Source organism: Spermophilus citellus, assembly GCF_964194105.1.
Source record: "Spermophilus citellus genome assembly, chromosome: 1".
Classification (NCBI taxonomy): Eukaryota; Metazoa; Chordata; class Mammalia; order Rodentia; family Sciuridae; genus Spermophilus; species Spermophilus citellus.
The window spans coordinates 243,836,124-244,124,481 of record NC_138182.1 but is presented as its reverse complement, the minus strand read 5'-3'; the positions used below and the strand labels follow the sequence as shown (position 1 = coordinate 244,124,481).

Sequence of the window (288,358 nt, the reverse complement as noted above, 5' to 3'; positions counted from 1 at the left end):
ATTTAAATAGAAATTATTTTGTGGATTTGTATAGATAAGGATTCCCAATCTCCTACATAGAATTTGGATAAAGAGGCAGTATAGATTGTGTTAAATAATGGCTTAGGCCAAAGGATTTTGAGCTCCTTAAGGGAACATGATGACAGTGGTCATTGAAAAGTCAAAAATTAAATTAATATACTTCCTGAGAATACCAGAATTTGCAAAAAATTGTCTGCTCTGATTTTTCTTAGAATTTCAGGGTATGTCAATTTTCTATGATCAACAAATAAGGAATTAAATTTAATGTCAGAGTCAAATGAACCTGGAAAGAAAGCTATTCTAGCTCTCATGTCAAATGATGGTTGGTAATTACTACTTTCATGTAAAAGTGAATGACAGACTTTACGGTGAACTTGTGGCCTTTGGCTTCTGGTGTTCCTGGTGTGATTTCCACCCCTTAAGTGTAAAGGGATATACATGATTAGGTTATTTAAGATCTAAGTGCTCATTTTGCTAATATATTTTAATCCTTGTGGTTTTTGAAAAATGAAACTGTGCCAAGCATGGTGGCACATGTCAGTAATCCCAGCGATTTGGGAGGCTAAGGCAGGAAGATCACAAGTTCAAGGCCAGACTCAGAAATTTAGCCAGATCCCATCACTAAATAATAAAAAGGTCTGGGAATATGACTCAGAAGTAAAGCACCCCTAGATTCATTTCCCAGTACTAAAATCAATCAATCAACCAATCAATCAATCTGTCACGTTGTGGGCTCATCACATGTTGTTATACAACATTGTGATGATTGTCTTTTTAAAATTTTTTTATTTGTTCCTTTTAGATATACACTACAGTAGAGTATGTACATAAAGTGTAACTTATTCTAATTAGGATCCCATTTCATGATTGAGCATGATGTGGAGTTAAACTGGTTGTGTATTCATACATGAACACAGGAAAGTTATGTCTGTTCATTCTACTGTCTTAGCTATTATCATCCCCCTTCCCCTCCCTTTCCTTCATTTTCCTTTGTCTAATCCAATGAACTTCTATGCTTCCTTCCCCTTATTGTGTATTAGCATCCACATATCAGATAGAATATTTGGCCTTTGTTTCGTTGGGATTGGCTAATTTCACTTAGCATGATAGTCTCCAGTTTCATTCATTTACTGGCAAATGCCATAATTTCATTATTCTTTATGGCTGAGGAATATTCCATTGTGTGTATATACCATACTTTCTTTATCCATTCATCTGTTGAAGGGCACCTAGGTTGGTTCCATAGTTTAGCTATTGTGAATTGAACTTCTATAGACATTGATGTGGCTGTGTCACTGTAGTATGCTGATTTAAGTCCTTTGTGTATATACCAAGAAATGAAATAATAGGGACAAATGTGATTCCATTCCAAGTTTTCTGAGGAATCTTCATACTGCTTTCCAGAGTGGTTGCACCAATTTGCAGTCCCACCAGCAATGTCTGAGTGAACGTTTTTCCCCACATTCTCGCCAACATCTGTTGTTACTTGTATACTTGATAATTGCCATTCTGACTGGAGTGAGATGGAATCTCAGTGTAGTTTTAATTTGCATTTCTCTAATTGCTAGAGATGTTCAACATTTTTTCATATATTTGTGGACCATTTGTATTTCTTCTTCTGTGAAGTGCCTTTTCTGTTCCTTTGCCCATTTATTTAGTGGGTTACTTATTTATTTATTTTTAGTGTTAAAGTGTTTTGAGTTCTTTATACATCCTGAAGATTAATTCTCTGAGGTTGTAAGTGTCAAAGTGTTTCTTCCATTCTGTAGGCTTTCTCTTCATGTTCTTAATTGTTTCCTTTGCTGTGAAGGTTTTTAGTTTGATACCAGCCCATTTATTGATTCTTGATTTTGCTTGTTGCATTTTAGGAGTCTTGTTGAGGAACTTGGTTCCTAAGCCAACATGATGGAGATTTGAGCCTTTTTCATTTTCTTCTAGCAGGTGCAGATCTCTGGTCTAATGCCTAGGCCCTTGATACACTTTGAGATGAGTTTTGTGCAGGGTGAGAGGGGTTAAATTTCATTCTGTTACATAGGGATTTCCTGTTTTCCCAACACAATTTGTTGAAGAGGCTATCTTTTCTCCAATGTATGTTTATGGCATCTTTGTTTAGTATGAGATAACTGTATTTATGTGGGTTTGTCTTTCTGTCTTCTATTCTTTTCCATTGGTCTTCATGTCTGTTTTGGTGCCAATACCATGCCATTTTGCTACTATAGCTTTGTAGTATAATTTAAGGTCTGGTATTGTGATGCCTCCTGATTTACTTCTTCTGCTAAGGATTGCTTTGGATATTCTGGGCCTCTTATTTTTCTAAATGAATTTGTGACTGCTTTTTATATTTCTATGAAGAAAATCATTGGAATTTTAATAAGAATTGCATTAAATCTGTATAGTGCTTTGGTAGTATGACCATTTTGACCATATTAATTCTGTCTACCCCCCAAAATGGGAGATCTTTCCATCTTCTAATGTCTTCCTCAATTTCTTTCTTTAGTGTGCTGTAGTTTTCATTGTAGAAGTTTTTTTCACCTCTTTTGTTAGATTCATTCTCAAGTACTTTTTTTTTTTTGAGGCTATTGCAAATGAGATAGTTTTTCTAATTTATCTTTCAGTTGACTCATCATTAATGTATAGGAATGCAATTGATTTATGGGTACTAATTTTATATCCTGCTACTTTGCTCAATTAATTTATGGATTCTAGAAGTTTTCTGGTGGAGATTTTTGGATCTTCCAAATATAGAATCATGTTGCCGACAAATAGGGATAGTTCAAGCAGTTCTTTTCCTATTAGTATTTCTTCATTATTTTTATCTTGCCTGATTTCTTTGGCTGGAATTTTAAGGACTATGTTGAATAGAAATGGTGAAAGAGGGCATCCTTGTCTTGGTCCAGTTTTTAGAGGAAATGCTTTCAATTTTTCTCCATTTAGAATGATGTTTTGGCTTTGGGTTTATCATATGTAGCTTTTACAATGTTGAGGTATGTTCCTACTATCCCTAGTTTTTTTAAGTGTTTTGAACATGAGTGGTTGCTGTATTTTGACAAATGCTTTTTCTTCATCTACTGAGATAATCATGTGATTCTTGTCTTTAAGTTTATTGATGTGATGAATTACGTTTATTGATTTTTGTATGTCAAATAAACCTTGCATACTTGGGATGAACCCCTCTCAATCATAGTGCACTATTTTTAAAAATATGTTTTTGTATGCAATTTGCCAGTATTTTATGAAGAATTTTTGCATCTATGTTCATCAAGGAAATTAGGCTGAAGTTTTGTTTCCTTGATGTGACTTTGTCTGGTTTTGGTATCAGAGTGATACTAACTTAATTGAATGAGTTTGGAAGGGTTCCCTCCTTTTGTTTTTTTATGGAATAATTTGAGGAGTATTGGTGTAAGTTCTTATTTGAAGGTCTGGTGGAAATTGGCTGAGAATAAGTCTGGTCCTGGGCTTTTCTTTATTGGTAGGCTTTTGATGGTGTCTTCAATTTCATTGCTGGAAATTTTGATCTGCTTAAATTTTCTATGTCCTCCTGATTCAATTTTGGTAGGTCACATGTCTCTAGAAATTTGTTGATGACTTTGTGATTGTTCCCTTTAATTGTAGTATAGATTTACAAAATAGTTTCTGATTAATGTTTGTATTTCAGTAGTGTCTGTGGTCATATTTCCTTTTTCATCACAAATTTTAGTAATTTGAGTTTTCTTTCATTTTCTCTTCATTAGCTTGGCTAAGGGCTTATCAATTTTATTTATTTTTTCAAAGAACCAACCTTGGTTTCATTGATTTTTTTGAATTTTGTTTCAATTTTATTGATTTCAGTTCTGATTTCAATTATTTTCTGTCTTCTACCACTTTGGGCATTGATTTGTTCCTCGTTTTTCTAGGGTTTTGAGATGTAATGTTAGGTTATTTATTTAATGACTTTCTATTCTTTTAGTGAATGAACTCAATGAACTTTCCTTTTAGAACTGCCTTCATAGTGTCCCAGAGATTTTGATATGTTATGTCATTATTCTCATTTATCTCAAAGTATTTTTTAATTTCATCCCTGATTTCTTCTGCTATCCATTGATCATCGAATAGCATATTATTTAGTCTCTAGGTGTTAGAGTACCTTCTATTTTTTATTTTATTGTTGATTTTTAATTTCATTCTATTATGATCTGATACAATGCAGGGTATTATCTCTATTTTTTTTCGTATTTGCTAAGAGTTACTTTATAGCATAAGATATGATCTCATTTTAAGAAGGGTCCGTGTGCTGCTGAGAAGAAAGTGCATTTGGTAGTTGATGGATGAAATATTCTATATATGTCTGTTAAATCAAAATTATTGATTGCATTATTTAGTTCTATAGTTTCTTTGTTTAGTTTTTGTTTGGAGGATATATTCAGTAGTGAGAGAGGTGTGTTAAAGTCCCCAGGATTGTTATGTTGTGGTCTATTTTATTCTTGAAATTGAGAAGGGTTTGTTTTATATATTTATATATATATATATATATAAATATGTGTATATATATAAATACATATGTGTATATATATATTCCATTGTGTTTGGGGCATAAATATTTATGATTGTTATGTTTCATTGATGTATAATTCCCTTAAGCACTATGAAATGACCTTCTTGCTCCCTTCTGATTAACTTTTATTACTTTTTTTTGTAGTTGTAGATGGACAGAATGCCTTTATTTATTTTTATGTGGTGCTAAGGGTTGAACCCAGTGCCTCGTACATGCTAGACAAGCGCTCTGCCACTGGTCTATAACCCCAGGCCACTTTATCTTTATCTTAAAGTGGAAGTCCACTTTATCTTAAATGAAGATAGAAATCCCTGCTTGTTTACATGATCCATGTGAATAATATGTTTTTTCTCATCTTTTTACATTCTGTGTTTGGGTGTGTTTGCCCATAAGGTAAGTTTTTTGGAGACAGTATATCATTGGGTTTTGTTTTTTGATCCAATCTGAATTATTGACAAAACTGTCATTTTAATTTATTTCTGTTTTTTAATTTTAATTAGTTTCTCTGTTGATTTACTAGTCTTCTAGTGTAGTTCCTCCCTTTGCTGGTTTTTACTTTTATTTTTAATTTCTTCTTCATAAAATATTTTATTGAGTATGTTTTGTAGAGCAGGCTTTCTAGTTGTGAATTCTTTTAACTTTTGTTTATCATGGAAGGTTTTTATTTAATCATCAATTCTGAAGCTTAATTTTGCTAGGTAGAGTATTCTTGGCTGGCTTCCATTTTCTTTCAAGGCTTGTTGTGTATTATTCCAAGACCTCCTAACTTTGAAAGTCTAGGTTGAGAAATCAGATGAGATCCAGATTGATTTTCCTCTATATGGGATCTGTTCTCTCCTTATTCTGTTTCTTAGACATTTTCATAATAATTTGCCTTGCTTGATGTGGGTCTGTTATAATTTTGTATATTCTGGGTCCTGAATGTCTCTTGTATTTGATTTTCCACTTCATTCTTAAGGTTTGGGGAATTTTCAGATATGATTTCATTGAAATGATTGTGCATTCGTTTGGTTTGTATCTCTGAGTCTTTATTGATCTGGATAAATCTTAAGTTAGGTCTTTTCATGTTATCCCACTTTTCTTGAAAGTTCTGGTAATGATTTCTTGAAATCTTTTCTCCATGGTCAACTTTATATTCAGGATTATATGTTTTGTCTTTATTGCCTGAAACTCTGACTTCCAAGTAGTCTAGTCTGATGGTGATGCTTTCCAGTGAATTCTTAATTTGCTTTATTGATTCCTTCATTTCAAGGATTTCTGGCTGATTTTTTTTTTCAGAATCTCTATCTCTTTATTGAAGTGATCTTTCACTTCTTGCGTTTTCTCTGTGATTTCAGCCCTTATATTGTCAGCTTAAATAAAACATTCTAAACTCTGTCTCTGATATTTCTTCTGTTCTAGTTTCAGTGGATTTTGAAGTATCTTGGTTTGTTTGGGACAATTCTTTCCCTTAATTTTTCTATGCATACCCATCTAACAGTATGGATCTGAGACAGTAGAGTTTCTATCTTGTAGACTTATAGTAACCCTGACAGTTTCCAGTACCTCACCATTTAGGGGGAGACATAAATACTAACAACAACCAATGCAAATAATATACAGCATAAACCAAATAGTTCCTGCTATGATATCTTAAGTATTAATTGTCTTAATAAACAGAAGTGATGTGATCAGTTACTGCCCCAAATAATAATAATGAATTTGCAAATGGGTTCACAATTTCAAATGGTGGATGGGGAGAGCTCAGAAGTGATGTAGGATGTGATGATTATGGGAAAGAGGAGAGAGAATAGAAGTAAAAAATTGAAAAAACTATCCAGGCACTGTGGTGCACACCTATAAACTCAGCAGCTTTGGAAGCTGAGGCAGGAGGATTTCAAGTTCAAAGCCAGCCTCAGAAGCTTAGCAAGATACTAAGCAACTTAATGAGACTATGTCTCAAAATAAAACATAAAAAAACTTAGCAAAATTAAGCTTTAGAATTTACAATTAAATAAAAAGCTGGGAATATGGCTCAGTGGTTAAATGCCCCTAGATTCAATCCCTTGTACAAAATAATAATAATAATAATAAATAAAAGGAAGATTGAAAGAGATAACAATGGAGACTGGCTGTTATCAGAAGAAAAGAGAGAAAGAGAATCAAGAAAAACAGATAAGTGAGAGGAAAAATATATAAAGTTTAGGTTTTTTAAAGTATAAAAACAGAAGAATAATGAAATACAGTAATTAAACATCCTAGTCCTCAAAATACTGATCCATGAAAAATAACTGACTGACTTCAAAAATGCTAGAAAAAAACTAAATATTAGTATGTGTATGTGTCCATGAATCATTTAAGTTGCAATTAAACAGAGAAAAGAAAAATAATTAAAATTAAAAAATGATATTGATGAAAAGTTAAAGAATTGTTTCTGTTGGAGGTCAAGATATTCTCAGCTTCCTTTGTCAGTAGTGGTGTTGGGGGGGTGGCCTAGAGTATGGTGCCTGCTCCACCCTCAAAGTGGGGTTGCTTGGGTGTAAGAGGAAGTCTCACAGGTGGAACTCCTGAAGGCAGGGTTGAGGCTTAGGTAGGTCCAGATTCTTCATTTAATAGCAATTGGTCTGAAGATTTTAAATTAGAACACCTCCAGGTCCCAGCAGTTTCTGGTCCATGCTGGAAGACTGCACCTCAGGGATCTCCCCTGGGTTCAACTCATGCAGTGGGGAAGCAATTCTTAGTCCCCTCCATCACCTGCTGACCCCAGTTACTTAGTTCAGTCTCCAAACTCAATCTCTCCTGCCCTGCCCTGCCCTACTTCTGAATTCCTGTCCAGATGTGTCTCTCTAAGCTGGCCCTGCAAAGTGGCCAGATTGGAGTATGAGGGGGAGAGCTTGGTGGGTTTCCATGTCCAGTATTCCCCTCTGTAGTCCCCTCTCCATGTTTGATTTTCTCCTGGTCCTTAGGCATACTCTACCTTGTGTGGTATAGATTTTTCCAGGCTTATATTTCGGACCAAATTTGGGTTTTCCAGGAATCAACTCCTCTAGCAGCTGCTCCTGCTCCACAGCTGCAAAATAGTTCGTTCTTCTTCCTCCACAGGCAACCAGTAGAGACACAGCTTCTTTCCTGCACAAGGATATTGTGCAGCACATTTTTCAGTTCAGCTAGGCAGTGTGTTTGGTCTCTGATCTCTCCATACCCAGACATGCCTCAGGCCTTCTAAATATGTGGATTCCTTTGATTCCCTTATCCCTCTGCTTTGCTCATAGAGAGACTGCTCTGGCTGGTGCTCCTGGCAACAGGGGCAGTGGTGGTGCCTGGGATTTCTTTCTTATTTTATTACATCCAACCTCCTGAGTCCCTAATATGCTTTGAATGTTCAGTATAAATCCCAGTAAAGTCACCTCCCCGCCAATTTTCAACCACCTTGCTGAGAAGCTGCCTGTTTGCTTTCTTGGTTTCACACCATGGAACAGTCAAGAAAGTGAACTTCTCTATTCTGCCATCTTGAAAAAGAACTGAATCTCTCTCTTGAAGAGAGATTCTTGCTGTGTTTAATGAAGAAAACTTTCATGCTGTGAGGTTCTATATGGAGACAGCCGTGGATTAAACTAAAGTTCAGCAGCTTCTGTCTATCAACCTCAAGGAACAGAGCCAGATTCATCCCCACTCAAGCCTCGGGTGAGACAGCATCCCCAGAAAGCAATTTTATTGCACCTTGTAAGACTTGAAGCAGAGAACCCAGCTTAGCCATATCTAGTCTCCTGGGCCAAAGAAACTGTAAGACAATCATTGTGTGCTGTTTAAAGCTAAGATTGCAAGAACTTGTTATGCAGCAATAATAGAGAACTAATACAGTGGGCAAAGTTTGAAAGTTCTTCACACAAATAGTCATGACTAATATGAATTTTACACATTCAAATAAAACTTTTCTTAAGTCAATAAGATCTGGATCTGGAGAAGGAAATTATATCAAGCAGGAGGCAAATTGTCCTGAATCCCAGAAATTAAGAGAATCTTAACCATTCCAGTTTATTCAATTTTTTTTTTTAAAGAGAGAGTGAGAGAGAGGGAGAGAGAGAGAATTTTAATATTTATTTTTTAGTTTTTGGCGGACACAACATCTTTGTTTGTATGTGGTGCTGAGGATCGAACCCGGGCGGCACGCATGCCAGGCGAGTGCGCTACCGCTTGAGCCACATTCCCAGCCCAGTTTATTCAATTTGTTCACTCAATAAACATTTGAGCATCAACTATGTGCCTACACTAAAATATGATATAAGGAATACACATGTGTTGTCCTTGAGGATTTAAAAGTCTAATGAAATAGATGAATTAAAAGAACAATTACAGCAATGTCATAGTGCTATGAGGAAGGTATTAAGAGAATCTCCTGGGAACATTCACACATGAATGCTTCTGGAACTGGACTTTCTTGTTTTTTAATTTCCTTCCTTCCTTCCTTCCTTCCTTCCTTCCTTCCTTCCTTCCTTCCTTCCCTCCCTCCCTCCCTCCCTCCCTCCCTCCCTTCCTTCCTTCCTTCCTTCCTTCCTTCCTTCCTTTATTGGGACTAGACTTTATAAGAGCTCTGTGGCTTCCTTCTACCTCCACTTATATATCCTCACACTCTGGTGAATTAAAGATGGCCACAAATTCTTCAGTTTTCTTATATGGAGAGTTGAGGTCTATTTTCCTTTTTCTTGAAATTGGGCAGGTTCAGTAGTACATAGATCAAAGGAGGACAGAGAAAGCGAATCTCTGCCAATCAGGGTCCTTTCCTTCAAGGTGAACTTTCACCTTGCTCCCTGGGAGTCCTGAGCCACCATGTAGTCAGTCCAACTAACTTGTGAGACTACCTGGACAGGGCTGAGACTACATGAAAAAGGAGAGTGGTTTAGGTGATTCCTGCCTTTCTTTGTACCTGCCCAGGTACCAGAAATGTAAGTAAAACCATCTTGGAACTTTGATATCAGGTCAGCCACCAGGTAAATACAGCCAGTTGACCCCAATCAATGCCACATAGGACAGAAGGATTGCCACACTGAACCCTGCCCAAATTCCCAACTTGAAAATTGTAAAATGCATTCAAATATTTGTTGTAAGTTGCTGTTTTATTAGGAGCACTATAACCAGAGTAAAACTGTCAAATTTATCATGCACAAATGCTGAAAATCTGATCATCTTACTCTCCTTGAAGATCTATCAGTGCTATCCCATCACCTGAGCCCTTTTGTATGTCATGAAAGTCTTCCACTACTTCACCTCTGCCACCAACCTTATCTCCTAACATGACCTCCAACTCCAGGCTCTCATATTACCTATTTGCTAATGGTTCCTGGGCTAGTATCCAACATATTGTTTTCCTGTTTCTACGCCAAGAAAAGTCAGCTTATGCTGTTTCTTGGGCCTATCATTGCCTGCTTCATTTTCTTTACCTAACTTGCTCATCTAAGAAATTTCCTCCCAGAAGTCTGTACTAGTTCATGAGAAAGTCACAGCAAATGAAATGACCAAGTGAGTGGCTTTTTACCTTAGAAAAGGAACTGAAGAGGTGGAGACTTCTAGACCACAGAGTAAAAAAGGAATGAGGGAAATCAAGTGCTATAGTTTGAGCATGGCTTGAGTATGTCACCCCCAAATTCATATGCTGAAAGCTTGGTCACCATTGGAGTGATGTTGAGAGGTGGGCTACCACTTTTAAGAGGTGGGGCCTAATGGAAGGTAATTAGGTTAAGGGTATACTGCCTCTGAAGAATTAATGCTGGTCTCATTAAAAAAGTATTGTTATAGTGGTAGATCCATCTTATGCATAGGGGCCTACCCCAAATAGGCTTCTTGTGCACATGACTGTTTTCCTTTCTGTTTCTCAGCATGTTGTGATGAAGTCAGGGGGCTCTTATCAGAGGCAAACAGATGGAACAATTTGATCTTGGACTTTCAACCTTAAGAATAGGAGCTTAATAAACCTCTTTTCTTTATAAAATATTCAGAACCAGATATTCTGTTATAGCAACACACAATGGACTAATACACCAGGTAAAATGGTAGACTGGAAAAAATTCCTTGTTCTACAGGTTAGTCTTCCTCAACGTACACAATATCATGAAGGCTTTTGGCCAGGTGAATAAAGTGTATGGTAGTTCAGAAGACAAATTACTTTGCCTGGAGAGATTTAAAGATGCTTTCTAGTGTAGGTGTGACTTGGGATCTTGAAAGATGAATAGGGACTCAATAATTGAGAAAATAGAGGGAGGTAGCTCTAGGAAGATGGAACAGCAAGAGAAAGCAGCGGGAATGTGAAAGGACAAAGCATGATGAAGAGGTCTGGTGAGAGAAGAACAAGGTGGCCAGGGATGAGAAATTAATGGGACAAGAAGTAGAGTCCTTCCTTAGATGCCATGCTACATAGGGAGTTTGGACTTCATGTTTTTAAAGTAGGAAACTGCTGTGAACAGACTTGGGCTTCAGAAAGAAAATTCTGTTAATACTATGGAAGATGAACTGGAGGAGGAGGAGGAGACTGGAGGAAATGAGTCTAGGTTTCTTCAAGGGTCTGTGGTTGTGCTAATGAGGGCTTGAACTAGAGAAGCTCCTACTTCTAGAAAGGTGTGGGTCTCACGATGCCTGGGAGGTAGAATGGACAGGGCTTAACAGTGGAATAGTGAGCAAATTGTGTATGGCAGATCTGAGATTAAAGCCTGGCTCAATCACTGCTGATCAACTGTGTGTTCTTAGGTAATTGACAGTATCTTTGAGTTTCAGATTGCTCACCTGTAAAATTGTTAGTCATACTGCATGCCTTTCAGGTTTCTGAAAGGCTGAAATGAGATTAACTTGCAGGTAACTGGCAAAAGATCAGAGGAAAGATCCGATGTGTATGTGTTATTTTCGTTTCCTTTGGTCATTGTTACAATCAGGAATGAGGTCAGAGAAACATTAGAGATGGAAAAGTTGGTGGATGGTGAAAAGGAGTGAAGCACTTTGTCAAGGAAGAAGACATTGACTTCACTTTGGGATTTGGTTGCATAGAGCCCTATCTATAATGCAAAATTTACACATTGCCATCATTCCTTTCCTCTACTTGTGTAAGGCCTTAGCTCTTAGGAATTTCAGACCCATGGCTAATCAGATTCACCCTTTGTTGGAAACCATAATTAAAGATGTACCTTAAAACTTCAAACAAAACACAAAGAAATTAAAATTAAAAAGAAATTTTAATATTTCTCTTCCTCTCCTCTCTCTCTCTCTCTCTCTCTCTCTCTCTCTCTCTCTCTCTCGCAGGGTACATGGATTAAGGATTAAACCCAAAGTCTTCACCACTGAGTTGCATCCCCATCCTCTTATATCTCATTTTGAGACAGGGGCTCACTAAATTGCCCAGGCTGGTCTCAAACTTGCTATCTTTTTTTCTCACTCTCTCAAGTAGCTGGGATTATAGGTGTGCACCACTGTGTCTGCCTCTATATTTCTCCCGGATCTCTTGGTAACTTATTGAAGGAGGCTAGCCATTTGCTTGTGGTAGAGGAGTTGGGTGTGGTGGAGCTCAAGCTGGACTAGAGGGTGGGGAAGAAAGAGGAGGAGGAGGTAGAGGAGGAGGAGGAAGAGGAAGGAGAGAGAAACCAAATAAGAAACCACAGAGCCTTAAGAGACAGTTGTAGTAATTTTCTAGGGACCTGGAGGCTCACTAGTTCTGAGCCCCACCCCTCTTGAATCTTGGCCACTGTTTTTTGTGGCTGTTCAAACTCTCCCAATATACCTTTCCTTTTCTGCTACTTATATCTATCAGCTATAATATGAGCTCATAGATGCTCCTATTGTCCTAAAAGAAAAGAAAACTAACTTTAATCTCTATTTGAAGACCCTAGCCTATCTAACAGAAAATGAAATAAATTAATTCTGAGTTTCCTCAATGATTTCAGATTTAAGTCCACTAATTTCAGGATTTTCTCCTTTCCCTCCTTTTCCCTGGAGTAAGGTAATATCTAAGTCCATAGGAGAGGGATTCTGTTCTCAGCTGTGATGTGCCTGACATCTGTGGAGCTGAGCTGGACAATAAGCTCCAAGTGGTCCTCAGTTGTCACCTCCTCATTAGGTACCCACAGAGATGTCCTTAGCCTCAACCTGGGTTCTGCATGTATATTTCATGCCATTTCACTTTTGTGTCCCACATATAGGATTATAAGACTCCTTGGGCCTTTGTCTGCCAAGTTCTTTGCTATTTCAGAGGGCACAGGTCAATTTAGCTCTCTGTGCTTCTTTGGGTTGCTAGAGATTCAGAGGGACTGCTCAGGCTTTCCCTACCTGGGGCACTCTACATGGCCATCATTCCCTTACTACTGTTACAGTACTGTGTTCTAGAAAATGTCTTCCTGGCTGCTGCCTCCCAGGGTTCCAGATGTCATGGGATCCCCAACATTCTTAAGAGCCTCCATTATTTCTCCCTACCTTGGGGCTGACCTCAAAGTAAAGGAAAACCTTTCTTAGATCTTCACTACCTACACAGTTCTCTAGTTTACATTTCTCTACCTTTGCTCTCCCTACTTTGAAAAGTCTTTACCTCTCTGGGGTTGGCTGGGAGATTGATATTAATGGTAGGAGCATTTTAGGACAGGTCAGCAAACAAACTTCCCAAATATTTCCGTCTTACACCTAGACCAAGATTTTTTAACTTGAAAGTGAAGAGTTTGGTGCCTTTATTCTCTGCTAGTATTGTCTTTTTTTCTCTTAAGCAATGGGGGTTGGGGAGATTGGTGAGTGAGAAGTGCAGAGAGAGAGAGGGAAAAAATATTCTGGAATAAATACTTTACTAAAATATATTGAAATACTTACATAAAGTTTTTGTCTTTCCCAATCTATGCAATGTCTTTTTAAATCTGCTAAGATAGTCATAAATAAGAAAGTTCAGCTTATTATAAAGATTGTCTGCATCTTTAATCTGATTCCTGCTGCCTGGGCACATGAGGAGACTTAAGCAAAGGGTCAACTAGATTCTGAAAACTTGCTTTCAGGTACATGGCTCTGGAGCATAAAACTACATGTTTTCCTAAGTGTTGACTCACTGGGGAATTTTCTCAGAGGTCTTGTATAAAATTTCTCAGTGATGTTCAAGGCAACCCATACTTTTAATTGTGCAAGTAAAGGAAAAAATGAAAACAGCTGTTCTATACACTGATCTTCCTTGTATGCCTTTTTTCTGCATGCATGGAGGTGAAAAAGGAATGAAAGAATGAATCAAAGCTCTTGTGTGGTGTTACTGTGTGTGTGTGTGTGTGTGTGTGTGTGTGTGTGTGTGTGTTGCTGAGGATCAAACCCAAGGCCTTGTATATGTGAGGCAAGCACTCTACCAACTGAGCTATATCCCCAGTCCTGGTATTTACTTTTAATGGTAGGAAGTAGAAGAAGAGAAACTGCTTACTACTCTAAACCCCTTTAGTGTCTGTAGATGGACCCAGTGGTTCAACCTAAATGCAGAAAACTGTAAACCGTAGGTTGTGATTTTTATTTCAAATAAAAAAGTGATTTTTTCCAAGTAAGAATAAATCATGCTTCTTCCTCTAACTGATTAGAGACAAATTTTCAATTCCTAAATAACAAGTAAAATCATATTTGTTACCCTTTCTTGCATGCATTCATTGGGCTCCTGATATCCTCCAATTAATAGTAACAAACCAGTGTGAAAGATATTGTCATTCCTATTTTACATTTAGAGAAGTTAAAGCTTTGAGAGTTTAAAAAAATTAATAGCTCAATTTAATCTCCCAATAGATTCCATAGATGCAGATATCAGCCATAGAATAGTGGGAGAGCATGTTGACTGTTCCCTCCTATAGACAGCTTCAAGCCCCCTTTCTTCATGGCATCTGGGGCGTGTTTTGTGAGGAGAGAGGGTGTTCTTGTCCTGTTGATCATCTCCTATGGTCAATTCATCTTCATAGCTGATTGCACCCACTTTGCCCCATCAGCACCAATTTCCAATAGAAAAATATTGGATATCAACACATACTCCCATGTGACCAGAGAAACCTTCTAGCGTGGGTAAAAAAGACCCCCCAAAAGGGAGGTGATTAATTAGAATTATGGAGATTATGAGGGAAGGGAGCCACCATGGCAGGGTCCTGAGAACCCTCAGCACGTGCTGGCATGGGTTTCTGAAGAAATACAGTAGTATCTCTATCAGATGTGTTTTTCACCTTGGTTGTAATTTTCACTGGTAAGAAGGACATTTTCTTTAGATTTTGATCAGAATGTTTCAGATCCTAAATCTGTGGGTTCAATTTCATTTGTATTTATTTAAATTAGAACAGTCAGGTTGAACCTAATGATTAACAGTAGACACTGTACTAACCAAAATATTTATCTTCTTCAAGGCAACTAATGAGTTTGATATTGTTCTTGAGCCTTTCTCACATAAAGAAGCAGAGAACACCATTAAAACTGCCCTGGAGTTGGGTGCAGTGGCTCATGCCTATAATCTGTTACTTGTGAGGGCTGAGGCAGGAGGATCACAAGTTCAGGCCAGCTTTGGCAACTTAGAGATATCCTGTCTCAAAATAAAAAATAATTTTAAAAGGGACTGAGGATGTAGCTCAGTGGCAAAGCACTCCTGAAATCAATCCCCAGTATTGGAATAAACAAACAAACAAAACCAAATAAATAAATAAAGAAAACATTGCTTATTAATTGCTTAGGATAAGAAGTAATACATACTATTTATCAATCACCCATTAAGCATCAGGTATTTTACTTAAATTACATAATGTAATCCTTTCACCAATTGGAAATTTAGTTCCACTCTCCCATATTACAGATGAAATCAAAGCTCAAAGCTCAAAGAGACTAGGGAACTTGCTCAAGATCACAGAGCTGAGAAATATTAGACTAATGTTTTAGGTAAGGTCTACAAGACCCTGAAACCCAGGCTCTTTCACTGTTTCCAGTTAGTGAGTATGGGTGACAGAGAGAAGAAAGCTGTTTCCTCAATGGCCATCCATGTCTTTAGTTCTTAGCCAATTTTAAAATAAAAATTCTACACAAGGATTAGCTATTCCAACATTATCCACACTGGTAAGATTCTACTTCAAACAAGCACTTCCAATCCCTTTTTAAAAACAAACAGACAACAACAGCAAAAATAAAACAGTGAATTCACACTGAGTTTTAACCCCAGTTTTCCAAATATTTCCATTTGATCTCTTCCTCTTTGTTCAACTTTTATAAGCATTTCAGGTTCTTTCTTTAAATGTGAAGGGAGCAAAAGAACCATATACAGTCAAATATGAAACCTTTGGTTTGAACAAAGGTAAAAGATAAAGGTTGGGCAAACACTCAAATTAAATAGGATTTGGTTACTAGTTAAGATTAAGGCATGACACAAACTCTTTCTTACAATTAACTGAAAGACAGGCCTATCCATTTTTTTTCTTAGGCACCATACAAGTACTTGAACATTAACAAATGGTCCTGGATGGGGAGCTAAGTTTTTCACAAATGCACAATTTGGCTGAAATAATGCTCTATTTGGAATGTACACATTATGCCTTTCTTGGGAAACTTCATTCTGTGCTCAGAGCATCAGGATTGTGAGGGGGCAGACTAATGACTAAGAGTTCCAACAGCTCTGTTTGAGCCCTGGCTCTGTAACTTCCACACCATGCAGTCTTTGGTGAATCATATAATCACTCTAAATTTCACTTTTATAATTGGTATAATGGACTGTTTCTAACTATTGTGCAAAGACAGCATGAGAGCCAAATGAGAGAAGAGACAGAAAAAGGATTTCTAAACCCTAAAGTGCTGGGAAAATGCAAGGATTAATATCAACCTCAGAATTTCTAGGTTTTGTGTGTGATTATACATGAGAGGATGGTGGGTAAAGGAGATGGCACTAAAGAGAATCATGTGCTAGGGAGGGTATTGGCAATTTTTTAAATCCAGATGCTAAATCACATTTGCTGGGCAGGTACAAAGCCAGGGCAAAGCCTGCTCTCTTAATCCAGCTGCACTTGAGACTCCAGTTTCCTCTCTTCACTATTTCTTAACTGCCTTGCTTTTCAGCACTTACTATGGTTTGGATCTGGAATGTCCTCTGAAGGCCCATGTATTGAAGATCCCCAGCCTGTGGTGCTATTAGGAGTGGTAGAGCCTTTAGGAGATGGGGCCTAGTGGAAGGAAGCTATATCACTGGGGAATGCCTTTGAAGGAGATATTGGGACCCTAGACTGTTCCTTTATTATTTATTTATTATTTTGCTTCCTAGCTGTCTAGGTGAACAAACCTCCCCTGCCACATGCTCTTGCCATTATGTTGCATCCAACCACAAGCCCAAAGCAACAGGGCCAAGTGACCGTGGACTGAAACCTCTGAAACCATGAGCCAATAGGCCTTTTCATTGATTATGTTGACTAGCTCAGCTATTTTATTACAGTAATGGAAGGCTGACTAATGCAGTAGGAAAGTGCAAGGCCCTTTACCTCCTACAAAGTCCAGGAACAAAGTCAGCACTGAACCACAGAGAGGTTGGGTCACTAACAATAGCAACTATTTATTGAGTACTTACTATGTTCTAGGCATAAGGTAAGTATTTTACATACATGATCTTACTCATATCTCATGTTAGAATATGAGGTAGGTATGATTGTTATCCTCATTTTGCAGATAAGGAAACTGAGGGTCAGAGAAATCAAAGAAATTGCCCAAGATTACAGTATTGATAGCAGCTTCCACCCATCAAATCCAGATAGTCTGATTCTAAAACCCACATCCTCAAACACTAAGCTACACTGCAACATTCAGCTCATGTACATCCTTGCTCTCAGCTTCTTGTCACCAAACACAATTCCATTGGTGGCATACAGTTTCTGAAAAGAGCAGATAGAAGGGGGTTAGGTAGTGATGTTGGCCTGGCAACTCCTTTTCCTATTCATCCTAGAGACCTTTTGCAGTAGTGTCCCGTTGGCTGGAGTCAACTAACCATTTATCTGGTAACTTACATCTTTCTGCTGAGGAAAGAAAAGGAGAGTAGAAAATTTTTTCTCCTAGAGATTCTGGCTAACAGATGTCACAAAGTTGCCTGACTCTAGGTAGGCCACGGTAGGATCGGACTTGTAATTAAGGCAGGATTTGGTAAGGTGGTTATAGCCAAAGAACATCTATGACCTGGGGAATAGGACAGTTGGTAAGAGAGGCAGCAATTGGTAGCCCACCATACCCCTCATCTCCATAGACCAGTGGACTCACTATCTATAGCAAACATTTTCTGAGCATCTGTGAGTGCCATGTTCAAGGCCAGGTACCAGGCAATACACATAATGAGGTACTTAGACATGAAAAACAGCAGTGGAAGGTAGTCTGTGATGGAAACAGATTGGTGCTTTAGAAAGTGTGCGAAACTGAATTTCAAAGATGGGGAGACAATTTGGGGCAGGGCAGTTAGTGTGACTTTTATGAATGAGGAGGTAAATTGGAGGATGGGTCAGATTTGACTAAATGAAAAGGGATAGGGAAATTTAGGAGAAGGTGACATTGTGGGAAAACATAACACATTCAAAATGAGTGGAAATGAGTGCTGGTGTGTTAATGATTTCAGCTACTTGGTACAGAAATGGATGAAACGAATTAATTTTTTCACATCACCCGAGGTAGGATAGGCTTTGGATTGCCTGACTCCGATGCTAGGCAGTGTCATTAAAGAGCCAGGTCCTGGGACTGGGTCTGTAGCTCAGTGGCAGAGCACCTGCCTAGCATGGTGAGGCACTGGGTTCTGTCCTCTGCACCACATAAAAATAAATAAATTTTAAAAAGGTATTGTGTCCGTCTACAATAAAAAAAAAAAAAAGCCAGATCCTAAAAGGGTCATAAAAGTCACATAATCTGCTCCCTTGTTCATATCCCACAAGAGAGAGATTTGATTTCAGAAATCTAAACTAGCCTGTCTTTGTATTTCATTGACTCAAACTGGCTTTATTTTTATTTATTTTTTTATTCAGAAATGATTAATTTATTTTTCCATTTAATCAATGACAGAAATAACTGCTGCTTTGAGCTCCCTGACGAGCATAAGAAGTGTTATCAGACTGGCTTTAGTTCTGTCTTGCTCACATCCCGCGCAGGCGTTGGAATTGGGGTCCCTCTTGGTGGAGTGGTCTGGCTGTGAAATAGACGCTAAGAAAGACAAAACAGCAAAGAAACCACAGGGCACAGGAAGTAATTTCAGAAAGCAGGGGCAGGACAGCACTCTGATCTTAGGGATCGAGCTTCCACATTGGAAAGAGAGAGATGGAGCCTGCGCTTGCTTTTTTTATATGGGGGGGGGGGGATCAAAGGTTTTCCAAGGAATATTCTTTGCCAAATAAGGTAGGGGGTGGGATGTCCAGTTCCCAATGGGTTTCACCCAATTCCGGAGCTGTCTCACAATTAGAGCAAAGACAGAGATCTGATGCTTTGGGAAGTCTGACACACATGGGAAAGCCGGGATAGTTCCCAAGGAAAAACCTCAGTCTCCATAGCTCAGTAAAGACCCCTCAAGTAGCTCATGGGTGGCTTCCCACAGGTCGGTCTGTTCCCAAATCCAACACTGATCAAGGAAATGGAATATGACTGGCTTCTACCAATGGGTCTCAAATATTAGTCTCACTGGAATCACCTGGAGGACTTGGAAAAACACCATTGCTGTCTGGCCCTGCTTCAGTTTCTGATTCAGTAGATCTGGGGTTGGGATTTGCATTTCAAACAAGTTGCCATGTGATACTGGTTCTGCTATTCTAGGACCATTCCTTGAGCACCATTATCTTAAAATTATCCATTGGGGTGGAATGTATTAGGGCATCAACCACAGAGTGTCTTATAGACATGGCAACCAAATGTTCTGGTTTGCCTGGCATAGTTCCTGCTTATGCTTATTAAGCCAGTGTAATTATGTTCCCCTTCACTCTCAAAAGTATCCCTGGTTAAGAGATAGGAAAAATTGTGCTCTATATGTGTCATATGAACTGTAATGCATTCGGCTGTCATATATATAACAAATTAGAATTTAAAAAGTATCCTGGTTATTTTAACATATAGATGACATGACCTTACCCCAAGGAGCTTTGAATTCAAGTCAAGGACCTTTTCTACAAGTGAACACAGGCTTGCGAATTAGGATTCATCAATAAAATGTGTGATTCCAACTCTCTTCTCTGTCTTATGCCTAAGATGTTAATGAGGCAGAGGGAGAGAGAAAGAGATCTTTATCAGCTATATTTAATATTGTTGGATAATGACTGATGTGCATCAGGGGTGTTGCTTTTAATCTATATGGAAACTACACTCTTCATAAATGTAGCCTTGGATATTCTTTTATCTGAATATTCTTATTAGTATAATTCATTTTACTAAACAGTAGGGCATCCATTACATCTGACTCATTTTTCTGTCTTATGTTCCTTGAAAAACATTTTTTTGTAAAAATATGAAACATTTTATATTAAGCTTAAATACCATTTTTTAAAACTTTGATCCAGAGTTCAGAATTAATAAATGGTGTTGGTTGCCAAATATTTCTGGTTCATCTAGAACTAAAAGTTTTTGTTGAAAATTAACAACATCTGGAAGTTTAAGTAGGAGGTCATGTCATTTCTTGAAGAAAAGTGTAAAAAAAATCCTGTTTTTCTTTCTGAATCTAGTTTCTTTTTCTTGGATTTTTCTGCCTAAAGTTTACCTAAGACTAGGTTTAAAATGATCTTACATATTAGACATTTTCTAATCTTATTCATGGAATCAGACCTACTCTCTTTGAAGGTCTTTCTTAAGAAACCGATATCAAGCAGTGTTTGGGATGCTGTTTAAGAATTTACTTAACCACTTCCTCCCAACCTCACACAAAATCACAAACCCAAGCACAATCCAGATTAGAATCATAGGCTTCTCATGGCTCTTTGCAAAACCAAGAATTGTGAAATTCTAGTTAATCCAAAATTGTTTGAACTTTGTTTTTTTAAGCCTTTTATTAGACTTTATTCTCATGCCAAAATAACCACATATGGTTCTAATCTTTTAGGATAAGGACAATTCTGGGTGAGTTGACTTGAACAGCAATATTTAAAAAGATAAATATGGTAGACTTTTTGAGCTGGAGAATTCCTAACAGTCTTCAGTTCTAAACTTCCATTCATTGTTGGAGTTTCCTCCTTCAAGATCCCTGAGAGAAGGGAAGCCACAGACAACATGGGGGGTGGGGTGGGGAATTACTTTGATTGTTGAATGACTTTAGCTAGGATGTTTTCTTACAGTGACTCTCAATGTGTTTCTCAACACATTCACTTGTAGAAATCCATAGAGCAATCTATGGACTGAACTGCATTCCTCCCCTCCCCCAAGACTTAGGGGTCCTAACCTGCAATATGACTGTATTTGGAGACAGAGCTTTGGGGCAGTAATTAAGATAAAAGAGGTCACAATGTTGGGGTCCAAATCCAATACAATTAGTGGCCTTTAAGGAGAGAGAGAGAAGAGAGAGAGAGAGAGAGAGAGAGAGAGAGAGAGAGAGAGAGAGAGAGAGAAAGAGAGCGAGAAAGAGAAAGAGATATCTCTTAGGAAAAGATATCTCAAGAAAGTATGGCCGTCTACAAACCATGAAGAGAGAGCTACCAGAAACCAAATTAGATGGCACATTGATGTTTAACTTCCCAGCTTCCAAACTATGAAAAATAAATTTCTGATTTTGTTTCAAGCTGCCTGGTAATTTGTTATGGCAGCCTGAACTGACTGAAACTGAATAAATGTACTGCCTTTTTTTATACCAAAGTTCTTAGCTCTCATGCTTATACTAATACATTCTTAAAAATAAAAATCCATAGTGAATACCATTCTTCGTTATCTGATGCAATTTCTAGATTTTGTTTAGACCAATTTTTCACTTCAAAATCACTCCAGCTTGTGTCAACCTTGTCAAAATGATGGTGTCTAGAAATGAATAAGTACATTCTGATCAACACATTGACATTACTTTCTATGAGCTGGATTCCATATCTTATAGGCTATATATAATATAATGTTGGTTTTGCTTTGTCAGAAAACACACTAGGTTTGGGAGTATCACTCAGAGGCAGAATGTTTCCCTAGCATGCACCAAGCCCGGGTTGAATCCCCAGCAATGCAAAAACAAAACAAGATGAAAGCAGAATAAAACACCAGAAAATACATTATACATAGGTTAAATTTGTGGTTACCTTAAATATGCATAATTTTACTTGAGCTTTTTCCTGGGCCTTATCATCCAGTTGAGTCCTTGAATTAGCAAGTATGAAACCATATGAAAAAAAGTTGGGATTTCACAGACTACACAATTATGAAAAAACATAGTTGGATGCTTTATGACTGATTTTAAAATGTCTAATTTTTATTTTGCTAAGTCAGAACACACACACCAGAGTTTTTAGCCACCAAATTCCTCCTAACATAAAGAAAATGTCCTCCCCCCCACACTCACCCAATTACTATCTGCTATTACTACAATTTTATAAAATAAAAACTTTTTTAACATCAAAAAAGGAAGAGCAACATAGAATGGCAACTGATGAATTTACATACACATTTTTCCTAAGGACTGATGAAAACTGTTACTCAATGAGCTTTTGGGAATCACTGAACCAGTGATTTGGTCTTGTGCAGACTCTCAAGGTAGGTGTGGGGCTTATAAATATTGTATAGCAGTGAGATAAATGAAGTATTCATTAATCCGTTCACTTATTAATTTGACAAGTACTTATTGAGCCCCTTCTGTGTGTTAGATATTTAAAAGCCAGGATATGTCAATGAACAAAATACACAAACATCCCTGTCCTTGTGGTACTTGTATACTAGGGAGAGGAGAGAAATAAATAATAAACATAATACAAAAGTCAATTATACACTGTTTTAAAACATGCTAACTGCTATGGAAAACAAGAAAAAGGAGAGCAAGATAGGGGTTTGGGGACAAGATTCTTCCTGGTCATGGAATAGCAAGGCATACTGGATCTCATTACTGTGGCCATCACTTTTTATACTTCTACTTACTGTGTCAAACACAGCCATGAGCAAATTGATTAATTTTGTAATTTATTGCTTATTTTACATATTCAATATGCTTAATGCAAGGTTGTTGTAGACAACCTTAATTAATTCAGCTCAGGAAATAGTCACTGAGTTATTTATTTAGAATAACTGCTTGGGATTTTATTTATTTGTGATGCGTTTGATTTTGAAAACGCTTTCATTCAATCCATTGATTAGTCATCCATTATTTAGTCAACAAATATTTATGAACTGCTTGTTATGCTGAAGGCTGAATTGTATATGTACATGTGCTAGAGTTATAGTTACTGAATTATGAACTCTGGAATTCCCATGTGTTTGTAGGGGGAAAATGAATTACATAGAAATAATATGAAGTTAAAAATGGCAATATTATCTAACGTAGTGAATATTGCGCAGTCTGAACTTTTTAAAATTTTGCTAAGAACACATTAGTTGGTCTCACCACATGTTCTCCTTATCCTACATGTAGGGAAACTTGGGAATCCAGGAAGTTAAACACCTTACTCTTACTCTGTTAGGGAATGCTAACATTGCACTGGAGACTTTGGGTTTCAGGGTCATTGTCTAGCAACATTTGATCCTGAGCTGATTGACAGAAGAGTTTCATACCTTTGGCTCAAGGTATCCCTGGGAGTTGAGGGAAGCTCAATGTACTGCCCACCTAGACCTCACCTCTTAGAGCATCCACTTGTTTCTGGGCTGTACATCTTTGTTGTAAAAAAGTTTCAGATAATAAAAAATATTAGGGTGCACCAGGTCTTCTGTTCTAGTCAATGGGAGTTAGTCCTCTCTCTGGTCCAGATATTGGTAAGTACAGAAGGAAGGTGAAGGCTAAAAGTGGGACAGGGAAAAAGGCCAAAAAAAAAAAAAAAAAGAACTGACCATGTTTATTCTAGCTCCTTTATTTTCTGGCTGCTCTCATCCTGCTTCTTATACTCCTATCCAATTATCCATTTTCCAAAGGAAAATGTTATTTACAAGAAATTCCAGGTACGCGACCCTGACCCATTTAGCTTTGGGGAAGCCATAAATAGACCACACTTTTTGAACATTCTTAGCTGGTGACTTTGAACCTGATTATAAAATGGGAGAGGGAAGAATATTGCCCCATGGAGGAGATATTTTAAAATACCTGGGGAAAGACTAAAAAAAAAATGACCTTTCCCCTCCATCCCCCTGTCCTTGAGTTTTATGAAACAAAGGTTTTCAACCCTGACTATACATAAAATCACCTGGGGAAATTTCACAAACTGCCCATGGTTGGGTGTACCTCCAGGCATCTGAGTTCATTGGTCTGGAGTAGACTCCTGGGTGTTATTTTATTACAGCTTCCGGTACTTTTAAAATGCAATCAAGATCACTGTCCTGCTGATCCTATATCACTGACAGCAGCATGTCCTACCCTTAGATGTGTCAGAGCTTGGGGAAAAGCTTGAGAACTATTAATCCAGGGGTCCTTAGAGTATGGTATATAGACCAGTAACATCAGCATCACCTGGGAACTGACTAGAAACAAAAATTTGGGGGTCCAATTCCAGGCCTACTAAGTTAGAAACTCGCAGGGTATGACCCAGTAATTTATGTTTTAAAAAGACTTCCTGGGGATTCTGATGCATGCTAAATTTGAGAACCACCATCCTAACCTAATCTTTACTATTATTTGCATATAATTGAGTTAGATACAATCCTTTGGGATAAAGGGAATATTCTAGATGTGAGCAAGAATGCAGAGCTCTGTTTAGCTAAAGAAATTAAAATATGCCAATAGGGATATCAGACATTAACTAGGAAGGAATCTGGGGGTGGGAGCAGAGTTCATATGGTTTTTGTTTTGAGATATGGAATCTTCTAGAGAAATCACAGCATGGGGGCTGCCTTCTTCTCCCCCAAGCTAACATTCTTTTTACATTAACTGTGAGTTCATATTTTAACTTAGTCTAATAAGGCTCTTTTCCATAATAGAACAATGTATTCAAAGACAGCAAAGATCAGCAAACTCAATCCTGTGCTAGACTGAAGGACTAGAAAACACCCTAGTAGAGGGCAATGCAGAGCCAAGATGTCCCACAGGAATCCATTAGCTTCTGATAGAGTGATGGCAGAGACTTCTGGTGGTCATCAAAATAGGGGCAGAAGAGTAAGGTTTTGGATTCACTTTGACCCTCAGTGATTCTTTGGTGCTGAAGAAACTTTTAGATATGAACCTTCATAGGTGAGATGGTATATTTGTTGGACACCCTGCATATCATCGTATTTCCAACTTTTAATCATATGGATGGGGATTTGAGCAATGTCCTAAAGCAAGGTAACTGTGTTAGTTGTCATGGGAAAAGCTTCCTAGTTGACAAACTTTCATACAGAGTCAAACATCTCTCTTGTGGCAGATCTATTATATTATCTGGGATCATGTTGAATTAGACTGAGACAGATTGAAGAAATTAGGTTGCTTCCAGACCTCACCTATTTCAAGTAGCTCATAAATTTCTGAGGAGTCAATTATTCTTAGTAGTACTGAAAATATGCTTAAAGTCAGAATGCAATGGTAATGATTCACTCTGGGATTTCATTTCAAGCCACAAGCACTAAAACGCCAGTATAGTTCCCAATGTGAAACACAATCTATAATTTTAATCCATTTAACTTCCCTCAAATTAGCAGATTACTCAAAGAGCTGATTTCTTCATAGAGCACAGATGAATTTCTTCTGTGATGTCACCATCTGTCCCATTGAGATGTCCAGGCTTTCCTCACCATCTGCATATTCTCCTTCAGGGAAAAGCCCTTGAACAAGCCCAATTGGTCTGGTTAATGGCATGTGCTTTGAAATGTGATTGACTGAGTTTGAATGTACCAACCTGGCTTGCAAGAGGTCTACCTCCAGATGGATTTCTCAACCTTGCTAAATTATAATTTTACCACCTATAAAATGGAGAAATAAGCTAGGCATGGTAGCACACACGTGAAAATGTAAAGATATAAGGAACCAGGCATGTGCCACCATGCCTGCTTATTCCAGCTACTCAGGAAATTGAGATAAGAGGATTCCAAGTTTGAGACCAGCCTGGACAATTTAGAAAGATCTTGTCTCAAAAGAAAAGAATAAAAATACTAGAGATATAACTTAGTGGTAGAGTGACCCTGGGCTCCACCCCTGTACCTCCCCACTGAAAAGGAGAAATAATACTATTGACTTTGTAGCTTTAGCAATGGAAAAGTTCTGTTATACAGAAAATGCACAGTAAATATTCACTCTTATCTAAGGAGGCAATAACATTATGGTTGGGAGAAGAAGTCTTGGCTACCAGGAACTCATCCAATAGGCTTAATGTCCTTGTAAGAAAAGATGCCAGTGCTTCCTCCTTCTTTCTTGTTCTCTCCCTCTCTTCAGTCTCCTTTCTGTGCACATTCACCAACAAAAGACTATGTGAAGATGCAGAGTGATGGGGACCATCTGCAAGCCAGGAAGAGTGTCCTTAAGAGAAACTGACTATGCAGGCACCTTGCCCTTGGATTTCTAGCCTCCAGAACCGTGAGAAACCACATTTCTGTTGTTAAAGGAACCCAAACTATGGTATTTTGTTATGGCAGCCCAAGCTAATACAGGAATTGTAGAGATGCCTACTGGTGGGCACACCCCATGGCCCTGAAGACTCCTGTCCTATCTGGAGGAAAGATGACCCCCAAAAAAGTTAGAGTCACCTCTAAGAAGTAGGGCTCCAGAAAGGGACCTCCTTGAGTCCCATGGATGGTACATCTACCCAGAGGTGCTCAGGGAGACATGGAGAAAATTTAGATTTCATTTGAACTTAGTAGATGCAGAGAGATTCTGTGGAAATTTAGACCAACAACTAAGTGGACATTGACAGTTCTGATCCAGGGCCTTTTGGTTTGAAATCAACTTAGGAGTTACCTAGCTCTCATTCCACAGTTGGAGCATCCAAGGTCCAGAGACTTCCCAGAGAAACTTCCTGAGATCTTGGTTCTCAAAAATCTTAGGCATATACCCTTTTGTTAGGTTATAAAATCTTCCCAATTTGTGGATTAACTTTCAAAGATTTTCTGACTTTTCTGAAGGGAGAACTTGGGAGAATCCTCTAAGAATTCTTGCTCCGCTTAAGGCCAAAGCTATTCATGTTTGTCTCACATGGGGTTGACAAAGCAAAAGCCTTTGGTTAAAAATCATAGATAGATGCCGATGTCATTATTTATATTTCTCTTAACACTTATTAACTAAAGAAAATGTGCATAATAACTTTTTTTGGGGGGGTGAGGCTGGGTATTCAAGACTCACTCCAACCAGACAAACATATGACTAACAGGACAAATACACCTTTCTGAGGTTCAAATGTAGTGCTTGTTTACACTAAAAGTCTATTCAGATCACATGAAAGAAGTAGCTTTTGAACCTGGAGAGAGGTGGCCAAGCTTAGCTCTGGAATGGAGCTCAGATCCTGTCACATTCCCAGGAATCTAGGGGATTGGGAGGAATGCAGTGAAGACTTCAGAAGATTGTAGTCTAAAGAATTCAGGGTGGTGGCAGCACATGCTTGTAATCCTGGCTACTTGGGAAGCCAAGACAGGAGAACCACAAGTTTGAGGCCAACCTTGGCAACTTAACGATATCCTGTTTCAAAATAGTATTTTCAAAAAGACTGGAGAGTGTCGGGCGCGGTGGCGTGTGCCTGTAATCCCAGAGGCTTGGGAGGCTGAGGCAGGAGAATTGTGAGTTCAGAGTCAGCCTCAGCAAAAGTGAGGCACTAAGCAACTCAGTGAGACCCTGTTTCTAAATAAAATACAAAATAGGGATGGGGATGTGGTTCAGTGGCCAAGTGTCCCTGAGTTCAATCTTCAGTACAAAAAAAAAAAAAAAAAGTTGGAGAGGTAGGAAGGTAGTTCAGTGGTAAAGCACTTGACTAACATACATGAAGCCCTGAGTTCAATCCTTAGTGCTTCCAAGAAAGAAGAAAGAAAGCAAGCTAGCTGCTAGCTGGTATCCACACTTTGTAGTTCTGTGTTGCCTCTGTCCTTCTTTTGACAATAGGTATTTTGAAAATAGGTAATCTATTCTGCCAAAGAAAATAGTCCTTCCAGGCAGGGCATTAAGTTATAATAACAATAATAATTTTCATGTATCTAAGTTATTTTTATTTTCAAATGACTCCTACACATTTGAATAACATTTGAGTCAACTGGCAGGTGTACCTCTACTTGTATTTCTACTTGAGAAGCCACAATATTAAGATTCAGAGAGATAAAATGATTGAGAAAATTAAATAACAAAGTCATAAACTGAGGCCTGGAGGTGTAGCTTGCATAACATGTGCAAGGCCCTTGTTCCATCTCCAGCTTTGCGAACACAACAAAACAAACAAAAACACCTAGGAGTGGAATTAATGTCTTCTGGTAATTCCTCTGTAGTATGCTCTAAAAATGAAGCAACCAGAGAGTATGGACATATCTTATTCAAACCGTGGCTGTTCTTATCAAATAAAATTTTTAAAAAACTGGGAGATTGCACCCAGGGCCTTGCACGTGCAAGGCAAGTGCTCTACTACTGAGCTACATCCCCAGCCATTTTTAAAATTTATTTTGAGACAGGATCTTGTTAAGTCACGCAGAATGGCTTCAAACTTGCAATGCTCTTGTCTCAGCCTCAGATGGGATTACAGGCATGTACTACCATGCCAGGCTCAAATGAAATTATTTTAAGAAAGAAAGCAAATGTATTTCAATTCTCCCAATAGGGTTCCAAGTTTGTGGGTGTTTTTTGTTCACAGCTTGAGTAATCCAGGTGGATTCTGGATCTGCCTCCAGGACTGTTTCCAGGACAAAGTTTTGTCTTTTCCCTTCATAGCTCCTCCTTAACAGAAACGATCCATGTCTGCTGTTGCTGCTCCTAGGCTTAAGCAGATAAGATTTGGGGAATGGTATGGCTTGGTTCTTGAATATCCCCCCAAAACCCTAGTGTTCAAGTTTTGATCACCAGTTTGGTGCTATTGGGAGGTAGTGAAAACTTTAAGAGGTGGGGTCTACTGAGTAGTCTTTCAAAGGGGATTTGGGGACCCTGGCTCCTTTCTATCTTTCTTTTGCCAGCTGGTGATGAGATGAACTCTTTTGCTCTACCATGTGTTCCTACCATGATGTGCTGCTCTACCATAGGCCCAAAGCAATGGGTCTACCAGATCATGAACTAAAACCTTCACAGTTCCCACCTTTTCACTTTGTATGTTGATGTATCCCTGGTATTTGGTATAGTAACAGAAAACTGACTAACATTGGGGGCATCTCTAACTATTATCTGATTTCTCTCCTCAGTGGAGTCAAAGTCATTCAAAACAGAATTCCTATTAATTCTCTTAAACAATAATCTAATATTCATTGAATTTTTCCTGATTATAAAAGAAATTTTAGGGATTTATTTGTGGAAAATTTAGAAGGTTCAGAAACGAACAAAGAGGAAATAATATTCACTTGTAATTTCTTCTCATTAGGATAACCATTGTGAACCCTTGAGGTGTTTCAAGTTTTTTTTTGTTCTTCATTTAGAATACTTAGGTCATACTATGTACATAGTGTTTTCTTTTCTTTTTCTTTTTTTTTTTTTTAGATGTGATCTTGCTATGTTGCTTAGATTGTTGTCCTTGAAATTGAAATCCTCCTGCCTCAGCCTCCCTAGTAGCTGGGATTCCAAGCATGTGCCACCATGCCTGACTTTATACACAGTGTTTTATATCTTGCATTTTCATTTAAGATATTAATACATTTTTGCATGCCATCAAATATTTTTAGAACCAATATAATTATTTAACGGTTGTATTACAACTTATTTACATGCTTTCCTGTTATTGAGCATTAGATTTGCATTTATTTTTATAAATAATTCTATAATAAATTTCTTGCTGGGTGCGATGGCTCACGCCTGTAACAGCAGCTTGGGAGGATTGCGAGTTCAAAGCAGGCCTCAGCAATGGTGAGGTGCTAAGCAACTCAATGAGACCCTGTTTCTAAATAAAATACAAAAACATGGCCAGAGATGTAGCTCAGTGGCTGAGTGTGCCTGAGTTCAATCCCCAGTATGAATTAAAAAAAAAAGTTCTTAACATGATTCTCAATTTTTCTCTAATATCCTTAGGATAGAATCTTTTAATAGGGGAGTTATATTGCATCAAGTACAACAAATCCTTTGAAGACTCTTGATACTTAGAGTCAAATTGCTTTTCAAAGAAACATCATTTATCATTTATTCTACCAACAGCAGCACAGAATAGTGTCAGGATATTGTCTGTTTCATTACATTCTCCCACATGGACTCTTGCCTAATTTTTCTTTTTCTTTTTTTTTGTACTAGGGATTGAAGCCAGGGGCGCTTTACACATCCCCAACCCTTTTTATTTTTTATTTTGACACAGGGTCTTACTCTGTTGCTAAGGGCCTTGCTAAGTTGCTGAGGCTGGTTTTGAATTCACGATCCTCCTGACTTAGCCTCTTCCCAAACTCCTGGGATTTCAGATGTGTACCAACACACCTGGATTGCCTAATGGTTTAGTTATGGTATTTGGCTCCTGAATCAGGCTGTCTAGAGTTGAATCCCACTTTCTACCCATGTGGATGGGAAAAGTTGTTTAGCTGCTTCCTGGTTTCTCTTCTATTAAAGAGGTATAACAATACTGACTACTTCATAGGGTTGTTATAAAGTTTCAATGATACATTAATTTCAACAATACATTATCATATATATATTTAAATGGTATTAAAAATAGAAAATAAGTAAATTATTATTAAAAATACATTGTAAAATTTATTGTTATTGTTGCTAGCTTATTGCTTTTAATAAGATTCTCTTCTGATTTGACATGTGAAAAGCTGTATCTCTTTGATATTTTTAATTGCTTTCTTTAGAGCTGGAGATGTGGCTCAGTGGTAAAGTGCTTGCCTAGTATGCACAAGGCCCTGGATTAATCCTCAATAATGCACATGCATACACACAGGTAGAGGCAAAATTGCATTCTTTGTTTGCTTTTTATGATTAAACAATATCATTTTTGCTGGCCCATTTGTGTCTGTGTGAACATGTCCGTTCACTCCTTCTAATTGGGGTTTTGTGTTCCCCTTTTACATATTTGTTGGAGCTCTTTGTATATTAAAAATATTAACCTCTTGTATGTCATGAATACTGCCAATTTTTTCAGTTTTAAATTACCTTTTAAGGCAGGTGTGGTGGCATTTGCTTGCAATCTGAGTGGCTGAGGAGGTTGAGGCAAGAGGATTGCAAGTTCAAAGTCAGCCTCAGCAATTTAGTGAGGCTGTAAGCAATTAAGTGAGATCCTGTCTCAAAATAAGAAATAAAAAAGGGCTGGGGTTGTTACTCAGTGGTTAAGCACTTCTGGGTTCAATCTCTGGTACAAAAAAAAAAAAAAAGAAAAAGAAAAAGATATTTTCTTTGACATCTTTCCTATTGCTTTTTTTTTTTTTGCTTAGAAATCCAGTCCATCTCCCACATTAGTTTGTATACATAGTTTATCATCTATAATTTGAATTATATATTCTAAGGTCTATTGTTGACGTTTCCAAAAAGTTTCCAGTTTTGCAACAACACAACACTGTTATTCTAGCTTTATAGCATCTTTGAACACCTGCTAGACATTTGCTTCCAAATATTTCTTAGAATTTCTTGAATGCTTATGATTTTCAACTTATTTTAATGTCCTTATGTCAAGTTCCTACATATAAAAAAATCTTTTAAATTAGATTGGATTCAACCTATAAATTAATTCTGTTTTAGGAACATAGACTATTTCTTCATTTATTGCAATTTCATTTTTAAAGTTTTGCAAGTCTGCAGTTGATTTTGTGGTTGTTTTCACATAGGCCTACATAGTATTATTTCTTTAGTTTTTAATACTTTTGTAAGTGGATTTGCTGCTTCTATTATAAGGCCTAACATTGCTGGCTGGCATATAGAACATATATAGATTTTTGGAGACTTCCAAAGAACTCTATTTGGACTGCTAAAAGGTTTAGAGTGGAGTCAGTTGGATTTCTAAGTACATAATTGGATCATCTAGAAGTAACATTAATCTTTTTCCAATCATTATACTCTTTAATTCTGTTCATGGGTATTGTTTGTTACTGAAAATGTGTGGGAAAAAAATGAAACAGAGGAAGCAATCTCTCTTTCTCTTGTTCTCTCACTCCTACAAGAAAAAGACTTAGGGGCAGGGAAGGAGGGGTGAAGTGGGGTGGGTACTCATCCTAGAAGAGTGAAAGGGAAATGTCTAGGGTGGTGAGTAACACAGTGTCTGCAGCCCTGGGTGCTGGCCAGCGGGGCTTGCCCAACGCAGCCATGGGCTGAGTTTTTGATTTGCTGTGATCAGTGATCTGCCACCCCCGCCCCCTTGTTTCCCTTCTCTCTCTCAGCCCTGCTTTTTTCCCTCCCTCCTCACTGGGGCTATGGCAGAGGTCCCAGCTTCTGCACAGAGGGGAGAAGTTGTCACTTGCCTTGCCTTGTTCATCTTCGGCCAGGAGATCAGACCAAGGCTCAGCAACAAGGCCCCCTCCTACACCTCCTCTGATGTATCCTTCTCTCCATCTTCCCTGATTTCACCTTCCCTGAGCCACCAGCAACTCTCACTGTGACTCTTACAAGAGCTTCCTAAGTGGTTTCCCTCCAATCCATTCTCCGTACAGGGTAGTATTTTAAAAACCTAACGAGAATGCACCCCCTTATTTAAAAACTTTCCAGCAGCTTCCTATAGTACTTAGAATAAAATGCAAACATGAACATGTGTGGTTGGTCCCTTCCTGTCTCCAGTAGCACATTGTCCCTCTCTTCTCCTTGTTCTCTGTGCTCCCAACACTCTGCTTTCTTTTCTGTCACCAGAAAACGCCAAGAACATTTCTACCCCAGAACCTTTGGACTGGCTATCATCCCAGGCCTTGTGTGCATTTGCATCCTCATTATTCAGGTCTTGTATCTGTTATCTCTGTCTCCACCCTTCCTGCTCCCAGAGCACTGTTTATGTTCTTCGTGGTGCAATCTACAATGATCTTCTTTGTTCATTTATTGAATTAGTGTCTTTTCCACCTGGAATGTGAACTCCATGACAGTAGGATAACTTGTTTACTTCTGAATCCCTGGAATCTAGAACTGTGGCACATAGAAGGCATTGGGAAAATCCCATTTTAGCCAGGGTTTCCTCTGGAAAATGAAGTCTGCTCCCAGGATCTGCTTGCATTTTGGGAAATGATTCCATGCAAAATAAGTGAAGTTCAGCAAACAGTGAAGGAGGGAAAGCAGCCCAGACGTCTGTTCTCAAGTCGTTACTGTCGTGACCACTTAAAACTAGGAATCACAATAATGGGCATCTTCTGTGGAGTCAATTGTCTCAGGACTGTCCATCCACAAGAAAGAAAAAAGGGGTACCTACCTAACAGATTCTGTGTCAGCTTTGGCCAAGAGCCCACATTCCCATGGGTGCATGCAAGACCACATACATAGTTTGCAAGATTTAGTGCAAAAATTACAGGTCCTTATTCAACTAGTATTAAAATTTCAAGATGGAGATGGCTGAGGCTTAAGCCAAAAATGACACCCTTCTGAGCAAGGGGCCTGGTAGCACTGCTTAGGTCATATGCTCTTGTCTGCGCTAGCTGTATGCATGGGGGCCAGGCAATTTCCTGCAGGCATCCTACTAGATGTCAGAGTGTCAGAGAAGCCCAAGGGGACAAGAGCTAGAAGAGAGAGTACAGGTGAAGAAAGATGCTGTCAGGTTATACCTGTGGGAAACAGGTTGTTCTGCAGTGGGGGGGAGTAAAAGATGGACTGAGGAGATGGATGTCAGGAAGGGTCACTGGAGGTGTCAGAGATTCAAAGGAATAAATGAATTCAAAGTTTCAACTGCTTATTGAAATTTGCTTAAAATTCTGAAAAACTTTAATGGTAATTTTTAGAGTTATCATTTTTATCATTTGATGATGATAATAGATATAACTCTTGCCCATTGATCATACAAAGTGAGATCTTGGTATTGGTTTAAATGAGATTGTATTTCTTGTGTGAGAAAGTAACCCATTCCTAGTATTCTGTACAACTGATTGTTAGAGTACTGAATAGTAAAACCATTTCCTTCTGTTCTGGTTATGTATTGCTGTTACAAAGTACTGCCAAACTCACTGGCTTCAAGAACCACCTTTTGTCAAATCTTGTATTTTGAGATGAGAAATTAGGGGAGAGTTTGGCTAGGTATTTCTTCTCCTCCATGTAAGGTCACTCTTGGATTCAGTTGTTGGACAGGTTCATTTGGAGAGTCCAGGATGGCTTTACTTGCATGTCTGGTATTTTGAGAGTGTTGGTTAGAAACCTGGTCTCAGCTGGGACTGTCATTCAGGGCACCAACCTGGGTCATCTCCAGCACGGGTGGTCTCATTTCTTACATGGCAGCTTGCAGTTTCTAGACAGAGTCCAAGTTTCTAGCCTTGTAGTCCTTGGCTACAAGTTTTCTTATAACCTAGCTTCAGATATCCTAGAATGCCACTCTATCACATTCTATTTGTTAAGTGAGCCACTAAGACCAACCCAGATTCAACAGGAGAAGAAGAGCAGAGAATTTGCAGCCATCTTTAATCCATAGCACTCCTGTTAAAATTTGTTGCTAAATCACACGATATTATAACCAATCTCATATCCCTTTGATATGGAACAAGTGGCAACTTCAGTTAGGGTTTCCAGATAAAATGCAAATATTTCATGAGACATACATGAAATAATGTTGTTTATCTGATATTCAAAAGCAACTGGGCATTTTAAAATTTCTTTTCAGAATCTGGCAACCCAAGTGTGTGTGTGTGTGTGTGTGTGTGTGTGTGTGTGTGTGTTCAGATGTGTTCTACAAATTCCATGTGTTGGGAACTTAATCTCCAATGCAACAATGTTGGGATGTGGGACCTCTGAGACGTGATCAGGTCATAAAGACTCTGCCTTGAAAGAATTGCTTTCACTATCACAGGAGTGGGTTTGTTATGAAAGAAAGTTTCACCCTTTCCTGACCCACCTTCTCTTGTCTTTTCTCACTGTCTCGTAATTCACCATGGGATACCACAGCAAGAGGACATTCCCAGATGCTGGCGTCTTGATATTGAACATCCCAGCCTTCAGAACAATGAGATATACATTGCTTTTCTTTATAAATTACCCAGTTTGTGGTATTCTTTTATAGCAATACAAAACAAACAAAAGTAGGTGTATTCAAAAGATATGAGCAGAAGATCGAACTGTGAATGTGTCTGAAATATAAAGCATTTTTGAATTGAATTGCATGGCTATTTCAGTTTTGGGATCAGCTGAGAATTAACTAAAAGCCCTCTGTTTTAGAATGAGCTTATGCAAATTGTTTAAAGCATAGGAAAGACCACATACAGCAGTTGTTAAGAATCCAAGCTCTGGGTGCTGGGGTTGTGGCTCAGTGATAGAGCGCTTGCCTTGCACTTGTGAGACACTGGGTTCAATCATCAGCACCACATAATAGTAAATAAACAAAATAAAGGTATTGTGTCCACCTATAACTAAAACAAATAAAGAAAGAAAGAATCTAAGCTCTGGAGTTACATGGGCCTGAACTCAAGTCCCAGCTCAGCCTTGATGAGCTGTGTGATCTTGTGAAGAAAGTTGACTCTTGTGAATTCTGTTGCCTTATTTATAAAAGAAGATGCTATATTTTGTTCCTGACAAAACTCATGTTGAAGCTTAATTCCTCACTGCAGTTGTGTCAGGAGGTGGGGCCTTTGGGATGTGGTTGCAACATGGGGGCAGTACCCTCATGAATAGTTAGTGTCTTTCTCAAGAGACTGAGTTATGTCTCTTGAGCCTAGATTAGATCTTGTGGGAGTGAGTTGAGTCCTGAGGGACTAGATTAATTATTGCAAGAGGGAGTGGTTACAAAGCAAGATTATCCCTGGTGTTTTGGCCCCTTTTGCACACTGGTTTGCTATTCTCACTCATGTTCCTGCCATGGGATGCCACCACAACATTTAGCACAGGATGAGGCCCTCTCCAGACAGCTTCCTGATCTTGAACTTCCTTATCTGCAGAATTGTGATCTAAAAAAACATCATTTCTTAATAACTTACTCAGCCTCAGGCATTTTGTTGTAGCTACAGAAAACAAACCAATTAATACCTTATAGGGAATTTTGAGGGTTAAATTAATACTTATAAAATACTTAGCATGGTACCTGGTACATAATGAATGTTCAGAAAGTTACCTGTTACTATTTTAAACCTTAATAAGTAGTGTTATGCTCAAATTCGGGACCCCAAAAAGACCACCAGAGACCCAAGATCGATGTAAGCAGCAAAGAGGTGTTTATTGCGAGCTAGCTGGGTCCTCCGTGCACACACAGCAACTGGTGATGCTGAGAGGCCCAGAGCCCAGGGTTTGCAGCAGTTTTATACATTCTTTGGAGAAGGCAGGGACTTCACATACATCATAGCATCTCTTTGCAAATCATCACACATCACGGGGGAAAATCAAATAACAACTCTAAAACATGATTAGCACATTCCCTGGCGGGAACAAGTTGGGTAGGGGTGATTGGTTACTACAAGAGGGGGATTCATTTGAACTGATTGGTTTAAGCCAAGAGGGGTGTACGTGCTGAACTACATGGTTTCCCAACATGTTATCAACCACCATAAACTACTGGGAGGATCATCTAGCATCCCAGGTATTTCCCTGTCTCATGCTGATTGGTGGCTGCTAGGGGGTTACTATAGCCTGACTGAGTCAGGGACACCTGGCGCAGCAGATGTCTCCTGTTATTTGTAGATAAACAACTTAGCAGGGTGGGAATGTGCCTTGGAGTGCTCTGTGGGTTTTTCCAAGGACAAAGGTGATGTCTCTTCCTTGGACAGGCTTTGCTCTGAGGTAGAGGCTGGTTTTTCAGTAGAACAGGCTAAACTTAACACTTTTTTAATTATTGAAATTATATGAAAATCTACTTATAGTAAGACATATAACAACATTTAAGTTTTTACAAAAATCTTAGTATTTTAGAGTTGGGCATATAGAAAGTGCTCAACAGTGATTTGCTTAATGGCTTCTTTCATTTACACATACATTATAAAGAGAAATGGTGGTTGATTTTTCCAGTTAGTTCACTTTGAGGTAAAAATGAGACTCAATCTTTAGAAGAATTCTTCTGAAGTATGACACCTGATAGTGAAATATTTTGTGTAACTTATTTAAAGCAGTATTTTCAATTGCTAGTCATGGTATTCATGTAACAGTGACTAGCCCTAAAACCCCAAATACTTGATCAGCTTCAAAAACCCTAATGAGATAACTCTACTTTCTCTTGGTTGCAAGAAGATGAGAATTTTAATTTTTTAATTTTTGTCTTTTGTGCTCTATTCCCAGTAAGGGAAACCAGCCATACCATATCAATCATTGAATCAGCTTCAAATATTATTGGACATCACAGAAACCGTTTGACAAACTATTTTTCAAGGTTTAGAAAAGTGTGAACACTATAAACATTGATGTGGCTGTGTCCTTGTAGTATGCTGTTTTTAAGTCCTTTGGGTACAGTCCAAGGAGAGAAATAGCTGCGTCAAATGGTTGGTTCCATTCCCAGATTTCCAAGGAATCTCCATACTGCTTTCCAAATTGGCTGCACCAATTTGCAGTCCCACCAGCAATGTATGAGTGTACCTTTCCCCCCACATCCTCCCTAACACTTATTGTTATTTGTCTTCATAATAGCTGCCATTCTGACTAGAGTGCGGTGATATCTTAGAGTGGTTTTGTTTTGCATTTTATAGCAGCACAATTCACAATAGCTAAACTGTGGAGCTAATCTAGATGTCCTTCAGTGGATGAATGGATTAAAAAAATGTGGCATATATACACAATGGAATTTTTACTCAGCACTAAAAAAGAACAAAACCATGGCATTTGCAGGTAAATGGATGGCCTTGGAGAACATAATGCTAAGTGAAGTCAGCCAATCCCCCCAAAACAAATACCAAATGTTTTCTCTGATATAAGGAGGTTGACACATAGTGGGATTGGGAGGGAGAGCCTGGGAGGAATAGATGAATTCTAGATAAGGAAGAGGAGTGGAAGGGAAAGGGAGGGGGCAGGGGATTAGCAAGGATATTGGAATGTGAGGGACGTCATTATACAAAGTACAGGTGTGAAGACTTGAATTGGGTGTCAACATACTTTATATACAAACAGAGATACAAAAATTGTGGTGTGTATTAAGAATTGTAATGCAAAAAAAAAAGTTACCTTAGATTAGGTAGAGGAAAGTGAAAGGAGGGGGAAGGCGGGATGTGGGGATAAGAATGATAGTAGAATGAAACAGACATTATTACTTTATGTATGTGTGTGACTGCATGACCAATGTGATTCTACAATATGTATACTCAGAAAAATGAGAAATTATATCCTATCTATGTATGATATATCAAGGTATGTAAGTGCATTCTACTGTCATGTATAACTAATTAAAACAAATAAAAAATTAAAAGAAGTGTGAACACTAACCAAACAAATTTATAATATAAAATATTAGTATTATGTGCTGTATTTTAAAGAAACATTGGCATAGTTTTCTTTTTTTCTCCCATATGTTTATTGGATATTATAATTATCCGTAATGGTAGAATTCATTGTTATATATTTGTACATGCACATGATCTAACAATATAATATGGCCAATACCTTTCTCTAGAATTTCCCCTGTATTAGTATAATTTTCTAAGGCATCCCAGGGAGAAGCTCTGGGACTGAACCCAGGGCCTTGAGGCTGCTAGGGGAGTACTCTATCATTGGACTACACCCCAGCCCCCAGGTCTTCACTTTTGTTAATCACTCTGTGTACTTCATTAACTCAGTAAGTTATTCCAGGTCTGCTTCAGTTTAAGGAAATAGATTCTAGATCTATGACAAGAAGCTCCAGTTCCCTGTCTTGTGCCCAAGGCAAACATGGCTAATTGACCATGGCATTTTAATTTCCTCTGTGCTTAGAGGTACTACAGCTTCTTTTTTGTCTTGGGCACCAAGATAGTCTTCTAACTTGGGTAGTTGTCAACCTGCTCAGCCACCTCCACTGGACAATCCAGTTAATCTCTCAAAGGATAAAGAAGCTCATTTCTCTTATCACAATATTTGATACAACTTCAAACACTGATCTTCTTATTTTCATTCTGCTAAAACAATTGTGTGTACATAATGGAGGATGGATAGGGGGGAACATTTACTAAGTGTCTGTATCAGCATTGTGTAGGATGCATTAGGTATTCATGTCATTTAGCAGCTACAGGGTCACACTGATAGATTATATAAGACATCCTTATTATTTTTTTCCTTCTTTGCTTTAACTCTCAAGAAACCAATAACTAATTTCAGTGAAGGGATATTGAGTTTGGTTTACTTATTAATTCATTCCCTTACTCCTCCAATGATATTAATTAAGTGCCCATGTAATGCACAAATCAGTACTAGGTTCTGGGGAAGAATATAGACATCAAGGACTTGGCCTTGATGGTATTCAGCTTTGCAAAGTACAAACTTAGTATAGTGAGCCATGGCAATACAGAGAAGAGAGTGAGATGTGGAAGACTGCAGAGACAGTGACCTTTCAATTTGGTCTTGATAGATAAAAGAGGCTTAGAAGCTAGGGAAGGACATTGTAGACTGAAGTAAAATTGTTTGTAATGACTTGGATGCCTAAAAAAAACCTATGTGGCATATCTAAGAAATTGCAAGAAATTTGGTATAATTTACCATTACTATAAGTTCTGTATTTGTAATATTATGTATATTGCTCATAATGGTAAATAATAAATTACAATTTTGTGGTGAACTCAAAGTAATCATGTTATGTATGTGAAGTTACTGCATCAAGAAAATATCAACATATTATAATATTGACATAAGAGGGAAAATGATTTGCTGCTAAGTAGCTGTCTCATCTATAAAATGAATGTTGATGTAGAATTTATTCTTTAATAAACTACTATTGGAAGAAAGAGCAATAATACCAAAGGCTCATTCTCAAAATAAAAGGGAAAAGAAGATCATCAGGTATTTATTAAATCTACCCCTAGTAAACTTACAAGCAAAGAAAGAAAAGGAGATTGGTATATATTTAATGTCAATTTGACAAAATTATTAAAATTGCTAACAAGATATTAAAGTGGAAGTTTGAACTTTCAGATTTGTGTAGGGTAAAATGAGACCTGTTGGGAGAAAAGAATAATTAGAAGTCTAAGCTGTGCAGTTTGAGGAAAAACTGCAAAATTCATATAAAGCAATCAGACAAAGGATATCACTCTGCTCTTTTAATATCATGTTCTCTAAAAACGAAAGTTATCGTTCTTGGAACTCTGATGAGAAAGGTTCCAGAAGGCAGGTCAGGAAGGCTTTTATTTAATATTGTCACTTCCTGAGCTGATGGGACAGGGAACTTTTAGTTTCAAACTCAGTCTAGCCTATAACACATGGAAAAAAGATTCTTGTGTTTTCTAGAAAGAAGCAAACGTTACCCGTAAAAAAATAAAACCTACATATCTCTGTTTCTATTTTGAAATTCATGTATGCAAAATATCATAATATAATAAATGTCATATGTTCTTTGTATAAAGAAAGGTTATGACTTTCAAATGCATTTTCAAATAACCAGATAGCGAAACAAATATTCACTTGGCCAAAATTGTAGTAAGAAGTGAATTCTCTGAGGTCAGTGGGGGACTATTTGAGGCTTCCACACTTAGAGATTCCATTTCATTAATTTCAACTAAAATCTGTGGAGTGTGTAGTAGGCACTGTTTTAGGTGCCAGGTATACTATGGAGGATAAAACAGGCACCCCTTGTCCTCACCAAGCTTAGAGTCTTGGGGTGGGGGGCGCATAGCTAAAATTTTTTGATATCATTAATGCCTTAAAGGCAATCAGTAACCTACTATGAAAAACAGAAATGGAGGGGGAAATCTCCATTTGGGTGAGGCAACCAGAAGAGTGTAGACTTTGTGCTTTATCCTTGGGATGCAAAGCAAAGACTTTTCACTCATAGCACCCTGAATATAAAAATAGTGTAATTCATAAGTCATTTGAGGATTGCTTGCCCCCTTAGATCTAAATAAAGTTCCTGAAACCTCCCTCATTCCATGCTCTGTGAAAGTCAAAGCCCTTTCCCACACTTCTGCAAATTTCCTAGGAGCTTATGGTCTCATTGTCACCCCTGATCCTGTTTTTGCAAATGGGTTTAGATTATGGAACATGTTTCGTTCTTGTAAATATTGTTTCTGTTCCTTGTTAACCCAGTTGTAAACCTCAAGCCTTCTTTTGACTGCCACAGAGCCATTATAGGACATTTATATGCCTAATAAACTTTTTTGAGGATTCGAAAAGGGATGGAGTAAAGAAGATGTATCAGTTAGGATGTGACCACTATAACAAACTCTCTTGAAATAACCTAGAAAGAACAATGAAGGATTATTGTTTACTTACATCATAGTCAACGGGAAGTAGAAGAGGCTTGAAGAGCCTAGTTCTTCAAAGAACTCCTCGCAGTGGCTCCAGCATCTTCTAGGATATGGAATCCCCCACTTGATTCTATAGGAAAAAGAACAGAGTAGAGGATAATGTGGAAGCTATATTGGTCATGTCTGGAGGTAGCACATATCACTTCTGCCTATACCCCATTGGCTAAAATTAGTCATATGACTATATCTAACTTCAAGGGAAGCTGGGAAATGTAGACTAGTTTTGAGCCCAGAAAGGAAAGAAAATGGGTTTTGTAATTTATCATTGTTACAGAATTTATTTTGTAGCAACACAGCCTCAAATTTAACATTATATCTCCTAGTATGGAGGAATTCCTTGGTTACTTTGCTACTAGGAATTTTTAATGTAATTCCCAGACTCGTGCCAACTTCTCTTCTTTCCTCCACTTTATATCTTCCTTCTTTTTATCTCTTCTTATAGGCTGACATTTCTGTTAATATTTTCTAACAGAAGGCTTCGAATTCTTTCTCACTGCCTTGTCTCCCTCAGGCTCCTAAGGGTCTCACTGTCCATCTAAATGTTTTACCAAAGAACAAGACAGCTCCTCACTAGAAAATTCTTCACACAGCATCAAACCCGAGGCCCTCTGAGGCCTATATGACACATGTATCTGTGCTTCTCAAACTGACATAAATACATTTTTGGAATTCTAAGGCCTCATGCTTGGAAATACATGAAGCCCCAAGATAAAAATAATCCGTTCTTAGTGCCAATTTTTTTCCTCCAGAGGCCATGTCTGTGTTCTTCCCTTCTTTTGTGGGAATTGTCCTTTTGTCCTCCATCACTTGGACGTGCAGTCTAAGTCTTCAAAATATGATTGATGTGTGTGTGTGTGTGTGTGTGTGTGTGTGTGTGTGTGTGTGTTGCAGTAGCTCTTTCCTTTTTTAGGGAGAAACTGAAATATGGGCCCCTCAACCTTCCCCTTGTGGGAAGAAGAAACCAGAGGCAGAGGGGATAAATGTACTAGTACTCTCCATCCCTTGAATCATCTTGTCCTTTCTGTTTATAGGAGCTGACAAGTGCCCTTCTCCCTCTAAGCTAGTTCAAAATATGGTCTATCACTTACAACCCAAAGAATTCTGGTTCACACAATAAACATAGCAACATTTCTGAAAGAGCCATTATATACTACTATTATTAAGTTTGCACAAGTACCCCAATATCATTTTTGTTTTTAAACCACAGATACATATAATTAAGTAGAATATCTGGCTATGGTCTAGTCCTTGAGGCTGTACATATTCCTTTCCACCTGGAGGTGTTTTGGTGGGAAAGTTGGAGGTCTGTTATCATTGTTCTAAGCTTTAGAAAGGTCCAATTATTTTTTCCCCTGTATATTCCTCTGTGGAGAGGAACTTTGAGTGAGAACCTGGGAGTGCTTTCCATGCACTCACTCATTGGATGTGTTTTGGGGTCTGGAGCAACAGAAGCAGGGACATGCAATAGAGCAGCAATATCTCAAGTCTGCTGAGCCATCTGGCATTGGGAGAGTTTGCCCAGCTTGCTTCCTGGAGGTTTTGATAAAATTTATAAATAATTTGTAACACAAGGGCCTCCAGAGAGGCTTATAGGAAAACTTGGTACTATCTCAATCTGTTGGGAACAAACTGTAAACCCTTAGCTACCTCCCCCACTACAAAAAGTGCCAGTTTTGAATGGAAAGGAAACACTCGTAGCTCCATTTCCTCTCAGGCACAAGCAGCTCTAAAAAAAGAAGCAATGTGAACAGAAAGTCTTAGAGAAGGAGTTTTTGCTATCTTTTGCAAAGTGATGAGGAAGCAAAGCTACAGTATCAACAGAAATCACTGGAGACTAGGGCCAGCAAAGAGAATTGAAAATTAGAAAATATGGATTAACAGGATAGAAACCTCAGTAGGACCTACTTCCTTGCATGGGGACATGTTTGTTTGCTCATTTTCTGAGTTCCACAGTTGAAATTATCTTAAGTTGTGCCTATTTCTTGTTTATTTTCTTCTTATACCTGGGAATTTCAATTTGAGTTTTAGCCATGTTATTTTGAAATTTAGTTTTCAGGGTATGATCAGCCACAGCAGGATATGGCTTTTTTTTTTTTTTTAAAGTGAGGTTGATTTATGCAGGGTTAGACTTAGAATTGTTGAGACTAATTACATAAACATGTACACACTATTTTCATAGGTTTTCCATAGTTGTAAATTTTCACAAATAAAGGGGTCCTGGATTCTACAAAAACGTGTATTGTCAAATATGCTTTTGACTCATTTTGGTCTCTGGCCAAGTAAACCTCTTATTTTCTTTCCTATAGAAAAGATACCTAGCTGGGTGTGGTGGTGCACACCTGTCATCCCAGCGACTCTGGAGGCTGAGGCACAAGGATTTCAACTTCAAGGTCAGCCTGGTAACTTAATGAGACCTTGTCTCAAATAAAAAAATAAAGGACTGGGGGTGTAGCTCAGTGGTAAAGCACCCTCAGTTTAATTCCCAATACTCTTTCTCCAACACACATTCATAAAAGGCATCTAATTTTATGAAAATAACAAAACTGACCTATACTGGAATTGGTTAGGATCATCAGATTTATCATATCCAAACCACTCAATTTAGGGCTAGGGTTGTGGCTCAGTGGTAGAACACTTGCCTAGTATGTGTGAGGCACTGGGTTTAATTCTCAGCACTACATATAAATCAATAAAATAAAGATCCATCAACAACTAAAAAATTTTTTTTTAAATGCTGAGTTTAGGTTTCTAATGTGGAGTTAATCTTAAAAATCAGTTGTTAAACTTGATATTTTATCTTTTGTCTTCATCTATCCCCATCAAAAAATGACTTCCATATTAATATGATTAAAATTAATCTGATGAGGAGACAGTATAACTCATTTTTAGAAAAAGTTCTAAATTTACCATGTTTGGTGGTGGTTTCCGTTTGACAAACACTAAAACAAAACCACAGTGCAGCCCTGGCCACACCAAGCTACAGCTTGGCAGCCTGCTTTTGTACTTCTAGACTGTGAAAAACATCCAAATGCTATGAGGACAACCAGAGAAATAGTAATGGCAAATAGATGGCTTCCAAGTGTCCAAAGTGTAACTTGCCTGGGTTATAGAATAACTAGTTTGTCCAGCATTATTTATGCACGTGTTCCCCAGAGAGGTTGCCCATCCAGAAACACATGGAATTTACCTTCACATTTAAAAATCTAGCAAAATTCACTCTTTTTGATATTAGGTTCTTTGAGTTTTGACAAATCCTTGCTACCACACTATAGCCAAGATGTAGAATAGTTGCTTCATTGCTCTCAAACTTCCCTCGTGCTATCATTTTGTACTCAAAACCTAGGTGCTACCCTTAAATTCTGGAAACCACCTGTTTATTCTCCATTGCTATAGTTTTATATTTTCCGGAATGCTATGTAATGGAATATGGTATGGAAAATAGATTTCTATGTCTTTGTATAATACACTGGAGATTTCACTTTTGTTGCATGTTGGTTCCTTTTAATTGCTAAGTACTATTCCATTATATGGATGTTATCAGTTTGCTTATATATTATCTAATGGAGAGAAGTTTGGGTTACCCAAGGTTTGGGTAATTATGAATAAAGTTACTATAGCCATTCATGTTTAATTCCTTGTACGGGCATGTTTTCATTCCATTTGGGTAAATATCTTAGAATGGGATACCCGGAAGTTTTGAAAAACATCTCCATGCTCTCAGAATTACAATCTCTTGGGTCTGGGCCTTGGAATATGCACTTTTAAAATGCTCCCCAGGTGCAATTTCTTAATGGATAAGGATTGTCTTTTGAGTGATAAAATGTTTTGGAAATACAAGTAATGGTTGCACAGCATTATAAATGTATGAAATACCACTGAATTATACTCTGTAAAATGGTTGATGGTTACTTTATGTCATATTCATTTTATCTCAGTTTTTAAAAACATGCTCCCAGGTGATTCTAATATTTGAAAGCTCTGATTGTGGAGGCTATATCTTGCTGGGTTTCATGTAAAAAGATGTCTACACTGGTCTCAGTCTCTTGAGTTATGGTCCAATCTTTCAAATCTGCAGCAAATTGAATTTTCCTTAGAAAACTGAAGGAATCTTAAAAGTTTTGGGAGGTTAACAGGTAAGTCTGTAGCTTATGTCTGGTTGCTCCTGGTTTGAATGGGCCCAGAATTCTGAGGTCATCATCTCTGCTCAGGTCTAACCAGAGCCCTGAAGGATCACCATAGGCCTGGATCCAATTTCTTCTGGACTGGAGCAGTGTGATTATACATGTAAACACCTATACACTATCTTCATAAGTTGTTCATAGTTGTAACTTTTCACAAACATCTGTGGTCCAGGATTCTCCAAAATATCTATTGTCAAATATGCTATTGCCAATATTAATTCTGCCTTTCCAGGAGCATGGGAGATCTTTCCATCTTCTGAGTTTTTCTTCAATTTCTTTCTTTAGTGTTTTATAGTCTTCATTGTAGAGCTCTTTCACCTCTTTTGTTAGATTGATTCCCAGGTTTTTTTTTTTTTTTGAGGCTATTGTGAATGGAGTAGTTTTCCTAATTTCTCTTTCAGTGGATTCATGGCTAATGTATAGGAATATGGTTGACTTATGGGTGTTGATTTTATATTATGATACTTTGCTGAATTCATTTACTAGTTCTAGAAGTTTTCTGGTGGAATTTTTTGGATCTTCTTGATATAGAATCATGTCATCAGCAAGTTTGATAGTTTGAGTTCTTCTTTACCTATTTTTATCCCTTTAATTTCTTTCTTTTGTCTAGTTGCTCTGGCTAGAGTTTCAAGGATGATGTTGAATAGAAGTGATGAAAGAGGACATCCTTGTCTTGTTCCAGTTTTTAGTGGGAATGCTTTCAATTTTTCTCCATTTAGAATGATGCTGGCCTTGGATTTAGCATAGATAGCTTTTATAATGTTGAGGTATGTTCCTACTATCCCTAATTTTTCTAGTGTTTGGAACATGCAGGTGTGCCGTATTTTGTCAAATGCTTTTTCTAAACCTATTGAGATGCTCATATGATTCTTGTTTTTAAGTAAGTCTATTATATGATGAATTACGTTTATTGATTTCCATATGTTGAACCAACCCTGCATCCCTGGGATGAATCCAACTTGATCATGGTGCACTCTTTTTTTTTTTTTTAAATATGGTTTTGTATGCAATTTGCCAGACTTTTATTGAGAATTTTTGCATCAATATGGCCATACTTCCAAAAGCATTATGCAGATTTAATGCAATTCCTATTAGAATCCCAATGATATTCTTCATAGAAATAAAAAAAAGCAATCATGAAATTTATTTGGAAAAATAAGAGACTCAGAATAGCTCAATCAATCCCTAGCAAGAAAAGTGAAGAAAGAGGCATCACAATACTAGATCTTAACCTTAATACTACAGAGCTATAGTAATAAAAATGGCATGGTATTGGCACCAAAATAGACTTGTAGACCAATGGTACAGAATAAAGGACACAGAGACAAACCCAAATAAATATGGTTATCTCATACTAGATAAGGGTGCCAAAAACATTCACTGGAGAAAAGATAGCCTATGCAACAAACAGTGCTGGAAAAACTGGGAATCCATATGTATAAAAATGAAATTAAACCTCTATCTCTCACCCTGCACAAAAATTAACTCAAAGTGGAGCAAAGACTTAGGCACCAGAACAGAGACCCTTCCACCTGATAGAAGAAAAAATAGGCCCAAATCCGCACAACGTCGTCCTAGCATCTGACTTCCTTAACGAGACTTCTAAAGCGCAAGAACTACAATCAAGAATCAATAAATAGGACGGATTCAAATTAAAAAGCTTATTCTCAGTAAAGGAAACAATTAATAACGTGAGGAGAGAGCCTACAGATTAGGAGAAAATCTTTACCACACACATCTCTGATAAAGCATTAATCTCTAGGATATATAAAGAACTCGAAAAATTTAACACCAAAAAAGAACAAAACAAAATACCCCAAATAACCCAATCAATAAATGGGCTAAGGAACTGAACAGACACTTCACTGAAGAAGAAATACAATTGATCAATAAATATATGAAAAAGTGTTCAACATCTCTAGCAATTAGAGAAATGCAAATCAAAAGTATTCAAAGATTTCATGATATATCAAAGTTCATATATCATTCTACTGTCATGTATAACTACTTAAAATAAATAAAAGAATTTAAAAATTATGCTATTGATTCACTTTGGATCATGGCCAAGTAAGCCTCTTGTTTTTGTTTCTATAAACTAGGCATCTAATTTTATGAAAATAACCAATATGACCTACACTAGTTATGATTGTCAGACTTACCACAAAATTGTTTTTTTGGTTAATCTTAAAAATCGGTTGTTACGTGTGATGTTTTACATCTATCCTCATCAAGGAGATGACTTCTATATTAATCTGATTAAGATTAATCTGATGAAAAGATAAAGTATAATTCATTTCTAAAGAAAGTTCTAAAGTCACCATAAGATCATCCAGTACAGACTAACCACAGAGTCTGTAGAGACAATCTTCAGAGTCCTTTTGGATGTCCAGGATCCACTGGATGTCAGTTCATATCTGTGTTAGTCAGCTTTTTGTTTCTGTGGCCAAAATACCTGACTAGAACAACTTAGCGAAGGAAAAGTTTATTTGGGGCTCATGGTTTTAGAAATCTCAGTCTGTATGTGGTCCACTCCATTGCGCCTGGCCCAAGATGAAACAGTACATCATGGCAGAAGGGTCCAGCGGAAGACAGCTGCTCAGCTCCTGACAGAATCAAGAAGCAGAGGGGAGAGGGTGAGGGATCATTGGGAAGATGAACTCTTCTAAGGCATGCCCAAAGTGACCTACCTCCTCCAGCCATGCCCCATCTGTCTACACTTATCAGTCAGTACATGCAAAGTAGGATGGACTGATTAGATTACAGCTCTCATAATTCAATCATTTTATCTCCAAACATTCCTGCATCAACATAGTTTCTAGAGGACATCTCATAATCTCATATCCAAACCCTTAAGTAAACCATGTTACCATATTTTTACAATTTATCAATGTAAATCAACTTTTTTTTTTAAATGGCTCTCACTATGTTGCCTAGGCTGGTCTTGAACTCAAACACTCAAGTGATCCTTATGTATTAAGCCTCCCAATAGCTGGGACTACAGGTGTGTACCACCATGCCTAAGATGAAACTACTTATTGCAGCATTCAAATAGATTAAACTTCATTAACTGGCTCAAGATATACTGGGAAGACCTTATATTTATAACCTTAACTATGTCAGAGCATGGACAGGTCTTCAGAGATGAGTAAAACTAGTCAGATGTCCTTCTGAGGTGGACCAGTAAGGTAAAAAGAGCGTAGGACAGTAACATGTGAGATCTTAGTTCTGAACTATTTCCTTTCTCTTTAAAGACTAAAGCAGAGAAATAGTGTATTCCCTGGGTCTATAGTGTATTCCCTGGTGTAATCCATTTGTCATTCTAATCTTCCTTCATGCTTTGCCACCCTTGATGGTTTATATTCTTATATCTTCTGATTTTGTCTTTTCTGAATCACTTCAATCTTGCCCAATCTGAGAATCTCATACATGAATATGTTCTTTTTCTGGAATCTATGTGCTCTTTGCGACTTTGAGGATGAGAGAATGAGCTAAAGGGAGAAGGGGGCTGGAAGTTGAAGCTCAGAGTTGAGCTCTGTCTCTCTGCATTTTCTTACACCACCACAGCAGTGGAGGGTGGGGAGCCCTTTTGAAAAGCAGGCAACATCTCAAGTCCTGCACATCTCAACAGAACTGAGTCTTAGAATCTGAAGAAGACATTGTTTGGACTTCTTATTACTAGTTTCAGAGGATACTGGTCTTGCATACCAATGGAATCTCTTCTTTTTCTTCGATCCCTAGAACAGAGTCTCTTCAGATAGATTAGTCTACACATTGCAAAAGGATTGCACTTTACAGCAGAGATGGAGGGTGGCCTTGGAGGAAGGCTATTGTTTATGATATCTGATGTGGGGAAGGAAAAGTGAATGTCCACTGTCTACTTAGATTGCATCAGAACACGAGCAAGAGGAAATACTGCAGTCTGCTACGCACAGCTCATCTTCCCAACTTTCCTTGCTTTCTCTGACTCAGGGTTAGGGCATATACAAGAACTTGGCCATGGGGCCAAAGGACAACCAGACAAACTTTCAGCAAAGATAATTTGCTACCTTGGTTTCCTTTTTCTGGACCTCTTTCTTTAGAATCTGGTGCCTTTAGAGACCCCCAGAGTGAAGGGCTCTGGTTGTCTACACTAGTAGAACTTCATGTACTCCACCATTTCTGAACATTTCTCTTTTCTAAACCCTACTTCTCCTGACTCCTGTCTTTCAGAGGTAGTGGAAAACTGGACCTTGGCTGTGGTGAATGGCGGGGTCTTAACATGCTGCCCTTTCACTGATTCCAGATAATGTTTTATTTTCTCAGGGAAGGGTGTAAGTAAAAATGGTAGAGTGATTGGTAGAGATATTTTTTGAAAAAGGAACCATTTCAATGCATATTATATGAGGAATTTACTAGAATGTATGGGGATATATATTTTTTTTTCAAAATTCCAGGTATAATGCAGAAGTATAGAGTTAACATTCACATTTGTCCATCTGTTCATCCATTCCAAGAATAATTATGGAACTCTCCTGTGTGCACTTGCACTGTACTATCTGATATATGTACTATGTGCTGGGAAGGAGAAGGAAAGAAATAAAGTTAAAGTTAAAAAAAGATAAATGACCGAGTCAAGGAAGTTTTTGTCTGGGATTTATCACCAGGAGAGAATTTGACAAGCAGCTGGTACACCCATTGATGATCCTTAAGGAAAACAATACAACTGCTTCACAACCCATAAGGGCCACCAAGAAACACACAATGACATCTTGGTAAATCAGACTTCAGGGCTGTTTGCATAGCCTTTGGTTTTAGTAGTGGCTAGCAGGCTGTGTTTTTCATTAGTAACATCTCTCTTTGTGGGAATAGTGGTGTAATTGTGGACAGAAGTTCATGCCGAGTCCTATTTATAGCTTCTGTTGACTCATTAATGCCAGCCTTCTTTTACTCTATTAGTCAAAAACACTCTCACTGGAGTATTATGATGAAAACAAAAGCAAACTGCAAAGCCCTCCTAGCAATTTGCATTTCAACCTTTTAAGGGGTGTTACATTAACACCCTCACACTCAATATCCCAAAGTACAACTGCTAAAGGTACCTGTGGCTCCCAGTGCCTACCAACAGGTAGTGATGGGTTAATGGGAAAAAAAAAAAAGAATTTATCGGTAGTCTTCAGCAGAGTTGAACTACCAGTTGATCTGGAAAATATGTTAACCAACCTTCAGAAGTATTTCCGTTCCCGGAAATCTCTCACCCTCTGTGACTATGCCCTTTGTGACATTTCCACACATGTAACCTTCACACTCACCACTTTAATTCCTACAAAGAAGTCATGGTCAGGGGTAAGTAAGACTGTGCTCGGTAGAGACGGTAAGGTAAGACTTTGAAGCTGCTGTACTTTTATCAATTCGGTCTGAAAAACAATCTCTGTGGTTAAGCATGTTAAATCCCCCTGTGCTTTCATGGCAGCTTGGCTAAAGGTTATTACCATGAAGGCTGGAGGGTGAGGGGGAGATAACAGACCACAGAACTCTCACTGAAACGAGATCAAATGAGTTAACTCATCCTCTATGCATCTTAGCAGAACCTCATAATCAGATACCACTCTTTGCTTCGTTAAACATATAGCATATAACAAAGCTACCAATGCCACGTGCTAGCAAGGACTATAACACTAGAACTTTTATTTATTACTGATGGAAATGTAAAATGGGGCATTTGGAAAAAACAACTTGGCAGTTTCTTATAAAGTTAAACATATATGTAATAATCTCACTCCTACCTATTTACCCAAGAGAAGTGAAAACACATAGCTCTGGGCCAGGAGTGGTGTGTGGGGTAGACACAGAGCATTCTGGAAGAGGGAGCACTTGCACTCTTACATGGAGGATTAAGAGGAGACAACAAGACAAGGCTGGAGATGTGGCTAGTGTGGGGCTTTGTAGGTTGTGGTGGGAATTTTGGCTTTTATTCTGAGAATGATGAGAGACTATTAAAATATTTTAAGCAAAAGGGAAGCATAAACATGGTGCCTTTTAAGCAGATCAGTCTGTTCACAGTATGGGGAATGGACTGGAAGGAGGTAATTATGGGACTGTGGGATGGTTGTTGAATTGTCTGGGAGAATTCATGACGGAGCCTGGGTTGGGGTTATAATCTTGGAGAGGTTCTCTTTGAATTTCCCTGAGAAGATTTGCACTGGCAGCTTTTATATAATAACATTTATAAGAGACACAAATAATTACTTCTTTTAAAATATGTTTATCATAAAATGCTCGATATTTTAAAAAGAATTTATGTAGCATTAAAGTAAATTATAAAACATAGTAGGAGATACGTGAAGCCATCTCTTTGTTCTAGAACTAGAACATTATTATCACGAAATCCTCTGTTTGTTTGCTATTACTATATAATGGAATACCACAGACTGGGTAGTTTGTGATGAATAGATATATATTTTTTTTTACCTCATGGTTCTGGAGGCTGGGAAATCCAAAAGCATGGTGCTGGCATTTGGTGAGGGTCTTCTTGCTGCATTATAACATGGCAGAGGCTGAACAGAGTAAGTGTGCTAGCTGTTGTCTCTTTTCCTCTTCTTATAAAGCCACTAATGTTTTCAGGGGACTCCACCCTCATGACTTCATCTAAACCTAATACCTCCCAAAGGCCCTGCTGCCAAACACCATTAACACGTGAATTTGGTGAGTAAGTATCCAACATACCAACTTTGGAGGATGTGATCTAATGTAGCACCTTCTGTAAGCAAGCCTCTGTATTCAATTTTAAAAAGGAATTGAAAACTCTTCTTGAATTGCAGTGATATCAGGACTTGCTATCCATTAGAGCCCATAAGCTCTGGAAGTGGTTGCCTCTGGAAGCTGTGGGAGGCCAAGCTGCAGACAGTCTGTGTAAGGACGTGGAAGAAGGATTCCCAGGAGAGGAGGGAGGGTGGATGACTTTAAAGGGCCCATTTTGAAATGCTATGTTGCAGTGTAATACAGAGCATGAAAACATGTTAAGAGCAAAGTTCTCAAGGGGCATTTAAAAACATGGGATGTTGGTTTCTTAAAATCAAATGTGGAACAGCTCCTTTTTGGTAAGTCCCTTGATCTTTGGAACAAGTAAGATGAAACCATATGCATACATATATATGCCGAACTATTTTAAAATTTTGAGCCCCAGGTAGTGGGTTAGAAGCTGATGAGACATTGTATAGAGCTTTTGAATATAAAAAAACAGTTGCAATAACTCCATTTTCTATTCCGCAGCAGGCGTTGGCAGACTATGTCTTTGTGAGCCAAGTGGTACTTGTTTTTTCATATGATCATGAGCAAATAATAGTTCTTGTATTTTGTTTGATTAAAATTTGAGATAATTATAGATGCACACATGGTGATAAGAAATGGAAAAATAGATAAAGGAACCTTCATCAAAATTATCTCAGTCAATTTTAGTCTCTGTGAATTTCACTCTTCTAGGTACCTCATATGAGTGAATTGTACAATATTTTTCCTTTTGTTTCATTTTTTTTTTCACTTAGCATAATGTATTTAAGGTTCATTCAGGCTGTAATATGTATCAGGCTTTCATTCCTTTTTAAAGACCAAATAATATTCCATTGCATGCACTTACCATATTTTGTTTATCCATTGATGAGCATTGAGTTGTTTCTACCTTTTGGCTATTATGAATATGCTGTCCTGAACAAACATAAAAATATGCTCTTTTTCAACCATATAAAAATATGCAGTTCATCAAACATATGAAAAATATTTGTATATCAATAGGCTGGGGAATGTGGCTCAGTGTTAGAGAGCTTGCCCAGCATGCATGAGACTCTGATTTTGATCCAAAGAAGAAGAAATAGCAAGAAGAAGAAGACAATATTTATGTATCAAAAGAATAAAAAGACAATTCACAGAATGGGAAAAAATTTTTGTAAAGAAATATATTTCTGGACATCTGATAAGATTGATGTCCAGAAATATAAAGAATTCTTATAAACAAATAGAAACAAAATTATTTAAATATGCATAAATGATTTGAATAGACATTTCTCTAAAGAAATATTGATGATCAATAAGCACATGAAGAAAAATTCAACATAAATAATCATCCAAATCAAAACCACAATAAAATGCCACTTCACATTCATTAGAATGACTATACCAAAAAGACAAAAAAATAAAGTATTAGCAAGGATGTAGAGAAATTGGAACCCATGTGCACTGCTGGTGGGAGTGTAAAATGGTACAGCCATTCTGGAAAACAGTACTGTATTTCCTAAAAAAATGAAGCATAGAATTACCATATTATTCAGCAATAATTACCATAGTATTCAGAAATTCTACTTATTGGTATATAGCTAAAAGAACTGAAAACAGGGACTTAGTGATATTTGTATACCAATGTTCAGAACAGCAGATTCATAGCAGCCAAATGGTGGAAACAACTCAAAGCTCAGTCCTAGAAGAATAACTAAACAAAATATGGTCTGTGCATAGAATGGAACATCATTCAGCTTTTTTTTTTTAATTATTTTATTGTTGGTTGTTCAAAACATTACATAGTTCTTATTATACCATATTTCACAGATTGATTCAAGTGGGTTATGAACTCCCATTTTTACCCCGTATACAGATTGCTGTGTCACATCAGTTACATTTCCATTGATTTACAAATTGCCTTTCTAGTGACTGATGTATTCTGCTGTCTATCCCATTCTCCACTGTCCCCTCACCCCTCCCCTCCCCTCCCCTCCCCTACTCTCTCTCCATCCCCTCTACTATAAATCGTTTCTTCCACTTATATAATTTTTCTCCTACTCCTCCTTTCCTCTTATATGTAATTGTGTATAACCCTGAGGCTCACCTTCCAGTTCCATGCAATTTCCCTTAACTCTCACTTTCCCTCCCGCCTATCATCCCTGTTTAATGTTATTCTTCTTCTCCAGCTCTTCGTCTCTACCCTGTCCTTGGTTACTCCCCTTATATCAAAGAAGACATTTGACATTTGTTTTTTAAGGATTGGCTAGCTTCACTTAGCATAATCTGCTCTAATGCCATCCATTTCCCTCCAAATTCTATGATTTTGTCATTTCTTATTGCAGAGTAATACTCCATTGTGTATAAATGCCACATTTTTTAATCCATTCATCTATTGAAGGGCTTCTAGGTTGGTTCCACAATCTTGCTATCGTGAATTGTGCTGCTATGAACATCGATATAGCAGTGTCCCTGTAGCATGCTCTTGTTAGGTCTTTAGGGAATAGACCGAGGAGGGGAATAGCTGGGTCAAATGGTGGTTCCATTCCCAACTTTCCAAGAAATCTCCATACTGCTTTCCAAATTGGCTGCACCATTTTGCAGTCCCACCAACAATGAACAAGTGTACCCATTTCCCCGCATCCTCGCCAGCACTTGTTGTTGTTGGATTTCTTAATGGCTGCCAATCTTACTGGAGTGAGATGGTATCTTAGGGTGGTTTTGATTTGCATTTCTCTGACTGCTAGCGATGCTGAGCATTTTTTCATGTACTTGTTGATTGATTGTATGTCCTCCTCTGAGAAGTGTCTGTTCAGGTCCTTGGCCCATTTGTTGATTGGGTTATTTGTTATCTTATTATCTAATTTTTTGAGTTCTTTGTATACTCTGGATATTAGGGCTCTATCTGAAGTGTGTGGGGTAAAGATTTGTTCCCAGGATGTAGGCTCCCTGTTTATCTCTCTTATTGTTTCTTTTGTTGAGAGAAAACTTCTTAGTTTGAGTAAGTCCCATTTGTTGATTCTGGTTGTTAACTCTTGCGCTATGGGTGTCCTATTGAGGAATTTGGGACCTGACCCCACAGTATGTAGATCATAGCCGACTTTTTCTTCTATCAGACGCCGTGTCTCTGATTTAATATCGAGCTCCTTGATCCATTTTGAGTTAACTTTTGTGCATGGCGAGAGAAAGGGATTCAGTTTCATTTTGATGCAAATGGATTTCCAGTTTTCCCAGCACCATTTGTTGAAGATGCTATCCTTCCTCCATTGCATGCTTTTAGCCCCTTTATCAAATATAAGAGAGTTGTAGTTTTGCGGATTGGTTACTGTGTCTTCTATTCTGTACCATTGGTCCGCTCGCCTGTTTTGGTACCAGTACCATGCTGTTTTTGTTACTATTGCTCTGTAGTATAGTTTGAAGTCTGGTATCGCTATACCGCCTGATTCACACTTCCTGCTTAGCATTGTTTTTGCTATTCTGGGTCTTTTATTATTCCATATGAATTTCCTGATTGTTTTATCTATTTCTACAAGAAATGCTGTTGGGATTTTGATTGGGATAGCATTGAACTTATAGAGAGCTTTTGGTAATATCGCCATTTTGATGATGTTAGTTCTGCCTATCCATGAGCAGGGTATATTTTTCCATCTTCTGAGGTCTTCTTCTATGTCTCTTTTTAGGGTTCTGTAGTTTTCATTGTATAGGTCTTTCACCTCTTTTGTTAGATTGATTCCCAGGTATTTTATTTTTTGGGGGGATATTGTGAATGGAGTAGTTGTCCTCATTTCTGTTTCAGAGGATTTGTCGCTGATATACAGGAATGCATTTGATTTATGCGTGTTGATTTTATATCCCGCCACTTTGCTGAATTCATTTATTAACTCTAATAGTTTCTTTGTAGACCCTTTTGGGTCTGTTAGGTATAGAATCATATCGTCTGCAAATAGTGATAATTTAAGTTCTTCTTTTCCTATTTTTATGCCTTAATTTCTTTCGTCTGTCTAATTGCTCTGGCCAGTGTTTCGAATACTATGTTGAACAGAAGTGGTGAGAGAGGGCATCCCTGTCTTGTACCAGATCTTAGAGGGAATGCCTTCAATTTTTCTCCATTCAGGATGATGCTGGCCTGTGGCTTATCATAGATTGCTTTAACAATGTTGAGGAATGATCCTGTTATCCCTAATTTTTCTAGAGTTTTGAACATAAAGGGATGCTGTACTTTGTCGAATGCCTTTTCTGCATCTATCGAGATGATCATATGGTTCTTATTTTTAAGTCTATTGATGTGGTGAATAACATTTATTGATTTCCGTATATTGAACCAGCCTTGCATCCCAGGGATGAATCCTACTTGATCATGGTGTATAATTTTTTTGATATGTTTTTGAATCCGATTCGCCAGAATTTTATTGAGGATTTTTGCATCTAGGTTCATTAGAGATATTGGTCTGTAGTTTTCTTTCTTTGAAGTGTCTTTGTCTGGTTTAGGAATCAGGGTGATGTTGGCCTCGTAGAATGTATTTGGAAGTTCTCCCTCTTTTTCTATTTCCTGAAATAACTTGAAAAGTATTGGTGTTAGTTCCTCTTTAAAGGTTTTGTAAAATTCTGCTGTATACCCATCCGGTCCTGGGCTTTTCTTAGTTGGTAGTCTTTTGATGGTTTCTTCTATTTCCTCTATTGTTATTGGTCTGTTTAGGTTGTCTATATCTTCCTGACTCAATCTGGGCAGATCATATGACTTAAGAAATTTATCGATGCCTTCACTATCTTCTATTTTATTGGAGTATAAGGATTCAAAGTAATTTCTGATTATCTTCTGTATTTCTGAAGTGTCTGTTGTGATATTGCCTTTTTCATCCCGTATGCTAGTAATTTGGGTTCTCTCTCTTCTTCTCTTCGTTAGCATGGCTAAGGGTCTGTCAATTTTATTTATTTTTTCAAAGAACCAACTTTTGGTTTTGTCAATTTTTTCAATTGTTTCTTTTGTTTCAATTTCATTAATTTCAGCTCTGATTTTAATTATTTCTTGCCTTCTACTTCTTTTGCTGTTATTTTGCTCTTCTTTTTCTAGGATTTTGAGATGAAGTATGAGATCATTTATTTGTTGGTTTTTTCTTTTTTTAAGGAATGAACTCCAAGCAATGAATTTTCCTCTTAAAACTGCTTTCAATGTGTCCCATAGATTCCGATATGTTGTGTCAGTGTTTTCATTTATCTCTAAGAATTTTTTAATTTCCTCCTTGATGTCTTCTATGACCCATTGGTCATTCAGTAACCTATTGTTCATTCTCCACGTGGTGCATGATTTTTCCTTCCTTCTTTTATCGTTGATTTTCAGTTTCATTCCATTATGATCAGATAGGATGCATGGTATTATTTCTACTCCTTTATATTGTCTAAGAGTTGCCCTGTGACATAATATATGATCTATTTTTGTGAAGGATCCATGTGCTGCTGAGAAAAATGTGTAACTACTTGATGTTGGGTGGTATATTCTATATATGTCAATTAAGTCTAGGTTGTTAATTGTGTTGTTGAGTTCTATAGTTTCCTTATTTAACTTTTGTTTGGAAGATCTGTCCAGTGGTGAGAGAGGTGTGTTGAAGTCTCCCATGATTATTGTATGGTGGTCTATTAGACTCTTGTACTTGAGAAGAGTTTGCTTGATGAACGTAGCTGCACCATTGTTTGGGGCATATATATTTATGATTGTTATGTCTTGTTGGTGTATGGTTCCCTTGAGCAGTATGCAGTGTCCCTCTTTATCCTTTTTGATTAATTTTGGCTTGAAATCTATTTTGTTTGATATGAGTATGGACACTCCTGCTTGTTTCCGCAGTCCATATGAGTGGAATGATTTTTCCCAGCCTTTCACCTTCAGTCTATGTATATCTTTTCCTATCAAATGCGTCTCCTGTAGGCAACATATTGTTGGATCTTGTTTTGTGATCCATTCGACTAGCCTGTGTCTCTTAATTGGTGAGTTTAAGCCATTAACATTTAGGGTTATTATTGAGATTAGGTTTGTTCCTCCAGTCATATTTGTTTATTTATGTTACTAAACCTGATTAGTTTTCCTCTTTGGTTACTTTCCCCCCTTTACTGTCCTACCTCCCACTGATGGTTTTCAATGTTATTTTCAGTTTCCTCTTCCTGTAATGTTTTGCCAAGGATTTTTTGAAGAGATGGTTTTCTAGCTGCGAATTCTTTTAACTTTTGTTTATCGTGAAAGGTTTTAATTTCATCTTCCATCCTGAAGCTTAATTTCGCCGGATACACGATTCTTGGTTGGAGCCCATTTTCTTTCAGTGTTTGAAATATGTTATTCCAGGATCTTCTAGCTTTCAGAGTCTGTGTTGAGAGATCAGCTGTTATCCTGATTGGTTTGCCCCTAAATGTAATCTGCTTTCTTTCTCTTGTAGCTTTTAAAATTCTCTCCTTATTCTGTATGTTGGGCATCTTCATTATAATGTGTCTAGGTGTGGATCTCTTATGATTTTGCACTTTTGGCGTCCTGTAGGCTTCTAGGATATGGGATTCTGTTTCATTCTTCAAGTCTGGGAAGTTTTCTCGTATTATTTCATTGAATAGATTGTTCATTCCTCTGGTTTGGAGCTCTGTGCCCTCCTATATCCCAATGACTCTTAAGTTTGGCCTTTTAATGTTATCCCATATCTCTTGGATGTTCTGCTCATGGTTTCTTAGCAGTCTTGCTGAACTGTCTATGTTCTTCTCAAGTTGAAATACTTTGTCTTCATTGTCTGATGTTCTATCTTCTAAGTGATCTATTCTGCTGGTAGTATTGTCAATTGAGGTTTTAAGTTGGTTTATTGCTTCCTGCATTTCTAGGATTTCTATTTGTTTGTTCTTTATTACTTCTAGCTCCCTGTGAAATTGATCTTTTACTTCCTGGATTTGTTTCTGTAGTTCCTTGTCAATGTGATCTTTCATTGTCTGATTTTGCTGTCTCATGTCTTTCTTGAGAGTCCAGATCATCTGAAGCATGTATATCCTGAACTCTTTATCTGACATTCCATCTGTTGCAGCTATTACCTCTTCTAGGGTTGAGTTGACCTGCATTGCTTGTGGTCCTTTCTTTCCTTGTCTTTTCATGTTGCTTGCATTTCTTTCTGCTTCGTGAAACTGTTGTGTTTTTGAAATTTTTCCCCCTGTTTATTTTTGTTGCTCTTGTATATTTGGGATATCTCTCTTGTAGGGCGGGTAGTGGCTGTGATCCTCCTCTAATCAGGGTGATCTATATACTACGCTGGTTGGTCGTAGGTCTGCCCGCCCTGCGGGCACGGGTGGCTGCTCTACTCTGCCCCCACTCCAATTGCGGTGACGTTCCTACCACGTCCTCGGATCGTTGGTCCTGATCCGGACGTGGGCAGCAGCTCTTCTCCACCCCTACTCCAATTGATGTGACGTGTCTACCACGCTGGTCGACCTCCAAGCCTGTTCCGCCGGTGGGTCTCAGATCTGCCCACCCTGCGGGCCTGGGCTGCAGTTCTGCTCAACCCCCACTCCCAGTGGGGGTACCTAACTGCCTCTCCAACGGGTCTCTGGGCTCCTTCCGGATGCTGGCGGCAGCTCTGTTCAACCCCCACTCCAACCAGTGTGACGTGACTGCCTCGATGCTACTCGTCCACTACACTGGCCGGCTGCCGAGCCTGTCCTGCCAGTGGGACGCAGGACTGCCTACCTTGCAGGGTCAGACGGCAGCTCTTCACGGCCTCTACTCCAAGTGGGTTGACTTGGCTACCCTGCCGTCGGGTCGCTGGTCCTGTTCCAGGCGTGGGCGGCTACTCTCCTCGGCCCCAGCTGCAGTTGGGGTGTCGCGATACCACACCGGCAGGACCCTTAGCCTGCTCTGGGCACAGAAGGCAGCTCCACTCTGCCCTCCAGGCCCCTGCAGTACCCAGCAGGACCCGGCCCAAGAAGCAGTCCCTGTAGGATCCCCAACCCTGAGCCAGAGCCGCTTCGGGAGCCAGGAGCCGGTCTCTCCGATCCCCGCCACTTTCTGCTAGGAGCAGGCTCCTCAGGGCAACCGCCGCGGGTTCCCCAAACCCAGGCCAGAGCCGCCCCGGGAGCCCAAGCCTGGCCGCACCAGACTCTCCCTGCTAGGTGCCCAAGCCTGGCCGCACCAAACTCTCCCTGCTCGGTGTACACTCCCCTTGGAGCAGAGTCTAAGACGCACTTCCCGCGGGCTCTCCAGCTCCGGGTCAAAACTGTTCCAGGAGACAGAGTCCCGCTGCCCCTCGTCGCAAGTTTCACTTGTGGCTGGCCTCAGCTCGCGGTCCCCGCAGGCTCCGCGGCCCTGGGCTCAAGCAGCCACGAGGGCCAGAACCCAGCCTCTCCGATCCCTGCCACACTCTGCTCGGAGCAGGGTCCACAGAGGTACCCCAGCCTCAGGCCCAGGCGGCCCCCGCCCGGGCCTGGCAGCTCCAACCTCTCCCAGCTCAGTGTACGCTCAGACAGGGGCAGGGTCAAAGACACAGTCGCTGCGGGTTCCGTAGCCCCGGGCCAAGAAGGATCTCCCGCCCTGGGCCAAAGCAACCCGGGGAACTAGAATCTGGCCGCTCAAAGCCCGGCGCCCGCCTTGCCAGGGGTGAGGCCTGAAGAGTATTCTCCTCAGAGTTTCCAGTCCCGAGCCTGAGCGATCTGTCTGCGCGACACAGGCAAATACCAGCCTGGAATCACCTGTTCTGTAGTTGAATGAGCTGGGATCAGTAGAAAACAGGGATGATTGCATCAGCTCTCCATGATGGTGGCTGCAGTTCTCCTGCGTGTTCCGACCGGTGTCGGGAAACGAACTGGACCGATTCTCTCCTGTATTTCAAAGCTGGAATTCAGCACTCAGCGCGGCTAGTGTGCCACTGGCAGGAGCCTGCAGAATCCGCTTCGCTGTAATCCCTCTCTGGCAACTCGCGGCTAATTAACTCGGGCGCGTCCCAGACTCCATCCACGGGGCGGTCCGCCGACCAAGTACTGCTTCGCTCCGTGCGGAGAAATCGCCCGCTACCAAGCCCCTGCAGCCGAATCCCGCGCGCTGGAATTTTGACCTCTAGATTCTGGAGCACTTCAATTTCACTGGGGATTCCCACCAAGGTAGCCTTCAGCCATTTCACCTCGTGTTTCTCCCACACAGTGGCGCAGCGTACTGGTGTGCTGCACTCCCTTGGCCGCCATCTTCCGGTCTCCTCATTCAGCTTTTTTAAAAAATATTTTTTAGTTGTAGATGAACACAATATCTTTATTTATTTATTTTTATGTGATGCTGAGGATTGAACCCAGTGGCTCACGTGTGAGAGGCAAGCGCTTTACTACTGAGCCACAACTCCAACCCCATCATTCAGCTTTTTAAAAGGAATAAAATCCTTTATCTCACACCAGTCAGAATGGCAATTATCAAGAATACAGACAACAATAAGTGTAAGTGAGGATGTGGGGGAAAAGGCACACTCATACATTGCTGGTAGGACTGCAAACTGGTGCAACCAATCTGGAAAGCAGTATGGAGATTCCTTAGAAAACTTGGAATGGAACCGCCATTTGACCCAGCTATCCCACTCCTCAGTCTATACCGAAAGGACTTAAAATCAGCTTACTACAGTAATGTTTATATAAACACATCAAAGTTTATAGCAGCTCAATTCACATTAGCTAAATTGTGGAACCAACCTAGGTGCCCTTCAATAGATGAATGGATAAAGAAACTGTGGTTATTTTTATCCAATGGGATATTACTCAGCATTAAAAGAGAATAAAATTATGGCATTTGCAGGTAAATGGATGGTGTTGGAGAATATCATGCTAAGCAAAGTAAACCAATCCCCGGTAACCAAAGCCGAATGCTCTCTCTAATAAGTGGATGTTGAACCATAATGGGGGAGGGGGTGGCATGGAGAAAATGGAAGAACTTTGATTGGGCAAAGGGGAGGGTGGAGTGGGGAGGGGGCATAAGGGCAGGAAAGATGGTGGAATGAGATGGACATCATTACCCTAGGTACATGTATGACTGCACAAATGGTGTGATGCTACATCATGTACAACCAGAAAAATGAAAAGTTCTGCAGCAATTGTGTACAATGAATCAAAATGCATTCTGTCATATATACCTAATTAAGATAAATAAATAAGTAAATTTTAAAAATTTAAACAAAGGAATAATATCCTGATACATTTTATAGTCTGGATGAACTTTCATGCTAAGTGAAAAAAAAAAAACAGAAACAAAAGGACAAATATTGTATGATTCTACTTACATGAGGCACCTAGGAGAGTCAATTTCACAGAGACTAAAAAGGGTTTAGGAGTGATGAGGAGTTATTTTTTAGTAGGTACAGAATTTCATTTTGAAAGAATGAAAAAGCTCTAGAGATGGATGTAAAAGTAAATGTAACTTAATGCCACTGAATTATAAACTTAAAACTGGTTAAAATCACAAATTCTATGTTATACTTTACCACTATTAAAAAAAAGAATATAGAGAGACCCCATGTATTTTTTACTATTTTCTCCAATGGTAGGTAACATCTTACAAAACTATTCAACACAATATACTAACATCAAATCTTATCCTGATTTACTCTGATTTTATGTGTATTCATTTGTGTGGTTTTTACATTTGTGAATGGTTGAAAGCAATAAAAGGAATATTTTGGTGATATCTGAAAATAATAGGAAGTTCAAATTCCAGTATTCATAAATGAAGTTTGGAGAATGGCCACACTCATTCATTGATGTGTTATTGATGGCTACTTTTGTGTTGCAGTGAGAGAATAAAGTAGTTGTGATAGAGACTGTATGGCCTGCAAAGCATGAAATATTTATCATCTGGCCCTTTATAAAAAGTTTGTCGACTTTTGTTCCAGAGTAAATTCAGCTGCCAAGAAAAGGGTCATAAGTATAAAAAAAAAACCTTAGGGGAAATGACTGGATAAAGTTTAACCTTAGGCAAATGAATCATAGTGAAAATGGAAAATTGTGGAGAGTGATGTTTATATAACTCAAGTCAATGCTAATTGGCCTTTTTTGGGAACCTTAACTGTTTCCAAGGTATACGTTCTTAGCTTGTCCTACCAGGATGAGTGTGGAGTATTTTTCTTTTGTTTCTCTTGCTTTTGGTCATTGTACCAGCAGATATGCTTTTGGTGTATGTAACAGAAAATTCAAATGAATAGTTTCAATGTAGAAATTTGTATTAACTCTCATTATCATGTTAGAAGAAAAGAAGCTCTTGCATTGATTAATCAATGGCTCAATGATGTAAGGCAGGACCACATATTTTCTACTCTTCTATTTTGCCATTTCTGCCTGCTCTGAGGCTCACCTTGTCATGTTCTCAACATACCTGCCCTGGCTCCTCAGGTTCCAAGATGTGAAGAGGTGAAGAGGCCTATGTTTTCCTCATGTTCCATCAAACATGATGTGATGAAGACTCTTGCAGAAGTCTCCTAGCAGATTCCCTCTCTGGGTTGCTTCACAGGTCTCTTATAGCCTGGTAAGGGCAGGTAGAATACCATGAATGGTCTAGATGAATCAAGATTCATCACCAGATGGGAAAGGGGCTGATGTTTCTGAAATACACAGTCATCTAATACTGAGCAAAACTGAAGCTTTGTTAGCAAAATTTTTCTTTGTGGGAGAAGGAAAGGAAGAAATAAATAGTATCTGCCATGGTCACAATTTGATGTCTGCAATCTCAGTTGTGGAGTTCACCAGTTTCACTAAGCACAGTGTGTAATAGTGAAGCAAATATATCCTTTAATGAGGAAACCTAAATGACTCGATTTCCCTTTCTTCATTCCTCCTCACTTTTTTCCTCTAAAAACTAACAGTCAACTTCGTCTCTCCTCTACGGGCATAAGAGATGGAGAAAGAAGGCCTCAGATTTTGTGAGACTTTGTTCAATGCTATGGTCTGAATGTATGTGTCCCTTACTCCCAAATTAATATGTGAAGATCCTAACTCCCTTTCTGGGCATGGTGATGCACACCTACAATCCCAGTTACTTAGGAAGAAAAGGCAGGAGAATTGCCAGTTCGAAGCCAGTCTGGGAAACATAGAGACGCTGTCTCCAAAAAGACAGAGATCTTTTAGATAAAGATGCTGTCTCCAAAAAGAGAGAGAGAAAAAGAAATTCCATCTATGGAGCCTTTTGGGAGGCGACTAGATCACGAGGTCACGGGGTGGAGCCTTCATAAGTGAGATTCGTTCCTTTATTAAAAGGGCAACCTATGGATGACTGCCTTGTCCTTCCACCATGTGAAGACACAGTAAGGAGGCGCCATTTTAATGAAACTGGAAATAGGCCCTCACTAGACACTGAATCTATTGGTAGCTTCATCTTGGGCTTCCCAGACTCCAGAACTAGGAGTAATAAACGTTTTTATAAATTATTCAATCTATGGTATTTAGTTAACAGCAGCCTGAAAAGAGTATCATTCTAATCATCAATACGGATCCATTTGTGCCAACAATCAACACAGCAATAAATACTAAGTGAACACATATTATGTATGTGTCAGGTTCTGGGGATATAGCAGTTAAACAAAATAGATCCAAAATGGATCTCACATTGTAGCAAGCAGATTGAGTACACTTAATTCTAAAGTGTCCGTTTAGTATCCTCTTCAGTCTGGGTCTTAACATATATTTGAATGTTGATTTTTCCTTTCTTAGGTAACATAACTTAGTATTAGTCATCTCAATTTGTGGGTGGAAATAAAACACTCAGATCAATCTGATGCATACAGAATCTCACAACCAACCTACCTCTTCTTTTTAGGAATAGGAGAAAAAAATCTGAGAAAGGCACCTCTAATTGAAATAGAAAAAAAAAAGAATCAGCAATATCAGTGAGAGGGTTTCTAGCAGAGTGAAGTTGGGTGGGATTGGGGGTGATGCCATAAGAGAGAAGTCTGGGGGCTGAACACTTCCATAAACAGGGAGGTTGGGGCAAAAGTATATCTGAACTAGAAATTCTGGAGTAATGATAAAACTCTTCTCACTCTGATTTGAATCTGAAATCATGAGCAATGAGAAGTTTGAGATCTAAGGTTAGATCCATTCTGAAGAAGACTGACCTGGCCAGAGTTAACCCCAAGGACCCCTTTCCCTCCTAGACAGCTGTGCTCCCTGCTTCTGGCCACCCCAGCACTTCAGTCCTTACCTGCTTCCTCTAGGAGACCTAGTGTGCCACAAGATGGCTCAAGCCTCATCCAGGGAGGTTGGGGCTCCTCTCCCCCAGTCAGTTCTCTTTCCTTCCTAAATGATCTGTGATGCCATTTTTAGAGCCAGGATGCCTCCAACTCTCTTCCAGGCACCCGAGGACCTTCTCTGAAACTTCTTTTGTATGCCTCTGCCCCTGAGCAAGTGGAATGGATATCCTGAATAGATCTTGGATCTTCGTAAGTGCTCTTAGACCATAGGGGTCTTATTAGGAATGTGTGTGTGTGGGAGGGTGTGTGTGTGTGTGCAGTAGATTCTGAGCATGGCAAAGATTGTTTAGAAGCAGTCGCCATTGTCAATGTTCCCAAGGTTAGGTGACAGAATCCTGGGACACGGAAGGCCTGGTTGACTCCCTTGGTGAACCAGCAGCACGTGAGTGTGAAGAGGTGGGAAGGAAGGAAGCTCCTCATAACTCACTTCAAAATCTTATTTTTTTGGTCTGGTCAGTAAAGATTTTTATTTTAATTTTTAATTTTTGCTACAAATCCATATATCCATGCTAAAACTGTAATCAGAATTCTTTTGAAAGAATGGTTTATTAATTCACATCTCTAATCCTCTCTCCAGAAAGAAAATTTAAAATACAACAACACTAAGTGAGTAATAATTAGAAACAAAGGAAGAAAGACAACCTAAAATGGAGTCAGGAGTCTATCTACACCATAGTTACTAGGCATAAAGCCTGGTGTGGTGGTGTACTCCTGTAATCCTAGCTACTCAGGTGGCTGAGGCAGGAGGATTCCAAGCTCCAGGCCAGCCTCAGCAACTTAGCAAGACCCTGTCTTGAAATAAAAACAAAAAGTGCGGGGAATGTAGCTCAGTAGTAAAATGCTCCTGGGTTAAATCCCAAGTATCGCAAGAAAAAATAATTATAAGGCATGACCCATTGGCAGATTTAGCTTTGGGTTTACCAGCAGGCAGCTCAAAATGGGAACAGTGACTACTTATATAGTTCACATAGTCAATAAGATAAAAAGGTCAGTGGCCCCAAAGAAGTACAGCCATTCCTGGAATTCGGGTCAGAAAAATTCTCTGGAAAGAGCTCCAGAAAAAGACAGGGTGAAATGTTGAACAATGTGCTCCATCATATCCTTAGAGGAAGTCTAGCGATAAGCTCTTCCTAACAGCCTCCTTCAGAAAAGTGATTCTACTCTTGGAATGGTGAGAGAAGTTTCTTTGAAATTTCAGTATGTATTCATAACTTTGAAGAGCCAGAAACATATTGCCAGTTTAGGACATTTCAATATTTCGGTGAGGAAAAAAAATAGCAGTCTGTTTTCTAGTAGAAGGACTAAGTCCTGCCTTCAAAGCTCCAGTGCCTTGGTTCTTTTCTCCTATCAACACACACACACAGACACACACCTCTAAATTTTTATTCTATAGCTTAGCTGAATGAAGGAAAGGTTATAATGTAAAATCTATTTTTTAAAATGGAACAGGAACAAGAAGCCATCAATTAAGGAAATGAAGAACTGAGACTTGGTAGTGAATTGTAATTAAAAAATCATTCATTCTTATACAGTTATGGAGCCAGATTTTGCATGAGTCCTGAAGCTTATACAATTTTGGGTGCTATTTAAGGAAAAGAATGTGAAATTATGAATATAAAAATTGGTATGACTCAGAATTAAAAGAGAATAAAATCATGGCATTTGCAGGTCAATGGATGGAGTTGGAGAATATCATGCTAAGTAAAATAAGCCAGTCCCCCAAAACCAAAGGCCAAATGCTTTCTCTGGTATGTGGATGCTGATCCAAAATGTGGGGCTGGAATATGGGAGGAGTGGAGGCACTTTATATAGGACAAAGGGGAGGGAGGGAAAGGGAGGGGCATGGGGGTAGGAGAGATGGTGGAATGAGATAGACATCATTACCCTAAGTACATGTATGAAGACATGAATGGTGTGACTCTACTTTGTGAAAAACCAGAGACATGAAAAATGTGCTCTATATGTGTACTTACTATGAATTGAAATACATTCTGCTGTCATGTATAACAAATTAGAATAAATAAATAAATTTTAAAAAATTGGTATGAGGCTGGGGCTGTGGCTCAGCAGTAGAGCACTTGCCTTGCACGTGTGAGACCCTGGGTTCGATCCTCAGTACCACATAAAAATAAATAAGTGAAATAAAGGTATTGTGTCCAACTACAACTAAAAAATAAATATTTTTAAAAATTGGTATGAAAATAAGTATACAGAAAGAAAAAAATGAATCATAGTAAGTTCCTAGAACAGGGCTGAAGGTATGGCATAGTTGGTCCAGTGCTTGCCTAGTATGTGCAAGGCCCTGGGTTTGATCCCCAGCACTGATGAAAAAAAAATTACTAAATCCTTGGAGATCCATGTTCTTTTCTTCTGAGATTAGGCAATTTACCAGAAACTCTTACATAGAAACAATTCCTGAATGTGTCCTGCCTTCTATTTCCCACCAGCAGCTAACCCCAGCACTCTCAGGAGCTGGTGGGAGCAAGACTCCAAAGCCTAAGCTTTATAGACAATCTTCTCTGTTCTCATCACTAAGTCCATCATCTTTTTCTAGAAGAATAAACCTATTTTACTTATGATGCAAACTTTGAACTGCTCTTGACAAGACTAGACACAAATCAATTCTTCCATTTCTTTGGAAATGACTTCATATTCATCTGAAAGAAATAATATCATCCAGCTTTTTTTTTTTTTTACATACAAAGTGATAATGTGCCTTTTCTTAGCAGCAGGGCTCTAAAAATGGGTATCCTTGGCTATTGTGCAAGAGAATTTCCAGAGAAGTGTCTTGGGGCCAAACAGGAGGAATGTAAGATTTGCTCTGTGAGGCAAACAGCAAGTTGGGAAAGTCTGTTATCTCTGAATGCATTTTCTGTACCATCTTGTCATCTATTGAAATTGCATGAAAAGCTATACTCAGGTTTTCATTGACCAGTTATGAGAAATTTTATTTTATTTTTGGTGCTGGGAATTGAACTCCTGGGTACTCAACCCCTGAGTCATATCCCCAGCCCCCTTTTTGTATTTTATTTAGAGACAGTCTTGCTGAGTTGCTTAGGGCCTCACTAAGTTGCTGACGCTAGCTTTGAACTTGTGATCCAGCTATGAGAATTTTGACTTCAACCTTGTAACTAGAAGGTGAAAGTAGAAATGCCAATTGAAAAAACCATCTCTGACCTGAAAAGTAAATTAGGATACGATCTATCCTGAAACAAAATCGGAAGTGTGTAGATTTCACTTAATTCGTTTCCTCTTCACTTCTTGTAGTTTTACCCTGAAATTGAAGCAATGTTAGCATGTTTGTCACACAATAGGTTTCCTATAGTAAGACGAAAAAGTCCCTGGCTGAAGGGAAGCAAGGACCTTCCATGAGTATTGAACACAGAATGTAAAATGATCAGATCTTTTACAAGTGAGACATCAGCTTAACACAGGAAGCCTCCACTGCAACTTGGTACTTCCTGGTAATTAAACTTCCTGCAGCTGATTCACAACAGTGACTTCCCTGGAAGATGGTGTGTGCTGGGTCACCAGTCACTGTGAGTGCCCAGGGGAAAGCAGCTCTGAGCCAAGGCAGGAAAGCCAGCCTGGGATCCTTGGGCTGATTATTTAACCTCTGATCTACGGGTCTCTGGAGAAACTGGGGAAGCATTTTAGAGCTGCCATTTCTGCTTAGGAAGGCTCAGAGCTGCCATGAGAATATATCAAGCAGATCCACTTTTTTTTTTTTTTTTGGATAGGAAACTGTATAGGGAGGAAATGGGGAGCAACACTTACAAAGGGACAAGAGGAGCTGGGCATGGTGGTGCATGCCTGTGATCCCAGAGACTTGGAGACTAAGGCAGGAGGATTGCCTGGAACTCAGCATGAGCCTGTGTCAAAATAAAATGAAAAGGGCTGCAGATGTAGCTCAAAGTCAGAGCGACCCTGGGTTCAGTCCTCACTGTGTGGGTGGGTGGAGGGAGTTGGGAGGCACTGAGGGAAGAGGCCTCATGCACTCTGCAGCTGGAGCTGGAGTGTGAACTTCTGCCACCCTCACTCTTTGACTGCAGCATCTGGAACAACCAGATAATTATATTGTGATGCATATCAAGGTTATTGGACTCTTGTTTTTTTTATGGACATGTCCATTCTGTTTATACATTCTTTTCTTTATCTGCTGTCAGTCTCTAGCCCCTGTTTTTTCTCAACATTTCAATTGATGTTTGCTACAGAGAAATTTTATCCACTCTGTGATAAATCGTGCTGCCTACTGATTTATACTTCCACTTTCCTTGCCTTGTTTGGAACATGGATTCAGATGCATCTGCAGCTGTTTCTCCTGAATTATAGTTCCAAATAATGTTCTTTACTTTTATAGTTTCTGAGTTTGAATTGCTCAACAGCTAGCATAGTCTCAAAGAGATCTGATCTGGTTAAAAACATAAACAATACATTAATTTTAAAAGTAAATATAAATTTGATATTTTAAGGCATTTCTCTTAACAGTTAAATAGCTAAAGAAACAAATAGGAATCCTGGGATTGCTTAAATGCCTACAGAAGAAAAATTATAATCGAGTCATCTAAACAGAGGGTGTTAAAATTACTTGATGTACTTGAAAACAATTTGTTTCCACAAGATATCTAAACAATTTTAGGATTTGTTTTGAAAATCTTATTTTTTTCAAAATATGCATTGGCAGGTTTGGTTTGAAATTACTATGTACTGTTTAGAAAAGTGCGAAAGAATATAGTTTTGTTCCATAATAATATAATAACTGTTCCCATTTATTTTATATTTTATATTTACTATGAATCAGACTTTGCACAGATTTTTTCTTTTCTTTCTTTCTTGTTCCTCTTTCTTTGTCCTGTATTGAGGATTGAGTCCAGGGGCATTCTACCACTGAGTTACATCTTGTTTTTATTTTATTTTGAGGCAGGTCTTGTTACCAAAACTTGGTCCTTGTTCCTGATGTCAACCCAATAACAAGGACATGGTTTGAGAAAAAGGAAAAAGAAGTTTTATTGCTTTGCTAGCAAAGAAGAAACAGAGACTTGTGATTCTCCCTATCAGGGGAACAGAGGGTTTTTAAAGAGGTGATCCAAAGGAATTCTGTTTCCCTCAAGATTAGGGAGGAGAGATCAGGGAGGAGTGATTAGGGAAGGAGAGAAAGAAGAGAAAAAATATTTCTGTTTTAGAGCAGCAAGGGCTATATTCAAATCATGAAGTGGACCCCTGTTACACTTTTCCCACTGTCAATTTCTACTTTCCATTCTATGGAAAAAATGAGCAATGTACATCTCCAAGCTGCTTCCTGCTGAGAGAGGGAGGAATTGGGGGTAAGTGACCAGAAGTTCTGTTCTCTAACAATTGAGCATGGACAATTAAGGGTATTTAGCATCAAGGATGTCCAGGGGTCCTTAGTGGCAGTTGGTGGGTGATTGGACAAGGCATACATAGGGCAGGGATCATGCTTGGACAACAATAAGACAGCAAAACATTACTTTTTTTGGTAAACAATTAGCATCAAAACAATTAGCATTTCAGTCAGTCTTTGAAACTCAGGACAACCTTGTTGCTCTAGAGCCCTTTGTAATAGTTATTATTAAGCACTTCGACACAAGGATGCTTCCTTTAGAGCCTCCAGCTTTACTTACTTTTGGTAGGGATGACACAAGTGTACATCTTAAGTTGTATTAAAATAATCTGCTGTCTTTCCTTTCACATGCCCAGGTATGACTGTGCTTTGGTTATACTCTTCTGCCAGGTGTTTGAGAGAAAGTTGGTTAAAATTGACCTTGTTATTATCTAGTCTTAAGGTCAGCTGAGATTTCCCAGAGATAACTCTTGGGATGTGTGAGAAGCTTCTTGACCCCATCAGCCTTCCTCTACCAGTAGTGCCTGCCATCTGTCGGGATGGGTAGAGTCTTGCTGACCATATATAGCTTCCTTCTGAAGCATCAGGGACATTTCCCTCTCCAATCACCTTCCTCCTTGCAGAATGTGTGCTGGTTGGTTTCTTGTTCTCAATGATCCTCTTGATCCCTGATCAGGAGGTCAGATGACTTACTGGAGTTGCAGGACCCTAGGGGAGTCCCATCATTCCCTGGAGCCAAGCTGACTATAGTCAGGGGCCAAAATGTTGGCTACTTTTTCCTTGGCCCTTTTGCTTCCTTCACTTTGGTCTCCAAATTTTTGGTTTTAAACACTGAGGAGGCCAGTTTCATCCGTCTTAAAGTGGGAATAATGGGTTATAACGTCAATGTCTATAATTTTACACTTACCCTTTTCATTTAATTGGGTTCGGTATTAGTACTGGGAGTTAACATTATATTCTATCTGTCCTATAGGTGATGACTTATTTTCTTAAATAAGCTCAGGTGTTCTGTTAGAAGTAGAACTTCTGCAAGCCAACATTTATAAAATTTTACAAGGAAAATACAAAATGAACACTAATTTACCTTGGGTGTCTATTTAGCCTTTACAAAGACCCATATATTTATCAACTCGATTACTTATGAAATTCTTTCCAAGTTTTACTTCTTTTAAAATTCTTTTACAAACCTAAGTATCTTTTACAATTGGTCCAACTTTGACTTAAGTTTATACCACAGCCCGTTTGTTTTGAGATCATAGTAAAAGTCCATCTTTTAAACACAACTTTAGCTTAATTCTAGCCTACTTTGGAGTCATGCTAACATCGAGAAGGATGAGAGGCAGAGCCTCAATTCAGGTAAGGACAGCCTCTTGACAAATCTTAAGGTATTTATTTCTGGAGGTGATCTTTTCCTCTTTTTTTTTTTTTTTAAAAAAAAACATCATTCTATAAATTCTCATATATTATTTCTTGATTCTATGTGAATCTCATTCAATGTAATGCATTATATCTGAAACATAATTAAACCAAAAGGCTAAGAGAACTCTTAATTTCCTTGCCTGTAAACCTACATAAACTTTCATTTTATGAACTTTGACTTAACACTTAGACAGGTTCAGACAAACATAGTTCTCAGATGAATACATATCTCTAATCACATATATTTAGTGTGCCAACTATACTGTAAGAACCTAAAATAACCAATTTCAAAGCATCATTTAAAAGACTTTAAAACAGGTACAGACTCTAATTCCTTTAAGACTTATTTTCCCTAAGTAATAAAACCTGACATAAGAAGTTATCTGGATAGATAAGAGCTATCAATGTTTCAGACTTTACTTCATATCAGTACATTAAAATTCGACTTTAGAAAAACTCTCAAATAACTTTGTGCTAATTATAGCCAACTTAATGACATACACAAACTTTTTGAGATTTACCTTCCACAAATCTTCTGCAACTTATTTAGACATTTTACACTTATTTACCTCCTTAGTTTTGTCCTCTCTTTCATGTTGGATTTTAGCATAAGAATATTATTCTACCATACAAAATACTTCTTATCCAGAAACATTTCTTCTTCCAATTTTCCATACTAAATATATACATATTTCTATACCTATAACTTTCTTATATCTCTTTTCTAGTTTTAGATCCTTTCTTAAAATATTATGAAACAATTCTTATGAATGCTTTCTGTGCATTTAATTTACACAACAAATTTCATTCCAAGAGAGAGATCAGACAATCTGGCATATACAAAAACTGTACCTTAATCTTTTTTCTCCTAGATTGCATTCAAAGAGTTGTATGGAGCACAGGATATTGTTGAGCCTGGCCTGTCTCCCTCCGATTCTCCTAATGCCATCCACTTTGAGTTTCCCACTGTCAATTGTACACAGAGGGTTTTGGGGGGCCTTTCTCTTAGAGTAGGCACATTGGTATTCAATGGAGGATGCCCTTTCTGTTCTTTTCTTTAGGCTTCCTTGAAGGTCCCTTTGTAGAATTTGCTAACAAAACACAGGTTGGCTTTAGTTTCTTTTTGGTCTTTTCTGGTACAGTTGTTTATCCCTCCAGTCTCCTCATGCATTTTGTTTGATGGGACACTATCATAGCAAGAATTGCTCTGCCCCAGTGATGGGGGTTCCATGGTCAAATGGGGTGTCCTGTCAGATCTTAAAAGGGGAGACCATTTCTGTCCCCAGGTCACAAACTAACAGTGCTGGTACTTACTGCCATGAGCTTTGTGGCCAGCAGCTCCACCCACCATGGACAAAAGGGGCTGGAAGGCAGGGCAGAAACTAGGTCCTCTTTGCCCATTTCTCTACAGCCCAGGCAGTTTTCCTGGGTCCCTCCCCCCGCCCCCCAGCCCAGGGCAGATATCCTTTACCCATAGTGAGATGATCTGCAGTTGCCTAGGGCCAGGCTAAGAAACAGTGCTAGGACGCTTAGCACTGGGTTAAAAAGATTTCAATCTTTTAAAAAAAAACCCTTTATTCTGGTGTCCTGCTAGGCTTGCACATCTTAAGTTAGTTTCTGACTATTTGGACTCCTTATCATGCAACTGCATAAATGCCTGTATATACAGAATTTCTTCCACTTATTTTACCTCTGACAGACCAACTTCAAGGTTGTACAATAATTCAGAAAAACATTCAAAGGTCAGACGGTGTTACAGTAAAACATCTTTCTCTTAGACCTGCTTATTTGTAATTACAGGTGGTCTTTTCAGCCAAGATCTTTCCCAAGAGACTACCTACAGGATCAATGCAGTGTCTTAAAGGGCCAGTAACAGATGCAAAACAACAACTACACCCCCCCCCCAAACAAAACAAAACAAAACAAAACCCCCAAACAAACAAAACACACAGAGGGATAGTCAACCAGAGGGGATTCCAGAACCCAAGACCAACAAACAGATAAGAACCTAGAAAACAGACCAGAAGGGAGCAAAATCCCAAGGTTCCTGAGTCCCACTGAGCCGCGACTCCTACACCAGTGATGTTCCAGCTGCCCCCACAAAGTGGGACCAGGTGTTCCCATAATGAGGAACCAGATGGGTGAAATGGAGGGTCTTGGTGTGCACACCGGGAGACTTACCAGGTGGCCAAGAGTATCACAACTTACTGCATTCAGTTTCCTTTTTTCAAAGTAGACCAACTGATGGAGCAAACTGTATAGTTCAGGGGGAGAAGGGGAGTTCCCCGAAGCAAAAGGAGCTTCAGCAGCTGCTGGGACTGTCCCTCAGTCCCTCCCTTTACTCACAGAAACAGCTCCTCCAGATCTACCCTATCTTCTAACTCACCCCATCTCCTAATTCTCCAGCAGTTGGCTCTCCACAAGCTCCCAGCCACTTTACATCCTCAGCAAGGAAAAGGAGACCCCTGGAGCATCAGACCTACCTAAGAAAACCACAGTGAAGGGTTTCCACTTCAGAGTCACCAATTTGTTCTGGAAAGCTTGGTCCTTGTCCCTGATGCCAATCCAATATGGTGGACATCATTTTGAGAAAAAAGAAAATGAAGTTTTATTGCTTTGGTAACCAAGGAGAAACACAGGGGACCCCTGTCCAGAGGCTAGGATTCTCCTCATCAAGGCAACAGAAGGTTTTAAAAGAGGTGATCCAAAGGGATCCTAATTCCCCCAAGATTGAGGGTGGGGTAAGATTAGGGAGGAGAAATTAGGGGAGGAGAGCAAGAAGAGAAAAAAAATGTCTGTTTTAGAGCAGCCAGGGCTATATTCAAATTGTAAAGTTATAGTCTAAGTTGCCTGCCCTCACACTTGTGATCCTTCTTTCTCAGCCTCCCAAGTCTCTGGGATTATAGGTGTGGGCCACTGTGCCTGGCAAAAAGATATTTTATAGGAAGGATTTGTGCGTGATTATGTGTTGTGTTGTGAAGGGGGGTGTACACTAGTCAAGTGTTCTACCACTGGGCTCTGTCCCCAGCCCTGATCTATTTTTGTATGTATGCCTTTTTGAGATTGTATTTTTAAAAAATTATAAATCTCTGTCCAGCCAAACATTTAAAAGAAATCAAAGGGCAAAAGAGTGAGATGTACATAAAGTAAGTTGAGAGGCTTGGACTGAGGCTAAGGCTAAGGGAGGAGTTGAGTTCAGTAGCCAGAGATCAGTCTGGGCAATGTACCAAGTTCCCATCTCAGGGAGGGGGAAACACACACACACACACACACACACACACACACACACACGAGCCCGTGCGTGTGTGCGTTTGTGTATGTGTGTGTGTGTATAAAGTCTCATTTAATTCATTCTACCTCCCTATGTGGTAGTTGCTATTATCATCTTTAATAATAAACTAAACTGAAGCATAGAGCATACTTGCCCCAAATCATAAGGAAGGAGACTCACATCCAGATCCCATGCCATTTTCATGGATGCTTCCCTTCTTCCCATCATCTTCACCCCAGATGCAGATGGCCTTAGCTTGGACTTCACTCCCCACACCCACCTCCTTGCACCCCTGTTGCTTTTCTGAATTCTTCCCATCCTTCAAGGCCCTGCTCAGCATGATAATAGCATTTTTATGAATGTTTACTATGTGCCAGGCACGGACATATACATTATCTTATTTAATCCTCATAACAGCCTTTGGAGATACGTACTATTATCACCCCCATGAACAGAAGTGATACAGATTTAGAAAGTCTGTTAAAGGTAGTATACAGCAGAGGCAAGACGGAGCCACTGGTCTGATCTGAGGCTCCTGTCTCCCAGCTAGGGTCTACCTACGCCACAAAGTTCCCCCTGGCTCCATTGGGTTGGAATGATTTCAGTTTTCTGGGTACAGCTTTAGCATTTCTTTTTTTTAAAATTTGTTTTACTTAGTTACACATGACAGTACAATGACCTTGACATATCATACATTTGAATCAGATGGGATATAATTTCTCGTTTTTCTGAGTGCACAGGTTGCAGAATCACATTGGTCATGCAGTTACATATATACACACAGTAATAATAATGTCTGTTTCATTCTACTATCCTTCCTATCACCCCAAACCCTCCCTTCCCCTCCCATCACTTCTCTCTACCTAATCTAGGGTAACGCTATTCTTTTTATTTTTCTCACATCTTCATACATGTATTTTGTATAACAATGAGGGTCTCCTTCCACCATCCATGCAATTCCCTTTCTCCCTCTCTTTCTCTCCCACCTCTCTTCCCTATGTAGAGGTAATCTTCTTCCCATGCTCTTCCTCTCTTCCCCATTTTGAGTCAAGCCCCTTATATCAGAGAAGACATTCAGCATTTGTTTTTTTGGGGATTGGCTAACTTCACCTAGCATAATCTGCTCTAATGCCATCCATTTCCCTGCAAATATTATGATCTTATTATTTTTTAGTGCTGAGTAATATTCCATTGTGTATATATGCACATTTTTTTTAATCCATCCATCCATTGAAGGGCATCTAGGTTGGCTCCACAGTCTAGCTATTGTGAATTGTGCTGCTATAAACATTGATGTGGCTGTGTCCCTGTAGTATGCTGTTTTTAGGTCTTTGGGGTATAGTCCAAGAAGAGGAATAGCTGGGTCAAATGGTGGTTCCATTCCCAGCTTTCCAAGGAATCTCCATACTGCTTTCCAAATTGGCTGCACCAATTTGCAGTCCCACCAGCAGTGTATGAGTGTACCCTTTCCCCCACATCCTCACCAGCACTTGTTGTTGTTTGTCTTCATCATGGCTGCCATGCTTACTGGAGTGAGATGGTATCTTAGAGTAGTTTTAATTTGCATTTCTCTGATTTAGCATTTCTTATTTACAAATCAAGACAGTATCTGTTCACAAATTGCTCTGGAGTATTCTCTGACAGTGTAGCATTCTAGCTTGTTATTTTTCAACCTTTATATCTGCTCCTGATAAGCGAAGGATCTATTTTTAATGCTCAATCATAGTGCAGTTGTAGAAGTCCTAATGAAACCTTATAAAATAGAACCAGAAGATGAACTAGTGAAAACTGAACTCTATGGACTTCTGTCTGGAATTATAGTATCAGTGTATTTAACTTTTGAAAAATCAAATATATGTGTACTGGAAACCATGAAAGAGGAAAGAAGGTAACTTACTTAGTGCAGTGATTCTGTCTGCCATTGCTCTCCCAGGGCTCTTGGCTTTCGCTCATTATCCTTTGGGCCCACCTGATTGCCTATGTGTTTCTATAAAGCCTGGCAGGACCAGGAGGCTGGGCCTGCCTTGGACTGGTGGGTTTCCATTCCGTGGGCTTCTTAGGGTACAGGTGCACTTCTTTATTAGTATGTCCATTTGTTTCAGGGTGTATTTCTTCTTTTCTTTCTAGTACAAATACATCATAGCTTCTACATAAGGGTCAGCTACTTTGGTGTTCAGTTGAGAAATTAGAACTAAATTCAAATGGTGGAATTAAATCCAATTATATATTCTACTTGTACAGAAATTTAAAAGGCTCTTAAAATTGAGCATATACAGTTTCTACCTTTGGATTCTAGCCCCAACCTCAGATGTGACTGCATTGAACTGGAGGTCCCTAGCCAGAGAATCTTCAGATTCCTTTAGTTCACGCTCCAATAAACATGAAAATGATTTTCCACCGTGAAAAGAGATCTGTGTGTCAAATGAAGTTACTTTGGTTTTTTCCCTCCCTCATCAGTCTCCAGTGACAACGTCTCAGTCTGAGGACTAATGAGAATCACAGGTGTGGCCTCTATTTAGGGGAAACAGCAACACACTCTCTGATGGGTCGATTTAGCATAAACAGAAGAAAAGGGACTTCATTGTTGGGTGAGGCGGATGCTGGGATCAGAAGGCCTCCAAGATTTCTCCTCCACCTCTCGCTCTATGGTGGTTTTCCAGCTGTCCTAAGGCTATTGTAAAAAGGTCTTCTGAATCATCTATGGCCTCCTTTCCCCCTTAACCAGGCGTATCATTGCTCTTGGTTCTCATTCATTTTGGAAGCAGTAGGGTCTTGGATCACTTCCTAGGCTGTGGGTACCACTGCCTGATTCTACAGGGTTCAGTAACCCACTGACTGGAGTGGCCCAGTTACTACTCCTGCCTGATTCCCATTAGCTCAGCGCACCTACAGGGAGTGGATCAATTAAATTTAGGTGGAAATAAGTGTCATTTGAGAATATTTGGATCCTGGGATCCCAAGCAGATGTAGGGGTTTACTTTGGAGCCTTTCCCTGAAAACAGAAGAGAGATCTGAGGCTGTAGGCCAGGACTTCAGGGTTGGGAAAGCTGGACACCAGGATTTTGGGGTATGGCTATGGCCTCTGCCTTGACCTTTGGGCCCACCTAGTCGTCTCTGTGTTTCTGTAAACACATCTTTGTTTTATGTGACCCACTTTTGGCTTATCAGAGGAATGATGTTCTTGGCCAATGACCCTTACCCAGGGGTCCCTCAGAAATCTCTCTCATCTTTTCAGATTTTATACCACTTTAGGGGCATGTTAGGCTAGGATGCCTTAAATGGATCTTTATTTAAAAGTCATCTCCTCTGACTGCTCTTCTCATCTCCCTTCTTTGTCTGTTCTCTCAATTCCACATCCAGGTTCTGAGAGTGTTTCCTGGCTGGAGGGAGAAGACCATCCTATAGCTTCTCTGCCTAGTAAGTCTTCCCATTTACCAAGCCACAGCCCAGGTGCCATCTCCTTCAGGAAACCCTCTGTCCTCCACCACCACTCCCCAAGTACCAACCCAGCTGGCACTATGCCACTTCCTTGCTCCCAGGATACCGAATACTTGCTCTATTGGTCTGTTTACCTGTCACTCTGAATTGTTAGCTCCTAAAGAATAAGAACCAGCTTTTATTAGTTCTTGACTTCCTGACTCTGGATCGGGCCAGTTGGTGTTAGGGAACATTGACCTGCATGGGAAGTTTAGTCTTCCTATTTCCTGTATTGTGTCCTTGACTTTATTTGTTTGTTATTGGTGGTACTGAGGATCAAACCTGGGGTCGCTCTACCACTGAATTACATCCCCAGCCCTTTTTATTTTTTTATTTTGAGATAGGATCTTGTTAAGTTGCTGAGGCTGGTCTTGAACTTGTGATCCTTCTGTCTCAGTTTCCTGAGTTGTTGCCATCATAGGTGTGACATCTGCCTGGCATTTTGTTTGATTTTAACTTTTTAAAAATCACACATTTTGAAATAAACCAAGAGCATAAATAAAAGCATAATTAATATTCATTTAGAGTTACCTAAATTAATATCATACTCCTTGCCATATTTACTTCATGACTGTTCTTTCAGCCTAAATTATTTCAAAATAAATTCCAGATGTAATGATATTTCACTCATGTATGCCTATCTAAAAATAAGGATGTTTTCCCACAGAACCATAATATTATGTACATGGCATGATAAAATAAATAATAATAATTCCCAAATATCATGAATTGTTCTTACAAGGCCTTATTATTTTTTATTTGTTTGTTTTTATATTTGGGGGTGCTGAGGATGGAACCAGGGCCCTACACGTGCTAGGCAAACCCGCTATCACTGAGCCACACACCCAGCCCTTTTTCCTTTTTCTTTTTTGAGACAGTATCTTCCTAAGTTTCTCAGGCTGGCCTTGAACTTGTGATCCTCCTGCCTCAGCCTCATGACTAGTTGGGATAACAGGCATGTACCACCTTGCCTGGCTTCTCGGAGGTCTTTACAACTGGGTTATTCAAACCAGAATCCACTCCAGGGCCACATATTACATTGAGTTTTTATGTCTCCAATTTCTCTTCCCTCTTCTCCCATGTTATTGATTTATTTAAAAAAAAATTAGGCCAATTCTGTTGAAAGCCCCTTTTCATGGTGCTGTGTGACCTCCCCAGACTTCTGAGGTGGAGCTGACCTAAGGGAGCATCAAAGTCACCATAATGGAGACTCCTCTACTTCAGGAACCCCCCACTTCTATCCTCCTTTTTGTCCCCATAATCCAAGCACCCTAAGGCACTGACTCAAGAGTAAAGGTTGGTCTCTTCTGTGCTTTGTCATCTTTTGCCTGGATGTCCCTTTCCTGGTGTGAGACTTCCAATAAAGGAGGGCCTACATGACTCTCTCTACAGCTTCCAGCAACAACCACATGAAGCCTCAGTGTCCTTAACACATTCTGTGGAGAAAGCCTTTGAACTTGGGGCTCTGAGGCTTCATATGCATAGCAGGAACCATAGCCACCATTTTACAAAATGAAGTTAAAACTCCCTTCTTCTAATTTTCACAAATTCAACAAACCTCTTGACTTCATCTCAGAAAAACCACCTATTTTTCCAAGTGACATAAAGTCCAGCAGCCCCACTGCTACCTTATGGTTCTGGATAGAGAGTCTCCAGGCAGAAAATCACACTAGTTGCTGCCCCTTCCAGAAAAATAAAGAGGAGGAGGAGGGGGAGAAGGAGGAGGAGGAGGAGGAGAAGGAAGAGGAGAAGTTTCCATTGTTTTGATTAAGAGATGTGAGGAATTTGGGTCACAGTCTCTGGCACAATGTCAGCAAGGAATTGTCTTGGCTGAGATGCCCCAGCAAATCAGCCAGGAAGAGCAGGATCCACTTTTTGTTTTATAGGTGGGGTGGATGGGAGGCTGGGACAGGGAGAATGCAGGAGGTGGAGTGTTTTAGAACAGCTGTGTGTTTGGATCAGAGGCCCTGGGCTAAGGTCAGTCAGAGAACATGAAAATTCCAGGCACAAAGAGAAGTGGAGTCATGCCAGCAAAGGGTGCGGGCTGGAAACCCTAAAGGACAGTTTCTTCTAGCCTGACACAAAAGCCTAACTGTTGACTTTGGCTCACTGGATTTCTATTTGTGTTTATTATTATTTTTTTTTAATAAGAAAAAACTCTCCAACAGCTACTAGGGGTGGAGTAGATTACATTTTATTCTTCCTGAAAATGGTAAAATGCTTGATAGACAAAGAGGGTGGAGAAGACCAGACTTCATACTTTTCATTAAATTCTCAATTTGTGGGTCAGTTAAACCTTTTCATTTTCTGGCTCTTCCTCTTAATTTTGTTTCCTGTTTTTCCTTTCTGCTCTAATGTTCCCTCTCCTTGCCTCCCTCCGCCCTGACTCTACTCTCTTTTCCTACTTTCATTTCAGTGTCTGGCAAAATTAGAGTGTTATTTGGTTTTGAAATAGTCACTGCCAGAAGGTTATGAAACCTTTTTCTCCAGAAGTTTTGCTACATTGGTCTGAGTCTTTCTTTTTTGCAACAGCTTAGAGTGTGTGTGTGTGTGTGTGTGTGTGTGTGTGTGTGTGTGTGTCTGTCTGTCTTGGAGAGCTGCTGGTGACAAATCAAACATCTTCTCAAGGACCCTTCTGCCTTATGCCACACAAAACCTGATCCCCAGAAGGGGGCCAGAGGGCGGGGGGCAGGAGAAGCTTCTCTGTTTTGTCCTCAAAATCATTTTGTTGGTATGAAAAGCAGGTTGCTGAGAATAGCAAGGAAAGCCAGGACCTGTGATTCTGAAAACTACTTTTAATTGAGAGTCCTACTGAAGCACACTGGGATAAGGTCTGGATCGCCTGAGCATGTAGAGACACCTACAGCCTTCGGGTTTTCTGTGAGGTTGGATACTCCCCTCATTGTGAAAAGCTACAGAAACAAAGGGGCGAGGGAGTCAGCTTCAGTTTTCTGGAGTATATTAGGAAGCCAGGCAAGTAACAGGGAATAATCACTGGGCTTTACAGCTCCTTGGCGTTTTATTGAAGTTAGTGAATATAGAAACAGGCATATAAAGAATCATAAAAACAAATATAAAATTGAGAGGGGAGGGAAAGGCTTTGGGGGGCAGACAGGGAAAATGGAGTTGGGAGAGGGAGAGGGAGAGGGAGAGGGAGAGGGAGAGGGAGAGGGGGAGAGAGAGAGAGAGAGAGAGAGAGAGAGAGAGAGAGAGAGAGAGATACAGACACTATCTACACTAGTTAACATCTTTCAGTTCTGTAGACCCTGCAGTGTGGGCCTTGGGAAGTTGATATGGTCATCTAGAGTGGATTGCAGTGGACATTTCTGGACTTTTACCTTTAGGTTCTATTCTTCCTTCCCCTTCACTTTTTCTCTAAGGTTTGCCTCTACTTTCAATAATCCTTTCCCAGGAGGGCTTTACTGTCCTTCCCCAATGGTCCAGTGAATGAAGGCTAACTGAGCCCACAGCAATCCAACCCATGACCCAGAGTTATGCTCAGAGTTCATCCGTATCTGAGGGGCTCCCTGTACTGCTCACTGGATCTTATCTTATGTAACTCTTGGGACCACAGTTGGTGGCTGGTATTTATGACTTACTTGTTAAAAGAAGGACGGAAATGATTTCAGTAAGTTTTGTTTTTATTCATAAATGAAACCCTAATCGGAGAAAACTTGTGATTGTAAAGTTGGCTTGTATAATTTTTTTTTAAACCAGTCTTCTGTTGGGGAATTTTCCTTCTACTTTATAAGAGAAAATAAAAGCCACCAGAAAGGAGCTTATTCAGGTTCTTGCCACAAACTTACCTGCAACACAACTCACCATGTCCTCCTCTCTTTATTATAGTTGAAGAGATTTCTCATTGCCAAGGTCTGTTCCAAGGTCCTAAATCTCTCTTACAGGTGGATCAACTTTGCTCCATTGTAGATTCCTTCTCTCTGCTTTGGTTTACTTGCTACTGATTCCTTTCCTACCAGCATTTAAACAAGCCCATTTCCCCCCATCTTTAAAATACTGCCCTCTCTTGTTTCTACACACCTTTCTACCCCTGCTTTATCTAAATTGTTTTGGTTACAGTTAAGTTTATTGAAGCAGGTGTCTGGACTCATCATCACCACTTACTTGCTCTCACTCTCAAATTCTCCTTAAAATCTGGTTTCTGCTCCAACATTCTTCTGACACGGGTCCTACCCAAATCACCAATAACCTTGTTGCTAAATTTTTGTTTTTGCTGTACTGGGGATTGAACCCAGGGGCACTCTATCACTGAGCTACATTCCCAGAACCACCCTCCTCCCTTTTATTTGAGAGACGGTCTTACTAATTTGAGGCTGGCCTCAAACTTGCAATCCTCCTGCTTCAGCCTGCTGAGTCACTGGGATTGCAGGCATGCACCATCATGCCTAGCCTTGTTGCTAAGTTTAAGACTCCCCCACTCCCAGCATTATCTGACATGAGTGTAAGAAGCATCTGATACTGGTGACTGTGGTCTTCAAACTATCTTCCTTGGCTGTGGTGACATCAATCTTTCCACTGAAACCTCTTAGAATGTTTTGTGGGCTCTTTTATTACTAATTGTAATTAGTAATAAAATTATATTGTAGAATCCATAGAAAATTCCATAGTTTAAGGAAACTGCCACACCAAAATCTCACCAGCACTTCAGAATGGGCACATCCTAACTCAAGCTCACCATTTCCCTCCCTAGGCCTACTCCCCAGCTGTTGTCCCTTTCTCTGTTGATGGTGATATCATATCTCTAGTTGCTGAAATCAGTGTTCTGACATCATTCTTGAGTTCTCCTGTGACTTTCCCCATGTCCAGTCAATTGCCAAGACCCATTAAATTTTATCTTTGGAATACCTCCAAATCCATTGACTTCTGGGTTGTTTTAAGTAACTCTCTCTCTCCTAGTTAATGCAACAACTTCCTAACTAGTCTTCCTGAGTCCATTTTTGCTCCCTTCCTTTCCATTCTTCTTACAGCAGCCGTGTTCTTAAACATTCTCATCTGAGCACGTCACCCACCCCTTATTTACACAAACCCTTTGATGGACAGTAATCCTTAGCACAGTCTACATTTCACAACATGGCCTTCAGGGATCTCTGTCTTTGTTCTTTTCTTGCTTTTGTTCCTGTCTGTTTTTTTTTTTTTTTCCATCACCCTCACCCCCAATCTGTTCTTGTACTGAGCAATTGCACTCTTCTAAACACTCCTTCCCATTTTCCAGTCTTTGTATGTAAAGTTCCTGAAAAATTTCTCTTGTATTTCTAGATAACTCAAACATATTTTAGATTCTAGGTTAAAAATGTGAAACCCTTAAAACCTCTCCTGATATTTAAGAGCTCCCAGAGCCAATAGCACCACCACCAAACATCTTACCACACATATGCCTCTCAGGGTCAGGACCCAGTTGAGTGGACTGTACCACTTTTAATACCTTGCACAATGCTGGCACAAATAGTTACTGAATGAGTAACTGTGATTCCAACCAATGGTTGTGGGCAGAAGTGGTTCAATGACATGTCCTGTCCTGAGAATGTTGAAATTGTCATCATGCTTCTTTTTGTCATTGGGAATGATGTTCATGGAGCACTTACTGTGGGTCATACTATTTTATAAGGGGAGGGAAAGAAGCCAAAACCACTTCCTCATTTTTCCATTGAAATGATATTTAAATAAAGTCACTTTTATTTTTTTTAACCTTTTATTTAAGTGGTGATTAAAAAGAGAAATCAGGGGCTGGGGATGTGGCTCAAGCGCCTGGCATGTGTGCGGCCCGGGTTCGATCCTCAGCACCACATACAAAGATGTTGTGTCTGCTGAAAAACTAACTAATAAATATTAAAAAATTCTCTCTCTCTCTCTCTCTTTAAAAAAAAAGTGAAATCACCACTCTAGGGCTTGTTGTATAAAAGTCCCCCAAGAACTAATCTCTAACATTGAGCAACATTGACCTCAAAGATGTAGATTTCCTGGTTATCCTTGATATATGTTGACCATATGTAGCCAGCTGATCATTCAGTGTCTGCAAATGTTAAAGCCAAAAAACAAACAAAACAAAACAAAACAAAAAACAGTGTTTAACAATGTGCTTAAGATTGTATTTAAATTTGGTAAGCAGGACCACTTGCTTCCCATCTCTAGTAAATGAACAATAAACTAATAAGTGGACTTTGGGTTAGCTTTTAGGAATGCAATTGCTAATATGTACTGGGTGAAAGGAGGTCATTGTGAGGCACAGTGAAGTCATTATTTGTGAGTTAGTGGAACTTTCAACGGTTTCCTGGAGCAAACATGTTTACATGTCTGATATTTTGTGACTATCTAGCAGAGGTTATAAATAATATTGTATCATACATATCTGACTTTTGCAATTGCCATCTGAGATCCCCTTGTCCATACTTGTTACAGAACATTTTGCAGAAAACTAGCAGGAAAACAGGGTTCCCTGGATTAAGTTGTTCCATTTCCATCTTCACAGAGAGGAAATTGTACCATTTAATGCTTCCTTAAACCACCATTCAGGCTGAGAAGGAAAGAAGTCAATAAGGTCAGGGCTATAGTCAGAAGCTGAACTGAATTATGAACTGAAAGCTGAATAAACAGAATTAATTTCCTGAGCCAAGTCAAAATATTATTTTTATTTCATTTTATTTTATTAGATCTAGTTACTTTTTCTTCTAAAACTGAAAAACTCATTTGGTGAAATCAGATAAACTCAGAATTGGATCATCAAACTTATTTTTTTTCCTGTAAATGTTTGAATGGGAGTAAAATCCAAATATATAAGTGTTTCTTAAATAGAGTTTGAACGAGAGAGTTGTTTTATGTGAAATACTAGTTATAACTGAAGAGAAATGACCCGTCAGGAATTTTAATTCATCCAGGCCTCAGATGCTCAGTAGTTCATGAATTTGGTCTAGAACCAAAGAATAGATATCAAATGTCCTCTCATCCTAAACTGAGGTGCTAGAGACTTTAAGCAAGACATTTTAATAGGTGTGAACTGATTGTAACAGAATTAGCTCATCATCTCTTCTGGATTAGTTGTGAGGATGGGAAGTTGAAGAAGTTTGCAGATGAACAGAATGTGCTGGAGAAGTTAGAGAGCTGTGGCCATTCTTCCATATTCTCCATAAGAAGGCTACAGAGGAGAGTGCTCGCCCCATGTCAAGCACCAAGGAACAGTTTCAGAGAGAGACCCACCCATAAGTGAAGGGAGTGTCTTGGGAGCAAGCTGCAAGAGTCATATCCTTTTAGTCCCCAAAAGGAACCCATGTCATCTTGAAATGGATATTGCCCAAGAGAACCTTCTAGACACAGAAAGGGCCCCAACCAAAGAGTGAGCAGTTGGAATCTAGGGGTTGGTGAGAGACCAAAGCTGCCAGCCAGAGAAATTGTTCCCAGCAGAGGAGAAATAGCACCATCAGAGACAGGGACAGCTGTGCTGCCTTCTCCCCACTCCTCCCCTCTCCCTGGGTGACCCTAGGGAGGTCTAAAGCATTGGCTAAGAAGTTGGAAAGGAGGTTGACAAAGGAGGAGAGAAGGAGTCAGCACACTCTGCAGGCTCCAAGCACGAAACAGACACTTGCTAGAAACGCAGATGAAAATAAGGTTGAAGTTTTGATATTAAACTGATGGGATTTTTTTCTCTTCTCTTCTCTTCTCTTCTCTTCTCTTCTCTTCTCTTCTCTTCTCTTCTCTTCTTCTTCTTCTTCTTCTTCTTCTTCTTCTTCTTCTTCTTCTTCTTCTTCTTCTTCTTCTTCTTTTCTCTCTCTCTCTCTTTTATTTTTATTTTTTGGTGGTGTGTGTGTGTGTGTGTGTGTGTGTGTGTGTGTGTGCTGGGTATTAAACCCAGGGCCTTATGCATGTTAGGCAAGTGCTCTACCCCAGTTCCAAAATTCTCTGAGTTTTGTGTATGGGTATGTGGGGATGGGGGTACTAGAGAACCCAGTACCCTGGGACTCTCTGCCACTGAGCTACATCCCCAGCCCTTTTTATTTTTTTATTTTTTTATTTTTTGAGACAGGATCTTAAGTTGTCCATGCTGGCTTTGAACTTGTGATCCTCCTGCCTCAGCCTCTTGAGTCTCTAGGATTACTGGCATATGCCACCATACCTGGCTTCTCTGAACTTTAAAAATGACAGAATGTTCTGGGACCTGGAAAATTATAGGACTTGCCTGAGATTTTATCTTCAGCCTGGAAAAATGGTCCACAGAGTCAGCTTATTATAAAGGGATGAGAAAGATTAAAATTGCTTTCATATTCACATTCTGTTGAGATTAACTTCTTCAAAAAACGGGTTGTGTATACATTTTGGAATGTTTATTTAAAAACTCACACAACTTGATACTTTATGGCCTCCTTTTATGTGTATGTGCCAAGTGCATCTGCCACACACACACACACACACACACACACACACACGTGTGCACAAAGACTTTGACAGCTGCTAGAATATTTAGAGATATTCTAGTCCAACATATTCATTTTATAAATGAAGTAAAGGAAGTTTCAAAATTATATGACTTACTGGTATTGACAACTACTCAGAAGATAGTAAAATAAATCATACTTTTAGGGGCATACATTAGACTGTCTCAAAACAGAGTCAAGGACCTCAGGTGCTGGTTAAGCACTCAGGATACTATTAGTTGGCTCATTGCTTCTGCAGGAAAAGGATGATATCTCCTTCTCCTTCTTCAGTGGAGGATCTGCCAGCCTAAATAACCGCAGTGCTTGATCAAGAGCCAAGCCTGGGAGGCTCAACACTAAGAATTTAAAGATTGTCCTTGTTTTAGACAAGATCACCTTCAGAGAACATTTGGGTCCTTTCTTGTCCTGAAATTTAGGTCAGCAGGCTTCTAGAACATTGGTCGTTTCATATAGGCTTGGCTTTGCATCCCTGGTTTTTCCTTCTCACCCCTCATGACAGAGGAAAATCCAGAATGATCTGTCAAGGATCTAGGCAGGAGAGTAGAGAAGGAGGCCATATTCCATTAATCTCCTTTTTTCCCCCTTTTCTTTCTCCTTCTGAGCTCTCCAATTGACATCATAAATCACCTCTCCCTTACCACTCACTTGTCAATTATCCTGTGAATGATGGTGATTTTGTGGGCCCCTTTCTCTGCTCTCAGGAGTTGTCTTTGGCAAGATTCATTTCAAGATAACACTGACTCCTGTTTGGGCCCCAGGAATTATGCACTCTTGCAGCTTGCTCCTTAGATTCCCTTCTAAATTCATGGATGGGTCTTTCTCTGTACCCTTCTCTTATGGCTTGATATTGATGGGAAGAGAGGAGTATCTGGCAAACATTTCATGGTTGATGAAGCACTGAAGATACTTATTTATCTCAATCCCATACCTCTTCTGTTATATGCCCCTGATGATCATGGGCCCCAATAGCAGGTGTAATTGAGTGGTTCAAAAATCAAAGTTGAGAGGCAACTGTCTGGAGCTATGAGTATGTCAGGGTCTTGGATATTTATACAGACACTGAAGGCAGTGAGGGGGGTGTGGAATTTGGGATTGAGAAATCTCTTGAGAAATGTGCATGGCTTGAACACAGGAGCCCAGACTTTCATCAACCTCTTTGTAATTAGGAGAATAAGGAGAATAAGGATTCAACACAAAGATGTCAGCTTCAGTCTGAGGGATCCCCAGCTCAGTTTCAGACAGACTGTATTAGGAGACTCACCTTTGTGTCAACTATGAGCTAAATGTCTCCTTAGTCTTCCAGAGTGTGCAACTTCCTCATTAGCCTAGGTTGCTTATCACCAAGTTCTGAAGGAGGCAAGGCCAATAATCATTCTTTTATTTTGCTGAGAGCCTCCTCAACATTTACAGATGACTCTTATTCCTCATATTTTTCCTTTAAATTATGCTGATAAGAATAGCTTTTTAATAGTCATTTTTGACCTTGTCCATTGTATTAATCAGGGAAGCAGTGTAAATAATAATTATTGTAATAATTCCAAAGTTTCAGTGTTTTAATACTTGACAGGTTATTCCCCCAAACTATTAAAGTCCAATTAGGTGCGTGGCAACTGGATTGAGAAAGCTTCTGTCTAGTATTTTTGCCATCTTCAAGGACACTAGAATCCTTTCTTCGGTCCTCTGTATCTGATTTCTGGCAAGAGAATAGAAAGCATATAAAGGACCCTGCCAGGGGCTTTAGGCAAGATAGGCACAGCACAGACAGTCACATACAGAATCAGCCCATGCCTCACCTCCCTGCAAGGGGCTAGGGGAAGCACTTGCCCCAGGAAGAAGAAAAGCAACAGCTCTAGTGAGCACCAGCCTTGTCCGCAGAAGCAAACCTTTCCGGGGGAATCAGTGTATACAGGGAATTAAGTGGCCAGGGTCAGAGCTAGACTTCTTGGGCTAAAATCCTGGCCCCACTACTTTGTAACTGTGTGATTCTTACACTGTACAATTTACACAGTAAATTGGGTACAGTATGGTGTTTACTGATGACGGGGTTAAGTACTGAACTTGGAACTGTGGCTGCACATTTTAAATACCTATGAAATATTAGTTCTTATTAATGAATGTGAAGTACCTAGCCCAGGTCTGACACAGGAAAACATTTTCTCTGTCAAAAGAGAAAATTTACTCAAATTTAGGTAAAGGATCTTATTAGTGGTTCTAGAATAGGGTAACACACCTCTTCCACAACATAGAATGACTGTTCCCAAGAGCCAAGCAGAGAAGGTTGGTTTTATTGACAATCAGGGCTGAGGAAAGCAGAAGCTCAAAACAAAAACAGACTTCTTGTTGCAGAGTTAATTTCCTTGCAGAGGTCTTTAAAAGCAACCTCAACTGGCTCACTTGGAAATTTGGCTGTCACCTCTCTCTCTCTTCTGATTTCTTTGAAGGTAGACAACTTAAATTTGGGCTTGGTAGCATAGATGATTAGCAAAAGTGACTCCATTTTGGTTTGGTCTGTTGGGCCTAGTGCAGGAGCTCAGGCCAAACCAATGGCCCCCATAACATTTTGTGTAATAATAGCTATTGTTACTCCTTTTCTTTATTGACATCTTCATCTAAAAACACTATTTTCTAGATTAGATTAAAAACTCTATATTTCTAGTTCAGGGCCCTCCACTGATCTCTCTTCATCTGCTTTTCCTTTTCTTTCCTACTTTCCTCTTTCCCGCAAGTTTGGATGTCTGTTTCCTTTCCTGGTTTTTATTTCTCTCTCCTCCATTATGTACCCTCTGGCTATAAAAGCCCCTTTTTATTTAGGCCCTACTCTGTGGCCTCCATTTCCTTCCTATATCAAATGCCCCCAGAAACTTCCTCTTAATGAAATCTTGCCTTAATGCACATTTAAAGAATCTCTTTGAATTAAGTGGAGTGTTCCCTTCTGATTTTCTATTTCTTCCCTTACTCTCTATCATTTTCACAGGAAATACAACCCAGGGGAATCAGGGCCATTAGCAGCAGCAATCCTAGTAATTGGGAATCAGGTTTGATGGAATCTCTGGGATCTCAATGGAACAAAATAAAAAATAGAACTTGAGATAATGAACAGTTTTTGTAATTCTTATCTGTACACAAAATCTAGAGAAGTTTAATTGGCTCATGACAGGAGCTTTATGAAACTAGGCATCTTGTTTTATTAATAACTGTCACTCCCTCACCGAGACCAGTGCACATAGTAGGTATTCACAACTGTTTGCTTAATCAATCTTTACTTGGAAAAAGGAAGTTAGCAAAAGATTGGAACTGATGAATGAGAGCAAAGGAACAGATTTATTAAAGTTTGCTTACATTGTTTCTCCTGATGTTCACCACCCTACTTTTTATGGTATTTTAAAGTAAAGGATTAAAGTCATCATTATCATTATCAATTATTTTTCTTTGCATCAAAAAGGACATTAGCGATGTTGGAAGGGCTAGCATATTTTATAAGAATGTAAGTCTTCAGGATCTGAATGGCAATTCTTCTTCCAACTTATTATTCATTTTTCTTTTGAAAAATTTTCAAGGAGACACATTTTCCAGCTTAAGTGTAATCAAATAAAGGTAATTACTCATATGTTCATGTGGGTGAAATCTTAAAGTAACAAAAACAATCATGAGCAAAGTATAACTCTATTAATTTTGATTTTAAAGTGGTCTGTAAAGTTAAGCTGCAAATGTTGAAGATAAAACATGCTTAAGAGGCTTGTTTATGTTTTTCTCTGTGCTTTTTTCATGAAACCCAGCCTCATATTAAAATCACCATAAGAAATGTCTTCTTTTACGTGATGCTCTGTGTCTTTGAATCCACATACATTTGGGCTCATGCTGCACACAGCCAATTCTCCAACATGCAGGGGCTTCATGGAGAGCTGACAGGTCTTCCTCTTTCCTTCCTTCTCCACCTTCTAGAGTTCATGAGCACACCCACAGGATGCATGAGTGGTTAAGAAAAATAGGAATATGAAAATCAGTTTGTTTTGCCTCTTGAAAGCAATTGTGTTAAAAGGTTTGTGTGAAGAAAGTTGAAGTAATAGATAATCCATTAAAGTGCTGAGCCCGGGAAGATCGTGAATACTGCTGTACTTTCTTCTGGGGTCATTACCATCAGGGAAAGTTGCTGGATTCTGATCCTGGTGATCCTTCACCCTGAAGAATTAATCCATATTGGGTTGACGTCAAAGAGCTTTGGCCAGATGAGGGACCTACTAGTGAAAGGACTCTCAACGTGCCCACTCTCTTCCCCACTTCCTACAGTATCACCAGCAGGCTTTCCCTTCCTATCAATCAGCTGATGAAGAAATGAGGTTTAGTAATCATGGGCATCATTTTGAGAAAGAAAAAGTCAGGGATGCCAACACTTATGAGATGGTGGCAGCTTTGTCAATATGCTAAGATTCCTCTTACACAGTACGGTGACCATTTATAGGAACCAGTGCAGTTTTCCCTCACATTCTGACCATGAATCAGCTACAAAAAGACTCTTTACACCTATAATCCCAGCAGCTCAGGAGGCTGAGGCAGGAGAATCCCAAGTTCAAGCCAGCCTCAGCAAAAGCGAGGCCCTAAGAAACTCAGTGAGATCCTGTCTCTAAATAAAATAGGGCTGGGGATGTGGCTCAGTGGTCAAGTGCCCCTGAGTTCAATCCTCAGTACCAAGAAAAAAAAAAAAAAAAAAGGCCCTGTCTCTGAGCTTTCAGAATCTTGAGGAGTTACGATGTTAACATTTTGAATTATCAAAATTTATTCTAGAGTCTTTTGTATTAAGGCTCTGAAACTGTGACTCTGGTAGACTCCATAACTACAAGTGGAAGAATAAAAGCAGAAAAACAATTTTGAGACTTAATATTTGGTTTTATTAAAAGTAATCTATTGGCCTTACATAATAAATAAAGAACCCAAACAGAGACTATATGGCTTAGTAACTTTTTTCTTTAAAACACTTAAGAAAACCCACATAACTTAAACTCATAAATTGGTTATATCCTTTCTAGTTTATGTTTTTTTTCCCTGCAGCATCTACCACAGTGCAAGCAATAAATATTTGTTGAAATAATTAATAATGCACAAATGTACTACAATCATCTTGTTTGTCCTGAACCAGCTAAGCCAAGTCCAGAACATAGGCAGCATAAAAAGAGATAATTTCCAGATCTTGACCTTACGACTGAATGCCTAAGAGGCCTTCCTTCTATTTAGGGAGGTCTGAGTTTTGGGGCCATGCAACTTAAACTAATTTTTCTCTTTATTAACAAATACTAATTGGTTATGCAATTAGCTAAGTTAATTCAGATCCATATATATCCATTTCTGCACAAAAGAATATGTGCATTTTGCCTGGCTGTAGAATCTACTTTAGTCCATTTTCCATTGCCAATTACACAATCCAACAGACCAGGAAAATTTTAAATAAAAAGAGGTTGATTTTGGCTCATAGCTTTAGAAGTTCAAGGTAGAGGAGCCACATCTGGTGATGGCCTTCTTGATGGCAGAGTCTGGGACAGCACAGAGTGATACGTGGCAGGAGACAGGAAATACAGGTGCCCATGTCTTCTCAGGTTTCTCTTCCTCTTATGAAACCCCAGTATTCAATCTGGGGCCTCTGCCCTCAGGACCTTCTCTGGTTCTAATCGCCTCTCAAAGGCCCTACCTGAAAATACCATAGTCTGTTTAAATTTCCACACTCTTAATACCTCCCAAAGGGGATTGAATTTGAACACATGGGCCCCTGGGGGGACACATACTCCGACAATTTCTAAACTACAGCAATCCCCTTAATTCTGGAAGAGCTGGCACCAGGAGAGACACTGTCGCTTCTATTTCCTGCTTGACTTTGACTCCTTTGCTGCTTTGGTGTTTATTTCTTGGCTACAAGGAGAGCTGAAGGTGGGGGTGAGGGGGCACACCTTCATTTCCTGCATGTGAACAGGGTGTGGGGTGGTAAGGAGATCAGACTTGAAGCCCACAGGAAAACCGAGTAACCTGAGCTGCAGCTGTTCCTAGGCCTGCAGGATTCCAGGGCCAAACGCTGTCCTGGTGAATAGTCATTAAGGCACGTTTGGCTCATGGTAAGGTCTTAGGGGAAATCCCATTCTGGGTGCAGCGCTGAATCATACATGCATATATTATATGGGTTTTATTAATCATAGGATTAAATCGTATTCCAAGAAATATTGCAATCTAATATGGTAAAACCTAGGCGTGTCATGATCACTCTTTAAGAACAGATTCTGTACTATCAGTGTTATCAAAGGAATATCTTTTAAAATATAGTATTTAATTTAAAATGTTTATAATTCAATTTTTTTAAAAAAAGTTTCAACCAGTGATGTGCAGGATATAAATTTTAAAAAAAGCCCTGATGATTTCCATGGTGCAAATATTCCCAACATGGCTGATTTCAATTTACTAATGATTTTAAAAGTTCATAAAATTCCTGAATATTGCATTTAACAATGAACTCTTGCAAGCTGTTGGGAGCTGGCTCCAACACACCCCACACAATAAAATCTAATAATACAAAGGGTATTAGGATGTTTCCAATCTTCATCCTTGGTTGACTGTGGCAAAGGGGAGGTGGTGCTTACAGAGACAGGTTCACCCAACCCGGACTGTGAAGACTGAATAGGTAAAGATTCTAGGGAGAGGTGATTCCTTGTGTCTTTTTGTTTATGTACTGGGTATTGAACTCAGGGATGGTTTACCACTGAGCTACATCCCTAGTCTGTTATGTTTTTTATTTTGTGACAGGGTCTTGCTAAATTGCTGAGACTGGCCTTGAACTTGCCATCATCCTCCTGCCTCAGCCTTATGAATTGCTGGGATTACAGGTATGTGCCACCTCACCTGGTTCCTTATATCTTTTCAAGTTTTTATTCTTCTACACCCCTGCTGCCCCTAAATCACTTGTTCAGAGAACATTGGTATAGATATCCTAGAATGAGCCATTGGACATGTAAAAGCATTGCCTTGGTATTTACTTTTTCCTGTATTCATTTTTCATGTATGTTTGAGAAAGTTCCTCTAGTGGCTTCTCTCTAATTGTAGAATCTTAGGCTGGTTGACTTCACCTCCACTTATTGTTATTCCCTTACATACTTCCAGAAACTCTGCTTTTCTCATTTAGTTTAGCAGCTTGAAGAAAAATTTTCAAATGTAGTTAGTGTTTGACCCAGCAGTAATCCACCTAAAGTCCATTTTTAGGTTATTATTATTTTTTTTTGTACTGGGAATTGAACCCAGGGGCACTTAAATACTAAGCCACATCCCCAGCCCTTTTTTGTATTTTATTTAGAGACAACATCTCACTGAGTTGCTTAGTGCCTTGCTTTTGCTGAGGCTGGCTTTGAACTTGTGATCCTTTTTTGGTTTAATTTCTTTTTTTAAAAAAATTTTTATTAGTTGCTCAAAACATTACAATGATCCTGACATATCATACATTTGATTCAAATGGGGCACGTAATCTTATTTTTCCATGTGTACAGATTACAGGATCACATTGATTATACAGCTACATTTATACACAGGGCCATACTAGTGTCTATTGTATGTGCTGCCCTTCCTATTCCCCCCTCCCCTCCCCTCCCCTCCCATCACCTCTTTCTTTTTTTGTTTTAATTTCTTTTTAAAATTTATTTATTTGTTCTAGTTATATATGACAGCAGAATGCATTTTGATTCATAGTATACAAATAGAGCATGATAGTTTCATGTCTCTGTACACAAAGTAGAGTCGCAGCATTCATGATATCATGCATGTACCTGGGGTCCATCTCATTCCATCATCTTTTTTTATCCCCATACTCCTCCTTACCCTCCCCACCTTTGCCCTATCCAAAGTTCCTTCAGCCTCCCACTGGGATTACAGGCGTGGGCCACTGCACCTGGCCATTTTTAGGGTCTTGAGCTTCCTTTTTAACCTGATGAAGGAACATTAATACTTGTAGCCCAGTATCTTTCTTATCGGTAGGACCTGATTAAATCTATCTCTTGAGTCCCAGTGAAGTAAATAGAAGGTGCAGTTGGAATCTTCCAAGAGCTCTATGAGCAATGTCTGAGGTGTTTGTCAAGAGAAATAGAGCTCCTTTTTCTGAGGCTGAGGCTGGGCCTTGGCTTGCTCATTGCAGAGGAAAATTTTCTGGGCTCTAAGATGTGGTTTTGTTTTCTCATAACCTGTCTTTCTTATTATCATTGTCTAAGTAGCTTCTCTTAATAGCTTTTGGAAGTACTTTTATGTCACATGCATAGAAGCAATGGAAATAATTTCCTTCCTCCTTCTATATCAATCACTGTTATGTCTCTGGCCCAGGTTCACTTTTGGAGCAGCAGAGATGTTGCTCATGGCCATCTGTTTATATCTGGGTTCAGTTCTTGGATTTCTGCCTGTGTAGGGCCAATTACCATCTACTCTGTCTTCCACCCCACCTTCTCATTTTACAGCAGACCTCAGTCTCCCAAAACTTCAGCTTCCCATCTTTACTGTCAATCACTTAGATTCTACCTGATCCTCCTAAAGGGACTTTTGCTTTCATTGGTCTTACTAGAAATTGCAAGGTGTTTTACCATTCGCCATTAATAATTTTTTTTTTTTTTTTTTTTTTTTTTGCTGGGCATGGTGGTTCATGTCTATAATTCTAGCAGCTTGGGAGGCTGAGGTAGGGGGATTTCAAGATCAAGGTCAGCCTTAGCAACTTAACGAGGACCTAAGCAACTTAGTGGGACCTTTCTCAAAATTAAAAACCACAAAAGCACTGTGATGTAGCTCAGTGGTAAAGCTCCCCTGGGCTCAATCCCTAGTACGATTTAGTTTTTCTTTTTAGTAGGGATTTAATGATCAACAAGTTATTTCCTATTTTACATTTATCAACATTATAACTACTCTTATCCCTCTAGTGACGGTTTTGCTAGTGTAAAATGGTAGCTGAAAACTCACTCAGCAAACCCCCAAAACAAGAGGTGGGAGAGAATAGAGGTCAGAATTGAAAGCATTTTCTTTGAAAGGCTATAGTTTTGATATGAACTTATCATTTATTAATAGTTTTAATCCACATGTATTGACATTTCTATGTCAATGTCTAGGAAATATGTGATTCTGATAGAATTTCTTCATTTAAAAATGTAATTTTCCCCAGGGAGACAATGATAAGGCCTTACTACATGTGAGAATTGTTATTGTTAAGGTGAGATTGCAATAAATCACTGAGTCCATCTTAAAGTAGGAGATGGAAACTTTATTCACCAGTTAGTGGTCTGGATCCACCAGCTGGTGGGCCAAGGGGTAGGCTGAAGTTTATACCCTCCAATCCCCTTCTGGGGTTTAAGCACACCTTTTATAGTCCAAAACCATATTAAAGCATAAGTGGCTGTTGCTATCATTCAAAACCATAAACACACATCATGAGATCTAAAATCATAAGCAGAAAAGGGAGTGGGCAAAAATGTCCCTAGTTAAGTACAAGTTAAAGAATGGTTACTAACATCTAGACAATCAGTCTCTGACAGGGTACATTGTCCAAGAAAAATGGGAACCAAAGAGAGAACACTTTTACATTGTATAAAAATTGCCATTTTGTGTTGCCAAACATGCTATGCTAAGCAACTATTGATGGGTATAGAGGCAGGGCTTTCCATGGGAGAAGCATTTCTTAATGATGTGGAATCTGAGGGCAAAATGGAGTCTGCTTGGTCATTGCCCATTCGCCTGGCCCATAACATTATCATACTCCTTTATTATTTGGTTGTTGACTTGGGTGTTATGCTAAAGTCAAATATGCTTATTCTAAGCTATCCCATTTAGTCCTTTGGTGAATTCCAAAGGTTGTTTTCAAAAGAGTACATTTCAAGGGCAAGGTAGCATTTGCTTAGAGGTGTGCACTGATAAATTTCTAAAGGTAGAGGCAAAAGCAAAATTAATGATTATGTTTGTATTTCTGGAAGTCATTATCTTTGTAATCAGTCACTTGGTAGAGTTTTCCAAAATCATATGGAATGTCAAGCTATATGCTCTGGTAAAGTTGGAAATAAATAAATAAATAAATCAGAGTTATATAAATCTATTTGTACTGGCTCAATTCCAGGAAAATGAGAATATCGGATCAAGTGTTTACTGGAAGAAATAATACCTGTGTTAAACCAGGTGATTACCAAAGGAAACTAAAAAAATGGAAAAAAAAACCCAACAACCCTATATGGTTTAGCACAAAGTACTGAGTTGGTAGGCATTTTCCTCAAATCACAACAGCAGCTCTGCTCTACTGTACAAATCAGAAAGGAGTTTTTGCCCAAAGTATGTCATTCTATGAAATGAGAATGAATTTTCTGGAACCAGAAAACAATGGTTTGGGTATTCTGTGTGTGGGTGATGAAACTAAAGAAACTTTAATTCAAAGCCCTTCTCTTCCATTTATTAGCTGGATGACTTGGGGAAATTCACTTAATTTCTTTTTTCTGCCTTGAATTGTCTGGTGACAGGGCCTCTTTTATAAGTTGATGTAATGATTCAAATGAAATAATATATGCAGAGTTATGATTTTTACATGTGTAAGTGAATAATATATTCTTCACAATGAAGGCAAATATAAGTGATAAAAGAAGGAAAAGTCATTTGAGAAGAAAAGGTTGCCTGAAATTTTTAAAAGTCAGGTACTAGTTAGAGAATGCTCAATGTGTTAGTCAGCTTTCCATCACTGTAACAAAATACATGAGATAATCTATAAAGAGAAAAGAGTTATTTTTGACTCAGAGTTCTGGAGGTTTTAGTCCATGACTAGTTGGCCCCACTGAATCTGGATTTTGGGTGAAGCAGCACATAGTGCAGGAGCACAAGGTAGAACAACCTATTTACCTCATGGCCAGAATTTAAAAAAAGGAGAGAGTGGAAGGGGCCAGAGTCCCACTGTCCCCTTCAAGGGTATGCCCAAAATAATAGAAAAACCTACATTTGGTCCCACCTCTTAAAGATTTCACCTTCTCCAATAACATCAGGCTGGGGACTTGAACACATGGGCTTTGGGAGATATTTTAGATCCAAACTCTAGTGCTTAATATCTGATTTGGTCAGTAAAATATTAGCCAAGGATGAATCTGCCCAGTAAGCAACTTTAGCTGAAGGGGAAAGGACACTGCTCTATTGAAAGAGGTGGAAGTGAGCAGCATTTTATTTCTTCATAGCTAAAAACAATTCCTAAACTAAATTGGAAAGAAAGTCCTGACATCAGAAGATTCTTTGTGTGTATGTGTATATAAAGAAGTGAAGACATTAGGGGATAGTGGCTTTTCCCATAGCAATATGCATTTTGTTTTTTAAATTACTTTGACCTCTTTAATTATTCACTTAGAGGAGGATCATACCAGTGTCCTTAAATGATCACTTAGCACCTGAGTTTTGGTTAGTGCAGTCCTCTTTTGATAATTCATAAATATTCTAATTTTCTCCTTTCCAGACACATGCAAGGATTACATTTCTGTACTCCTTTCCCTCCCTCTTTGAAGTTAGTCATGCCCACATGATTTGATTTGGCTAATGAAATGCTAAAGGAAATTATGAGACACATGTCTCATTTCCTCTGCCTTGGTCACCAAGGAAGCACATGGCAATAAGGAATCTATATCAATCCAACTCTGCAAGCTGGTGTGGGACATGTATTGTGGATGAGAAACAAATTGTGTTAGCCAATGAGATTTTGGGGGTTGTTTATTATTGAAGCAGAAGCTAGCCTATAGGTAGTATTTGAGAAGATGTCTAACTCACGGACATGGGTTCAGAAGTAGCCTGGTGGCACATCGAAAAAGCATTCTTCTTCAAAGAAAAACGCAACCCACAAACAAGACAACAAAAAAGAAAACCCTTCAGAATCTGAGTCCTGAGAGTTCTTCTATTTGTACCAGAATTTTCCTTCTTTCTAGCTATGGCACAGCTTGGAGGTTGATCCATAGACTTTAAATTAAAAACGTCTGATTAAGACAACTACCATTGTCAAAATGGGATTGTGACTTCTTCATTATCACTTCCTACAATTCCTGTTCTTGCCAACTCCCTGTCTACTTCTGTTCCTTCCTGATAAATATTAAATGATCCAGTGTTTACTTTGTGCCAGGCTCGGCACAAATTTCTAGAAGGGCAAAGTCAAAGAACTGCAATTTGGCCCTAAAGGAGCTTCTATGTAGCTAATGGGAGAGTCTGTTCTTTTTAAAAGAATAATACTAATATAAAGTAGTAAATTCTATAGTTGAGATATTTACAAAATAACATGCAAGCTCAGAAATAACAGGGAGTAATCATCATCTTATGTGGCTAAGCCTTGAACTTTATACAGGACTCTAGCCAAAATAAATCCAAACAGCACATAAACATCTTAGTAAAGAGGTCTGCAGTTAGAAGTAGTCTTTTAAAACCTTACTAAGTCATAGATTTGAGAAGGCCTTGAGTAGGCAGAAACCATTATTTTGAAACAGAAAAAAAGAACTATTAATTATGTAGAGTATTTGAGGAATGTGTGAGAAATGCCTATTCAATTATGGTAGGCCAGGATGTACACTTTGCCAACTCACATGACCTTCTTCTTTTGGAATAATCAATCATATCTGAACAAAACAGTAGGTGAAAATCATCAAATAACAAAGATGGGACACAGACAATGTCAAGTGATTTGGGCTGCAGCCAGGAACTGACAATATTAGAAAATATTTTGCAGAAGATCATACATTTAAAAGTCATAGACTGTGATGCTTATGGGAATTTATTACTTACATTTTCATTATGTTTTGTCAGTCCAAGGTAGAACTACAATAAATGCGAAGAAAAGTCTGGGATATCTTTTTTGTTTTTTTATTTAGCAAAGCATTAAAAAACAAAAACACATGAAATCATTCAGCAGACATAACAGCAAACATGTCACAAAGCAAATCAAACACAGCTAAGTTTCCCTACTAATAACACATTTTTAAAAATTTGGCAAGTAGAGGTCACAGAAACTTACAGACTTAAATATATGCACAAAGATTCTAAGTGCTTATTTAGGAACTGTCTTTATTTGGAATAAGGAATTCTGAGTTATAAAAAACTGTGAATGGCTTATAGAGTGCAGTTCACTAAATTAGTCTTTGTTCTTACAAACTAGAGTAATCTCATCCTTTGGGAGTTGAAAATATATGCTATCTGTGTTCCTGCAGTTAGGGTCCCCCAGTTAGTTGGGAGTGTTGGTGGTATTGGCAGGGCAATCGCTTTCTCCAAGTGGTATGCTGTGTCCCCTTTGACTTGGAATCGCAGGAAGCACTCGGTTTGTTCTTAGTGGTTCTCCAGATAGAACTGCAGAGAAAAAAACCAGAAAGAAATGGTCAAGAACTGCTTCCTCCTGGGCTCACAAGGGAGTGTGCTATTTCTTAAGGAGTGGAGGCATTTCTAAGAAGATGTTGGCCAGAGCTGGACTGTGGAGGAATGCTGGGTATGCATATCTATTCAGGCTTACCATATGTAGTCAGAGATTTCAAATGTGCACAAATACAAGATTGCCAAGTTTGATCAAAACATGATTGGGCTCTGCGTGCCTGTCAGAACTCTTCCTTAGGGTGAGGCAGCTATGGATGGTCAAGTCAGCGCAAGGCTCTAAACAAGCCCTAAGACATTTGTACTGTGCTTTTAAACAAACCTCCAAAGGCTCTCAGGTTTCTTTTTCTTTTTGAGACAATACCCTGGCTAAATTGCCAATGCTGCCTCAAACTTGCAATATACCTGCCTCAGCCTCCTGAGTAGCTGGGAGGCTACTTTTAGGAAGAGCTTAGTGTGCCCTTGTATTTCTTTTTCTTTCTTTTTTTTTGGGGGGGGGAGGGTGGGGGTGAGGAGGGTGGGGTTGCCGGGAATTGAACTCACGGGCACTTGACCACTGAGCCACATCCCCAGCCCTATTTTGTATTTTATTTAGAGACACGGCCTCACTGAGTTGCTTAGTGCCTCACTTTTTGCTGAGGCTGGCTTTGAACTCATGATCCTCCTGTCCAGGCTCCCGAGCCGCTGGGATCTTGTATTTCTTTTTCCTCGAGTTAAATTGGTCAGAGATCTTTGGCTTCTCTCTTGAAAGTTAATTGTGAAAGCAAACTTCTGGGCTCAACCAAAGGAAACCTCTTTGGCTTTTCCAAGCCCCACCAGGATTCAAGACTGACTTCTTAACCAGATGTCTTTGTGGCTACAGTTCTTCTTAAAGATGGGCTCAGGTTTGAATTTGATGCAATAATAAAAAAGGACACAAAACCGGAACTCTGACTGATCCAATACTTGGATTTCACAGAAATTAGTAAGGGCAGAAGAGCTGACCTGTCAGGTTCTAGTCTTCTGCTTCTTAACTCTGTGTGACTTTGAATAAAATACTCCACTACTCCTTAGTTCCTCATCTACAAAAAAATGAGGTTGTACTAAGACCACATAGTTTATTGTTTTTACCTAAAGAGTTCTAGAACTCTTGACTGGTCTCCTGCAAAATGTAGCCTGAGGGAAAGAGGACATATTGGCCTGTTTGCTCTGTGCAAACGTGTGCCAAGTGTTTTACGTACATAAATATGTTATTTTATTTAGTCCTTCCAACCATTTTATCAGGCTCTACCCTTGTTATAGCCACAGTTTGGAAAGTGAAATACAAAAAGGTTAAGGAACTTGTCTGAAATGGTTAGGACGGTTCTTAAATAATCTGACAATTAAGATATGAATGGCCTGTGGAGGGGTGAGGTGGTGGGGGGAGACGGAGTGAGACAGCAGGCATATGAGAGAGAAACAGGACAGGGTGGGGCAGGAAGACAAAGAAGGAAGGAAATTAGAATCCAGTGTGTTGCTTTTTTTGTGAGGAAAGGGAACTGACTTAGGATCCTGTAGTTTTGCTCCTGGCTCTGCTATTTACAACCTGGGTGTTGTTGGGGAAGTCATGTAACTCTTCTGAACTTGGTTTTACCATTTATATGATGGGAATAATAATATAACTGGCCTTAAAGTCCAGTATAAGGCTACATAAATTCAGAATCAATAGGTGTTATGCCTAGTAATCTACTTTTTGGTAGGTATACCAAGTAATATTTAGACACTCAAATTTGAAGACCACTGGCCCATAGTATATATTAATATTTTATATTAGTGGGTTTTTTGGTGTAAAACACTATCAAATGTATCAAGAATGCCAAATAAATACATCAAATGATTTTGATGAACAGCATTCCTTTTGTTAGGAGTATGTGCACTATGAGTTTAAAAGCGAAGCACATTTCTCTTTGTCTTATCCAGTAAGGAAATAAAAATCAAGCAGAATTTTGAAAGTACCTTCTTAAAGATGTTAAGAAAAATAAACTTCTGGTTTGATTTTAGAGTTCAAACACAAACATTTCTGAAGGGAGGGAATACTCTTTTTTTAAGTTTTTATCCAAAATAAGAATTACTCATCTTTATGGATCTTTGTCTTTGTTTTCCTCTAATTCACAAGTGTTAGTAGCTGATGTTCTTTCTCAAAATGAAAATAAGGTGAAATAACATTGGTTGCATCTAGACATGTTAACACTTGCAAAGGAAGAATAGGAAGAGCCAAAGTACTTACATTTTTGATCTGGTAGGGGAGCTAGGTTGTTTCGAGAGAAAGGAAGATCCCTGATTTTGGGTCTGTTTGGGGAGAGATGTTGAAAATTTTGTCCTGGGGACAAACATAATTGCATTAATTATTTGAGTTTCAACCAAGAGCAAGTTATAAAATCAGTGGAGGAGAGAATCATAAGAGTTTGTTAAGAGATCACTAAATTCAAGGTATAATAACAATGAAAATAATAATGACCACACTCCATTGCATTTCTGCTACATGCCACTCACTGTTTAGATGAAAATACATTGGAAATCATTTCTTGAATAAACTAGTTTAAATAAAATCTTATAAACAAGCATAGCTGGTCACTTTCTCTATAAAACTTAAGTTAGAAAAGGTGAAGGAAATATAGATTTGATATAGAATACCACATTTTCATTGCATCTTTTATGAATGAATGATAAGAAGGATATTTTCTCCCCAGAGCAGTGTTTCTCAACCCTGGTTGTACCTCCGAATGATTTGAGTTTTAATAAAATTACTGCTGCCCTAGCTACACCCCAGGTCAATGAAATCAGAATCTCTGGAGGTAGGGCGTCGGATTGTCATTAGCTCTCTGGTGACGCAAATGTTCCACCAGGATTGTGAATCACTGACCTAGAAGACAGTTGGGTAAAGTGCTTAGGAAATCACTATTCTCCAACTCTGATGGTTGGCAGGGGTGTCCTGGAGCTGTGTGTGACATTTGAACCTATTCCTGAGAGATGATGGTTATACTTTCAGGAATTTTGTGAGCTGGTTGATACTATCCTGGTGTTTTAAACTTGGCCATCAAGTGCGAGTTATTTCTACCACGAAAATAAGAAAGCACTGATTTTTCTCCTGGAGAGTCAGTTGTTAAAAATTCAACACTCAGTACTGACTATGAGAGATGGGTATCCCAGATGTCTGAAAATAGAAGGGAACATACAAAAGTTGTTGAAGTCCATTTTAAAAGTCGTTCAAATCCTGTAATGAATAGGAGCTTTGGCTCTGAGGTCAGACAGGCTTAAGCTGCATTCCCTGCTTGCCCGGTTTCAGCTGTATCATCTTGGGTAAGTGACTAACCTCTCTAAACTCCGATTTCCTCAAATCTGAAATGGTGAAAATAATTGTAGCTTTTTCCAGTTGTCAAGAAGATTGGAAGGACAGGTGTAAAACCATGTACAAGGTAAAGCATTCCATCAACATCAGCAAAAAAGGACAAGTTGACCTTTTGCCTAGTAGTCTAGTAAGAAGGAACCTGAATCATCATAGCAATGCTCATGGAGTTTAAGTAGTCCTTATTATAAGAAAGGCAATAAAAAGAAAATATTAGCCAAGATCTGTCTTCATCTACTTATGCAAATCCAGTGGTAGATTGTGTAGGGGCAGTCACCTAAACAGTGTCATTTGTTGGAGAATGAGGAAAATTTCCAGTTATATTGGTGGATATTTTTCCATTATACTTTATTCCTTTAATTTTGGGAGTCAAATTACTGCAGGAGCCATAATTTATAAAGAAAACCTTCTTGAGTAGAATTATATTAAAACCCAAATCGGCTCATACCTTAATTGTCCATGAATGCATGAGCAGATATTTGCAAGGCTAAGAAATGAGATGTTGCTAATTATGGATGATGTTTATTAAGTGAACATTTACTATTATCAGGAAGTAGGTTAATTGCTATAGGCATCATCTTATTTAATTCTGACAACCAGCTTTCCTTGTGAGATAGGTACTAATCTCTTCCCCATTTTGTAAATGAGGAAGACCCTGTGGTTCGAAGGAGTTCTAAAATGTGCTCAAGTTCACATGCTGGGAAGTGACAGAGCCTAGACTCCAGGCCAGGTCTGTCTGACACTAAAACCCATAATGTTCTGCTTCCCTAGGAGTCAAGCAATATTCTTAGGATGGGAGAAGTGGAAAGAGGGGCCTTGGCAGCAATTTGGGAGCTGGGGGGAGAGTTCAACTTCATGTCATGCTGGTGTTTTGCTTGGTTGTGAGAGACAGGGTGGAGCCCTGCACAGCCCAGAGCTCTCTTGAAACAGGTAAACTTGGAGTTCTGAAGCCCCACGAATAGTGCCCTGAGTATGTGAGGGCGTCACAATAGAATAGAAGGTGCACTGAGGTCCACGTGTTCTTGAATCCCATAGCCCTTGCTCTGCTACCTCCTCAGGTCTCAATCAGCTAGTTTCTGCAAATCTCAATCTCTTCATCCATAAAATGGGACTAAAAGTCCTTCTTTTGCAGTGCAGTGGAAGGGGAAATACCCAACAAGGTGGAGCTATTTTTATTATGAAAAGTAAGGAAGAGTCACCCCTCTCTCCAGGGATCAGGGTGACCTTCAAATACAGGTGAGTTTTGAGCTGGCTCTTAAAAGATTGCAGGAACCAGTCACACGCACAGCAGTGAGGAGCTAAGATAACACAGAAGAAGACATCATACAATGGAAAGGTAGCAGGTTTTCAGGGAACTGAGAGATATTCAAGGAACTGCAAAAGGGGATGGGTAGGGGATCTGAGATGGGAGGGGTGAGTTGAGAATGGGAAGCCAGGCCATGATAAGGGCTTTGTGTGCTCAGTTTAGGAATTTGGATTTTGTCCTGGAAAGATGCAAAGCTGCTGCTGATTTTAAACAAAGGGGCTACAAGATCAACCTGCCCAACAAGAAGAGTGCATTGCTCCTGGGATAATCTAGAAAATTCTGGAGAAGGAAGTTCTCCCTAGAGGGAGAAAGGAAGTGAGCACTTTCTTAGTTTTCTTGTGATGGCTTATAAATAACCGGGCTGGTAGAAAACACCACAGAGTTTTCTGTTCCATTTTCTCCGAAAACTGCTCACAATGAATTAAGCTGAGGTGCTCCAAATTCTGACTCATTAAGATAAGTGCTTCATCCTGAATCTCTCTAGTCTAGCCCATGGACAGGGCTCAATGCATGTTAAGTAATCATCATTACAGCTAAATGTTCAGGGTTGCTGATATCAGCACAGGATAGCAGCTGCCCAGAATTCAAATAGTAGCACTGCTAGCCCATGCTATTTCTAGTGAACCTGGAACAGGAAAGGAAAAGATCCAAAGATAAAAGGACTATCCAAGCTCAAGACAGTGGAAAAATGATATGATTTACAGTATCCAATTGCTTTACCACAGTATTTTCACAGAAAATATAGAATCTCAATATAGAAATCAGCTAAATTTCAACCTGTTTAGACTGACAACCACTTAAGTGAACCCTTTGATTGTAATGCAGAAGCCTCAGCAATTCTAAGAATCACATATCAAATGGGTCTGAAAATGTTCACAAAAACAAAATCCATAAGGCAGGGAACCTTCATTTCGGGGGAAGACAATGTAATTGATAAGAAAATTGCATGGTAGGTAATTGGTATGCAAATCAACAAAACGAACTTTGAGATTTAAAGAGAAGAACACATGGTCACTGTGGTGATACCTTTCTATTTAGTAGTTCTAGGATCAAGCTCTGAATATATCACTAATTAACTAAGAGTTTGGAGCAAATCATTGAACTTTTTGTTCAACTTTCTAGGGCATGTTAATTGTAACTGGAAAAGGCCTCGTGAGGCAAAATTTCTTGTTTTGTAAGTCAAGCTTAATCAAGAAAAACAGACTTCTTTAGTCCATTTATACAGAGGGAATTTCATAAGAATATTCGTTATATTGGAAAATCTGGGAAGCCAAACACAAGGACAGGGTGACAGAACAATCTAGAGAGGAGCCATGGAAGAAAGCCATCTCTAGGCTGGAGGGATAATGGGAGGAGATGGTATTACCAAGGCCCAGAAGCTATAGAAGCCAGAACCCCAGAGTGACAGGCTGTGTAGAGAGAGCTGGAGGAGGTGAGCCTATTGGAGATTCCATAGGAAACAAATGCTGCCTGAGACAACTGGTTTTCTTTTTCTATTCTTTATTTTCTGCCAGTGTCTTCTATTGGCCAAAACTATCTAGAAACTACCTGGCGGGGGGGGGGGGGGGCCTAGAGGCATAGTTCTCTCAACAGCAGAAAAGGAGGAAGACACAAAGTTGGTACAAAGTTTTCCTTCCTCCTCTTTTCCCTTTCTTTTTATTTATTTATTTATTTATTTATTTATTTATTTATTTATTTAGACAGGAGGGTTGGTATGTTGAACAGGCTTCAAATTGTTGGGCTCACGGGATCCTCCTGCCTCCATCTCCCAAGTATGTGAGTGCACAGGCATGTGTTACTGCATCAGGTAAACACTCAATAATCATTTAATGAGTGATTAGATAACTAAGACCCCTTGCATTTAAAAACTGTTATGTATGATTAGTGTCTAAGACAAAAGTCAATTTAAAGCTCAGTGGTAGACTACTTTTCTAGCATCATGAGGCCCGGGATTTGGTCCCCAGTCCCTCCCTCCACAAAAATAAAAAGCCAGTTTTACAATCATGTTAGCAAATCCATATCCTTGAAAGCTCATATATAGGCTGAAGACTCTTGGGAGATTTCTCTTATCATGACTCAGTTTTCTTGAATGCTTCCTAGTCATAATTGGCATAAATAAATAAATAGATTTTTAAATCCTGGCTGTAAAAATAAACACTTTGATATAAACACAGCTAATTTCATTTTTTATCTCTCTATTTTTATTGGTGAATTATAATTACACATAACAGTGTAGTTTGTTATTACATATTTGTATATGTACATGACATAACAACATAATTTGGCCATTATCATTCCCTAGTACTTCCCTTTTCTTTCCCCTCATTCCTGGCCCCTTTCCTCTAATCTACTGATCTCCCTTTGATTTTCCTGAGACCTGCCCCTGCCACTTTTTTCTACCCTTTTCCCCCTCTTCCACATATGAGAGAAAATAAATGACCCTTGATTCCTGAGTTTGGCTTTTTTTTTTTTTTTTTTTGCTTAATATAATGTTCTCAAGTTTCATCAATTTTCCTGCAAATGATATAATTTCATTCTTCTTTATGGCTGAATAAAACTCCATTGTGTATACATATCACACTTTCTTTATTCTTTCGTCTGTTGATGGGCACCTAGGCTGGTTCCATAATTCTGTTATTGTAAATTGTGCTGCGCTAACCATGGGTATGAATGTATCTCTATAATATGCTGACATTAATTCTGTAGGATAAATAAGCACAAATGATTTCTTACTCAAACTAAAAAGTTTTTTTCTCAGCAAAAGAAACAATAAGAGAGGTAAATAGGGAGCCTACATCCTGGGAACAAATCTTGAATCCTCACACTTCAGATAGAGCCCTAATATCCAGAGTATACAAAGAACTCAAAAAATTAGACAATAAGATAACAAATAACCCAATCAGCAGATGGGCCAAGGACCTGAACAGACAATTCTCAGAGGAGGACATACTATCAATCAACAAGCACATGAAAAAATGCTCAGCATCGATAGCAGTCAGAGAAATGCAAATCAGGGCTGGGGATGTGGCTCAAGCGGTAGCGGGCTCGCCTGGCATGCGTGCGGCCCGGGTTCGATCCTCAGCACCACATACCAAGAAAGATGTTGTGTCCGCTGAGAACTAAAAAATAATAAATATTAAAAAATTCTCTCTCTCTCTCTCTCTCTCTCTCTCTCTCTCTCTCTCTCTCTATATATATATATATATATATATACTCTTAAAAAAAAAAAGAAATGCAAATCAAAACCACCCTAAGATACCATCTCACTCCAGTAAGATTGGTAGCCATTAGGAAGTCAAACAACAACAAGTGCTGGCGAGGATGTGGGGAAAAGAGTACACTTGCTCATTGTTGGTGGGACTGCAAATTGGTGCAGCCAATTTGGAAAGCAGTATGGAGATTTCTTGGAAAGCTGGGAATGGAACCACCATTTGACCCAGCTATTCCCCTTCTCGGTCTATTCCCTAAAGACCTAAAAAGAGCATGCTACAGGGACACTGCTACAACAATGTTCATAGCAGCACAATTCACAATAGCAAGACTGTGGAACCAACCTAGATGCCCTTTAATAGATGAATGGATAAAAAAATGCGGCAACTATACACAATGGAGTATTACTCTGCATTAAAAAATGACAAAATCATAGAATTTGGAGGGAAATGGATGGCATTAGAGCAGATTATGCTAAGTGAAGCCAGCCAATCCCTAAAAAACAAATGCCAAATGTCTTCTTTGATATAAGGAGAGTAACTAAGAACAGAGTAGGGACGAAGAGCATGAGAAGAAGATTAACATTAAACAGGGATGAGAGGTGGGAGGGAAAGTGAGAGGGAAGGGAAATTGCATGGAAATGGAAGGAGACCCTCAAGGTTATACAAAATTACATACAAGAGGAAGTGAGGGGAAAGGGAAAAATAATACAAGGGGGAGAAATGAATTACAGTAGAGGAGGTAGAGAGAGAAGAGGGGAGGGGAGGGGAGGGGGGATAGTAGAGGATAGGAAAGGCAGCAGAATACAACAGACTCTAGTATGGCAATATGTAAATCAATGGAAGTGTAACTAATGTGATTCTGCAATCTGTATACGGGGTAAAAATGGGAGTTCATAACCCACTTGAATCAAAATGTGAAATATGATATGTCAAGAACTATGTAATGTTTTGAACAACCAACAATAAAAAAAAGAAAAAAAAAGATTAAAAAAAAAAAAGAAAGAAAGCCTTGGAAACTTTCACTTCTCCTTTGTGCCAGTCTGCTGCTCTGGGACTTTTCTAGTTACTTTGTTGAAGACCAAGCAAATCCTCAACCAAATTTATCAAATGTCCATTTATTTCAAATAACACAGAAACTTTTGGATGACACATGAGGCAAAATCTATTAATTTTCTATCCAATCTCTACTCCTTCTCCCTTAAAAACAAATTCAGCCAGACATGGTGGTGCACACCTATAATTCCAGCTGAAATTACTCCTGTAATTCAGAAGGTTGAGGCAGGAAAGTTGCAAGTTTGAAATCAGTCTGGGAAACTTAGAAAGACCTTGCAAAAATAAGGACTGGGGATATAGCTCAGCAGTAGAGGTCTTGCCTAGCATGTGTGAGAATCTGACTTCAACCCCAGCTGTGCAAAACAGAACCAAAAAATACTACACAGAAATCCATTTTGGGGGAGACAGTGAGGTGCCCAGCTAAAATACTACAATTCTCAGTCTTCTTTGCAATGTGAGGGAAGGTTGGCCAATTAAATGCAAATAGCAGTGTGAGCCCTTATGACACTTCATAATGGGAGCTGGTTTAGTTGGGGGACATGTGTTCCCCTACTCTTCTTCCTGTATCATCAGCTATTGACTGGGAAGTGATCTGGAGGGTAGAAGCCATATGTTAGGCTGTGGAACATGCAGTCACCAAAAATCTGCAAAACGCATACCATACTTCATACTTCTTTCATAGGAAAGTAACCCCAGCCTTTGTTCCATAGACCTCAACCTTTTGCCTGGCCATCTAGCAATTGTAAGTAAGAATAGAAGCATCCTTCAAGGACCCTAGTGCCAGTTGCAAGAATGTAACCACCAAAAGAATAAGGCCTCAGTCTCCAAGACTCCATGGGAGGACAGAATCCTAACTTTGGTAATTACAAGTCACAAACACAGCTTCCCTAGTCTCACACTAAGCGCAGTTTACCATAGTTGTTGTTGTGTATGCCAGAGGCTGAGGCAACAGTTCAAGAGTTCAAGATCAAAAACAACACAAACTACATTCTTATCTCTCTAACTCTGGGCCCTTGGGCTTTCCCTTGCTCTTAGCTGATGTTTTTTTAATCACTAATTTTGAAGTCCATGCAGTTGAGCAATATATTAGTAGTCTCCCCTTAGCTATGCTGACACCTCTCTTGTGTGGTTTATGATAATGGTTGTCCAGGTTGCTTTTTAGGGACTTGAAGGCTGCTTTTGTTGAAACCACTGACTTCATTTAGGCCTATGCAGGTATTTGATGGGTGACCTTTTGATGTCACAAGGCCAAAAACTCCACCTTTAGATCATGCTAATGCCACAGTTTTCTATACATGTGTCCCATGAAGAGCCATGAAGTTTGATTGTGCACAGGCAGATTGTGTGACTTTACCTTCAATCACTTTTCCCCATGTCTCAAATCAGCCTGCTTCTTTACCCCATAAATATCCCCAAACCCTATTCTCAGGGTGGCGGATTTGAGATTTCAGTTTCTTACTTCCTCTATGCTTGGCTGCCTTGTGGATAAATTCTCTTTTGCACTTGTTTCAGTGATTGGCATACTGTGCATTGGGAAAAATGTGCCTGATTTGGTAATAAATGCAATAAACTTCTATATATTTAACCCACTATGACTGGGTTTCTGCTATAGGTAGCTAAACCCAATCCTAAATTGATAGAAAAGATAGTTTAAAGCTGTCCTTGGAATAGAAGGAGAACAAGACCTTAAAAATCTCAAAAGATTTTTAAAAAGAGAAGTTATTAGCTTGCTCAGGATATGACTAACTCAAGAAAGCAAGTTGGGTTATGCCCTAGAGGCCACTAAAGTGTTAAAAGGTGGCAAAACCATGTGTTCCCTTCCTCATCCTTCTGCAGAAAAAAAAAAAAAAAAAGCAAAAATATTACCCATGTCACCAGCCAAATCCTTTAGTGTTTTGCAGAGGAAGCAAAACCTTGAGTGGAGTTTTTCCCAGATATAGGAAATAACCTTTATGTGCTAATCCATATTTATCCTGCTTTTAAATATGTAGCAATATATATGAGGGGAAGCATATTCTACTTCAAAGTCTTCATGCACTAGCCATATGTCAATGAGAGAAACATGTTGTATATTAAACAGGGAAGAATGTTCCTCATCCTAAAAGAAATGTGGGCCTCCACTACTTTTTAAAATACATTGCTCTCTTTGTGTTTTGTTTTTCTACATTTGACAGAAATACAGGTCCAAGAAACACATCATTTTCTTTCTTAACCCTACTATAACAACAGTAACATAATGATAAGGAGTAAGTGGTGCAGACTGAATTGAACTGGGGTCAGTGGAATCCGAGGGTACAGTGGTTACTTGGATCCAACCAATTATTACCACATGGGAATTTGTATTCAGTGCTGTCAGATTTTTTATATTTCTTAAAAGAAACTAGAAATTTTCAGTTTTTATGTAAAATGTCCTAAGTTTTAAATATTGACCATTAATTCATTTAAAACTCAATAAGACATTATGTAACTGAACAGATTTTGAAAGCTATTTTTGCAGCACCCAAAGTTCCTAGCCTCTAGGGTGCATCAGAATCACCTATGGAATAAAAAATAAATTACTTAGTGTGATGTATTTATTTATGAGGAGGGAAATGTACTCATTTATTTGTGTATAAAAATAAAAAATTTTAAGTGTGATGTCATATTTTTAAAAGGGTATGAACACATTTTGTATGTAAATGCAGACATGTATGTGTGCAAAATATTTCTGGAAAGATAAAACATTAATGATATTGGTAGCTTTGGATGAGGGGCACTGGGTAGCTGAGGGAAGAGGCAGAGAGGAGAACTTTTGTGTAATCCTTTGGTACTCTGAGACTTAACCATAAATGTGCAAATGTGTTACATTTCTTCATGCATACAAACAAGGCATTGCCTTTCCCCTCCCCCCTTGCCAAGATTTTGGTTTAGTAGGTCTGGGGTGGGGATTCAGTACCTAATTTTAAAACAGAAAATCGTGTGAATCATCCTCTCAGGGGTGATTCTGCCACATATTGGGGTTAAGAATCCTTTTTTTTCCTTTGGCGGGCGGGGGGAGGGGGAGTACTGGGGATTGAACTCACGGGCATTCAACCCCTGAGCCTAGCCCTAGTCTGTATTTTATTTAGAGACAGAGTCTCACTGAGTTGCTTAGCTCCTTGCTTTTTCTGAGGCTGGCTTTGAACTCTCCATCCTCCTGCCTCAGTCTCCAAAGCTGCTGGGATTAGATGTGTGCGCCACTGCGCCCAGCTAAGAATCCTTTTTAATGGAAAGGGTACTACTTCTGCTCCAATCTGGCAGACCTCACACGTATTTGTTGGGAAGATAAAAATGCACAAAACACATTTTTTACTTGATTGCTGTCAGGGTGGAAAAGCAGAATATTTTCATAACCTATAAATCTCCAGCGTTTTACTCTTGACCTGCCTTCTCAGCTACCGAGTTTCTAATTCCTAACCTAGGACTGCACAGATATTTCCTGTGTAGAGACTGCCAGGAATAAAGAGGATGAAATCAAGGACATTACCTGGTGAAGGGTTGTGTAGATGAGGAAGGTGTGTAGGCCCAGATTGCTCCTGGTGACCAGGCCGGCCAGCGAGCAGCCTGTCCAGCAGCTTATCCGAGGAAGACACAGTCCACGCTTTGTAGGAGAACACCTGACTAGAGTCACCTCTCCAGGGGTTATCTAACAACAGCTGGCAGCCAGTCTTGTTATTTAGTAAATCCTGTTCGCTTCGGCTTTTCTGTGATCGTTGGGTGGTGTGCTGAGAGCCAGAGCTCAGGCCAACGTGGGAAGTGGTTCCATGGGAGGCGGTCAGGAAGTTATTGCCCAGTGTGATAGGTGGCAGACTCTGTGTTCTGATTGGTGGAAGCCCTTTACAGACCAGAGGTTTCTTTTCTGGCAAGAGATACTTTGAATTCTCTGAGGTCCTCTTCTTAAAGTCAACCATCGCTACCTGGTCACCAGGCTGTTCTTGGCAGTTAGTATCCCCGATGCTGTCAAAGGTGGTGATGATGTCACCGACTTCCGAGGTGTCCTCCCCCCTGTGTCGGGCCCTGCTGTGATCCTTCTGATGGGCTTTCGGATCTTCTTTCTTGTTTTTGCAGAAGATTTGGTTGAGCATGCTGAACCGTCCCTCCTTCTTCTGGGGGTGACTGCTCTGGGAGGGAAGGGGTCGAGCAGGCTCTGCTCTACGGAAATATCAAAGGATAAGGATGGTATGTGAGGACAGGAAGTGGAAATATTGTTGATCAAAATACTGACCTCCACTATTCCATCTGCTTGGTCAGATTGTTTGTGATCATCCACGGATACCCCCAAAGACCTCTCAAGTAAAAGGTGCTATGCAAGAACCCTCAGCCTTTAAACTCCCTTGCACAAGGGGTTCCTTGTCGCTTCAGTCCCCTGCTTGCTCCTTCATGGAACACCCTTATGAAATCCACCCTAGGTAATCTATTTTCACTAGGAGATAAATTAAGCTGGAAACAGCTTCAAGTCTTAACTGTTCAATAGCAGAACAGCTTTGCCCAGTGTGGTGGCACATGCCTGTAGGAGGATTGCAAGTTCAAGGCCAGCCTCGGCAATTTAGCCAGGCTCTAAGCACTTGGTAAGACCCTGTCTCAGAATGAAAAACAAAAAGGGCTGGGGATGTGGCTCAGTGGTAAAGCACCCCTGGGTTTAATCCCCAGTGTTAAAAAAAAAAAAAAGGACAGACAAGCTGTAAGTGAAGAGATAAAGGCCAGGGGCTTAATTCAGGCCTCACCTCGCAGAAGGTGAAAGTTGCAGAGGTGGGGAGAACGTACTTTTCCTCTTTCTGTGAAGAGGATCCCAGGGAATCTGGACAGAGCACCAACCTTATGTACCCCAGAAACTCTGCCCATTTTATGCTATTTGTATTTTCTTTTCTTTTTCTTTCTTTCTTTTTGTTTCTTTCACTTTTTGCTAAATTTGCTGTTGGAAATACTAAAACACTTTAAAAAGTGTACTAAAGGAGACAGGAGAGCAATCTTAGTCTGAGCTCCAGCTAAAGAGGAAATATGCATGTCAGGGGTTGGGTGTGATAGTAGAAGAAAAGTGAACAATACCTGTGGGCAGGCAAATTCTAAAGGAAAAAGGTCAGCAATTGTTGATGGCTCTACTTATGGCAAGAGTTTCTCGGAGGCACTATTCTGTTTTTGTTCCCTGGAAAATTGTTATTCTCTTTTGAGGCCGCAAGAGTTATTGCTTTCTGCAGTATGAATGAATGATGAAACCTGGCCCACACACATGGCCCCTAAGAGTCAGATTGCAGCATGACTCTTTGGAGTGACATATTGTAATCTATAATTTGAAAAACATCACCACTTATTTTGGGTGCATATATCAATGCTTTTCTTACAGGTCACATAGTACATGATTCAATCATTGTTTCCATGGTGTATTTTTATTTCCATTCTTTCACCTTCCAATATGCATTTTGAAATATTGAGCATAGGTTCTGAATTCCTGATACAACCAGAAGAAGTCCTGGGATCTCTGACATTCTCTATGTGCTCCCACACAGAATAGGTTCCTATACTAATTAATGCTATTTTAGTATCTCCTACAACCACCTCCTTCTCTTGTTACAGGCTGTGCTTTAGGCCAGCAAGTCTCAAAGTATGGTCCACTGAAACCCAGGGGAGGAGTCCCCAAGAATCTTTGGGAGTTTCCAAGCAGGTTACACTACACTAGTAATAATACCAACATGTCAGGTCATTTACCTTTTTAACTGCCTGTATACCTATGGAGCAATGGAGGTTGTGGGTAAAGCTGTGGGCACCTTAGCACAAATCAGGACAACAGTGACATCAATGCAGTTAAAAATAGAAAGCCACTTAATTTAGTATTGTCCTATTGAGGTAAGAAAAAGTTATTGAGCTGATTAAATATTTACCCTTGAGTATACATTATTTGACAAAATGAGAAAACTCAAGAGCTCTTCTGCTGTATACTGAGGCTTGATGGTTATCTTGAGGTAAAGCACATGGGGCATTGTTTGGGTTGCCAACAGAACAAGTCACTTTTTTTCATGGAACACTATTTTTATGACCAGCAGTCAAACAACAGTGATGTGGTGTTGGGTATTTTCTGATATTTTCTCCAACAAAAATAAAGTGAAATACATAGAAACAGAGAATAGAAATGTGGAAATCAGAGGTGAGGGTGGAGTCCAGGGTAGGGATGTGGAGATACAACCAATGGGTACAAAGTTTAGAGTATGTATAATGAATAAATCTAGAGATCTAAAGTTTACCATGAGGACTATAGCTAATAATATTTATGTAGCTTTCTGTGACTGTGATGAAATACCTGACATAAACATGTTAAAAGGATGAAAGGTTTATTTTGGCCATTATTTTAGATGTTTCAGTACACAGTCACTTTACTTTGTTGCTTTGAGTCTGTGATGGCATAGTACATCATGGGAACAGTACATGATAGAGGAAACTGATCACTTCATGGTGGCTAGGATGCAAAGAGAGAGGAAGAGGCTGGGGTCCCAATATCTCCTTCAAGACCATGTTCCTAGTGACCTAACTTCCTTCCACTAAGACCTACCTCTTTAAAGTTCTGCCACCTCCCAACAGCACCATGGTCTGGGGACCAAGTCTTCAAAACATAGGACCTTCAGGGTACATTCAAGATTCAAACTATAGCAATATTTTTGTATTATATAGTGGAAATGTGCTAAGAGAATAAAATTTAGGTATTCTTACCACGTACACACACACACACACACACACACACACACACAAGGTAACTGTAAAATGAAGGATATGTTAAGTGACTTGACCAGTAGTTAACTGTACTATAAATATGCATATTAAACATCATAATATATACCTTAAGTATACAATAAGGATACATTAAAAATGCACAAAGGGAACTTGTAATTCAAGGTAAAGAACTGGCTATTATTGTTGCCAATGACAAAAGTCTAGCTTTTAAGTAAAAATTAGGATTTTGGGAAACTTGTATTCATTCTGTAAGCTTGATGGCATTTCAACATATATAGGCTTTTATGATGAGATCATTAGTGGTACTAACAAATATGACTTTTTGATATTGTCTAATTAAATGTCATTTAAAAAGTTCTTCATAACTAAGTGAACCAATATTTTCCAAATAAACAATTTAAGAGGCTATAAATCATGCTTGGGTATAAGAACCATTAAAGTGTAAGCGTCAAATATAGTAATGGATTGTAATGTAATAAAGTATAAAAAAAATTCATTAATATGCTGATAGAGTCCCTATTGTAGCTAACCATTAGGATACAACTACTTGTCAAGTTCTGCTATAATATCAAAGAAAAATATTCACAATGATCTAAAAGGCTATTGAAATACTCCTCCCTTTCCATTGACTTATCTATGTGAGGCCAGATTGTCTTTAAATATTTCAACCAGAGGCTGAGGCAGGAGGATTGTGTGTTCAAAGCCAGCCTCAGCAACTTAGTGAGGCCCTAAGCAACTCAGTGATATCCTGCCTCTAAATAAAAAATAAAAAAAGGGGTGAGGATATGGCTCAGTGGGTAAGTGCCCCTGGGTTCAGTCCCCAGTACCAAAAAAAGAAAAAAAAATACTTCAACCAAAACATCTTATCATATCAGATTGAATGCAGAAGTAGATGTGGTAATCCAGCTGTATTCTACTAGGTTTTTATTAAGATATCAAAGAAATTGGCTAAAAATGTGAAAAAATGTTGCTCCTCTTATTTAAAAAAATAGAATATTTGGAAATTAGAAAAAATAAATGTTTTTAACTAAAATTTGCATTTGTGTTAACATGTAAATGCCATAGGTTGTTTATTACTTTAAATGAATTACTAAATAAAACCAATTGTTAAAAATTGGTTTTAATTTTTTGAATTAAACCCAAGAGCACTTAGCCAGTGAGCCACAGTCCCAGACTTTTGTTTATTTTTTATTTCGAGACAGAGTGGTGCTAAATTGCTTAGGGCCTGGCTAAGTTGCTGAAGCTGGCTTTGAACTTTCGATCCTCTTGCCTCAACCTCCCCAGCTGCTGGGATTGCAGGTGCAGACCACCCACCACTCCTGGCCTGTTTTAATTTTTAATGCCATAAATACTGATAGGTGTAGCTCACATAAATCAAACCTCTTTGGGGTCCTCAAAAATTTTTGAAGATATATAAAGTTCTTGAGAACAGAAAGTTTGAGAACTGCTAGTTTAGGTAAAAGGAGGATTAAAAGGAGAAAGCATAAAGGGAAGAGGAAAAAGAAAGAAGAGTCAAGGTCCATTAGCATTAGGCTGATGGGTTCAGACTTATTACTCCTGTTTTGTTCCACATAATGGAGACCGTTTCACTCTAATAGTAGATAACAGTAAACTCGATGGTGAAAGTATCAACTATTATATTATTATAATAATATTAAGCCATTAGAAAACTCATCAACTTCATAAACCTTTGAGAGGAGGAAGCAGATGAGTGCCTACGGATGCGCACCTGCTCTCCTGGGAGAGGAGCCTGACACAGGCCGTGTGACCACAGTGCAGGGCGTAGGCCAGCGGTGTGCTCTCGTTGATGTCTCGCAGGTTGCTGTCCATGCCCAACTCCAGCAGCGACTGGACACATTCTGCCTTGCCTGCCGCTGCAGCCCAGTGCAGGGGTGTCCTGGAGGAACCACATGGGGGGAAAGCACAAGTGTCTAAGCTCAAGAATGGAACAGGCGGTGGGCCTGCAGCAGCACCTACCCCAACTCAGGCTGAAGGAGCAAAATACTGTTGCTATTTATAGTATGGAAATGGTATGCGCGAACCGGGTCCTGAGGATGATGGGTGTACCCGCAGGAGCCTTTCCTCAAGCTCCAAACATTGGCTTTCCCTCTCCTCTGGCCTTTCTGAGAATTTCCTGGAGGAGGAAGTCGCGGGTCAAAGGTTAGGCACAGTCTCCAGACTCTTACATGGTGCCCAACTGCCTTCCAGGAAGACTGGAGCAGTGAGTGTCCCCCCTCACAGCGGGACCTTTTTCCTCTTCTTATCACTATGTTTAACATTTTTTTTTTGCCAGATTGGGGGGCAAAATGATGCTTTCTTGTTGTTTTCTTTTGCACTCATTTAATAGTAAGTTTGAACTTTTGAAATATGCTTATGTGCTATTTGAATTTTTTCATTGAGGTGACTCTTAATGCCCTTCGTCCAGTTTCCTATTGGTGAATTCATGTTTTTCTTACTAATTTGTATGGGCTCTTTATATATTAAAGACACTGATCTTTTACAGATTATTCTTACGCATATATTTTCTTGAATTTGTTACTTAAGCTTTGATTTTTCCAAAAAGTATTTTTTAAAACAATCATATTTAGTTACTTTTTATTTTTTTTTTTTTTTGTATCTTGCATGATATTATGCTTAGAAAGAGCTTTATTAGCTAGAAGGTAGATATTCAACAGTATTTAAACAGTTATTAGATAGCAAAACTAACATTTTCTTAAGAAAATAAAAAGAAAAGCCAGAAACTAGGAAAAAGTCTTTGCGAATCATATTACAACAAAGGGCTTTGTAATTAGGGAAAAATCTTTCAGAACTGAACAATAAGAAAACAAACCCATTTTCAAAAGACAAATCAAAGAAGATGTCTGGATAGTAAATAAGCACATGAAGAAGTGCTCAATATCATTTATCATTAGAAAGATGCAAATTAAAGCCACAATGAGATTCTGTTACACACCTATTAAAATGGCTAAAATAAGGAAAACCAAATAATAACAAAACAAAGCCTGACAATCGCAGGTGCTTGTGAAGATGTGGAGCAAATGGAAATTTGATTCATTTCTGGTGGAAATGTAAAATGGTTAACAGCCACTCTGGAAAACAGTCTGGCAGTCCCTTCTAAAGTTAAGCATATACTGATCCTATGAATCAGAAATCCCACTTCTACATGCTGATTTAGAGAAATGAAAATTTGCATTAATCAAAAACCCATTCTTCATGTTTATAGCAGCTTTATCCTAATTGTCAAAAGCTGGAAACAACCCAATGTCCTTCAGGAGATCCATGGGTAAAAAAAAAAAAAATGTGGCTCAGTTATAAAGAACACACTACTGATATGTGCAACAATATAGATGAATTTTAATGCGTTCTGCTGGGTGACTTAAATTGATCTCAAAAAGTTAAATGGTGTATATATGTTGAGCTTCCCTAATTCACAAATCTTAAATATGAAATGCTTCAAACTCTGCAATTTTCTGAGCACCATTATGATGCCCCAAATGGACATTTCCATACCTGATTCCATCTGAAAGGTTATGGTCATAATGCAGGTGCACTAAAATTACTTTCAGCCTGGGTGTATAAAAATTAACAAATTACAGGCATTCACAGAGTGGTGCATGCCTATAGTCCCAGTGGCTTGGGAGGCTGAGGCAGGAGGATCACAAGTTCAAAGCTAGCTCAGCAACTTAGAGAGGCCCTAAGCAACTCCCTAAGCAACTTAGTGAGAGCTTGTCTTTTTTAGAAAAAAAAAAAAAGGCTGGGGATGTTACTTAGTGGTTAAGTACCCATGTGTTCAATTCTTGGTGCCAAATAAATAAAGAAATATAAACAAATTTGTGAGTTTAGATTTGAATCCTATCCCAAGATATCTTACTATATATAGGTAAGTATTCCAAAATTTAAAAAAAAAAACATAATCAGAAATCTGAAACACTTCTGATCCTCAGCATTTTGGCTAAGGGATATATAACCTGTATTTCCATATATATGACATTCTGGGAAATACAAAATTATAGGGACAGAGAACTCATCAGTGGTTGCCAAGGCTTAGGATGGGAGAGGAACTAACTATAAAAGGAAAACTTTTATAGTGATCAACATGAGTTTATGTTGGAGTTGATGGCGTTTGTTTTGAAATTTGTTTGTGGTAGTTATATGAATCTATTCATGTTAAAATTTATAGATTCATACATTAAAAAAAGAGTAAAATTTTCTGGATGGATATAAGAAGAAAACCAGTATTTTTTTCTAGATATATTTGGACTAAAAATAAAAAGTGTGTGCTTCTAGATGCATGTTTTGGCATGTGCAATGAGGTATGGAGTCAAACTGTTTTTCCAATATGTGGCCCACTGTTCTGAACATCACTTATTAATGAGGTGGTATCATATTTTGAGATACAGAACTATACTCATAGTTTTCTATCCTTTCTCCTTCCCTTGTTTAAGGGGATGATTGACTTTGTACTTAACCTCAGGGGAGGGATGTGATGGGGTAGAAAAGAGAAGTCAGTTTCCAAAAGTCAAGTTCAAAACTAACTGCAGATCTGGAGTGAAGACAAAATATTTAGCTGAACATATAAAGAGAGATGGCTGGAAAGAGAACCCTCCTCAGCTGTGTGACAAGATGGTGATAAGAGCATGAAGGACTTTGGGATTCCAGGGCAACTGGGGCCAGAGTGTTGTTTCCTTGGTGGAGGCCCTGGGAGGGATGGCCCAGCATGACTCTGGTGTGTCTCGGCAGTGGGATCCTTGGCAGCCCAAGGTCACTGTACTGTCAAGCACAGCATGGTAACAGCTGAATGTCATCAGACCTGAAAGAACAAGGGCAAAAGATGAGGTGTACCGTCATCCACCTCTGTCCCTATGCATCTTGGTACTCCCCCAAAATTCCAGAACCATGGCACAATAAGGAAAAGTGGGGCCTGAAAAAGAGGGAGGTGAATTGGGTTTACCACCACTCTACTGAGATGATTCAAAACTAGAAGTTAGTTTAATTTACAGATGATAACAATCAGTATAATTTTCTAAAATCTGGGTCGTAACATGACATTGATACTTGACATAGTAAATATGCAATCCTTTCCCTTTCTGTTGGTGAGGGAGGAGGGTACTGGGATTGAACCAGGGGCACTCTATCACTGAGCTACATCCCATCATCAGCCCTATTGATTTTTTTATTTTGAGACAGGATTTCGCTGAGTTGCTTGGGGCCTCACTAAATTCCTGAGATTCTCCTGCCTTCATCTCCAGAGTCACTGGGATTTCAGGCATGAGCCACAACATTCTGCTCATCCTTTCCTCTTATATAGACAATAAACTCCCTAAGGGAAGGAAATGGGAGCATTTTTGCCTGGCATATTTAGGAGCTCATTAAAAATAGTCAATAAAGGGAAACATTTATGATAATGCTTTTTGTATTATACTAATGACACAATAATTCTGGGTAATTTAGACTAATTTAAAAAAAAATTCTATAGGTAGAAATGAGAATTTAGACGACTTGATTTTGTACCTATCCCAGTGGGTTTTTAAGTGTTTCTAATGTTCAGCAAATACTTTTATCTGAAAGAGAAGTTTGAGAGGCTATGTCTTAATTCTGAAGCATGTAGAAAGTCAACCTGTTGGAAGATAGTTGCTTCTTTGCAGATTATATTTACTCTGAAGAAATGTGTCTTAAGTGTAGTTTTATGATGCTCTGTGCCTATATGTTACTATCTTTGGAAACTATGGACCTGCAATTCCTTGACAGTTGTCACCAGGAGATCAGAGAAGATCCTGAAGATGGAAGAAGATGAATAACCTTAGTCACCAGGCCATTCTGAAAAATACTGTGAGGAGGATCTGGACATTCAGTTCTATACTTGGCTTGTTCAGGATTGAGTAAACCATATTTGGGCTGACATACTGGTGTTATACCAGCGTGCTCTGATTTTTTTTTTTCTGGGGGGGATGGGGCAGGATGGAGAGAGGCAAAGGGAAAAATGACATCCTTACGAATGGGGTCTCCCATGAAGAGAATGGTTATCCCTCCTGTCATTCACTCTGGAAATGGGCCAATCCTGGGTAAGGAAAGGAGGAGATGGGAGGCCTTGGGCTAAGACCCCAGCCCTGGGCTGAAGGGCACTTCTGAGAGACCCAAGTGACCTCTCTGGGATGGATGGTAAAATTAGACTAATAATATTGTTAGTCTATTAATAATATTAGACTGCTGGCTGGGCAGAAAAGTACTTACAGTCGGGTATCTGTCAAGGGGCCTGGATTAGAATGTTTGGAGAGCATCCATGTATACAAGATAGTCCCATAGTTCCCCAAAATAGATCATGCTCTCAACTAAACACACCCCCCCTTCTTGTTATGCTATAGTAGCAATTGTATAATACTTAATAGGGCCACATATTCAGTGATCAATAACTTTGTGTATTTGAATGAGGCAGATATGATTTGTCCCATTCTATGTGTGAGACAATATTTATTTTAAAACAAGCTGAGGCACCTCCTATCTAAAGAATATATTGTCAGTAAATTCAGTAGTTGAAGAGTTGGACATTGATCTACTCAGGCTTACCAACATGTGAAAATTCACTTGGAAGTTTTGTGAAATATTCCTTACAATAATTGCAAAGACAGGATTGTTTTTAATTCCTCTGATCATTACCATGGAAGAAGTCCAGAATAATAGGGTGGAAAACTAACCTTGTTTTGATAATAAATGAGGGGTACATACAGAAAACTTCTGATAAATATACCAAGGGTCTTTGTGGCAAACCTGTATCACCTGATTTCAAATCATCTAAGCTATAGTTCCTTTCTTATCTCTAAGCTTCAGGGGAGTCCTGCAAACATAGCACACTGTTCCACTTATCATAGTGGGAACTGAAGGTCAGGACCTATGATCTAGAAGAAATTCATGAGAGAAAAGCATTGGACTGATATAGTGGTCTCTGGATGGCAAGAGATGATGAGTGTAAGGATGTAGCATTGGTTGGAGTATCAATAGCCAAGGGATGGGTTATAAAACATGTGAACATTCCCCAGAGAATGCCCTGACATATGCAGGAAGGAGAACTTGGTAGAAGAATGTCCAATCAGAGACTCTGCGCCTGATAGAAGAAAAAGTTGGCTCCGATCTACATATTGTGGGGTAGGGCTCCTAATTCCTTAATAGGATGCCCATAGCACAAGAGTTAATAACAAGAATCAACAAATGGGACTTACTTAAACTTAAAAGTTTTTTCTCAGCAGGAGAATCAATAAGAGAGGTAAATAGGGAGCCTACATCCTAGGAACAAATCTTTACTCCTCACACTTCAGATAGAGCCCTAATATCCAGAGTATACAAAGAACTCAAAAAATTAAACAATAAGATAACAAATAACCCAATCAACAAATGGGCCAAGGACCTGAACAGACACTTCTCAGAGGAGGACATACAATCAATCAACAAATACATGAAAAAATGCTCACCATCTCTAGCAGTCAGAGAAATGCAAATCAAAACCACCCTAAGATACCCTCTCACTCCAGTAAGATTGGCAGCCATTATGAAGTCAAACAACAACAAGTGCTGGCAAGGATATGGGGAAAAGGGTACACTTATACATTGCTGGTGGGACTGCAAATTGGTGCGGCCAATTTGGAAAGCAGTATGGAGATTCCTGGGAAAGCTGGGAATGGAACCACCATTTGACCCAGCTATTGCCCTTCTCGGACTATTCCCTGAAGATCTTAAGAGAGCATACTACAGGGATACTGCCACATGGATGTTCATAGCAGCACAATTCACAATAGCTAGACTGTGGAACCAACCCAGATGCCCTTCAATAGATGAATGGATAAAAAAATGTGGCATTTATACACAATGGAGTATTACACAGCACTAAAAAATGACAAAATCATGGAATTTGCAGGGAAATGGATGGCATTAGAGCAGATTATGCTAAGTGAAGCTAGCCAATCCCTAAAAAACAAATGCCAAATGTCTTCTTTGATATAATGAGAGCAACTAAGAACAGAGCAGGGAGGAAGAGCAAGAGGAAAAGATTAACATTAAACAGAGACATGAGGTGGGAGGGGAAAGGAGAGAAAAGGGAAATTGCATGGAAATGGAGGGAGACCCTCATTGTTATACAAAATTACATATTAGAGGTTGTGAGGGGAAAGGAAAAAAAAACAAGGGAGAGAATTAAATTACAGTAGATGGAATAGAGAGAGAAGATGGGAGGGGAGGGGAGGGGTAGTAGAGGATAGGAAAGGTAGCAGAATACAACAGTTACTAATATGGCATTATGTAAAAACGTGGATGTGTAACCGATGTGATTCTGTAATCTGTATACGGGGTAAAAATGGGAGTTCATAACCCACTTGAATCTAAAGTATGAAATATGATATGTCAAGAGCTTTGTAATGTTTTGAACAACCAAGAAAAGACAAACGAGCTCCTTATGAAAGGAACTTGTGACCTCAGAAAATGATAATTTAGGGCATTTAAAATACATGCACTGGTTATGGATTATGCTTCAGTGCCATGAATCTTAGGTGAGTACCACAATATCATAAATACTGTAGATTTAGGAAGTACTTAAATATTAAGTATTTAATATCTTTTTTATTTTTTTAGTTGCTACTTTATTTTCCTCCGTTTTCACGAAAAAAAATTTTCTTTTGATAAAATTCTCATTAGGGAAGCAAAGAAAAGGGAAGGGAATTCATAATGACTATAAATAGTTAAAACACTGAAGCCGGTGAAAATTTTGAAAACTTCAACTACTCACAGAAATTTCTAGTCTTAGCGTGAGGCACCTTCACACATTCAGTGGCAAAAAACACAAAACAAAACGGAGGCATCAAATGACTTGATTTGTGCACAAGGAATTGAGCTTTGGAGCAGAAAAACTGGGCTTTCCTTGGGGCTATCCTTCCTCTGAACTTACCTTAAGGTTCCTTGGACTTTTTGTACTGTTTTTCCTCCCCTTGGTTTACTTTCTTCCCTGAGGCCCAGGGAATTGGATTTTCTTTGCTAATTGCATAGTACTGCAAAAGGGGAAATAGTCTGTTCAGAGATGGTTCTAAGAGTGTTTTAAACTGGGAAAACGTCCCTTCAACCCTCCTTTCCGAAATTTGTTCCTTTCTTTTCTTTATGGATAATTCACCTTTTCTCCTCATGCAACTAACATGCCTCTACTTTTTTACCTGCTCAGGATCATTGCCTACTCTTAGGAGAAAAAAAAAAGTCTATTTTCAAGGATTTATGCCTTCATTTCAATCAAACCCATCATGTCAGCCACTTTTAGCTTCTGAGACCTATGTGGAACCCCCAAATTGTTTCCCTGTTGTAAGAATTCCTGGTGTGAAGGGAAGTGCTTTTTTGGGACATCTAACATCATGATAAGTGGATGAGTAATTCTGCACTTCAGTAGAAAAGAGTAAAAAACTATAGTATACAAAACTTCTACTTATTTCCAATAGTCTTGTTTGTGGTTTTATATATATATATATATATATTTCTTTATATTTCCATCAACTCAATGCCAAAGGAAAATGAAAGTTAAGACAGTGTAGATGAAAAGCTGTAAATCTAGAAGACAGGGGTACAAATCTTCATTGAGTTGGCAACTCACTCTGAGAATGAGACTCTTCACCTTCCTGGACTCAGCTTCCTTCCCAACCAATACATTTCAGTGATGGAACAAAACCTAAGAAGGTCCCCCCAGTTCTAGAAGCCCAGTAATTCTGAATACAAAGCCTCACTTATGCTCATCTCTGGGTAATAAGAACTTGTTTATGTTATGACATAATCCAGGAATAAAGAAAATAAAACCTACAGCTGAGAAAAGGACACAGAACAGGAAACTGATCTACCAAAAGCCTTCTGAGAACACTGAAAACATTTAGCAAAAAGTGGAAAATCTGACAATACCTAGTCACGGTATTTCTCTCCACAACAACGATTTTTCCTTCTCTTACTAAAATAGAGCAAATTTTATTGTCATAGACACATGTGTATTACAGGCAAGAAGGATGTAATCGTATAGGATAACTCCTTGAACATTTTTATTTTATGATTTGCATTCAGGGAAGATGTCTGATAGTTCCCAGCACTTTCTGCCATGGATACCTGTCATCCACATCTAGAGCCTGCAGGTTACACTCGGGGACTCTTGCCAGTTCGTTAATGATGTCACTGAAGCCTGCAGCTGCCGCGATGTGTACACACGTCTTCCCACTCTCATCGTCATAGTTGATTATGGATGGACCCTGATGATGGCTCAGAATGATGGAACACAGGATTCTGTTTCCACTCTGAAAAACAGAGTCAGAGAATGCCCGTATGAACAATCCAGTGCTGTGTATCGCTGTTAAGATAAAAATACAGAGTGAAAAAACAAAACAACAACAACCCAAAACAATCCATGGAGAGAAAAGAAAACATGGAAGCAAAATATATTCTATACAAATTATATCTCAAGGGACAAATTTACTACAATCTAAAGGTTTTAATTGCTTTTATTTTTTATTCTAAAACCAGAAAATACTTCATTCTATAATATAGAATATGTGCCCCAACAGGCTAAGCAAAGGAGTTTGGTTTTATTGAGAGAAAAGGGTTGAAAACAGAAACAAAGAACAAAAAGCAAATTGAGACAGAACAGTAGAAATATAACATTAATACTAGATGATTTCAGACTTCTTTTTCTAAAGATTAAAAGGACATAAGAATTAAAGAAGAAGGGACTTCATTCTCGTGATGGTTGGTCTGTTTAGGAAATACAGCTTTATTTCTCCTACTTTCGCTGAAAGTCAGATAATAATTTTGCTTTGGTGCCATGGAACTTAAGCAAAGCTGATGCCATTTTTATTTTTTAATGTTTTGTTGGGGCTCAGTATGGGAACCTAGTTCAAGACAGTGGCTTCCTACAAATTTTATTTAATATCTCCAACAATTTTGCACTTGTCCCAAATTTCTGCAAGGATTATTATTATTATTTTTGTCTCCCATAAGAGTGAAATTGTCTTCTATAATCAGTGAACTAAGGATAGACCTCAGTTCTATAAATGAGTGTAAATGAGTGACATCAGACCTGGCTTGATGTTTGGGCCACTTAGATAACAACTTGTTTGACAGGTCTGTCATTTTATTTTCCTCTTTTACTGTTGAGGTTGACTACTAGGAACTGGAAGAGTCGATTCAATTTAATTAATTGATTAATTTTGAGATGGGGTCTCACTCTGTGGTCTAGGCTGGTCTGGAATTCTTAATCTCAAGGAATCTTCCCGACTCAGCCTCCCAAGTAGCCTCAGACATATGCCACTGAGCCTGGCTATAATTTTTAATGTTAAAAAAAAGTGGTGAATACCAACCGTGGCCCCATGATGCAGGGAAAAAAAATAGTTCCTTTCAACCATGGTGTCTCTCACCTTATTATAGTGATTTTTATATACTATTTACTGTGGTATTCCTTGTGCTAGGAATTCTTATCATAAATGCAGACCCTTGAGGGTGCCTGGGACTGCCTTATGCCTGTGCACATGATCAAGCCTGGGCCTCCCAGGGTTTATGACCAGGCCAAGGTCACAAGCAGAGGGCAGCAGCAGCTGTTGGGTGGGAACCAAGGAAGCAGGGCACTGAGCAGATTTTGTCTTACTGGATTTTTACAAAATAAATTGAGGATTTCTAGACGGTGAGCCCAGAGCACTGTACCCCGAGCACAGGATTCTCTTCTGAGCACTGGGCCCTCTGTCAGTGCGCTGGACATGTACCCATAAAATGATCCTTGCCTACAAACTTCTCTTCCTCTTGTCTTCCCTCTTGTCTTCTTTTCCCTCCATTTTTCCTTTTCCTACAAGGACTTTTAAGTAAACTTGACCCACTATTTATGTTCCACGGCGTGCCTGTCATCAGAAGTCTGATGCACTGAACACAGCTGGGTTTTCACGCTTGCTTTATCAACTTTTCCAAGATTATTTCACTTGATGTTACTAAATATAAGTCAAAGGTCTGAAATACATTTTAGGCAATAAGAGACATTTTTTCTTGAAAAGCACTAGCTAGCCACTGAAGAAGGAAAAATCAAAAGGAATGCCAGCTCAGTAAATTCATTTTGTTTAAAATTTCCTGGAAGAGCCAAAGAATTCAGGCTGCCAAGGTGACTCAAAGGGCAAAACACCCAGTAAGGGAGTAGCTCCCTTTCCCACAAAGAGTTTCCCCTCTTTGCTGGAGAGGGAGCATTCAGAACATATGGAGAAAAACAGAAACACTCCTCACCTCTCTCCTCCTCCCCTTCTCACCTTGGGAAGAGTCACTTGAAAGTGTGCAGCTGAAATAGGGGCTAATGACCCCTGAATTTGTTCTTTCTGGATTGTAGCCAGCCAGTCCCAAGCAGCAAGTGTCTTGGGAGCTGCAAAACTGTAGATCACCTCTCTGGGTAAGTGAAGAAAACCCCTAACCCCCATTTATACTTTTCCTCCAAAATGGCTTTTGTCCTGAATTTTCCAGAAAGTTCTTTTAAAAATTTTTTTTTTGTAGTTGCAGATGGACACAATACCTTTATCTTTTATTTATTTATCTTTATGATAATGCTGAGGATTGAACCCAGGGCCTCACACGTGTTAGGCAAGCACTCTGCCACTGAGCTACAACCCCAGCCCCTCCATTTAGTTCTTTTACCTCTACACCTGGATCTCACTTATAACATTATCATTTGTATTTTTCTTTTCCTTAGGATTCTCCCAGAAATAACAGTGATAGCTGCATTTACTTAGCGAATGCTCTGTGCTTGGCACCTTTCTAAACTAGCCCATGAACTCGTTTAATCCTGACAACAATCCCATGAGGAACATACTATTATTATCCCCATATTGCAGAGGTTAGAAAAGGAAGGCCCAGAGGGATTAAGTAACTTGCCCAAGGTGACAGCTGTGAATTAACTGAGCCAGGATGGACTCTGTAGTATCTTTGTGCTTTACCTCATTCTGTTTCTCATAAAAGAAGTGGTCACTTTTTTTTTTTTTTTTAAATTCTGCCTGTTCATACTGGTGGAACTAAAGTGGAACTGATGTTTCAGCTTGCAACATTAGTGACAGGGATGCATACCTTGCCAACTGAAGGCTTCTTTAAAGTTAAATAGGAGGTACTTTAAAAGTTTCTCCTAGGAAGGTTACCATGGTACACTCTCATGGGAATTTGAAGGAGCCCTGGACAGCACTGGTTTGTAAGCCAAGTCCCTGATGACGGTCTCCTGGTGACAGAATTCCCTTCTTAGCAGTCTGGGCTGGGTGTCAGCCAAAGGTATGCTCAGACCTGGGAGGCCAGGGAGGGTCACAGAGACCAGGAAATGCCAAGAAGAAGAAATGGGAATGTTGCCCAGATGAGCCCTTGGGAAGAATGGAGAATGAGTTTACATTGGTGGGAATGTTATTTCATAGGGGTAGAGTTCCAGAATTCTGCATGGGGCAGCCAGCCCAGGATTGTGGATTTGTTTTTGTTGGATTTATTCTCTTTGGTTTTGTCCATAGGTGATCCATAATGTTACCTTATGTACTCTGAAAACTGTTGTTCCAGAACTATCTGAGTTCTAGCTGTTTTCTTTTAGGTTTCAAGGAGGAAGAGAGATGGGAAAGCCTGACTCAGAAGAAGCCTTATCAAGGAGAAAGTTAAATTAATGCATTATCATTTTGTTCCAGAAAGATGGATCAAAAACAAAAATAAGATTGCAAAAATTCTGATTTTGTATCTTTTTATTCTAGGTAACCTCTGAAGAAAGTCTTAAGTGGAAAGTTTGGGACTAGTTAGTTATTTGTTACCATATATATGTCTGGTGAATAAATTCCATGGTAACTTCATTTGGAGGGAACTCTCATTTTTCTTGTCTTGAATGATGGGATGTTTGCATTGCTTATCTTATGATGGTGACGGTATAAAGCAGAGGCTAGTATTTTAGTCCTATGTTCTTCTTAAAAGATTGGGTGGTTTTGCGTTGTAAAAAGACCACTCTGGCCAAGTTCAGCAGGAGTCAGACATGTTAGACTGGAATGGGAATATGCAAATCTGTGCCTCCTGAATGTTTGAGACTTAGAGGTTTGGGGCTAACAAGAGGCAGAAAGGTACTCAAGATCCCTGGTATAGAGTTTGCACCATCCTCATGGTTAACTCCTTTGGATTCAGGCTTTTTGCGTGGTCTGGATTCCAGAGGCTACTGAACCCAAAAGCCTGGGGCTGACTCTCCTGGAGAGAATGCGGAAGACAGAAATGGTGGTACGAATACTTAGCATGGAAAACAAACTTCTTCCTTGCAGTGTTAGTGTATGGAAAAGGTCTGGCTGCCCAGCAAGATGAAATCTCCAGAACTGGAGAGTTGTATAGTCCGTGCCAAACTGTGACTAGGAACTTTCTGCTGAAATGAAGCTTAGCAAAGAGTAAGTCTTAGTAAATATGCACTGAGCAATGAATAAATAAATGGGTAAAACAATCCTCATAATCTAAAGGGAAAATCAAACAGAATTGAATTTTACCCATACTTTTCGGCTTCTCTTTCTTCTCTTTGTCCCGCCCCCTTTTCTCTATCTTTTCTCCACTTTTTTTTTTTTTTTTTTAACTCCCAGGCCAGTCTTTGTTTTCCTCACTCCACTCCATTCACTTCCTCTCTACAAGTGAGCATGGGGGAGTGGATATGGTCAGCTTAGGTTGCCCTTGAAGCCTCCTGCTTCCCCAAAAGGTGTTATGGTTTGAATCTGAAATATCCCCAAAAGGCTCATGTTTAAAGGTTTGATTGCCAGCCTGTGGCACTTCTGAGAAGTGGTGGAAGGAGGTTGATTCATTGGGGACATGCTTTGAAGGGGATCCCGGGACGCTGCTCTTTCTCTCTCTGTTTGCTTCCTGGCCACCATGTGTTAGTTAGTTTTGCTCTGCCACATACTTCTTGCCATGACAGTCTGCCTTGCCACGGGTGCAAAAGTGGCAGAGTTAGCTGACCAAGGCCTGAAATCTCTGAAAATTTGTCTTCCTTTTTAGTTGCATATATCAGGTATTTTGTCACAATGATGGAATCACAGGTCAGAATCTGCCCCCAGGGTAATCAGGATGGATTTTGTAAACTTGACTTTCTCCTTCTTTACCCTGGGCTCATGTGACTTTGTAGTCATTCTCTTATCAAGCACTGGAAGTCCTGTGGCCTGAGTTCCTTCATGGGCACTATGTGCACTTGGGTAAGTGATGATCTATCTGTGCCCAAGTTTCTCCACATAGGAGTTGAAGGGTTGGACTTAAGTGACTATGTAGTCCCTTCCCTCTTGAACATTCTTTCACCTTAAAAATTGGATCACTGACAGATTACATTTATAATTATCCTTTGGCATTATGAATTTACTTGGAGTTAAATTATATTTACAGAATTTTGACACAGTTCAAATAGTTGGCACAGATCAGCTCTCCCTCCCCCACCCTGTGTGTGTGTGTGTGTGTGTGTGTGTGCGTGTGTTAAAATTTCTTAACCACATCATCACATACTGAATAAACAATCATAAAATAGTCATTTACATTGGTGCAATTCTTTTCTTTCCATCCTTCCTTGCACAGTATGCTGAAAGAATGGCGCAACTTAGGGATATCTTAAATAAGCTTATTTTCTAGTAATTCGGGAAGGGAACTAGTGGTGAAATTTGAGGGGCAGTAGACACTTGCCCCTCTAAACTGACCTGCCCTGATATTGTTGTTATCAAAAATCCATGTGTTAAAACACTATAACCCTGGGATGCTTGGTTAAGCTGAAAATGCTATCCCAGAACTCAGATCCATAAAAAAAGTAAGGTCACAGGGCTAACTGCAGACCCCCAACTTGGAGAGGCAGACAGGCATATACAGGGAATCATGACATCTCAGAACAGAGACCTCTGTGAAGACAAGTGCTGGGGTAGGGAACCCTGAACTGCAGTTGATGAATGGTTGTTGGCTTCGAGTGGACAAATGAGAGAGTTACAAACTTCAGAGGGACCCAGACAGACTGGGAACCCTGTACTTTTGTGAGTTTTACCTCCAGGAACTTGACTAGGTTCTGACAATAAATATCAGAGAAAAATCCCCATGGGCTTCTGGCTGGGGGAAGGAAAGGAATCATTTTGAAACACAGCAGGGCACTAAAGGGTTTTATCAGAGCCTAACTGACCTTGGGGAAGGGAAATGCCTGGCTTTAGCTCACTGTAGTCCTCCTGTTCCACCTAAAAACATAGGGGAAAAAAAAAACCCAACACATTCTTGTAAAATTCACAGTCCAGAGGTACAGGCTCACTAAAGACTGAGACATAATCATGGGACTATAGAACACTTCTCCTGTCCCCAAACCATACCACATTACTGAAAGCCTCTTTGCAGCTTTTATTTTTACCCACAACATCATCTCATGTTTGCAAACAAGAAAAATTATGGAGCATACTAGAAGGAAAACAACAAACAAAACAAACAAGCCAAAACAATTTGAAGAGACACAGCAAACATCAGGACCAGAAATGTTGGAATTATCAGATTGGGAGTTTAAAGAAACTATAATTAATAGGCTAAGGGCCCTAATGATAAAATAGATAGCATGCAAAAACATATAGGCAAGTAAGAAGAGTGATGGAATTCCTAAAGAAGAGTCAAAGGGAAATGCTAGAGATCAAAACCACAAACAGAAATGAAGAATGCCTTTTGTGGAATTTAGTGGACTGAACATAACTGAGTAAAGGATCTCTAAGTTTAAGAATCTCTCTACAGAAACTTCTCAAATAGAAAAACAGAGACTGTAAAAAGCAGAACAGAATGTCAAAGAAATGTGGGTCAACATCAAGGCTATAACATACAGGTATTCTCCTGGAATACCAGGAGAAGAAAGAGAGATAGGAAGAGGAGAAATCACTGAAACATTAATAATGACCGAAAACTTCCTCAAATTAATGTTTGATGCCAAAGCTCAGAAAACACTAAGAAGTACAGATATAAAGAAAACCTATACCTAGGCATGTATTTTTCAACCACAGAACATCAAAGACAAAAAAATCCTGAAAGAAGTCAACAGGTGGAAAAACCCTTCCCTATAGAGAAGCAAAGATAAGAATTACATCAGACTTCTCAGAAACGATGCAAGAAGGAAAAAAATGGAGTGAAATATTTAAAGCTGAGAGAAGAAAAAACCCCTACCAATCTGGAAATCTGTACTATGTGAAATTTTCCTTTAAAAACAAATAAGACATAAATACTTTCCCAGACAAATAAAATTGAAGAATTTGTTGCTGCTGGTAAATTTGCTTTGCAGTAAACTTTAAAAGAATTTCCTTAGAAGAGAAAATATAAACCAGAAGTTCTGATTTACGTAAAGGAAAGAAGAACACAGAAGAAGAACTAAACGGAAGTAAAATAAAAACTTTAAATCTTCTTATTGTTAACTGGCTTAACAGATAACAGTTTGTTCAAAATCATAATAGCAATACAGTAGTCAATTATGTATTATTATGTATATATCTGTATATATATAAATACATTTATTGATCTATGCTTACAAATGAATGAAATGGATGAAAGCAACAATACAAGAGATGAGTGGAAGGAACTGAGATTTTTTGTTGTTATTATAAAGTACTCACACCAGCTGTGAAATGGTACAGTGTTAATTGAAAGTGCACTTGGATTTGTTGTAAAAGGCTTCCACTGAAAAAAGTGAAGAATTACAACTAATATGTTAAGACAGGCAAGAATATGCAATTGTGTAAGATACTAATTAAAAGCACAAAAGGTAGAAAAAAGGTGAAAGATAAAAAACAAGGAAAAAAGTAGCAAATAGAAAACAGGATTGCAAATATTAATCTAAATATATCAATAACCACTTTGAACATGAATTACCCAAATGTATCAATTAAGACAGGATTGTCAGAGTGGATCAAAACATAAGACCCAATTATATGTTGTCTACAAGAACTCACTTTACATGTAAAAATACATATAGATTAAAAGTAAATGAATGGAGAAAAATCTACCATGAAAACACTAATCCAGAGAAAGCAGGAGTCACTATATTAATTTGAGGCAGAACAAATTTCAAAGCAAGGCAAGTTATTAAGGATAAATAGGGACATTACAAAGTGATAAAGGGGTTAGTTCTCCAAGAAGATAAAATAATCCTTATGCACCCAACAACAGAGCCTTAAAATACATGAAACAAATATTAATAGGGCTGCAAGAAGAAGTAGATATATTTACTATTATAGTTGGTAACCTCAATACCTCTCTTTCAGAGAAGGACAAATCCAGCAAGCAGAAAATAAGTTAGGACATAGTTGAAATGAATTGCATATAATTGATATGTATGGCCCACTTCATCCAGCACAACCAAACATACATATTTTTTTTTTTCATGGTGCTTAGGATTGAACTCAGGTTTTCATGTATGCTAGGCAAAGTGCTCTGTCACTGAGCTATACCTCCAACCCCCAGACACACTCTTAACAAACTCACTTGGAACATTCACCAAGACAAACCACATTCTAGGACATAAAACAAACCTTAAGTAAAGTTAAGACAATATAAATCATAATGGATGCTCTTAGAAAACAGGAGAATTAAACTATACATCAATAGCAAAAAGAAAACTGAAAAATTCATAAATATCTGGAGATTAAATAGTATACTTTTAAATAACACATATGTAGAAGAAAAAATATCAAGAGAAATTTTGAAAATATTTTTAATTAAATCAAAACTTACCAAAAATTGTGGGATGCAGGAAAAGAAATGCTTAGGGGGAATTTATAGCATTGAATGCAAGAAAAAAAGAAAGATCTAAAAACCAATTATTCAAGTTTCCACTTTTAAAACTATAAAAAGAAGAAAAATTTAAATCCAAAGTAAGCAGGAGAAAAGAAAAATGAAAATTAGGACATAAATCAATGAAATTGAAAACAGGAAATGAACAGAGGAAATTGATGAACCCGAAAGCTAGTTTACTGAAAAGATCAATAAAATTTAGAAGCCTCTGATCAGACTAAGGAAAAAAAGAGGACAGAAATGAAAGAATGAGATAAAGAAAGGAAATTAAATACACACACATACACACATACACACACGCATGCATACACACACATACACACACACACACACACACACACACATACACACACACACACACACTGATTATGAAGGAAGAGGTATCTCTCTTTGCAGATAATGTGGTTGTCTATACAGAAAACCTGGAAAGATAGACAAGAAGCAACTACAAAATTAAAGCAAAATAAAATACCCTGAATAAGAAGCAAATTTAGTAAATTCACAGGTTACAAGATTAATATGCAAAAGTCAATTATTTTCCTATACAGCCCCAATGAACAATTCGAGTTTGTAATAAAACCTACTGTCATTTGGATGTGGTTGTCCCTTCCAAAGCTCATGGTGAAATTTAATTTCTAATGTAATTGCATTGAGAGGTGGCATCTTCAAGAGGTACTTAAGTCATGTGAGGGGTTGGTTCATCCTTATGAAAAGATAAATGTAGTTCCCATGAGAAAGGGTTAGTTATTTCAAGAGTGGGTTTTAATAAAATGAGTCAGCTTCTTTTCCCCCTCCCCGTCTCTTTGCACATGCCTCACTGCCTTCTGATTCTATGTCCTTCCTGGAGCAGCAACAGACCCTCACTAGAAGCCAAGCAGATGCTAGCACTATGCTCATGGACTTCCAGAACTATGGCTAAATAAACCATTTTTTTCCTTAGAATTACTAAGTCTCAGATATTATTATAGTAACAGGAAAGGCATTAAGGCAAAAATGTATATACCATTTACATAAGCACCCCTAAAATAAAATATGCAGGTATAAGTCTAACAAAATATGTATAAGAACATTATAAGGAAATGAGTGGAGAAATATTCCATGCTCATGGCTAGTAAAATCCAATATTGTCAAAATATCAGTCCTTTCCACCTCAATATATAGATTAAATGTATTTCAAATAAATATGCCAGGAAATTGTTCTGTGAATATTGTTCTGGTTCTAAAATTTACATGGAGAGGCAGAAAACTCAGAACAACCAAAAAAATATTGAAAAGAAGAATTAAGTTGGAGGACTGGCTCTTAGGCTTATTATAAGGTTACAGTCATTAAAACAATATGGTATTGGCAAACGAATAGACAAATAGATTAATGGAAAAGAATAAAAAGTATATATGTATACATATATATTTAAGTATATGCATGTATATTCAATAGATATATTAAAAAATCTTTGTGTGTGTGTGTGTGTAGATATACATATCCAACTAATCTTTACATAAAGGAGTAAAGGCAATAGAATGGACAAAAGATAGTCATTTCAACAAATGGTGCTGGAACAATTGGACATCTACATGCAAACAAATGAATCTAGACACAGGAGACCTTGTGTCCTTCAGAAACATTGACACAAAATGGATCAGAGACCTAAACATAAAACATGAAACTATAAAACGTTCAAGTTACATAGGACAAAACATAATGATGCGGGGATTGATGATATCTTTTTAGATATGGTAACAAAAGTATGATCCACGAAAGAATTGATAAAGTTCACGTCATTAAAATTTAAAATGTCTGCTTTGTAAAGACACTGTCAGAAGAATGAAAAAACAAGACACAAGCTGAATGAAAATACTTGCCAAAGGCACATCTGATAAAGGAATGTTGTCCAAAATATTCAGAGAACCTGTGAAACTTACTAATAAGAAACAAATAATGCAATTAGAATGCACCAAAGACCTTAATAGACACCTTGCTGAAGAAGATATACAAATGTCAAACAAATATATAAAAAGATGCTCCAAATCAGAAGTCTTCAGGGAAATGCAAATTAAAACACTGAAATATCACTATACACCTATAAGAATGATCAAAATCCAGAACACCAACATCAAATGCTGGCAAGGGTGTGGAGCAATAGGGAATGTAAAGTGCTAGAGAGACTGTAAAATGGTACAGTTACTTTGAAAGAGAGTTTATTGGTTTCTTACAAAAATAAACATACCCTTATCCTATAATTCAACAATTTTGCTCCTGGGTATTTACCCAATGAAGTTGAAAACTTATGTCTATATAAGAACCAGCACGGGCTGGGGTTGTGGCTCAGGGGTAGAGCGCTTGCCTACTATGCGTGAGGCACTGAGTTCGATCCTTAGCACCTCATAAAAATAAAATAAAGATATTGCATCCATCTATAACTAAAAAATAAATATAAAAAAGTAACCAGAACATGAATATTTATAGCTGCATTATTCATAAATGGCAAAACTTGGAAGCAACCAGGATGTCTTTAAACAGGCAAATGGATAAACTGTGATACATCCAGACAATGGAATATTAGTTGGCACTAAAATAAATGAAAAGACATGGAGGAAACATAAATGAAAAAATAAAAATATGGAGATCAGGGCTTGAGGGAGACAGTGGGAAGAATAAAGAAAGTGCAGAGAATTTTTAGGACAGTGAAACTACACTATATGATATTATAATGGTGGCTGTGTGCCAAGAATGAACCCTTATGTAAACTATGGATTTGGGGTGCTAATATAGGTTGATCAATTGTAACAAATATGCCACTCTAGTAAAAGATATTATAATGGATGAGGCTGTGCATATCATATGGGGTACAGGGGATATGAAGAATTGCTCTGTACATTCTTCTCAAGTTTTGCAAATCTAAAACTCCTCTAAAAATAATCTTTAAAGTTTAAATAACCTTTAAATAATTAAAATTTAAATAATCTTTAAATTAAAATTATATCCACACATATAACCCAATGAACCATTAACCCACTAGTTTGACATGGATTTGTTCTTGGGACTGAATTCAGTGAATACATCTTTGGAGACTTAAGCTTCAGAAAGCTCTGCTTTGGGTCTTTTTTTTTTTTATTGTTGGTTGTTCAAAACATTACATAGTTCTTGACATATCATATTTCACAGTTTGATTCAAGTGGGTTATGAACTCCCATTTTTACCCCGTATGCAGATTGCAGAATCACATCAGTTACGCTTCCATTGATTGGCTCAGGGCTCTTAGGCACACAGTCTAAAAGGGAAGACACAGATCCTCGCCTAAGTGCAACACAAGCCCTAGGTGCAAGACAGTGCTGGTCAGACCACATGGATGGAAAAACTCTGAAAGGAATCTTTACAGAGAAAATGACATTTAGTTGGGCTTTGAGGAATAATAAAGAATAAGCAGAAATTCTGTAATTCTACAGGTAGAAGAGATGATGTGAGGAATGTAAAAAGAAAGAAGCACTTCACCCAAAGAAAAGAGAGTAATTGGGGGAGGGGAGATAGAATGGATCTCTATGATGGATTGGGCGGGGGGGTTAATGATAACTCAGTGTGATTGGATAAGACTATATAGACTGAAAAGGAGGGTTTGTGGGTGGCTGAGGTAGAGTGCGGAGGTGTTGTTTATAGCAGTTAAGTACTGACTTAAGGAGTTTGCCCTTTACTACAAAATTAACTCAGTGAGGATTTTTGAGCCAATGACCAACAGTCATCATAACTGTTTTGCTAAAATAACAGTTATGTTGGTGTCTTTTTGATTAATTGGAAAACATTCAATAACAATATAAGAATATATAGAGAAGGGATGTGATGAAAGTAGGAATACCAGTTATTGTAACTGTTCAGAAGAGAGAAGGTACAAGCTTGGTCTATGGAAGTGTGCTAAATTGTCCATATATTCTTTTCTCATTTGGGTCCACAGTCCAGTATCTGTGAATTGCATCAGAATGTCTCCTTGGCCTTTGGCATCTGGTTAGATTTGGCAAGTGGGTGGCATTGACTGAAGGTGGGTGTAGGAGGAAGGAGAGATTGGAGTATTTATCCCTCAATTCTCTTCCTGCTAAACTAGTTTTGTTATTCTACCAAGGGCTACAGTTTCTGTTAAGGTGCATTATTATAGCTATAGCTTTTGCTATGTCTTAAAGCTATGATTTGAATGTATCCCTTAAGATTCATGTGTTAGAAACATAATCCCAGGTTGGGCAGAGTGACACATGCCTGTAATTCCAGAAAATGCAATTCCATTTCAAAGCCAGCCTCAGCAATTTAGTGAGACCTTGTCTCTAAATAAAAATATAAAAAGGGCTGGGGATGTGGCTCAGTAGTTAAGTGAACCCTTCTGGGTTCAATCCCCAGTACCAAAAAAGAAAAAAAGAAAAAAACATAAACATAATCCTCAATGCAACATTATTGAGAAGTAGAGCCTTTAATTGATGATTAGGTCATGAGGGCTCTGCTCTCATCAATACATTAATGCTGCTACCTCAGGAATAGTCTCATCATGGTGGGAATGACATCCTTATAAAGAATGAGCTCACTCTCTCCATCTGCTCTCTCATGTATATTCTCTTGTCCTTCTGCCTTCTGCCATGGAATAATTCAGCATTAAGGCCTTCACAAGATGCAGGTTTCTTGATGTTGGACTTCTGAGTCTTGAGAACTGTGAGAAATAATTCCTTTAAAAATAAGTTACCCATTGTCTGGTATTCTGTTAAAGCAGCCCAAAATAGAATGAGACTTTGTAGTCACTCTTGGTATCCTGGTTGCCATGTTCTGAGCTGCTTCTCTCCACCACTTCCTTCTGCCACAATGTTCTGCCTCACCTTGGGCCTAGAGCTATGGAGTCAGTCATCCATGGACTGAAACTCTGAAACCATGAGCCAAAATAAACCTTTTCCTCCTCTAAGTTGTCCTTGTCAGTCTCTTGGTCATAGTGATAAAAAGCTAACTAAAACAAAAATTGGTACTAAGGTTAATTGCTGTGACTAACTTGACCATGTGGTTCAAAAGACTTTGGAGCTAGTTTAAGAGAGGGAAGAATTTTTGAAAAGTTTAGAGATGTTTTTAGAGATGCAAGCTGGAAAATCTTTAAAATATTCTAAGTGGAGCTTAATGATCAATTCTGATGAAAGCTCAAAACACCAGAATGCCTATAGAACTATGGATAGTAAAGACTGTGTTCATGAGGTTTCAGAGGAGAAGGAGGACTTTACTGAAAATTAGACTAGAGGCCATTCATGTTTCATTTTGATAAAGAAATTGCCTATTTTTCATGTCCTGAGAATTTCTGTGGGGCTGAATTTAAAGGTGATGGACTAATTAAACTGTCAGAGGAAATCTCAAGGCAGCACAGAATTTGAGGGTGGCATGGGTATTGCTGGTGACTTTTTGCAAAGTTTACTGTGATAATAAGAAGCAGAAAGACTTGAGTCTGGCCAGAAAAGTGCAAGTAAAACTGGGGCTAAGGAGCTGTGGTTATTAAAGAGATTATAGCCTGTAAAGAAATACTAAGTATTTTACTCAGAAACAATAGGAAAGATGGCTTGAGGGAATCTCAGGAATTGGCAATACCAAATCCACTCAGGCTCAAGGGTGTAAAAGTAAAAATTCCTTTGAGAAAGACCATGGGGGTACCATGGAAAAAGGGAGTGGTGCAAGGATTTGTTTCCTTATGCTTAGTCACCCGGCACTCAGAGGTTGCTGCAGTTGTGGCCCCAGGATGCTCGGATACTGCTCAGGATGGCGCAAGACCTTGGCTTGTGAAATCACATGATGTAGGTTCTACAGAAGTTCAGGAATCCTAAAGTCATGGGGTCATGGAGGTTTCCACCAAGGTTTCAAAGGAAAGCATGAGAGGCAGGAAAAGTGGAGTAGAGTTGACGTTCCATCTCTTTCCTACTGGGACCTTGACCTGAACAGTGAGAATAGAAAGGAAGGGAGAGACTTGAGAGGAGGTAGAACTGAGAGGTTTTGATAACCAACTGGATGTGAAGAATAATCTCTGCCAATAATCCCTGTGAGGGCAACATGTGAAGATGTATGAAGAAAGCCTAAGATGCAGTAGAGACCCCTGAAATTAAGAGATGCCAGTAACATGGAATGTCTACCATAGAAAGCTGCAGGAATTGAACAGAGACAGGCCAAGAAAGAGGCCATATGGGCTAAAGTCAGCAAGGCCACAGGGGTGAGCTACCCTTTTGAGATAACAGTGCCGTGTGCTCCGGATGCCAGATGTGGAACTACAAGGCTTATTTGCTCTGTGGAATTTTGTTCTTGCTTTGATTCCATCCCTTCTTTTATGCTGCTGTTTCTCCTTATGGAAAGGAAATGTTTAGTCTGTGCCATAATAGATTGGATATATGTAACTTGCTTTTGATCTTGACTCACGATGAAGAGTTTGTTTTGAATCTCCAATGAGATTTGGGACTTTAACTTTTGGCTAATGCTGAAACTATTAATACTTTGGGACCGCTTAGAAATTTACTAAATATATTTTGCATTGGGAGATGGGCATGAGTTTTAGGAGTATAGGGGCAAAATGTTATGGTTTAGATATGAGGTCACCCCAAAAGCTCATGCATGAGGCAATGCAAGAATGTTTACAAGTGAAATGATTAGATTATGAGAGCTGTCACCCAATCAGTAGATTAATCCACTGATACAGATTAACTGGTGGTACCTATAGGCAGGTAGGGTGTGACTGGAAGAAGCAGGTTACTGGGGACGTGCCTTTGGGTTAATATTTTTTTCCCAGGTGAGTGGAGTCCTCTCTCTACTTCCTGTTGCTATGTCTTGAGCTGCTTTCCTCTGCCATGCACTTCCACCCTGATGTTCTGCCTCACCTCACCTCAGATGGTGGAGTTGGCCCACCGTCGACTGAACCTCTGAAACTGTGAGTCAAATTAAACTTTATCCCCTAAAAATAAAAATAAAAAGTCTTCATAGCCAATCACTCCTTCCCATGCTCTTTAGGCCCATATGTCCTAATGGCAACCTGCTCATATTTTATGTGCTAATAGTCTTTTCATGACGCTCTCCTCAATGATCCACATCTGAGTGTTCCATCTCTTTCCTTCTGGGACCTTGACATGAACAGTGAGGATAGAAAGGAGGGGAGAAAGAGAGTGGAGAGGAGGTAAAATTGAGAGGTTTTGATAACCAACTGGATGTGAAGGGTGATAAGGAAATGGTATTCATATATTCATATATAGTATATAGAGGTCTTCAGCTTTGGCTACTGGGAGGATGAAGACGTGTGATAGGAAGGTAGGATTAAAGATTCAGTTTGACTATATTGAGTTTGAAGTATCTGTGGGAAATTGTGGGGAGATGCTCAGGAGAGCTGGAAATGTGGGTGTCTGGTTAGGAGAGGTCAGAGCTGGAGTTATTGTCTGAGACTCTTCAGAATTGTATGGTAGTTGATGCCCCAGGAGCTGATAAGCTCTCCTAGGAACAGTGGAAAAGGAACTCAGGAATAAACTTATGTCTAGTTAAGGAATGAAAGGGAGATGAGGCAGGGAGATGCCAGGCTAGACTCCTGATAAGTTGGTGCTATCATAGGTAGATAAGGGACATATCCCTAAGGAACTAGATGCCATTTGGGGTGATTGTCATGGGAGGATGTAACCCTGGACATTGTTAGTCCAGGAACAGTCAAGCAGTGGCATCTTCTCAGCAGATAGGGGAGTGAGAAAGACAGTGATGGGCCTCTTGAAGGGGATCACCAGCTACCAAGGGACCTAAGACATGGGAGCAAGAAGTCTAACCAGCATATTTCTGAACATGATGTTTCAATCATTTACTGCTTTGGTTAACTGGGCTAAATACAAAGGCTTTATTATTTCAAAGTACTATAGCTTTAAATGGGATCTCATTATATAGTTCAACAGAAAAACAGGAAGTTCATCAAAAGGAATAAATGACAATGGGAAATAGAATCATTCATGTGGAAAAACTTTAAGGAGTACAATGCTGTTCTGTGTTATAAATGAACAAGAAGTCTAAAGAAAGCGAGTGTAATCATGATTTCAACTGACATTTGGAATTACCCTTTGTCTTTGCAATGTAAAGAGCAGAACACATGCTTCTGAATTTTACTGCTAACCTCAGAGAAGGGAGCAAAGGGGGCGGAGCAAAGCCATGATCCTTAACCTTTCAGGGGTCGTCACTGATTCTCACTGAGTAACTGAAAAAAAAGAAGTGGACTCCTTCCTCATTAAAATGAATGCAAACATACTCACACAACTACACATACGATATTGCATACAATTGTGGAAGTACAAAAAGGTACCTGTCTTGTTAATAATTTTACCACCAGTGCCAGAAACACAGTAGATGCTCAAGAAATATTTATTAAGTGATTGAATAAATAAATGAGGGCGGTATTACATTTATACAATCATGGACAAAATGTAAACATGATGGTTAGAAGTGGATAAGGTATTAATTTGATTCATTTATCATAGTCGTTCTCAACCCTAGCTATACATTATAATTTTCAGAGGAGAGAGCTCTAAAAAATATTGATGCCTGAGCTCTCCCTCAGAACAACTGAATGAGAACCTTAAAATATTTGGGTCCTGAGCACCAGTCTTGTTTAAAAGCTCTTCAGGTGACTTCTAATGAAAGTAGCAGGTTGAAAGATGTATCATTTAGTAGAGAGACAGGATATGAAAGCATGGGTATGACAACCACAATTTTAGGGAAGAAATCAGGAATAAAATAATTAGCTCTTCCAATTCCATATCACATTACATATCACTTCCATATGCCTGGCTTCATTCATACCCCCCAAAGATACCTAGATAGTTAAGCCAAGCAGGCATTGGTGACTCTCCTCAGATTAAACCCAAGTCTGTCAATACAAACTCATGTCTTCTGAATTGAATATGCTGTCCTTTTAGTTTTGCAAAACTGGTTTTCAGAGGATCAGAACAGTGGTCCTATTCCCACAGAATTAGACTCAAATGGTCTGGAGTTGGGGTCAGGGAATCTGTAATGTCACAAGTACTGTTAGTGATTTCCTTGCAAGTCCAGGTCTAGGACAGCAGCTCTAAATTGGGGCTGGAGGAGGGGTAGGGAGAGGTTGTCAGTCAGAATTACCTGGGGGAAATTTTCCAAAATGCACATACATCCCAGAACTATGGAATCAGAATGCAGAGGTATTGAGGGTGACGATACAGAAAATGCTTGATCCTGATGCCACTTTCACCTTAGCTGAGAACCAACATCATGGGGCACTTTTTTGAGAGTCAGCCAGGTTCTGAGGCCACTGCTACAGTGGTGGCCTGTGATTAGCTAGATGCCAGCTCTGGGGACCCTGGGCACAGACTGGCAGGGAGGGCGGGCCTGGGGGGGTGATTAGATACTGAAAGTATGTGGGAGGGTGCTAAGGGCAGGTGGAAATGACAAAAACAAGTCTTGCTCACTTTGCAATTTAGCCTGAGGTTGGCTCTGGTACAGAGTAACTGAAGCCAAGTTTGGAGGGACAAAAACAGCAGTTTCCAAATCACTTCTGTTTCCCCTTAACCAGGCACATGTGTCAGTCCTGAAAGTCCCAGGTGCCAACCTCTGCTGCGCTTGGCATATGAAAACAATGAGTGAAACCAGAGTCAGGGCCGCAGAAACGACTCTCACAAGGATGCTGGCAGCAGTTTTGAAAGGGTGCTTTTACTGGGTCAATGGAAACAACAGCAGGGACGTCTGTATTTACGCATCCAAAGACAGAGTGGTCTCACACGTCTGTTAAAGGAAGCATAGGACTGCGCTCTGTGCTCCTTGAAGGAGGGAACAGATAACTTCTTGGTTAATTTATTACACCAGGTAATCATTCCCCTTGAAAATGGAAGGCACTGCTGTACACATTAGCTGCCATTCTTTCCCTCATTCTCTTTTACCCTCTTTGGACTCAAGACTTTGCAGGTCTACTCTGATTTCTGTCATTTTACATTTGGTTCTGTGTTTTGGCATTGACCCCCTTCTATGATCAAGGGCCACTATTTTCACTGTTCAGAATAGAGTTTAGGATCACCTGCAATGAGGCCTCTGTGCAGGACTCTAATAGAAGAAAGAGAGTCGGAGTCATGATTCAAAGACACTGAAGGGGTTGTCCCAGTAATCCTTTGAAGGTTACTGTTAAGCCAGCATCAAGCACTGAGATGAAGAAAGAGAGGGTGGTGTGTGTGTGTGTGTGTGTGTGTGTGTGTGTGTGTGTGTATGACGGGGGGGGGTGACAGGCAGACAGACAGACAGCAGGGCAGAGGCTCTAAAGTGACAGATTTGTTGTTGCCCCTCTGGATTTAAAAGAAGCGGAGAAGGGCAGAGTACATCCTACTTGCTCTATCATATCCATACCAGGCCTTGTACCTGTGATAATTCCATCCTTCACGTTCGATCTGCTTAAAAAATCTTTAATATTATTTTATACATATAAACTAGAGATGGGCCCACTGGTCAATCTCTCACCTGAACTGCCCAGTGGAGAGCTGTTTTGAAGTCCTTATCCACAAGGGTGGGGTCTGCCCCCTTCTTCAACAGCATTTGGGTGTGTTGAGGTCGGTTGTGGAAAGCTGCCCAGTGGAGTGGCGTCATTCCCTGCAAAACAACAATCAGAGGGGCACAGATGAGCTCAGGAAGGAAACCGGGGCTCATGCTTTCTCCCTGCATTGGGCAGTTGGGCTGGTTACTGCTTGTTCATTCATTGGTTAAATAATTCACCCAACAGATATTTGTTGAGCTTCTGTTTTTTTGCCAGGCAAATAGGTATTGAGTATACAAAAGTGAGTAAGATAAACAAGACCTTGCCCTCATGGGTGTTGCACAGTGGTAAAGAAAGACAATAAATGCATGCAAACAAGCCAGAGGATTTTGTAGATTGGTAAATGCTGTTAAGTGTGTGCACAAGGTGCTGTGTTAGAGAGTAAGCCAAGGGATCAGGCTTGTTCTAAATAGACTTACATAAAAAGAATTGAGGGGAGAAGACACCCAGCACCAAGCCACAGAGGAAGAGAGTATGTTTAAGGAAGTCCCCTAAGACTGAATCATGCTAGAATGCAAACCCCCAGCACAAGGGCAGGGATGTTTCTGACTGCTGTGTTTGCAGATCCTAGAATAGATACTGTGTGCATAGCTGTTGAATGAATGCATGCATGGAGTAGGAGACAGAATAAAACAAGATGAAGTTGGAGAGGGAGGCAGGGGCTGATTCTGGGAAATTTGGAGGGTAGATACTAATGCTGTATAAACCATTTGGATTTAATTCTAAATTCAATGGAAAGACAGTGGAGGATATAGCAGATGTTGGTATGATCCTGTTTATACTGTTGCAAAGAAACTGTGGAAGCTGGGAGAGTCAATCTGGTGAACCTCACCTTCTTTCAGAATTTCATATAGTTAAGGAATAACTTAATAGTAATGAGTTTATGCTGGAAAATTGTGGCCCCAAAGAACTGGTATGATTTGGAAGTATACTCTGAAAGACAGCCACTTCTCCTTGCCCACACTTCTCTATTACATAAAATACATCCAAAATGAATTGGGAATAAGATGTCTTTAAAGGAGGCAAAGGGCATGAACACCTTTAAAGGTCTCTCTCTCTTTTTTTTTTCCTTATAGTCATCCCTGCAGATACGAGACATTGCCTTGGCCTTCTCTGCTCCATCCAGTATAAGCTGAGTGGAGAAGACAGACCTTGCCTAGTTAGGAATGCAGTAATAACAGTCCAGAGTTAGTACTTATTGACCCAGAGACCTTTCTGAGTTCTTTTATATATAATCTTACTTAATCCTCCAAACCACCTCTCTGTTGTGTTGAGGTCTACTCTGTGTTCACCAAATTCTATTTCTTCTTCCAAGGCACATAGTCAGACTACATTGCAAAGTTCCTGCAGACAGGTGTAGTCGTCAGGTGACTGAGTCCTGATTATTCAAATATAGACAGAAGGGAGGAAAAACCCTACAGCCTGGCCCAGAAAAGAGACCATGTATTCCTCTCTACCTTCTCTCTTTATTCATCCAACAACTGAATACAGAGAAAAGGCAAGGTTCTAGAAGATGATGGAACTATGTAACTGAAAAATCTGAGTCCTGACTGATGAGGGCAAACCGGTTCATCCTGCCAACTAGTTTTGGACCATAATGTAGGCAAGAAATAAGTTTTTCTTGTGTCAGGCCACTGAGATTTTGGGTTGCTATTGCAGACAGTCAACTCTGACAGGTGCAATTGTCCTCATTTTATAGAAGAGGAAACTGAACTCTAGAGAAGTTCCCAAGTCTGCGAGTAGGCACGGAACTGAATGTAGGGTTTGAGGTTTGTGGGGCCCTGGGATTAGAGTGCTAAATCCCCTCAACTAGTTCCATATTTTAAATCCTTAAATTATAGTACACTTTCAGGTTTCAAGTTTCAAATGTCATATAATACTGAGCCTCTAGAGATATTCTTGAGGCTTTTTCAAAAAATTGGTTCCTTGTGGAAAAGAATGCTGTGGAAAGTCTTGCTCTTATTCCAACAGCTGAAGTTTTACTTGGGGAATGCTGAGTAGCTCAGTGCATTTTAATAGGTCCTCTTCATTTTCAACTGGGCCCATTGGAATTTAAACTTGAAAGAATCAGATTTTTTATTTTTATTTTGCATGGCTCACTCCTTTCTCAGTTCTAAATTCCATTTGCTTCAGAGTCATTGGATTCATCACTAAGTGCCAACAATATTCAGGACTAAAGACTGAGTCAATTTTCAAGTCATGAGATCTGGGCCCTTGTCCGACTGTCTAAATCCCTAAAGTCTAGAATAGTGGCAGGCACATTGTAGAAGCTGTAAATACTACTTATTAAATGGATGAATAACTTCTCACTATTAGTGATTGGATTTCTTGCTTCTATAAAATTTGGCTTTGCGTTTTTGTAATCATACGCTCCGAGGAAAAGGCAAAACATGACCTTTCCTTTACAGCAAATGAATTAATCAAATATGATCATTGATACCAACTTATTAGTTGATAATAGAATTTTTTTGACAAGTAATCTTGTCCTTTGTCCTGCTGTCAAAGATGAGATAGACAGCAATGACTATATTCAGAAACACGACTCAGGGATGTGAGAATTCAGTAAGAAAATGTAGTTATGAATTAAATTGTAATTATGTAGTCACCTAAACACAATTGCCAGACTTTTCAGAGTTATTCTCTTAAAGCAACAACAAAACTCCTTCAAATACCAATTTTCTTGCATGTTTTGGTAAAGGAATGGGATGACAAAACTACTGCTATTTTTGATACACCCACGTGGTGCCAAGAACTTCATATCTTCATATCAATCTATCTCATTGAATCTTACCAATGATCTTATATAAAGATGGGTATTTTTAGACCCATTTCACATATTAGGAAATTGGAACAGTAACTAACTTGCTTAAGGCCCTGATTAAGTACAGAGTAGGTCTGAGATTCAAATTCAGGGTTCTCCGACTCTGGAGAAAAATGCTCTTTCTACACCTTACCCTGATATTCTTTGGAAATAAGCTCAGGTGCTGGAAAATTCTTTTCTTTGTAATTTTGAATCAGGAGCTGAATTCAAGTGCCTTTAGAAATGAATGGCAGTCCTTTAAATGGCCCCACATTGAGACTTGAATTACTTTACTATTTCTCTAAATGCTATCACAATATAAACAATTTGTGAACATTCACCCAAGAGAAATTTCCTGCTGTTGCCTATTTTTTTTTTCAGTTGAGTAATGAGAAATAAAAATAAATCCTCTTAGAGTTAATAATACGAAAACCAAAACTTTCAAAATCAGCTCATGGGCAGCAGTTGGTATTGCACAACACTCTTTCTTTAGGAATAGTTTCCTATAACTGCCTCCTTCTCCTTTCTTCAGCTTCTATTGATGCTATAGGCATTGTAGTTGTTGACCATTTACAAGGTGGACTTCAGGCTTGATGACTAGTGTCATCAGTCAGCAATGACAGAAATCACAATGAAGCTCTGACACAGGTAAAGGCAGATGTTGTGATGTATTCACCCTGGAATGTCCCTGGCACTGAGCATATACTAAGTGTTCAAGAAATGTTCACTAGAAATAACTAGTGAATAGCTCATTATCAAGGTTTCTTGAACATATGGGAGAACAAAATCAGTCTGTTGGATGCGAGAAAGACAGCCCCCTGTGTTTAAACTGTGAAGACCTTTCCTACCAGGTCCCTAGAGCTTCACTGGAGACTCAGTTGGACCTTGAAAGCAACTAGGAGTTGAAAATCTAGGAGTCACTTGCAGATATGTTGCAACAACACCCAGATGGCCTTGGGACTTTGACAGCAAAGTCCCATTTCTTTTAAAAAATAAAAAGCATTGGCTCAGAGTGAAGCATAATTCTCATTCAGTTATGAATATAACTGAATAATTTGAAGGGAAGTGCTAAACTTCAGTTGACTTAGGATCTGTTTTTAGATCGCTGAGAAGACTGAATGCACATTGTAACTGTTGGGTGCACAGTAGGGTTGCTCTGGAACAGCGCTCTTGCTCAAATGAGTGATTCTGTGCCCCAAGCCTGAGCCACTACAATTTCAGTTATGAGCTTACAAGTTCTATCAGCTTCTCAGAATATTCACCCCGCCCCCACAAACCACCACAACTTTTCTATTTTCTGAGTCAGAAATCTGATTTAATGTTCAGCAGGTTTCATGTTTCAGAACTACGCTTTAACCCAACTCCAGCCAGCCCCAAAAGGCACAGAGAAACTTTGCTAGGCTTGGGTGTTGGGTACCCACCTGTCTTGGTGCACCAGGGGACAGAATTATAGCAGGTGGCTGAGGGTTCAGCAAAACCATTCCACATCCTCTGAAGGATCTAGAATTTCACAACCATGTTGGTTCTGGTTGACATAAAAAATTCATATACTAATAATCCCCTAGCCACTGATGACCATTCCCCACAAAAATTATAGAAAACCTTCCTCAGAAAAGTGGAATGAATGACGTAAATTTAAAAGTGTATCAATTATATTTATTAAAATAAATTTGTGCTTTAGAATATATCTATTTGGTACTGGGATTGAATCCAGGGACCCTCAACCACAGAGCCACATCCCCAGTCCTGCCCTTTACTTTGTACATTATTTAGAGACAGGGTCTCATTGAGTTGCTCAGGACCTTGCTAAATTCCTAAGTCTGACTTTGAACTCAGGATCCTCCTGCCTCAGCCTATTGAGCCACTGGGATTAAAGATGTGTGCCACTGCGCCTGGCTATGCTTTAAAACATTTTAATGACTCTATTTTAGTATAAGTGATTTTTGTGATCCTATATATTTCTTTAATGTAATTTTAGACAGTTTCTGAAGAATATCAGAGACTGGGTCCCTAGGCTTCAACAACACATGACAGTTTGCAGGACATTTTTTTCAAAGACCATAAACAATATAAAATCTTGGGGATGGGGTTGTGGCTCAGGGTAGAGCGGTTACTTAGCACATGTGAGGCACTGGGTTCAATCCTAAGCATCACATAAAAATGAAATAACAATATTGTGTCCACCTACAACTAAAAAATAAATATTTTTAAAAATGACATAAAATCTTATTTTGGAGGAGTCGACTTTGAAAATAACTAACATTATTTGATCTGGAGTCAGGTCTGGTAGATAAAATGGGTAATTAAGTTGAGTCAATAAAACAAAAGGAAAAAAGGGCCATAAAACAAAATAACATGGATTTTTCTTGAATTTAATCCCAGGATTAAATCTATCTATCTATTTATCTATCCATCCATCCACATCTATATAAATGTATAATATTTTTTGAGTCTCACCATGTGTAAGTTACCAAACTATATTCTAGGGATACAAAGATGGGAAATCAGTGGTCTGCCTCTAGACATTCATGGGGTTGGGGCAGGGGAGAGCGGGAAGTCCTAAGTCATACTGACCTTATTCTACTTTTTAAAAGAGACATTCAGTTTTAGGATAAAAATTTGGGTGCATTTAAAAACATTTGCTTTATTATTTTACCTTTTGCTAACTGTAAAGTGAGAAGATTTTTAGAGTCAGGGTCTCTTTCTCCTGATTTTGCCTTTGGAGCACAAAATGTCTGCTTGTGATTATATCTTAGGAATGTAGTAAATGGAACTGGTACTAAGATTATGTCCAAAATTTCACATCTGGTTTTGCAACTTGGACTTATTTTCTCAGAGTGCTGTTGTAATTAAAGTTGGGATTGTCAGGCTGCTCATAAAAATTTACTAACAGAAGAATGTGCATGGAATCAACAATGTATTCTAAATACTATGTATAATGGCACTTCTCTAGATAAATGCATTCAAAGTTCTAACTCAGATGCTAACAGCTCAGAGTCACTTTAGTTTTTTTTTTTTTTTTTTTTTTCTCCCTCTGTCACCCAATATTAGGGCTTGAATTCAGGGCTGCTCATACACTAGGCAAGTGCTCTACCACTGACTTATGTTTCCAACTCTTAGAGCCACTCTTGATGCAGTACTCTTCCTGTTAAAGCTAAAATAAGAGCAGAGGAGGTTAGGCTTCAGTTGTTTAGAGATTTGCTAACTGTAGCTGCAACAGGCAAACATCTGTGTCAATGATTCTCATGAAGTCGTGATTAGAACAAAAGTACAAAGGACAATCTGACCCATCCCACCTTTCCTAGAGTGTTAAACTCTGCATTGTGGTTGGATAGCATTTAAAGAAGTCACTTCACAATTAAGCAATGTGGTTAATGAAACAAGAAAAGCAAACAGATCATTGGAACAGAATAAAGCGTTCGGAAAGGAAAGCACAAATTTTTTAAAAATCTTGTAACAAACTAAAAGAAAATTTAGCATTTACTGTAATTAAGTTCTCAGGGGTAGGGAAGGCATTCTTTAAAAAGACACCAAGAGCAAAAGCAGTAACAGAAAAAAAAAATGATCATTTTGATTACATCATATTTTAAAATTTCTCTATAAGAAAAGACTATGAACAGTTCCAAAGTAAGGAACAGACTGTGAAAAAATATTTTAAACTTAACTGTAGGCAAAGGATTACTATTTTGATTATAAAATAAAACTCCTGTGAATCTATAAGAAAATGAGGAATAATCCAATAGGTTAATTGACAAAGGATGTGAATAGGCAAGTCTGAAAAGAAAATATAAAACAGACAATTATACCAATGAAATGAGGTGCAAACTCATTAACTAGGATGGTGCAAGTAAACAAGAAAATCCAGTGATGAACTGAAAAGGGTACTGCTTGTGGAACTATCAACTGATGCAGCTATGTGGGGGAATAACTAGGCAGCGTGTAATAAAATAGAAACATACACTCTCTGCTACCTGACGATTCTAGAGAAATACTTTCATAAGGTACTCAAGGAGATGCCTAAAAGACAACTCTGTAATAGTGTTTATGATGGTGAAAAACGGGAGACAACCTCAATATTCATTCACAGGGGAATGGCTAAACAGAAGCATTTCGTAGAATGGACCACCGCAAAACCATTAAAAGGCTCTACCTATTAACATGGATGGAGTTCTAAGACATTCTTTTTTGGGGGGAGGTACCAGGGATTGAACTCAGGGTACTTGGCCACTGAGCCACATCTTCAGCCCTTTTTTGTATTTTATTTAGAGACAGAATCTCACTCACTGAGTTGCTTAGCGCCTTGCCATTGCTGAGGCTGGCTTTGAACTTGTGATCCTCATGTCTCAATCTCACGACTTAGATATATTCTTTTTATTTATTTATTTTTTAGTTATAGTTGGACATAATATCTTTATTCTATTTAGTTATTTTTATGTGGTGCTGAGGATCGAACCCAGGGCCTCACACTTGCTAGGCGAGTGATCTACCGCTGAGCCATAACCCCAGCCCCTAGATATATTCTTAAGTTAAAAAAAAAAATCAAGGTTGTAGAACAACAGAGAGTGTGATACCTTTTATGCGATACTCCATTGTTTCTGTAAATATATATAAAAGATTGGGAAAGAGATATCAGACAGTGCCTACCAGAGGCAAAGGTGGCAGGTAGAAGTAATTAAGGACTTTCTAGCATTACTGGTAATAATATTTAAATGTTTAAAAAGCAAGGTGGGTATGGAAAAAAATAGTCATTGAGTTCAGATCAGGACGGCCTCTAAAGTGACATTCACTACCCTGAAATAAAATGGCATCAAGTTTCGTTTTATGTGAGCAGTCACAGGATGGTTTCAGAAATTATTTTTTTCTTTCTCTTTTTGTCTCTCCATTCTTCAATTTCAGTTTTTAATCTAATAATCTGTTGATCATGTCAGATTTCTACTAATTGATTATTTAGCCCTTAACCCTTATTTTGATAAGCTTGTGTTCCTTCAGTCATTTCTGGAAAATAACTAAACTTGGAAGATGCCATGACTGCTCGGTGCTCTTGTCACCAGGAAACTGGAATGCTGCACCAGCACTAACTTACCCTCTTCCTCGTTGCTTCTGGCCTTGTTGTTTTTGCTTCTGGGAGTTTAGCAGATGTAGGGTGGGTCCATCTGTTTTAAATGTTATCCCTGCATCCCCCCATATACAATTTGTAAGTTACCTCGTACTTGGAGCTCATTGAAAACTGATTGGAAGAAAAGAAGAGTGTTTGTTCAAAACGTTGAGAAGAGAAATATGAAATGAAAGTAATGAAAAGCCTGAGCTGTGTTCTTTCTACTTCTTAATCATCTCCCCCTTCCACCTTTGCAAATATGTACTAATTGGCTCATATTAGCAACTACCTATACATATATATGCATATATATGTAATATACACACATATGAGTACATGTCTGCGTACACATGCATCTCTTTCTCCATATCTGTGGCCTTCATATATATGGGTTCAAACAACTGCTGTTAGAAAATATTTGGGAAACAAAATTGTGTCAGTGCTAAACATGTACAGACTTTTTCTTATTATTATTCCTTAAACGTATATCAACTATTTACATAGCATTTACATTGTTTTAGGTCTTATAAGTCATCTAGAGGGGAGTGAAAGTGTTGTGTGATCCGAGACAGGGAGGCGTCCAACCTCAGACCCAGGCTGCAAGCAGGGGCTTTTTGCTATGGTCATTAATGCTGGTCAGGAGAAGGTCTTTTACCAAAAGGCTCAAAACAGATGATTTAAAGTGTATGGGGGGTTGTATAGGTTATTTACAGATACTACATCCTTTTATTTATTTTATTTGACTTTATTTATTTATTTAGCAGTCCTGGGATTAAATTCAGAAGCATGTTACTGTTGAGCTAAATCCGAAGTCCCTTTTTATTTTTTATTTCAAGGGATACAAAATTGTGATGCAACCTCCACTTTGCAATCCTCCTGCCTCAAATTACAGAGTTGCTGGGTTTATAGCTATGTGCCACTGCACCTGCCTACACCATTCAATATAAGGGATTTGAGCATCTTTAGGTTTTGGAATCATAAGGGGGTCCAGGAACCAATCCCCCATGGATACAGAGGGATAACTGTGTATTAAATACATACATATTATGAAAAACACAGGCAAGCATTAACACTTGGTTTTAGATGGGTTTCAGACCTGCTGTGACAAAGTCTGAAGAGGAAGCTATGACATCGAAAAGAAAGTGTTTCTTTTGAGGCTGCTGCTCTCTGAGCTTAAAACCCGGGGAGTCCAAATGCTGGTGTAATAGCAGGAGGAGTCTTTTTCACAGAGGCCACTTTGCATGAGAAAAAATCAAGGACTTTACCACCTTTTATCTGCAAGGTATTACAATGAGTATTCTTCAAGAGATCTGCTTCTGCTATCATTGTTCACCAGCCTAGAGCCTCCCAGGATGGGGAGAAATAAGAACTGTGCCTTGCTGAGGGGCCGTAGTTCAACTGAGGGGTGGACAGTGTTGGAAGTCTGTAAGTGGACTTTAGCTTTAGGGTATGGATGACTGGTCACCTTCCTAAATAAGAATCATGGTAGGTGGGTGACAGCCGGGACTGGAGGTGGAGGAAGTGTTTGGTAACTGGCCTCAGATATAGAAGTTCCCGATCTGCTGACCACTCAAGTGTCCTGCTTTCATACCATGGGCAGAGAGTGATCAGGGGGACTGTCTCATCCCTGGTTCTCGTTTTTAAAGCAGAAGTTTAAAACAGTGCAATCTTCTGTCCTCTGAGGTTTGGCTTCAAACCACTGAACATTTGGGGAGTGAAAGCGTTGTGTGATCCGAGACAGGGAGGCGTCCAACCTCAGACCCAGGCTGCAAGCAGGGACTTTTTGCTGTGGTCATTAATGCTGGTCAGGAGGAGGCCTTTCACCAAAAGGCTCAAAACAGATGGAGGTCCAGTCCACGAGGAAACTCTTGGGGGGGCTCCACCCCCACCCTATTGTCTGGCCAGCTGGCTTTCTTGAAAAACAATGTAGTGTGGCACCTTGTGTAAATGCATTTTTAATGTTTTAAAGCCTTCTTAATACTACCAGAACTTCTTGGGGAAGTGCAGCCAAACCAAGCACAAATTTATAAAGAAATTCCACCAAACACCAGGTATTTAAATTGGTTTTAAGAAGCTTGTTAAATTGGGCCAACTAGTGAAAATCAATGCTGCTTTTTAAAAGTGTTACGGATACATAACAAGACCTAAGCTATTCCAGGGCAGCTATGTAGTGTCCAACCCACCTTCTCTTAAGAACTTTACTCAAGAGCAGAGGGGTGCGGGCATCCCACTTTTGGGAAGCTTTCCATGATATTGCCTTTGCAAGATCACTGAGATTAATTATGTGGCCTCTGGAGTAGGTAGCTGGAATGACTCACTCTCGGTCCTCTTTCGCTCAGAGAGAACACATCTGGAGCCATCATTTGTCATCTATGTTTCAGGGACTCGAGAAGACAGGAGAGAGAGCAGTATTTATTTCTCAATGTCCAGAGGGAAATTACAAAATTTCAGTCATATGATTAATGCTAATGTACTTAATGCAATAAAGCCCTTCCCTGTTAGAACTACTCACACCCACATTTCCTCCTGAGAATTAACAATGGAGACACCTACCCTTTCAGAGTAGGAACACAAAAATGTGCTCCATTTCCTCTTTTGTGAGAGGAAGAACCAGGGTTCAGAAGAGCCCTTCCCTCCACTCTGACAAGCAAATGGGCCACCTGTGGCCTGAAGGTGACTCACCTCATTGTCCTGGTGATTGATCTCACTGGGGTTGGACTGCTGCAGCAGGACTGTCAAGAGTCTGTAAGGAAAAACAGAAGGGACTCAAGAGAAGAGTCACAGGGCTCTTAGAATTTGTATAAAAACATGATATTAGACATATAGACAGTTGCAGATCTCCAAATGAAGATGAGGGTCTTTCCACTTATCTGAGAAGAGAAAGAAGTGTAGTAAGTAAGAAGATACCTGAGAAGAATCCCCCTTCTTCTCCCACCTTCTCCCCATTTGGTGTCCCTGGAAGGGGATGGAGAAGATGGGCCTTCAGGTTCAACTTATTCCCCAGGCCCACTTTATGTCACCTAGGCATGCACTTCAAGAACCCAAACCATCCAGTGCTTACTCTATTAATTTCACATATATTCACACAGGACTTTCAAAACTGCTTCACTCCTGGCTACCTATATGTCATGCTTTTTAGATGCATAGATTATGCTGGGAGGTAGTCAGCATTTAGTTTGCCCCTTCCTGAACCCTGCCACTATTTAGCTCAGTGACCCCAGGCAAGTTATTAATCTCTTTGCATAGGCTTCTTCCTCTGTGATGAGGGGGCAATAAATACCCGTTTTACAGCTCAGTGTGAGGAGTACATGAGTTAATAAGAATAAAGCATCAAGAGAATGCCTGGAAAACAGAAAGTGTTATTTCTGGAACTCTTAACCCTTGAAGTTTGAGCTTTGGCTTGTTTCAGAATAACCAGGGGAAATTTTTAAAACCACAGATGCCTGGACTCTATACACAGGGTTTCTAACCCCCTAGATCTGGGAGAAGTTTAGCTTCTACAGTTTAAAAAAGTGGTTCAGATTGCCAAGATCATTGTAATGTCATGTGTAGCTTAAAAAAAATAAAATTTAAAAAATAATAAAAAATTAAAAAATTAAAGTGGTTCAGAATATTCTGGGAACATTCAAGTTTGCAAACCCTTAAGAAAGGTACTGAATGAGTTAATCAATGGACACCATCAAGAGGATGAAGAATAATGTATGGGTAGCCTATAAAAGATATTCAAAGTTATTTTGAAAAAATTATTTTTGAAAAGTAAAATTGTTAAGTCTCTTTCTATCTTTTCCTTTTTTTTTTTTCTTTTCTTTGGTGCTAGGGATCAAACCCAGGGCCTTGTGCATGCAAGGCAAGGACTCTACCAACTGAGCTATATACCCAGCCCTGTTTAGTCTCATCCTCGATCCAATTTTTATTATCTCTCATCTTAGATGACATCTAAAGACCTACCTATTAAATTGCTACTCACAATAGAAAAAAGATGGACTAATCATATTGCCTTCACAGTAAATGTGATAAATGGGAATGGAATTCTTGTTATTTGTTGTGGGGGTGAAATAGTCAGGAAGTCTATAGTTGGAATCTAGTCTAATCCTGGTCATTTGTGGGGAGCCAAGAGGCTATGAGATTTAATTCTGGGCCTCACTGTTGAGTGACCTCTGAGCTTCTGTATCCTCATGTGTACAACAGAGGGCATAACATCAGGAGTGTAGAGAATAGAGCCACACACAGGTGGAATGATCCCATATGGCTGCTTATGCATGGGGGCCAGGGCTTAACTGGTAACAATCTCCATTCTCTCTCTCTCTCTCTCTCTCTCTCTCTCTCTCTCTCTGGCCATTACTTAATCTCAGGGCCCACTGGTCTGAGGTACTGGGGGAGGTAGGAGGGGAAGGTAGGAGATGAGCTGTGGTCCAGGATGGTTATCCTCCACTAATCCCAAGCAGACTGATTTTATCCATAGCCAGACAGGATCTTCCTGGCTACTCCAGCACAGAGCGATATTATTGAGGGGACAAGCTCTCTCTAGATTAGCATGAGGGTGCGCAGAGCAAGATCTCTTGTCATATTTGGGTGGGCCTCCAAAGGTTGTGGGATGAACCCTGTACCTGGATGTTTCTTTTTTTGCCTCTCAAATTCATTCTCCACTCTGCAATGACCTGTTCTGAGGCTGACCTTGAAGGATGGCATCAACCAGGTCCTCTCACCTCTGACTTCCCATTGGGTTTCATAGTGGAAGCACTCGCAGCGGGAGAAAGCCACTCCCCTACTGGCGATGGTTGCTTTCCACTATCAAAGTCCTCTCCCACAGCCACACCTTTAAGGGTTGAATGTCCCTTTAGGGTAGATTCTCCATTTTCTGGTCCAGATTACTTTGTTCCTGTGGTGGGTATGACTCAAAGATAGATAAATCTGCTGGTCAGGAAAGAAAATTAATCCTATTTCCCCTGATATTAGAGAGGGAAAGAGGGTCCCTTAGAGGGTCCTAAGAGGGTCCCTTAGAGCCTTACCTTGCCCCTTTGGGTCATGGTGGTTGAGACATTTTCCTGCTTTTGGGGGGGAGGGGAGGTGAATGAGGAGTTACATTATCATCTTTTGTGGTTATTGTTAAATAGTCTTTCATTGGACATTCCTCAGTTGCCATCTTTCAACATCCCCTGTCTTCACTGCTGTGACCCTGATTGATATATGCCAATCTGTGTTGCCTGGCTCCATCTGATGTCCAAGTCTCTAAAACTCATTGATCTTTAAAGCTTGACACAAATTTACTGAGGAAGTCAGTCTCTCTCTCTCTCTCTCTCTCTCTCTCTCTCTCTCTCTCTCTTTATGAAAGCAAAGAACTTGAGGCCCTCATAACTTGTTAAGGCCACCACAGGATGCCTTGGTGATCCTGCCTGAACCAGAAGCTAGGTGTGGTGCTTCCTTGCTATTCTGTGTTATGAAGGTAATCTGCAAGAACTTGCTCACATCAATTGTAATTACCAGACAGCTTGCAGACCTCTTTGTCTTGTTTTCCCAGAGCTCCCATTTTGTGCTATGGTGACCAGGAGTATTTTTGCCCATAACTCTCATTAGCACCACTTCAAACTCCCACCTGCTCTTGATCTCTAAGACAGTAGGCTTGATCTTCAGTATGTGAGTGACAAGAGCATAGAGGTGGGGCCAGCTTAACCTGCCTGTCAGAATCTTTAGTCCCTGCCAACCATCAAGGACCTTGGGAAAACTCTTAAGGCCCACATTTTCTTATCTGCAAAAATGGAGAAAAACTACATTTTCTTATCTATATAATAGTATCAATGCCTAAAAATTTGCTATGACTTAAGTTATGAAAAGCACTTAGAATAGCTTTTATGTGCCACTGTATGTTCTATTATAATGATTACTATTTTTAAAAGCTCTTAGCTTGTCTTTTCTAGGTCCTCCCTGGTCACCATTAGGTAATTCATAGGGGTAAGGGTATCAGCTAGAAGCATCCTATGGGCAATTACTTCTGTAAAAGTTTCTGTTTTGCCAGCCTCTCAGACTCCCTGGTGCTAGCTAGCCCAGGGATGATTGGGGGAAATGGTTTTTATGCCAGTGGTCTCCCCTTCCGGCCCCTGAAGCAGGATGTGAGAGCATGCTATAGTGAAACGTCTGGTCTGCCGCAGGTTAGGGCACATCACTTGGTAACTAGAGAACAGGACCCCAAGGAAATGATTTCCTTCCTCCCTCTGGCTGTAGTCAAGAGGCAGAGCTGCTGGAGCTGGGGGAGGGAGGAGGGAGGTGGTAGAACCTGCTGGTAACCATAGAGACCATGAAAAAGGCCTTCAGAGAATCCTGTGGCTGTTTTCAGAGGAAATTGCTGCTTGCCTTCCAACACTAGCATGTGCAGCATTGTACAAACACAACTCTGTTCTCTTTGGAGCTTTGTCTTAATGATCATGCCCCCTCTTTCACACAGGCGCCCTCTGAATGTCCTGGCCAAGGGAGCAAGAAAAGTCCTGGGGAGCTGAAAGGCAAAAAAAACTTGGACCTGCTGAGAAAGCAGAGTGTCCAAAGCAGCAAGGGGACTTATGATCTGAAACCTGTGCTCTTTTGCTTTTATCAACCCAATGTGCCTTCTTGTCATAATTATAAACCACTTATCCCTGTATCTGCTTCAATCTTCATTGCAGTGGAATTCAGCTAAGGATATGGACGGGACTGATTTGTTTAGGACAGGGTTGTTTCCATCAGAGAACCTCTGCAGGCAGAGGGCTAATTGAAGTATCCCTCTGACTTGTTTATAGGTAGCTTCAGTTTGAAGCTTCCCTTTGAATAACTTCCAGCGAGTGCCAAGTAGGAGCTTGCTGTTTGGAATTCTAAGGGTCAGCAGATTTTGAAACCAATATAAACACTTTGTACAAGGCCATGCACGCTTACTGTTAGGAGGAAAATTCAGATGTATCTGCACTAACAAAGGAAGCAAAAGAGGTTTTGGGGAGTTGAATGGTTGAATTTAATGTTCATTGGGTGTGGAATGTAGCAGCAGTCCATGTCCCCAGGGCAAGACAATACTCCAACATCTTTTGCAGTCGATGTGTGTGCATACCACTGGGATGTGGGACTGCACGTACACAGATCTATGTATAGGTACATATTTTTTTGTGGACCATGTGAAAGTCCAAGGTGAAGGTCAGGGTAGGAGCCGGTAGAGTGGCAGTTAAAAGGGTTCCATTCTTTACTGATGATCTGTGGTATTTATTTCTTTCCATTATCATCATCATCATCATCTTCATCATCATTATTGTCATTCATATCATCAATATCATCACCCTTCTCATCATCACCAATACTTTCTGAACATGGCAGTGTACTGGGGGCTGTGTTCAGCAGTTTCTGTACACTTTTCTTCGTTACTTCTCCCTGATTTCCTATAAGGTAAGGGTTACATTCTGCCTACTTTCTAGAAAACAAAGCTAGTTTAGCCATGATACATTAAATCCCTCAGGATAAAATGATTGGCAAGAGAGGAATGTCTGACTCCTGGTCACCCTTGACCTCAACCCAACGAGCTTTTAAGTGGCTTTCAGTTACATGGAGTAATACAAGAAAAGTGAAGAAAGAAGACAAAAAGAAAACAAGGGCAGAATAAAGACGTAATCTGTAGTCCTACAGCCAGGGGTGAAACTCAAATTGGGGTTTCAATATTCTAAACATAGAAAAAAAAACACAATCATAATTCAGTGTCCATATAATAAAAATAATTTCTCTGGAGAAGCACATCAATTCCTCCTTTAGTAGAATATTTTTTCCTTGTGGTTTCTTGTATAGGATTTTTTAGATGCTGTAATGAATAAAATATGTCCTGACAATGAGCCAGTAAGGCTGTTTCTTATAAGGCCAAGTGCTTATTGCAAAATATGGTCATCATAAATTCTACAAGTTCCATAGTAACAAGTCCCAGGAGCACAGCATACCCATTGGGCAGGTTATCTTCACACATGCAGTGAGCAATTCATTAGCTTTCCTATGCCTGCCTCAGTTTCCTCATCTCTGAAATGGTGATAGAAATGTTTCCTACTGCATCGAGGAGTGGTAAAGATCAAATGAGGAAGAATATAGAAAGCACTTAGAATTTTGCTCATGGCATGGTATTAACCAGTCATCTTTCTCTACCTCCTCCTTATTGTCATAAATTAAGTACAGACTTGTACACTTAAGTGGTCAGCCAAGATGGCCTAAGGTCATGAAGACTCATTTGACCTAATGGAAGGTTTCTGCCTCCCTCATTTTGGTTGTAGGATTATGAAGTACCTATAAGCTGAACCATTTCTTCTTTTATTTTTTAGTATATAATTTTAGTTGTTGGTGAACCTTTTTTTTTTTTTTTAAATTTGTATGTGGTACTGAGAATCGAACCTAGTGCCTCACACGTGCTATGTAAGTGCTCTTCCATTGAGCTACAACCCCAGTCCTGTACCATTTCTTTTTTTCTCAGAAAACAATTCTAAGTTTATGCTGATACTCAAATGGTGACTATAGCCAGCTCTGCAGAGAGGATGGCTTGGGTACTTTCTACTTTAAACATTTAATGCAAATGTTATTAAAACCTTCCATGACCATAAAATTTCTCAACAAAACTACCATAAAATATCTAATTTTTAGCAATGTAATTCCTTTAAGGCAAGGTGGTTTCCAAATGTTCTGTAGGTAATTTAACTGGTTGATTTGCTATAGGGGTTGTTAGAGTTTAACCCAATTAATTTTTGGAGAACAGTTATTAGAAATAACGATTTTGGTTTTGGAATAGTTAATCTCAACTTCTGGGTTTTATTAGTTAAGGCAGCTGGTAGTATATAACTAAAGCTGGATTTTATTTTTCAGAACCAAGTGTCCCTTTAGGACAATATAACTATGTCATCAGCACATGGGAAATTTTTGTTTTTCTTCAATTCATCCAAAAGTGGTGGCTGTGTTATTAGATACAATCTTAAGAGAAGGGGAAGCTGCAATTCTGCTTTCCCAGTTATAGCAATAAAAATGTAAATCTTGGAGTTTCCAGAGGCAATTTTGGTCATTGTAAGAAATAGACACAGAGGTCCACCAAAGAGGAAGTGGACTTGGATTATTACTGCAGTGATTGCAGAGGATGAACCTGATTGATTGGCCTAATTAACCTCAAGTATGATTTTGACGGACCAGTCTTAGTTCAGCCCTCATGTGCAATGGGGTGATGGCAGAGTCAGCTAACTTGTCACCAAAACCCATGTACCCCTTCATAGATGAGAATTACAGATGGAAAGTCAATTCCTGGCTAGGCACTGCATTCCCTGAAGCTCATTACACCCAGGTACGTTTGAATGACTTGTTCTTCTTAGTAAAATGTGAAAAGAAGTGAATTGTGTCATTTGCAACTAAAGGTTTTGCAGCAATAAATGAGGCTTCTCCTTACTCCTCTTTCCCACTCACAGAAGACTGAGAGGAGAGTATTCTGCAATCTTAGAGGATGCGGAGCCAGGTGACGGGGGAGGCTTGGGTCCCTGATCTTCATGTGGAGGGAAACAACCCACCATCCAGGAGCATCCACACAGAGCCATTACACGTCCAAGAAGAGAAATAAATTTTCATAGTGTTAAAAGGTTGACGTTTTGGATTTTGTTACAATAGCTGTACTATTAAGTAGGCTTTTTTCTTCTAGAAATAGTTAATAGATTTTAGTAGATTTTAAGTGATAATTCTGAGAAAGGCATGTAAGTGCGGTAAATTAAGGCAAAATTATATTAAAAGGTAGATCTTAAACTTATTTTCTAAAGACCATGCTTGGAAAAACAGTATAATTTTGTGACTAAATATTTGTGTGGATTGTCTTAAAAAGGCCCTCTTGTTTTTATCTTTTTCCCCTAAATTAATCAAAACAGAGTCATCCCCTTCCTTACATTGGATATTTATTGATTGTTAGCTGTCTGGGCTTGCTATTTCTTCTCTAAATTTCCTTGCTTTGTTGGGTTTGGGGTAAATCCTAGTTTCTGTTGTTTCTGGATATAGTCCAAGATAATAACAGGCAAGTCTTGGGGATAGTCCTGGAAATTCCCAGGCCCTTTTTACATTCCTGTTAAAGTAATTGAAATGAAGAACCTTGTTGTCTCTCAGCCTGGAAGGTTAAGGCCTGGTTCTCTGCAGCTCTGCAGAGCTTTAGGTTTTGGTTCTGGACACTGGTGTGGAGGATGAGGCATGCAGAATACACTCCCTGTGGCTGTGGTGTTGGCCTGTGGCTGAGGACTGGGGAATGCTAGATTCCTGTCAGAGGCATGTTTCGTACAGCAGAGGCGAAGGAAGAGCCCACAATGTTACTATTCCCTAGTAGGAAATGCTGTTGCCAGTGGCTGTGGGGGCCTTTCAAAAGAATGGGGACAGAGGCCAATTAGACACAGAGGAATGAGGAAGCTACCTCTGGTCCAGACAAACCTTTTTCCTTGGTGTCTTAATGTGGCCTTTTTCATCATCCCCTTTTTTTTTTTTTTTTTTTTTTTTTTTTTTTTTTTAATTATTTTATTGTTGGTTGTTCAAAACATTACATAGTTCTTATTATACCATATTTCACAGATTGATTCAAGTGGGTTATGAACTCCCATTTTTACCCCGTATACAGATTGCTGTGTCACATCAGTTACATTTCCATTGATTTACAAATTGCTTTTCTAGTGACTGATGTATTCTGCTGTCTATCCCATTCTCCACTGTCCCCTCACCCCTCCCCTCCCCTCCCCTCCCCTACTCTCTCTCCATCCCCTCTACTATAAATCGTTTCTTCCACTTATATAATTTTTCTCCTACTCCTCCTTTCCTCTTATATGTAATTGTGTATAACCCTGAGGCTCACCTTCCAGTTCCATGCAATTTCCCTTAACTCTCACTTTCCCTCCCGCCTATCATCCCTGTTTAATGTTATTCTTCTTCTCCAGCTCTTCGTCTCTACCCTGTCCTTGGTTACTCCCCTTATATCAAAGAAGACATTTGACATTTGTTTTTTAAGGATTGGCTAGCTTCACTTAGCATAATCTGCTCTAATGCCATCCATTTCCCTCCAAATTCTATGATTTTGTCATTTCTTATTGCAGAGTAATACTCCATTGTGTATAAATGCCACATTTTTTTAATCCATTCATCTATTGAAGGGCTTCTAGGTTGGTTCCACAATCTTGCTATCGTGAATTGTGCTGCTATGAACATCGATGTAGCAGTGTCCCTGTAGCATGCTCTTGTTAGGTCTTTAGGGAATAGACCGAGGAGGGGAATAGCTGGGTCAAATGGTGGTTCCATTCCCAACTTTCCAAGAAATCTCCATACTGCTTTCCAAATTGGCTGCACCATTTTGCAGTCCCACCAACAATGAACAAGTGTACCCATTTCCCCGCATCCTCGCCAGCACTTGTTGTTGTTGGATTTCTTAATGGCTGCCAATCTTACTGGAGTGAGATGGTATCTTAGGGTGGTTTTGATTTGCATTTCTCTGACTGCTAGCGATGTTGAGCATTTTTTCATGTACTTGTTGATTGATTGTATGTCCTCCTCTGAGAAGTGTCTGTTCAGGTCCTTGGCCCATTTGTTGATTGGGTTATTTGTTATCTTGTTATCTAATTTTTTGAGTTCTTTGTATACTCTGGATATTAGGGCTCTATCTGAAGTGTGTGGGGTAAAGATTTGTTCCCAGGATGTAGGCTCCCTGTTTATCTCTCTTATTGTTTCTTTTGTTGAGAGAAAACTTCTTAGTTTGAGTAAGTCCCATTTGTTGATTCTGGTTGTTAACTCTTGCGCTATGGGTGTCCTATTGAGGAATTTAGGGCCTGACCCCACAGTATGTAGATCATAGCCGACTTTTTCTTCTATCAGACGCCGTGTCTCTGATTTAATATCGAGCTCCTTGATCCATTTTGAGTTAACTTTTGTGCATGGCGAGAGAAAGGGATTCAGTTTCATTTTGATGCAAATGGATTTCCAGTTTTCCCAGCACCATTTGTTGAAGATGCTATCCTTCCTCCATTGCATGCTTTTAGCCCCTTTATCAAATATAAGATAGTTGTAGTTTTGCGGATTGGTTACTGTGTCTTCTATTCTGTACCATTGGTCCACTCGCCTGTTTTGGTACCAGTACCATGCTGTTTTTGTTACTATTGCTCTGTAGTATAGTTTGAAGTCTGGTATCGCTATACCGCCTGATTCACACTTCCTGCTTAGCATTGTTTTTGCTATTCTGGGTCTTTTATTATTCCATATGAATTTCCTGATTGTTTTATCTATTTCTACAAGAAATGCTGTTGGGATTTTGATTGGGATAGCATTGAACTTATAGAGAACTTTTGGTAATATCGCCATTTTGATGATGTTAGTTCTGCCTATCCATGAGCAGGGTATATTTTTCCATCTTCTGAGGTCTTCTTCTATGTCTCTTTTTAGGGTTCTGTAGTTTTCATTGTATAGGTCTTTCACCTCTTTTGTTAGATTGATTCCCAGGTATTTTATTTTTTGGGGGGATATTGTGAATGGAGTAGTTGTCCTCATTTCTGTTTCAGAGGATTTGTCGCTGATATACAGGAATGCATTTGATTTATGCGTGTTGATTTTATATCCCGCCACTTTGCTGAATTCATTTATTAACTCTAATAGTTTCTTTGTAGACCCTTTTGGGTCTGTTAGGTATAGAATCATATCGTCTGCAAATAGTGATACTTTAAGTTCTTCTTTTCCTATTTTTATGCCTTTAATTTCTTTCGTCTGTCTAATTGCTCTGGCCAGTGTTTCGAGGACTATGTTGAACAGAAGTGGTGAGAGAGGGCATCCCTGTCTTGTACCAGATCTTAGAGGGAATGCCTTCAATTTTTCTCCATTCAGGACATCATCCCCTTTCTTCGAAGTCTGTCTCTTCATCTGGCTTCCAGGAACACACACTTCTGGTCTTCCTTCTAGCCCCCTGGCCTCCCTGTCTCAGGCTTCATTGCTTCCTTACAACTGCTGTACATGCACTAGACTCAGTTTGGACGTTAAGCTTCTGCTCAGTCAGAGCTCATTTACCCTGCTTGACTTTCTTCAAAGCACTTGTCATTATTAGAAATTATCTCATTCCTTTCATTATTAGGTATTATTTCATTCCTTTGTTTATCAGTATGCCAATGAATTCCTTTAATAGACTGTCGGCTCTGGAAAGTCAGAGACTCTGTCTTGCTTCCTATGGGTCTGTGAGGGACTAGAGCCATCTTTGGTCCATAATAAGTGCTCAGTAAATAGTTTTTCAATTAATAATTGCCTGACTAATTTTGAATGAATAAAAACATGAATTCTAATGATGTCAAATAGCAATATCTTCTTAAATCAAAATCTAGGAACAAAAGGTTTTAACAGAGGAGGAGGGGAAAGAATAAAATTAGAATTAAAGATTATTCCAGGGTATTTTGTTGCACCCTTGTCTGTTGCAACTTAAAAAAAAAAAAAGGATGGGTTTTGTTATTATCAGCTATAGTGGATAGATGGATTAGATGATTAGATGAGTTTCTAAGGCAAGTTGGATCCCTCCCAACTTGTGTGTCCTCTGAACCTGGCTGCTTACCTCACATCTGGCTCTGCAGTGGCAGCGTGCAGCGGCAAACGGCCATTTTTATCTGGAATATTGTGCTTGGCACCATTTCTGAGCAGACTCACACAGCCTTCCAGCCAACCCTGAAATGCAGGAGCAACCACGTCATTATATAACACAAACTCTCATAACATATGCCAACAGGCTTTCTCTACGTTTCCCCCCTTCTTTGGTTTGGCTAAAGGTGTATTTGACTTGTAGTAGTTAAAGACCACAACTCCAACTTAAACACCTCAATAGAAATCTGAAGGTCTTGAAGTAAAAATTCCCAAGCTTTCTGCCCTTTACCCCATCAGATGCAGACTGATTCTAGACTCTCTCCTTTGCCTCCTCCTCCCCATTTCCGGAGTCATTCACCGATGTTACACTGATATGCTCAGGTTGCACCAGTTCCTAGGGCCACAGGTAGCATGTGATGAGGGTAATGAGCCAGCCTGGGGCTCTCACTCTGTGAGCGTGACTGCTGATCATGCTTGCCAATGGTCTGACTTAAATGTCATGTTCCAATTCTAACAACTGGACTTCTACACCATTTTTGAGTCTCAGCCTCCATTCTTCACCCCAGTTTATCTATGTCTGATAAATAGGCCTTGGTCCACTAGTCCAGTTTCCTTTTCTAGTAACCACACAGACAGCATCTTGCTTCTTATACTCACCCCCTCAGTGCCCAAAAGTCTAACCCGAATCCCACTCCAATGGCTGGGACTCAGATGCTGACAGTCTGAATCCCTAAATAGGGGAGTCTCTTCAGCACTTGCCAAGGACTCCTCATTTCTGTTTCACTCACCAGTGAGTTCCCAAAGACGCTGTGGGAACTCCCTGCTGTCTACTAATTGTGCAGATGGAGACCTTGTATTGCTATATCACATGCTTGTCCCCTGCTTGGCCAACACAGCTGGGTCATTTTCTCACTCTCTCCCATCTCAGGAGTCATCCTAGGCTAGTCCTCCCTCCCTCCCTCCCTCTCCCTCTCCCTCCCCCCTCTCCTCCCTCCCTCCCTCTCTCTCCCTCTCCCTCCCCCCTCTCCTCCCTCCCTCCCTCTCTCTCTCTCTCTCTCTCTCTCTCTCTCTCTCTCCATATTACTTTAACTGAGCTAAATCTTTGATAACCAGGGTTAGCTTCATGCTGAGGAGTATGTAGACCTACATTTATCTAGAACCACTTGGGTTATAAGTAGACTAATAAGTAGATGAAACTATTATCATGAAGAAAAATGTGACAACTCTCTCTTTTGTTCAGAAGCAAGCTTCCTGGCTTCCTTCATTCTTGTGTAGTTAAGCTTTAAGATTTCTTAGACGAGAAAGATAACTGAAGAATTTCCCCCTTAACATCACAATAGTGGAATCATAAAAGCCCAAAATATTAATGAATGCATGAAGAAGAAGGAAGACAATGATAAGAAAAGAGCCTTTTGGTTTTGAAAAGTCTGGGAAATATCTGTCAACAAAAGCATACCCAAAGTCCTGTTATAATACTGAACATGGTACTATAGAATGGACCAATATTATGTAAATCTTAAGTAGAAGCGAACATTTTTCTGGTATCGTCAGTTTTGACTCAGAGTTTACTAATACATTCAATCTGTTTTTAGTGGCTAATGTCTAAGTCATCAAGTTCTCTAATTAGAAGGAGGAAAAAAGATCAGAAGATCCAAAAGAAAGGCATGCTGGACAAATTTTAGGGTTGCCTAACATTTACAGTTTTTGAAAAGCAGATCTTTTTGTGGGGGAAGATTTGAAACAGTTTTTTTAAAAAATCATTTTGCAATATTTCCTGGAACTGTGTGTGTGTGTGTGTGTGTGTGTGTGTGTGGTTTTCATTCTTTAAAAAAATAAAAAATCAGAACACCATTGAATATACCTGAAACCTTTGTCACTATTCTGAACTAACAAATGAGTTTTGTACCTAGTATGTGCTGATTTCATGTGAACTTCTCCTTCAGCTCTGATAAACTTAGGTTATTATTTTGCTACACTTTACAAATGAGGAAAGTGGCACAGAGAGGTGAAGTGGTTTGTCCGAGGTTACACACCTATACGTGTATTTTGTATACTGAGTTTGGAGCTGAAACTTTGCCAAGTTTCTCTTTAATACTTGAATTGGAACATTGCCAGGAATGGGTGGTGGACTTCATGGTGTACTCCCAAGACACCTCCTTTCAGCAGGGCCAGGGAGAGGACATGCCCTGGGGAGTCACACAGAGACCATGCATAGGTCCTTAGGTGTCACCTTTCTAGGTTTAAAGGGTGGGTACCCCTCATAATTCACTGTCTACGGTAGTACTGCCTTCCTTCAGTCCCTTGCATAGCAGCTCAGCCAAAGAAATTGGAAATTTTGAATTTTAGAATTTCCAAACAAATACAGTTTTACCCACAATATTCTGTAGGCTAATGGCAGTCAACTGTAGACACCACCTCTGCCCCTTTCTTGACATCTTCACCCAAATTTTCCATTTTCCTCAGTTCAAATATCAAAAACATCTGTAGTAAGAGATGTACTAGGGAATGTGCTAGAAAAGAGGGGACTGGGGAGACAGTCATGCATCTGTCTGTGATATTAGACATCAGCTAGCACACACAGAGCAGTGCTTTTCAAACTTGAGAGCACACAAACATTGTTAGGAAGTTGTTCAATGTGCAGACCCTGTCTCCCACCATAATCCTGTTCCTGGAGTCCAAGGAGGTCTTGGTTGTACCAGAGGAAACTGCATTTGACAAAACACTCCAAGGGATGTTGACACAAGAGATCTGTGGACCTCACTTTAAAAAATCTTCCCAGATTTGTTTGTGAGTCCAAGATAAAGAGGGCATGCACATAGAAAAATTGGGTTCAGAAGAAAATCTCTGAGAATTGGGCAACACATCATTGCAATCTATGCTAGATCATGGCAGGAAGGGGTGGTGTATGTTGGGGGGAAGGGAAGTGTTTTATTTCAAGCAGGGCACCTTCAATGGAATTCATCCAGAGGGAAAGCACCACCAGCAACAGGCAGCAATAGCAAGTGCAAGAGGCAGCAGATGCAAGGAGATGGTGGTCATGATGAAGGTTCCTAGGTACCTTGTCCGAGAGGAAGAAGAATGATATCCCCTGCATGGTGATGAGAACTTGTTTGACATGGACTTAGGTCAGCCCTGGGGCCTCCCAGAAGAACCACAGGGAGGATTTGAGAGGAGAGGGTTTGGAGATTTTCATTGAGTCTTAACCAAGCTTGCTCTAATGTCGGGAAATGCTGAACGGAAATCTCTCAAATTGGCATCACACAGCCTCTAACTTGAGCGCTGACTGTGAACTCTGTGTTGCCCCTTATAAGTCTGGTACACCCCCTGCTTGCTACTCCCTCATTCATCCCAGTTCTCACATTCCTTAGCCTGGAACCTCCACTCAACTAATCCTACCCCACAGATGCTAACTGGATCTTCAAAACAATACCACCTTTTCCGGGTTGTTTATGGACACTGTTCTTAGAAGTGTCCAGAATGTCCCAAGGGAGATTCTGATATTGTTAAAACAGAAAGGAATGTTCTCAAGCGGTGACATTACTTCTAAAACATTCCTTTTATCTTAACATTTGGAGGATCCTAAATGAATTAAATCCATGAAAGAACTCAAAGTGGTGATATCCATGTTGAAGATGATTAAGGTAAAGCTTCAAGTTCTATTGCATTAATCCACACCCTGTTCCTCAGCCCCTTTGACCCACTCGAGTCCATACCAGGTAGGTTGCCAGGCATAAACTTGTACGGCCATAAGCATCCTGCATATTAATGTTGGCTCCCATCTTCAGAAGCAGCTTCACCGTGTCCACTTGGCGTCCAGAAACCGCATGCATCAAGGGTGTACATCCTGCAATGAGACATTTCAACGGCCTTTAAAAATGTCCGACTTATGAAATTAATGAGCAGATTTTATTTGCCTCTCTGTTTTGCTCTTTGTAACACAAACCCAGCTGTTGAACTGTGTGGGATTGAAGAGAGATGAAGAGGATTATTGCTACATTTATGTAAACTATTCTTTCTGACTTTTTTTTCAATCTTCTGTAATTTTGCATAATTGATTAAAACATTTGAGGACAATGAGAAAAATTACTTATTGTTGTTCCAGGGATCCACATAATTTGGAATCAAATAGGCAGGTTTATCCTGACTTGGGCTTGGACAATGGAGAATCTGGAAATGTGTAGAAAGCAGCTTCAGCCAGGTATACTTCCATTGAAGGTAGCGAAGGAATCTCAGCCTTAGGTTATAGAAATTTCAACTAAAAGGATCTACTTGTACTGAATACTTCTCTGTTTTCAGAACCAATATAGCCAATAGTATTTGATTTTTAAGTATATTTTCTTCCTGAGTAAAAACAGAGATGAAATTCCACATTTTGATGAACTTTGCAGGGCTGTTGGAACCAGCCAGCTAGTGAGGTGGAATCCAGGTGCTTTACATTCCTTTAAGCGAAGAAACCAAACACCAGACACAGGCACTCCTCCAACTCAGACTTGTTCAGATGTCTTTTGACAAGATTCATGGTGAATTGTGATTCTTCCCTGGATGAACTGCAAGCTTTGACCCTCAGAGATCCCCGAGGGCAGGAATAGCCCAGGATGTTCTCACAGAAAGATTGCATCCAGCAACCCAATTTCTCCCTAAATCTCTCCCTTCCAAACTCTTTCAGGCATCTGTGCTGGGTGGAAACAGCAATGAAATGCTGTGTCTTAAAATAGTGGTGAGTTTCCTTTCTTCCCTCCCTTCCTCCCTTGTTCCTGTCAACAAGTGGTAGTTATAACTACTGGGTCAAAAAAGAACATGTTGAAAAGGAAATTATTGAAGCATTTTGAATCTGAAATAGTCAGTATATAAAACTAAAGAATTCCTGAATATTATTTTCAAAAAATTACGTTCCTTGTCTAGCTAATGTTTTTTTTTATTTATTTTTATCCCAAATATTGAGGATCAAACCCAGGGGCTTTCTGCCACTGAGCTACATCTCTGGTCCTTTTTATTTTTCGTTGCAACAAGGTCTCACTAAGTTGCCAGGACTGGCCTTGAATTTGTGAACCTCCTGCCTCAGCCTTCTAGTCCCTGGGATTATAGGTGTGTACCACCACACCCAGCTCTATCTATCTTGAGATCCTAGATTATATATAAATTTCCTTAAAGAACCCCTCCAACTAGATCTCAAGTTCCAGGCTCTTATCACGCTTTATTTTTCTTTAATAACTCTTTTAACACTTTGTAAGTATGCATTTTTGGGGGGTAATCATCCTCTGAGTTGTAAGTTCTAAAGGGAAGAAACCTCATCCCTTGAGCTCATCACTATGTCCTGGGAGCCAACCACTACACCTAGTGCATAGAAGATGTTAACAAATGAATAGCTGAATGATTACTGAACATTTCTTATTTTAAGATAATCTTACTGAGTTATCTCTGAGGTTTAGAGAGAATTGATGGAAGATTCATTTCCAAATGGACTCCAAAATTTATTTCAAGTTGACATTCCTGACTGTCCTTGTTGATAATACAAAAATACACACACACACACACACACACAAAAACCATACAAACTCAAAATAGAACAAATAAGAGAGTACATCATTGATGCTGTATATAAAATTAAAAACATATTAAAGGAATTCCTATAAATAAAAGCAATGGGAAAACTAACAAAGCAAGCAACCAAAAAAATAAGGTTCTTAGGAATAGATCTAACAGAAGAAGACCAAGATGTGTAGACAAAATCATTAAACTTATTAGATGATATAAAAGAAGAACTAAACATGGAAACATATACAATGTTTACAAAGGGAAAACTCAATATCAATTTCATGAAACTGAACCTATAAATTTAGTGCAATTGCAGTAAAAATTCAACTAAGCTTTTGTGAAACCTGAAAAAAAATCTTAAAATTTATCTCGAAGAGTAAAGTAACTACAACAACAACAACAACAACAACAACAACAAAAGCCCCTCCCCCCCATCCCCAGGACTTTAAAATTAAAACAAAGGGAGGGAAATTTCCTTATTAACTGACAAGAATTATTATAAAGTTTTGATTGCTGAAACAATGAATAGATCAACAGAGCAGAAAAGTGAGCCCGAGGAACATTCCAACCTACAAAGGAACTCAGTGTGTGACTAAAAGACAATACAAATCAGAAAGAAAAAAGTTATTTAATAAATGGTGCTGACCACCTGGTGATACAGAGGGATAAGTTAAAATAAAATCCAGACTTCATACCATATATTAACAAAGTCCACATGGATTAGAGACCAAATATGAAAAGCAAAATTTAACAAATTTCTAAAAGAAAATATAGAATCTTATCTTTCTAACCTCAAGATTGGCAAGGCTTTACTGAAAAAGACGTAAAAATCATAAACTGCAAGGAAAATACTTTTTTAGACGTTGATGGACCTTGATTTTATTCATTTATTTATATGTGGTGCTGAGAATTAAACCCAGTGCCTCACACAGGCTAGGCAAGTGCTCTACCACTGAGCCACAGCTTCAGCCCAGGAAATATTTTATTAAATTCTATTATATTCAAATTTAAAATTTCTATATAAGAAAATTCTGGTACCTTCTATATAAGGTGCCATTAACAAAATGAAAAGGCCACATATTGGGAGAAGATATTTTAATTTATAAAACCAAGAAAAGATTATTTGCTAAAGTTAATAAAGAACAAGTCAACAATTAACAACCTAAGAGAAGAAAAAGTCAGACACATACACATATATACAAGCAATTCACAAAAGAGAAAACACAAACCAATGAACATATAAAAATTACCTCACAAATACATGAGGGTTGCATTTTTCTTTTCAATGTATGTATCTTTTATTTCATTTCATTAACTTTTTGAACTGCCTTTTTATGCTTGTATTGCACTAGGCTGGACATGAGAGGTGAAAGTGGACATTCATGACTGAGGTGAAAATTTATGCCTTGTTCCTGATTTGGGGATCAAAGCATTTGACTTTTACCACAAAGTAAAATATTAGCTCTGGGTTTTTTGTAGATTTTTTTTAAAATAAGAGACAGGATCTTGCTATATTTCTCACCCTAACTTTGAAATCATTATCCTCCTACCTCAGCCTCCTGAGCAGCTGGTACAGTCTCATTCAACCACACCTGGCTTTGTAGATAATCTTTATTATATTGAGAAAGTTCTCACCTCTTCCTATTTTTCTGAGATTTTAAATTATGAATGTTACTAAGTTTTGTCAAAAGCTTCTTCTGTATCAATGGAAGTGAATACAGGCTTTTTCTTCTTTATTTGGTTAACTTGGTTGATTACGATGACTTTTAAATATTGAGCCAGCAACTTGGAAAGCAGTATGGAGATTCCTGGGAAAGCTGGGAATGGAACCACTATTTGACTCAGCTATTGCCCTTCTCGGACTATTCCCTGAAGACCTTAAAAGAGCATGCTACAGGGATACTGCCACATCGATGTTCATAGCAGCACAATTCACAATAGCTAGACTGTGGAACCAACTTAGATGCCCTTCAATAGATGAATGGATTAAAAAATGTGGCATTTATACACAATGGAGTATTACTTAGCACTAAAAAATGACAAAATCATGGAATTTGCAGGGAAATGGATGGTATTAGAGCAGATTATGCTAAGTGAAGCTAGCCAATCCCTAAAAAACAAATGCCAAATGTCTTCTTGATATAAGGAGAACAACTAAAAACAGAGCAGTGAGGAAGAGCATGAGAAAAAGATTAACATTAAATAGGGACGAGAGGTGGGAGGGAAAGGGAGAGAGAAGGGAAATTGCATGGAAATGGAAGGAGACCCTCATTGTTATACAAAATTACATATAAGAGGATGTGAGGGGAAAGGGAAAAAAATCAAGGGAGAGAAATTAATTACAGTAGATGGGGTAGAGAGAGAAGATGGGAGGGGAGGGGAGGGGGGATAGTAGAGGATAGGAAAGGTAGCAGAATACAACAGTCACTAGTATGGCATTATGTAAAAACGTGGATGTGTAACCGATGTGATTCTGCAATCTGTATACGGGGTAAAAATGGGAGTTCATAACCCACTTGAATCAAATGTATGAAATATGATATGTCAAGAGCTTTGTAATGTTTTGAACAACCAATAAAAAAAGAATAAATAAATAAATATTGAGCCAGACTTATAGCTCTAGGAACTCTGCCCTCTTCGTATCATTGTGTATAATTCTTCTCATGTATTACTGAATTTGGTTTACCCTGATTTTATTAAGGAGTTTTGAATTCACATTCATGAGAACTATTGGTCTGTAGAATTTTTTAAATAGAGTCTTTGTCTGGTTTTGATTCAAAGGTAATATTAGCTCATAAATATAACTGACAAGTTGTATTGTTCCCTTATTCTGTTTTCTGGAAGCCATTCTGTAGAATTGATGCAGAGTGTTCTTTAGAAGTTTGTAGATATCTCCAGTAAGACCATCTTGGCCTAAAGATATACTTTTTGGGGAAATTAAAAATTGTAAATTCAATTTCCTAAAGAATTTACAAAGGAATATTCAAATCACCAATTTTCTACTGGTTTCATTATTGTGAAAATTTTGTTAGCACATATTAATTGTACATAGTAATGAGGCTCAGTGTGATATTTCCAAACATGCATAGAACATGCACTAATCAAATCCAATCTTCATTTTTCCACCCAGTTTGTTATTTTTTGAGGAATTGATCCATTTAACTAAATTGCCAAGTTTATGTGTGTAGTTGTTAGTTGTATTTCCTTCTTCCATTTAGATGTCTGGCAGGGTTTGCAGTGATCTCCTGATTTTGCATTCCTGAAGGTAGTAATTTGTATCTTCTTCCACTTTTTGTTTGGCAGTATTGCTAGAAGTTTGTCAACTTTATCTTTCAAAGAATCAGTCCTTTATTTTACTGATTTTCTCTGTTTTTCTGTTTTCAGTTTTAGCTTTTCTCTTTATTATTTTTTCCTTCTGCTTGTCTTGGGTTTAAACCATTTTGCTCTTCTTTTTCTAAGCTCTTGTGGTGGTGAGAGCTTAGATTAATTAATGATTGAGGTTTCCTCTCTTTTCTAACATATGTATCTGTTTTAGTGTATAAAGTTCCCTCTTAACATTGTTTGATTCATTGGCATTTATTGATTGTTCATTTGATTTGAGATCTTCCTGTTTCTTAGTAGGACAAATAATTTACATATATTGGTATATTGGATATTATGTGATTCTTGATTCACTCTATTTTTAGCAGGCTTCCTTAGACACTGCTCAAAGAAAGGAAGAAAAGGGGGTGACATCTCCTTATGGCAAAGTGGGATTATAAACCCAGATTCCCTGCTTGGCTTCCATTGAAATCTGAAGAGGACTCTTGATTATTACTGGGTACTGTTCGAGGTCCTAACTTTCAACAAGGCCTCCCTCTGACATCATACTGCAGGTAAGGGAAGGGGGACCTGAATGCCAGGTGGGAGTGGAGGTGCAGGCTCCCCACTAGGTCATTGCTAGAGTGAGTTGCCTGGGGTCACAGTGGGTGTGTGTGGCGGGGGTGGTGATGGCTGGAATAGAACCATCATTGTCTAAAAAGTTTTCTGTCTTGCTAAGCTGTTTCTTTCCTGGTGGTTTGGCTAGAAAATGCAAATTTTTTGTTGGGACATTTTTGTCTGTGTCTGTTGACATTTCTGGGTTGCCAGTTTCTTCAACTCCAACTCTGGAATGTACCAGGCAAAAGGAAACCCGGAGTACTTACCACCATGTCATTCCTTGGGCTCCAAGGTCTTAGCCAGTCTGTCATTTTCTCTTCATCTTCCAGAGTTTTCTTATGTTGATTTTATACAATTTTATAATGTCCAGGGTCTTTAGTTGTACTTACCAGAAAGGATAGAGGGAAAAGCACATCCACTCCCTCTTCCCAGAAGCCGAAGTCCTTGCTCTCTAAGAGTTATACTTTTCCAACATTCATTGCCACTAAAGGTAACCTACTCTCTCCATGACCCTGTTAGAACTGCCTGGCCTCTCTGCTTTGCTCACTCATATGAAGATAAAGGAAATAAACTAGCTGACTTTATTCTGAGTGATGATGTAAAAGAATTTGAAGCTTTCTAACACCTTTTTTTTTTAAAAAAGAAATATTGCAGTATTTGCACATAGCCACAGGTAATAAATACATCCTGCAGTACCAAAGTGTACTGTCACAAGTAATTTTAAAAATCATAATCATCTCAAAACATCATCTCTAAAAGGATAAAACATAACAGCCTAGATTTAAAGTGTGTAAAGATCTCACCTTCGCTGTCACAGCATTCTAGGATCGAGGGGTCTTCCCGGATCACTGCAGTCAGAGCATTGACATCTCCGTTAGATGCTGCCTGATAGACCATGGTCAGGTCAACTTCTTCAGATGAGTCACCTTTATGAATCAAACAGACACCCTGTTAGTGTGTGGAGTGAGTTTGTTCAAAGAATAACCACCTAAATCATCACCCACACGAGTGATTCATTAAACCTTTCTAGTGAATCTGGCAGGCAGCTGAGTCATCCTGATCACTGCACCTTCACCACTTCTGGAGGAAGGTGGGCTAGTGTAACACCACTGTATGTTGGAAAGGAAACTGAGGGATTAGACGTTCTTTGAGATTTTGTGGTTCTTTCCAGGCATTCGGGTTTCTCAAAATCAGTGAAGACCAGAGGGGGAAGGGGGCCCTCATCTTGGCTCTGTGTTTCATTTTTGATCTGAAGCATGTTACTTGGCTACTCAGTGACTCAGTTTACCCACCTTTGAGAGAGGCATTGTGCTTCTCATTCTCTGTCTTTTAGATGCACTCAGAATGCTTCCCTGTCTGGCTCTGCATCCCGAGGACTGACTATCCCCAGACCTCTCACACTCTGGCTTGTCCAGGGGAGGCACTGGACGGGTGGGGATGGAAGAAGAGACAGAGAGATAGGGCAGTTCTCCCCCCTGCCCAGTCCAGTGCCTCGCAGTAGCAGTGTCCCTCCTGCCAGGAGTTCTTCCTCTGCAGAGCCAGCTCTCTCTGGGCTCCATGACAACCATCCCTTCTCATTCTCCTTCAGCTGTGACCTAGGTAACGGCTTTCTGCTGGTATTCACCTGTTCACTTTTGGCGCATTTCCTTGGAACCCTGTTTCATCTCTGCGTGTTGTACCTTCATGAAAGGCCCTTCCTGTCATCCCTGGAGTTTCATGAGATGGTTGTTCCAGAAGAAATAGGGTGGTATGCATCTCCTTTGAGTTGAGTCACCACCTGTATTATACTGTAGTGCATGATTGAACCAATGAATACAAAGGTGACAATAGAATCATGGGTCGCCTGACCCCAGGGAGCACAGGAAGGTCTGGGAAGCAAGCTTTTCTATTAAGGAGACCCCTAGTGAGAAGCTATGCTGAGCTCCCATATGCACTCTCTCCCAGGTGTGTTTTTCCCCTCAAGCACAGCCATTGTCTGAAGAAAACATTGGAGTGAAATTAAAGGTGGTTTGTTTTTTTTTTCTAAGTTGTATTTTTCTCCTAATGTGGACATTATACCAGAGATGCTTTTCAGTTTGAATTGATCTTTAGTTGGCAGGGTTTCTAACCTTTGGTTTGGGTTTCTGTCCTAGTATTTCTAAGAATTCACTAATGATTTTTAACCAGTTAACCTGTACCAGGAGCAACTTGTTATTGAAAATGATTCACTGTTTTGTAAAGTATGGTGGTTGTGCTCTAATTTTTCCATGGTATTTTTTTTTTCCAAAAGTGGACTCACCTGTACGTTTGTGTGGGGGCTGGAAGTGGGAGTTGAGGGGTGTTCAGGCTGAGGGCCACTTTTGTGGTAAGTGTGAGAATTCTGGAGCCAACTTGGATACAAGTTCTGCTTGTACTGACTACCTGTGTGAATGTGGTCCAGTTACCCTCTCTGGGTCTTAGTTTTCTTATCTTTAAAAGGGAGATGATGATGATGATGACGACTCCCTATCACATCAGGGTGTAGTGAGGAAGATAATGAGTTAATATTTAATCCTATGTGCTTTTAGAATAGGATCCAGCTTTTAGTAAACACTGTATGCACTTTGCTACTACTAGTGCTACTTTTTTTTGAGGGGTGAGGGCTCTTATTTAGACAGGATGAAAAATCTGGGACATGTAGAGAAAAATATCTCTTGTTGATGATGCTAATAATGAATCTATATGTTGCATAGAACATTAACTCATTATTAAAGACTTTCCCAGGAGTCTAGACCTTTTATTAACATGGCTCCCAATATCTTTGGGTACAAGAAATAGGGCCCAGACTTAAGGATAAAGATGGGCCTGGTGTCTGGTTATATGTGCACATCCAAAGATGGTAGCAACATCATCTCAGAAGGAAGATTGTCATGGTGGCCAAGGAGCTGCTGAAGGTGACACTAGAACTGTGGGTCTTCAGAGTCTATATGTAATGTGCTTATATAAAATATGCTAATATATTTACCACCTACATATGACTGATTGCAATAACACATGCAAAAGCAAATTCATCACACTGTGGAACTGCCTTGCAGAATCAGGATCCACAAAATATCTTGCCAGAGTAGTTAGATAGATCATATTTAAGAGGGATAAGCATATGTCAGTCCACAAAACACAGTGAAGGGTGGTTGAACCTGTGGGTTTTGTTGCTCAAGCTTCCCTCACCCTGCTGTTAACCTGAACCTGATTGTTCTCTGGGGACCAGCTCTGTTCCACATTCAGCCCATGGGCTAATTCAGTTGGATTGACTGGATTCAGGGGACGAAACATGTGACCTGAATCAAAGCCACTCAATATTTGCATTATCTTGGGCAGAGACTGATTCAGGGATGTAACCCAGTTAGAGTCCACAAAAAGCAAACATATTTGACTTGTTGTTGGGAACAATACTCTAACTTTGTTCCACTAACTTGGTGACATTTTACGGATGGAAAGCCTGCCTAAGAAGAACGAAAACTAAAACAAGGAGAAATAGACAGGGCTCAAGAGAAGAAAAGAGTCGAGACCTGGTGACATAATTTAAACTTCTGAATCAAGCTGCATCTTACATCGGCATCATCTCTAGAACATTTACATGTGCCAATCAATTATTTTTTTTGCTGAAGTCAATTTGCATGATCTTGTGTGGATGTTTTGGTTTTGTTTTTAGTCACTGAGAGAGTTCCAACCAATAAGAGGTTTTAGTGGTGGCACATTAGAAAGGAACTTATGGTTTTAGTTGGATAGTTAGCTCCGTAAGAATTAGTGATGTTTTAATAAACTAGAAGAAACACTGGCTCCATTATTGACAGTCTAGGTATCACATTGAGGAAGGTGATACCAGTCAGTGTCATACTGCAGTTTATAATCTGTAGGGTAAATGGGGCTACAGGTAGCTAGAGAGCATTCAGAGTGAACACAATGAGGTATGAATGAACTTCATTCATGTGACATGAGAAAGAGTTGAAGGAAATAAATGTGTTTTCTCTGGAGATTATTATTCTGTGAGGTCATGATAGTAGCCTTTAGGTATATAAAATATGCATAGCATAAAATGGCAATGCCACGTTAGTTATTTTTAAGCGTTGAGTTCAGTGGCATTATGTACATTCACATTGTTGTGTGACCATCACAACCACCTGTCTCCAGAGAGTCTCCAAGACTCTCTACCCATTAAACAATAACTTCTTATCCTTTCCTGCCCGCAGCCATTGGAAAGCACCATTCCACTTTCTGAGTCTGTGAATTTGACTACTCTAGGTATCTTACATTTGTAGAGTCATCAATATTTGTCTTTTTGTGTTAGCTGATTTTACTTAGCATAATGTCAGCAAGGTTCATCCACACTGGAATGTTGTAATATTGATTTTTGTTCCTTTCAAAGCTGAACATTCCACTATATGTATGTACCAGATGGTGTTTATTCACTTATCTGCAGATGAACACTTGGGTTATTTTTGCCTTGTGGCTATTGTGAATTTGCTGCCATATACATAGGTGTTCAAGTCCCTTTGAGACATTGCTTTTAATTCATTGGGGTATATACTTAGAGAATTGCTGGATCATATGATGATCCATTTTAATTTTGGGGGGGAACCACCATACTGTTCTTCATAGCAGCTACACTACTTTATATTCTCACCAATGGTACACATGGGCTCCAATTTCCTCATGTCTTCACCTCCATATATTTTGTTATTATGTGTGTATGTGGCTTTTGTTTTTTGATAATAGTCATCTTAATGAGTATGAAGTATACATGATTGTAGAATATGTTTTCATGTGTTATTGGTCATCTCCCCTTAAATTTTGGAGAAATGTCTGCTCAAATCCTTTGCCTACTTTTATATTGGATTGTTTGTTTTTTTTGCTGTTGAGTTTATAGGAGATTTTTTTTGGGGGGGGGTGGTACTAGGGATTAAACTCAGGGGTACTCAACCACTGAGCCACATCCATCCTCAGCCCTATTTTGTATTTTTATTTAGAGACAGGGGCTCACTGAATTGCTTAGCACCTCGCTTTTGCTGAGGCTGGCTTTGACCTTATTATTCTCCTGCCTCAGCCTCCAGAGCCACCTGTTTCAAGCGTGTGCCACCACGCCCGACTATAGGAGATCTTTATATGTATGGATATTAAACCTTTATCAGATATATGATTTACAAGTATTTTCTTCCATTCTGTGATGTCTTTTCACATTGTTGATGTTATCTTTTGGTGAACAAAAGTTTTACATTTTCTAGAGTTCAGTTTGACTATTTTTTCTTTTGATAACCATGATTTTAGTGCCATATCCAAGAAATAATTGCTAAATCCAGGGTCAACACAGCTTTCCACCTATTCTTCCTTCTTCTTCTTCTCCTCCTCCTCCTCCTTCTCCTCGTCCTCCTCCTCCTCTTTCTTCTTCTTCTTTTATTTTTTGGTACTGAGGATTAAACCTAGAGTTGCTTTACCATTGGGCCACATCTCCAGCCTTTTTTATTTTTATTTTTATTTTGAGACAGAGTCTCACCAAGTTGCTTAGGGCCTCAGTTGCTGAGGCTGGTGTTGAACTTATCCTCCTGCCTCAGCCTCCCTAATTGCCCCCCTCTACTTTCTTCTAAGAATTCTAGGTCTTATGTTTCAGTCTTCCATCCATTTTTAGTTAATTTTTAAATATGGTATGAGGTAAGAGCCCAAGTATGTTATTTTCCATGTGACTATCTAGTTGCTCAAGCACTATATGTTGAAAAGACTATTCTTTCCCTACTGAGTGGTCTTGGTGCCTTTGTTGAAAAGCAGTTAACCATAGATGTATGGGATTCTTTCTGAGGTCGAAGTTCTGTTCCATTGATCTGTATGCCTGTGCTTATGCCAGTATCACTCGTTTTGATTAGTATAGCTTTGCAGTAAGTTTTGAAAACAGGAAGTGTAAGTACTCCAACTTTTTTTTTTGTAAAATTATTTTGGCTATTTGAGGTCTTTTGAGATTTTATATGAATTTTGGGGTGGACTTTTTTACTTCTTTAAATGCATGATGGGCATTGTGAATTGTATTGGATGTACAGATTGCTTTGGGTAGTATTGACATTTTAACAATATTAAGTCTAAAATCATGCTATGTGCATATATAAATATACCACAGGGAATTTCATGCCTATGAATATGTAGAAAGAACCAATTAGAAATAAATAGACGAGTGAAAGAGCATTAGTAAAAGGAGGAGGATGGAGGAAGGAGGAGGGGAAGGAAAAGAGGGCGAATGGGAACTTAAATTCCATGCATGTATGATGTGTTTTCTCTGGAGATTGAACCCAACTACTATGTACAACTATAATGCTTCCATAAAAAATATATTAAGTCTTCTCATTCAGGAAACATAGGGTTCTTTTCATTCATTGGTAACTAATTTCTTTCAGCAAATTTTTTTTTTGTAATTTTCAGTGTATGTCTTTTGCCTCCTTGGTTGCTTATTTCAAAGTATTTTATTCTTTTTGATGCTATTGTAAATAGGATTATTTTTCAAAGGACTTTTATGCAATCAGCTTTGTGGTTAAGATGTTCTGTGAAACTTCAGCAGTTAGAAATAGCAGTGGGTGAGTGACGAAAGGTATTTTAATTGTTACAGCTTTGTAAAAAATGTTCCAGGTCACTGCAAGAGGTAATAAACTTCCTGTCATTGAAAATGGCCGGTCATGGCTAGATGACCACCGAGGAAGCGTGCATAGTAGGAACTCAGAGCGAAGCACAGGAGAGGGAGAAGGAAGACCTGAGAGGCAGAACAGAATGTACTTCAGAGCTACTTTTATCCCTGGATATGATTCTAAACCACAGAGTGATTAGGAAATAGGAAATGAGGGAGCTTCCCTAGAAGTTGTGTAGAAACAGCTGGTATAAACTGTGGTCAATGCAAATAACCAGGCCTAACCTTGACAATGGTACAAAGAATCTCTGGAGAAATGAGAATGGGTGGTGTAGAAACAGCAGGCTCAAAGAGAAGGTCAATTGATGGTTCTTATGGAATCTAAAAAGTGGGGGCAGGAAAAATCTTTTCCACTGAAGGTCACAGAAGCACTTAAGATATCCAAGTGATCTATGTGATTAAACAATGACTGTCTACCCATTTGTCACCTATTCATCATACGGCTATCTTTGTTTCCATGGAGCATGTTTTGGATGACTCTCGCCTCTTCGGGTGAAAGCTAAACAGACATTGAGGGGCATAAAGAGAGATTTCAGGGCTGGTGTGTTGAAACATGCTTGCAGTCCCAACTACTTGGGAAGCCAAGGTGGCAGGATCACTTGAGCCTATGTGTTAGAGTCCAGCCTGGACCAGAGAGAGAGAGAGAGAGAGAGAGAGAGAGAGAGAGAGAGAGAGAGAGATGGGGTGGTGGGAGGGAAAAGGAAGGGGAGAAAAGAGATGAAGAGAGGGATTCCAGAATGTACACAGAGAAAGAGAGACTGACAGTGGAGAGAATGGGAGAGACATGAAGAAATAGGAAAAAAGTCGCATGTGAAAAAATATAGATTATATTTTGTAAGCAATTATATATGATATATATATATGATGTATAAAAGACTGAAAGAACATGCATCAAAAATTAGACTATCTTGGATATTCTTTTGAACTTTCTATACTTTCCAAATTCTTTATGATGAATTTTCATTTGTTAATATTAATCAAAGTTAACCAAGTTATTTTTTTTCCTTAGATATTGAATGAGGAGTGTGGCTTCTTAGCTTTATAGTAATATGCTACTATTTAAAGAAGAGACAGAGCCTAGGATATACATACCTAACAAGTCCTTGATATTTCACAAAGTTCTCAAACCAGAAAGAAATCTGTTTTTCTAATTCTGACCCTTAAAAGTACCCTAGTAGTTTTTTTTTAATTGGTTAAATGTTTTAAATTGTTATAAAATTTTACCAACAGGAGGACAGACGTTCTTGAAATCATCTCTTTCCTTCATTTTTCATGATCAAAAAACTCACTGGTTTCTGTGTATCATAAATTCTACCTAATCCCAAGGGCCTAGTGTTAATGCTGGGTTTTCAGATGTATGACAGGCTGTTAGCAATGCTATGGGTCTTCAGAGTGTCTCAGATTTTACACCAATGTGGGCCCCTTTTTTAGAGCTTCATATAGTGGCTCTGCCCTGAGGTTCTGTTGAATTCCTTGGGAAAGCCCTCTACTGCATCAATTACTAGGCCCATTTTTTCCAAGTTATCTAGAGGTCAGCTTGACACTTGTTCTGCTTAAGTTGTGACCCTTTTGTGGAAAGGCCAGGTTGACGTAAGGGCAGGTTGGTTAATGCAATTTCAAGAGTCCAATCCAGATGGTTTGAGAGGCTTTCTTTTGTTTATTCTATTCTGTGGTTCCTTGGGTGACTGAACCTACCCTAGAGTTATCCATGAAGTCTGGATTCATTTGGGGCAATTATAGAGGATGCACAACTTTCTTGGGTTATTCCTTGGAATAGAGCTGAGTGCCTCCAAAGAACGTACATTTTTTCATTCATCCATTTACTCAGCTTCTACCATAGACTAGTAAAAGTGTGAGAACAAAAGTGGTAGAATCTCTGTCCCTAAAAGCAGTATGACATGCCCTAGTGGGAAGAAAAATGTCTAATTTATCATTAAAACACTGGGAACATTATGGCAGGATAGGGAGGAATCACTTAAATAATGGCTTCCTGTGCATTTTCCTAACTTAAATCTCTCTTTTCTCCTGTAGAATTATCCTGGATGCTGTGGGACAGTGGAGAAATGGCATTCTCAGGGCCACCCAGAGTGGTCTGCTCATGAGAATGTGAGGCCTTTCCACCTTGAGGGCGGGGGCATGCTTTCACTGCACCCTGATGCCTCCGTGTGACAACATTGCCACCCACTGGTGATGGAAAGCCTGTGTGGGGCCTTGACCTGGGCTTTGAGCCAGGATGGTGCCTGTGCTGCTAGGTAGGATTAAGAGCCAGTCTGGAACTCTCTGTCCAGGCAGGAACAAGTTGAAGGTCATTGATACAGTTGGCCACCACTGAATCACAATTAGCCTTCTGTGACTCTTATCACAGCACGTGACATGCAGCACACACACACGGGGCAATAGAAAAATGATAGGGGGGCTGGGGATGTGGCTCAAGTGGTAGCGGGCTTGCCTGGCATGCGTGCAGCACGGATTCGATCCTCAGCACCACATACAAAGATGTTGTGTCCGCCGAAAAACTAAAAAATAAATAAATAAATATATTCTCTCTCTCTCTCTCTCTCTCTCTCTCTCTCTCTCTCTCTCTCTCTTAAAAAAAAAAGAAAAGAAAAATGCTAGGGACACAGACTCTGGGATTTGACTGCCAGGGGTAGAATCCTGGCACTGCCACTTACCCACTAGCTGTGAGATCGCAGTTAAATTGCTTAACCTTTCTATGCCTGTTCTTCTCTTGTCAAATGGGATAAGAATAGTGCCTGCCTCACAGAGCCGTCCAGACGGCTAAGTGAGTTCATTCACACCAAGTGTTGAGAGCAATGCCTGGCACTGAATATGTGTTCCAAGTGTGTTAATTAATATGCTTATCCACATTTCTACTTTGATATAGATAGGCACCTGTCTCTTCTTTGTCACTAAAGAGATGCTCTCAGCAGGCTGTCGTGACTTGGTGAACTGAAGCAGTTTGCTATTTCACATTTTCTTCTCCATTCCCTCAGTGTGCATTCTCTTATAAATTGTCAGTCATGGGGGAAGAAGAGAAAGAGTTTTTTGTTTCAACATTTTAAAGGAAAATAACTCCAAACTTCCTGCAGTTACCAACTGAGAGAAGAAAGAGGCAAAACAACTTTGGTGACGTGGCGTGGGAAAGAAGGGATTTCATCCTGAGTGGAGGAAAGTCTTGCAACATTATTATCTCAGGAGTAATATCTGGCCAACACAGGCCTTTCTCTGTAACCAGATTTATCATTTGATACTTGTTGTGTGTTTCTTTGAATCTCTGCATCCCTGTGTTCCTGGGGGTGCTCTTCTGACCTGTGGATGTTTTACCATTTTTAGTCTGTCTCCTGCACAGATAGGAGCCTTGAAAATGGACTCTTTTTTAGGAAGTTTGTCTGTGTTGTCCTTCAGTAATGATGCCTCAATATTAGTGTCTCTTTGAGAACTTTCTGGATTTTCTGACTTCTGGAATGCCTTTGTATAGAATGCACTTTAACTGTAATAACACCAATTCTTAAAAAGACTGTCTTTAATTTACAGAACATTCCGAGTCGGGTAACTGTATTGGTTGCTCAACTTAGTCTGTATGTTCTACTCAAATGAGTTTTCTCAACCACTAAAATTTTGTGGAAATATTTTTGATGTTGAAGCATTGTGTCAGAATGTTCTTTGGCAATTAGGAGGTATACATCTTAAATTGATTGTGCTAGCCTAGCTGGCTTTTGGATACTGAAAAGTAAACTAAGTGGTGTTATGTCAACCGTCTGTTCTCCAATCTCCCTTTCTAACTTCTGAGTAGACTATATGACTCCACCTACCTCTTTTGCTTTTTAGAAGGGGCAAGAGTTGGAGTCACATATTTGCTATTTTAACCGGAGACTGTGGGGTTGGGGTGGTAGTGACAGGTGGGTACAGAAGCAGGGTTCATGTAGTTTGGAGCCAAGCAGATTCAGTGGAACATGACAGGTGCATATTGAAAACCTGGGAAGGAGATTTTAGGATTATTTTCTACAGATCCAAAACTAGTTCTGGTGGGTACAAACTAGAATAAGTGAGACTCTGAATAACCAGAGATGTTCAGAAACAGAAGGATATCTTGTGATCTAGTGTGTTCCTCTCCACTACCCTGGTTAATAGGTTCTGGCCAAATGTATCTTGGGAAAGTTCTCAAAGAGACATTAATATTGAGTAGCAAGTGGACCCCTAAGTTTTCATGCATGATTAATGAGAACATCAATGTACCTAATGAACATGGGTGGAGAGCCAAATGGTGAATCACCTATCATTGCAAGAACAATGACTGTTGGGCTGGGAAAGAATTGGAGAAAGAGGTCTTCCTTGGATGTAGTAAAGGGCATCCTCCTGGGCCCTCCTCTGTGCTGCTTATAAAACTGTCCCTAGTGCCTTGGTCTTCTGGAAATAATTTTACAAATCCAAGTATAAGTTAGGTGGCTGGCCCAACTGCCCAAATTTGAACAAGTCTATATCATTCTATGATTCTTGAGCTTTGCCTTGTCCATGAAGCTCTATTGTAGCTGTGTTCTGTCAGAGGGACTTCTATGGTGTTCTCACTATCTGAATTCTCTTTTCTCCCTCTCATCAGTGAAGCATTTTCAGATTGGACAGGATTTCTTCCTTCTTTAAATTTTCTTTAAAATTTCACTGATCTCCTAAAGTGTGCTTTCTGTCTACAGTCACAGACTGACAGTAGTTCCTTGAACACTGTATTATGGGTTCCTAAAGATGCTTACAAGCAACTGAAATGGAATTTCTTCTCATGACATTGGGATAATTTCTGGGTACCCACCTTGGTTTCATTGTTGCTTGATAAAAGGCATAGAATAAAATCCAATCTGCCCTTCATGCAACCTCACTAGGATTCACACTAGAGTTTATACTCACTGTAGAAAAATGAGTTTGACACATAACCCAGAGATGGGAGCACAGTTGTGGAGAGTTGGCTATACAAATGGAGGGGAAGAGCTAAAGTTACCGACAATGATAGAAAGATTCTACAGTGGGGAAGAGTGAATTCTTTTAACATGTTAAGAAAAATGTCAAATGACTGAGGAAGAAATAATTCTCAGACTGAAACACAGAAGAAGAATGAAAGTTTTCTACTTTATTTTCTGCGGTTAGCCTAACTGGTAAAGACAACACACACACACACACACACACACACACACACACACAGGCACCTATTGGCCAATTCAATCAGAAAACACAAAATTCTAAGTTGTAAATTAACTTCTACTGGATCAAATTCATTTGGGTTAAAAGAACAATATAACATGGCCAAATGGAGCTTATTCCAGAACTAAAGATACTTTGATTTTAGGGTATCCATTAATAAAATATATCATACCAGAGGGACAAAGCACAATGAGATGAGCAAAGACCATAAAAGCATTTTATACTATTTGGTATCTGTTCCTAAAAAGCTGTTTTTAGCAATAGATTATATTCTTTAATATGATTAAGTATATTTATTTCAAACTAATTGCAAACATCATACCTAATAGTGAAACAATGTAGAAAGAAAGGTATATGACACATTTGAACTGATATTATAAGATAAGCAAAGAAGAAGTGGGATGTGATAATCATGAAGCAAGATCAAAGCAATCATAACTTAGTAATCACTAATTTTTATAGGTGACTTATGTTCCAGTCACTTTCCTAACAATTTCATCTTAGGCCATTTATTTGTCTGAACAACTTTATGAAGTTGGTAAATGAGGAAATTGAAGCAAAGAAGGATTTAATGACTTCTTTTTGGAAGTTTCACAGTTATTAAGTGGTAGAGTGGGGCTAGAAACCAGTTCATCTGACCTGCAGCCAGGATTCTCACCCACTATGTAGCACTTCCCCTCCTCATTTGAACAATTTACAGTAGTTCACCCTTATCCAGTTTCAGCTCCCCACAGTACATAGCAGTCTGAAAATATCAAATAAAAAATTTCAGAAATAAATAATTTTTTTTAGTTTTAAATTATGACCCATTTCCAGTAGCATTACAAAATTTTTTGTAGTTCCATTCTGTCCCACATGGGTAATGGATCATCCCTCAGGCCAGTGTCTCCATGCTCTATATGCTACCTACTCATTTGTCACTTAGAAGCCAGTTTGCTTATGAGGTTGACTGTCACTGTATTTCAGTGCTTGTTTTCAAATAATGTTTTTTTTTACTTAATAATGTAAATTTTATATTATTAAGTGTTATTTTACCCAATAGTGGCCCCAAAGGGCAAGAGTACTGGTGCTGCCACTTCAGATATGCCAAAGAGGAGCCATCAAGTGCTACATTTAAGTGAAAAGGTGAAAGTATACTAAGATATTTGAGAGAGACAGAGGGAGAAAGAGATAGTGTGTGCATGTGAGAAGGATAGACCACATTCATGTAACTTTAATTAAAGTATATTGCCATATTGTTCCATGTTATTATCATTTACCATTGGTAATCTCTTGCTGAGGCTACTCCTTCAAATTAAACTTTACTCTAGATATCTATGTATAGGAAGAAACAGTACAGGTAGGGTTTGGTATTGTCTGTGGTTTCAGCATCCCCTTGGGGTCTTAGAATGAATATTAAGGATAAGGAGATTCATGGTAATCACCCATCAGGCAGCACAAGGGAGTCAACAAAAGAATTAATACAATATGATTAAAACAATTAACAAAGTTGGAATTTAAAAGTAAGTATAAAAGTACACAGTCTACATTAAATAATATTAGGAGAAAAATAACCCATTGCAATGAAAATACAAAATACATAGGAATATACCCCTCTAAGATATTCATAATTCAAGTGAAGAAAACTATGTAACTTTATTGCAAGATATATAAGAATAGAATTTATGACAATATATACTATTTTCCTAGTTAGGAAGGCTAAATAGTATAAGAAAAAATTAATTATTACCATATCCATTTATGTTTAATGTCTTAACTTCAATCAAATTCCCTACAATTTGGGAAGAAGTTGAGGTCAGGAAGATATTAGCTTTTATTTGTAGCAATATGTGGACAAGGGTATGTTTCAAAGAAGAAAAAAGAATATAGTCAAGTATTTGATTATCAGTACTCAAAAAAAAATACTGGTTACATTGGTTTTCTTCCAGATAGGGGAGCTGGGTGGCTAGAAAGAGGGGAGTGGGTGAAGTATTGATTGGACACGTTTTAGATCTTGAAAGTGTGAGATTACATTACCATTTCAAAAGCAAAAAGAAACAGAAAAAGGAGATTCAAAACATAGGTAAGAATATCCAACATAATTGAAAAAAACAATATTGAAGAAGATTTCTTATAGTAAACAGTACATTATAAAACTGTAATAATTAAAATAAGGGGGTTCAGCCTAAAAACTAGAGAGGTTATGAGAACAGCATGAAGCTCAGAAAAGTGTGTGGCAGTCACGTGGAAGGTGGAAGCTAGCAGCTGGACTGGCTTTTGAGCCAAGGGCAGAGGGCAGAGTTTGACCTAAAAGGCATCTTAGACTCAGAGTACAGAAGAGTGGAGGCTGAGAGGGAAAGTGATTATACTCTGAAGTCAATGAGCTTCCCAGCAGAATTAACTTTTTTTTTTTTTTTTGATAGTGACGGACCCTTATTTACTTACATAGCGGTTCTAAGAATCGAACCCAGTGCCTTATACATGCTAGGCAAGCACACTGCCACTGAGCCACAACCCCAGAGCAGATTAGTTACCTTCTGATGAGATTTTTCCTTCTCAGGCTAATTTTTCCCCTTCCAAGTAAAAATGGGTGCTTTGCCATGAATTCATTGTGGAGGAGGAGGCAGCTTGAAGGGTAGGCTATTCTCTTGTCCACACGACCTTAGGTGAGTCACTTATAATAATCACTAGCACTTACTTGGTGAATACTCTGGACCAGGCACAGTTCCAAGGACCTTGTATGCATTACTTCATCAGTCCTCAGAGGATTGTTAGAACCCTCTTTATAACCACCCTATATCCTTATAAGTGGGCAATTACTGCGCCCCGGGTGCAGATCCAGGTGCTTTGTATTTATCAATTAATTTAGTCTATTGCAATCCTCTGTAGTGTCATCATCTCAACTTACAAGGGGAGGAAAGCAAAGAGCAGAGATGTTAAACAGCTGGCTCCCACAGTAAGTGACAGCTCCAGGGCCATACGGTTCAGGGCACTGTAAATCCCCCTTTGTAAAGAGTGAGGGAGTTGGATTATATTCTCACTACCTTCCAATTTTAAAAGTACTACTACTCTAAGGCAAAGCACCTCCAGGAGCCATCCTAAGGTTGGTTTCTTCTGTGGCCACCTGAAACCAAATACCTATGCACCCATCTCAACTCTTCTTTTATTCAATGGTCCCTGCAAGGCAGTCTACTTATAGTCCAAACTCTAGGGTAACATTGTGTAACCAGAAGGATGCAAGTGCCATTTGGGGTGAATTTCAGGTGCCCCTCTCACAGTTTTTTTTTAAATGAGATTAAAAAATAAATTTAAAAAGCAGACTGTGTCCTGTTCACCATGGTGAACGAAAGATCAAAGATGCAGTCTGGTAAAGTTGGTGAAACCATGACCAAAGTATAGAATGCCAAGGTTGGAAGAATTCTTTTTACTTTTTTCTTTTTTTAAACCAACTGCTGTTTTCATGTGACCTTGTTTACTTGGAGAAACATCATCTTGTCGCTGTGCAGAACAGACTAAGTAGGAGAATGATAAAGAGCCCACCCACAGAAGCTTCTGTGCTGGCAAGCCTAGTCCTCACCTTGCAGGTCCCTGTTCTCATCACCTTACATCCATTGGTCCTATTCCAGTGTCACCTTAACTGTCCTCCTCAAATGCTGAGGCTATTCTTTGCTCCAAAGGCAGGCTGTGATAGTGAGCCCAGGCCTGTTGGTAGAGCTCCCAGCAGAGAGAAGCCCAGACCAGGGGGGCCACAGCTGGCCCAGCTTGAGCAAATGAGAGAGGGAATTGGGCTCTCAGCTGAGAACTCTAGCAACCTCACCTTTTTTTCCCCTTCTCATTCTAAAAGTCAAGAAGAGACCCATGTGGTAGGCTGGTAGAATCCAGAGGTGTAGCTTGGTATGAAGGGGAATATGAGGGGGATTGAGGGTCAGAAGCCCAAGTTAGCATGGCAGCTTTGCCCCTTGTTCTTTGTGGTTTGGTCATGTAACATCAGATGGACCAAAAATGGAACCTATCTTTGAGGCTATGGTAAGGATTAAATGAGGCAATAGTAATGAAGAATTCAGCACAGTATATGGGAGCCCAGCACTTGGGAGCTGCTTAATAAACCAGAGTAGTTGTTCTTCTGAGTTCTGGTTAATACTCTTGGCCTGATCTGTTTCTCTTTGGGAATTACTCCCCAGCCCTAGTATGAAGCATGAGTTGCCATGGATCCATCTTACTGGTGAGAAGCAGGGAAGAACACAGTCCTTTGTTAGTTGAGGTAATACAAGGCTTTATATACTATATTCATTCTTGTAGTGCTAGACAGTTATATCAACTTCACAATTAGAAAAAAATAACTTAACTCTGCTAGAAACAGTTGACACCTAATACTGCAACATCTCTATCCCCAGATGATGACTATAAAGGATTTAAACAATCCTGTGATAATTGAGACAGACACAACATCACCTATGCAATATTCTGGCTGGGAATGCAAACTCCAATTTGAATAACAAGGAAGTCTCAGATAAACTCAAAAAGAAGAATTTGATATTTAACAGAAGAGAGAGACTATAATTTTAAAAAATGTTGATATCATAAAACACAAAGAAAGTCTGTAGAAATGTTCCACATTGAAAGAGACTAAAGAGGCATGATAACTAATGTAAAATCTAATCCTAGCCTGGATTCCTTACTGGGAAAACATTCTATAGGAAAGGGAGAGGGTACACAGACATAGATAGAGCAAATGTTAAAGCAAATGGAGCAAAATGTTATCATTATGTGAATCTATGTAGAAGAGATCAAGTATTCTCTATACTGTTCTTAATCTTACATTTCTGTAAGTTTGAAATCATTTTCAAACAAAAAGTTTTAAAAGAATTAGAACACTAACTGAAAGAGTTTGGAAAAGTTCAGCCAGGGCTTCTTTCTATGTCCCTAAAAGGATCTGGGAAGGGTGGAAGGAGAGGAGCACTCAGGTTATTGGAGGCCGAGCCTGTCCCAGCTGCTAACTGAGGAGAGATTCCAGAATGGACTGATCTGCCACAGTCTTTCCCAGGTATTGGTTGATGGGAAAAGAGAAGGTACTCTACTAAGGAAGAGGCAGAGAAAGGAGCGGGAGACCGCCACCTAATCTTCATCTTGAGTGGGCAGAATCCTTGGAAACAAAGATTCTTCTTCGACCCTTCTTTTCTATGCTCCTCTTTCTTAGCTAAAAGAGGGAGAAGGCTGAACATCTACTCAGAGGGAATAGATCATCTGACTATAAACCAGCTAATCTTTCTGAATCTGAACTGTCAATCACAGTTCTAAAAAACCAATCACAACATTCTCCTTGTGGCTGGGTTTCATTCCAGGCTCCCATTCAAGGTCTCTGAGTCTGAAATCAACTGGAAGCAAATCATGCTCCTCTCCTTCCTGCTTCCTATGGTATTCCTGTCTAATCTCTGTTCTTTTCCCAAAACTATAAAAATTTGCTTATTCTTCCTTTCAAGGCATCTGGTTTTCATGCTGTGATTTTTAACTTTTGCTTTTTCAGCAAAGTACAAATCTTTTTGTTTATCATTCCATTTTTTTTAATGAGAGTCTAGAATTTAAAACCAGCACATCTGTGTGTCTGAGCTTTAAAAATCTAAAACACAAAGGGATACCAGCTTGATTGTGAAAATAAATGTTTCATTAACTCGACTTTTTGTTGATGTCTTTTGTTTTGTTTAAATTAAACTTTATAGTTGGCCGAGGAAGAAACATACTGTGCTGGGAAGAACATGGCCCTTGAAGTCAAACAGGTTTAAGCTGGAATCCTGGCTTTGCTGTTTTTCTGTGGTAATGTTGGGTAGGACAAACTTTATGAACTGCCTCATGGGTAAAAGGTGGTAAAAACAATGGGGCTAATACGAGGATTATCTGAGCGAGCTAAGTATAGTCCTCAGGACAGAAGCCTGGCTCTGCTCAACGCTCAATGAACATCTCTAAGCATTAAATTATCCATGAAAGTGCCTGCACAGAGTCTGCACCAATAGATTACCCCTCCCACCTCTTATATGATGGCTTTCCTTCTTACTTAAAGGAGAATGGATTTTACCTAAAATCAAGATATGAGAATTATGTGCTTTTTTTGTTGTTGTTGTTTTCTAAGAGTTAACTTCTTACTTCACATGGTGGGTCAAATATTGGCTGTAAAGATATGTCTGTGTCCTAATTCCTCAGACCTTTGTCTTACTTTTTATGGCAAAAGAATGAAAATTATATTAGGTGTGAGAGCAAATGCAGTTAACTCAAAGATCTTGAGGAATTTATCCTGGATCATCTGGGGCAGAAGAAATTTGAGACATGCACACGGAGAGACAGACACACAGAATAAGCCACATGAAGATGGGGACAGAGATTGTAGTGATGAGGCCACAGTAGACTGAAGCAAGGAAAGATTCTTTCCTAATGTTCTAGAAGGAGTATAGACCCTATTGATATCTTGATTTCAGAGTTGTAGTCTCCAGAACCATAGGAAAGTAAATTTATGTTGTGTTAAGTATCCCAGCTGGTAGTAATTTGTTATAGCAGCCTGTAACATAAAGCACTGTATCAACCTGGGCTGGGAGACAGACCTTTCCTCTCATTGAAACAACTGGGTGCCCAGAGTCCCCCAGGTGTCTGCAAACACTCCATGATGCCTCATCAAACAAGTTTCCTTATAGAACCAATGCAGGGCCTGGCCTTCCTCATTCAGCCACATGGAGGGCTAGCCTTTGGGACCACCCTTGTTTCTCTGAGCCCTGGGATGCCTTCAGGCACAGCAGCGCTTTTCTTTCTACAAGTAGTGGCAAAGCTTAAAATGGAAAAATCTTCAGTTATATAATATGTTGACTTCAGCAGGAACCTCTGTGTTCTATAGTAAATGATTTTACTACAGGTCCTTTCCTGCATGTGGGCTTTGAGAGGGAAGACAGCCAGGAAGAGCACATGGGAACAGAGAGCTGTTGCTATGGTGAAAGCAGAAAACACAAGACAGGGGTGGGAGCATTGAAGACCCAGGCTTCATTCCCTCAAGTTCATAAAGCAGGCCAGAGGCATGGCCCTGACCCCCTGGCCTTTCAGATAACCTGATCTTTGAGCTTCCAGCAACTCTGTGGATGCATAATATCATCCACATTCTACAGAAGACTGAAGCAGAGGAGATCAGTTTGTCCAAGTTCATGCAAATGGAAGAGGGCTAAGAAAAAACTTGGTAAATGTCAATCTGCCACCAAGACCCTGACATGAGGATGTCTTGATGCTTCTAGATAAACGGAGATACAGAAAAGTGCAGCAGGCAGGATTCCGATTTACCAAACCCACCTTGTTAGGGCCCTGCAGGTTGTTCTGCATCACATTGCTCCAGCATCCTCTGGACAACCATGAACCAAGTCCAGGCCTACACCCATCCCAGAGCAGTTTTGGGGGTCAGAGATTGCCTATGAATAGGAAGTATATCCTGTTGGTCTATTGTCTGGGTGGAGAATGTCAAAGTCTTGGTCCCCTCTGTTAGTAATAGTGGGGTATGATTATTCTTACTTCAAAGGGCCCACCCAGAACCTCTGTGCTTCAGTTCTCCCATCTGAAATGTCAGGGAGTGAAGCAGATGACTGGTCCTCAATCTTTGCTGCATCTCAGAACATCCTGTGGGGCATCTGTCAGGCCATACCTTACACCAGTTACATTGGAATCTCCATGGTGGGACCTGGTATCCACATTTTCCAAACGTCCCCAGATGATTCCTATGTGCAGCCAGGTTTGAAAACCAGTGGATCCCATGCCTTTCTAAGGTTCTTCCAGATGTCTTCTGTCAACATCTGCACGTGAGCCCAGGGCCACCAAAGTTTCAATTCTTCAGAAATTAAGAATTCATGAAAAATTCTCCACTAAAGCTCCACACTCAACTTTTCCAGAGAAAGTCACTTCACTGTGGTTTGCCTAATGATATAATATTTGAAATCTATTCAGTGGTCCGAACCTATGGAATATGAGTTTTCATGCTTTTAAGAATGAGAAAGGATTAGCCGAGGTGCCCACCAATGGCTGAATGTTGGGGGCTGCTACGTAGGAGCTGAGCATGTACCCTTAGCCTTGAGTAATGAAGGTGTGGAACTGGCTTCTGCTCAGCGTGAAAATAGGTGGACTTCAGGTGGACCTCACCATTGCTCGGCAGGGGAGTGTAGCTCTGGGAGTGGGCTGCCCTCCTGTTCTCTTGTAACACTATGCTTTTACCTTATTTGGATGGAATGTTCTATTGAACAGCTCTCCCCAATAAAAACCAGGGTTCCAGGCATGCTCGCTGTCTTTTGCCTGCCTCTCTTGTTTTACTCTTGCCCCCCTCGTGGGCGCTTACAGCTGAGGTGGAGGAACCGTCTTGGAACACCCTGAAAAAGGTATTTTCAGTGAATGTGTGGTTTGTCATGCCAGCCCAATTCACCCTAGTGACCCTGGTTCCGTAACCCATGAGGGACATGGGCTAGAGCTCAATATCAAAAACATGTAATAACATGCATAATGGAATTTTACTAAGCTATAAAGAAGAATTGAATTATGTCCTTTGCTGGTCAATGGATGGGCTGGGAAAACACCATGTTATGTGAAATAAGACAGACTCAGAAAGTCAAGAGTCAATTGTCTTCTATTGTATGCAGAAGCTAGAGAGAGGGAGGGTACAGGATTATGAAAAAAGAAAGAAAAAAGAAAAGAAGAGTGGTGGTGGTGGGGAAATTTCAGGAAAATAGAAAGGAATTTTCAATAGAGTAGAGGAAGGGAATTAAGAGGAAGAGAGGAGGGAAGGGCATGAGGAATTATTAGGGAATGAAATCTACCAAATTAGGCTATGCTTATTACAAATATACCACAATGAATAATACATATGTATGTATTATTTATTGTGTAATATTCTTATATTATTCATTGCATGTATATATGTATTGTATGCATATATTTATATAATATATATATATACACACAAATGTATCTGAAATTATAATGCACTTGTTAAAATAACAGTAACAAGAATAGAAGGGAGATCAGTAGAGTAGAGCAAGTGGATGGGGAAGGGAAGAGGGGAGGAAAAGGAAAGGTACTCAAAATTCATAACTTGAGATTGGTCAAATTATGTTATGTGCATGTATCAATATGGCAAAAGGGATCCAGTATTATGTATAATTTTCAAAATAAATAAGACAGAGGAAGGATTAATGAAATAATGAAACTATTCAGGTATCATTTTGTTGATTATTACTCTAGAGCTTTCTCTAAATGGTACCCTGGGGTTCTGAAAAAAACAATTAATGTAACCTAGCCACCTAGCACTAACTTAGGGCTGAGGACTGCTAAATGGAAGCAGGAGGTGTACAGTATTTTGCATTTGAGAGACTTCCTGTCCGAGGTGGTAATGTAACAACAGCACCAGCATGAATTGGAAATACTTACTGCACATCAGACAATGTGACAGGGGCTTCTTATGTATTATTTGAGAACCTCACAGCAATCCTGATACTTAGGAATCATTTCTTTCATTTGATTGTTGAGGAAACTAAGGACCAAAGAGGTTAGGTAACTTGCCAAGATTACACAGCTAAGAAGTAGTAGCTATCTGCCATTCTGACCTATATCTGTAGGATTTAGAAGCCCCTGCTATTTTCACCCTATCTTTAGAAAGAGAGAAAGGATTAAGAAATAGAAATAGAGATAGCAAGGAAAGGGTTAACTTTCGTGGGAGTCAATCAGGCCTAAGGTGGAGGAATTGCTGTGAACTGCTCATATGAGAAATTATAAGAAAATAAATGTTCCAAATTAATATTTTAGCTGCGTTTTGAGCTCATTGCTGTTAGAAGGTACTGCACTGGAACACATGAATTCATAATAAAGGGCTAGCTCTTCTGCAGTCAGTCCCAGTTTCCTCAAATTAGTTTTCAAAAATAAACCTATTGTGTTACTTTGGATTACATGGCTCAACAACGTCATTTTTTTAGCCAGTGTGAGTGTTTTGGTTCTAAGGAGATTTTCACTTTTGCTGATTGCCATCAGTGGTACAAAATGTACAAAAGAGAAAGGGTGGTGTTGGGCAGAGCCGTAATAATCCCTTTTTCTATGGTGCTTATATCCAAACGCAATGGGAACTAGCATACTTTGAATGTAGACACACACACACACACACACACACACACACACACACACTATTCAAATGAGTTGGGAATACACTATATGTAGATATACATTTGTTAACCCTGAAATCCAAATATAAATTATTTGAGATACTCACTGAGTTCAAATAATTCACCCCTGAATCCAGCTATAGATTGAGGGGTAGTAGACACTATAGCCTGGGCATCTAATGGGGAAAAGAAGCAATGACTTTTCTTAATGAGGCTTTCACAAACCACCATTTCCTGTTGTGGCAAAAACAGTGAAATCACCAAAGGAATTTAGGACCTTGAAGAATACTCAGGGATTGTAGAAAGGGATTTAGATATCAGATACTTAAAAAAGATTCTAAACTATATTTATTAAATTTAAAGAAGGGAAATTTCCTACACATACATAGAACAGATATATAATTACACATAACATTTATAAATGCATACTATGTATACAAAATGGACATCTATAGACCATATGGCTACATACATGCTTATCATAAGGGGGAGTTAATTTCATAGCAACCTTTTCATGTAGAAAATTATCTCCAATCTGGAAATTATGAGTAAGGAAGTTACACTCTGTCATTACAAGTGATGACATAGTGACAAGTCAGGGTGTAATCTCAGAGGAGATATTGTATCAACCCAAAGTATGTGTGGGTGACCTCTGTTCCTGAAGGGAATCAAGAGGTGCTTATGAAGCTATAGCAATAAGACATGAGGTTAACAGATAGGAAAGAGAGATGTGATGTATTCTCCTTATATTACTTTCTCTAACATATTTTTTAAGGATTTAAAAAAAAACAGAATGAAGATGACACTATCTAAAACAGTATGCTTGAAACCCAATTTTTAAAATTTGTGGTAGGAATACTTCAATAAGACGGACCATAAGGTTCTTTTTTTCTTCCAAATGCTTCAAATTAGAAGTGACCATTCAGAGCAGGTTTGTTTTCTTGGCGAAATGCTCTACACACACACACACACACACACACACACACACACACACACACACACCCCTCCCTCCTTGCAACCACAAACTAAAGATGCTAAGAACCAAAGAATGTATTAAAGCAGCATTTTACCTTTTTGCTGATCGAACACAGAAGAGGTGCTGAAATCCATGGTAGCCTGTCTCATCATCAGAGTGGCAAAAAACATCCAGGTCTCTAGAGAGTAGAAAACACCATCTCGCACATTGCAGTCAACACAACAGTGAGATGTGGTATCGCTGGCCAAGACCCCTATTGGAGAATTGAGGATACATTAGAGCTGCAGGTTGTTATTAAGGCAAAATGATGAAAATAGGTAAATATTCCTCCTGCCAGGAAAAGAGTTACTCTTACAGCCTCATTCACTGGCTATACTTGTAAGTATTATGCACCCTCTACCCCAAACAGATCAATAAAACAGCCCAAATTTTTAAAAAAACAGTATCTGTGGAGGCCACCTGCCTTGGATCCAGGCCAGGAAACCGCAGCAGGTCACAGAGCTTCAGCAGCTGGAATGTAGCTTTAAACCATCAGAAATCTCAATGGGTGAGTGAGGATTCACAGGGCCAGACAGAGCATGTGCAAAGCTTCCGATGCTGACTGCATTCGGCAGTGTTCCTGGTGGAGTGAGAACTGCATTTGGGTCATGTGAGCAGAGAGTGCCATCTCAATGGAATAGGACGTAAATATTGTAGCAGACGTCTGCTGGCCATGTGCTGTGTGGAATAATTACCCATTTTAGCACCTGACTTCAGGCTCCCTTCAGCACTGGTCTCTGATTGACAGGGAGGTTGGGATTTAGAAGAAGCATTGGAAACGTTATGTTTCTAGGCTCAAGAATTTGTGATGACAAAAATTAAAACAGTCTGCAGTCACAAGGATGTATATTGCAGCATTGCGTGGTAAAACCTGAAAAATCACTCAAATATATATCACTTGAGGAGCAGCTGAGTAAATGGCAGAACATTTATACTTTAGATTGAAAGTGGAAGGTAAGTAAATCTACATACATTCAGCTGCTTGTGATGTCACTAATCTATTGTTAAATGAAGCAAACAAATTACATATTTTATTTGGTTGTGTTTTTATAAAACCAGTGACCACTCATTGCATTATAAGTGTTTATATACATTTAGAGAAACACTGAGAAAGACACATACTAAACTGTTGATATTGATTACTTCAGGAGATTGCAATTACCTGTTCTTTATCAATCTCTGTATTTTTTGGCTTGTTATAACAAGTATGTTTTTAATATTTGCAACAAAAATCGAATCTAATCTATGTATCTATATATCTCTATATATGTATATATATGCATATATATATATATATGTATGTGTGTGTGCATATATATATATATATGCACACACACAACACACACGCACACATACATATTTTGTACTGGATATTAAACTCAAGGGCATTCAACCACTGAGCCACATCCCCAGCCCTATTTTGTATTTTGTTTAGCGACAGTGTCTCACTGAGTTGCTTAGTGCCTCACTAAGTTGCTGAGACTGGCTTTGAACTCCCAATCCTTCTGTCTCAGCTTCCCGAGCCTCTGGGATTACAGGCATGCACCACTGCGCCCAGCCTAATATAATAAATTTAAATGAACCAGGCTCTACATTCTAGACACAATCGTATTTTTGGATGTGTCAAACAGCCATATGGTAGCTGTTCTCATAAATGCTACTGATAATGTTAAAGAGCTGTTTTCTTTTTAACTAATTAGTGCATGAATTTGGAAATAAAATCAGAAAGCATTTTCTCTGCATATATATACTTTTATTTATACACTTTTATTTATTTATTTATTGTTTTTCTGATCCTGGGGATGGATCCCCCATGCTAGTCAAGCACATTACTTCCAAACTACATCCCTAACCCTCACCTCATTTGTTTTGACCTGGACTGATGTGATTTCTCATTTGTGTTCTTTGATAGGTAGGTTCCTTTTGTATGTCTTACCTCATGGTTTGTGGAATGGTCCACAAAAAGTTACGTTCAGGTTTAAAACCTCAGAACTGGTGAATGTGACTTTATTTGGCAAAAGGGTTTTCTCACATGTAAGTTAAGGAGTTTATTATGGTTTGGGTATGTGGTATCCCCCAAAAGTTCATGTGTGAGACAATGCAAGAATATTCAGAGGAGAAATAACTAGACTAACAGAGATGTAACCTAATCTGTGGATTAAACCAGTTGAGTGAGTGGCATAACTGAGTGGTTACTGTAGGCAGGTAGGACGTGACTGGACTAAAAAGTCACTGACATTGTGACTTTGGGGTTTATATTTTTCTCCCTGGCTCCTTGCTTTCTCTGCTACCTGGTTGCAATGTCCTGAACTGCTTACCTCTGACACAGCCTTCCACCATGATGTCGTGCTTGTCTCCCTTCCAGAGCTATAGGGGCGGCTGACCATAGACTGAATCTCTGAGACTGTGAGCCAAAAGAAACTTTTTCTTCTCTAAATTGTTCCTGTCAGGTATTTTGATGACAGTGATGCAAAACCTGCATAAAACAGAGCTCAAGTTAAAACCTTCCTGAGTTCTCTGGGTGGACCCTGCATCCAATGACAAGTGTCCCTGCAAGAGACACACATAGAGAGGAGGCCATGGGAACACAGAGGCAGAGATTGGATCCAGCCGTGAACCAAGGAATACTGGTAGCCATCAGAAGCAGGAAGAGATAAGGAAAGGACTGTCCTTGAGAACCTTTGGTGGGAGTGAGACTCTGCCAATACCTTGGCTTTGAGTTTTTGGTCTCCTGAACTGGGAGAGAAAAACTTTTCTGTTGTCTGAATTCACCAAGTTTGTGATAATTTGTTACAGTGGCTTCAGGAAATTGAAACTGAGAGAGACACCCAACACTTATATGCAAAAATCTCCAAAACTATTACATTTCTATGAGCATTTATCATTACCCAAACCAAATTAAAATGTAGAGACATGTCCATGTTTGCAAAAGGACTGCTTTGGGGTCAAAGATAGTCAAATTGAATGGAAAAGACATGAGCTTGAGTTTGTTTTTTGTTAGTGTGATTTGGGCAAGCTACATAATTGTTTGAGACTCAGTGTCTTAATCAGTGGTGTAAGAACTCCATCCCTAACTTCTTGTGAATTGACTGTGGTAATTGTTCAGTCCACTTCCTGGGCTCAAACCTAGAGATCTTTCTTTCCAACCAAAGCCCAATGTAAGATAATATTTAGTTGTATCTTGCAGTGCATTTTGAATGCAGGGTGTGTAGCCAGAACCACATTCAAAATGTAGAATACTTCTATCACTCCAGAAGGTCTCTGGAGTCCCTTGCATGCTGTCCCCTTGCATGTGGAGCATGAATTCTTGGGGAAATTCTTGGTCTCCAGAGACCTAAGGGGAAATCTCCAAATAACCATCTTCTATAAATTATACGGGTCTTGCAGATTAGAATGGGGTCCTCATTCCCAAGTACTGAAGATTAAACACCTGAGAAATGCCAAGGCAAGAAAACAAGTTTTATTTAAATAGAACAGAAACTGACTTCTCCAAGAAGGGAAGGGGACCCATAGTTGGTATCCCTGGGATTTGTGGTGTCTTGCATTTTTATGGACCCCCACCGCCTGTCTTTCTGTCCATATGCCTAAAAGGCAGGAAAGAGTAGCCCCAGGGGGTAATTATTTGTGTTAGAAAGTGGGATCCTTCCCCTCCCCTGGAGATGTTAGCAACTGGTTGATGGGCAAGTGCTATTTCTTTTCTTTTCTTTGATAATCAGCTATCTGTCCTTTGCCCCTGTCTCATAAGAATACAGAAACCCTTCCCTTACCAGAGCAGAAAGGTGAGCCTCTTCATATCCTTCTACTCTGTTGATAATTGATGCTGTTGCTGCATGTTTGCTAGGCTTCCTTGCCCAGATGAAATACAGAAAGGATTTCTCACCCTGTTCCCATACTTGGATATATTCAGGCTCATATTTTTGCTAGGCTTTGCTTTTGTCAAAACTCAGAATAATTTGACCTTCATTTAAAAATCCCAAACAGATATCTTTGCAAACTTTTTTGCTTCTCTGAAATGCATTTGTTTCATTACTACATTCCCATCTCAGCTGGAAACCTTGGGGATTTGCATTCAATTGCATCTGGATGGTGGCCACTTCCTCAGCAAACCAATGGATTGGGGAAAATACAAAAAGCAGAACAACAAAAGCAACCCACCATGCTTTTAAATATCTGCCTGGATGGAGAATTTGCCAACATCTCAGAAGTGTTTTTAAGAAGTTCAGACTTTGACCACATATTGGCTACTTCTATTTTTAACTTGTGAATGATCAGCTCAAATGAAGTTCTGCGGTTTGAATTAAGTTATCACTTCATAGAGGTCTGGCTCCAGCGATCTCACTCCTCCCCTCTGTTCCTTCCTGGCAGCCTCTGGAGTGTTTAGGAGAATGTTTCTTTGCATTAATTTTTTGAGAGGAAGTCCTTGAGAGGAGTCTAATTGAGCTTGGCTCCTCAAAGTTCCTTGTAGAGTTAGAGAAGAAAAGTATGGAGTTGCCAAGGAGGTTAATGGAAGAGAAGCCTGTGGCTGTTTGACTGCTTAAATTAGTTGCTAAGGAGGCAAAAGTTTCACTCTGAAGAGTTGCTCTCTTTTGTGACCATAGACTATACCACTTCCTGCCACAAAGGGAACATAACATTGAATGTTTTGTTGCTTCAGTGCCAATCCCTGCCAACTGCAAGAACAACTTACAATGTGAGACATTCTTGGTATACAAGAGCCCCAATTTGATCACTGGTAGGTTAAAGCAATGCTTCTGAAAATTTTAAAATAATTTTCAGTTGTTGATGGACCTCTTTATTTTATTCATTTATTTATATGCACTGAAAATGATCCCAGTGCCTCACATATGTTAGGCAACTGCTCTACTCCTGAGCTACAACCCCAGTCCCACTTCTGAAATTTTAATGGGTGCACATATTAGCTGGGGGCCAACTTATGATGCATATTTTGATTTAATAGATCTGAGTAGGATGCCAGAGATTCTAAATTTCTATCAAATGCCCAGACTATCGCAGGTAGTTGTTTCATTCTGGGTGTTGTAAACAGCTAGAATGTTTTTCAAAGGTAAAAACTATGCTCATTTTTATAAAGAGGCTTACTACTGTCTTGTCACAACCCAGTTGTGCCAGCGCAGTGGTGTAGGTTGTGGGAAAGCTGAATAAAGTGCCCAGAGACAGCATGGAAAACATGGTTTATTAGGAAAAGCTTGTAAGAAATGGAAGACTGCCCAAAGAAGTCTGCCAGTGGCAACAGGCTGACAGATAGCACCTCCATCCCTCAAGATACTTTGCCAAGCAGTGTCCCCTCTCCCTAAGGTCTGATGTCCATTGATGGCTGGCGAGATGAGTGACATGCATCCTTTCCGTAGTGTCTTCAGTTCTGCTTCCATCCCCAGTAAGAGAGGGGCTTATATGTTATGCTGCAGAAGCAGTGACGTCATTAGCATTAGCTTGCTTAATTTGACCAGCATCCCAAGGAGCAACCAGCCTGGTAGATATGTAAAAAAGTAGCTTTCTACAGATAACACTAACTTGCTCTAGTTCCCAGTGTGCATGAGAGAAATCCTGTGATATGTATCTGAATTTTTTTTTTTATCTAGGCCTGCCCTCTTGTTCCCCAAACTTGGCTAGGTTTTTGGGAACAGAGAGGGGGTATTCACGATATGGTATTTTACTACGCACTCCCTTCCCCTGCTTTAGGGACAATTTAACTATGGAACAGTAAAAACACAGAAGTATAAACTAAGCCCTCAAAGGGCCTCAAAAAACAAATCTGTATCAGAAGTTATCCAGAGATGGAGATTGGCTAATGACTGGGAAATATTACTGCCCTGAACTTCTGCAGCTATTTTAATGAGTAAAAATGGAGTTGTCCTGGGGCTAGGTGTTAACAGAGCCTTATGTATTGAAGCTTCCCTTAGAATTCTGTCCCATTCTAGCTCCACACACGTGGCCAAATTATAAATCTCTCTAAATATTTCTCTTAATATACATGCTGGAGATAATAATAGCTCCCCCAAAGGTGGTTGTGAAGATAAAATGGGATGACAAATGGTGATGTGTCCCTGCTTGGGTTTAGTCTTGGTAGCTTAGAATCAGCTCAGTGGAAGATTTACATCACAGAAAGTACTACAAGTCAGGGACATGTCTTTTTCTGTTCTGTTCTTTTCTTTATCCCTCCCTCCCTTCCTTTCTTCTTTGAGATTGGATTTACCACCACATTGCCAAATATAAAGTACCTGGTACCTAAAAGAGCTCGGTAGGTTATTAATTGCTACTTCCCTAACTGTTGTTATAGTTTGGAACCTCAGTGTTCCCAAAGGTCTGTGTGTTCAAGGCTTGGCCCCCAGTGCCTTGAACCCCTCTTAAGAGGGGTGGACTAGTGGGAGGTCCTCAGGTCACTGAGGATATGTCCTTGAAGGGAATTGTGTGACTCTGAACCTCTTCTCTCTCTTTTTTGCTTCTCAGCCATGACTGCATGGTTTATGCCATGATGGTCTACTACCAGAATGTGCTTCTTTGATATAGACCTAAAAGTAAAAGGGCCAAACAGTCCTGGACTGGAACCTCCAAAACTTGTGAGCCAAAATAAGCCTCTTCCTTCTGGACCTCAGGTATGCCTGGTTTAAAGGGCTTTTTTGTTTTTGGTGCAGTACTAGGAATTGAACTCATGTTCTTGTGCATGCTATGCAAGCATTCTACTAATAAGCTACATCCCCAGTCCTATCAACTTAAAAAAAAATTGTGAATTATCTCAGGGATTTGTTACAGTTACAAAAAAGCCAACCAACATCATTACCTTTTCTGAAGTCTTCCAGTACCTATAGTTTGAAGTGCATAATTTACTGATACCAATGTTCTTCTCAATAAATTCTGTAATTGGTTTCTTTTCAAGAAATGGTACATTTGGGTCTCCAAACTGGTTGCAGAATGAAGTGTGACCATAATCTGCCATTTTCCTTGCTTTGCTTTTTCACCTCTCTAAGGAAAACACTAAGCATAGTTTCAGAATTTGGGGAGCTCATTGTTATAACAGGTTTGATCCCCTCTATAGAAAGCATCAGAGTCCCTGCTGTACAATCTCAGGGGAGAGCTCAGAGTGTTAATGTGAATCCAAAGCTTGCATTATGACAAGAATCAGCATCGGGAGGGGTAGAATATTCTTACTATTTAATAGGTCTAGGTCCAGTCACAAGCTTTTACATATTTGCCTAAATAATCATAGGTAGTGAATTAATTGGAAGATGACACCTGCCATAATATGTGGCTAGGTGATTTTCTAGTGTGCATTTGCACTGAAAACACACTTGACTGTCCTGAACATAAGAATCAGCCTAGCAAGCCAAGAGGAATGCCCTCGACTTTTCTCTCCTGTTGCTCTAAATTTCTCTGTTCCTTTTCCTGGCCTTTCCTCAACGCCCTCTGCTGGAATGAATTCGAGGTCACAATTAGTGTCCCTCCTCCTACCCAAAAGCTTTCCCTAGAGAGGCAGATTTAAATTACCACCATTAAGACCAGGAGCTCCGGACTAGCCAGGTTCCAATCCCTCTCTCGGGACTTGAGACGATAAACATACCTTAGTTTCCTCATCTGTAAAATCAAAGTGTGTTCTTTAGAATGTTTTTGAGTGAAGTAAACAGACTTAAATGCATTGAGTTCTTGGATAAATGCCTTACGTAATAATTTCTATATATAATTATTATGATGATTTCTCCAAATTCTCCAATTATTCCATCTTTTTTCCAGTTTTATCCTTTTCCCCTCCTCAAGAAACTTTTTCTTAGCCTACACATATGCTCACATCTTTCTGCCTTAAAAACAAATAAAAACAAAGCTGGGATGTTTCTTTAAATAGATCTACTCTTTCTTTTCCAACATGCTTTTGGAAAAACAAAAAAGTCTACATTCACTTTTTTCCTTCCTGCCCACCCATCTCTCTCCCATCTTTTGCAATGTGGCCTTACCTTTGTAGCTGTGAGAGCAAGCAATACTGTGCAGATACTCAAAACAGACAGCTGCTCTGATGGATCCAGTTGGCTGGGGCCACACTTAGGTGTTTAGGGGGAGTGGTTGGCAGCACGTGCTATGGAAAACACACAGGTTCAAATCTCAGGACTTTTTCCATGTAAGCACACACTATTGTTTTGGAGTTAAAAGTGAAACATTGGCAGTTTAGCCAAAACAGTGTGGCATGGTGGAACGAATTGTGAACTTAGAGTCACAAGACCTGGGCTCAAGTTCTCATTTTGCTTTGTACCTGGTAGATGCTCATCCAAGACTTATTTAAACAACATGAATTATTTTTCCAGAAAATCAGGACTCTTCTCTTCTTTTTTTTATTGTTGGTTGTTCAAAACATTACATAGTTCTTGACATATCATATTTCACACTTTGATTCAAGTGGGTTATGAACTCCCATTTTTACCCCGTATACAGATTGCAGAATCACATCAGTTACACTTCCATTGATTTACATATTGCCATACTAGTGTCTGTTGTATTCTGCTGCCTTTCCTATCCTCTACTATCCCCCCTCCCTCCCCTCCCCTTCTCTTCTTAATTTTATAAAAATATACAAGCTATCTAGGTTGAGTCGGACACTGACAGAGCCTAAGCAGCAGTTAAGTGTCTGGCCTTAAACCAGGTGTTTTTATGCAGAAATAGGAAGGGGTCAGAGGGATTTTTCTCTCTGCAGGAAGATTAAGGGAGGAATATGAAGGGTTAATGAAGTTACTGCTGGACCCAGAACTGCCCTTGTAGATAAGAAATGGGCCTCTGAGGAAACCCTCCCCAAGGGAAGCCAGTTTGTCATTTCTTGGTATCATTTATCTGTCTCTTCTTTCTGTAGCTATGCCTCCAGGCTGTTTTTTTCTCTCAGGAGAATCTTAACCCCTAAATTCTTCTTGTCATTTGTCTTGAAAAGATTTCCAATATTAAGAGAATTCTAAACTATATTGAGCAAAAAGCTATCTTGACCATCCTCATTTTACAAACAGATTGTTACGGCTTAGATTTTAGGTGTCCCCAAATGCTCATGTGTGAAATAATGCAAGAAAGTTTAGAGGTGAAATGATTGGGTTACAAAAGCCTTAACCTAATCAGTGCATTAATCCATTTAAATAGATTAACTGGGTAGTAGTTGTAGGCAGGTAGGGTGTACCTGGAGGAGGTAGTCACTGGGGGCGTGTCTTTGGGGTATGTAGTGCTTTCTCTGGATGGCTGTTTCCTGTTTCCCATATCTGGAGCTGATTTCCTTCTCCACATCCTTCTGCCATAAGGTGATGCCTCATCTCCAGCCCAGAGCAATGGAGTTGGCCATCCATGGACTGAGACCTCTGAAACCTTGAACCCCAAATAAATGTTTCCTCCTCTATGTTGTTCTTGTCAGATCTTTTGGTCACAGCAATAACTGAGACCCAGAGGGTTGATAGTTAAACCATTAATCATCAGAGAATTTTCTTTATTTGTAGGAAGAAAAATAAGAAAGTTCTAATAGTTTCTGGCTGGTTAAGGTGACACTCCCATTGCACAATTGCAGTATCAACAATTTAATAATGTCAAGGGATTGAAAGTTTCCTTTACATGGTGGCTAAAAGTATGCTTTCACATGTGGTTGTGACAGATAGGTTTTGAAATGCTGAATGATAACAGCAATCTCTTTCCTATTTGATTTCACAACCTTTTTTTTTTTAAAGATACATCTTTAAAAAGCCATTTTCTTCCCTCTGGAAATAGAACAGACAGATTTATGTTAAGCTTACAGAACGGAAAATTAAAATTTTGATTAAAACATAGAGTATATCATTTGGTTTCCATTATGCTGAACAACTAATTTGATTGACTTTGGTTTCTAAAAGTGACCAACTTTTTGGTATCACATCTGTACAACCTACAGGTTCCTTTATTAAATGCTGACTGAATCTTTTTTTGACCTAAAATGTCTTATTTGTTTGTGAGAAATTCAGTGTCTGAGTTTCACATGCAGCACATATCAGCCCTGAAGCAAGTTTAACTTGATAGAATATGTTACCTATCTGCAGACTTTGAGTTTCCAGAAGGTTTATATTCTCACATTTCCCTCCTTCTTTTCTTCAGGGAAAGAGTCTATTGAAATTCAAATTGAGAAATGGAAAAAAAAATGAGATCTCAATTTGTAGCACAAAATTTGGGGCATGACTAGTCTCAGGGAGACAAAGATAAATATTTCAAGACTTTCATGGGGAAAATCAGCTTGTTTAAGTGCTTGAACAGATGTTCATGTAATCAGAAACCTTTCCTGCCTCCTTTGCAATTATATTCACCCTTCAAAGCCTGTGTCTGTGAGTAGAGTAACAATGATAAGCTATTCCCAGACCTAACTCTGTACATAACATAGTAATCCTCTCAAATAAGCAGTCTTTCAGAGCATTACAGAGATTCACAGTCCAACACCCTGCTTTTGCAAAGGAAAAAACCAAGATCCCCAGAGGTGTGGAACTAGTACTACTCTCTGCAGTCTCTTGCTCTGTGGTTGAAAGTTAACACTGATTTATTGTCACAGATGCCTTCTGGTGATGATTCCTTAACTGAGGACCTGCAGCTTTGAGTTGGGTAATAGAAGGAGTCACAAATCATTAATGCACCTTTTAACACATAGATATGTCTCCACTAGGATAGCATCAGCCCTGTGGACTTGATTATGCAGGTCAGCCCCTACATCTGAATACTCTCTGGTGGGGTTAACCTATCCCCTTGCTTGACTCCTTTTCCATGAATCTCTTTAATTTCTGTATCCCACATGCTATCTTGCCATCAACATATTACTCAAAACTTTCATGCACATGTTCATAGTTAACATATGATATGTACTAAGAATTTACTTTGTAAATACTATGATATGCTCTCTCACTTTTTAAACTGGTAGGTTTTTTTAAATGATTTTGTTTTTTCATTTAATTCTAACAGCTCCTTGAGATAGATGCTATACATAGCTCCATTTGCAGGAGTTTTGGTTTATTTTGTGCTGGTATAACACAATATCTGGTATTGGATAGTTTATAAATTATTGATTTTTATTTCTCACAGTTCTGAAGGCTGGAAGTCCAAAATTAACATGTCATTATCTGGTGTCTGGGGAGGGTCTTCTTGCTGTTTCTTCTTGCATATGCTTCATATGAAGACACAGCAACAAGACCTAAAAGGACCCTAAAATGCTCCACCTTCCAACACTGTAGCATTGGATTTTTGTTTTGTTTTGTTTTAGTTTTGAATCTTTTTGGTACTGGAGATTGAACTCAAGGGCCCTCCACTACTAAGCCACATCCCCAGCCCTATTTTTTATTTTATTTAGAGACAGGGTCTCACTGAGTTGCTTAGCGCCTTACTTTTGCTGAGGCTGGCTTTGAATTTGTGATCCTCCTGCCTCAACCTCCAGAGCCGCTGGGATTACAGGCATGTGCCTTCACGGCTGGCTGGATTTAAGTTTTTAATACATGGATCTTGGGGGACACATTCCGACCATAGTAGCAGATAAGGAAGTCAAGACTTGGAGTGGTGAATTGACTTGCCCAGGATCCAAGAGCTCGATTTTGCACAAAGGATTTCTCAGTCCAGGTCTAAGCACTGAATTGTACTACTCGCTAATAAATCAACAAAGCACTTCAAGCATCCTCTACCTGCAAGACACCTAGGCAGGCTTTGTGATGGATGCAACTCCGAGCCAGGATGAGATGTCTGGGCATGTATGTAACACACACTTTACAAACACAACCTGTTATATGATGAATGTGATAAAGCAATAAGTTGGTCTATTACATGAGGTCACTGGACTTTAGGGTGAGAATGTTGCCTTTGTGTGTGTACTAGAGACCCCTTGGGCACTCTGGTGAAGCCTATGAAACCTTATCAGGGTAAATGCACAAAATTAAAGCATAGGATTACAAAGGAAAGCAATATAGTAACAATATATTTTATTTTATTTTACTATATCCTAACAATATAGTAAAATAAAAGTTTTAAAATGTAGTAATATAGTAACATAAAAGCTTCTTGATTAACATATTACAAAGCATGATCTAGTGGTAGGTTTGATAACTATAGTAATTTTGAAGTAGAGCTGAGCATAAACAATATTTGAGATATTTGCAAGAAATAAATAATATGAAAATATCACATCTAATGCCACTTTGATTTGTGATCAAAGGAAATGTTAATTTTCTTAAGAAATTAAACTAAGTTTCTAACTGAAATGTAATGTTCATTGCAGTTAGAATTTCCCTTTCAACTTATTAAATCCTTAAATTCATAAAGCCCTTCGGAGAGGGAGCTATGAACTTCAAATTTAGAATCCCAAAGGGCTTAAAGGAAGAAATAATCACTTGTTGTCCCAAGGAGTAGATATTGTTTTTTTAATCATATTTTTCTTTTATTGTGGGTAAGAAAACAATATAAAGTTGATCATTGCCGCAGTCTTGGCTGGGCACAGAATCACGAGCCACTCAAGCAGGAACAAAACTTTATTTTGAAAAAGCCGCCAACACTCTCAGCGCCAGCAAGCCAAAACCGGTCCTCCCACGCGGGCGTCTGACCGGAACCGCGCGTCTCCCGGAACCAGGGTCCCCCGGACCTCCCCCGGAATTTCCTCCTACTATCCTTCCCCAACCAATGGGAACTCTCCAAGAGTCCGGTAACATGAGTCCGGTAGCAGGCCAAGGTGAACAGCGGGAGTCCAATTTCCATATGAATGTAAATCTTAACATAATCATCTCAGTGGCTAGCTGGCGTCACTTTACAACCAAAGGTGCCATACATCCTATATTTGCTTGTGGCTCCTAGCATCTGCCCCCTTCTGTTTAATTAAGGAACAAGCAATGTGGCTAGGGACCGTGCCTGGTAGGTTGTCCAATTTAACATATGGTTCTTACCCGTCATGGGAGAACTGACCTTTAGGCGTCAGCTTCCTGTCTTAGGTTGAATCCACTGTAATCAGAGCAACCCGTCACTGACTACCGGTCCAGCATTCAGCCATGCTTGTGGATAGGCCTATGCACCAGTGGGGGGGTGAGGTTCTTGCCTCACCTCTGTTGGCCCCCAAATTTTGCCTTGGTGCCAGTGGGGGGGTGAGGTTCTTTGCCTCACCTCTGTTGGCCCCCAAATTTTAGACCATCACTAGTAGAAGGGAGGAGGATACAGAAATGCCACGACACCAAGCCAATTGATGGCTCCTATGGAAAAATTGCGTCACTGGTGACACCATCAGCAAAGATATGCCAGTATTACCACAATAAACATGGGGTGAGCTGGCAAGGAAATTGCATCACTGGTGACACCATCAGCAAAGATATGCCAGCAGTACCACAATTCGGTGCACCAGATAATATTTTACAATGTATGCAACTGATATATAGTCCAGGCAAGTTCTGCAAGCAGTTCAAATTGGAGGAGTCTATCAATATGTCCATTTCCTCCCAAAGTAAATCAAGTCCTTGATTGAGCATTACTTGTTGAGTTATATTCATTGATGCATCAGTTTATACAGTTTATTGTGATAGCTATCATAGAATCTGTAGTTTGGTTTTATCTCAGTCTTCACCGGAATTGGGATGGAGATGGAAATTCTGGCAATGATGCTAAAGAGACATTATCCTGAACAGAATTATTAAATATAATGAAAAGGAAAGGTGAAAGTAAACAAACAGATCTGTTAAACTCCTTTAAAAACAATCCTTAACAGTTGTTTACCTAATTTAAATTAGTAAACAAACAGATCTGTTAACAATCTTTAAAAACAATCATAAACAGCTGTTCACCTAATTTAAATTAAACCATATAAATCACGTGAATAAAGAAAAAATTCGGATCCATTTTTTCATGAGCGCTCCTCATATAAGAAATATGGACATACACACATACAGACATACAACACAAAACAGAAGTGTGCACACAACATACAACACATAAGACAATAGTAAATAAAGGCCTTGTAATTATACTTAGGTGAAATCTCCATTGCAATGTTTAAAAACTCCACAGTCAAAAAAATAAAACACAGTCAAAAAATAAAACTGATCAGAAAAACATTAACCTAGGTTTGTATGAGCTCAAAAATAAAATAGAACTTTATGATGTGGAAAAATGCAATAATAAAATAGATATTGAAAAAAACCCACCTTGGTTAATCACTGTCGCAGATGTAAGAATAGCCAAGCCGGAGCTCTGGATGTCAGCTGTTATGGATTTGAGTCAAATCATCTTCTTTTTCTGTAGAAATTGTTTTAGTTAATCTCTCTGGAATCCAAATCGGTTGCTGTTCATCCTGTGGGAAAACACAGACAGCGCCCCGATTCCAGACTATCACTGGATCTGGGCCTTTCCATTGTCCTGTTAGAATATCTTTCCAAAGTACCTTAGGCTTATGTACATTTTTGGGGTACAAATGTCTTTCCGCAGCACTAAGTCCCGATGAATCTAAATTTAAAAAGTTTAGAGTAAAAAGGGTTATTTTAAGTTTATCTTTGGGGGATATATACCCCTTTCCAATTCCCTCCTTTTGTTTTAATAAGTACATTTTAATAGTTTGATGAGCTCTTTCAACTATGCCTTGTCCTTGTGGATTGTATGGAATTCCTGTTATGTGAGTAATACCAAATGATGAGCAAAATTGTTTAAAAGAGGAGGAAGTATAACCAGGACCGTTGTCCGTTTTTAACTGTTTTGGAACGCCCACAGTGGCAAAATTTTGTAAGCAATGAGCTATAACATCTTTAGTTTTCTCTCCGGCATGAAGGGAGCCCATCAAAAATCCGGAAGAGGTATCAACTGTAACATGTAAATATTTTAATTTTCCAAATTCTGGCAAGTGTGTGACGTCCATCTGCCAAATATGGTTAGGTATCAGTCCTCTAGGATTGACTCCAAGATTAACTTGTGGTAAAAATGTCACACAATTTTGACATTGTTTTATTATATGTCTGGCCTGTTCTTTAGTTATTTTAAAACGCTTTTGTAAAGTATTAGCATTGACATGGAACCTTTTATGAAAATTTATAGCTTCTTCTATTGTGGAGAAAATATGTATGTCATGTGTAGATTTATCTGCTAGTTCATTGCCCATACTAAGGGCTCCAGGCAATCCTGTATGTGCCCTGATATGACCTATGAAGAATGGATCTTTTCGGTCCCAGATTAGACTTTGTATAACGGAAAACAAAGAGAAAACAGTAGAAGAAGGTGAAATCCTACCAGCATCTTCAAGGGATACTATAGCATTAACTACATACTGACTATCAGAAAATAAATTAAATACAGAATCTTTAAACATCATAAAAGCTTGTAATACTGCATTAAGCTCTACCTTTTGAGCTGATTGTTTGGGTACTAAAAATGTAAAAGTTTGATCAGGAGTAACTACTACTGCTGTACCATTGTTTGACCCATCAGTGAATATATTTGGAGCATTTATGATAGGGGTTTTTCTTGTCATTTTTGGAAAAACTACAGGATGCTTAGACCAAAAAGACAATAAAGGATTAGATGGTAAGTGATTATCAAATGAAACACTAGTTTTACACATGATTATTGCCCAAGTATTTAACTCATTAGCTAACTCATCAATTTGTTCCATAGTATATGGAGTAATAATTTTATTGGGAGAAATTCCAAACACTCCCTTTGCTGCTTTTATTCCTTTGAGTATTAATTGTCCTACAGCCTCAGGATATCTAGTAAGAATAGTGTTAGGAGAATAAGATAAATGTATCCACAATAATGGACCTTCCTGCCAAAATACTCCTGTAGGAATATTTTTTGTTGGTAGTACAATAAATAATAAAGGCAAACTTATATCAATTCTATCCAAATGCATATTTTTCATATATGTTTCAATGATTTTTAATGCTTTTCTTGCTTCAGGCGTTAACATGCGGGGTGAATTTGGATCTGATGGACCTTTTAGAATATCAAATAAAGGTCCTAACTCTCCTGTTGGTATGCCTAGATAAGGCCTTATCCAATTTATGTCTCCCAATAACTTTTGAAAGTCATTAAGTGATTTGAGTTGATCTACTCGTATTTGAATTTTTGGTGGACGGATCATGGTTGAGGATAATAGAACTCCTAAATAATTAATTGGAAGATTTAATTGTACTTTATCTATTGCTATCTCTAGATTATAACTTTTCAATAAGTTTGTAAGTGTGGCATAACATTCTAGTAATGTGTTTTTATCTTTATGTGCCAATAACACATCATCCATATAGTGAAATATTTGTAGTTCAGGATTTTGGTTTCTAAGTGGCTGGATTGCTTTATTAACATAAATTTGACACATAGTTGGGCTGTTAGCCATCCCTTGAGGGAGTACTTTCCATTCATATCTCTGATCAGGACCTTCATGATTTAGTGCAGGGATAGTAAATGCAAAATGTGGACTATCCTCGGGATGAATTGGAATTGAAAAGAAACAATCTTTAATATCTATAGCTAAAACATGCCAGGTTTTTGGTAAAGCAGACAATTGAGGAATCCCTGATTGAGCAGGTCCCATAATAACCATCTCATTATTAATGGCTCTTAAATCTTGTAATAATCTCTATTTACCAGATTTCTTTTTAATGACAAAAATGGGAGTATTATGGGGGGATACGGAAGGTTGTATATGTCCTTCCGCTAATTGTTGTCTGACCAAGTCATGGGCTACTTGTATCTTTTCTTTAGTCAGGGGCCACTGAGGAACCCACACTGGTCTTTCTGATTTCCAAGTAATTTTGATTGTCTCAGTGGCCCTTTCTGAAAACCCAAACCATGTCTATCTATTTCTTGATCTATTTGAATAGGTGCTGTCATGCCTTGTTCTTGTTCTCTTAATCTTTTTTCTTTCCTAAAGCCTTGTTTAGCTCTAGTAGTGGGCGCGTTAGGATTGATGTTATTTGTTAATGTCAATCCTAATTGATCTAGGACATCTCGTCCCCATAAATTTACGGGAAGATGATCTAATACATAGGGCTGTATAGTTCCTTCACATCCTTCAGGATCCCTCCAATCTAATTCCATAGCACTTCTATGGGGATTTGTCGCCACTCCTAGGCCTCGAAGCATTTGAGTGGCTTGTTGTAATGGCCAATGTTTTGGCCATTCTTGACGAGAGATGACACTAAGGTCAGCTCCTGTGTCCAGCAGCCCATTAAAGTCATGTCCTTGAATATTTAATTTTAGCATTGGGCGAGAATCTAAATTCAAAGACAGCATAGCCCAATCTACACCTGTGGAGCCTAATCCCTTGGAACCTCTTTCTACATTACAACTGGAAAATTTATCATGCAGGCTGGGTATTATTAATAACTGTGCTATTCTATCTCCTGGTGAAATTACTGATATACCTCTTGGAGAACTAGCTATAATTTTTATTTCACCCTCATAATCGGGATCAATTACCCCAGGACTTATCATAAGTCCTCTTAGTGTAGAAGAACTGCGTCCCAATAATAAGCCTACTGTTCCCTGGGGAAGAGGTCCTTTTACTCCTGTGGGAATGATTTGAATTCCCATCTCTGGGGTTAGTACTGCTCTGGCAGAGGCGCAGATGTCCAGCCCTGCGCTCCCTCTAGTTTGTCTGATGAGGGATTTAATGGATAATGCGTCCTGGGCACTACCTTGATGGTGCTGTTGGGTTCCTCCATTGCCCCGTATATTTGTGGTTTTGGGCCCCGGGGCATTGGGCCCTCTAGTCCGTTTTTTGGCAATGGAGCTTGATACCTTTCTCCACGATATCGTGGGTAAACACTTGGTCCTTGTCCGTTTTTTGATAGCGGAATACCCTCTATGGTGGTTTGAGAACGGCATTCATTAGCCCAATGTTTTCCTCTATGGCATCGTGGGCAAATACCTGGTATTCTATTCCTTTGATATCCAGCTTTGTTAAACCCTCCTCTTACGGGGCAACTCCTTTTAAAATGTCCTGTTTGATTACAATTATAGCATGTTTTTGGCCTGGCATCTAAAGCCTGTTGTACTGCTGCTAAGACTTGCCCTTGTTCATTAATGTCTCTACATAATTTAATATATGTGTTTAAATCTTCATGTCTCCATGGTCTAATGACCTCTCTGCAGCTACGATTTGCTTGGTCATAAGCCAGTTGTTTTATAAATGGCATTACCTGTTCTGTATTACCAAATATCCTAGAGGCTGACTGAATAAGTCTATCTACAAATTCAGCGTAAGGTTCATTAGTTCCTTGTATTACCTTAGATAATTGACCTTGTAAGTCTCCATGCCCCTGTAAAGTTTTCCATGCCCTAACTGCATCTACAGCAATTTGTGCGTATACGCCAGGGTCATATTCAATTTGTTGTCTTTGACCCTCATAAGGTCCCTTTCCCAAAAGCATATCTATATTTCTTTGAGGGTAACCAGCTTCTGCATTTCGCCTAGCTGTCTCCATGCAAAATTCCTCATTGGCAACCTTCCATAACAAATATTGTCCTCCGTTTAGCACAGATCGACACATGTTAGCCCAATCTGCTGGTGTCATGTCCAAGTTGGTAACAGATTCGACCATGCTTATTGTGAAGGGAGCTTGCGGCCCATAGGTCGTTACAGCCTCCTTTAATTGCTTTATTGTTTTGAAATCTAAAGCACGGTGAATTCGTTGCCCTCCTGCCTGCTCAAGTACAGGGCATGCTAATCTTTGGGGTCCTGCCTCAGAATTCCGTCCATCAACTACGGGAGTTGAGGGCCGCTCAGCGGTAGATGGAGCTGTTGGCTGAGTTACGCCCTCTGGTGATAGAACGGAGTTAGTAGCAACCTCCTGTTGTAATTCTCCACCTGATGGCTGCTTTTCCGCTAAGCTTGCTTTTTTTAAATTTTCCTCTGTCTGACTAGCTTGAGAGACCTTCTCTTTTGCTTGACCTAGCGTTTTTTCTACCATAGTCTGGACCTCTAACAATTTACTTAGCAGTTTTTCGGTTTGTTTTTTACTGGATTCTAATCTACTATAAAGGTAACGTAACCCAATAAGATAGGATAAAACAAAGCCAAAACAGAATGAAACAAAAACGGAGCAGAGAATGGTTGTATCGATTTTCTCTTTCTCAGGGCCGAATAACTTCAAACCTTGAGCCAACCATTTTTCCCAGTTCGCCTGAGAAAATTCTAGGGCTAGGCAGCTCGAAATAAAAACAAAATAAATCAAAACAAGAACACATTGTTTTTTGAGATGGGCACCCATCCTGTCGCCTTCCCTCAGGGGCGAGCAATTTTACTCACCTCTAAGTTCCAGGCGTTCCCTGTGCGGGCCGCCAAATGCCGCAGTCTTGGCTGGGCACAGAATCACGAGCCACTCAAGCAGGAACAAAACTTTATTTTGAAAAAGCCGCCAACACTCTCAGCGCCAGCAAGCCAAAACCGGTCCTCCCACGCGGGCGTCTGACCGGAACTGCGCGTCTCCCGGAACCGGGGTCCCCCAGACCTCCCCCGGAATTTCCTCCTACTATCCTTCCCCAACCAATGGGAACTCTCCAAGAGTCCGGTAACATGAGTCCGGTAGCAGGCCAAGGTGAACAGCGGGAGTCCAATTTCCATATGAATGTAAATCTTAACATAATCATCTCAGTGGCTAGCTGGCGTCACTTTACAACCAAAGGTGCCATACATCCTATATTTGCTTGTGGCTCCTAGCAGATCATCTTAACTATTTTTTAGCACACAGTCCCAAAACATTAAATATATTTATATTATTGTACAATATATCTCCAAAAGCTTTTCATATTGCAAATCTGAAACTCTATACCCATTCAACAGCACTTCTCCTTCCTCTTTCCCCTGGAACCCTCCATTCTGTTTTCTATTTTTATGAATCTGACAATTTTAGATACCTCATATAAGTGGAATCATGCAGTATTTGTCTTTTTGTGACTAGGTGATTACACCTTACACAATGCCCTTCGTGTGGCAGATTGGAGAAGGTATTATTGAGCTATTTTATCATTAGAGCAAGTTCTAAAGGTGCTTCACTAACCTATTCTTTAATAGTATATTCAGTTTTTTTTTTTTTTTTTTTTGGTTGTGCTGGGGATTGAACCCAGGGCCTTGTGCATGGGAGGCAAGCACTCTACCAACTGAGCTATATTCCCCAGCCCACTAGTTTTTCAGTCTCATGTATGTCCCTTCCTTATACAGCACTAAGAGGCTTGAAAAGTAACCTTCAATGAGCTAGTAGTGGGGAAAGTCTCTTTTTGAAATAAATAGATTATAAGCAGCATAAAGATCCCCATTGTGAGAAACAATGACAGGGAGGAGAGTAACAGTGGGAACTGAAAGACAAAGCGATAGGAAACCAGGTGGATTTATACCTGAACTTATGCTTGTAACCATAGCTTATCCATCCTAATGTTGCATCCTCTGTGAGTGTGGATATTATGTATTTTCAATGTGCTATGCATTTTCATGTATTAATTTTTCTCATTTCTCCCTAATAAAGACTTACTAAATAGACACACTCTTGCAATAGTATCACATCTATAGGGACTAAATCCCCACATCTCACATTATTTTTAGAGATCACACAGCCTTATTTTCCCAGTGTTTCTTTATTTAAAAAGGGATTGCATGACTTTGTAAAGAAATGAATTCAGAAATATTTCAGTAACTCTGAGCAGATGTTTTATTTTCCAGAGTGAGGTATCTGTCCTGTTCTTAGCACTAGGATGGCAAGGGTAACTTAGGTAACTCAATAGGAATTAAAATTAATTTCACTGCAAGATGAAAACTCTTAATGGAAACCTCATCTCTGAATTAAGCAAGGGTGTTTATGATAATTCACACCTATTCTAATTCACTTTCTAGTGTTCAGGACTATGGTCTTGCAATTGCTTTTTACAGGGTGAGACACTGGCCTTTCTTAACTAAAAAGCAGTGTATGGCATCCAGATGCAGTTTTCATTGCATTTCTACCATGAAGAATGTTGTTGAGTGCCTTCTTCATTTCCTTATTGACCATTTCCATATTTACATTTGTGAGGTGCTTGTTCAGGAGTACTGTCCAACTTTAAAAGTTGGATGGTATATCTTTTTCTTATCAATTTTTAGAATTTATATCTATCTATCCATCCATCCACCAATTTATTTATCTATATACAAATATTTGCCAGCTTTGACAATTATGAGCATGTGTATGCAGATTTCCACATAACAAATATTTTATATCAGTCTGAGGTTTGCTTTTTTCTTATTCTCTTAATAGTACAATTTGTTGAAAAAATTCTTACTTTTAATTAATTTCAATTTACTAGTATTTCCTTCTATTTAAGAAACTGTGACCTATCCCAAGGTCCTGAAAATATTTCCAATGTTTTCTTCTAGAAATTTTATTGTTGTACTTTTCATCTTTAGTGAGATGGTCCATCTTGATATTGTTTTCGAATATGGTTTGAGATAAGGGACAAGAATCCCCCCCTGTTTCCTGCTCCCTTTTTGAGCTACCACAGTTTTATAAAATAATTTTCTCCCACTGAATTACTGTGGTGTCTTCATCATAAATCAAGTGATTGATCATGTGGATGTGGGTCTGTTTTAATTTCTCTAGCTTTGAAACCAGACTTTGTTTTTTTTCTTCAGGACTGCCTTACGTTTTTGACATTTTTCATATAAATTTTACAAACAGCTGTTCCTTTCCACTTTAAAAAAAAAACTGCTGGGATTTTTATTGGAATTGCACTAAATCTACAGAGCGATTTGGAAAAAATGGATGTCCTATCAATGTTACAACTTTGAATTCCAGGATCATGCTATAGCCAATCATTTACATAGATCTTCTTTTACTTCTCTCAGCAGTTATTTGTAGTTTTTAGAAGAGAGATCTTAATACATCTTTCCACTAGTTATTCTACATAATTGATATGTTTGGTGCTTGAACGTTTACTAATTGCTTGCTTCTTTTAAAAAACAGATTTTTTCCCCTCTGTTAAAATTCTCTAACTTTTCTTCTATTTTGACTAACACTTCATACTCCTGATCATATTCATCATCTATGTTTTAAACTTCCTCTTATTAATGTCAATATCTGAATCATCAACAGAGCTGTTTTGAGTCTACATATTTTTCATTTGGAGTTAGAAATTTGATCCTTTTTATTTTTTATGATTTTTGGCATGCATTATCATTTTTGATCAAAATCCAGATGTCTTAACTGAAAAATTATAGAAGCTTTAGATGATGTTATCTTTTTCCAAGATTATGTTTATTTTTTTTCTTGGCAGACAAACTAGTCAAGATCTTGTGAAAAAAAGATAGTTTTAGGCTATTTTGGGCTAGTCTATTCTAGTTTTCCCCTATGGCTATGGACTGATTATTATTTAGCTTTAATTATGACCTCTGCCTTCCTAGTACTGCTGACATATCTAGCCAGGTCTTCAGTTACACAGCTGCTATTTTCTGTTTTTTCTCCACCTTTTCTTTCCCTCCCTCCCTCCCTCCTTCCTTTCCTCCCTCCCTCCCTCCCTCCCTCCCTCCCTCCCTCCCTCCTTCCTTTCCTCCCTCCCTCCCTCCCTCCCTCCCTTCTTTCCTTCCTTCCTTCCTTCCTTCCTTCCTTCCTTCCTTCCTTCCTTCCTTCCTTCCTTCCTTCCTTCCTTCCTTCCTTCCTTCCTTCCTAGTTTTACCCTGTGCATGCTCAGTTTGAAATTCTACCATTCTTCTCTATAATTCTCCCTTCTCCAAGACTTTGATCCAAATTCTGGCTTCTACCTTTTCAGCCCAATAATACTGTTGTTTCATATTTGCTTACTCTGCAATTTGTAAAGGTCCTCAGAAAAATATCTAGGGTGACTGTGGAATGCATGTCACAGGCTTCCTTCTCTTTAAGTCTTGCCTCTATTGTTATCTCCAGTGCCTTCAGACAAATGCTTTATGTGTTTTGTCTAACATTTATAATTTTTAAAAATATTTTTTAATTGTCAGTGGACCTTTATTTTATTTTTTTATATGTGTTGCTGAAAATCGAACCTAGTGCCTCAGACATGTTATGTAAGCGCTCTACCACTGAGTTACAGCCCTAGTGCTATAATTGTTTTTGCAAAAAAGGTCAGTATAATGTAAACTATTCCATCAGGCTGGAATCCTAAATCTTCTAACTATTCAGACTTAAGTATTTTCTGGGCTGAGTTGTCTGTTACTTTTAGACCTTTGGTATATCTCTTAAACTCGATGGCCTCACTTGTATGAATTCTTTGGGAAACTTAAGGAAAAAAAATACTGTTTCATGTTGGGATCAGCATAGGGTGGAGAGAAGAGACCAATCATAGAACAAGGGCCATAAAGAGATAAAATGCAGTGAAATCAGGAAATGAGAGCGAGCTGCCCCTAAGAGACATGCAGATCACTAGGAGCCAAGGCAATGGGAATGCACAAGGAATGAGAGAAATTCAGTGGGGATTCTTTTTTCCTATTCATATGTTTTCTTCCACTGAAGGGAGCCCATTTCACTTTGTCCGTAGGGAGTAGAATGACTTCTCTAATTAAGAAATTTAGAAAGAGTAGCTGTTTAGATTAAGCTCAACTGTGTCCTTGTATTGCCCACAGAAAACACGAGCTTTTTCCCTTGTCTGTTAGTCTCATCTGGGCAGGTCCCTTCCATGTGGCAATGTATCCCCCTATTGTAACATTGGGACAGTGTGTAGGCCTTGGCTTCCATGCATAAGTAATTTGTTTTTCTTTTCCTCAAATCATTGAGAGCCTAGATGGAAAGAAGGCTGCCATTTGTTGGGATATTCTCAAAGATCTTCATCGAGACAGTCTTAGCCATGATGTTCCAGAAAGCAAAGCCCATGGGAAAGATTAAAGTGCTGACTCTGGGTTTTGGAGGTGCAAGCCCAGGGCGGTGAGGATGATGAAACAAACTGAAGTGAATTCAGAGAACATAGGAAGCTATAGGGTGTGATGCATTGTGCTGGCACCACGAGCTGCAATGAGCTGCAAGGAGATGGAGCAACGTGTCTTCATTTGTCACCTGTGAATTTTCTGGAGGGTGTCAAGGAGAAGTCTCGTCATGGAGGGAAGAAGGAGACACCTGTGGCTGCCTAATCTCTCTTATCTCCCGTTCCCATTGTCCAAGATTTACTTTGTGGAAGCCTAAGTCTTCTTCCACTTGGGGTGGCTCCTTCCTCAATTGCTCAGGGTGCCAGCTACATACCTTACTGTGTTGCATTTATCTGAAAACGTTGGGAATGAAGCATCAAGGATGAGAAGAAAGCAATGAGAGAATTGAAGAAATGCAAGATGCATGTCTGACATAGACTTGAGCCATTTTAACTTTAATGTTATGAGTCTTGTTGACAGTATCATCTTGGGAAATGTGGGTCATTCACATGAGTGGTTTTCAGATTACACTAGGATACTCTCTCTTTGCATGAAGAGTCTGACTGTAATGCTGAGAGCTTCTAACCTGTGGGAAGCCAGTGGTGGCAATACTTTGGGGGCAGGCTCTTCTTTCAGCATTCTTCAGATCCAGAGTTATGGAGAGATGGTTTTGGATGTGTGCTTTTGGATGTGGCCTCTATGGAATTTAAATAAAAGATTCCCAGAAACTAAAATGTAAAATTATAAGATTATAGAATTTTATATCTGCAAGGAATCTTAATCTTTTTTTTTTTCTTTTCTGTGACTTAAAGATCTTCATGAAACTTCTCCATGTTTCCTCCTCCTCTTCTTCCCAGGGCAAAGAGGTAAAGGGGAGACGTCCATGACTGAAACACTGTCCCACATCCCAGTAAATACAGATAGAGTTCCTAAAGGAAATAACCTGTCATAAAATTGTCCCTCCTACTGTCTCTCTTGTTTGTGTGCAAAGTGTAGGGATCCCTATTGTGTGAATACACAACATGCCCTTTCTCTCTTCTCTCTCCATTTAAGGGCATCTCCATCTCCTGACTGGTGGGACATTAGCATTGATAACACTTGCAGAGGGGCCTGTGAACATAGCTGCCTGCCCCAGATACTCAGTAAAAGCTGTGGGAGGGAGGCCCCCTACTGACCCACTCACTGAATGAATGGATGAAACCCCAGTTTACATAGCAACTGTGATGAAAATGAGTTAGGTTGGTATGTTAGAGTGTAGCAAGGCATAAATAGAGGTGGTCTTTCTCTATTGGAGAACTTTTACCTATTTTGCAGATTATAGAGTTTTTTTTTTTTAATTTACATGGAAGAACTTTAGAATTCTGCAGGCTGTACTGTTCTAGGGTAAGTTCTTGGATACTATTATAGTTGGATGCGAGGTGTCCCTCAAAAGCTCAATCAAGATGAGATTGAGTGGTAATTGGAGGCAGGTAGGACATAGCTGGAGGTGGGTCATGGGGGTGTGGTTTTGGGGTATATATTTGTGTTTGGCAATTGGAGATCTCTCTCTCTCTCTCTGCTTTCTGATTATCATGTGAGCTACTTTCCTCTGCCACTCTCTCCTGACATGATGTTCAGCCTCATCTCCAGCTCCAGGAAATGGAGCTGGCCTTCTATGAACAAAGACCTCTGAAACTGTGAGTCCTCAAATAAACTTATCCTCTTCTACAGTTGTTCTGGTTGGGTCTTTTAGCCACAGAGGCACAATAGCTGACTCAAACAGGTATTCATGTTGAAGGCCTGAATATTCTGATGTGTGTGTCCTTCTAGGTAAAAACATTACTCTGTTATCTCTATAACCTATGATCTGGTCAGTGGTTGGACTATCACAGCAGAGTGGGCCTAGAAAATGAGGTAAGTGTCTCTGAATGACCAGCATTGAAAGCTGGCCCTGTGGAAAGAGAGTGGAGGGGCTGACAGGTACAGAATTATAATTTCCCAAGGCTGGAGACTGGGTTCAAATGTCTCCTTGGGTGAACCCAAGGTATGCTGAAGTTCTTCTATATGGATAAGGATGAAGAGAGTAAGCCAACAAAATTTGTGGATAGAAGCTTAATTACATCCCTAATTAGAAGAAAAGTGGAAAGGAGCTGAAACTAGGTATGCAATCCTGCTATTCAAGACATAATTCCTAAGTTACACAACATTATCTGACATTAATCTAGAACAGAAATTCTCAAACATTTTGGTCTCGGGACTCCTGTTCAGTCTTCAAAATTATTAAGAACCCTCTAACTTTTGTATGTGGGGATTATATCATCCAATGTTCATCATATGCTATGGTTTGGATGCAGTTTTACCCTAAATGTTCATATATTGAAGACCTGATCCCAGCGTGGTGACGTGAGAAGTGATAGAACCTTTAAGAGGTGAGACCTACTGGGAGTTCTTTAGGTTACTGGGGATGTGCCCTTGGAAGGGACCCCAGTCTCTTGGTCTTTGTATTTCAAGATGTGACCACTTCTCACTCTCTTGCATGAACTCTCACTGTTGCCACTATGAAGTGATGTAGTCAAAGGGGCCCAAACCAGAACCTGCACCTTGCAATTTGGACTTGTGGCCTCCAAAACTGTGACGAAACAAGCTTTTTTTTTTCCCCAACAAAGTTAACCTGCCTCAGGTTATTTCGTTACAGTAAGACAAAACTGACTAATACATTGTATTGAAATAAAAACTGAGAATTGCCAAAATTTATGAATTTATTTAAAACAATAACAAACCCATACATGTACCAAAAATTTATGAAAAATAACTTATTTCTTTTAAAAGTAGTAAGGCACTGTTTGTTATTCCTATAAAATATTTTCAAATCTTTGTGATAATTGGGAAATCTCTGTCAGTTAAAGAAATGCCTTCTATTAGAAAACAAGTGGATTCTCATATCTAATTTTGCATCCAGTCTCTTGTGATATTACACATCATGTTGCCTCTGGAAAATGATCATATATACTTGAGAGAATGAGTGTGGGGAATCTATGGTTTGGATATGGTTTGATTGTATTCCCCAAAGGTTCATGTGCTGGAAGCTTGGTACCAATATGGTAGGTAGTGTTGAAGAGGTGGATCCTTTAAGACATGATGCCAGAGGATTGTGGTTAGATCATAGGGCCTCTACCCTCAGAAGGACATAATATTAGTTTCAAGGAGTGAGTGAGATTTTGTAAGAGTAGTTTGTTAAGAAGTGAGGATGCCCAATGTGCTGGGCCCTTTTGGTCTTCTCTATTGTATTGTGGTGCAGCAGGAGGAACCTGGCCCTATGTTCTCAGACCACCAGAACTTGGAATCCAGAGTTCAATGTGTCTCTTTATAAAGTACCCAGTCATGGTTATTTTGTTACAGTAGCATAAAACAGAATGATACAGTGAAAAAGGCAAAGAATACTTTAACAATATTATGAAAATATTTTTCACCTCGAAAAGGTCTCAAAAGAAACAGATATCCCAAACCATACTTTGAGAATGCTTAGTTGAGAATTTTCTGGTGAAACTTAATTTTTTTTTACTTTTCTTTTTTAAAACAAGGATATTTATTTTAGGGAGGTTCCCATTTTTCCCCAACATTTTTTATTGGTGCATTATAGCTGTACACAATGGTGGGATTTGTTGATACGTATTCATCCATACACACAATATAACTATATTTAGGCCAATATCACTTCTCAGCACTTCTCCCCTTCTTCCCATCCTTCCACCCCTTGGTCCTTTTCTTCTGTTCTACTGATCTCCTTTTGATTTTCATGAGACACCCACCCTAACCTTTCTGTTCAAAACAAGGATATTTAATACCCATAAAAATAAAAGGTGACTATTGCTTCTCATTCATCATTAAAGTTAATGATTTTAAGAGTTGGTAATTTAACATCAGTAGCTCTTGGAAAATCTACTTACTTTGAATTTTTTTCCTTCAAACTTTGATCTTGCTGATAAGTAAATGCTATTTGTTCCTTTTAAAAGAGCAAAAAGAAAAATTGTATTTTTAAAAAAATCCTATTTTTGATCTTTCTTCTTTAATTGAAGCTTTTTCTCAATAGAAACACACTTGGTCCTGTGTATCTGTGGATTCTGCATCTGTGGGTTCAACCAATCTCAGCTCAAAGATACTTTAAAAAAAATACTGAACATCTACAGAGGTGTTTCATCAGTTCCTAGACAATACAGTATAGCAACTATTTACATAGCATCTATATGCATGAGTCATCATAAATAATCTAGAGATGATTTAAAGTATTTGGGAGGATATGTGCAGGTTATGTAAAAACACTCTGCCATTGTTTAAGGGATTTGAGTTTCTATTGATTGGGTATCCAAGTAGGGTCCTGGAACCAATCCCCTGTGGATACTGATGGATGGCTGTATATATGAATGGTTCGAAATTCAAAAGAGGTGAGGGTAAACATTGGAAAAATTTCTTTTCACTCCTCTCCTTTTTAGCTATTTAATTTTCCTTTTTGGCTATCCTTCTAGAGATATATTATCCACATATATATGTGTATGTATACACGTGTGTGTGTGTGTGTGTGTGTGTGTGTGTGTGTGTGTGTGTATGGGTGGGGAGAAATTTCTTTATCTTTAAAAAAATAAACAACTCAAATAGAAAATTCCAATGACAGAGGTAACTATTGCTCTCTGGTTCTCTTATTCTGATGGGTTCAGAGAACAGCATACTATATTTAGGGATATTCACATAAGAAATTCTGGGCAATGGTGTGAGCAGGTGGAATACCTGCTGCCACTCCAGTCCAACAGAGTCTGCAACTTCTTTTGACACAACAACCCAGAAAGTCACATATCCAGACAGCAGTGGCATAAGTGGTTGAAGCCTCCAGCAGCTTTGAATTATTAGGGACAGTATGACCCTCTTCCAATCTGTACTGGACACTAAACATGAACTAGAAATAAACCTTTGTCCTGTGTTAGACCACCAAGATTTTGTGGTTAGTTTGTCACTGCAGCATGACTGGACTTATCCTGACCAATACAAATACTATATTCCTGTTCTGCATTTTTTGAATTTGTTCCTGTTCTCAATATTTCTTAAAGAGTACCATTATCAACTTACAAAAAGCTTTCTCTTTTGTTTTCGGACTCCATAGTATTCTACTTTATGAGTACAAAATAATTTATTTAAATAATCTAATCTGCATTGAGCACCCTGTAGTCTGCTCAGCTAATGTATATGTAGTGTAGAACTATTGTTGTTGGGGGAAAAAAAACCCAAACTTGCTCTGAATGGTTTTCTCAAGTGGCACCAACTAAACCAAGATTGGGGAAATCTCAGAATAAAAGGGGGAAAACAAGAACAGACCAATCATTATTCATTCAGGAGGAACTCTTCTGGAAGTTGGAGCCCAGACAATGTATAAATTACTTTCAAACCTTTGAAAACATAGTTTGCATTAATGTTAACTGGGGGAAAAAAATGAAACCACATGTAGCTCTGACATTTTTCACTGAAAATTGTTAAAAAAAAAATAACCTGATGATTTGGGTTGAGCTGACCCATAGTGTTCAATACTGGTCTAAAGAAAAAGCATATGTAACTGTAGCTGTCCTAGAACTTTGAGATAAAATTAATGTAAAACAATGAACTCTTGAGCATTCAGACACATGGCAAGAAAGTGTGTGTGGTCTGTGTGAGGACCATAAGGTGAAGAGAAAAGTTGGGGGGTGGGTAGGAGATTCTTAAGGAGATGGGTTTCTCAGTTCTGTAAGAACATTGGTAGAGAGTAGAAGTGGCTACAGGGGACAGCCCAGGGGTGATCTACCCAGTTTTCTGTCTCTTCTGCTTCTTTTCAGTGACCCTCTGGAAGCATTCAGGGTCCTGAGGCTGCTCAGGTTTCCCATGCTGTGCTTCCAGGAGACCTGGGCTGGGAGTGGAGGTGAGGTGAGAGGTAGGAGGTTAAGAGCTGGATCTGCCTTTTCCTGGTTGTGTGATTTTCACCAAATTTCTTAATCTGCTAAGAAGACTTTGAATGCAAGCAACAACAACAACAACAACAACCCTCAGCCTCAAAGACTGAAACAAGAAGAATCAGGCTGGAATTGTGGCTCAGTGGCAGAGTGCTTGCCTCTGAGGCACTGGGTTCGAACCTCAGCACCACATAAAGATATTGTGTCCATGTATAACTAAAAATACATTTAAAAAAGAATCACTGTTCTCTCATTTATTGTGTAGTCTAAGGTAGAACTTCTTAGGGTTGCTAACTTAAGAGTTTTAGAACATCAAGAAGACTCCAGGTTCTTTCCATCTTTCTACTCTGCCATCTTTAATACGTAAGTATCATCGTTAGCCTTTTGGTTCCCTGAGTCACATCCAGATGCAGTGTATAAATGGAAGAAAAGGAAAAATGTTGCCATGTGTCCCTTTTTTATTAGTAAATAATCCTTCTCCAAAGCCCCTCAGCAGACTTCCTGAATGAATAACTGAACATAACTAGGTCACTTGCTCTTGCCCAAGTCAATCTCCAGCAAGAAGAATTGGGTTCCTGGGATGAGCCTCCTTAATCTGTAGGCATACAGAGCCACTTGGGGAGGGACGGCAGGCTCCTGAATAAAACCTAGGCTTGGCCAATGAGGAATGAAGGAGGTGTTAGGTACATAGCACTGGTGTCTGATGCACTTATGTTTGCTGAGCCTCAGTTTCCTTATCTGCAACATGGGGTAATAATAATGTCTATCCTGCATGGTTGCTATAAAGATTAAACATAATGATGTGTGGAAGGCACCTAGCACATGTGATGTTAGCTCTTGCTGCAGTTGTCATTATTGGAGTACTGATAAAAGAAAATACCTCAAAAATTGTTACTAAAATCACTGAAAGCCTCATACATATATGTGAATGGATATCAAATCCCAACAATACAGTCACATGAGTAGAACAACCTTTCTTCTCAATTGATAGTATTCCATAGGTTAGCATTTATCTTTTTATCTTGGATCTTGGATGAGTGGAATCTTGACTGGTCCTATCTTGTATAAATTTGAGAAAAGAGGTTTGGACAAGTTTTATTTTGTTTTTCCCCCTAAAATAGTTCTGTACCACACACATATTTGCTAAGCAGGTTTGAGAATGCTCAATATGGAGGAAGTCTGGATTATTTAAATAAAACTATTTATAGTAATTTATTTTTGACTCTATGCCATGTACTACAATAAGAGCTCTACGTATATGTTTTTTTTTCTAATCCTAACAACAAAAATGTATGCATGCATTCTTTTCGTTCATTCATTGAACATATATTGAATTGCCAGGAATTTCATTTTACAGAGGATACTGAGTTTTAGAGAGGTTGAGTAACCTGCCAAGTGATATAGCTGCTAAATGGCCAAGTTGTGATTTGTGCTTAGGTTTGTTTGGCTCTGCTGCAGGAAAATCCTTTGAAACTTCTTTCTCTGAAAGATTCTTCAGTATTCGATTTCACTAGACATTACCCATTAAAAATGAGGGTGGCAGGAACAGTTGCAGGGGCTTCAGCACACACTCTAAGCTCTGCAGGCGGGAACAGTCTCTTAAGGTCCACTCTGGTCACCGCACTTCCCAGAAAACTGAGGTCGGTTCTACTTGTCTCCAGCAGGTGGCAGGCTTGTATCAGCAGCGTTGCCTCCTACTTGTAAAGAACCGCAAGTGGGGAGAATGGATTATTGGCAAACTGTAGAAATCATCACTTACTACTTTTCCCCCAATCTACAGCACCTGTAGCTGGTCCGGCTGCCCGCATCCAAGAAGTGACAGATGGAATAACTTCATCTAAAAGAACTTTTTAGTTTTGAAAAATGCTCGTAGATCTTTTATACACATTTATCCCAATTTCAAACGTGGAGACATTTAGAAAAGGTATTATTGACATCTATAGTTATTGCCTCTATTTGTCTATGTAAATGCCACAAAATACCTAAAGTGGTGGCCATGAGTTACTATTTTTGTGAACCTAATGCTTGGTGTTTGTGACTGCTCAGTTGGTTTTTGAAGAATGCAATGAAAACCTTGTAGGACGATGATCTGAGTTTGATTTATGACTTGGTCATTTTATATTTGGGAAGTTTTTAGTAAGTCATTTTTGGGGACTGGGAGTGTAGCTCAGTGGTGGGCAAGTGTTTGGCATGTGATCCTTTGTTCAATCCCCAGCACCCCCAACCTCACAGTCATTTGTTTCCTGAACCTCAGTTATTTCCTCTCTAATGTGATGATTCCTGAGCTCACTCGTGAGAATGAAAAGACATGAAAAGGACTATGTATAATATTTGTTAGAAATAGTAATAATTTTCAAGTGATTGGGCCAAAGTTGTAAAATGTGTTAGGGTTTTACACTTCTTAATAGGATTTATAATATAAAATTCTGGGGTGTTAGAATTTAGCCATCTAATTTAGATGACATCTCATCTCTGCATCTCTGGTTATATTTCCTGCCCACAGCTCAAGTATGTACTTGTTACCCTACATGGAGAATCATTGAGGTGGCAAAGTAATCTGCTTATTCTCTGTCCTGGCTCCCATTTTACTTCATTGGACAACAACCTCTACAGAGATTTTTCAGGGAGACCTTTCCATAATCTGGCTTTGGCCTGCTTTCTCACCTGGCCACCATTGTCTACCTACCCATGTCTGTGCACAGAGTCAGCAGCAGCAGCAGCAGCAGCAGCAGCAGCAGCAGCAGCAGCAGATTTGTTCTTGGAACCTAGATGCCCTGTGCATTTTGACTTCTCAGCTTGGGTGTGCTCTCTTTCCCCTGAAAATCTTCTCCTTCGTCTCTTTACTCCTGTGTCAGCCAGCTTTTCATCACTATGACAAATACTTAACAAAACAACTTGGAGGAGGAAAGATTTATTTTAGTTCACAGTTTCAGAGATTTCTGCCCATGGTTGGCTGGCTCCATTTCTTTGGGCCTGATATAAGGCAGAACACCATGGTAAAAGGGTGTGAGAAAAGATGATAAGTTAATGCCAGCTGGAATAGGGGAGCACTGTGGATAAGAAATGCCATTCCAGGGCATGCTCCCAGTGCCCTTCTTCCTCCTTGCCTATGGTGCCTACATGCCCCAGTGCTTACAGTTTCCAGCCCCCTCTTCTGCCCCCAGCAGTCCATTCTGCTATGAATGGATTAATCCACTGATGAGGTCAGAACCCTCATGAGCCAATCACTTTCCAAAAGCCTGGTCTAAATATTATTGTACAGGGAACCAAGCTTTCAACAATTGAGCCTTTGGGCTACACTTCATATCCAAACCATAACAACTCTGAACCACGTCCTTCATCTTCTATGAAGGCCTCCAATAGCCCATGTTGAGCACCCGCCTTTGACCTCCTTTGCTCTTAGGAGGCAGTACAGGTCACTGGATATTTAAGGGCCTGGTCTTTGGTGTCAGACAGACGGAAATCAGATCCTGGCAAGTTATTTAAATTGTGTGTAAGTTTTCTTATCCCTAAGGTATAAAAAATAATAATAGTCTCATAAAGCTGTTTTAGGGATTGAATGAAATAATATATATATATATATGACTTACAACAATAATTGGAAATCAAAACTTAATACATGATCATTAAATAGATTACTTGATACTTTTTTTATTGATTGTTGTGGACTGTGCTTCATCTTTCTAGATATACAGTCAACTTAATATATTCAGGGACTGAATATATATACACACACACACATATAAAACTGGAATTGAACCCAGGGCCTCACGCTTGTTAGGTAAGGGGTATACCACTCAGCTACATCCCTGGTTCTCAGGGGTCATAGTTTATGTTTCTTTGTATTCTTTCTTCTGACCTGTACACTCTCTGAACATGATAAGTATACCATAACTACTTTTATTGCTTGATCATTATTAACTAGTATTAAGAAATAAAACTGATCCTTGAGATAATCTTTAGCAAAGCTGCCTAGACACTGATTGAGGATGATATTGGTACGTGCTGAGAAACTGTACAAAGTTTTCTAACTACTAGACGGTGGGTGCTACATTCAAAATTCTAAGTGATCTGTATCATTCTAATATATATCTTATTAAGACAAAGCATTTATTTTCTATAATTTGGACATTATCTAAAGGATCAGGAATAAACAAAAAGAAAAACATGATAAGTTTTTAAATAATATTGATGATGAATAGGACCTTTGTACATTTTACCAACCAAGAGAATATAAAGAGCTTGAGTTGGCCCTGGTCTCCCACACACCTCTTCTCCCTCTACCTAGCTGTGATGGCAGTGGTATAGAATGGCCCAGGGCCAGAATTCTGCTGCTTTTCTCCTTTGGTTTTCCTGATTCTCAGAAAGCACTACACGGCTTTCTCTCTCCCTGCCAGGGGTGGATGGGGTTGCATAGCTCTTCCCAGCCCCACATAAAGATGATTGTACCTGTGGTCACAGGAGACAGAGATCTGTCTCTCAAGCCTTTTGTGTGTGGGCTTGGAACCCGAAGTTTAAATGTCACTTCTCAAGAGAGCCAGAACATTCTTAATCCCAGCAAAGTAGCCCAGCCCCTCACTTTGTCTGAGTGGTATCCTGAGGTCCCCCTACGGCCCATGAGAATCAAGAGCAGAAAGCAGTTCTTGAGACCCAGGGACCCTGTATTTGAAAGTGATACATAAAGAGGCAAGAGGATTCCTGTGAAGGGATTCTCATAAAGGGAAGCCACACTAAGGCTATGATATAAAATGGTGAGAGCAGATAAGCCAGCAGTGGTGAAACACATCTTCCTCCATAAAAATAATTAACAGTTGGACTCAGATCTCAATCCAAAATCTGAATTAATTTAATGTAAGGCACTGAAAAAAAAAACTTCTCTTTGGGGGAGTCTCTAAAACATACAACTTTTGTTTTCAGAGAAAGGTTGGAAATTAGTGGTGATTGCTGTATAGGCTAGAGTAACCCACTGGAAAGCGTGCCCCTCACCCCAAATGCTGCTTCCCCCCAGCTTACTTTAGGCTAGATTAATTCATGAGTCAGACCACCCAGGTACCATAGAGACAGATGCCATAGAAATGCCAAAATAAACTGGCATAGCGGAGCACACATGTAATACCAGTTACTCAGAAGGCTGAGGTGGGAGGCTTCCAAGTTCAAAGTCATCCTGGGTAACTTAGTGAGACTCTGTCTCAAAATAAAACAAAAGGGTCCAGGATGTAGCTCAGGGGCAGAGCATTTGCATAGAGGTCTTGGGTTTGATTCCCAGCACCATGAAAGTGAGTGGGGAGGGAACTAGTAAAATAAATGGATGGAATTGGATGCTGAAGCATGTTCAATAGAGAATCCAGATTATAGACAGTGCTCTGTGGCCTGCCGAGGTTGCATTAACTACCCTGGCTACCTGTGGAGAGATTGAGGGACTGGCCCATGCCATTTTGTTGCTGTAGTTGATGCTTTTGCTCTATAGAAGGAACCATGAGAGAGAGGGTGTGCTTCAGGTAACTATCTGGATTAGGTATAAATGAAGAAGTAGGGCCTGGTGCTGTTTGTCACAAAACATCTCAGAAAAAAAAGAGAAATGAAAACCAGCCACACATGCAACAACCTCAAACATCTTGGTTCATTTTCTGATCCAATAAAAACTAAAAATGAACTCCATACACTATATAATGACAGTAGGAATATCCACTATTCCAGAGGAGAAAGAAAGAGTGAAACAAACATAAAGGAGATGAATGAAAAATAGATGGCACTGGGTAGAACATTCTGACATCACAGCAAAAGAGGAAGTGGTCAGGGTTGTAGGGAAAGGGCAGCGTGCTGAAGGGGACTGGCCACACAGAGATGCAGTGCATGCCACAGCCAGTGGGGGGCAGAGGAGCTCCATGTCCAGGAGAATCAGGCCAAGCCTACTGCTCAGCACATTTAGCCCCAAACCTACAATTCTACAATCCTGCTACAGGAAACCACCTGGAACTCAACTCCTCTCTTCTCCTCTCCTCTCCTCCCCACCCCTCTTTCTCTACAGGCCAAGCAAAATGGTAAAAACAAAGGAGATAGCTGATCTCATGTGCTTTACCACAAAGACCGGTTTTGACTTCAAAGCTGTGTGCTTGTTTCATGTTTTCTTTTGCTTATTATCTTCTCATCCCACTTGTTTCCAGCAAGAACCCCTGTGTGGATCAGGAATACAGGACACTCATCTCCCCCAGTAAAGCACGTGCACACCCAAAATCAAGGACTCTAGCCGATTTCTAGGATTCTTATTTACTAGTGTTCAGAACTTTATTTATTAATTTATTAATTAATTAATTTATTTATTTTAAGCCAATGGCAGTTTGAAAATAGAGCTTAAGAGGATGGGTGGGCCTAATTGGTTTATTGGTTTACACAGGCATCCAGGCTGGAGGTGACTCATGAAAGTCAATTATATACATCTCTTCCTACCACCTAGTTAAGTTATGTCATGTTGGTAGTTTGGCAGGAGCCATGGTGGGAGTATTATTGTCACAAAAATGGGCAAAGACTGCAAATCAGGGCTTTCCCCTGTATTAGTTCGCTTTCCATTTCTGTAACAAAATACCTGAGATAATCAAATTAAAAAGAGACAAGTTTATTTTGGCTCCTGGTGTTGGAGGTTTTAGTTCATGGTTGGTTAGTCCCATTGATTCGGAGCCTGTGGTAAGGCAATCCATCATGGTGGTCACATGTGATAAGGTATACTGTCACTTTATAGCCAGTATGTGAAAGAAGAGGAACCTGACCAGGGTCCCACTATCCCTTTTCAGGGTATGATCTCAAAGACAGGGTCCCACCTTCTAAAGTTTCTACTTCCTCTTGATACCACTGATCCGGGGGCTAAGACTCTAACACATGGGCCTGGGGGACATTGCAGATCCAAACTATAGTTTCCATAGAAAGTTGGCTTTAAACACCTGTCAGCGTAGTCATAATCCCATGCTCTAACTCCATCCATGCTCAGGCCAGAGTGTGGCTCAAAAAGAGAGAAGGGAGCCATATCTGACAGCCAAAAGACTTGCCTGTATGAACCTTTCCAAAAACTATCGTCAACAATCGCATGAGGATGTCTTTCCTATCAGAGATAAGCAAGGAATTAAATAAAAATTTCCTACATAATTTTTAACTATTGAATTGCTATGCTAAGTGGTCCATGAAGCCACACACCCTCTTTTACAACCTAATTTTAGGCCTTGGGAAAAATGTGAGCCTCCTTAGAAAGATCAGTTTTGTGGTTTCTACAAAGCAAAAACCTAGAAGACAACAGTGGCCATCTTTCTCTTTGATGATGCCCGAGGAACTGCTGAACGTGTCATATAATTGTACTGCTTATGAATTTAAACTCACAAGTTAGCTCTTAGAAAAAGTACTCTTTTGTAGTCATGGACTAACTTTCACCCTAGTCAGTCCCTCAGATTTGCCGGAAGACACACATTTAGACCCTACTGGTCTGTGTTGGTAGCATTTTCTGCAAAGGAAATGTATTTAGGCTCTTAGGTAACAATCTACATTTTCGATGTTTTGAAGTAGAAAATTGGCCTGCCTGGCAGAGTCCTGCCTACACAAGGAAGATGGCCAAAAAGGTGTAGATATAACTCTTTAGGCTTTAGAGACAAATTAGAAATAATGGATGGGAGGATTGGGGACATAATTCAGTGTCATGAGGTGATGTGAGCCAGGTTCCTCACTGTACAAGAAGAAAATAAAACAACATAGAAAAGGAGAAACCTAGAATGAACCCTTGATGTGGGATTAGAACTAGTTTTGTTGTAAACTTAGAGTTTTCAATAGGTAGAATTAGAGACAGAAATAAAATATTGACATGTGTGTGCATACATTGTGTCTTTATATGTGCACATGCGTATACACATGCACACATAGACAAATACATACAATTCCTAGCTCTGTCGCCGAGAGAGCTAGGTAATAGTTAAATAACAATGGACCAGGTATGGTATGCATATTTTTTGTTTTTAAATACCATTCCCTGCTAAAGAGAAACGGGAATTCTTAGAGAAAGGCTGATTTTACAGCTGCAACAGGAAAAATGTAAGACAAGTTTTGAACATCTTGTGGTTCCAGAAAGTAAGCAAGTAATCGAAAAATTATGGGGACTTGTCAAAGGGCGCAGAAAATAGCTCAAAGGGATGACAGCTGGTACCTGAATAACAGGTAATTCATCACAGAATCAGATTATAGACCATTGATTAAAATAGATATCCTGCTATAATAAGTAAATTAACACATAAGTGGGAAGAGAAGGTTTTTCCCTGTAGATGAATTCTAGCTAATTAATATTGAAGGGACTATGGATTTAGAAAAGAATTATTCAAGACCCAGAGTAATTATCTTAGGCAAAAATGTATCAATAGATTCTAAACCTAGTGGGGGAAAGTGAGGTAAATTATGGGATTCTTACATGGTCTTAGAGTGTCCCCTCAGAAAACACTTACTGATTTTTAAGAAATCAGCAGTAATTGGGAGGTATGGAGTTTCTTGTTGGTGTGATGGAAATGCACCAGGATTAGATCGTGGCGATGGCTGCACAGCATTACTGACACACTCATAACCACTGTATTGTTTGTTTTAAAATGGCCAGTTTGGGGCTGGGGTTGTGGCTCAGTGGTAGAGTGCTTGCTTAGCATGTGCAAGGCCCTGGGTTCCATCCTCAGCACCACATAAAAAGAAATAAGTAAAATAAAGATATTTAAAAAAATAAAATGGCCAGTTTTATGATCAGTGAACTTATCTTTAGAAAAAATAAAAATTAATTTAACAAAAAGAAGCTGTTGGCGACTCAAGGGCTGGGGAAGCAGAAGCCAACAGATGGAGTCAGCTGAACAAGGTCTCTAGGAGGAGCTCTGCGCACTGAGCTGAGCCCTCTGAAGGTGGCGCCACCTGGCTGTTGCTGGTACCTCTGAGGGGTGGGATGAGGCTGGATCCGGGACTGGTGAAAGCTGGAGTCCACGTGCTGCTGGGGCAGCGCTGCTCTGGGAGACACAGGAAATGGAGAGAACTGGAAGGAGGGTGCTCTTCCCACCCTCCCATCACGCTCTACTTCTCGCTCCTACTTCTATAGGCAGTATTCATGGGGAGCCTGGGAATGCCCTGGGGAGGCTTGGCATATCAAAGGCAGGGGGTAGGAAGGTGGATTTGGAGCCAGAGAGTAGATAAATAACCAACTCACAGGAAAGCAGGGATAATAAATAGCTCATACTTGGGAAGGGGTTGATTCTTCTCTCATATGATTTTTTTTTTTTCTCAAGAGTGCTTTGTTGTATCTTAAAACGCTGCTTAATTTTGGAAGAACTTTGATGAATACTTTTACAAATCAGAAACAAAAATCTTATCATCCCTTTCTGTGTTCTCAATCTACTTTTGAAAAATATCCTCATCCCTTCTACTGCTCCCACCTACTCAGTCTTTAATAGAATGGGGGGACTTCTGCAGCCTAACACATATGCCTCCCACCTTGGTGGCTTTGCTCGGACCACTACATCTCAACTGGAGGCTGTTCTTCCCTCCTCTCTAGCTGAGTTCAATTCTTCTTCCATTATGAAGCCCTTTCTGCCATATCAATCCATAAGAACCTTTCCTCTCCTGCTTCTTGATTCCTGAGCCATACTTGAACACTTATTTAATGCCTTAAGTTATCAGTTTGATTTTCATATATGTATATCTCACCTCCACATATTATATCTGTTTCTTCACATGCCTGAGAATGTGTGAGGGCTCCACTATTCTCCTCAATTTCTGTGAGATCAATTTTTTTTAGATTCTGCATATGAGTGAGATCATGTTGTACTCATCTTTCTATGTCTGGCTTATTTCATTTAACATAACAATCTCCAATGCTATCCGTGTTGTTACAGATAACAGGATCTCATCGTTTTTATGGTTGAATATTATTCCATCATGCATATGGGCTACATTTTCTTTATTCAGTTATTTGTTGGTGAACTCTTAGGTTGTTTCCCACCTAGGTGGCTACTGTGAACACTGCTACAATGAACATAGGGTGCAGATGTCTCTTTGACATATGGATTTCATTTCCTTTGAATATATACCCAAGTGGGATTGCCAGATCATATGGTAGCTCTATTTTTAATTTTTAAAGGGGCCTCTGTTTTTTTTTCCATAAAGGCTATACTAATTTATATTCCCACCAGCAGTGTGCAAGGGTTCTCCTTCTTCACATCATTTTCAGAACATGTTGCCTTTATTAATTTGATCACTGCCATTTTCACTGGATGACGTGATATCTCATTATGGATTTGGATTTGCATTTCCCTGGTGATTACTGGTGTTGGACATTTTTTCCAACACCTGTTGTTCATCATTGTATGTCTCCTTTTGATAAATGCCTATGAAGGTCTAGTGCCCATTTTTTAAAAAAATGGGTTATTTTTGTGCTGTTCAGTTTTTCAGTTCCTATATATTCTGGATATTAACCCCTTGTCAGAAATTTGGTTTATCAATGTTTTCTCCCCTGTCCTTTTTTGAAGTCTCTGATGCCATCGACCATGGCATGTTAGTTAGGTGCTATCCTAGCACCTTCATGTTCCTTACCTGGGAGCTCTCTCTTCATTATCATTTCCATCTCTTATTTTGATTTGCATAATTATTTTCTTTCTGAGACCCTCAAACTGGAAGATTATCAACCTGAATATTTTTAAGAAAGCAAGCAGCTACAACATACAGTGTCTTTTGGGGCTCCACAAAAGACACTGGGGAATGATAGAGACTGAGGCCAACTAAAATGCCCGCACCCTATAAAAAAATCAAATTTTGTGAAAGAACACTGTGTGGGCCAAACAAAAGCCCTCACAGACCAAATGGCCAGTTTAAAACCTTTCAAGTCCAGATTTAAAGACAAGAAAATGTGTTCATTTCTATACTTACAGCAGAAGTTGTCGTTGATTTCTCTTTCCAAGGCTCTGACTTTGGATGGCAATAAAAAAATTTTTCTAGAATCAAGTAAGTTTGACATTTTCAGCACTTGGAGTAAAGGAACAGCTTAAGGAACAGCCTTAAGTTTTCCCCATGATTTCCTTCGTTTTTCCTAAGAACATATGTTATCATCTTGTGAAAATAGCACCCCACAGAACATTTGTAGAGAGATATTATTCCATGGAAAATGTAGCAGAATTTATCAACAAAGATGATGATTGGTGAAAATATGCACACACATACACCATCCAAAATCTTAAGTTGTCGAGGACCAAATGTTGCGACAACTTCTGTCATCTTGCTAAGATTGCCTGCCTTTACCTCCATATGTTTCCTCTATTACCATCGCGTGTAGCTTCTCTGTTTAATCTCACCACTCCCTGTCTCCAGTCTAAATTTTTAAAAGTAATCATCAAGTTCTGTATCCCGTGGTAGGGTGTACAAAACAACCCCCAAGCTCCCTTTTCCCTATGGTTCTTTGGTAATGAACTTTTGTCATTTGTATTGATTTTTTTTCCTTTTCTGAAATCCTTTCTGAGTTTGAAATATTGCTCATTTTTTGGAAAGATTTCTTCCATACTTAAGTTTAAGATTCATTCATTACTATGCAACAAATTATTACTGAGCGCCTAACATGAGCTGAGTATGATCGATGCACTGGGGATACAGCTAGGAACTGAAGAGATGAGGATCCTGCTCCCATGGGAGGAACACTCTAGTGATGAGGAGAGAAGGCAATTGAGCAGATAAGTAGTAAAACATTCAGGTGTCAGCTCTTGCTGCCTGTCAAGGAGAAACTTGAACAGGGAAATGGGTCAGGAATTATGTGTGGGACAGAACAGCTGTGATGGCTAGTTTTCTGTGTCATCTTGGCCAGGCTATATAGTACCTAGTGATTTCATCACACAGTACCTAGGTGTTGCAGTAAAGATATTTTGTAGATGTGATGAACATCTATAATTCGGCTTTAAGTAAAGCAGGTGACCCCTCATCTAGTCAGCTAAAGGCTTTAAGAGCAAAGACAGAAGTTTCACAAAGAAATTCTGCCCTAAGACTGAAGCAACTCTCATCTGATTCAATGTTTGAGGCTGCCCTACAGATTTCAGACTTGCCAACTTCCACAATCCCATGAACGGATTCCTCCAAAACCAATCATATTATATATAAGTATATGCATATATATGCGCGCGCACGTGTGTGCGCGCGCACACACACACACACACACACACACACACACACACCCTGTTTGTTCTGTTTCTCTGGAGAGTCCTGAGTGACTCAGTGACAATTTTGGATTCAGAGACTTTTGGACATTCAGCTTATTAATTTCAACTGTGCTCAAATGTCACATTCTCATCGAGGCCTGTTCTGATCCTACTCTATCAAAAATGAAAATTCATCATCTCCCATTCCATATCCCTGATCCCCTGACCCCACTCTGGTTTTCCCATAGCAATGTCACTTTTCACATACTGTGCTACTATTTATTTGATTTTAGTTTTTATCTCCCTCTTCTACAAAATAAACTTCATGATGGCAGGTGTCACAGGACAAGTTCCTGGGAACAAAACTCTGAACTAAGATTTGTGTGCAGAAAGCTTATGGTGTCTGTGGGGGAGGGGGATGTTCTCAGGGACAGCAGCCACAAGAGAGTGAGGACAGTATGCTGGGCAAGAAAGGAGTGGACCTGTGATGTGGTTGCAATGGGGGGTCTCAGCTTATTCCAGGGGAGCTTGGAAGCTAAGTCACTGCTTCAAGGATGTCCTGAGGTTAGTGAGACACAGGGAGCTGGGCCTTGTATTCTGGTCCTTGGATGCAGTCTGTCTATAGGAAGGGCATTTCCTTGGGGACAAGCTCCTTTTGGTGTAGGCAAGTCCCAGGGAAGACACTCAGCAATGAGTCATCAGCCAGAGACACTCCTGCCAGCTGGAGAAGAGCAGCCTGGTCCTGCGTGGAGATGAAGGCAGTGCACCGGGCAATAGTTATCTTTATTTGATGACTGCGGTGTATGGCCAGTTCCCAGAGCAAGGCCAGGAAGGTTGAATGGATGGGTGCAAAAATGAACAAATGAATAAATGAATGAATGAATTCTCTTTACACAGGTCAGCATGCACAAAGAGGATGTGGCCACTGTTCTCAGTGGATGACAGGGAGACAAAAGTGTAGAAATAGAAAACAGACCAATGTGATCGCAAAAGCAAGTGTTTAAGGTTTAAAGACAAAAGGGGATACATGGGAGAATGGGCTGTTCCAGGGAGTGGCAAGATTGGATATAGCCCTGAATAAATGGATATTTCTGCAAGTTTCCAAGTCTTACACATAGATCTTGGGCCATTGTAAGGCCAAGGAGCACTATTACAGGCCTGATCGGGGCCCAGGGATAAAGAAAGCATCCTCCTAAACAAGGAACAACTAGCTTTCGTGACAGAACTTTTAACAAGCCTTTTCTCATATTTGTTGACTCAACGCAGGCCAGAGAATTCTTTGAAAGGCAACATGGCTATAAATCAGCAAGTCCTGTGAATGTGCATTCCAGGGTCTTGGAGGAAAAGCCTGCACACAAAAGCACCTCTTCTGAGTCTTCAGGAATGCTGTGGTGAGTGGCCTTGGAGGTCTCAGGGTTAGACTCTGGGGCTGGGAATGGAAAGCATCCAGAAGAGGGGCGTAGGGGAGCTGTAGCAAGAGCAGTGCAGTCTGTTTCTAGTAACAACGTTGGGCATTCAGCCCCCAGGACAGTGCCTAGCAGATACTAAGCACTCAATGAATATCTAGTGAATGACAACTGAATTGTTGTCAGGTCTAGTTTTATTATGCACTGACTGTGTGACCTTGAGAAAATCTCTGTGCTTCTCTGAGCTTTGACCATACTGTCAGTGTAAAAATGTTGAGTTTGAACACAAAAATAGAAGCTTGGGAATGAATGACTGGCGAGACCCCGAATTAAAAAAAAAAAAAAAAAACATTCAAAGCCATGTCTGAAGCAGTGAAGAGAGAAATCCATAAAGCCTGCATAGCAGAGAGAGCTCTCTGGCTTCCGGCACTAGTTTGAGCTCTGGCTATACACCAGGCCTGCTAAGGGAGGTGAGCTATTCCTGCATGGCTGCTATATCCCATGGAATTTGCAGGGGAGTAGCAGGATGCTGTGGTACAGGGGAAATGCCTCTCCCACAGCTGCCTTGATACCAACAGTTCTCCCTCTGGGAAAGCCTGACACCTAATTGAGAAACCAGAGAAATGGAAGCTGCAGCTTGCATTCCACTTAGGGCAGAGCATCCAGGCCTGGGGCAGGCAGAATGGCAGTCAGCTTCAGCCAACTGCCTGTTCAATTCCAGGGCTTGCTGTGGTGCAAAGAATAACTGGCTCCCACTCAGGGTAGGACAGTCAAGTTCTAGCTTGTCTTAACATCTGCAAGTTTGGCAAGGGACTGAGTTTCTCTGGCTCTGTACAACGGGAGTGACCACATGGACATCACAAGTATGATCAAAGAAGAGATTTATATTCAACCAGCATGGTGGTTTCCCTCCCTCCCACTCTCCTTTCCTCCTTCACCCCTTCCCTCCTGGGCCAGTCAGCCTAGCTAGCTGGAGCAGATCACAAGCAAAGCCTACAGTCACATGAGCTTGCCCAGTAGGACCTGAGTCCTGGGCAGATAGGCAAGTTGTGCACCCAGGCCTTCTTGTCACAGAGCAAAGGTGGTTTGGCACTGACCAGTGTCTCTGTGGAGAGATACTAAATTTATTCAGCAAAAAAAAAAATGCCAAGCATTTTTAATCCCTGACTCATCCGGAAGAAGAATTTGGTAAAATGGGGAAGGATTGGTTGGGGATTAATGGAAATAAAACAGAGAGGCAGGAATGTAATTATGAGGGTGAGATTCTGCTGTTCTGGAATGCAGAGAAAGGGGAGGGGAGGTAGTTTTTTCCCTTGGAAGATCTGACATGAGGACCCCAATTTCCCCTGAAGAAGAGAGGAGCTAGGTGGACTGTGGGGTCTAGCTCTCTCTCTCTTGGAGTTTCACCATACGCTGAAGGAGGGGTTCCAGATTTCCTGGCTGTGAATCCCTGCAGAGTACTGACATCAGGGACTGATGTAGGAAACCAACCTTCCTTCCTTCCTTCCTCCCTCCCTCCCTCCCTCCCTCCCTCCCTCTCTCTCTCTCTCTCTCTCTCTCTCTCTCTCTCAAATTTAAGTGCTTACATTCAAATCGGTTGAAATTGAGACCCACATGATGGCCAGGCCCAAGAGCGGGACTCCCCATTTCTCCAGGTGTTGCCTTTTGGCCATCCGTCCATTAGCAGCTTCACTGCAGCTCTTTCTTCTTGGCCTGAGACCTGGGATGGATGACAAGGGCTACCTGGTTCTTCCCTGCAGCATCAATCCTCTGTGAGCCGAGCTGGCTCAGGGGACACTTGACTTTTCCTGGGAGTAGGAGATGGTGTCCTCTGTGGTCCATTTGCTCTCTGCTTAGACTTATTGCCTCCTAGCTCTTCATCTTTCTTTTCCTCCCACCCTTCCCTCCCCCATCACAGTGTCTTGCCATTGTTTCCTCTCCCCCTCTCCATAAAGCTGTTGTCCGTCTCACCTCCCTGCCTCCTTCCCTTCCTGAGATCCTTGCCTCCTCCTCCAAGTCTCTCACTGTTTGCCATGGGAATTTTCTCCCCTGCAGTGCTGTGAGATGCTGTTAATACCAGCTCATACATACTCCAGTAGGCCCAGTAAGTGGCTCTGGGCAAGTGGACAAGGCTATAGTCCTGAAAACTGAATAGGTCTAGAGGGGCAAAAGGGGCACTAACTGCCCTAACTGTGTATCAAGGAATTTATATGTAATAGGTATTAAAACATCTTCTCAGATACTGCTTCCATTTCATGAAAGAGCAAATCAAAGCTCAAAGAAGTCAAGTGCTCAAGCTGAGGTGTCAGTTGGCAAATGGTAGCACACTGTACCCCAGGTCTGCCTGGCCACAGCCCATGCTCATCTCTACACTCTGCTTCTCGCTGACCCTGCAGTCATCTTTGCATCCACCCCTGGCTAATAATTCCATCTTCATTCTCAGGAAACTCTGATGTGTTGGGTTGAGATTTAATCATAGCTTTCTATAAATTATAGTTGGAGAAGCAGAAATAAATGGGTCAAGATGATTTGTAGGATGACCATGAGACACAAGCTCTGATAATGTGACCTGAGTTGAAAGATGCTAAGTGTGTGTGTGTGTGTGTGTGTGTGTGTGTGTGTTGTGTTTGGGGAAGGCTGGAGGAGGAGAGAGAGAGAAGGAGGGGGAGAGATATTGAAAGAGAAAGAGAAGGTCCTGAATACTGACTGGGACAAGATGAGAAAGCAATTCAGAAAATTATTTCACTGAACAGAAAGACCCTGATCTGGGAGGAATCCTGTTGCCCAGGATCAGGAAAATATTAAACTATTCTCAGCTGGTGTTTTTTTTTAAATAAAGAAATAATGCATATAATCAATCACTTATAAGACATGGGTATAAATAAGTTGTCTTTAAACAGAAACATATAGAAGAAGGTCATGTACTGAATGGTTGATGACAATGTTATGATTGGAGAACTGCTAGAACCTGTCCCTGTCTTCTGCAAGAAGGAATGGTCTCCTATTTGTTAACTCAATGTTTGCAGTGACTTTAGGGGACAATGCTGCCTGAATAATAAGAATTGGCCACATGTTGGTATTATGACCTCGTCACTCCTGCTTCTGCTGTTAGGCAGTACACTTGGTAGAGACAGGAATTGAGTCTGCTCTCCTCATCTCCAGATGCCTGCAATTATTGATGCATATCAGGTACCAATAAATGTGTCTCAGTTTTAAAGGGATAAATGAATTAAAGTTAGGAAAAGAATCAGACATCAACTACAGGACTAAGAGGAGTTTTGAGTAGGAGCAAATCATCATCAATGTGGATAAAGCAGAGGGGTTGGTAAGATAAGACAGGTGATGAAGTGTATGTCAGGTTGGCAGATGGAGATAATTCATGGCCCAAAGAAGGAAGGCAGAAGCCATATTGCTGTGAGTGGAGGCAAGGGCCATGGGAAGAAGGAGTGATGAGTGCAGGCTATGTTTTTGATTGTCTGGGTAAGAAGGAGAGGAAAGGGATTTGATAGAAGCTGAGGAGCATTTGGCCAAGGGGTGGGTGTTTCAGGCCTAGAGAAGCTAGAGAAGTTCTCTGATAATCACCAGCCTTTGGAAAGAGCCCAGAGGGAGGGAGAGGCTAAGAGTGTAGCAGAGAGAAGTGGAAAGAGGTGTGGTTTAGCGCAAAGGTTCATTCCAAACAAGAGCAAGGAGACTTCAGCTTTACAGACTAGGGAAAAGGGGGGGGGGGGAAGATAAGTGAGGGTTGAATGTGTTAATATTGAAGGGGGCAGGAAGTTGAAGCAGATCCTTCCTGACTAACTTGATTTTTCTTGGTGCATTAGGACGCCAGAAGCCAAGCAAGAGAAGGAGCGAGAGGACCTATGAGGACTGAGCCTGGGCTGGGAAAGAGTAAAGTTCATGCTGGACAAATCAAAGGACTGGTGGGCAGACTACACTGGACACCATGGTGCTGTGGTGGTCTTAGTGGCCAGGGTAAGAGCAGACAAGGCAGGTGACAGTGTTGCTGATCAGTCTTGAGGTTTTGTTGGGCAGGTACTATGGAAGGACTGTGGGATAAATAAATGGAGGAATCTGAGAGAAGAGAACTTGGGATCAACTGTGAAGTTCAGACAGGAGCAGGCCCATGATTAGGAAAGGACTGGGGATTGGGGACTTGCGGTCTCTATGAGGTGGAAGAGCAGACATGGTACAATAAGAATGTAGGATGGGGGAAGTTACATGGCAGGAAGCTCCAGGTGATGACAAAACCCAGAGGGTCACCGTGTACGTGGGTGGGAAAGGTTATTAGATTCCCTGGGGTTAAGGAAATCCAGGGATTGCGGGGCTGAGTGTCCAGCTGGTCTTGCATTGAATTAACTTGTCTGGAATTGATTTAGTGTAATAATTTTTGCACTGATTGTATATTGCATTAAAAAACTTCTTACCTGCCTTAGTCAGGTAATAATGAAACAAAACACAAGTTTGTTTTAGTGCGGTTGTTAAGCAGCATTAATCACACATATGTAAGACAACCATCTTTTCTTCTATACCCTTTACAAATGTATTATTATTAATTATTAATAACTATTAATTATTCCTTAGTTATTTGAGGGAAACTTGAGAAGGTTTTGCACATATGGAAGTACTATGATATGAAGGAAAAAATTCTGGCCTCAGAGTTAATGTGTCTAGACTAGTAAGTGGCTCTCTCGTTGACTAGTCTTGGACTCCAGGTAAGTTTAGCACTCTGGGCTGCGCTTTTAACCGCAAAATCAGGAGTTTTGATATTTAAAATTACTTCCAATTCTGAAAACCAGAGCATGTTATTGCTCTTGATGGAGACCAGAAACAAAGTCTAATGGGTCACAGGCTTCAGGAGGCCAACCTGAGGAGGGATGATTCAAGATGAATGAAGGCTGATGTTTATGGGAGCTTGCACCCTGAACTCTGGTCTCCTCAATAAACTATAGGACTTCACCCTCTCAATTTTTCCCTCCTCCTTGTGCTCAATATTGTGCTCAATAAACAATGTATTATTATCAAAGATTCCAGTTATCTGTTTGTCTGAGATTCAGGAATGTCAAAAATGTTAATTTATATGAAACATATAGTCATCGCACAGACAAGAAAGCTTCCTTTTGCCTGTTCCGGAAGATTTTCTCCCTGTCAAAGATTCCACTCCTCATCTTTCCATATGGGAAACTAAGGACTAGAGAGATGAAGTGCTTAAGTAACAGTGACAAGAGTGGGGACTAGAAACCAGCCTGACTTTAAGCTCTGTGTGTCTTCCTAGATCTTTAAGGCATTTTCTACATAAGCTAAGGAAGACTGATCAGGAATGGTAGTAAAAATGTCTTTGGAGTAGTTTATTTTTAGGTTGTGAGTTGGGTGGGAGGGAAGGGACTACATCTCTAACTTCCTGCCAAGTCTTAATTACTTATGCTAATTGAGACTAAAAAACCTTGTTTAATGAAAGGTAACAAAATCTCCAAATGTCATTTAAATAACTTCAACTTGCCCCTCGATTATCATTTAACAGTTCGTTATAAGTACTACATTCAATGTGGAAACAACGTGAAATGTGCTTGAATCATAGATTTCTAAGCAGGTTTCAAAACAGCACAAATAGTTCACTTAAATGCACATCTTAAAGAGAATTTTGAAAAACAGACATGGAATAAGGATGCTGTGATATTTAAAAATAGACAAATGAAATTCCATGTTTTTTTTTATCAATATATGGAAAAGCTCCCATGTTTGGGAGGAATTTGGTTCCTTCTTCCTAATGCTGTTTTTCATATTTACTTATCTTGTTAACTTCATTAAATCCAACAGGAAATAATTTCAGCATCACAGCTAATTTGTTTTGACGTGTCTCAAGAGTGCTTTTTCTTTTCTTTTTTAAATTGTGTCTGCTGCTTTCTGTCAAACCATGCCCCAATTGAAGGGGCATCTGTTATTGGAATGTCTTTTCAAAAATAACAGTGGAGTCTGAATGGCTGAAAGGTTTACAGTAAAGTCTTCTATTTGGAGCCAACATTTGCGATGGGATGTTTGGGTTTATTTTACTTTTTTTTTAAGTCTTTCCAGACTTTTCAGAAAGTCCTCATGTGTGATCCTGTTTCTTCAGCTACACGTCATCGATTAAATCTGGCTCCCGGAGGGATTGAAGGGGACTCCCCCACAAGAATTATGACCTAGACAACATGTTTTGGCTGTGTCTGAAACCCACCGAGCAGGGTTGCAAGCTGAGTTCCATGCTTTTTAAAGGAAACACCTTCGTCTATAATCAGTCGATTTCCAGTGGCCTCTGTTTTGAAAGGACATAAGTCATCTGGCCAACGGTTAATTTTCTTTTGCTATCCATGACTAGTATAGGAGCCTCCAGCAGTGGAGATAAGTGTGGACAGACTCCATGTACCATTTTAACAACCTCACCACTACACAGTGTGTTGAAATGAAAGTGAGCCTTGGATCAAATTTTGGCAGACCTATGGTTAATATTTGTTCATAAGCGTGCAAAACAAATACAAAGATATTTTGAGGACAGAATGTGCTAACTTTCTGTCCCACTTTGAAGATTCAGGAACCACAGGACTGAGACCTGATGATGGTCATGCCTTACTGGGCACACCAAATTCTTCAGGCAAGGGCTGTGGGGATTGCGATATTCCTAAGTCACTAACTCTCACTAGAGCCGACTCACAAACTCTCTGGGACAGATTTAGACAGACCATTTGACATGCTAAGTAACTACTTCTGAAGGTTATTGATTTCTCTTTGGAGTTTCCGGTTGCTAATTAACTATCCCTGAAGAGTAGATTTATAATTAGGAGTTTTTGAATGTTAACTAATTGCTGCTAGATTCTAGATTGAAGTTACTTTGAATACATACTATGTCATATTGTTCATGGCCAAAGACAGAATCATTATTCTCCCAGTTAACATTTGAGAGTCATGCTTGTTATGGCCAAATGCCTTGCCCATCAACAGTCTGACAGGTCTGAGTTATCATCTCTTATATTTGGTTTCTCCTCTTATCTCCAGAGCCACTGGTTTAGTTTCATTCTTTATCAGGAACTTCTCCTGAGTTACTGTAACGGACTCCTAACTGCTCATCTTATCCTGCTCTTCTAATAATTCATTCCCTTCTTCAGAGTTTCCCCAAAACAAGTCTGAGCCTGTCAACTCCCTGTGAAAAATCTTCTGAGGGATCCCCATGGCCAAGGAATGATATCCAACCACCTTGGTTGATCATAAGCCACTTACCCACGTGGCACTCTATGTGCCAGCATTTATAATGCTCTTCACAACTTCCCAGTTATTCTGATGGGGCTTCTTCTTCAGGTCACTGGAAGATTACATTCTTTGCTGCTTTATTATTATTTTTAAAAATTTATTTTTTAGTTGTAGATGGACACAATACCTTTATTTAATTTTTATGTGGTGCTAAGGTTTGAACCCAGTGCCTCATGCATGCTAGGTGAGTGCGCTACCTCTGAGCCACAACCCCAGCCCCTCTCTGCTGTTTTCAATACCCCGCACACATTGCTCCTGTGTGGAGGCCTCCTTTGTCTTGCCTGCTCTCTGTTCGGGCCTTTGTGCTCCTGCAGCCCTTTGTATACTCACTGATGGTAGCTATCACGTAGTATAAGTTGGGGTGATCAGATACAATTCAGGATGCCCAGTGGCATTTGAATTTCAGATGAAAATGAATCGTTTTTCTTATATGTAGGTCTCATGCAATATCTGGAACTTACTCATACTAAACAATCACTTATCTCAATTTCATATACAGCCGAGCATCCTGATTTTTATTTGCTAAACCTGGCAAGGCTTGCCATGCTATAATTCAGCTGATTACACATTCCTTACACTTCACTATGAAAGCCTTGAAGACACTGATATCCAAGTGAGTAACGAGACTCCAGGTCTAGCCTCAAGTTCCTATTAAGTAAATGTTTCTTGAATAGAAGAAAAAAGAAAAAAAAAGATATCTAAAGTAAATGAATGCTACTGCTTGTCTTTTCCCACCCACTTGGGAAAACTAAAATATAAAAAACAAAGGGCTACTTGACAGGTGCAGGGATAGCTCTCCCTATGCCTAACGATATTTTGGAAGTCAAAAACTTCCAAAATGAGGGTTGAAGAAGAAGAGGATATTTTCTAGTGTAGAACCCCAAAGTTATGTCTAACACACAGAAGTGGTGATAGTAGTGACAGTGAAATAATGTCCATGCTTGTGTTCTTCTATCAATACACCTCAGGTGCACCCTCATGAGGGCGTCAGATGGCCTTGAGAGTAAGGTGCCCTTGGCAAAGTGGCTGTACAATTTCACTTCCCAGTTTTGGGCCTTGTTAGCTCTGGTTCCAAATGCTATTCCACTTCCTTCCTGAAGACCCACAGGGAAGTTGATCAGACAAGAGAATTGTTCAAAAACCTACCTTCGAACCAGAAAATAATGCACAAAGTTGCCAGTTTCCTGTGTGGGATTTGGACTCGGTCCTGTTTCCTCTCGGGAAGCTTTCTTTGACCATAAGGAATTCTTAGACTTTCGCTTTTGTCTCAGTCTTGTGGCCATAAAACTGCCTTCACCAAAAGTTTGTTTTAAGGGCATATGACTCTGGGACATAAAGAAATGTTTGAAGAGGGAAAACAGAATAAAAGCATGCAAGGTTCTGTGTGGGGTGGAGTGTTTGGTACAGATACCCTCCCCCCTTTCCTTTAGCTGAGCACATGGTGGGAGACCATTCAAAAAGCCAACAATTTGGGTAACAGCCCTTAAATTGACATTGTTTGGGTATGAATGGACCCAATTGGCTTTAAATGTTTTGTTCCCCACCTAATTCCTATTTTAGGCAGATTGGTTACTATAGAGACTAGAGCTGCCTACATTCTGGATGGTCAAGAGAGGACATGTTCACTCACGGTTAGAGCAGAGGTCTAAGGTCCAAGGTCCCCGTCTGAGCCCAACCCAGATTCACTGTGAACCCGTCCATAATTCATCTCTATGCTGCAATTCTTCCGTTACCAGATAGGAGTAAAAATAACTGTGCTGGAATCCTTTGGGGAGTGATATTTGTTTTATTATTGGTGGTGAGTGAGAAGGAAGAGCTGGAGATGAGGGAGAGAGAATTTAAAAAATATATATTGAACTCGGAAGGCTTGTCGATGACTTGTTCAGCAATCAGCCAGCAGATAGGAAGTGACTGCTTGTCACTGCATCACCTCTGGGGCTGGAACCTGGGCAATAGTGGCTTGGAGTATTGTTTTTAAAATGTGTGTGTGTGTGTGTGTGTGTGTGTGTGTGTGTGTGTGCGCGCGCGCGCGTGTGCATGTGTACCACGTCTTAAACTTCTAAAGGTAAAATATAAAGGCTGTGATTTATAAATGAGTATGAGTGATTAATTTAAAAATTATTTATCTCTACCTTTTAGAAAGAATGATTTTATTCTCTGCAGCACCCTTCTGCATATATTTGTCATTTTTTTTAAAGAGAGAGTGAAAGAAGAGAGAGAGAGAGAGAGAGAGAGAGAGAGAGAGAATTTTTTTTAATATTTATTATTTTTTTAGTTCTCGGCGGACACAACATCTTTGTATGTGGTGCTGAGGATCGAACCCGGGCCGCACGCGTGCCAGGCGAGCGCGCTACCGCTTGAGCCACATCCCCAGCCCCTATTTGTCATTTTTAAGCAACTTTTTATGATGGAGATTTTCAGACAAAAAGTAAGGATGCTCGTAGTATAAAGAAGTCCCACATAACCACTATGCAGCTTCAACCATTATCAACACTGTCATTCTTGCTCCATATTCTTCACCTTTATTTAAATTTTCCTTTTCCTTTGTGGCTTATGTAATAGCAAATCCCAAAACACATATTGTTTTACTTGTACATATTTCATAAGTCTCTAACTGACAAAAAGTTTTTTCTATAACCACAATGTACTATTATCACATCAAAAATTCCTTATTATCATTTAATAAATAATCTATGCTAAATTTTCAGATGGTCAACTATGTAATGTTTTGAACAACCAACAATAAAATAAAATAAAAAAAACAAAAACAAAAACAAAAAAACATCATTTTTATAGTTGGTTCATTCCAACCAGGATTCCAATATGGCCCACACATTACATTTGTTTCATAACCCACTTGAATCAATCTGTGAAATATGGTATATTAAGAACTATGTAATGTTTTGAACAACCAACAATAAAATAAAAAACAAAAAAAAACCAAAAAAACAAAACAAAACAAAAAAAAACATCCTTTTTATAGTTGGTTCATTCCAACCAGGATTCCAATATGGCCCACACATTACATTTGTTTGATATATCTGTTTAATATATTTTAATCTATAACAATTCCCATTTTTTCTCCCTCCCATTTTGTTTGGAAACATTTCAAACACTTTAAGTTGCAAGACAAATGCAATGAATACCCACTTAAATTCTTGTTTAACATATTTGCTTAACTCTGTGTAAATGTGGGGGAGATGCTTATCATCATTATCATCATTATCATTTTTCAGAATCATCTGAGAGTTTGCAAGTTTGTTGCAGTCATCATGACATTATATCTTTAAATATTTCTATATTTCCCCTAAGAACAAGGTCGTTCAACTACAAAGTCACATTATAAATATTACACAAGGAAATTCAACACTACTTAACAAGAGTATTACCTACTATTCATTCTATATTTGCATACTGTCAATTGCCTTAATAACACCCTTTTTAACTTTTGAAAAAAAATTCAGGCACAAATACAGAGTCAAATATTGCATTTAGTTCTCATATCTACTTAGTTTTTAATCTAGAGTGTTTCCCTAAAGATAATTCTTTTTTCTTTCATGACACTTGAGATTTTTTTGAAGCATTGAGGCCAGTTCTTGGGCAGAATGAGCATCAGTTGTATTTACCTGGTTGTTTTATTTTTAATTCTTAAAATAACTAATGAAGCAAATATAAGGCTACACATTTTGTTATGATTTAGAGCAAAGTTGCCACATGTTAAGGCTGTTTTTTTTTTCTTTTTCCTCCAGTTTTGCAATCCCTACTGGGTTTTGTTTGTTTGTTTGCTTTAGAGGGGTTTGTCCCTAGCCTGTCATTTCTGTCTTTATATTTTTATATCCCCATGTAGAATAAGCCTGAAATTTATTTATGGTCTTGAAGATGCTTCTGAAGCACTTATTTTATTTATGGGTATGGTTATTGTTGAGATTCTCCATTATTGCTATTTAGAAAACAGCAGAACTTGTTGCAACCCTCAGTTGTGGTAAAGGAAGGAACTGGGCTTCTGGTGTTACTGTCTCTCTTTGACACATAGCCTTGCCTCTCCCACCTGGAACCCTGGAGCTTCCCATATTGTGGGAACAGAAGGCACATGGGTCCCGTGTGGCCTTGCAGCCAGCAGCACTGTTGTTTCTGCACATGCTGTCTGGCGCCTAACGTACACCCACCTGGCCAAGGAAACTGGCTTGAATTGGTCCCTGGTAGCTACATATGGTTGTGTGGATGAACCATGGAGAAGCTTATTTTGCATTTTCCAGTCAGATGTCATACAGCTACTTAGGAGACATTGAATTAGTATGCCTTGAAAGGCCATGTGTGGAGGTTGGCAGCAGGGCACACCCTGGCAAGGCCTCCCTCTCCATGAGGGTCTTTGTGCCCATGCCAGGAGTCTCTTTCAATGCCATGGGCATAGATGTTATGGGACCTTCTCTCCTCACATCAAGGAGACTATTTGGGCCTGGTAAAAGGAGTGCAGATGGTGCCCTCCATCCCCTTTCCTGATGAGAATATGTTTGGTACTGCCCCACAGAGCTGCACCTCACCTAACAGGCCATTTAGTGGGAGAATATGGAAAGAAAGATGATGGGGATAGGGAAAAAATGCTCTCTGCTGCTAACAAAAACAGTGTGAATGGGGTGGAGACACCAGAGACTCCTACCTTCTCATCTACTCTGTCTCAAGTATCATCACATTCTAGACTCTGACAAATAATTTTGCAGGCAGAGTGAGTTTGGCTCCCTAAAGGAAAGCTGGGAATTTGTCATGGGACCTAAGTAGAACTATGTTTATGCTTTTCAGGGTTTTATAAGAGAGGTGGAGGAGAATCATAGGTGCAGGATTTGTAGTGATCTGCTTCCCCATGTGACTTGGTATGAAGTAAGCCCTACTATAATGATGATCACAGCTCTCATACAATGGTTACCCTATTTAATGATCCCAACACAGTCTACCATAGAGATTATAGTTCCCGTTTAAAAGGTGAGAGTTCTAAAGCTCAGAGGGGTTAAGGTTCTGGTCAACAACCATTTGGATGGCCAGTGTTGGGATATGATTCAAACCTGGCTCTCTTCAACTTAAAAGTACCTGCTTTTACCCTTACACCCCATGGCTTCTTGAGGAGCTTTGTCCTGCTTACTTGATGAGCATCGCAGCATGGATTTTCTTTCATTTCTGTCCCTGATCCTTCCATCACCTCAAACCTTATTATATCCTAGGATACTTCATAGCCAAAGGGTTTCCTCACAGTGCTGAGCACTCACTTGGCCTAGGGGTGTTGGTACAGGTAAAATGCAAGGAAATATATATTTCCATATAAAACCAGATAATGTGTGTATGTGTATGTGTATTTGAATCCAGAATAGTGCCTGACACATGGTAAAGGTTCAGTAAATGGTAAGAACCTATGAATATAGGACATGTTCCTAGGTATGTAATATAGGTGCCTGTCTAGTAGATATTAGTCTAGATAACAAGATGGAGGAGGAGAAAGGTGGAAGACAGCAGTAACGAGTTTTAGCATTAGTGCTCGTGTTTTAGCACAAAATAAGGTTATTTTTAGAGCTGGATTTGCTGAAGATCTTCAATTGCGGGTAACTTGAAGGTAGTAGCCACATGGCGTCAGGAAATGGAATTGAAAAGAGGGTCACAGAAACAGACAGAGGATGCTTCTAAGCATGTGGGGGCAGCCAGAAAGGCCAGGGCTGCCTCGGTTCCCAGCTTGGCCCCATGACTCATAGGCCGGCAAAGCTCCAGTTCTTGGCTTGTACTTGGGGGAGGGAGCCAGAAGTGGGGCCAGAGGTTGGCCTGTCAGACACTAAACTGCTTAATGCTAAGGGACAGAGATTCCTAGAGCTTGGAGCCTGGGAAGTTCGCTTAGATTTACTTTATTATCAATTAGGGAAGGGATCATCAGCCTCTCTTCATTCATCTGGGGCCTGTGTCATTCATCTATGCTCTGATCTTTTCAGTCAGAGGATAAAAACGGCTGTGTCTTGGCTTTCCTTAGCACCTGGGGCCAGTTGTTTCCCACCCGTGAGCAATATTTGCATGTTACTGCTGGAAACACTGAGGTAATTTAAAATCTGTAGCAAATGTAGCAGAGTAGAGTCTCTCTACTTTCTATAGTCTTTTCCAAATGCAGCCTCACAGCTGCCAAAACATGAACTTGCTGTGGAAAAAGGCTCTGGACTCAGAGACTATTAGAAAAGAGATTTTACATTTACAAGTGTGTGATCTTGATCGAATTTCTCAACCTCTTTGAGCCTTAAGAGCCTCATCCATAGAATGTAAAAGTATTATCACCTGCCAGAGTTGTGAGGATGAGATGACCTCATAAAGGTCAAATAGGCCCATTCTAGCCCGTTCTCTGGACCCACTCCTACTCATCCACTCCTACTCATCATTCTTCTTTTCTCTTCTGCAACAGCTAATACTAACACATTAGAAAAGACATGATCTGCTTTTTTAGTTCTTGTGAAAATCTAGCATCTCTAGAATCTAAATAATTATCCAGAGTCTTGATAATGGTGTTTATAAGACCAGTACCAGGGAAAGGAACATTACCATCCTATCCAGATACTTACAGCAGCTCAGAAAAGGCCAGCCCAGGCCAGGTAGATACAGGCAAGAAAAACCAACAGAAGCCAACAGCAGCCAAACGAAGCCACACAATCTCCCCACCAGGCAGAACCAAGGGGCCCGAAGTTAAAAGAACAGGTCAGGTTTCCCAGACACCTGTTTCTCTTGGGGACTCATGGTACTGATACTTGTCTCAAGGATCTGAATACTTGATTTCTCAAGGCAACTGAAAAGAAATTTAATCAATGGAGGCAGAGCAAGTCAGTAGAAAAATTGGCCCATATGGATGCTCTCCACCAGAGTTCTATAATTCCCTGGATTGGATTCTCATCAAACAAGATTCCCAACAAGAACTTTAAGCCTTTTATATTTGGAGGGAATAGGGAACCAGTGTAGAAAAATTATTAGAAAACAAAGGAAGGGAAATACAATGCTATAATTGTTAATGTAGCCCTTGAGTTAATTTTTGTTTCTGTTCCAACCTTCTGTATTTCCTTCATGAACCTATGCTTTTTTGCAAGAAGAGGATGATAGTGGCTGGGTAGAGCAAAGATAGCGGTAGAGAGGAGAAGTTAAGATTGTTCTGTATTGGAGATGGATGCTTGATGATGAAGATTTGGAGCCTCATGTTTTCAGAAGTGACTGCCATAAGACTGCACAACTGTTTTTTCCACCTGTTCCTTGTGTGTGTCCAGTTAAGTGAGCTTAAAGAAATTCCAAAGGAGGGGGTGTAAAGACTTTTTCAGCAAAGTAGAGCCTTGAATAAGTACTTAGCACTCATGAGGAGCTGAGTGAGACACTCATCTGAATGTATAGTGTTGGTTGAAGGCACAGAAGTTTGCAATCAGTGAGCCCACTGAAATCTCAAAGCTTCTAGCTACAAACTATGTGTCTTGGGCAAAATTCTTAGTCTCTTTGAATTCTGATCTATAAAATGTGGGAAATAATCTCTATTTCATAGGGTTGTTTGGAGGTTGAAATTACACAGTGTTTATATGAGACAGTTTGTTTTATTCAAAGAAATAAACCCATTACTTCTGAATATCTTTCTCCATGTTTCTGACTCCCTCCTGACACTTCCACTCACTCTTAACAAATACCCACTGAATATTCTGCTCTCTACAGCCTCCAGAACTCAAAATAAGATCAATTCACATGAAGATATCAGGGTTTGGTGGCTGTTACAGCTAGACCTTGCCCAATGTGGTATGAGTGAAGTTGGGCTTTGCACACTACTGCCTGTCTTACAAGTATGAACTGGTTTCTTCCTGGGGCAGGTACAAATCATGGTCTACTCAGTGCTGCTTACCCCATATGCTACTTCCTACTTTTGTAATAGTGATTTGTCTTATTTTTGGGAAGGGTAACTCCCTCCCCTAATGTTAGAATGAATCATGATTACTTTAAGCCTGGCACAACCACATCCTCTTTGCCAGTGATTGGTTTAAGGGAAGGCAACTGATCTAGTTCTAACTAATCATAAGCAAGTAGAAGCCTGCCTTAAACTTTTGTTAAAGACTTTCCTTTTCTGGCAAAAGGTGCAGATGTGACTTATATGTTCATTCTCCTTCCTTTTTCAAAATAGAAGTGATGCCAGAAGTTTCAGTAGCCGTAGCAATGAACACCAAGATAAAAAGCCAATAACCAAAGATGGAATAGAGTGGTCAGAAAGAACCTGGGTTCTTGATGATACCTTAGAGTACTAACTGCTAGACTTCTTATTAGGTAAGATGAGCAAAAGTCTTTATTGAGTAAACCATCTATTTATTTATTTATTTAATTTTTGGTACGGGGGATTGAACCCAGGGGCACTTAACCATTGAGCCACATCCCCAGCCCTTTTTTATATTTTATTTAGAGACAGGGCCTCAGTGAATTGCTGAGACTGGCTTTGAACTCACAGCCTCCTGAGTCACTGGGATAAATCATTCTTAATTGGGGTTTTCTGTTACTTGCAACCCAAAGCATTCCTTATTTGATATTCCTTCCTTTGGGATAATATTCTTTTTTTGAAGCGTTATTCTGCAACCTTTCTTATAGCTAAAGTGTTACCATTGTATCAAGCTGGCTACCAAAAACTCTCTGTTAAGATATTTCCAGAGATCATTGTATTACCTAGATTTAAGGAAGGATTTCATGAAAGAGTATTTGCTTTTAAACAAAGGATTTCTGGGAGACATTTCCTAGAGATGAAGACATAAAACCATGATGGTGAGATGAAGGATAAGCCTTGGAATTAATACTTTGCAGAGGACCAGGAGTCTTGATTTCTTCCCCTTCAATTCCAGCATGTAAGTGACCACCTGGTCTATGTGTGTTTCCCTGAGCCTTCCTACTGAAAGTGTGGCCCAGCATCAGTCTTGGTAGATTCTATTTTCAAAAACGCATAATCTTATGCAATAGTCCAGGCCTACTGAATCGGAACCTACATTTTAGCAAAAATTTCTGACTCATACAAGCATTACTGAATGAGAAACACTGCCCCAGAGTGTACAGAATTGCTAGAGTTAGAAAAAACTTGGTTTTCTATTACCAAATAGAAACATGGTCCAATATTCATCTCAGACATTTTTCTCTGATAGAATATGTGACTTCTACTTGTGGACTCTTAACTGCTTTCATGATCACAAATCTACAAAGATTTCCTTGATGATGAAATCCATAAGTCCTTTCCTCTGCTGCTGTCAGAAAACTTTCTGAAAAGTTTCATTTGGGTGTCACTGTATTAGTGCTGCTACAACAAAGTACATACCACATGCTATGTGCATATGCCAGGTAACTTAAAACAACAGAAATTTATTTTCTCTTGATTCTGAAGGCTTGAAGTCCAAGATCAAGGTGTTGGAAGGTTTGGTTTCCCCTAAGGACTAACTCCATGGCTTGTCATGGCTGTCTTCTCTCTGTGTCTCCACATGGTCTCTCCCCCTGCCTCTCATATGTGTGCCCTAATATCCTCTTCTTATAAGGACACAAGTCATACTGGAGTAGGGCCTACCACAATACCCCTTTAAAGGCCCCATGTCCATATACAGCCACATTCTGAAATACTGGAGGTTGCAACTTCAACAAAAATTTCAATGGGACTACAATTCAATCCACATCAGTTATCAATAACTGAAATGAATCTGTGGCTCACTCAGTCCTTCAAAGAAGGATGTAGCAGACTCCTGGTTCTAATGACACTAACAGCTCACAGGATACTAAAATAGAATAGGTCCTAAGGAAGGTCATTTTGCATTATACTGTCACCTGACTAATTAAGAAACTGAAACCTGAAGATGTGATATGACATGCCTAATTGTGCAACTTGCATTGTATGCGAAACATACTGGGAATCTGAGAATAAGTCTTATAGTCAAACCTCATTACTTTGCTTACATATTTCTGCACATAAAAACAAATAAAAACACTGATAACCTCCTTGTTGCCAGGAAATGTGTTCACAAAAGAAACCCTACTTTTGGTCCTGCATAGACAATGGAAACTCTGTTGCACTCTGATGACTTCTAGAGTCTTGGTGCTCCCATCTGACATGTTCCCAGGCTGCATCTTCAGCAATGATGGGCTGTTGGGTAAGATGCCTTCTGCCTGCTCTGGGACCAGCTGTAGCTTCCTGATCCTTGCTAAGCAGCCACAACTCTCTCTGATACCTACAAAGATGGTGACAAAATCAAGATTGCTGAGGCCAACAGTCATACTCTGCCACATCTCCACAACCTGCTTATCAGCAGAAGTTGCATAGGTCCAGGGAGATAACTTCTGTCTTACCTCTGTGGTCCAAACCTTCCCCACGTGCATCAAGAGCCCTAGATACAAGAGAGGCTGGGGGATGTAGTTGTTAGCTTTTTAGGCTCTGCAGAATGAATAGGGTGCCAACCTACTGTAACCAATAGGAAAAATCAGATGAAGACCAGTGGAAACACTGAAAAAAAATCAGGTTTACTACCTTGTTTTGTAAATACAGATTTATGGGAGCATTTATGCTCATTTATTTATATATTGTCTACGATTGCTTTTATATTCTAATAGCAGAGATGAGTAATGGTGACAAAGACCATGTATCCTTCAAAACTGAAAATACTTTTTAATATGGCCCTTTGCAGAAAATGTTTGCTGACTCCTGAGCTAAAGCTTGCAGTGTCCAACATCCCTTGTAGTTATGTGAGCTGTGGTCCATGGAGACCTGAGTGAAAGTGATACATAGCACTTTTATGCCCAACCCTTAAAATTCTCCCACCCTTCTTCCTGCTTCCTTTAGACTTATCAAACCTCTTCTGTACATGGTAGATTGTAAATATTTTGGACCATATTTTGTGGACCTAGAGTCTCCATTGCAATTACTTAACTCTGCTTTTGCAACGTAAATACAGCTATAGATAAGAGAGAGAAAAAGAAAAATGAGCATGGCTCTGTTCCAACAAGACTTCATTTACAGGACAGAGGTAATGTGAACTCTAGTCTGCTGACCTCCATCCTAAGAGATGGTCAAAGAACATAAGGAAAAAACTAGGGTTCCTGAATGACTGCATGGGTTAAAACTGCCCATGAACCTGGACTGCTTGCCTACAGACTGGTTCATGAGGAAAATAAACAAATAAATGTCTGACTTAAGTTTAAGTCACTGGGTATTTGGATCTCTGTTACTGCAGTACATTTACATGGTACTTCTTGGGCTTGTGAACGATGCCTGAACTAGGGAGACATTTTCTAATATTTGTTCAACATCTTGATTCTAATATTTACCACTGAATGTTCCCTGAATACTACTGTGGGCCCAGCTTTGTGAAAAGCATGACAGGTGATAAAAAAAAAATGAAGAAGACATATCCTCATCTCCAAAGAACAATCCATGTGTTAGGACTCTCTGGGGGATTTTGACCAGGTGTAAGGTCAATCACTATCAACTTATGACTTGAAGTTTTGAAGTCTATGAATGATATATCGTGTCAGGGATTTTTAAGAACACCTTCAGGCTCAAGGATGAGTTAGAAGGACTCACAAGACTCAGAGACTGTTATAAGTATGTTTTCTACCGATGCATTAACTCTCTAAAGTTATGTTTATTAAAGTGAATAGATACAGATTAATATCAGCTAAGGGGAAGGCACCTTAGGCAAAGTGTAGGAGAAACCAGGGTCACATGGGGACATGTTTCATCTCTCAACAAAGTTGTATGACCACATATGCCAAGTGTTGCCAACCAGGCAAATTCCCCAGCTTTGGTATTCATGATTTTTATTGGGGGGCTATTATATAAACATTAAACACCCACGTGACTAACCTCAGTTACTCAGTTTCCTGCTCCCCAGAACAAAAACATGTGCTTACCACAAATCACATTCTTCTCATAAACTTATCTGGTTATATTGTTGCAGCATTGCCAAAGGCCTCAGGCATAGCAAAGCTCTCTTATCATGCAGAATATCCCAGGGCCTAACAGGTTATTTTCCAGGCCAAGGGCCAGTGCTGAAGTCAAGTCATTAACTTACTTTTTGTTTTTTGTTTTTTTTTTTGGCAGAGTTAACCCTTTCCTCTACTTATATTTTTAATATAAAGCATAGACTAGGGTTATCCCCCTCTGGCATATTGATATACTTCCTCAATTGGGATAGAAGGAAATTAAGTTACAGCTTTTATCCTGGACTTTAACACAAGAATGTATACGGCATATGACTGTCATCCTTTATGAAATTCATTGGAAAAAGTCCATAACTGCACATAAACTAGAAGGAATAACATAGGTGCATATAAACCACAAAGGAAGGAAGGGAAAAATACATATGAACTTAAAGGAGGAATGCTCTCCAATTGCTGGAGAGGTTAGGAAAAGATTTAAGGAAAGAGCCAGCTTGGAGATGGGCTTCAGACCTTGGTAAGATTGTGACAGAAGGAGTTAGATCGCATAAGAGGGATATTTGGGGCTGTGCAGGGTGACAGTGATGCAAAGACTTTGAGGCATGAAAGTTAGTGTGTGTACAGGGGACAGTGAGCAGTTGCATCTGGCTCCATTGGGAAAGGAGTTTGGAAAAACAGGTAAAAGTCATATTGTGGAAGCTGTTTCATACTGAGATTAGGATTTTTTTTTCTTTTAATCAACATGTGATGGGGAGATCTTGACCTTGGAAAGTTTTATGCAATGGAATGATACATTTGGATCTGTGGTTGAGGGAATTCTGCAAGAATTTGATGTTTGAAATAGGACTACACGTAACTAAGCTGTTATAAGACAAAATAATGAAAGCCTGAGCTATGACTGTGCGTGCAGATAGGAGAAGAGACTAGAAACAATTCAGACACAGAATCAATAGGACTGAACTCTAAGAATCTGGCAAGTAGTGGCATGTCAGAGAAAAGAGCAAAGAGTGTGGGAGCCACACACATCCCAAGGTTTAGAGTACAACATCATTGGGATGATTGTTCTTTCACCACAGCAGATAAGGGAACAGGGAAAACAGGCACTAGAGCTTATTCCAAGAAGGTTTGAGGCAGAGAACCCAAAGATAGCCCCTTAGATTTGGGAATGGTGAGTATGACATAAATGTCCAAATACTGTGCACTAGGGTATTAAGAAACTGAGCCTGTAGCTTAGGAGAGCATTACAGACCTAAGAGTCTGTGGCATTGAGATTCTATGAAAATGAACAACATTGTCAAGAAAGAAAACCTAAAGGAAGAGGAGAAGCTGACTTGAGGAAGAACTTCAGGGTTGCCAGTATCTAAGTGACAGGGAAGGAGGAAGCCCAAGAGAAAGTTCAAGAGAGAGACCAAGGAGAATCAGCTGGAAGCCGGGGAGGAAAGGGAAGGCCCAGCATGGCACAGCCTGGGAGCTGGGGCAGGTGCAGTGGGGAGAGATGGTAGAGCTTGTTTGGCAGAAAAGAGAGGCAACACTGAATGACTTTGAAAGGGGCATTGGCCAAATTTCAGAAATTAGAGAATAAGTGTGTTCTAGAAAAGTAGAGGAGAAGCTGTCTATTCCATTCCTGGGAGAAGCAGGAACTCTTGTGGCCAGGCATGGGTGGGTGGGTTGAAAGGGCATGGTTTTGACACAGGAATAGGCCACCAAAAGCAAAATACTGAGCTTCAAAGTAAGCTTTGAAAAGAAGTCCCCAAAGCTCCAGATGATGTCTTTCTTTCACACAAAACTGGGATAGTTACTTTGATAAGACCCCCATAAATGCCGGTGACATTGTGAATGCCCCTGAGAGACCACAGGAAAATAATCCCACAATCAATTACTATCTGGGCATTCTTCACTCATCTTGGAATTTGGCGGGCCCTTGGGTGCTGCGTTCCAGCCCAGGATCTCCACTGTTCAGATTAAAGAGCAGTTATAACTCTCTGTTTATTTTAGGAAAGATTAATGGCTCCCCCTCCTCGTTTCTCAGGGACAGACTTTAGTCTGTCTAGAGTGAGTCATTAAATGTATCAGCTCAACTGCTCTGGCTGCAAGATTGTAGATATAAAATCATCTGATTTTGACACAAAGCAGCTGCTGCCTTTCTCTCATTTTGAGTCCACAATTACATGTGGATAGAGACAGATTAGGCAAGTGAGTGTTAAGGGTTCCATGACAGTCAGACACACAAGCCCTCCCACCCCAAACTGTAGTCTTTCCAAGAGTTTCCAACTTGTCACCTTCTCCAAAATGTCTCTCAATTAATCCATGTCAAGTCAAAGAACTCAATTCAACCAACTCTCACAAGCTACTACCATGAATAATGTAGAACAAACAAGCGAACAAGATGGATTACTTATCCTCAAGAAGTTTATAATATACCAGAGACAAGTTAAAACCCACCAAGAACTCAGGGTAATTGTGATAAGTGCTATAGCAGAGAAGTCTGAAGGTAGAGAGTATAGAAAGGTGGACTCAGTCCTCCCACAAGACCTTCTGGAGGAGGCAGGGTGAGAGCTGACCTTGAAGGACCTTGAACATGTTTGCGTGTGTACATGAGAACGCACACACATGACTTTACAGGGGTCCGCTAGAGGGAAAGTGAATCATTCTAGGAAAGGAAACTTTGATAAGTAAACACACAGAGGCAGAGAATTAATTGCATTGCATGGGAATGTGTGGGACTATCAGAACCCTGATGTCGATGTTTTAGATTTACCTGGGCAACTTGTGAAAAATTCAGCAGCCCAGATCTTGCCCCTGGATTTACAAACTAGGCTGTTGAGACTTGAAGATGTTAATGATTAGCCAGGGTCATATTTCTCATGAATTAGCAGTAGAAACAGTTGGGGGACTTATTTTCAGAAAACAGAGAAGCACAACTTTTTGTTTGTTTATTTTTTCCCCTGGAAGGGAGCTGGGGTGTAAGATTTGTAAAAGGAGTTACAAGAGAAGACTAAGTAAAGGAGGTTGAACCCAAATTGTGGATAGACTGGATGAAAGACTAAGGAAATTAGATTTTTTTTTTCCTGTTGTCATAAACAGTCATTGAAACTTTCAAAAAAGAAATGACATTGTCAAAGTAATCAGAGATGTGATTTAAAAGTCAAAATATATGGTTCAGCCTGTTGACTGGAAGTAGAAGTACAACCGGCTTACAGGTTCCATATCTCTTCAGTCAGCTGGACCCTCCCACCCTCATCTGAATCGTGTTTCGCTTTAAGCCCACAGAGGCAGGGATTTTTCTTCCCCTTCCATAGATGATAAAATATCTTTGAGAACTCTCACTTCACCAAGCATCTTCAAAACTGCTCCTTAAACCTCAGGGATATAGAGTTGGTACAAATGCTCATCTGGCTTCTGATCTGGGGCCTTTGCAGGCTAATCCCTACAGCTCTACCTCAGGGGTCCACCTTTATGGCAGGGGTCACAACCCCATTTCCATCTGAGGATAAAGGCAGATTGTAATGGGTGACCAAGAGCTTTACCATGGCCAGAAGAGCACCTCAAGAGCCTGGTGTGTAGGTAATGGGCTCTCGGCAGCTTCCCGGGAAGAGGGAGAACCAGAGAATGTGGAGGATTGTGTTGCTGCAGGAGGGCTCCAGGCCTGGGAGCCTGGGCCCTATTTAGGGCTACCTTGCTTATTGCAAGCTGAGGGGGAAGGGTGAGAAAGACACTTGAAGTCTACTTTTAGCTCAGCAGTTATTTATAGGTGATGTTGGCCTTGGGAAGACAACTACTGTGGCCTGAATAGCTGTCCAATGCCAACACAGGTCACTTGTACCCAGATTGCCTGGGCCTCATACTGCTAGCCTATGCTACTACGAAAATGCCCCGGCTTTTGTCTCTGAATTTGTCCTCCTTCCTTTGTCTTCTGGAGTGTAAAATATAGTTTCAACTGAGAGATTAAACACAGACACCTTAAATGGAAGCACTCCTTATAGGATAAAGCTCAAGATTGTAATTAAAACGTTGGCAGTATCATTAGATGTCAGAGAAACTATCAACTTGGAACAAAGATGGGGCTAAAATAATCCAGAATGTGGAAAGCCTTTTGAAAGAATTAACTACGCAGTATATAAACTCATCTGTATTTTGTGTGAAAGGCAGAAGGTCAGAGGTGGCATGCCTTCCCTTTATGCCATGCTCAAATGCGGGGCTTCTCTGTGGTAGTTTGGCAGTTGCGTGTTATGTGGAATTTTTCCCCTTTGCTGGACACTCAGCATCCCTAGGATTTCTGCCTCAATGCCAGCAGCACTCCTCAGTCGTCGTGAAACTAAAAATGTTCTAAGAAACACTGCTGTATGTATGTTCCCAATTACCCGTGCCTAAGTTATTTGCTTTAATCAGCTAAGAATTTTTAATGTTTGTAACATCTTCATTTTTCAGATGACGAATGGAGACTCAAAATGGATTTATCACTTTTTTTCTAACGTGACTCCCAGGGATGCTACTGGGTGTCAGACCCCAATAGGTCACTCTAACTCAGCTCCATTTCTAAAAGAACGTGTGGTCTTTCAATGGAGGCAGAGATTTGCGCTTCATTTCAATCACCTGAAATCATTTGCTCCTGAAGCTTTGTTTTTGTTATGCTTCTAGCTATCGTCTAAGTCTAAGGAGAACAGATGTTAAACAGAGATCTCTATTTTGTTGAGGTATTTGAAGGAAGCTTTGAGATAGGAGATAGAGGAATTGGGCTAATTGATTTGACACAGAAAGAAGACACTGAAGCTCCCAGAGATCATATGGAAGGCATGGGAAGAGGAGAGAGAGTCAAGAGAGTCTGCAGAAGCCTAGACTTCAGTGACATGATACACCCACACATGGTCCACAATGCATTCCAAACTTTCAGTACAATGTATTACGCATCAGATACTTAGCGTGAGAATTGTTGTGTATAAAATATCAAAAGGCTGAGGATTATACCCGGATTGAGAAAAGTCAATGCAGACAGTACATGCGAACCTGGGAGCCAGAGGCAGTATGCACCTCAAAGCCCTGGAAAACTAACTGGCAGGACTCAGAACAGGGCTAGGTGTTCACAGGCCCTGAATGGATTCACTGGGACATCCAAGATGGAGAAAGTACCATCAGCTCTACAATACTTTTCACGATATCCAAGGGATCCAATATATATCAGACATCAATCAGCTTGAAACCTTCCCAAGGCAATCTGAAGATTTATTTTCTTATTTAAGAAAATTCATGAAATGTTTGAAGTGACGGGTGATTTACTTCTTAACTTGGTTAGAACTGTAAGAAGAGTTACATGAAGAGTTAAAAGTGGTGAGAGTAAGAAGAGTTACATGAAGAGTTAAAAGTGGTTGCATGATGGAGACCCAGACACAAATGCCTTGAAGCCCTATTCAGTCAGAGGCCCCAGTGCGGCCACTTCCACAGCAGGGAGAAGCTTATGGAAGGTCCTCCTCTGTAATAAACATCAGTGGTTTGGGGACTTCGGATTTCACAAAAAATGATAAAATGGCAGAGAATGACAGAATCCACATGTGGAACAAGGACAAAATCTTAAGCATAATTATTATCCAATTATGATTATTATATACTGCGATTCTCATAAACATCTAATTTGTTTACCACATAAATTTGGTGAAAGCCTAGCTTGGATTCTTTTGGCCACATTAATCTATTCTTATTTCAAGATGGTCTGCTCAGGTTTGCTGCTTTCTTATATTCAAGACATTACCACTACTTGTAAAATTTTCCTTCTCTGTGTATGTACTAACTTTTCTGTGAGGAACAGGAGATGGGGTCCCCTGGGTGCCTGCATAGCAGGGCAGCAGGGAATCTCCCTGAGTCCTGTGTCCAAGTGCCGCCCCCTAGGGGTTTTCTGTTGCACTGCCCTGCAGCTACAGGCTGGATGCTCCTTTGCTCCTACAATGGCAATCAATGTTTCAAACAGACTGAGAGGGGGATAAAAGAAACACCATTAATGATACTGAATTTTGTTTCCTTCTTCTACCCTGATGTTTCCACAGGAGGTTTCTCAATGGCTCATTTGAGTTCCAATTATCTTGTCCAATCTCTTGACCCAAAGCAGGCTTTGGCCTAGACACAATTAGTCAGTGGTAGAAGCTCATTTGAACAATAATAATAATGATGATGATGATGATGCAGGTGGCATCATGTATTTTGAAGATGAATTTTATAGGCATGAAATCCTGAAAAAAATTCTTCAGAAGTCTGGGGTCCTCAGTGAGCCTTTTCCTGTCACTGGGCAGAGCTTGCATGTCACAGTCAGCATGGAAGTGGGGAAAATCTAACCAGCTTTTACTCTTCCCTCAGTGACTCTGGATTTATATTGCAATCAATTTAGAATCTAATGTTTTACAAAAAAAGATGACAAAGAGCAGAACTACTGCTTAAGAAGGCAATTCTAAGGATCCCAGAATTTAAAAGGGTTCAGAGAATATCTTAGAAGTCACAGTAGCAGCATGCTCAAGGACAAATGTAAAGCCCATCAAATAGTTCCTTTAAGTGCATAAGGAATATTTGCAGAAAACAAGTACAGTCCTAAAATTATAAGAAGAACCTTAAGCTAAAATCTTCAGCTAAATCATCTATATTTGTTAATGACTATTTTCAAAATGTTGAAACATGAATTTGAAGCATGGCAAGCCATCGAAGCCAATTCGTTTGTCAAATATAAATTAATTCTGCTAAGTATTGATGGGTTCCAGTCATCAGAAGTGAGGCAGAATGGGGGAACTGATAATTTTCTTTCCTCACAATCTTGCTGTTGTAGTGGAAGAAAGTTTTAGACAATATTCTGATGACACCCAAACATTTATTTACAAGAAATCTCAAAAACAGTCTTAAACTTGGTCTGTAGGGGAGGAAGCCCTTATCTTCACTCTCTGCTTAGCAGTCCGCTTCAGAGACTTCACAGGATTGAACACAAGCATACTCTAATGGCAGATGGGCTGGGTCAGGCATGGGGTGTTCTGTGAAGTGGGGGAATGTGCAGTCAACTTGATGGTCTGGGCTGTAGCTTGCCCCGTTGGTATGAGGAAACTGGTCTTCCCAGAAGCTTCTCCTTCATTCAGGATGGGGCCCTGGCTCCCATGACCCTGCTAACTAACCCCCTGTATTGAACACTATTCATTGCACCAATTGGAAACTACTCTTACTATTCCCCATGTTAATCAATAAGTCTCCTGGCATAGGTTTATTGAATTATATTTAAAACGTATGGCTTTAAGATGCTGATTCTGCTGGGTACTTCAGTGTTGGTTAACCACTTCTGGAGTGTAGATCCTCTAAATAGGGTATTTAAAATGCTAGCTTAACTGCTCTTAAGGATAGATTAGAGTTAATTTGTATCTGCAACTGCATCACAATGTTTCTGTGAAAGTATTTTAAAATAAGATAGCACACAGACAGTATAAGACTGAACAGTGAAAAGGCAATAGAGTGATTAAAAAAAAAAACACGCTAAAAGTGAGACAGGTGATTTTCTGCTTTTATCTTCAAGAGCCTGAGCTGTGCCTCAGGAGGTGCTGAGTCCCAAGAAAGGATAGGTTACCTTTCTGGAGATGGAATTATTTTATACGAAATAAGGCTTGATTGCACTTTTCTTTTTAAACTTTCTGTTTTGAGGCCCAGAATCTCATTGGACCTGATTAGACAGCACCATTCAGAGCTTCCGGGATTTTTGAAGAGAATTTGAGGCAAGGGTCACAGAAGCAAGTCTGTTCTACCCTCCACCTCTGTATCTCCACTTGCCTCTGTTGCTGCCGAAAGGCAAGAAAAATTCTAGTACAATATCTAAAGGCAAAGAAGCATGCTTCAAGTGTGTTATCAAAATTCCACTGATCAGTGCAAAAATGGCAGACAACTGGTGAATTCTCACTGAGAGATAAGATCTCACCAGTATTTTTACATTTTCTTTAACTTGCAAAACTCCAGCTCTGGCTGCCTCAGATCCTTTATGAAACAGTGTAGAATATAAACTACACACACACACACGCACACTCAGATGCACACGCACTTACACACACACACAGAACTGTGACTCCTGTTGACACTCTATTTTAAACAATGTTTAAAACTAATATTGAACACTTGAAATCTTAAAATAATTTCACATTAAACCTTGGTAGTTCTGAAATAATTTCGTCCACCAAACATCAAGTAACCTCAGTTTTGATGTCAAATTTCTCCGATGGAACAGAATTCGATGAGTCTTTCTTATTTTGAGTCTTTTCTGAAGCAAGGTAGGGTGGAGATACATATAATAAAGCAATAAAATAATATGATAATAATAAATAAGCCCATACCTCAATCTCACAAAGTATCTCACCATTTAGTTTATTTCATAGTTTTTATTGGTGCATCATAGCTGTCCATGATGGTGGGATTTATTGTTACGTATTCATCCATGCACACAATATAACAATAACAATGTAATTTGCCAATATCATTTTCCAGTACCTCCCCTATCCTCAGCCCTTAGTTTTTGCTTGACTATCTTTCAGTGGTTTTGATCTCTCAGAAGTCACGTGGCTTCTGAAAAAGCGGCAGAAACAAATCATGGTGCAAAAGCAGTAATCTGTGTTTTTGATTAGACAGAAGTAAGATAGCAGCAGGCTCCGGTATTAGTTGACCTGCTGTTAGATATTTTTTTCAAGGACTAGACATTTTAAAAAAATAAAATAGAGAGGTGGGATGTACACAGATTATGTGCGGGGCAGGCATATCACCCAGTCTGTGTGGAGTAGACTGTGTTGCAGGAACGATATGGTGGAAGGTACCAGAAAACCCCTCTGGCATCATTACCCTCTCATGGCTGCCTGAGCTTCTATCGTTGCATTTGTTGGATTTAAAATAGTGATTTTCAAACTCCTTTAAGCTATTACACTGTTTCTTTAATAAGAAATATAATATTTAACATATTATTAGTTATATGATAAAGTAAGAAAAGCAGAGAGGCTGTGGCTGAATTAGGTAACCCATAGGATCAGCTGGCTACTCCCCCAGAGGTGCAGCTGCAAACCTGGCAGGGCTCAGTGAAGCATTTTTAAAGCCACTTCCCAATCTATGTGAACAAAAGGGTAATAGTAGTTAGCAGGTAGGGATCCTTCAGCCCTTAGTGGGTAGTCAGGAGCTCCTGGGTGAGTGGCCAATCTCCTGGAGTCCATCATCTTTTACTTTTATCTGTGACAGTATGTGGTAAAATGATTATTCTTTTCTATGTGTTCCAGACATGGAATAATGTGAGAAAGTACCAGGTTAGGGCATATTCCTCCAACAGAAGTCATCACCCTAAATTATTACTAGTTATTAACACCTCAGTGTGAATTTTTCTAGTGAAGCTTTTCCTGCCAATTATGTATGGAAAGGAGATGGATATGAAGCAGCTCTTGGTAGGGGAGATGGTGGAAAGATGGGGCTAAGTCAGTTCTCAAAGGGAGGAAGACCTGAACAGGAGGCTATAGGAGGAGGACTTGGGATGACAGAAGGTACAACGCTGTGACAAGGGAAGAAGGACACTTGGAAGGCCCTGAAGTGGAGGCCCCGTCCCACTACCACCTCTTAGGCAGCAGCTCAGCCTCTCTCAAGGCCACACACAAAATCACAGATTTATTTATTTATTTTTCTTTTCTGAAAGAGACTTTTCAGGAAAAGTACTCACTTGAGAAACCCAGAGAAGTGGGGCGGCTCACCTGGGAGAAGACAGACTCCAGTTTTGAAAGGGTCGGTGAATCATCCCTAGTGGGGACCCATCACAGAGGAAGACAGGCCCTGACAGGCTCCCACTGCAGAGACAAAGCTGCCTCCCACCTCCTCCCACCCAAGAACTCTTCCTCTGTTTCCCAACTCCTGGTTCCCATCGCTCTGACTCACAAGTGTCAGCCACAGGAGCTCTCCCCATCTCCGAGCCCTGGAGATCTCATTGTGAGCGTTTTCTTCTCATCCCCATCCACGTCGGGTTGGGCAGGAGTCCAGACACGATCCACTTTTCCAAAGGCGCCCCCTGACGTGCAGCTTCCTGGCAGGCACCTTCTCCAGGCAAAAGTGATTTGCCTCTGAGGACTGATGCGCCAGACGGACAGGCTGAGGTTGATGGTTTTCCACCAAGGGGTTTCACGAAGCCTTGCCAATTCCCTCTTTGCCATTGGCCAATTCCCTTTCACTGGTTCTCTCTGCCTGTCATCTGCTTTGTCAGCCAAATCCCTTTTCATTTTTTCTCAGCTTCATCTTGGACTCAGGCCTAGTCAAGCCTGTCAAGAGGATTCCTGACACATGAAGTTTTATGTCTCTTCCACCACCATCCTGAGAGGCACGGCTCATTCTTCACCTCTGCAATACTTTTTAGAGAAGCACATTCTCATGTCTTTGGTCAGGCATATTGGACCAAAACACCAGATGAATAATAGCCACATAGTTATCTTCAAACAAGCATTTAAATCAAAAGATATAATGAAGCATTGGAAATTGTATCCTCAGGAGACAATTGAAGGGAGGGAAAAAAAGCAAGTGGAAAAAACTAAAATAGAGACTGTCCTTGAATAAAACTGAAAATCTTTAAGGAGAGTCAAAGATTACACCAAAAATGGTATACTCGGTTTGGAATCGAGATGCCCTGATTGTTGTCTAAATCCAAGTTCTTCTTGTGAAGGTTCTGGGCCTGTTCCAAACTTACTTGCCATTTTTCTCTTCATTTTGATGAGAAATTGCCCTCATTATTTCTCAGCACGATCCTTCTATGTTAGTTAAGTTAGTGCTTGCCATTGCCTGCACACAACTTGCTGTATCCACCCAGGAATGTGACCAGATGCATTTCTCTTCCCATGGAATGAGCCTGAGGTCTATTTGGGTTTTTATTTGCCTAAACTAACATTTATTGAAGCTTATTAGGGGCCAAGCACTTTACATACTTAACTCGTGTAATTCTCACGACAAGCCCATAATGTCGGTTTCATCATTATCTCCTGGAGGATAATAGCGGATGAGGAAAATGAAGTTGTTGATAAAGTTTAAGCACTCGCTCCAGGACACGTAAACAGAACAGAATTCTAATCCAAGCATGTCTGATTACAAAGCCCAAGCTCTGAACCACTACAGAGCCACCATCTCCTCCTGTGTTGAATGAGTTTAATGTTTAATGAGATGGTGTTTGAACTACTGTGCAATTTGGGCATGGAGATACCCACCACCCAACTGGCCTTGGGATATCCTATCTAGATCAGCAAAAGAACTGTCCCTCTCCTAGCTGTGTCCCTCGAGGCCACTGGTGCTTTCATGGGAGCAGGGGCAGCCAAAGCCAAGAATCTGAAGTTCTGTCCTGTGTGCTAAGCGTGCTTCCTGGCGGTGACGTGGCTCAGGCTGTTTCAGATTTACCATGATGCTATGACAAAACTCCCCTGAGTCACATCAGTGCTTCAGGAGAAAGGAAGAGGATGCCTTACCCACCACACTTTGGTGCTGTTCCCAGTCCAGCGGGTTCCACATCATGAATGGCCAATCCCAGTGACACCACCTCAGATTCACTCACGAGGTCATAGGGCTTTCGGGTCCATTGAGAACAAGTCCTGTCTGCTCAATTCTTACTGTAAGGTGCCTTCGTTTCAGGGGTTCTCAATGAGTTGTGGCTGGGATCACCACTCCCCCTTAGTTCACCCCAACTGGATTTTAGTAAGTGAATCTCAGGGGTGAGGTACTGGGATTTTATTTCTTCCCTCACAGAAGATCTCCAAGGGATAGTCTAACAGATTTTCACCCTATCACCCCCAGAAAAATTCAAGCAATGCTTTAGAAAAAATTATGCTTCAGTTTATCCCCCTAATCACAGAACTGTCAGGGAAAACCTAATTACTTTACTGTTCCTTTGCCTATTCCATTTCATTCTTAGCTTCCAAAAGCAACCTGGAGGCTTCATATTTGTGAGTCCCTCATAGCTAGAAGTCTTCTGCCAATCTCAATAACTGGTGCCTATCCACTGGGACGCTGGAATAATCTCTCTCTTTTGTTTAATTTTTTTTTTTCTTAACAATGGTGGAAGCAATGATGAACATATTATTTGAGGCTACTTGGATTCTTCACATAAGAGATGTCAAAGGCAAGATACTGTGAGGGTTGTAATTATTTTTCCCTCAACTACCCTACATAGCCCATATTTACCAGACTAGATCTTTAATATTCTAATGTAGCTGAGTCATATTTCCAATTCTTTCTACATTCATTTGCATCCAAGGGATGCAGAGAGTATACACCGGAGACTAGAGTGATCCTGGGAAGGTCCAGAGACTTTGAAAGGAGCTGACTAGCAGGGCATTGGGAATGATTCTTTTGCCCTCTCTGCTCTCCTTTCATCTGGCTCCAATTGGCCTCAGAGCCAGTCAGCTCCAGTCTCCTGGTCCAAGGGCTGCTTCCCCCTGGGCATGTAGGGTGTTGGGCAGGGCTAGGGGCAGGCAGGATTTCTCTCTACTCTCAGTTCATTTTGCTCTAACCATACTCACTAAGATTGGCTTTGCATTTCAAAGGCTAGAAGTTTGAGAATCTTCTTTCTTCCCAGGTTCTAAACTCAGTGGACTGTCACAAGGAGGCACAGATAATAAGTTACCATTTGTTAAGTGACTTCTGTTTCCAGGTATTATACATAGTGCCTTATTTCATCCTCACAAAAACCTTGCAAAGGAAATTTTATTTCATTTCCTTTTTTAAGAAATTAAGGATGAAAAATGTGTATCTAGTAAATAACTTTCCTAGCAAATGATGGAGCAAGAATTTGAATTCGAAATCTTTGTTCTCCCTATAAATCAATGGCTTATGGCCAGAACTATGGTCTTCCCTTGGAGGAATTACCTGAGGCAAATTAGCATGCTTTTCTACTCAGTTATTCTCTTTGTCAATCAAAAATTATTTTAAAAAATACAAGCCTTGGCATTACATACTACTATAAAGCCATTTAGTGATTGATATTAATTTTAAAAAAGTTAAGTAAATCACTTAACTTTTCAATGCAGTTAATTCAATTTCTTAGAAAAGAAAACTTGAGAAAATGTGAATCTCTAACTCATTCTCAAAGATAGTACTAGAAAGTTCTACAGCACTGGTGTTCATCACCCTTTCAACATCCTTCCAGGTGTTTTTTTCCAGTGGTTAAAGCACAGTCCAAAGCCAATATGTAGATTCAAAGCCCAAATCTGCTTCTGTGAGGGCAAATTGCCTCATGGGATTATTGTAAGGATTACATGAGTTACTAGATTCAAGGCATTTAGGACAGTGAACCCTCAGTGTATTTTAGCTACTGTCCTTAGTAAAATTTTCAGTTCTCCTAGAGAAATGTATCTGTGATTACCTCTGATGTTACTGCTCAGTTGATGTTACTGCTCATTGCTACCACCTGGGTAGCAATGCCAGACCTGATAGGACAGTTGAGAACAGTCCCATCTCAGGGCAGAGAACAGAATTACTGTGGATGATAGCAAAGTATTGAAATAAGACAGAACTCCAAGGAAAATGTGACCCCTTTGAGCCATCTCTTTCTTGTATGATGAAAGTTATCCTCTCTTCTTTCTTTTCTTTTTTTTTTTTTTTTTTTTTGATTCTAGGCTCTACATCTTTTTGTTTGTTTGTTTGTTTGTTTTTAGATATACATGATGGTAGGGTGTATTTTGACATATTATACATACATGAGGTGCAACCCATTACAATTGTGATCCCATTCTTGTGGTTGAGCATGATGTGGAGTTACACTGGTCATGTGTTCATATATGAGCATCGGAAACCTATGTCTTTCCTATTCCCATCTCTCCTCCCTTCCTTTTATTCCCCTTTGTTTAATCCAATGAACTTCTATACTTCACCTCCATAATCTACCTTGTTATGGGTTAGCATCCACATATCAGAGATATTATTTGACCTTTGGTTTTTTGGGACTGGCTTATTTCGCTTAGTATGATATTTTCCACTTCCCAATTTACTGGCAAATGCCATAATTTCATTTTTCTTTAGAGCTGAGTAATATTCCATTGTGTATATACCACATTTTCTTTATCTATTCGTCTTTTGAAAGGTTGACTCGATAGCTTGGCCATTGTGAATTAAACTGCTATAAACACTGATGTGGCTGCATCACTATAATATGCTGATTTTAATTCCTTCAGGTATAAGCAGAGGAGTGGCATAACAGGGTCAAATGGTGATTCCAGTTTTCTAAGGAATATCCATACTGCTTTCCAGAGTGGTTGCACCAATTTGCAGTCCCACCAGCAATGTGTGAGTGAACCTTTCCCGCCACATTCTCGTCAACATTTATTGTTATGTATTCTTGATAATTGCCATTCTGACTGGAGTGAGATGGGAATCTCAGTTTAGTTTTAATTCGAATTTCTCTAATTGCCAGAGATGTTGAACATTTTTTCATTTATGTGTTGATTGATTGTATTTCTTCTTCTGTGAAGTGCTTGTCAGTTCCTTTACCCATTTATTGATTTTTTTTTTTTGGTGTTAAGTTTTTTGAGTTCTTTATATATCCTGGAGATTAATTCTCTATCTAAGGTGCAATAAATGGATGGCATCAAACTAAAAAGCTTCTTCATAGCAAAGGAAATAATCAAGAACATAAAAAGAGAGCCTATAGTATGGGAGAAAATCTTTACCATCTACACCTCAGATAGAGCATTAATCTCTACTATACACAAAGTTATCTTCTTCCTGTAGTAAAAAGAACTCAGGTACCACCCTTCTGTAGAGAGAAGAGACATTCCTAACTTTATTTTTTTTTTTATCAGATTTTTTATTTTTTTTTAATTTTTTTTAAATTTTTTTTATTGATTATTTATTGCATTACATAGTTCATGATATATCATCTTTCATACATTAGACTCAAATTGTGCTTTGAACTCCCATTTTCACCCCAAATACAGATTGCAGAATCACATCTGTTACATATTCACATTTTTACATAATGCCATATTAGTGACTATTGTATTCTGCTACGTTTCCTATCCCCTACTATCCCCCCTCCCCTCCCCTCCCCTCCCATCTTCCCTCTCTACCTCCCCTGCTGTTGTTCAATTCTCTCCCTTTTTTTTTCCCTCCCCCTTGCCCCTCATAACCTCTTATAATTTTATGTATCCTTGAAGGTCTCCTACCATTTCCATATGCTTTCCCTTCTCTCTCCGTTTCTCTCCCCCCATTCGTCTTTGTTTACTGTAGTCTTTTCCTCATGCTCTTTCTTCCTGTTCTGTTCTTAGTTGTTCTCTTTATATCAAAGCAGACATTTGGCATTTGTTTTTTAGGGCTTGGCTAGCTTCGCTTAGCATAATCTGCTCTAATGCCATCCATTTCCCTGCAAATTCTATGATTTTGTCATTTCTTAGTGCTGCATAATACTCCATTGTGTATAGATGCCACATTTTTTTTATCCATTCATCAATTGAAGGGCATCTAGGTTGGTTCCACAGTCTAGCTATTGTGAATTGTGCCGCTATAATCATTGATGCAGCCGTATCCCTATAGTGCGCTCTTTTAAGGTCCTCAGGGAATAGTCCGAGAAGTGCGATAGCTGGGTCAAATGGTGGTTCCATTCCCAGCTTTCCCAGGAATCTCCATACTGCTTTCCAAATTGGCCTCACCATTTTGCAGTCCCACCAGCAGTGTACAAGTGTACCCTTTTCCCCACATCCCCGCCAACACTTGTTGTTGTTTGACTTCATAATGGCTGCCAATCTTACTGGAGTGAGATGGTATCTTAGGGTGGTTTTGATTTGCATTTCTCTGATTGCTAGAGATGGTGAGCATTTTTTCATGTACTTGTTGATTGATTGTATGTCCTCCTCTGAGAAGTGTCTGTTGAGGTCCTTGGCCCATTTGTTAATTGGGTTATTTGTTATCTTATTGTTTAATTTTTTGAGTTCTTTGTACATTCTGGATATTAGGGCTCTATCGGAGGTGTGGGGGGTAAAGATTTGTTCCCAGGATGTAGGCTCTCTATTTACCTCTTTTATTGTTTCTCTTGCTGAGAAAAAACTTTTTAGTTTAAGTAAGTCCCATTTGTTTATTCTTGTTGTTAACTCTTGGGCTATGGGTGTCCTATTAAGGAATTTGGAGCCTGACCCCACAATTTGTAGATCGTAGCCAACTTTTTCTTCTATCAGACGCAGTGTCTCTGATTTGATACCTAGCTCCCTGATCCATTTTGAGTTAATTTTTGTGGATGGCGAGAGAAAGGGATTCAATTTCATTTTGTTGCATATGGATTTCCAATTTTCCCAGCACCATTTGTTGAAAATGCTATCCTTCCTCCATTGCATGCTTTTAGCCCCTTTATCAAATATAAGATAGTTGTAACTTTGTGGATTAGTCTCTGTGTCTTCTATTCTGTACCATTGGTCTACCCACCTGTTTTGGTACCAGTACCATGCTGTTTTTGTTACTATTGCTTTGTAGTACAGTTTGACCTCTGGTATCGCTATGCCTCCAGATTCACACTTCCTGCTTAGAATTGCTTTTGCTATTCTGGGTCTTTTGTTTTTCCATATGAATTTCATGATTGCTTTGTCTATTTCTACAAGAAATGCCATTGGGATTTTGATTGGCATCGCATTAAACCTGTAGAGAAGTTTGGGTAATATCGCCATTTTGACGATGTTAGTTCTGCCTATCCATGAACAGGGTACATTTTTCCATCTTCTGAGATCTTCTTCTATCTCTCTCTTTATGGTTCTGTAGTTTTCATTGTATAAATCTTTCACCTCTTTTGTTAGGTTGATTCCCAAGTATCTTATTTTCTTTGAGGATATTGTGAATGGAGTGGTTTTCCTTATTTCCATTTCAGAGGTTTTGTTGCTGATATACAGGAATGCCTTTGATTTATGCGTGTTGATTTTATACCCTGCCACTTTGCTGAATTCATTTATTAACTCTAGCAGCTTCTTTGTAGACTCTTTTGGGTCTGTTAAGTATATTATCATGTCATCCGCAAATAGCGATAGTTTAATTTCTTCTTTTCCTATTTTTATGCCTTTAATTTCTTTTGTCTGTCTAATTGCTCTGGCTAGTACTTCGAGAACTAAATTGAATAGAAGTGGTGATAGAGGGCATCCCTGTCTTGTTCCAGATTTTAGAGGAAATGCCTTCAGTTTTTCTCCGTTTAGGATGATGCTAGCCTGAGGTTTAGCATAGATAGCTTTTACAATGTTGAGGTAAGTTCCTGTTATCCCTAGTTTTTCTAGTGTTTTGAACATAAAGGGATGCTGTACTTTGTCAAATGCTTTTTCTGCATCCATCGAGATGATCATGTGGTTCTTGTCTTTAAGTCTATTGATGTGGTGAATAGCATTTATTGATTTCCGTATATTGAACCATACTTGCATCCCAGGAATGAATCCTACTTGATCATGGTGCACAAGTTTTCTGATATGTTTTTGTATTCGATTCGCCAGAATTTTATTGAGAATTTTTGCATCCAAGTTCATTAGAGATATTGGTCTGTAGTTTTCTTTCTTTGAAGTATCTTTGTCTGGTTTTGGGATCAAAGTGATGTTGGCCTCATAGAATGAATTTGGAAGAGCTCCTTCTTTTTCTATTTCTTGAAATAGCTTGAAAAGTATTGGTATTAATTCTTCTTTGAAGGTTTTGTAGAACTCCGCTGTATAGCCATCTGGTCCAGGGCTTTTCTTAGTTGGTAGTCTTTTGATGGCTTCTTCTATTTCTTCTTTTGTTATTGGTCTGTTTAAATTGTGTGTGTCTTCCTGTCTCAATCTGGGCAAATCATATGCCTTAAGAAATTTATCGATATCTTCATTATCTTCTATTTTATTGGAATATAGGGTTTCAAAATACTTTCTAATTATCTTCTGTATTTCTGTAGTGTCTGTTGTGATATTGCCTTTTTCATCCCGTATGTTAGTAATTTGAGTTCTCTCTCTTCTTCTTTTCGTTAGCATGGCTAAGGGCTTGTCTATCTTATTTATTTTTTCAAAGAACCAACTTTTAGTTTTATCTATCTTTTCAATGGTTTCTTTTGTTTCAATTTCGTTGATTTCTGCTCTAATTTTAATTATTTCTTGTCTTCTTCTACATTTGCTGTTGTTTTGCTCTTCCTTTTCTAGGTTTTTGAGGTGTTGTGTGAGTTCATTTATTTGTTGGTTTTTTCTTTTTTTGAGGTAAGAACTCCAAGAAATGAATTTCCCTCTTAAAACTGCTTTCATTGTGTCCCATAGATTCTGGTATGTTGTGTCTGTGTTGTCATTTGACTCTAAGAATTTTTTCATCTCCTCCTTTATGTCTTCTACAACCCATTGATCATTCAATAACATATTGTTCATTTTCCATGTGATGTAGGATTTTTCCTTCCTTCTTTTATCATTGATTTCCAATTTCATTCCATTATGGTCAGATATGGTGCATGGTATTATCTCCACGCCCTTATAATTACTAAGAGTTGCCTTATGGCATAATATATGGTCTATCTTTGAGTAGGATCCATGTGCTGCTGAGAAGAACGTGTATCCACTTGATGATGGTTGATATATTCTATATATGTCGGTTAAGTCTAGGTTATTGATTGTGCTGTTGAGTTCTATAGTTTCTTTATTCAGCTTTTGTCTAGAGGATCTGTCTAATGGCGAGAGCGGTGTGTTGAAGTCACCCATAATTATTGTGTTGTGGTCTATTTGACTCTTGAACTTGAGGAGAATTTGTTTTATGAACGTTGCAGCTCCATTGTTTGGTGCATACAAATTGATGATTGTTATGTCTTGTTGGTGGATGGTTCCTTTTAACAGTATATAGTGACCTTCTTTATCCTTCTTGATTAACTTAGGTTTGAAGTTGATTTTATTCGATATGAGTATGGCCACTCCTGCTTGCTTCCGAGGGCCATATGAGTGGTATGATTTTTCCCAACCTTTTACCTTCAGCCTGTGTATGTCTTTTCCTATCATATGAGTCTCCTGAAGGCAGCATATTGTTGGATTTGTTTTTTTGATCCAGGTTACTAGCCTATGTCTCTTGATTGGTGAATTTAGGCCATTAACATTTAAGGTTACAATTGAGATATGATTTGTATTTCCAGTCATGCTTCTTTATTTATTTATTTTAGTTTGGCTAGTTTTGCTTTTTGGTTGTTTTCCTCCCCCTTTACTGAGATACCTCCTGCTGTTAGTTTTGGGCACTATTTATCAAATCCTCTTCTTGTAGTGTTTTGTTCAAAATGCTTTGCAGAGCTGGTTTTCTTGCTGCAAATTCTTTTAGCTTTTGTTTATCATGAAAGATTTTAATTTCATTGTCAAATTTGAAGCTCAATTTTGCTGGATATAGTATTCTTGGTTGGAATCCATTATTTTTCAGCGTTTGAAATACATTATTCCAGTATCTTCTCGCTTTCAAAGTTTGTGATGAGAAATCGGTCGTTAACCTAATTGGTTTACCCCTGAAAGTAATCTGCCTCTTTTCTCTCGTAGCTTTTAATATTCTCTCCTTGTTCTGTACGTTGGCTATCTTCATAATTATATGTCTTGGGGTTGGTCTATTATGGTTTTGAATGTTTGGGGTCCTGTAGGCTTCCAGGATTTGGCAATCCATTCCATCTTTCATCTCTGGGAAGTTTTCTAGAATTATTTCATTTAATATGCTGTCCATTCCTTTGGTTTGAAACTCTGTGCCTTCTTCTATCCCTATGACTCTCAGATTTGGTTTTTTTATGACATCCCATAACTCTTGAATAGATTGTTCGTGGGATTTAAGCATCTTTTCTGTGTTGACTATATTCTTTTCAAGTTGATAAACCTTGTCTTCATTATCTGATGTTCTGACTTCTACTTGATCAAGTCTATTTGTAATATTCTCGTTTGAGTTTTTAATTTGGTTTATAGTTTCCTGCAATTCTAGGATTATTGTTTGATTTTTTTTTTAAGATCTCTATCTCCTGGTAGATCTCGTTCTTTGCCATTTGAATTTGTTTGTTTAATTCATTTTCAAAATATACTTTTATTTCTTGGACTTGCTGTCTCATGTCTTCTCTAATATTACATTCCTAACTTTAATAGCAAGATTCCATCTCTTGGTTTTAACTGCATTTTACACAGAAAGAAAATAAATAAAAATATTATCAGTGGTGATCTCTGGAGAGTGAAACTACTTTAGATAATTATTTTTGTTTTATTTTGGGGGTTACTTTCCCACAATTTCCAAACCCTTTGATGTGTATAATTTACTTTTACAACATAAGAAACAAAGTTATAGGAATTGAATAACTTGGCATCCAAAGTTACTTTCAGCACCTCTCTTCCTTAGTAATATTATTTTTATTACAGGACTGTTGTTTTCCATTATTTTCTTTTTGATACAATAATGGATTTGCAAATTTTTGCTTGCCTTAATAAACCTAATTTCAGGAGCAAAATCACCAATTTTTGCTTGTGTTCTGAGAATGGATTTCAGTTTTTTATACAGGCATTTAGATGAGATGAAAGTGGGAGAAGTTGGACAAGTTTTAGGGAAAACAGTGTTTAATGCAAGTGAAAACTGAAAAGAAACACGATAGTACTCAGCCCTAACCCAGGCAACCTGATGACACCTTGTTGAAATTGAAGCTATAGAAGGTGACTTGATCAAAATATCATCTTTTTTGGTGATATTTTTCTCAATGTCTGTTTTTTTTTTCTAACAACATTGCTTTTTATTTAAAATATTTCTACATAACATTTTAAGTACTCATCAATTATTCCGAGAACTATTCCGAGACTAGCCAAAATTTTAGGTTGAGCAATGGACTCAAAAGACTTTAGAACCTTCAAGATCAAGTGGAAAATGGAAGGAAGATTTTAGAACGGTCCCTCCCAATGTACTTAGTGTTTTCTTCTATCTGTTCACAATTTAGAATATTGCTCTCAGAAAACTACATTAAATGAATGAATAATTCACGAGTGCTCTTCCAAAGGAGAAAGTCTATTCTCTGTTTATCCAAATCATTATTTAATGATAAATAGGCGAGGTGAGAGAACTTAGTATTGCTCATGGTGCCAGACAAGGAATAAGGATAGCCACCATTTCTGCAGTGTAGGTGCTGATCTTAGCACATTATGCTTCATTAAATCATCTAATCCTTACAGCAGCCAATGAGACAGGGTTTTGTTATCTTCGTGTTACAAGGGAGATAATTAAGAACCCAGGGAGGTTAAGGTTAAGGTCAGTGTCACACAGTCACACAGTCGTCATGTGGCAGAAGTAGGGATTGAACCCTAGACAGACTGGCTCTAGAGTCTGTGTTCTTAACTCCTAGGCTATATTGTTTCAAATTGATTAACAGAACTAGAAGAAAAGGAGTAGTGTGGACTAGTAGACAGAACCATGGCTCTGCCACACCCACAGCTGCATCCCCATCACCAGCCTTAAATATGGCAGTGGGTTTGATGCCCCCCACCTCATATATGCCTGTGCCGTGAAATATGACCTGATTGGAAAAAGGGTCTTTGCAGATGTAACTAAGTTAAGGATCTTGAGATGAGGAGATGGATTAGATAGGTGGACTATCAATCCAATGACAAGTATCCTTCTCAGAGAAAGGCAGAAAGATATCTGAGATAAAAGAAAACAGGTGGAGAAGGGAAGGCAGCAATGAGACTTTGGAAGCAGAGGCTGGAGTGATGTGGCCTAAATAAAGAAATGGTAAGCTGGAAGGGACAAGGAACGGTCCCCTTTTTTCCTCCACAGAAATAGAATAGTCCAGCTGTATTTCAGATTCAGGCCTCTAGAACTGGGTGAGAATATAATTTGTGGCTTTAAGCCACTTGGTGTGTGGTCACTTAGTACTCTGGCCTCAGGAAACGAGTATGCAATGCCATATATTGGTAGAATACTTCTCAGTATTCAGAATGCTTTGGCATCCTTGACTTTATTTGCAACCCATAACGATTTCGTTTGGAGGCCCAAATCCACCATGAAATGACTGTGGGACCTTGTGCAAGTCACTGACCTCTTTGGCTTCCGTCTATAAACTAAGGCAAATGCCTGCCCTGGATCCTTCACTAAGGTGTTGTAAAGATCAAATGGAAATACATATGACTATATTTTTTATAGGATACTTTCTATACGGAATGCATCTTCTATACTGTGATTTCCCTTTTGAAAATGTGTGTGACCCTGAGCTATTTTTATTTCTTATCTTTTGATGACAGTTAAGTCATTGCCTGGACTTGAGGACTTTGGCACCATAAACACACACCTAAAGGGAGCATGGGCTTGCTATGCCACCTCCTTCACCAGGATGGTGTCAAGGCTGAGGGTGATGCCGGGGAATGGGGAGACCAAGCATCACCAGGAGGCTAGGTCAGGGAGGAAAGTTTAACAAGCCCGAACCCTGCTATGGGTGGAGTCATCTCCTGAGCTGAGTGTCCCAAGGCTGACTTCTCAAGAAACATCTGGTCTAAGAGCACAGAAGCGGAAAGTTCTGTTTCCCATTAGTCCTTGTCCTCTGGATGATCCGAAGCCAGACCACCCTTGGAGGTGTGAACAGAAGTTCATTTTCCTGTTGACCTTGCAATTCTGTGCGTCTGGGTGATGGTGGATCTGAAAGGTTAATTAGTGCCAATCTAAGTGACGGTTTTGTGAAGCTGAAACCCATCCATTAGAAAATGAACCAAGGCCATGGACGCCACTCAACTAGGGGACAAAAAGGCAAAAATGCAATGCCTGGCCAACTCCTGCACAATTAGAGTGTTTCACCAACCATGCTCTAGTGCACAATGAACCCGTGCAAGGATGGGAAATGGGAGTTCCACGGTTAAAGGCCACCTTAAACCCGAGAATAGAGGCATGAACAATGTCAAGGAAGAGGAAACACAATGGGAGTGAGGGTAGGAATGTGGGCTGGAGAGCTCAGCATGCTCTGCGGGGGACAGAATAAACCCAGGTGGTAGAAAATGGCATGTACAAAGCCAAAGGCACTCCTGCACCTAGACTCGGGGGTAAAGCAATCACCTGATTTATAATGAATTATGCCATTTGCATGCTATCAAACCGATTATCTACCTTTTATTGTATTGCTCAGAGAATAATGACAAGGAAAAGTCTATGTCTGTTTAATACAGATCCCATTTTTTCCCCCAAATATTTTGAACCATAGTTGGTTGAATCCAACTGTGAGCCAGAGCAAGAGAGGATTTTAGATTTTATTGTTAAGTACAACAGCAGTAGCAATCCAAGAAAGAGTTTAGGCAGGGGAATTATACACTCAGGTTTGTCTTTTTAAAAATCATTTGCACTTAAGCATACAGAATGGTTTAGATGGGACCCAAGGAAAAAAAGAACAGACACAGAAGCTATGGATATGGAGGGTGGACAATGTATATAACTAAATATATGGCAACCGTTGTCTGCCTTTGCCTTCTCCTTACCCACTGAATTGTTAGCTCTGAGAGTTAGGGAGAACCATGCTTTATTTCTTGCAGTAAACCCAGTACCCCAACTCTGGATATTATAATCTGAGTGGCTTGAAGTTTGGGCATTGGTATAATTTTAAGTTCCTTGAATGATTTTTATGTGCAACCAAGGTAAAGAACTATTTATCCAATCTACCCTCATTGAGGAAAAAAGAATCTGAGGTCCAGAGAGGTTCCATGACCTCAGCAAGGTCTTGTAGCTGGCTGTTAGTGTGTTGAGAAAGGGACTCATTCCTTTCAGAGCCTGATCTCTTTGTTTCACTTAATGTTCCTTCACTTGGAGAAGCTTTGTATCTGAGTACAGAAAGGCTGCTTTCAGATTTTTGCCTTCTCATAGGATGAGTAACTCATACCTGTTAGCCAGGGGCTTTCCCCACCTCCCCACTGTAGGTTCTGTGGGTTCCAGGCACTGCTTGTCCAACCTCTGAGTCCAAGTTAGGTATAAGAAGCAATGCAGCCCAGAGAGAGGTTAAAAGTCTAGACTCTGAAGATAGACCTATCCGGTTTGAATTCTGACTTGTTAATTAGGTGACTGTTTTGGGTTTTGATATGAGGTGTCTCCACCAGCTCATGTGTGAGACAATACAGGGAAGTTTAGAGGTGAAATCATTGGGTTATGAGATTCTTAACCTAATCAGTGCATTAATCCCCTGATAGAAATTAACTGTAGGTAGGTAGGGTGTGGCTGGAGGAGGTGGGTCACTGGGGGCATACTTTTGGGGTATATATTTTCCTCTGTAGAGTGGAGCTTTCTCTCTACTTCCTGGTGCTATGTTCTCAGTTGCTTTCCTCCACTACACCCTTCAGTCATGATGTTCAGCCTCACCTTGAGCATGAGGGAATGGAGCCAGCTGTCTATAGACTGAGACCTCTGAAACGGTGAGCCCCCAGATAAACTTTTACTCCTTTAAAATTATTCTTGTTAGGCTTTTTGGTCACAGTGGTGAAAAAGCTGACTAAATCAAATGACCTTGGGCGAGCTTCATTTTTCTTTAATCTATAAGAAGAAGGAACTGTATTGCATGCCCCAAATAGCTGTAAAGATGAAATGAACCAATGTGCACTTAGCACAAAGCCTGGCCCATAGGGAGAGAGCAATTACTGTTAGCTTTTAAAATGATGCAGGAGCCTTTGGAAACAGGCAACCAAGTAAGAAACCAGCTGACCCACCCACCCACCCCTTCCTTCCCTCCTTCCCTCCTTCCTTCCTTCCTTCCTTCCTTCCTTCCTTCCTTCCTTCCTTCCTTCCTTCCTTCCTTCCTTCCTCTTTGTATTGTTCTTTTTTCCTTCCTTAACACAGTTACAAATACAAAAAGGGAGATGTGTCTCAGAAAGTCTAGCAATTACTAAACCACTAAAATAACCACCCCCCCCTTTTTTTAAACTAAAAATCAGTCCTCATTACTGTCAACTCTAAATGTCACTCAGACATTTCTAGGTAGTGCAATTTCATCCTGCAAAGTGAAAGCATTTTATTGTACTCAATCATTAAACAGCTTTTAAAATCAACTCTCTTTCAGGGTTTCTCTTTCCCTTGGGAATTTGTGCTGTAACTATGTGAAAGTACCTGTTTCCTGAAATCTGTTTTCAGCAGTCTTCCCAGATCTTGTTTGGGCAGTCCAGTCATTTTACTAAGGCAGCACTGGAGTCCTTGGGATACCAATTGGATTTGAGCCTTACAGTAGCTCTGAGAACCACGAAATGTATGATGTGGAACTAAGACCATGGATATTCATTTGATCATTTGTTTGTTTTTTATTATCTGCATAGGCCAACCAAAAGATGACTATGAGGCCAACCCCAAACATGGTCATTGAGGTGAGTCAGTAGTTCTGCTTCACTAAGACTGTTCATCTTTCTGTCTTTAACAAATTCATATTTAAAGTACTAATTCATTTGTAGAACCATAAACTAAGCAGAAGCAGAAAAATCAGAGAATTTTTAAGATGTGGCTTTGAAAATGACCTCACTTAATCCCCCTGAGGAGCATCACTCACTTAATATTTAGTTAATGTAACATTTTACAATCCACCAGGAAATCACTCTAACATTATGACTGTCCATCAAATGGTGACAAGAGGATTTGGGGGAGCAAAACAGCTTCTGATTCAGAATTTGGATGGCAGTGGGCAGGTGAGAGGGCAGTAAATATTGTGTGGCAGCATGCCAGGGAGAGGCTAGGAAGGACACTTGTGGGTGATCCACAGTCAATAAAACGTATCATTCTACTCCGTGATAGTAAGAAAAGAACTGTTCATATACACAACGGAGATCAGTGTTAAAATAATTATATTGAGACAATTATACATACAGAAAAGAGTACATATTGCATTCCATTTGTGTCCAATTCTAGAAGATGGAAGCAAATCTATAGTGACAATAAATCAGTAGCTGCCAGAAGCTACCCAACCACCACTTGCCAGTTCCCCAAGACAGTAACTCGGCATCATCCCTGAGCTCACCTTCTCACAACCCTCTCTTCCCCTGTTGTCTCAGTGGCCAGGACCTGTAGCCTTTCTGAGTAGCTCATGATCACCTCTTTGTCTCTTCCGGTGGTCATCATCTTAGGGCAGATCTCCATACACCCTATCTATCTGCTACTCTTAGTAGCCCCCACCTGGTCTCCTTTCCTTTATTTCCTGTCTGTTCTAACTTATCCTCCATACCATTGTTAGAGTAATTATTAAATGCTGTCCATTTGTAATATGAAAAACAAAATAAGCATATTTTATAATAATTTTAAATGTGCATAGGATTAAAAACAACT

The 288,358-nt window shown here is 39.5% G+C and overlaps 1 protein-coding gene and 1 long non-coding RNA gene across 2 annotated transcripts; one reads left to right on the top strand and one right to left on the bottom strand.

Moving 5' to 3' along the window:
• Positions 1-100,257: 100,257 nt before the first annotated feature.
• Positions 100,258-199,697, bottom strand: ANKRD55 (ankyrin repeat domain 55; the record flags this gene model as incomplete). Its single annotated transcript, XM_081309162.1, has 11 exons — positions 100,258-100,593; positions 102,857-102,949; positions 113,052-113,716; positions 118,014-118,181; positions 126,398-126,582; positions 145,557-145,685; positions 156,207-156,267; positions 167,086-167,195; positions 170,825-170,955; positions 177,368-177,490; positions 199,640-199,697. The coding sequence occupies 11 exons, from the start codon at positions 199,695-199,697 to the stop codon at positions 100,472-100,474; spliced, it is 1,845 nt and encodes a 614-aa protein (XP_081165288.1). The 3' UTR covers positions 100,258-100,471.
• Positions 162,600-242,908, top strand: LOC308657461. The gene is made up of 3 exons (XR_014023930.1): positions 162,600-162,834; positions 176,336-176,521; positions 242,793-242,908. It is a non-coding gene; the product is annotated as an uncharacterized lncRNA (long non-coding RNA).
• The last annotated feature ends 45,450 nt before the right edge of the window (positions 242,909-288,358 follow it).